This window comes from Hemicordylus capensis, chromosome 1 (assembly GCF_027244095.1).
Source record: "Hemicordylus capensis ecotype Gifberg chromosome 1, rHemCap1.1.pri, whole genome shotgun sequence".
Classification (NCBI taxonomy): Eukaryota; Metazoa; Chordata; class Lepidosauria; order Squamata; family Cordylidae; genus Hemicordylus; species Hemicordylus capensis.
In genome coordinates this window covers 341,064,162-341,352,519 of record NC_069657.1, presented here as the reverse complement: position 1 = coordinate 341,352,519, position 288,358 = coordinate 341,064,162, and the positions used below count along the sequence as shown (strand labels likewise).

At 43.2% G+C, this 288,358-nt stretch overlaps 2 protein-coding genes and 1 long non-coding RNA gene across 10 annotated transcripts; 2 read left to right on the top strand and 1 right to left on the bottom strand.

The window, feature by feature from the left end:
* The first annotated feature begins 5,877 nt into the window (after positions 1-5,877).
* On the top strand, positions 5,878-25,261 carry SERINC1 (serine incorporator 1). Its single transcript, XM_053283904.1, has 10 exons — positions 5,878-6,082; positions 9,548-9,709; positions 10,222-10,382; positions 13,387-13,466; positions 16,224-16,361; positions 17,704-17,873; positions 17,974-18,064; positions 21,399-21,540; positions 21,671-21,901; positions 22,256-25,261. Exons 1-10 carry the CDS (start codon positions 6,044-6,046, stop codon positions 22,392-22,394), a joined length of 1,353 nt encoding a protein of 450 aa, XP_053139879.1. The 5' UTR covers positions 5,878-6,043; the 3' UTR covers positions 22,395-25,261.
* A 3,157-nt stretch (positions 25,262-28,418) lies between these two features.
* On the bottom strand, positions 28,419-54,311 carry HSF2 (heat shock transcription factor 2). 7 transcript variants are annotated; one of them, XM_053283878.1, is made up of 13 exons: positions 54,140-54,311; positions 38,337-38,445; positions 37,141-37,268; positions 36,096-36,220; positions 35,765-35,840; positions 35,386-35,447; positions 35,187-35,271; positions 34,427-34,572; positions 32,059-32,328; positions 31,269-31,374; positions 30,939-30,992; positions 29,654-29,738; positions 28,419-29,129 (listed from the first exon to the last, which is right to left on the bottom strand). In XM_053283878.1, the coding sequence occupies exons 2-13, from the start codon at positions 38,365-38,367 to the stop codon at positions 28,840-28,842; spliced, it is 1,458 nt and encodes a 485-aa protein (XP_053139853.1). In that variant the 5' UTR covers positions 38,368-38,445; positions 54,140-54,311; the 3' UTR covers positions 28,419-28,839. The 7 variants fall into 7 exon arrangements, with proteins under 7 accessions (XP_053139853.1, XP_053139846.1, XP_053139822.1 ...); XM_053283871.1 differs by lacking the exon at positions 54,140-54,311 and adding an exon at positions 51,398-51,465; XM_053283847.1 differs by lacking the exon at positions 54,140-54,311 and adding an exon at positions 45,590-45,851.
* A 39,656-nt stretch (positions 54,312-93,967) lies between these two features.
* On the top strand, positions 93,968-255,644 carry LOC128348740 (uncharacterized). Of its 2 annotated transcripts, none has more exons than XR_008318289.1 (4): positions 93,968-94,041; positions 94,362-94,480; positions 110,031-110,177; positions 255,598-255,644. It is a non-coding gene; the product is annotated as an uncharacterized LOC128348740 (long non-coding RNA). The 2 variants fall into 2 exon arrangements; XR_008318287.1 differs by lacking the exon at positions 255,598-255,644 and adding an exon at positions 155,234-155,973.
* The last annotated feature ends 32,714 nt before the right edge of the window (positions 255,645-288,358 follow it).

Here is a 288,358-nt window from a genome sequence, read left to right as displayed (position 1 = left end):
CCTCAGAAAGACACACTCAATATAAGTTGCACAGAGGCCCTGGTAAGGGAAATGGTATTCTTATGGACCACAGCCAATCCACCCCCACCCGCCACTTCCCCTAGCCTGCTCCACAACAGAATAGCCTGGTAGAAGAAGCTGTTAGCCTACCCCATCCAGGTCTGTTATACAAGCCAGGTCAGCTCTCTTACCCACAATCAAAACATGGATGATTTCCATATCATGGATTATTTCATATGACCTCAGCACATCACATAACCTCTTTATGCAATCTGCTTTTCAATAAAATATCAGCCTTGCATCATCAATTTTTTTTAAATTATTGTTTACAGAAGGGAAACGTTGTGCAAGAAGGAAAGGTATGGATGGGGCATAGTGCAACCCATGTGTGTGTGATTATCTGCATAGGTGATGACATATGGAAAGGTTGGCTTCCAAGTTTATGCACCCACATGCCCCTCACTTCTGCACATGAGCTCACTTTTCTTCCAGTTCTCGCCTTGTGTGTTATGTTATGGGATCCAGAAATTGGAATTTATGTACACCCCCTGATGCCCCTGCAGAGGCGACCTGGCTTGCCTGTGCATGAGAGGGTCCAGGAATGAGACAGTGCTTACCACTTCAGGCAGAGGCCTTCAGGGAGACCAGCTAAGGAAGGAGCCTAACAACCACTCTTCTTCTTAGGGCAGCCTGGTCTGGGCACCCCAGTACTTCAAACTAGCTTCCCCTCTGGAAACTTTGGCTATACTGAAAACCTAAGGGCAAGGCAGTCAGGGCTCATTTTGTTTTCAATTGAACTCCTGGCCTGGATAAATTCCTATGACCAATAAGTCAATATCTCCAAAGTGGGAAATTCAGCCTCTGTTGTCGGGAAATCCCGTCATTTAACAATAGTTAACCTCAAAACCCATTGCTTTCAGCTAGAAGCTTCCACAGTTGGACTAGGGCCGAGGAGAACCGAGTTCAAATCAAATCCCTTTCCAGCCATGAAAATCACTGGGTGACTCTGGGACAGTCATGTATCTCTCAGCCTAACCTACCTTGCAGGGTTGTTGTGAGGGTAACTATCACCATGTATGCCATAGATAGATACTGAACATATTTTGCCCTATAAAACAGCTAGTCAAAAGCCCCAAGGTGCACAGCCTCTGGGATTCTTCCCAGAGTTGTTAACCCTCAGCTTCCTCATTGAAAACTTGGCTTTCTCCTCCACCACATTGGACAATGTGGACATACAGGGAGTGTTTCCCTCCTCCCTCTGTTCCCAAGAATCTCCCCAATTCCCCCTTCCCTATGGATATGTATGTGTGCATGTGCTTGTGACCTGTCAAGCTAGACTAGAAGGTTTTATTAGATCTAAAAGGCTCTCCCATGGAGAGTCAGAGCCCAGGACAAAGCCCAAGGAAAACAGCCTCTAGCTGTAGCCACCAGCCAGGGACCTCCATTGGGTGTCCCCACTAAATGTGCCCACACAGGTCCTTTTGTTCCTTCTCTTCTCTGCCACCAATTTCTAGCAACTTTGAACCCCAATCACTCCTCATCCTTGGTAGCAACCGTGCAGGGAGCCACTTCCTACTCCACTCACACTTTCTGGGTACCAGCAGCCTCCCAACATTTGCATAAGTTCAGCCCCTGCATTTCCCTTTCACTGGAGGGCTGGCAGCCACTCTCTTCCATGGTTAGGAAAGCCATTTCTCTTTTCTTTCTCTCCTGCTTACCATCAGCTTTCTTGATCTCCATTCCTTCCTTTCCACTTCTGGGCCTTTTTGATCGGTTTCTCTCTCAGAAGAAGCTCTCCCAGGGTTCCCTCTTGCAGGCTCCTGGCCTTGCTGTCAGGAGTTCTTTCTATTGGTCTCTCTCTCTCCCTTTCCCCCCAGTTGCCTTGGGGTGCCCTCCTCCCTACCTTCAGATTCATCTGTGGGTTCTTTGCTTGGCTTCCCTCTCCTTTCTTCCCCAGTCTTTCTTGGGGTCATCTTTCATCTCTGCCCTTGACTCTTCCATTGGAGTGTTTGCCTGCTCCTCTCTCTCTTCGCCCAACCGATTTTATCCGCTAAACAGACACACACACCCCACTTCTCTCCTCTGTCCCTGTCTATCATAGCATGACTATATTTTCATAGTCAAAGCAGAGGTAAATTATTGAGCCTGGACACATGACCACCCAAGTGTCCAAGTCATGTGGGAAGCTCCTTGTTAGAATTTTAGTCAAGCCGCTTCATTGTATTCAATAATTTTTTTAAAAAAATATGGATATATTTGTGCTGTGGTTGTATCCCTGCAAATGACTGAATCATTATGTTGCAAAGACCATGAATTCGCTTCAAAGCAGGCCTTAGCAATTTGGTCTTGGTAACAATATGTCAAGATTAGGCATGTCATAGGAACTCACCAGTCTTGGCATCTTCCTGTCCTACGTGTGGCACAGAACCTGACATCTGTAACTCAGATTTGAAGTGAGGGACAGGTGTCTGGTTCTGTACCACAAGTAGAGTAAGATATGCTACAACTGCTGGGTTTGTATGACATGCCCTATTGTGGCATATCATTACTGAAACTAGAAATGGGGTTCATGCATGTTCTCACAGTCAGACAGAGTGAGTAAATGGGCATGTCATGGACATCCTGGGAGTTCAGAGCCTAATTTTCACTGTTTTGTCCCAAGCAGGGCCCTGTTACTTAAACAAAAACTGCTACCATCCCCTTGTAGAGGAAATTATGCCCCTTCAGGCAGAAGGTTTGGGGTTTCCTAGCGCCCTCCCCCACAATCCTTTCAGTCCCTGCTGAAAAGGATCTGGGCTAGACTCAACCCTAGAAAAGATTTATTCACTAGAAAGTAGCCTGACTGGCAGACAGACACACAAAAGAACAGACATTCCCAGAACACCCCAAGAAGCCCACAATCAGGTTGGGAGAGGAAAGGGAATGGGTATCCAAAAGTTTAGCTATCTCCTAGCAGTTCCTGAGAGTCTAACAAATGTCTTGTCTGCCCCCTCCCCCCATTGTCTGGAGCAGTAGCGGAGTGAGGACACCAGCAATCCGTGTTCAGCCTGCCACCAGAACCCACCCAGCCACACCCCCTGCATCTGATGTCACATGCAGGGGGCGTGGCCACATTAGCAAATGGGCCGGCATGCCCCATTTGCAAGTAAACTTTGGCCGACGCCACGTTTGCAGCACAGCAAAAGCAGAGAGATGTGTTCGCGGCCAGGGTTGAAGCTTTTAAAAAATGAATCCTCCTCTGCTGCTGAGCTGTAATGCTCCCCACTCTGTGTGGGAGTGATGGAGCTGAGCACCTTCTCAATACCTCTACTACTCTGTGCCTTCCATTCCCATTTGTGTTCAAATGCGAGAGGTGGTTGCACTTGGGGCTGGCTCTGCACAGCAAAAGTACCTACTAGCTCCAAATGGCCTAGTTTTCCGGGCAGCACAGTTCTAAGTCGAGCAATGATCAGCTCCCCAGCCAATGGGAACACTCAGGGGGCTTCAGGAGGCAGTGGGAGGGGAAGCCGTTTTGCTTTCTGAAGCACCTTGGAAGGCCGCAGGCCAGCTTGGCTTCTCCTCCTGTACTGAGATTTCTAGCATATCTGGTCCTCACAGTAGTAGCTTTGATTTGGAGTGCCTTCAGGGAAAGCTTGGGAGTAAACAATAAAGGCATCTGAAGTGCCCGGTGAAAAACGACTGAGGCAGGAGAGGGTCTCTGTGTTGGGACTTGCAATGTTTTCCCAAGCCAGCTAAAGACTACTTCTGCCCAAAGGTAGACAATATGATAAATGGAAGTAACATGACAAAAGAGGGCACCTGTGAAGTGTCTTGTTGGTTATTGATCTACAACATGCTATATATGGTCTTTAGGAAAAACAGGGAAATAGATCAAATCTGGAAGAAATTCATGGCCTTAGGCTAGGAAGTGATCTACTGGATGCACTGAACCCAATCCACTGAACCAAATGAACCTGTAACATGCTCCATTCCCTCCTTCATTGCTAACTTAAAGACCAAAGACATGTGGAGAACGTGGCATCCATTGGCAAGAAAACTTTGAGACGACATCAGCTGCTTTTTGTCAGATTTCCTTAGATCCAATTTCAATTTCCACATCTCATGTGACATGATACAGTGTTGGATGGGGAGCAGAACGCCACCTGCTCATTGGATTGGCTTCTTCTGGCAAAACAGACCCGTTGTGATAAACTGCATGCAGACTCCATCGCAACTAAACCCTGAAAAGTAACTACTGCACAGTCTTCTTGACCACCCATAAAAAAAAAAAGGCACCCAGTTAGCCCAGTCAACCCATCAAAAAAAGGGACTGTATGGGCCAGCATTGTCTACAATGCTGGGAACTGAGGGCGCAACCCACCTGCCCTTAACCCCCCCGCAACAAAAACAAACCCCAAGACCAGTGGATTGTGAGGGCCAGCCACTGGCAGTTCCCCCCTCAAGCTTGGAACAGATCCCCCCCACACACACAAAAATAAACATGGGATAGAGACAGGGACAGCTCCAAAAAGCAATTCTGCCAAGCAGCAGAGACCCACAGATCCCTGTCATCCCACCCCCAAAAATTCGCACAATGAAACTCCAAAAAGGAAGTGAACTACCACACAGATGCTCTGTGCGGGTTCAGCTAGTAGATTAAATTGTCCATGTTCCACAAATATTGGCTTGGCTTACTAAGCAGCTTCTATTTGTGACCACACTGACCACCTGCCATTTCCCCAAGTCTTGTGACATGCATGAGGAGAAGCAGGGATTTCCCTTATTTGTTATAGTGGGAGTAAACATCATAGTGAAAGTAACAAATATGAGGAAAGAGAACTACATAAAAACAGTGGAGCAATGGTTGTGCTATTTGCCACTCACAGCGACATACACTCAAATGGTCTCTGATGTTCTTCTACATGTCCACAGTAAATCCCTGCACACCATAATTTAAACCCCTTTAAAATCTGACTCTCCAGCTATAATACTGAGCTTTTCACTGGCAGGACTGAAGCCAAGGGCAACACTCCAGAATAACTAACACTGTAAGAATTAGAGTCCTTGAGCCTGAAAAACTTGTTAGAAAACTGGATGTAAAAATGAAAACATAAGAATAGTTATATAACATTTTTCTCAAACTCACAAGTCTACTGAGCCGTTTTGCTTTGCTGTTAAGATTCTATTAAGGGTGGAAAAAATATCATTCCCAAATATTAAAAAGTTCTTAAGACAATTAAGTAAAACAACCCGACCCTGCACAGAGCATCTGTGTGCTCTTTGGGGCCGCCTATCTCCACCCACCCTCCCCCGTCTCCGGCGGGGCCGAGTGCGGCCACCGCCTCCAGCGGGCCCAGTCGCCCCGCCGCGGCCGCCGCCAGCGGGCCCAGAGCCGCTGCCGCCAGCGGGCCCACTCCCCCCCGCCGTGGCCGCCGCCATCGGGCCCAGGGCTGCCAGCGGGCCGAGTGCCGCCTTAACATTCGCAGCTGGGCCAGGCGTTAATTCTCCTGGATGCGCCAGCCAATCAGGCGCCCCCGCAGCCCAGCCAATCAGCTGGGCTGCCGAGAGGCATTTTTGCCTGGCACACCCAGGAGAATTAAATATATAGATGGTCAACTGATCATCAATTCGGGAGCAAAATTGGCCAAGGGCACCACAACCTCATCAGCCGGCACTGATTTTTTTACTTTATAATGTACGCCTATTTGATTTTGACTTGCTAAGGGGAATAATTGCTTAACCTTGCAGTTTGCACCCCCAGACAGGCACGCAGAGAAGCGCCCGCCCGGGGAAAGCATTTATCACTTGAAGTCACACCCATCTCTTTCAGCCTTTCCGTGGAAGCCCCGCCCCTTGCCTCACGCTGCCGAGCCACTCCGATTGTCAACGAACGGGAAGGCGAGAGCGGGGCTCGTTTCTCCGTGGATACGGAAGTGACGTGCAGTCGCAGTCCACTCCACGGGTAGAACGGGTCGGAGGAGCGTAAACAGGGTTTTGCTATTCTCTGTCGCCGTCTCCATCTTTAAAAGTCTGCCGCGCAGCACACCGTCCTGTGGGGAGCAAGATGGGGGCAGTCCTCGGTCTCTGCTCCATGGCGAGCTGGGTAATGTGCCAGATTCGCGGGGTCCGCTGTTTTACCTTGATCGCGATGGGGGGGGAGGAGGAGGTGGGGGCGGTGGGTGGCGGTCGCCAGAGGCAGGACGCAGGCGCACCAAAAGCTCCCTGTCTGTGCCCCTCCATATGTCATCGCTGCCTTCTCCTTTTGTTTATAACAAAACAAAACAAGTAATTCTTCCCACGCCCGCTCTGACTTCAGAGTTCTTTCTTATAATGTCAAAACTGAAGAGGCTGTTGCAGAAGGAGAGTATTTTGCAGCGCAGACTGCAGTACACACTAGAACAATATGCTTTAATGCATGCAGGTGGATGTGTCACGCTCTTGAGCATCTGCAAGAGTGTATGCTTGTTAATTAGGAACAAAGTCATTGCTGCTTCGAGCCCCACATTTAAAGTAACATTCAGATTTGTTTGAAGAGAGCCAAATGGATTTGGAGGTGAGGAATTTCCCATTTTGAGAGGAAAAAAGTAAAGTCCCATCATGAATAACGGGAAAATTTGGCTGGTTTTGCTCATGTTTGCTTAGACAATTTTTTTTTAAAAAATAAGGTTTATTATTACTCTCAGGGGCAAGTTCCTGCTATAGGATAGTAAACTGGAGTAATAAGATAAAACAGTCTAACTGAGAAACATTGTTTAAGATGACAGACTGCTGAAGCTGGGATTAAGCTTGTCTTTGGTCTGAGAAATCCCACAAATATTTCTGCTAAAGTGTATATATTATGCTGTGTCATGGTCTCAATTTTACATCTGTAAAATGGAAACAGTAGTGACAGAATTGTTGAATGTTAATCATTGTAAAGATGAGAAAGCACTTTACAGATTAAAAATGCTATAGGCATGGACAGTGACCCTTTTGGATTCCAGAACTGTACCATTTGTGGGATACAAAATTATAAGGAATATTGTTTGCAAATAAGGAAGTATCTTGAAATTACCCATCTTTGTATTTGCACCATCTTTTGGGTGCTCCCCCCCAATCCGCTTCAATTTTTCCTAAATACAATAGTAATGGATCAGGATTAATACTAATAAGATCAGGATTAATTAATATTTCCATTTAAACTGATGAAATTATCTCACAATATAGGCAACATTCTTTTGTCAACAGAATTATGTCTGCTGTAGACTTGCAGCAGTATAAAGTCAATCCCGTGATGGTAGTGTGGAATGTACCACTTCAGAGTGGTACAATGCCATTTGGAATGATCCCCCACTTTAATAAGAAAAGAAACAACAACAAACTTCTCCAAAAATAGTATATTGGAAGATAGGTTCTGTGTCCTTTCACTGTTGTGCTGGTTTTATACTTGAAAAGTCTTTTTTTACAGGAGGGAGCATGATCTGAAATGGTACAGTCTGTTCTACCCCTTCAATCTGCTGTGTGCATAGGCCATACCTTCAATATTATTTGATCAGATAGCTCCTGTTTCAGATACACTGAACACTGAAAGAGCACCAACATTTTTAATGTTATATTTGAAGTATTGTAGAATGTTAAACTGCTGTTCGGTTCAGTGAGGCAGCATAGCCTCTGATTTTTGCAGGATAATTTCTTATTCCAAGACATTTGGGGAAAGTTAGTAGACTTCTGGAAAAAGTTAGTAGTTGTAAACCTCCTTGAGCCATTTTGGAGGTGCGGTATATAAATCAAATACATAAATTAAATAGAAGTTAATCAATTAATTAAAATTAATTTGATTTTTCTTTTAAATTACAAGATTTAATTAATCTTTAGTTAAAGATGGTGGTGTTATTTGTTGTGTGTCTTGTCTGCTCTTGGATGCTCAAGATCCCTGTGTGGCCCTTTGGGTACAGTTTAAGGTGCTTTGATTCAAAAAGCTCTGAGTGGTTTAGGCCTTACACAAAGTAGACCCTCTAACAGGGATTCCCAGATGTTGTTGACTACAACTCCCAGCATCTCCAGCTTCAGTAGCCTTTGACTGGGGATTGTGGGAGTTGTAGTCCATGACATCTGGGAATCCTGTTAGAGGGTAGGGATGTGCATGAACCTGTTTTGAGGCCCTTTTACAGGCCTCCAAACAGTTTCAAACGACTGGTGGTTCGGCCAGTTCAAAGGCAGTGGGGGAATGCGCTTACCCCTCCCACTGCATTTCCCCCTCGGCACTGCACTTTCAAAGGTTCCAGTGGGGCGGCAGCATACCTCTCTGCCGCCCCGTTGCCTTGTCGGACTGGATGTGCCCGGAAGTACACTGCTTGCATGCACGTGTTGGGCATGCACATGTACAGTGTGCTCACTCGCTCACATGCATGTTGGGGGCGCATGTTGGGTACCTCCGGTCCGCCGAGGCAATGGGGCGGTAGGGAGATATGCTGCCACCCCGCCACAACCTTTTAAAGTGCAGTGCCGGTGGGGGAAAACGGCGGGAGGGGTAAAGATAGGATGGGGTAAGGGGGAGGGATTCCTCCCCCGCCCTTAAAGGTATCCCCCACACACACACCTTTGAGCCTCACCCCACCAGTTCCGTGCAAATTCCTATTAGAGAGAACACTAGCAACTTAGCTCTTAGTTTGGCCAGGGTATAAAGGCAATCCTCTTGGTTTTCCTATAGCTGTGAAGGTTCTTTCTGATGAGGGATGGGAAATCTCTGTGGTTCGAGGTTTATTTCCCAGAAATGGCTTTAGTTGTTTCAGTCAGGAGTGGAGAGAGTTTAAACTGATTAGGAGTTCTTTGAATTGTCTATATTTTATCTAATAAATTTTGCTCTTTGATTTGAAATATCTGCCTTTAATATTTGATATAGGATGGCTACCAGTAAAACCGGGGGGGTGTTGTGATAGTAAAAAGAATGTGTGGTTGTATACCCTTTGGTTGCAACTGGGTTTACTTAGATTAAAGTTTATTTTACAGCAAAGTAACCATATAGAGGATTTAGCTGCAAGTTTTCTTTCCCCCCCTCACCAAGGTATATTCTAACTCCAAGAGACTAAAGTTTTTTGAAGGGTGGGGAGAGTGATTCAGAAACTTTGAAAACAGATGTAAAACAATATCTGCATGGAATGTGAAGTGTCACAGTGCTAGTGCTTTAGCTTGTTGTTAGCTATGGTGTTGTATGTCAACTTGAGTGTGACTTGTCGTGGTAAAAAGACAAATAACGTTTTATAAATAGTCTCTTGGCTGTCTTCACTGTAAATGAGAAGGAACAGTCAGAGAGCCATCCAAAGAGCAGTGTTGCAACATCATGTTTGCTATTTCAGATTACTTCTTAAATGCTTCTGGTTTAGTGCTAGAGTGCTGAATCAGTAAGCTCCCTAGTCTCTATAAACATGCGTACGTTTCAGTGCAGAAATCCTGTTCCTTGAAATATTGGCCGGACAGATCAAATGAGCATAGTGTAAATACTGAGACATCAGAGTCTGTAGTTAAGCAAACATCATGGATTACTGCATTGATCTTGTTCTCAAACACGTTTCTTCTTTCTTTTCACCAGCTACCATGTTTATGTGGTAGTGCCCCATGCCTACTGTGCCGATGCTGCCCCAGTGGAAACAACTCCACCATCACAAGGGTGGTATATGCACTCTTCTTGCTTCTTGGAGTGGGTGTAGCTTGTGTGATGCTAATACCAGGAATGGAAGAACAGCTGAAGAAGGTCAGTTTACTCTTCTGAAAACTATGGTAGAATTGATGTCATCACTTGCTTGTTCATGAGCTCTTGCTTTCTGTGTAGAACATTATTTTGTATATATAGGTAGAGGCCTAACGGTGAACCAAATTTCTCACTATGACTGCCTGCCATTGTAGTCTTTTTATAATTAGTGAAAGTGACAAAGTGGGGATGGGAAAATAATGAACAAAATGTGGTAGAATAACAAGGTGGTGTCCTATTTATGCCACCCTGAGTTCCTTATTAGAAGGTTGGGCTATACTGACTGATGATAAAAGTTGCCAATACTACTGCTACTACTATGAACATTTATACCACTTTTCAACTGAAGTTCTCAAGTGTTTACACAGAAAAAGCAATAAGATGTTTTCCTGTTCCAAAAGAGGGATGTGTGGCTTTCCAAAATGGCGAGAGGCCATATTTTATGTGCTCAATATTTAAAATGTACAGGACTTACTCATGGCCAAATCTGTACTATTTATATTTTGTGCTTACAGATTCCTGGGTTTTGTGATGGCCATGTAAATTGTGACGTTCTAGTAGGGTACAAAGCAGTGTACAGGGTGTGCTTTGGCATGGCCATGTTCTTTCTCCTGTTCTCCTTATTGATGATCAAAGTGAAGAGCAGTAGTGATCCCAGGGCAACAGTGCACAATGGGTAAGAAGAACATACTTTACTGTGTAATATATTGCTATGAAGGCCTCTCCCACGGTTGCCCCCCTGCAACTGGCATTCAGAGGCATTTTGCTTGTGAATCTGGAGCTATGATGATGTAGCCATTGACAGACTTGTCCTCCATGAATTTGTCTAATCTCCTAAAGGGATTAAATCTAAACTTGTGACTTTCACATTTTGTGTTGACAAATTCCATAGATTATGCGTGGTGTGAAGAAATACTTCCTTTTTTCGGAATCTCCTGCAAATTGTTTGGATGACCCCTGATTCTAGTGTTGTGAGAGAGGAACAAAAACTTCTTTGTCCACTTCCTCCACAAGATACATATTTTTCTAAGCCTCAGTAATATCCCCCCTCCCCCATTACCTTCTTTTCAACTAAAAAGCGACAAACAGTGTATACTTTCCTTGTGAGGGTTGCCCGCTTCTGCCCCCTTTCAAGTTCTACAAATATCCTCTTTGAGATGTGGGAGCCAGAACCACATACAGTATTTCAAGTGTGATTGCATAGATTTGTTTAAAATCATTATAATATTAGCAAATTTATAGCTAATACTTCTCCTAATGACCTTTAGCTTGGAGAATTACAAGCATATAAACCATCTTTCAGAAAATCTCAACAAGATTGAAAGTCTTAACTTATATGGTCATTTTTTGGTTGTGTGGAAGCTAGGTAAGAGGAAAACCTGGGCAGAGGTGATTCTGTGGAAGCAGGGTAGGAGGAAAAGCTACCCAGGTTTTCCTTCTACCTTGCATCCACACAACCAAAAACTAGGAGCATGCACACAGCTCCCAAACCCGGGTAGAACACAGTTTTTGATTGTGTGAATAACCTCACAGTGTGATCACTACAAGCTAAGTCAAGTAAAACATTTTGAAAACTCAGATTCTTGGATCCTAGTCACCATTAGCTCCTAGCAAGGTCAGAGCTGTTAGATGCAATCAGGGTGGATAAAAATCAATGGTTAAAAAAAAAAAATTAAAAATCAGATTTTTAAAATTTAAATAGGATTTTTAAAAATAAAATGCTTTTTGAGGAAAATATCTAAAGATAGTTTTCTGTTTAAGATATGTTATAGTCCAAAGGTTATTCATCATGAAATAAGGATTAGTTTTTAATTATGTAGCATGAGGCTATATATATGCAATGTTTAAAATTTTTGGTAAATGAATTCCATTAATCCATTCACAATGAAATGCTCTTCCAGAGGTTTCTGTAAAATTATTTTGGCAATTTTTCTAGAAGAGGACCAAAAATGAAACCTTCATCTGGTTGTAAATATTAAGATTACACCAGCAAGAATGAGTCTATGTTTAAAAAAAACCATGATTTAAATCTAGTCTTCCTGACTAGTGATTTAAATCATATCCACCCTGGATGCAATAGATGGCCAAAGGACATCAGCTTTGAACCATCAACTCTGTTGCTTTTTCAGTTTTCAAGAGACCATTGTTGAAGATAGAATAAGGTGAAGCAAGTGATGCATTCCTGCCTATGGCATCTAATTGGCGAGTTTTGGAAACATAGTGTTGGGCTAGTTGAACAGTCTGAACCAGTATGACAATTAATATATATATAATTCTCGTAGACGTGCCTCTGTGGGGATGCGTCCTGGCAACCCAGCGGATTGGCTGGGCGGTGGAGACGCTGGATTGGCTGGCCGCTTCGGAAGATGCTCGCTAGAGGGAGGGCCATGCAGGAAGGAGGCGGTTGAATGCTGAACGCTTGGCAGCCCGAGTCCGACACTGGGGACTGGAGGAAGGAGGAGGCAGCAACCGCCAACGGGGAAAACACAAGCAGGCTAAAAAGCATGGGGGGGGGGAACACGAATGAGAGAGAGAGAAAGAAAGAGGGGGAAACGGAGGAGGGAGCAAGCTGGGGCAGAAGGCTTGTGGGGAGGGGACTGGGGTAGAAGGCTTGGGGGGAGGAGAGTAGGGCAGAAGGTGGCGGGAGTATACAGAACGAGCGAGAGAGGCGCTGGGGGGGGCAGACAGAGCGAGCGAGAGAGGCGCTGGGGGGGACAGACAGAGCGAGCGAGAGAGGCGCTGTGCGGGGGGACGGTGCGAGCGAGAGAGTCGCGTGGGGGAGAGGCAGAGCGGGCGAGAGAGTCGCTTGGGGGGGAGGCAGAGCGGGCGAGAGAGTTGCGTGGGGGAGAGGCAGAGTGGGCGAGAGAGGCGCGCGGGGGGAGAGGCAGAGTGGGCGAGAGAGGCGCGCGGGGGGAGAGGCAGAGCGGGCGAGAGAGGCGCGCGGGGGGAGAGGCAGAGCGGGCGAGAGAGGCGCGCGGGGGGAGAGGCAGAGCGGGCGAGAGAGCTGGTGTGTGTGGGGGGGGGGACAGAGCGAGTGAGAGAGCTGTGGGAGGACCAGCCAAACGAATTCTCCCAACTAAACCCCAAAAGGAAGTGAACTACCACACAGATGCTCTGTGCGGGTTCAGCTAGTTAATATATATTTCCTCAGTATAGGAAGCTTGTCCTCTAAACACTGGGTTACCAGCCACCGCATGCTCCTAGACAGGGTCAATTAAAATTGAGCAGGCTAGTTCCCGTAGTTAGCTGCCAGACAAGCCCCAGGAGGAATGCCAGCTGAGAGTGATGTCCAGAGCTGACTGTCCTTTGAATCCATGGATGAACTTAGGATACTTGAGATCAAAATCTCAAGCCCTTTCAGTATGGTCCTACACTAGAATCCAGAGGTACTAGTAGGAATACAATGTAAAAATGAAATGAATGTAAATAAAAAATGAAAAGAATGTAAAAGGCAGGCATTTGTAGATATACTGGTATCTGTTGATTGTACATGTTGCTGTCAGAGTTATGTATTTTCTGTAAAAGCTCTATAAATAGTTATAGCTTAAATACTTTTCCTTCAGGTAATTCAAATAGCAGCATAAAATATTCTCCTAAATATTTGCAAAGTGGTAGGCCTAAGTGCATATTACAATGAAGTCATTTCTCTGACTTTAATAATTCTGTGTTGATTTTTTCAGATTCTGGTTTTTTAAGTTTGCCACATTAGTTGCAATTACGGTCGGAGCATTTTTCATTCCAGAGGGACCCTTTACGACAGGTAGGATTACCTCTAAAATTGATGCATTGGAGGAAATGAATAGGCTTTGATTTAGCCCCTTAATAGTCATTCCTGTTGCCACTGATGCTGTCCTTACATCCCTCCCTCGGGGTGGTGGCAGGGTTGTTGATTGTGACTGTTGTCTCTTTCACTGCATCATAATTGCCTGTTCCCACCCTGTTGCTCTCCTCCCCCGCCCCCCGCCCTCATGCTGCTGCTGCCACCTTTCCTCTTCCTCTTGTTCTCTTTGTTCCTATGGGTTTTTCGGGACACCTTGTATACGTATGTCTGAGCAGAGCACATAAATTACACTCAATTGACTGTCTACATTGATAAGACCTGTGGCCATGCTTGCCACATCTGGAACACAGAGTGCCACCACAGTTGCATTGAATATGTCCATAGCTGCCACATAGGTAGCATGTGGGCAGTTGCCCTTTGTAGTGAGTGTTAGCCCTCTCATGTCCTAAAAAGAAATACTTAGGAAGTTGGTACAATGTTCCGGTGTCTCCCCGGAAGAATGGTATGATTTGGAAGTCCCAGGATGGTGCAGTGGGGAGAAGTTGAGTGCATCATGTAACCAGTGTTCAATCAAAAGGTCACTTAGGTATAGACCTTCCGCCTGCCCTGCGTACTTGAATCTGACTACATAGCACCTCTCTGAGACTTCTTCTCTCACCACCACCTCCTCCCCATCTCTGTCTCCCTCCTGCCTCTGCTCCTCTTCGTCAGGTAGGCCCTTGATCTGTTGCATCCACAGTGCTTCGTCCATGAGATGTTCAAATTCGTCATTTGTCACCAATGTGCCTCTCCCTTGATAGACACAGGGTTCATCTAGTCCTGCTTGCCCCACCTGCCACTCTCTTACTCCCACTGCCAGAGCTGCCACCACTGGAGACCATGCGCTGGTGGTAGTGGTGTTGGTGGCTACTCCTTGCTCTCTTCCCCTGCCTCCCATATGTTCATGTGTTCTTATAGTTGTGGTGGTTGCTGTCAAGATTGTCATGGTGGTTGCCGTTGCCTCTGTAATCTATGTTGCTTCTGCCCTCACACCTGCCGCTGCCGCCACCTTTCAGTCCCTGACCCACCAATTGATCGTGTCCCAGTATTTCTGGAGTGGCGGGGCTTGTCCCTCTTGACTTGCACGTACACTTGCTTTGCACTCGCTCTGGTCCAGTCGTGGGTGAACTGCAACAAAGTTCATGACTCAGGCACGTGCCACTTGAGGGGACACACCCTCGCCTCCCTTTGGAGCTGTTGGCGTAGCTTGTCAAGTGCTGTGATGTTCTTCTTTTTGACTGCTCTCACCTTGCTTCCTGGTGTTGCTGCTACTGTGCTCATTGTCTTCAGGGTAGAGGAGTTGTTATCCCAATCTGTGGCTGTGTAGATGATGGGGGAGCGTTGGGATGTCCCTTTGCCTGGTGACTCGGGTTGTCATATTGTCACGTTTGATTGCTGCTGCTGACTCTGTTGATTGTGCTCAGCACCTCTGGGTGTGCTCGGTTGGCCTGAGGGAGGTTATGTCTCTTCCTCTCCCATCGGCCTCTGTTCCTCTTCTTGTATCCTGGGAGTTGATACTTTTGGGGGGCTGGGAATGTTGAGGATGGGCTACAAGAGTGAGTCTTTCCTAGGCCTTTTGACCTTTTTCTTTTGGTGGCGGCTGCTGCTGCTTTCTGAAGCACTGTGTGCTTACTGCATTCAAGTTTTGTGTAAGTACATTTTCTGACGTTTAGCCCTTCTGTGCTTATAACAGATGAAAATATAAAGCTGTATATCACTTCTCAGCCTTTTGGCTGAGATCAAGTGTGTGTATAAAGCGGCTTTCTACTGAATCATGCAAAAATATGCTCTAGCCCTAAGCTAAGGCTCTTCCCTTCCCTCTGTTTTTCAGATTGTCTCTCTTTAGGTTGTAAGCACTTTATTTACCATATTTATATACTGCCTGATATATGCATCTGTAGGGGGTGTACATAGTCCAAAATACACTATAAAAATAATTGAAACACTTTCACAGAATAAAAACAATTGCAATAATTTCACAGAATAAAACAATTAAACAGTTTAAAATTAGTTTTAATTAAAAGCCTGAGAAAACAGGTGTACCTTGAAGGTCTTTTGAAAAGCAATCAGAGATGGAGAAGCTCTTATTTTGACATGGAGTGCATTCCAAAGCCCTGGGGCAGCCACAAAGAAGGCCCAGTCCCGATGAGCCAGTGGCAACCATAAGCAGACCTCCCCAGATGACCTTAATAGGCAGCAGGGTTAATGACAAAGAAGGAGATATCTTAAGTACCCTGGACCTAAGCCAGCCAGAGCTTTATAGGTAATAACCAACACTTGTATTCACTTGGAAACATATTGGCAGCCAGAGCAGTTCTTTTAAAATTGGTGTTCTATGATCCCTTCAGGTTGTTCCAGAGACCAGTCTGGCTGCTCCATTCTGTTCAAGTTGTAGTTTCCAGACTACATACAAAGGCAGACCCATATAGAGTGCATTACAGTAGTCAAGCCTGGAGGTTACCAGCATATGTACCACTGTTTTAAGGTCGCTTTCCTCCAGAAATGGGCATACTGACATATCAGCCAAAGCTGTTAGAAAGCACTCCTGGCTACTGCCCTTTTTTGTGGCTGTTTTAAACTGTTTAGGTTGACAAGTACATTGATGGCACTGAAACAATTAGTAATAAAACAACTGACTGGAGAGACCATTTCTTGTTATAGCAGAATTAATATATTGTCTCTTATTTTGTTTCTTAGTATGGTTTTATGTAGGCATGGCTGGTGCATTCTGCTTCATTCTTATCCAGTTGGTTTTACTGATTGATTTTGCCCACTCCTGGAATGAATCCTGGGTTGAAAAAATGGAGGAAGGGAACTCAAGATGCTGGTATGCAGGTATGTGATGGCTTGCTGTTTAGCATGGCAGTGTTCATTTGTTAATTTAACTAAGATGTTTGATGATCATACAAATGTAGATTGTATGAGACTGGAGAAGACCTGAATTTACCTCCCTCTGTCCAAACACAGACACATGCTCTTTCTCTGCCTAGCATGGACCTTCTTGGAGGCATCATTGGGGAATAGGCAAGGTAGAAGTATGTGTGCAGTCTTATATGCAGTTCTCCCGCTATTTGATTAATATTGTGAGAGTATGAGCTTCAGAGCTTGTAGTGCCACTTTGATGATGATGTGGATGCATTCTGCTCTGATCAGCTGTGCAGAAGCACTGTTCTCACATACCAGCTGCTTCCCACCCCATGGATCCAGCTTCTGTAAATGGAATTTACCTTCTGTTACTAGATGGAGCAGGGGTCCACAAATACTGTTTTGACTTATTAGCCAAGCCCATATTTGTTCTCGCTACTACTTCTGCCTCTCCCTGGATCTTAAACTTCTGAGGACTTTGGAGAGAGCCAATGTTTTCTATCACTTGTGCTGCAGGAGACACTCATCTCCAAATGTTTGTGCAAGTGAGAGGAAAATCTGTCTCCCTCCTAAGCCCTTTGATGCTTGCAGAGGACTTGGAAGAGAAGCAGAAGCCCTAATTAGACATTTATGTTGTACAGGGTATACAGCTGTTTGTACACTCATACATGGTTTTTTGTGTGAATGACTGTACCTGTGTTCATTTTAAAAGTGAACCTGAGTGCAGGTCCCTCAAATGCACAATATAGTTAGGAAGTGTTCTGCTGTATTTGTGTTTGACATAGTGTGTACAGATCTGTACACAAATAGGAGTGCTGAACATAACGTATGTATAGGACTAGAGTCTTATCTCAAACTGGGTGAAAAACACCAACATCTCCCCTGCTGTTTCTTCCCTTATTCAAACCTCATTGCAAGTGAGAGAAGAATCTGCTTTTCTTTCAAGCCTCTCTATGCTTGCTGGTAAGGAGGGAAGCAAAGTCTTCTGTTATATAGCAGTTTGAAGAAGAAAAGAAACAGCAAGACCCAGCTACAGTCTGCTGGAGGCAGTGTGGATGCTTGGGATTGAGGTTGTAGTTTATGATTGTATTGCTGTGGTTAGGTAATGTGGAGAATTAATGCTTCCTCTTGAGAACTGGTCATTTTTCTAGATCTTCTAAAACTGGTAGTAGTAGGTTAGTTATTCTGATGGAGTTTGTGGGCTGGCCAATTTATGATGTATCCTAGGATCTTATTTTAAGTAGCATACTTGTAAATCTCATTTTAAATGTGCTAATAAAATCTGAATACAGTTTTGTTTGCTTCTCTACAGCTTTACTTTCTGCAACAGCACTAAATTATCTTCTATCTCTGGTGGCCATTGTCCTATTTTATGTTTATTACACTCACCCAGAAGGTTGTTCTGAAAATAAGGCATTTATCAGTGTCAATATGCTGCTTTGTATCGGCGCATCTGTCATGTCAATTTTGCCTAAAATTCAGGTATGAGTGTTTCATTTAGTTTCTAGTTGAGAATCGGGTTAATTCGTAGTCAGTTTTGTCACATACCTACTGTACTATTTGGTCTTCTGTTGGGATATAGGAATCGCAACCAAGATCCGGGTTGTTGCAGTCATCTGTGATAACAGTTTATACCATGTATCTAACATGGGCAGCAATGACCAATGAGCCAGGTAAGAAGATTTGAACTTCTGAAGATGTCATATATGTGTCTGTATGCATATGTATGTAGGATACAGAGAGAGAACCCTTGTACCTATTGGACTTAAGTACACACTCTGGGCTGAAGTTGGTTTTCATGCTCATGAATAAGATTAGCCCCACAAGTTTCTACTCTTGACTGAAGTTTATTATTTATTTATTTTTGTTTATTTAAAGTATTTATACCCCACCCCTCCTGCTGCTTGGGGTGGCTCACAATATTTATAAAATAGTTACAATGTAAAACCAGACTAATAAAATTAACCAAATTAAGCTAAACAAGTTAAAAATCCAAGCTAAAGCTATAAACTGAATTGCAGATTTTAAAATTTCAAATTAAAAGTTATTTTAAAAACTAATAATTGTAAAAACTAAAGTACAAACCAGATATAAGCAACAGGTGAAACAATAAAAAGCATCTTTTTAAAAATGTGTGTTTTTTTTAAAAAACATGGAGGGAAGGAGGGAGAATATAAGAACATAAGAACAGCCCTGCTGGATCAGGCCCAAGGCCCATCTAGTCCAGCATCCTGTTTCACACAGTGGCCCACCAGATGCTGCCAGAAGCTACAGGCAGGAGTTGAGGGCATGCCCTCTCTCCTGATGTTACTCCCCTGCAACTGGTACTTAGAGGCATCCTGCCTTTGAGGCTGGAGATGGCCCACAGCCCTCCGACTAGTAGCCGTTGATAGACCTCTCCTCCATGAAGTTAGCCAAACCCATGGAGCATGGTGAAGCTCTTCAGGGAGGGCATTCCAGAGCTGAGGGGCCACAACCGAAAAGGCCCTGTCTCTAGTCTCCACCAACTGGATCTCTGTCAGTGGTGGGGCCATGAGTGGGGCCTGAGATGATGAGTGGAGGACCCTGGCAGGTTCATATGGGTGTATGCGGTCCAACAAATACCCCAGCCCCAAGCCATTTAGAGCTTTAAAGATCAAGACCAGCACCTTGAACCTAGCCCAGAAGTGGACTGGTGACCAGTGAAGCTGCTGCAGGATGGCTGTGATACTTGTGAAATGACTTGAACCCATGAGCATCCTTGCGGCAGCATTCTGCACCAGCTGAAGCTTCCAAACAGTCTTCAAGAGCAGCCCCACATAGAGCATATTGCAGTAGTCCATTCTGGATGTTAACAAAGCATGAGTGACTGAGGTCAGGTCTGACTTCTCCAAGTAGCGTCATAGCTGGCTTACCAGCCGTAGTTGGTAAAAGGCACTGCTGCACACTGCTGCCACCTGAGCCACCAAGGACAGCGTTGGGTTCAGAAACACCTCCAAGCCGCAGACTTTACCTTTCAGAGGGATGGGGTCACACTCCAAGACCAGATTTATCTCACTACTCAGATAATCAGTTTTACCAACCCAGAGCACTTCTGTATTATCTGGGTTAAGTTTCAGCTTGTTTGCCCCCATCCAGTCCAGAACAGCCACTAAGCCGCGGTTCAGAGCCTCCGCTGCTTCCTTGGTGTATGCTGATTTAAAAGATAGGTAGAGCTGGGTGTCATCAGCATATTAATGGGACCGCAGTGCACACCCATGGATGGCCTCTCAGTCTCCGAGAGGTTTCATGTAGATGTAAAACAGCATAGGGGATAGATCCCTGTGGCACCACATAGACCAAAGTTGGCCAGCATAGAGCTATGCACCATCACTCCTGTCACTTAGAGGTGGCTTTTGGGTTCACTCTTTATTCTTCTCTGCATCGTTTGCCAACTGCAGAAATGTACACTGCATAAATAACGAATTAATCAATTAACTTACCTCATACTTTCCATTAACATTTAACTCAGCATTCTAGTTATCTTTTCAGGACTGGCTAGTACTGCTAGTTGATATGGCAGAACCTTTTGATCCTGTGCAAGTGTTTGTCAAGATGGTGACAAAATTAATGTTAAACACCAGAAACTTGTGAATGCTGACATTCATTAACAGTAGATGTTAAACATTTATCTCTGGTGCCCAATTTTAGGGCACCAGAGAGAAATGCCAGCAAATTTGAACATGTATTGTTACAATACTTGGATAGCCTTGTATTTCATCATTACAAAATAGGGTTTCACAAGCCGACCCCGCACAGAGCATCTGTGCGCTCTTTGGGGCCGGCTACCTCTCTCTCCTCCCGCCTCAGTCTCCGGCCAGGCCGAGTGCAGCCGCCATCACAGCCAGGTCCGCCGCTACCTTGCATCCGGGCCTGCCGCCGCCTCCGCGGCCACGCCGGACCCACCGCCACGCCGGACCTGCCGCCTCATCTCGCCTCCGTGGCTGCCCGACCATAGCCCACTACTGCTGCCGTGGCTGCCCGGCAAGCCAATTCTCCCGCCGCTGTGGCCTGGCCCGCCACCACCGCACCAGGCCCGCTGCCTTGCCTTCGCAGCCGCCCAGCCTCCAATTCTCCTGGGTGCGCCAGGACCAATCAGGCGCCCCCGCAGCCCAGCCAATCAGCTGGGCTGCCGGGACGCACATTCGAAAGGCACACCCAGGAGAATTATATATATAGATTTTTCTTCCATTGGGCAGCAATAACTTTATTTTATTTATTTAACATATTTATATACCACCCCAAACCTGCGTCTCAGCTGTTTTATGTGGCTGAGATTTAAGGAAAATAGGAGCATGTCATTGCTCTTTTGTAGACAGTGTTGCTGTGAGTTCATGCCTGCTGGTAAGTCTGAATCCATATCCTAGCCATATATGCCTCTGAAGCCGGGCTTATGGTGTGTTAGTAGATCTGATCATCCATCCTAGCACTCCTTTAGCTGCTGTGGTGGAACCTGATAGGGCCTTCTTCATAGTGAAGTTCCTATTCTGTGTACCCAAGCCTCTTTTCTTTTTTTTTAATGTCCTGCAATTACAAATTTCAATTTCCTGGTTTCTCTTGCTATCTCTCTAATACTAAAGTGAAACCCTGCCTCCCGCCACTGCCCCCCACAGTTGTAAGCCTAATTCCGTCCCCATCTACTATATAAGAATGTTGTTTAATTATATGGTTTAATATGAGTACAATGCTTGGCTAGTCCTATGACAAATGACCTTCTTAAGGAAAAGTTCTAGATATGTCTGATTGCAGTGAAACAGTTCCAAAATAAGTAGCTCAAGAACGACAACTTTAGACTAGCTTAAATGGTTAGCACCTAGTAAGGCTGTTTCAAGGTATGTGCAGATTAGACTATTTGTTTCTGTTCTATAACATTTTGACCATTAGACTATTGTTTCTGTTCTACAGAACCTTGTTTACAAGTACAGAGTCATATTCACTAAAAATATTTGACTATATATTTTTTAATTTCTTGTGTCTTTACTCATCTAGACAGGCAATGCAATCCAAGCTTGCTGAGCATAATTGGCTATAATTCCACAAGTCCTCCAAGCCAGGGTCAATTTGTCCATTGGTGGGATGCCCAAGGAATTGTAGGGCTCATCCTGTTCTTACTGTGTGTTCTCTACTCAAGGTAAGTAGATGTTCTGTGAGCAGACTGTATGGTAACCCTCTTATACATATTCAGTTGTTTGAAGATACCCAGCATGTCCATCTAATGACTGCTCTCCCTTCCCCCCCGCCCCGGCACCCCCTAACTGCAGTATCCGGACATCCAATAACAGCCAGGTCAATAAACTGACACTAACTAGTGATGAATCAACACTGATAGAAGATGGGCTTCCTAGAAGTGATGGCTCCCTCGATGAAGGAGATGATTTCCACCGTGCTGTTGATAACGAGAAAGATGGAGTTACTTACAGTTATTCATTCTTTCACTTCATGCTTTTCCTTGCTTCACTTTACATCATGATGACTCTAACCAATTGGTACAGGTATGTTGATTTTATAGGAAGTTATAGAAGGCTGCTCCCCCCCCCCCCCGCCGGGATATTGACAGAGGGTTGTGGGACCTTCAGGGGTATCACCTGAGCACAGTGAGCTCAGAGGGAAGAGGAGACAGGCAAAAAAACCCACCTCTCCTTCACTGCACATGCCAAACCTTTTTTGTCATATGCAACATTAGCTTTGATGTTAGCCACTCATAATTAGAATTTTATTCTTACACTTGCTTTTAAAACAAAACAAAACAAAAAAACCCACGATTTTATCAGAAAGGATTTGCCTTGTTTCACAAGTTTTCAGTAAGCTCTTTTTTCTTCTCCCCTCCCATCCCTTGTTTTTCTCAGTCCCGATCCTGCCTCTGCCTCAATGACCAGTAAGTGGCCATCTGTGTGGGTAAAGATATCTTCCAGCTGGATTGGTATAGTCCTCTACGTGTGGACTCTGGTGGCTCCACTTGTCCTAACAAACCGCGACTTTGACTGAGCCAAGCATCTCGTCTGAAAGTTGTATTTTGTTGCTTACTTGAAGCTAACAGTATTCCATACTAAGATGTATTTGTAAATATGTGTGTGCGTGAATGTACTCTCTGTGTAGTTTAACTTGTTCTGCATGGTTACTTTTAGATCATGTTTTTCCATTTCAGTGACTGTTTTCTAGCTGAGCTTAGTGATGATTGCTGCTAGATGGGATAATAATTCTGTGTGTGTTTACACAGTCACTTCTGCAGTCTCCTTTTAAAAGCAAAAAGTGTGTGTGCAGGTTTGGAGTGCAAAACCATCTCCTGCTTACAGGTTGTTTCCCTTCAGGTCCCCTCTGGACACTTTTCCTGCAGCTGGGGTTCTAATACAAGAAGGAGCATGCTGAGAGAAAAGTATATCTGAAGAGATACAGGAAGGTGAAAGTGCAGTTCCCCTCATCTGAGTGCCCTTGATAGTGTTGAAATTGGATTTCCCACCCCTTCTTTCTATGTGATTGGGGCAGTTCTGTGTGGAAACGGTTGCTGCCATCACATCTACTTGGGCCTTTGCTACTACATTACTAGTGCAGAGCCCTCTTTGTTGGAATAGCTTGCTCCCTTAAAAAAGAAAAAAGAAAAATCACAATCTTGGTGATCTTTGGGGCAGGGCAGTTGAATGTATGGTGAGCATGTTTGCCTCCTTTAAAGTGGCAAAGGTAACTGGCACTTTAAAGAAGGTCATTTGCCTTGCTGTAAGTTTGTGCAGCATGATCTTCCCTGTCTCTTAGCAAGGGATCAGGTTCATGTATCACTGCAAATCCTGCCTTTAAAATGACAACGCTAAGCACGATCCCTCCCTCTCTTTTTGGAAGTGCTTTAGCAACAGAGGGGGAGAGATCCCAGGCCCATAGTGAAAGGCAGCTATTTTTCCTAGGAGAATACTGTTCTTTGTGAGACAACTTTATCCTCCATGAAATGTCACCTTTCACGGCAAAAAATGAACTCAAAACATTCAGTTGAGCCCTGCTACTGTACTCCTAGATCTTGTTCTGATTGAATGGTGTATTCTTTTTTTAAATGGAAGTATTTTAAATGCATGTAAATAGGCTAAGGTTGAAAGCCAAATAGTTGCAGCTATAATTAGATGGGTAACCACAAGGAATGTTAGAAGAGGCTGTTGGGAATGAGCTAGGATTGTCTTTGACAGTTTTCTGGGCCTTGATTGCAGGACTGCGTTCAAATAAGCAATACAGTGTTGTTTGCTTCTTGCTACTTTTAGGTGCAATTTTAGTTGTGTACAGCAAGGAATGGAAAAAGTGTTTTCCTATCTCACTCAGCTGTGATGTCTGCACTGCAAAGGTGAGGGAATTAAAGCAATGGAAGAGAGAGTGTGAGTGTGTTGATGGTGGCTAGTCTTTGGGGTTGCTGTATTACCCCAGCCAAAGTTCTTATGGGTGGCTGGGTTAGGAGAGTCTGCTGTTAAATCTGATTCTGATTAAGATTAAGAATCAGATACCAGAAGCATAGAAGCCTCTGTGTAGCTTGGGGGCTTCAGTTTGCTAAAGGAACAGAGCATCAACTGGTGGGGGGCCAAGGAATGTCCAGTCCGCTAATGGGCCTTCGCTGATGAAAAAGCAGAGCAAGGAGTAGGCTGTTTGATCTGGTAGGGAGGGAAAGAATGCATCTGTGACTTAGCAGTCCCTTTCATAAAATCTTGATTTATTTATTTTTTAAACTGGCAAATTGATATTTCTGTTGAGAACTGTCACCAGGGCTAGGGTAAGCATGCAAGGCCTAGCATTATTTTTTTTTAATATGGGGCTGGTTGCTGTGCTTGTAGATTCGATGAAGTAGAAGGGTGGCATTAAAGGAACTGGAGTAAATATTTTCAAGGTTGCACTAGGAATGATTAGAAACTTGCATGAGATTTCTGGACATGAAAAAAAGCTGCCAGTTTGCTCAGGTTTGCTGTTTTTCAAGTGGAGTGCTTTGGAATATTAGTCACACTAATAATGCATGTTATAGGTGTCATTCATTTTTGTATCCGTTTGATACTAAGGGTTTGTTTTTTTAATGTAACCGCACTTACGTTGTTCTAACGTAACCGCTAGTGCTAATTGCAGGAATTGTAGTTAGTGTCCATCAGTGCTGGAAACTGTAGTGTATCCCATTGCTGACAACTGGACACACCAAGAACGTAGACTACAGATGCCTGACTCTTACAGGATGTTTCTTTATTATTTTTCTTTTCTTTCTTTCACTTGATGCTTTATACGCCAATCTGGCATATCAGTATGTTCTTGGGAGGTATTATCTAGCTTAGTTAGCAAGTTGAGAATCAAGTTAATCCTCTCCAGCAATATTTGCTGGATACATGAACACTTATTGATATTAATTTGCAGTTAAGAACACCTGTATTCTATAGCTGGTCTCTACAAGGAAGTTGTTCTGTTCAAGATATTGGGAAACCTGAACTATTTTAATCTTTCAACAAAATCTGGAACTGCATCCTGTGTGTGTCCATTGCTGGCAATGGTTTGACACTTGGAAAACCCAGGAACAATTAGGTCTTTTTTTGTATAGTGTGCTTTGAATATGTTCAAATGCTGTGCTGATTTAACTGGAAGTACAATTATTGTTTGCTCTGAGGTCAAACTGGGAGAGAATTGTATTTCAGCTTCATCAGTGTTCTTATATTGCTGTGCACTCGCTGCTTATTACTAACTCATGTTGATACTTCTAAAAAAAAATCAAAATTACATTGTAATATATTGAAAGACTGATTGTAAATTCAACATGAAGAATGCAATATGGAGGTAGATTTTAGTATTTAATGTTTAGTCACTTTGAGTATATTTGCTGTAACTATCAATAAACACTCAGATAAAATGGCTGCATAATCTTGATGTCTTCTATGTTGTGTAACGTGTAAAGCGTGCCATCCAGTCGGTTTTGACTCCTGGCGACTGCAGAGCCCTGTGGTTGTCTTTGGTAGAATACAGCAGGGGTTTATCATTGCCGCCTCCTGCGCAGTATGAGATGATGCCTTTCAGCATTTTCCTATATCGCTGCTGCCCGATATAGGTTTCCCACAGTCTGAGAAACAAACCAGCGGGGATTCAAACTGGCAACCTCTGGCTTGATAATCAGATCATTTCCCCGCTGTGCCATTAGGTGGCTCCTTCTGTGTTGTACCAAACTTACATTATAGCAACATGTTCAGAGATAGGTGAGCTACATAGTTGTCTAGGAATTTGAACCTGGGTCACCCCGGACCAAGTTGCTTACCTAATACACTGCACTACAGTGGCAATATAAACTATTATTTTAGAAAGTTGGAAGCCATGTTGTAGATCTGTATTGCCCTGGTACACTTTAGTTTGTCATGATCTCTGTTTCAAAACTACCTGCAGTTCCTGTGTGAAAAGCTTCAATTGTATCCCAGTACTGATGCCACTTCTAGTGAGAGAGCAGTTTCTATAGCACCGTTTAAAGAGTAGTACCCATGATAAGAAATAGTGCTGTTCCCCCTGCTTATATTATTGATATTCAGTTTAAGATGAGAGTTAAAGTGCTTTATATTTTCACTTCTGCTCTAAAAAGCATGGACATTGCAAATTAAGATGCCCACCTTAACTTCCACACCATATACTGTACACTGTAAAGTCTTTGAACTGTTTTGTATTTTCTGCTGGCTTTAGAAACGAGATTCCATGCACCCACATTTTGCCTTGGTTTTTCAGCTCAAGATTGGTCTGGCATAGGGGTGTGCACAGACGATTTTCTGCGATCCAGTCCTAATTGGGACTAAACTGCAGATCACGAACTGTTTCGGTTGAACTGGCCAGCTGGGCCCAAGCATACCGACCCAGCCTACTCCATCCATTAGATCTGAGCTAAATGAGAAGGTGCTTACCGGTGGTACTGCCGCACCTGGAAGCAAGCGTGGAAGCCAGGAGAGTGCCAGAGCCACGTCACCGCTGCAGGGGGAGTGCTTCCAGGTGGAAAGCTGGACATCTGGCTGGACATTTACTTGTATAGGTGACATTTTGGGGAAGCACTAATCTTGCAGAAAGTCATCAGAAGCAGTTCTAGAAAATGATCCAAAGCTTCAGCTCCCCCAAGCTACACCTGTTGAACTGCAGCCAGATGCATCCCTTCCCAGTCCATTGTCAAGCTGAAAGATCAAGAGAAAATGTGGGTGCATGGAGTCTAATTTCCAAAGCCAGAATAATATGAGACTGTATGGCTCTAAGCCATAATATGCTTCGGGAATTAAAGTGTGCACCTTTTTAAAAAGCATGGAAATTGCACGTTAAGAATATGAATGAAAATGTGAAGCACCTGAACTCAAACCAAAGGTGTTTGGATTACTGTAGTCTAAGTGTTTCAAAAAGTAAAATAGGGTTGGGTACTGAGAAAGAGAAATGTATAGTGACTCTTTTCCATGCTTGAGTCTCCATATTCTTTGGCAGTATACTTCTGGTGTAGAACATTCATGTTCAAAGATAGAATTCTAGCTGCTTATAAAGGGCAGTAGAACTTAGTAGTCTGATTTAAAAGTAAAGTGTGCCGTTGAGTCAGTGTCGACTCCTGGCTCCCACAGAGCCCTGTGGTTGTCTTTGGTAGAATACAGGAGAGGCTTACCATTGCTGCCTCCCAGACAGTATGAGATGATACCTTTCAGATCTTCCTATATTTTTGCTGCCCGATATAGGTGTTTCCCATAGCCTGGGAACCTCCCTATTCAGAAACAGTCCATTAACTCCCCCTGGATACCACCACAAGGCTGCCTGTTGCCTTGCATCCTCACCACATTTGCCAGCTCACCCGGATTCATGTTCCCTCACAAGAGCTCTAGGAGCCTACACCTTTGCAATGCCCCCTGGCATCTTGCTGTTCCTCACATGCCATCCTGCTGATGCCTCAGTGCCCTCACCAGGCCCCCTTCACCCTATGTGGCCTTGCAAGTCTGTTTGCTGCTGTATCACTTGCCCTCATCCCTTGTCAGCTTGCTGCCACCTCATGTGACCCTGCAGGGCCATTTGCCACTCTGATGATGTCTCACATGCCTTCATAGGTTTATTTGCCACCTTTGCATGCCCTCACATGGCCCACTATCATCTTGCCACTGCCTCAATGGTGAGAGAAAACAAAAGGAAAAGGAGGGAAGCTATACACATTCTGGAATGCTTTCCAGCAGCAGCTAAGTTCATAGGAAGCTGCCATATACCGAGTCAGACCATAGGTCCATCTAGCTCAGTATTGTCTACACATACTGGAAGCAGCTTCTCCAAGGTTGCAGGCAGGAATCTCTCTCAGCCTTATCTTGGAGATGCCAAGGAAGGAACTGAGGGCTATATGCTCACATTTGCATGATGTATGCACAGCCAAGGTGTATAATGCATGAGAGCTGGTCTTGTGGTAACAAGCATGATGTGTCCCATTAGCTAAGCAGGGCCCACCCTGGTTGCATATGGAAGGGAGACTCAAAGTGTGAGCACTGCAAGCTCCATCCCAAGTTCTGTTTCCTGAGCACAGTTCAGAGGGAAGCCTTCAGCAGAGGCTTCTTCTGGGAACATAAGGAACCTCACCACCCTCCATGAGTGCAACTATCCTTCCGTTCACTGAAACACCTTCTGCAGTCAGAGGATCACTCACCTAGAGGCTTGAATGCTACCTTAGTTTGATTATTCCTTTCTAGTCAGTGGGGTGGGTGTTCAACTATACAGGGTTCTGAAACCTTCCTCACCATATGACATCCTTCCATACCTCAACTTGAGTTTTAGAATACCACCCCTGTCATTATTACAAAGGAAACTGGCTTGGGAACCAGTTTCCCTTGACATACAATAATTCTTGTCTTGAGTTTGTTGGGCCAAAAAAAGGGTATTCATGTATAAGTTTTAGACCCACAAAAAATAAACTAGAGGAAGCAGCTACCAAATGTGCCTGTGTTAAAATGTAGAAAGATGCAACTATTACATAGTATCACATGATTACAAAAACATGAAGGCAGATATTCTTGCCAGTTCAAAGCACCACATTAATTTCTGGTCCCCTAACACAGTTTTATTTAAACAAAGTTGTAAAAATAGAAAACAAGGTACAGAAGATAAAACTTGGGAGTGCTACGATCTCCAGCCAGGACACTTATGAATTACATGAGTCAGTCTTACATTAGGACCAAAAGTGAACAAGAAAAACCATAAGAGGTTAATATAGAGTGTTTGATTACCTGGTATACTCTGAATACATACAATTCCAAATATGACAGCACTAGAAGTATAATGAACTAATGTGAACTGTTGATGGTTTGTATAAATGCTTAAACTGCTCTTTGACTGAATCTGTGGAAGAGTATAGAACTAGCTGTTTCATGTTTCACATTAACCGCTCTCACAAAATGCAATTTACAAAAGATAGATCCCAAACAATAGGCTAAATAAATAGTTTGTTTTAATTTTCTGGTTAGTTGTTCAACAGTGGCATATCAGTGTCCATTGGCACAGGAGCAAGTTCACACAAATAAAACAGGGTAGCTTCACTCGCTTCTGCTTCCGTCAAGGGTTCCAGACGAACAAGTTTGCTTTGCGTTGGTTGAGGGTCCAGACTGCTTTCTAGGAGTTCGTCCACTTCTAATGGTTTATCTACAGAGGATGCAGATTCAGATGTGGAATTTGTGCTTTCCACTGCTGAGCCTGGATTTCCATCAAGGAATGCAAGAAGGGGGAAGGCAGTATACTGAATGAGCTGTTTATCTATTAAGGAAGAAAAACAAACCAAAATAATAGTCCAATTCAATTGTCATTTGCCTGCTCCCATATAGAAGGCTGAAATAAAAACAAGTAAAATTTGTACAGTCAGCACTAGTTGAATTCACTGTCCAGACATCTGAAGTGCAAGAATAGCTTTATTAATCATGTTATTACTACAACTACTATTACTAGAAATATTTATATACCACTTTTCAACTAAAATTCTTAAAGTGGTTTATATAGAAAAAATAAAGCTGATTCAGTGTTCCAAAAGAGCTCACAATTAAAAAAAACCAAGTAGATACCAACAACCACTACTCGAAGGATGCTGTGCTGGGAATCCACTGCCAGTCTGTGTAGACAATACTGAGCTAAATGGACCAACAGTCTCACTCGGTATAAGGCAGCATCCTATGTTTCTAGTGTGTTCATGTCTAAGTAAAAAATAAATTGATGGGATTTTTATGAAAGCTGACTGAGTTATACACAACCGAACTTCCTTACACTACCAGAATTGATATACCAACCTGATTTGGGGTTAGAATTAGGCACATCTTGTGTAGCTGGCTGAGCACCACAAGTCTTTGTAGTTTCAATTCCCTTTGTCTCCATCTATAGAAAGATCACATGATCATACAAATCAGACTTTAATAAACTTTTAGAAACAGTCAAAGCTTGACTAAAGTATTTTGCAAAGGCTTTTAAGTGTTGTAATTAATATACAAAATGAACTCTAGAAGAATGAACACATACAGGCAAGTCGTAAGCCAGAAGTAGGTTGCACTCAACAAGCTGTTCTTGGGTGAACTGCAGTACTGCTTTACACCAATATGTTAAGAAGATTAGCCTTGCCAGTCTCTGGGCCCTACTGCCCAAAATGGCACCAACCCTTCCTTTTCGCTGCACTGCTTTGCTCCACCTCCTCCCTGCTCTTTCAATTTGCTTAGAAGGAGTGGTAAAGGGATGGAGACCAGACACCCAGGGCACAGCAAAGGAATGGATGCATGGACTTTTAGAAGTGGATCCTCAGTTGCAGGCTGGGGTTCCAAGTGAGGGTCCCAGCTCTTGACAAGTTGAAGACCACTGTCTGTATTAATGTATCCAATCAGAAACTGCAAGCAGCACACTTTGAGGAACAGCATTTAGCAGTTCAGACACAGGACCATAAGAAATCTAACTAAAGTTATCTTGTTTTCGTACTCCAATTAAATATTTATTTTTGTTAAACTTCAGAGGCATATGCTTCCATTCAAGCACAGAGACATTTTAAAGTGACAGAAACTTCTCAATTTCAAACCAGACATCAGCTTATGTAGTTCCCCCACAGAGGTCAATGGAACACACACTTACAGAACAGAAACACACTGTATTTTTGTATTTCTTAGGCAACGATTAGACATACAGCTGTGACTTTGTTCTCTTTTCCATGCTTTCCAGTACTGACATTTTGTGAAGATGTTCTAGGCAAAGCATAAATGTGTACTGCACTTTTAGCAAAAATGACTAACAAAATTCTAATACCAAAAAGTCTGGAAAAGGGAATCAAGTCAAACAGCTGCATTTGTAAGTAATATCATAATCTTGAAATACAAGAATATAGTTATATCCTAACTTTTGGCAGAGCACTGCTAGATGTTGGAAGCTACTTCTACTTGCAAAAGATGACTTGTGCTTACACAGGGGGTCCTTCTGTAAATAGAAAGGTTCCTTATTGCAACTCTCCTCTGTAACTGCACAAACTAGACAACTGGCTGTTGATAAATAGTACAATACTTCTAATTGCTATGTTCATTAAAAACAAAAACCCCTTACTTTTGTACTACTGATAGGACCTGTAGGATTCATCTGCACCGAACTTGAAAAAAGCTGAAGACAAAACATACATAAAAATTTAAGCTTCTACACTCTAAATATCAATTTCATGATTTTAAGCTGTACACATTTCTATAGTAAAGATGCTCTGGCAGAAACGTTGAGTCAAGTATGATCCACTACTTGGTTAGAATTCTTTGAAACCTTAAGGTTTGCACTATTATAATATCAACTCCATTAAACATGTTTGAAAAGTAAACAAAAGGTGTTTTCTCTTCCACAAAGGTCTTGCTAAGTAGAAAATAATCCAGAAGAAAATACTATATTTACATCAACCAGAAGATCTGGGTCTATGCTGAACTGCCGTCCTGAGAGCATGGCCTGGAAATCCTCTAAACTGCAATCAATGCTCTCAAGGTAATCCAGGAGCTCAACCCTGCAAAAGCAAGAAAACTCCATGAAATTCTAGCTTTTCTAAGCATTACAAATGAATCAAATAAGATGCAGAAGTCTGCACACTGTCTCAGTATTCTAAAGTATTACAATCAAATCAAGAAACATTCTGATTAACATTTTCTCCCATTTGATGCTAGCACCAAGAAATCTGAAAAACGTTTCTGCCCCATGACCGGTTAGTAAATAAAATTCCATGCTTAGCACTTATTTTTTTCCCTTCAAAGGTACTAAAATTGGGTGTAGGACAGTGTTGAAGCTCAGAAATTAACGACTGAAGACTATTTGAAATACAAGAGGAATAACAAAATTATTGGCATCTGTAAATGATGCAATGTTGTTCAGGAATGGGTCACAGACACACCACACCAATTCTACAGACTTCTTACAGTCTTTCAGGGTACTATTCTAAGAGTTCTGTTAAGCCTTAATAAAAGCAGTATGTCTACTCTGAGACCACCTGTACAATTACTATTAGAATTCTGAACAGAATGGGGTATCAAGTACAGAAGAACCCATCCTCTCAATCCCATCCCAACAATTATTCCCTTCTCAAAAGGAGCAAGTTAACACAAAATAGAAATATTCTGCAGGTCAGGTAAATCTTCAAGTCCTTAAAGAATACAAGAAGAAAGCATTAATTTCAAAAATGAAGGTAATTACTCACTTTCCAAGAAGGTTGATATTTTGTGAAATTACTCCGTTCTCACTGAGTATAGAATCCATCATTGAGACGGGGTCTTCTGCAGTTAATGCCGACTGACTGTTTAACTGAACAGCACTGGACATTAGTGGGCTTCTACTATCAGTGGAAGGACTGACGGAATCACTGGGTGGAACAGCAACTGGTTCAGCACTTATATTTTCCTGAATTATGGGAGTATAGTCATCTTCGTTGTCATCTTCAACTATTACAATGTCAGGATAATGGCTACAGCTGTAATAATAAAATATTAAGGTTAAAGTAAAGAAGCAATTACTATCTTTCCTTGCAGGTTACTTGGATGTAGAGAGTAATTTAGTTGATAAAATGGGAAATCACATATACAGTGCTAACTACTACCCTGCACTTCCCCTTCTGTGTGATCAAAAGTGCAAAGTATCCTATTATGCAAAGTTCCTTTATTTTGGAAAAAATATTTACCTTGAGCAGGTATTCTTGCAGAAGCTATACTACAACTATTATCAGTCTTGTCCTCAGAATAAATTAATCCTAACCAAGATTTTAAAAAGTACAATTTTACTTCATGCTTGACCAAGAAAAACTAATTTTTAGCCCTCTTATTTCTGCAAGTATGTGTTACTCAAAATATATTTTATTGTGAAAGTGAAGTCAAACTGACCATGAATGTAGCCCTCAGGTTCACCATTAACTACTTAGCCATATAAAAAAACCTAAAGGGGAATCTGTCTTTTTTTTAAAAACTGGAATTTCAATACTGAGACTTCTAGGGAAATATCTCTTTCCACCAACCTCTCTCCTCTGGCTTTTTTCGAGTAGCATAAACATGGCACTGTCTTCCCTTGATCCATCCTGCCTCTCTAAAACCATCTGGTCTTCCTTCTACCTTTAGCTTCCAAACTCATGGAAGGTATTGCTTACACCTGCTGCTTGGACTTTCTTCTTTCCAACTTTGTTCTTGACCCCTTCAAACCTGGCTTCTATACCTCACACTTCATGGAAATTGCTATCACAAGAATAAGCAATTGTTTCCTCATGGCCAAATCAAAAGGTGTCTATTCTGTCATCATTCTGGAGCTCTCTTTCAAAAGAACTGATCACATTATACTCTTGTCTAACTCCCTCCATGCTTTAGGTCTCTGTGACACTGTCCTCAAAGGGTTCTTTTCTGAACTGTAATAATGCAAATTTTTTACAGGGCGACATTCTTCCTCCCTCTTTCCCCTGATCTGTTTTTTGCCCCTTGCTATTCTCTTTGCACACTGTCCCTGCGTATCTCATCAAATTTCATGGCTTTCAGTACTATCTATACATTGATGATACCCAGCTCTACTCCAGGATTTTCTCTTTCTGTCCAATCTTATTTCAACTGACAGTCATATCAACTTGGATGCTTTGTCATCTTAAGCTCAGTATGTCCAACTCAAAAGTCCTCATATTTCTTCCCAAGCCCTTTTCTCATATTCTCTGTCTACTGACAAATATTGTAAGCCACCCAGACACAGAGGTTTAGGGCAATATACAAATATAATAAAATATATCATCCCCTTTGTTGAACAGGCCGGAACTTTGGGCTTTATCTCTGACTCCTATCTTTTATTCCCCACATTCAGTCTCTCCAAATAGAATGCTTTTCCTTTTACAATATCATAAAAATATGTGCTTTCCTTTCTGACCCTAGCAAAAGCTCTAGTTTACACCCTGACTCCTGCAACCTCCTCCTTCCTGGTCTTCTTCTGGCCTATTTCAGCTTCCTCCTCTTCAGTCAGTAAATAAATCATTTATTTACCTCTTTTGCTGCTCCAACTAAGCCCCCTCCTCCAATCCATTCACTGGCTTCCTTTGGGCTACTTAATCCAGAATAGGTTCTTAATCCCTCCACTAACCTGTCCCTTCCTACCTTTCAGATGTTACACTTCTGCCTGTGACCTTCACTTCGCTAGCTTTACCACCCTCAGCTGCCTTAAGGCTTCCTGCTCCCTAAATAAAGGGGAAACAAGAATACTATCTGTGCTATATAAAAACTGGAGAAATTAAGGACTGCTGGAAGATTAGGAACAGATTAGGAACAGAATTTTCTGTAAGGTACAGTTGGATGACATCCTGTCTAAACAACTACATGCGTAAGGAGGAACTGTGGTGATCCTCAATGTGTTTCCTCTCATCCAGCGCACTGGGAGAATGGGGACATTTTGCTTGCTTCCATGACAGAACATGGGATGGGGGGGGGGGGAATTGTGCGCAGGTCCCATCATGTACCCACAGTCTTTAGAAGTGTGCTTCATTAGCTAGGATGTCTGCCTATGTGTCCAGGCATAAATTCGGTAGTTATGCACTTAAAGGAGTTTCTTACGTTGAATCTGAAGCAGCATCCTCACTGTTTTCTGGAGTAACTGGAGGTTTTTCTTCATCAGCAATATCATCAGTGATGTCATAAATAATAATATCATCTGACAGCTGTTCTCTCTGCTTTAAGCTATCAGTCATGTTGAGTGGTACCTGCCCAATTATAAGTGTAAGAACAAAGTTTCATGACAAAAAACCCCCCAAAAACTGTGATTAGAAGGTACTAAATGTTTGCTGAGCTTATAAAGCTGAAACTGATTTAAACATGGTTTACTAAGCTATGGTTGATGTCTGAATTGATAAGACACAGTTACAACTGTAATTATATCACCATGCACTATAGAAACGGGAGCAGAGAAAAAACAAAAGCAGACAAGCAGCAGTAAATTATGGTTTGCCTAGATCTTTAAACCAGCTTGTTTTATGTTTTAAGCTATGACTAGTGCAATAATACAAAGCCTAAAACTATAGGTTTCAATAAAGGGAGCTTACCTAACGTGCTGTGTCAGCAAATAATGGGGGCGGGGAGCATCACATGGAACAATCTCATGTTTTATCAAAAACCTAACTGGACATGGGATGTAAAATTTTTCTTCCCCCCACCATTCCAAAACTGAATATGTGGCTAGTATCCCAATATTCGTATTTTAAACTGCTCTATGCTTGTGTCACAACACCTCACTGAAGCGATTTTATTGTCTACTCAACTGATTGACTTCTGTCTTCCTTTTAGTAATCTGGATAAATATACTTTAAAATTAACTCACGTTATGCTTATTCTCTGTTGGCTCTTTGATTATCTGCTGGAACAGGTTGGACTTTGGAGCTCCATTTGTATTCAGAAGCAATGGACTAGATCAGAAAAGAAGCCAGTTTAAAAAGAAAGCTAAGATTTGAATTAAATGTCTAAACTGACATTTCCAGAAAGTGATTTTCAAATTCAAAAATCATCAATGCTCTAATTACCGTTTACGTTTCAGACTCACAAGTTGGTTATTTTGAACAAGAGTGACAATGAACTGTACAATCTGCAAAGAAAAAACAGCATGTTGTCCAAACGTAGAAGTGAGAGCACAAAAAGGGAAATTAAGCACAGCACATTTTCAGACTACTCTTCAAGTAAACTCAGTGAATGAGTTGAGATGTAATGAGACTGGGAATGATGCTGAACCTATTTTTGCATATTTCTGTTGTGAACAACAGTCTATGGCTCAATATAAAATAGGTTTTTATTCTGCTTTTCTACAAGACTATATTCAAAACTGGCAAAATTATACAATTCAGTACAACATCATCCTAGTGAACAGCTAATATAGATGGAGAATGTCGTTAAAGATGTAGGTACCTTTCGAATAACTTGCTGCTGTTGCAGATGCTTTGCTCTTAGTTCTGCTACTTCTCGCCAAAGAGACTCATTCTCCCTGTTTAAACATTTTTACAGCAAATGTAAGGATTAAGAATTGTAAATGTTTGATATATATAGTTTCCAGTAAATATACAGGAAATACAGTTTCCTGGAAAGTGACATTAACCAATAACGACACAGTAACAGAACTGGACTAGAAGCCTTTTGTATCTAAACAGCACACAGCACTGGATACTAAAACACTAGCCTTCCCCATTTAGATACTCCCCTTCTGAAAAATCGAGCTGTGCTCCCAATAAATAACTTTTACCTCTTCAGAGCAGAGAGCCTGGATTCAATAGTCTCTTGTTTAACTTGAACCTTCTGAGCACTACTTATGATTTTAGACAGGTCTTCTTGACGAATTTTATTTTCTTCAGGTCTCGAAGAAGAAACCTGTAAAGATTAACACCAAAATGTAGTTTAAAATAAGATTATTATTTTAATTCCTGAATTACAGTGGCTGACAGATAGGCATTACTCTAAATAACTACTTAATTTCAACAGGACTACTCAGAAGTAATTTAGTTTAGATACCATCCAGTATCTATTTGGCTGTCTTAAAAATTAGCACATAATAGATTATTAGACTTAAGAGCTCTGTGGGCAGACAAATCTAGTTTTTCTTTTGAAAATGAGAACCAAAATGTTATCTTCCTATGAGAAGTGTAGCATACCTGAACTTTTTCAGCAATTTGTATACAGAAGTTGCTAGCAGTGTTCCCTTTAAGGTAGTGATCCTCAATGTTGGGCCCCCAGATGTTATTGGACTTCAACTCCCATAATCCCCAACCAAAGGCCACTGGGGCTTGGGATTATGGGAGTTGAAGTCCACTAACATCTGGGGGCCCAACGTTGAGGATCCCTGCTTTAAGGTGTGCACATGCTCACAATTTTATGTCTGCTCAGTTAATTTTAGATCCTGCTCAGGTTGAATCAGGAAGGCCCCTCTCTGAATGTACATGCACACACACCGCCTTGATACTGGCAATTTTTAAAAAACACCTGAAAACCCATCTTTTCACCCAAGCTTTCCCAGCTTTTAAAAATTGTCTGTTTTTAATTTTATAGCTGTTTTTAAATTGTTGCATTGTTTTAGCTTTTATATGTGTTTTAATTGTTTAATTTAATTTAATTGTTTAATTTAATTTTAATTTATGTTAAACGCCCAGAGACGAACGTTTGGGCAGTATAGAAATTTAATAAATAAATAATTAAATAAAATACTGCTGCCCAGAACAAAACTCATTCCACACAGAGATGAAAAAAATTGGAGAGAACACTGGTTGCTAGCATCTTTAGAACTATTCACTAACCTTTCTTTTAATGTGCTCCAATAAATCTTCACGTCCTTGCTTGAAATACGGATGCTGGAATTCAACAGGGCCATCCCTTTCCAATTTAACAATGCCAGAGTCAACATGAACTACTTTACGGAAACCATCTGAAAAAACAAACCAAACTATGCAAAAGCTTACTGAAATATTCAAGGCAACAATCCTTGTCAGCAGAGTTAAAAATTCTACAGCAAGTTAACAAAAACCTTGCCATTTTGTGGCAAACAGTTTCACCCACCTTGCTCTACCTTTTCCTTCCACTGGAGCCCATGTGATTAAAAACTACCCTTGATTTGTAGACCACTCTGCTGAACTATCCAAGGGTTATGGCTCAACTCAGCAGCAGTGGAATTAAACTCCATGCATAGCCCCTGTATTGGTGCCATGATTTTGTTTCCCGTCTAGTCTTACGAGACATTGGATCTTTCTTTTGTACTGAAGTCATACATGCTGCTTTTACAATGGTGCTGTTTCACATGAAGGATGGGAAAGCCATGCACAGCTTCCACATATTTAACAGGGAAGCAATATGAAGGCTACACTTGGGAGCTCCTTGTCTTCCTTTTGGCTTTAAAGAAGCAGTAGCTCTTTAGAGAAAAAGGGGAAAAAACTACACATGCAGTCATCACAACATAAACCTATGCAAATAAAAGGCAGCACTATGGCAGCTGTGGACTGTTCTGCAGCAATGGAAAAATAGTGTGCTTTGCTTCCAAGACTTTACAACTAAGTGTACATGTTGGGTGTTTTTCCTAAACAGAAAAAGAACTTGCAGTGTTATAACAGATCAAAGGTTATATTTTATAGGCGATGCTTTCAGGATTGTTTTCTTTTTTAAAAGTCTGTGCCTTGCTCATTCCCCTAATTTTACAGAAAAAAATTATTTTCAGTTGTCAGACATGACTGTAGCTCACAAAGAAACAGATCTCCGTGCTGGGCTGCAGCTAGGACAATTGCTCCCTGATTTGAATCAATTCTTCCACAATATCAATTGTCTATTCTCCTGCTTTTTGCTTGGGGAGATTGCACAGGGCTTGTTCAATATGCAGTAGGTGCACTGCTTCCATCCTTATGACATCTCAATCAAAGACTCCAGCACAGCACTATTTGCCTTTTGGGTCACAGGGGTGATTAAATTGGAAGTGATAAATAGAAGCTGTTGCTAGAAAACTTACACATATTGAGCTGTCTCACAAAGCTTGCCATATTGTTGTGCTTGAAGTACTTTGGAAGAATCTCTTTGGAAAACCTTTGTTCATCCAACACAAGGAAACTCTGTCCATTCTGAAATTAAGATAACACATAATACTCAGGGCCTGAATAATCTGGTTCAGCAATGACAAGCAGATTAATTTTAGCCAACCATTTCACAAACTTCAGTTAATTAGACTACAAAGATAATCTTTCAATACAAACAGAATTTCAGAAGGTATGTCACCAAACTGTTCTACAGCACAAGGTTAAGACATTTGCAAATCTTTCTCATACTATTAGTTTAAGAGGTTAACATAACTGAGTAGTATCAAACTGATATAAAGGCATACTATTAATCTGAAAAATCTAGTAGCATTTATTCAGTTCAAAAACACGTTAAAGTCATCTGAGGAGGTCCGTCTCCAGTTGCCACCAGTTCGTCTGGTGGCGACGCAGAGGCGGGCCTTCTCTGTAGCTGCTCCTGGGCTATGGAATTCACTCCCAGCAGAAATTCGTAATCTGAGATCACTGCTGTCCTTCAAGGGAGCCCTTAAAACGTACTTATTTGGCCTGGCCTTCCAGAGTTCTAAATGATTAATTGTTTTAAACTGTTTTAAATTGTTGCCCTGATTTTCAGAGCTTTTAGCTGTTTTATTGGTTTTATTGTGTTTTAATAGTTTGACTTTAATTGTTAATTGGTTTTTAATTGTTTTTATCATGTTGTGAACCGCCCTGAGCCATATCGGAAGGGCAGTACATAAATCTAAGAAATAAATAAATAAATAATAAAAACAGTCAATACATTGTGTACGAATGCTAATACAAGAAAGATAATACTGAACAATTCAACAAAGCAGCCATATTCAGGTAAAAAAAATGCTTCCAGAGAAATTTGGGATAATGCGCAAGATGGGAGTGAATCCGGCCTTTAACCATTTTTCTTTTTATCTCAGAGCCAGGCCAAAAGTTAAAGTCAAACTCATTTTTCAGTGGACCTCAAACAGCAATCAGTCAATGTTCAAGGCACTGGGAAAGATCAAGTGTGGGGTAGTTTGTGGGGGAAGAGAGCTGAAAAAACTGTAATGAGTATAATTCTGTGGGAAATGTTGGCAGAATCCAGCTCTAGACAAATGGTATGTTTTTCTAAAAATAAAGCATTCAGTAGCACTGTGACCTTGCAAAGCACATAGGAAAGGGTTTTTCAAGTAACCCCCCAGAACCTTTTAAAACCAGATAGAAATGTCACTTCTAAATAAATGAAATGTATTACGGAAAATAAATGGAGTGATAAATAGAAATGATAGTAGAAATTGGATCGATGCAAGTAAAGAAATACACACAGGAATTACAAACAACAACAACAGTATTTTTATTTATTTATACTTACACTATTTATATTTATTTAATAAATTTGTATACTGCCCACTACCGGTCTTTAGACGGTTTTCAGCATAAAACAAACCACGAATAAAACAAACCAAGAATTTAACAGTTAAAACATAAAACTAGATTAATATAGCAATAAATATAGCAACTAAAGAAAAAGCTTGACTGAAGAGATGTGTCTTCAGCTGTATTCTAAAAGTCAACAAGGATGGGGCAGCTCTAACATGGGGTGGGGATGGGGCAGCTCTAATTTTAACTTAATTCAACAAGTGGGGCCCTGGCTGAGAGCAAATTAATCTCTGCAGCTTCTCCTTTTGGACACCAGTTAGTAGATGGAAAGTGGTGATTAAGGTCCCTAGCTAAAAGAGCGCTAAACTCTACAGTCTTTCTGGGCACTGGCTGGAAAGTGGTGACATGCAGACAAAATGGCTAGGCTCCTGGCCTCAGTATAATAAGTAAAGAGGCTTCCCCACTCCTGCAAGGATAGACAGCTCTCAGATCCAATGAAAAGAGCTGGTTTATCTCTGATGTAAGGCCGCTTTCAGGACAATCTGGTGTCAGGATTGGTTTTCCCTCCAAAGCGGAGGTTCCTCCTCCTAAATCAGTCTTAACCTACATGACTAAAGATGGGTCCAGTTGGTAACAACTTCCTATTGTGAAAAAGGGATTAGTCATACTTTGATGGCTGAGTGCTACCTATAACAAGCAGCAAAGATTATCTCCATTTAGTAAAAATGGTGAGGAATGTCCCTCATTCAGAGCCCTCCTTGAGCTCTGTGTAGAAAAGGCTGGGTATGACATAGTAGATAAACGCCCACAATCAGGCTTTTAAGGAGTGATAGCATACAGATCGCCATCTTAGCTCAAGAGTATGATGCTTCCACTCCATCCTGAATGCTCTGAGCGATTCCCAGGAGGTCTTCCTTTCCAGTCAACAGCTATATTCTAACTTGATTCAGAAAGGTTGTTGTATCACTATTCTGTGTTTTCAAAAGATGCTCTGGCTATTATACCACTGTGGTTTGATAATCCTATACCTCAAAGGCAGTGCAACTTTTGCAGAAGAAAACAAGGTTTAGTAAAATATTGATTTCTGTATTGCTCAACAAGTCTCAATATGCATTCACAGGTTCACACATTCTTTTCCATCCCTTCTCAGTGAGGTGCTACAGGGTCTCATTTTGACTATCTATTCAAATGCATGAAACCACCATGTTTGGGAAACTGCTTGCTGCAGCTCCAAATATATGACATAGTATATTAAGAAAACCATATAAATATAAGTATTTTTATTTTTAAGTGCATGACCATACTAACCAATGAAACAGCACCTGTATCTCCTTTTATGTATTGGCCCTATGCCAATCTCTGTCTGTGTGCACCACAGATATACACAGTGTAGCTCAGAACAATCAAGGATAATGCGAAACAAACAAATCACAATGACTTGGTTCAGATATAATACATGGGCCCAGAACTGAACAATGCACAATGTTCCTTAGCTTCAAAACTCCATGCTCCCCCCCCCCACCTTTCACATAAAGAATTCTAGTTCCTGGCTCCTGGTATATACAAACCAGGTGATCCTGGCTCATTCTAACAAGAATTTCAAAATTATCCATAGTTTGAAGTTCAGATATGGAAGGTTCTTCCTTCTATTAGGGCTAACTGCAGACTGTTTAACTTCTAGAACAGTGATTTCCAACAGCGGGTATTCCTTCTGCCTCTCCACACTGCAGCTATGCTAATTGTTCCCCATCTGAGAACTGCCAGCATGAAGCCTACTCACTCTCAGCAATGTGTTCACCGTAATAGAAGAGGAGGGTGAAGACCTGTTTCTCCGATCCTAATTGGCTAGCTATATGCTGAAGCTCAGCATACCCCTCCCCTCAGTCTAACACGCTTCAGAAAATGTGCACCCAGTACTACCATTGAAATTAATACTAATACAACAAGTAAATGTATCCCATTAATTTCAATAAGACAGCTTATGAGCAATTTAGTGAGGATGTAAGCCGGTATAGCCTAACACATACTTTTGTGTGTGTGTGTGTAGATAGTATGCACGCATGCACACATGTACACACTCACTCTTATGAGACAGGCTACTCCAGTCACTAGTTTACAACCAGATTAACTTATTCATAAGCAGTCTTACTGAAACTAATCTAAACGGAAGTACTTACTGTACTCCCACTGACATTTTCACACTCTCTAAACATTTCTATGGGGTACCAGAGCTGAAGGTTTGTGACAGAAGGAGTACATATGCAAAAAAAAAAAAAAAAAAAAAGCTGGGAACCCCTGCTCTACAACAGAACACAAACTGCTCAGCCTATTGGTACAGCTGTATGACTTGCATCTCCATCTACCTATCTCACCCCAAGTTTTGTTTCTTTGTCATACTGATGTACAGCCCTCCACAAATCTATGTGCCATCCATAGAGGACTAGGGCGGTATCTGGGTTCTCCCTCTGTTTCCGAGACCCTTTCTTATGCTCGTGGACTTTAGCTGTAGACAGTACTTCCTTGTTAATTCTGAAGTTAATTCTCCTCTCAACTCCCATTAGAGGAGCAACAGTGACAACTGTTCATAAGAGAAAACAGAGAAATCCAGGACTTTACTGTAACTGATTTGTGGCATGCTGACTGTCATGCAGAAAGATTTGTCATGCTGATTGCATACAGAAAGATGTGAGCCCTTTGGGGACAGGGATCCATCTTATCTATTTGTTATTTCTCTGTGTAAACTGCCCTGAATCATTTTTGGAAGGGCAGTATATAAATTGAATTAATAATAATAATAATAATAATAATAATACCCAGGTGTTGTTGACTACAGCTCCCAGAATCCCCAGCCAAAGGTCACTGCAGCTAGGGATGCTGCGACTTGTAGTGAATAACATCTGGGAATCCCTGTTAGAGGGAACACTGTTGTCCATAGTCAGGATAGCAAATGCCTGTAGCCAGAAGTCAGGAGAGGGGCAACTGTATAGAATATTATGCTCTTTAAAAAGGTATGCTATACTTTTAATACCACTGACCTGGCACAGGGAGCAGTAGCAATGCCTCAGCACACACAGGATTTGGACTAATATCCAATTAACCCAGATCACATCTCAAATTCCACCCAGTTTTTCTCCTTATGTCAGGAGAAACAAAAGTCTACCTTGTGTGCTGGACACTAGGTAGTCTACCAAGAACACAAATATGACAAAAAACCAATGGAGATTTGTTACACTGGTGAATCTTTTGTTCCACCAACATAAGGTGATTTAAAAGTGATCCTCTCTTTACCTACTGGCTAGGGCAGGATTGTCCTGTAAATCTATTTTCCTATAGCTTAAGATTATTTAACAATCTATTTTTACCTACAATAGCCTCTTAAGCTCAGAATCAAACACTAGAAACAAGAGAAGAAAAATATGTACCAAGTGCATCATGTGCTAAAAATAAAGTGCCACTGTTAGCAGGCTAGGCTATGTGAAACAAAGACAATGCAAAAAATTATACCACTCCCTAGGATGCAAATGTTATTTGCTTAAGTCATGCAAAGACTATATGTGAAAATTGAACATCCTCGTTTTTCCGCCCCACTATTTTAATTTGTACAAGCTCCAGAATAACCACATTAAAACAAGAGGACTTCAACATTTTAAAAATGAAGGCAACAAGAAAATGCGACAGTTTGATTACCTTAATAAGGCATACTATTACCATGGGAACACAGCCACATTCCTGTGACAAAAAGATCACTACTGAAATGAGCGAGTACACGCACATCTGAGTACACACCTCCACATTATACTTTGTTTCTAGATTGCAAAATATATCTGTTAGACTCATGAACAGATGCAGGTGTAAACCCTTCCAACTTTTTTTCTGGTCATGGAAAATTTGACTGGCAAGTGTATTCCTATGAGCAAAAATAGCAATCCAGCTGTGCAATATGAATAACCTTCTTCAGGTCAGATATGACTAGGTCTATTAGGCAATCAACCCTTTCAAAATATACACCATCTAAATCTGCACTATTCCCAAATGAAGAAGATGAAGATGGACACAGCCTTCTTTCATTGTCTTTATTAAATTCAGACCTAAAAGAAGAACATAAAGTGTTCAGTAAATTAAAAGTTTCTTAGGTTGAGGCAGTGGTACCCCTGGTGTTCAGGTGGTGGCCAGAGGTGCTTTCTATCAGCTTCAGCTGATATGCCAGCTGTGTCTGCCTCAGAACACTGGCACATATTTTATTATTTATTTAAATTATATACCACTGACTCCAAAGGTTCAGGCAGTTCACAAAAACACAACAAAAACAAAAGAAAACAAGCTGTTAAAATAATTTAAAACATTCAAAGATTACAAAAAGCCTGGCTAGAAAAATGTGTCTTAATGTGTCTTGGTATAGGGTGCTTTTAAAGGTGGGTAAAGATGTTAAACTACAAATGTCTATAAGGAGCACATTCCACAGCCCAGGAGCAACTACAGAGAAAGCATGATCCTGTCACCGCCAGACAAGCTGGAGGCCTACGGAAATGGACCTCTCTCGATGATCTTAATGTGCTGGTAACCTTCAGACTGGACCACAGCGATGCACTCTATGAGTGGGTGACTTTGTACGTAGTCTGGAAACTGCAGTTGGTACAGTGTGCAGCAGCCAGGTTGGTCTCGGAGTCATCTCAGAGAGACCATATTACTCCTCTGTTGAAAGAGCTACACTGGCCGAGTATAAGTTTCCAAGCTAAATACAAGGTGCTGGTTATCACCTAGTAAGCCCTAAACAACTTAGGTCCTGGGCATTTAAGAGAAAGTTGTCTTCTTTGCTATGAGCCACATTGCCCATTGAGATAATCTGGAGAGATTTGTCTATGACAGCTCGTCACTGGCTCATCTGGTGGCTACTCGGGGTCAGGCCTTCTCTGGTGCCACCCCCGGGCTTTGGAATATGCTCCTTGTTGAAATAAGAGCCTCCCCATCTCTGGTAACTTTTAAAAATTATTTTAATGTTTTAATCATTTTTAATTTTAATTAATTTTTTTTTGTTGGAGAGATTTTGGGTGGTATATAAATATGTTCAATAAAAAAGTATGTGTGTGTTCAGAATACTTCATGTTCATGATCTCACTGAGATACCTTTAGTTCAACATCAGATGAGACCTGTCCTAGGCCACGAAAGACTATGCTTTCATTAGCCTTTAAGGTACCACACACTTGTTTTGTTTCTGCTGTAACAGACTGATGCACCCTGGAGATTTACAACAATCCTGTAAGATACGGCTTTAAATGAGTTCCCACGCACATGAAAACCATTATCGAAACCTTTGCCACACGAGGTGTTTTATTTGGGCATCATCTGCGTCTAAAACACCTGGTATTAAACGCTTGATTTGCCCTATATCCCGTCGCACTCCATGCATACTCACGGCGGTCACGTCGGAAAAGGCACGTCACATCCACGTTTTTGTTTCTCAAACTTGTACTCAGGGTTGGCCACGACAAGCCACACCCGTGTCCGTGCGACTGCTGGGAGCCCTCCTGCCCGCAGGTGCGAGAGGCTAGGTAGGCCGCCATGTCCTCTCTGCATCCCGGCGGAGGCCCTACGAGGCGCTTCTCCCCCATCGCCGGCGCCAGAAAATAGAAGCCTAACCACGCCTCCTCCCCCTCCCCGCCCACAGGGGCTCTTTCTCTTTCTACCCTTCAGGCCTTTTGTCTGACGAGGAAAAGAAAACTTAGCAAGGCCCAGAGAATGAGGGAGGGGAGGGCCCTCTCTTCTTCTGCCGCGCACACACACACACACACCCCTCCTGTGGGGAGAGGGCAAGTCTCGCTTTCTCTCAGCAGCGCTTACCTGGCTCCACGTGATCAACTGGTTACTCGGTGCGTCGCCCACCAACGCCCAAAGTTTGCTGAGGAAAGCCGGGACTGCAGCGCTGGTTCCCGTCGTAGCCGCCGGTTGCTGCTTCATTGTCGCTCTAGGAGGGGAGGAAGGGAGGACTCGGCCGCCGTCGCCGCCGCCTCCACGAGCACCCACCCCTTTCGACTGCAACCAACGCATGCGCACCTTCCGGCACGCGCAAGGCCGCGAGCGTTTCGCCCCGCCCTTTACATAACGGGTCCACGTGCACGGCCCTCACGTGCCACAACAGCGCGAGTTGTTCGCTCTCATTGGAGGAGGCGCTAATGGATCTGCAGGATTCCTATTGGCTGAGAGCAAGGCAGGCGGAAATTTCCAACCGACGTAGAATGCAAAATAGCTAACCTGGCTGGCCAATCGGGGAAAGAATATCCTAATAAGACTGGATGGAGAGGCAAGCCAGAGCCGTGTATGCGCGTGCGCGCCATTAAAGCACAAGACGTCACCAGGATAGAGTGGACGGGAGAATGGGGCGGCGTGTGTTTGCGTAAGCGCAAGTCAAGAACGCGTGGGACCCATAAGAAAGTAGATGTTCAGACTTTTCGGATTTCTCCTTATATTCATTGTGTTTTATTGTCCTGTATTCTTTTATCATGGATTATGTGTTTTTATGCTTTTGTTATTGTAAGCCACCCTGAGCAGCACCTTCCAATACATGAGCAAGTACTGTTTACACCTTTACAAGCAGAACTTTCATCTAATAGGTATGCCTAGGTAAATATAACTTACTAGTATCTTTCAGCCCGTTGAAATAACAGGCGCTAGTTGCCTTCTCCGCCCTCCCCTGCCGCCTCCTCCCAGCTGGACTTTCCGCCTCCCGCAGTGGTTTTTTTTGGGGGGGGGCCTCCGCAGTGGTGCCGCCCGCCGATGCCGCCTTTGGCCTTCTGGGCGGGCGGTGAGTTCCACCGCCAAGAGTGCCGCCTACCGACCCCCCGCCGCCGCTGCTGTCCTTTTCGGCGGGCGGGCCGGACCCGCCGCCGCCTCTCCTCTCCCCACGGCTGGGCTGGACCCGCTGCCTCTGCCCTCCCCGTGGCCGCCTCCGGCCTCCCCTCGGCCAGGCCGGCCAACATGGCTGCCTGGTGCCTGCGGTCGTGTCTCCCTCGGCTGTTCTCGGCATGCGCACCGCGCATGTCCAGAACGGCCGAGGGAGACACGGGCGCAGACACCGGAGGACACGGGCGCACACCCAGGCACTTTATTATAGAGGATACAGTGTTAAAACCATCCCATCTCTTGGAAAGCCACCACAGCTTACTTCCCTCTATTGGGAAGACTGTCCTTTCTCCAAATGTACTGAGAAGCCTTTAGAAAAGAACTGCCAATATCTTCAGAAATCGAAGTCTAAATATACTAAACCTTCAGTTAAACTTCCCAATGTACATTTTTTCATTACTTGGGGAACAGTGGGTTTATTTTTCTAGATGGTTACTACAAATTTGTATGAGCAAGTCATACAAACAGCCTATAGTGGCGGGCATACTTGGGAGATAGATATATTCCTGTGTAGACCTGAGTTTGGAATAGTTCTAGAAATATGGCAGGCAAAAGAAGAATCAGTCAAGGCTTTAACCAAACTAGACTAGCAAATTTAGAGAACAACACAGTGGCCAACAGATTCGAAGAGGTCATTATACCAAAGAAAGGAGAATTAACAGACTGTGCAAACAATCACGCAATATCCTTAATTTCACATGCTAAGAAAATAATGTTCAGGATAATCCAACACAGATTAGAGCTTTATGTGGAAAGGGAAATGCCGGATGTTCGGTTTCAGAAAGAGCAGCGGAAGAACATTGTTGATGCATGTTGGATAATTAAGAAAGCCAAAAAATACCAAAATGAAGTCAATATGTGCTTTATTGACTACAGAAAAGCCTTCGATTGCATCATCCATGTCAAGCTGTGGAATATCCTTAGGAAAATGGGTGTCGCAGAACATCTGATTGTTCTCATGAGAAACCTATACACAGGACAGGAAGCCACTGGCTCCAGATTGGCAAAGGAGTAAGACAAGGCTGTATACTTTCTCCTTCTCTATTCAGTTTATATGCTGAACATATACTGAGAGAAGCTGGATTGGAAGAAGATGAACATGGTTTTAAAGTTGGAGGATGAAACAATAACCTGAGCTATGCTGATAACACCACTCTGATTACTGAGAATGCGGATGATCTGCAAGCTCTAGTAATGAAAGTCAAGGAGAAGAGTGAAAAAATGGGACTACGACTAAATGCAAAGAAGACTAAACTAATGACAACGGGTACATCAACCAGCCTCAGAATTGCCAATGAAGACATTGAAGTGGTGGATAGTTTCTGCCTTTGAGGATCGACCAACAACAGTAAAGTATCCAGCAGTCAAGAAATACACCACACACTAGGACTTGGTAGGGTTGCAATGAAGGCCTTGGAAAGGATATTTAGATGTCATGACGTGTCTATACCCACAAAGATTAGAATCGTTTGAACAATGGGTTTTCCCATGACACTCTATGGGTGTGAATGCTGGACTTTGAAGAAGCAGGACAGAAAAAGTATTGATGCTTTTGAACTTTGGTGCTGGAGAAGACTTATGAGGATACCGTGGACAGCCAGGAAAACAAGCAAATGGATCATGGAACAAATCAATTCAGAATTTTCATTCAAAGCACAAATGACCAGGCTCAAACTATCATACTTCGGATACATTATGCAAAGATCCAGCTCCCTTGAGAAGTCCATAATGCTGGGAAAAGTTGAAGGAAAGAAAAGACGAGGACGACCAGCTGCAAGGTAGATGGACTCGGTTACGACAGCAATGAATGCACCACTGAGAGACCTAAAAGGCCAAGTTGAAGACAGATCATCCTGGAGAGAATTTATCTATGTGGTCACTAAGAGTCAACACTGACTTGATAGCACTTAATCAGTCAGGCTTGAGTTCTGTGCATACAACAGTAACTGGTAGATGCAGAGAACATTGAACTTGGGCCAGGGTCTGAAGACTTTATCTTGACTTCCTGTGGATCAAATTCCTGTCTTAAGTTCAATTGCAATAGAGAACTTAGAATTTTTAGAATAAACTAGCTGAACCCGCGGGGAGCATCTGTGTGCTAGGACTTTGTTGTTGTTCTGCCCCCCCCCCCCCCAAATCCCCTGCTTTATTGCTCAGTGACAGCCACCCACTCTCAGCTGCCCCCTTCCCGCCACTCTCTCACTCATGCCCCCCTCCCCGCCACTCGCTCACCCCCTCTTCTCTTCCCTATCTGCATATGGAACCCCCACTGCCTGATCACCACAGTGCTTCTGCTCTGTTACCTGCAATTAGTAAAGCACTTTATGGTGGGGCTTGCCATGTATGTTCTTAGTGTATTTCATAGATAGATAGATGAGGGAGTAAAAGGTTTTCTAGAAAGAGTAACAAAGGAAGTAGTTGTTGTATGTATAGTACTACTTGCAACAGAAAGCATATGTTGAATACAAACATCACAATGTTCAGTTAGGATGTCCAGGACAATTGCTACTACCTTCCTTTTGCACTTACTGGTGCCTTTTAATTAAAAAAAAAAAAAGCTACCTTGAAGAGCATAACTTAAGCTATGGGGCAGGACATGTGGATTTTGTTAAGGGTATCTCTCTCCTAACTCAAGTAGTAGAAGCGGAAACCAGACCAGGGTAAGGTGTTTGAAGTCACCTCGCAGTGGGACGCCACCAACCATTTCACGCCCCGCGGTGACTTCACGCGCTTTGCAGACTGGCGTTTTGTTCATCACGCCCGCCTCAACGTGGTCCCCCTGAACGGAGCAGTCAAGACAAGAGACACAAGAGACAAGCGCTGCCACCGCTGCAGCCACCCCAATGACTCTACCCCATGTGCTGTGCTGCTGCCCACCCCACTCGGCTGCTTGGCAGCACCGGCCCAACGCAGTGCTGTACCGCCTGGCCAAGGCCATCCCCACCTCCAAAGGCACATTTGCTGTCAACCGAGCCGTGCCCGGGACAGGCAGCCAGCTGTGGCCTGACATTGTGGTCCGCAATGAGGAGAAGAAAATAATCATGGTTGATGTCACCATCCCCTTTGAAAACCGGAAAGCGGCCATGACGGAGGCCAGAGAGAAGAAGCACCAGAAGTATGCCCCATTCACACAGGCACACAGGGAGCGAGGCTATGAGGTCTCTGTCCACGCCCTGCTGGTCGGGGCCCTGGGGGGCTGGGACTCTGCCAACGAGCCAGTTCTGAGAGCCTGCGGTGTGGGCAAGTGCTACGCCAAGCTCATGCACAAACTGATGGTGTCTGACGCCATCCGGTGGTCCCAAGACATCAACATAGAACACATCTCGGGACACCGCCAGTACCAGGAGCCAGCTCACCCCCCTAACGTCCCAGGGGGGGAGCCGGACCAGCCCGCTCCCCTAACCCAAGAGGGGAGGGGCCACTGAGCACTCAAAGGAATGGCTTGCCCTCCTAAAACCCAGAGGAGGGGAGTCACCCACACAGCTTGCCCCGCTACGCCCACAGGGGGCAAGCCAAGCCACCGCACCCCATGGGGGAACGGCTCGTCCTCCTAAAACCCAGAGGAGGGGAGCCACCCACACGGCTTGCCCCGCTACACCCACAGGGGGCAAGCCAAGCCACCACACCCCACGGGGGAACGGCTCGCCCTCCTAAAACCCAGAGGAGGGGAGCCACCCACACGGCTTGCCCCGCTACGCCCACAGGGGACAAGCCAAGCCACCGCATCCCACAGGGAAACAGCTCGCCCTCCTAAAAACCCAGAGGAGGGGAGCCACCTACAGTTTGCCCTGCTACGCCCATGGGGGGCAAGCCACCACACACTCCACCCTACCCTGGTAGAGAGGAGTTCCACCAGAGCTGCGGACAAGCCCAGTGAGGTTTCTTTTTTCCCCTGCAGAAGGATACCAGACCACCTGGAAACCCCCAGAGGACACCCCGGACAATGTGCCACCTCCCACCCACAAGTTGAGACCGGGTTCCCCCGTTCTCCTGGCTTGGACTCTATCCTGGACTCTGTCCAGATTCACATACGCGTGGAACCGAAGGAGGACTTGCATACATTGGCAATGCCTTGCAGCTCGCGACTAACTCAGATGGACACTTATTTTCTTATGGCTGTCTTGAGCTGCATGTATGTATGTACGTATGTATGTAACCTCCCGCCTCGGGAATGTGATCTATAACATATCTGCATGCTAAACAAACCATGCCAGCACAGTGGCTGACCACGCCAGGAACTCCTGCTGACAACACCCCTGGAGGACCCCCTGGACCTGAAGAAGACCCTCCACCGTCAAGGACCCACGCCCAGAGGCTGTAATTGGCAGAAGAAGACTGGCACGGCCCTGCCGGCCACACGCAAGGTGAGGCTGGGATCTGTCCCTCCCTTGGACCTTTTGGACATTGCTCTCACTGAACTATATCCAAACCCATAGGAACTTGTGTACAGTGCTATATTCTCTCTACCATTACAACTACACATTCGTTAGTACACAGCCATGTTTTATCAGGAAATTCTATTCACTGTTGCTTTTGTAAACCATATGTTAAGCATTCTCTAATAAAAGTCAATCTGTACTTGCTTGTAAATAGCACATTGAAACAAATACTTTACTCAAACCTGTAAGCAAATAATAAATTAGATCCTGTCAGGATTTCATCCTTGAGACATAGTTGCTTACTTAGTCAAATGGCAGTGTGCCGAGAGAAGTAGGGGGCTCCAGACACCAGGATAACCCCAGTAATTACCTTTCAGGAGTCAGTAAGGGATCAGAGAGGCATGCAACAGCTGCTGGGGGATGGAGAGAACAGCCAAGGAGGCAGCTGAATGGTGGAGAGGAAATAATGATGATATCAGCTCCACAGTTTTGTCATTCTTATAACCCTTGCTAACTGGGCAAAGAGGCACCTTTTAAAGTGATAACTCCCTTATATTATATGGGGAAGAGCAACTGTTCCTATCTCAACACAGTATTCCTCTAGTGCATGCCTGCTGTTGGTCTACAACTCCCACAATCTCTGGCAATTGGCCACTGTGGCTGGGGATTAAGAACATAAGAACAGCCCTGCTGGATCAGGCCCAAGGCCCATCTAGTCCAGCATCCTGTTTCACACAGTGGCCCACCAGATGCCGCTGGAAGCCACAGGCAGGAGTTGAGGGCATGCCCTCTCTCCTGTTGTACTCCCCTGCAATTGGTACTCAGAGGCATCCTGCCTGATTATGGGACGTGCAGTTAAAAAACAGCTAGGGGGGCCTAAATTGAGCAGGTCTGCTTTAGTGCCTGTTGCTGGTATTTATCTTGTGTTTAAGAACCTAAGACCAGCCCTGCTGGATTAGGCCCAAGGCCCATAAAGTCCAGCATCCTATTTCATGCAGGGGCCCACCAGAAGCCTCTGGGAATCCAATGAACTAGGGGTCATCCCACGAAACTGATTGCCAAGTAACTAAGGACTGACAAAATGAAGTATTTTTTTCATGCAACACACAATCATCCTTGGAATTCCCTGCCACAAGATGTGGTGATAGCTAACAGCCTGGATGGCTTTAAGAAGGGTTTAGATAAATTCATGGAGGACAGGGCTATCAATGGCTACTAGTCTGAGGGTTATAGGAAACCTCCAGCCTGAGAGGCAAGATGCCTCTAAATACCAGTTGCAGGCATGCCCTCAGCTCTTGCCTGTGGGCTTCCCATAAGAACATCCCTGGATGGCCCAGGACCCATGCAGTCCAGCATCCTGTTTCACACAGTGGTCCACCAGATGCCACTGGAAGCCTTCAGGCAGGAGTTGAGGGCATACTCTCCCTCCTGCTGTTACTCCCCTGCAACTGGTTCTCAGAGGCATCCTGTCTTTGTGGCTGGAGGCGGCCTATAGCGCTCCGACTAGTTGCCGATGATAGACCTCTCTTCCATGAAGGTATCCAAACCCCACTTAAAGCCATCCAGGTTGTTGGCTGTCACCATATCTTGTGGCAGAGAATTCCACAGGTTGATTATGCATTGTGTGAAAAAGTACCTCCGTTTTTTGGTCCTGGATTTCCTGGAAATCAATTTCATGGAACAACCCCTGGTTCTACTGTTATGTGAGAGGAAGAAGAATTTCTCTCTATCCACTTTCTCCACACCATGCATGATTTTATAGATCTCTATCATGTCTCCCTGCAATCACCTTTTTTCTAAACTAAAAAGCCCCAGGTGTTGTAGCCTTGCCTCATAAGAAAGGTGCTCTAGGCTCCTGATCATCTTGGTTGCCCTCTTCTGCACCTTTTCCAGTTCTACAATGTCCTTTTTTAGATATGGTGACCAGAATTGTACATAGTACTTCAGGTGTGGTCGCACCATATTTTGTATTATAATATTAGCAGTTTTATGATAGGCATTATAATATTAGCAGTTTTATTTTCAATCCCCTTCCTAATGATCCCTAGCATAGAATTGGCTTTTTTCATCATTTACTGTGTAAATGGCTTTGAGAGCTTTTTCATTGTAAAACAGTACATACATATTTTTAATATCTCTGTGTACCATAATAATAAATAATATTCTCTGACATTTCTACAAAGGGCTCAGAAATACCCCCTGACCTGTCTGAAACCGTAGAGCAGGGGTTCCCAGCATGAGTTCCTTCAGATGTTGCTGAACTACAATTCCCACCATCCCCAGCCACAATTTATTGTAGCTGGGGCTGCTGGGAGTTGTAGTTCAGCAACGTCTGGAGGAACTCAGGTTGGGAACCAGTGCCCTAGAGAGCTGCTGCCGGTTAGTGTTGCACAAAACTAAGCTAGATGTACCAAATGGTCTGACTCAGTATAAGGCAGTTTCCCATAGCAATTTATGGGCACTATGTGTGAAATAATATCACACCACAAACTGTTATCATCGAACTTCGAAGGTTAAGGGACCTGCTATAAAATAACTTGTGGGTTGCCATTTTAGATGTTAGTTTCCATGGAAACATACATGAATGATATTATTGTATGAAAGCTTTAAATGAGCCTAGCAGATTAGTACCATTTCAGAATTTTGTATAATCTTAGTCAAGAGTTGCAAAGCATACATTGTAGAGTTAATCTGGAGTAATAACCTATTTATTTGTTTTACCTTGTGAAGCTGACTTGCTTTTAAATGCAGAAGCCTTGGGTTTAGAATTGAGCTTTATGGAAAAGTCATGCACATATGATTCATAAGACATTAAGGTAGTCTGGTTCCATCTGGATTAGAACACCTATGAATTTAAGGTAGAAAATCTCTCTCATAACACTAGAACCCAGGGTAATCTTATGAAATGGATTTTCAGGCGCTTCAGGACAGACAAAAGAATAAAAGCTATTCACACAGTTAATTAACATGACTTTAAAATGTGTTGAAATAGATATATGGAGGACAAATGTATCAATGACCACTAGTCATGATGGCCGTATGATTTAGAAGCAGTATGCCTCTGGATACTAGTTGCTGGGAAGCAAAAACAAGTGATGGGTGTTGCCTTCACCTTCTGTTTGTGAGTTTCCCAGAGGCAGCTGAGTGGCCACTTTGTGAAAGATGTTGAAGCTATCCATTTGAGCAGGAAACAGCGTGTCCTCCTGAATGCAGCTGGAACCCTATTTCAAACCTCATAGCAAACACTGAGCACATGGTGAAGCCTCGGCAGGGAGCGTGAGAGACTGACGATCAACATTACAGGGTTTTCCCTCAAGGGGTCCTCCAGCCTCCTCCCTTCCAGCAGCAGCCCCCTGAGTGGCCAGGGGTGATCCCGTGACCCAAGAAGACCACTCAGAGGGCCCCAAGCTGCAGTCCTGCTTTGCAGCTCCCTGATTGGTAGCCTCAGTTAACTCTTTCTTGGTAAAGGCACTGAACTTTGTCCCGATGCCCAAAAACTCCTGCTCACAAGGCAGGGATAGAAGGAGACAAGAGAGCAGCTGCAGCTGCCAGCCAGCCCCAAAGGAAGAGCCAACATGAACACACACACACACACACACACACACACACACACACACCCAAACTCACAAGCCCAGGACCAAGAGGGACACAGCAGATGCCCCCTGGTTCCCAATCACACTCCTACATCCAGAGGTGCTCTTACCCCTGGACTTCAGGGCCGAAGTCCAAGGTCACCACAGCCCCTGGGGGCCTCCCAATCCTCTTTAGTCTGTCTTGGGTGGTGTGGTCACCCAGCGGAGCATGATTATGCTTAATTTTCAGGGGAAGGGGGCCTCCAAAGGCTTTTAGGTCCAGGCTCCAAAATTACCTTGGTGCACCTGTTGTGAGCCAAGCCTGATTTGTACACTAGATATGCTCTGGAGCTAGCCTATTAAATTAGGCTTGTTTCCTTAGTGTCACAAAGTGACCATTTCTTTATACAGTGACCATGTACAGTCTGGGCATGAAGACAGAAAGAAGACCAAAACACTCAAATAATTCAGTGGGCTTTATTGAGTATAAAAGAGCAACAGCATCAACCTAACTGAGCAGAAAACAGAACCATCAATCAGAATTACTAATAATATTTCAATTATAGCTAGTAATAGCATCAACCCAGTGCTCTTAACTATCACATGTGCATTTCAGGTCAGTATTAAATCTTCTTAAAACCTAACACAATTCAGATACAGATGGAAAGAGGGAGGGGGGACGTAAGGAAGGCACAGGAATTGGATGGCTGGGAATCAGGAGTTAGTAGAGGGAGGAGGAAGGGGGAAGGGAAGTGGAAACCAAGGCTGTAGAAGCAGCATATTTACCAGGGTCCGATGTGGGGCAGCAAGTGTACACAGCTTGGATATGAGGCGTGGGAACGATGAGGCTTCAGACAGAAAAAGCTGGTGCTGGATTTCACAGACAGAGTTAGCCCTTGATTCTTTGCCCCGCAGCAAGAATCACTGAGCAGTCTCTTGTCTGCAGGTTTCAGGCCTCAGTTAGCTCTGCAGCTAGACAGCAGGCACTTAGGATGCACACATGAGCAAAGATTTGCTGGTTAGGCAAAGCTTCCTGGCTCTCTGTCCGGTGAGCTCCCTTCTTAATAGTTGTTCCATCATTTATATCATCAATATCATCATCCTTCCTGGATCACAAAATGTGTCAACTGCTGTTACCCTCTAGATCCTGTCTTCTAATTATTGATATTAGGTCAGTCCAGGGTAAACAGGATCTGGGTCCCATCTCCTATTAACTGTTATTGGGAAGAATATTGTTCTATTGACATTCCCAAAGCAAATCTGTATCTCTGAGCTTGCAAATGGGCATCTTTTCTTGTCCCCAGACTTTCTGGTGCCTTGTCTTCAAGAATGTGAAATGTCAAAGGTGTTAGGAAAGAAGAATCAAGGCTTTATGTGTGAGACAGCAATTAAATCATTTTCTTTTGTGTGCATCTATCTAGGCTGTAATTCTAAAGACAGCAAGAGGATATAAACAATGCTTCTAATTCTACATTGCAAATATCAACTCAGAGAAAAGACAGGATTATCCCGTCTTTTCAAGGCAATTCACTGGATAGCCAAGCAATAGCAAATGACTATTGTAAACTTTCTGTAAGAGGAAATGCGAGCTCAACGCCTAGCTTTCCCCAGAGACATTACCTGAGAACAAGTTCCAGACAATTTTAGGAGTTTAATCATTTTACTCCATTGAACTCCTGTTGCAAAGAGTTCAGTAGTGCTGACAAAGATACAGATCAGCCCTATGAGTTCTGCTCCAACATGAATGAGCTGGACGACAACATATCCAAATTGCTAGTGTGGGTAAATCTTCCTAACATGCATCTGTAAAGGCAATCCACAGTGATAGCATTTGAATGTGTGTGAGACAGGAAAACAAGCCTGGCCATTGTGTCCCTTGATTACACATTTCACAAACATTGAGAAACAATGCTGGATTGCCCCTACCTTCACAGAGTAATTACCATCTGTCCCAAAGGCAAGTCATGAGACCGGGGTGTCATGCATTGGTCAGTTTATCTGAGTTCAGGCCTCAATTGATTTCTTAATAAAGTGGAATCAGACCCAGGCCTGGATTTTACATAATTTTGGACTGGTAACTCTGGGTCTAATGAGGTAGTCAGGGTGGCCACAACACACATCTGCTGCCTGTGGAAGCAGAGTCAATGGCAGGTGAAGGCAATTGCTGGATACCCCCACAAGTAGCCCAGGCACAAGGCACACTCCCCTCATCTCCCCGCCTGCTCACTCAATAGGCATGCAAGGCTGGGCCACCCAGTAACGCTGGGCAAATGGCCACCCAGGGCACTAAGCTGGTGGCAAGCATGATGACATGTGTCCCCTACCACTCCTGTCCGGTTGCCCTCCTGGCCACAGTGGACTGGAGGGCAAGCAGACACCTGCCCTTCTTGCCACTGCTGTCACCACCCCCTTCTCTTGCTGCAGCAGGCTTGCGTAGGAGCTGGTTCAGCTTGAAGGCTCATGCTTGAAACCCCAATTCATGAGCTGGCTTTTTTGAAACCCCAGTTCACGAGCTGGGGATTAAGGGGGCATACCTGTGAAGGGTATGCCTGGCAAGGAGTGCCTGTACAAGTAAAAGGCTTCTCCATAGTAAGCAGTGGGGGGGGGCAGGGGAAAGGTACCCCTTACTCTTACAAACAAGCTACCAGCGGTGGCTGCAGGGAGGCTGGGGGGTGAGGGGAAAGGTCCCCCTTTTACCTTCTCAAACCATGCTGCTGTGTAGTGGGACAGGGGGCTGGAAGGAGATCACTCCTGCCGTGGCCACCCCAATCACCCCATCCCACTATACAGCAGCATGGTTTGGGAAGGCAGAAGAGGAACCTTCCCCTCACCCTCTCCAGAGATGTGGCCTCTGTGGCAGCACCCCTCCCATCCCACTGCACAGTGTGTGCAGGAGGCAAAAGGAGGCACTCCACCCTTGCCCCCCCCCCCACTGCTGCCTTAGCTAAGCGGTGACTCTGCCTCCCCATTAATCCACCACTGTCACCCCCTCCCAAATAACAGGCCAGTCAATCTGCAACCCATTTTGCAACCATGGCCATAATGGTGCGAACCCCCCCACCCCGCCGCCCTGCAGCTGCTGGGATAGCTGCACAGAGGAAAAATGGCATGTGTGTGCATGCACGCACACATACTCTCACACTGCTCAGCTCATTCTGCATCCTCTGTGCAACACAGTCCCACAGGTGGGGCAGGGCATGCATGCTAGTGAGCCCACCAGCACCCTCAATGCAGCCCCAGCTGCTCCCCAAGGAATTCACATGATGGTTGCCTGGGAACTGCCTTTATTATGCATAATGACTATACAGTGAGGAAAGGTATGCCACATGCACACCATGGCTGCACAGTGCACACCCTCAGGTGTCACCAGGAGCATGCGTTTCTATACATACTGACAGTATGCCCCCCCTCTCACAGCCCTAGCACAGGCAGAGTTGGCAGCCACTTGTGGAGGCAGATGGAAGTGTGGCAAGTTCTCACACACCCTTCCAGGGCCATCCCTCTTGGAGTGCAGGACCCAAGTCGCACCAGAGCAGATAGACACACTCGCTAGACACATGCATGCACACACATACATACGGTTGCCAACATTTCATTGCCAGAATGGGGGACACATGTTTGGGGCTGGGAGGTGGGCCTGGGGGGGGAGGAGGGGCTGGGAGGGGGCAAGCGAGTGAGCAGGTGGGTGGGGAGGGGGTGAGCAAGTAGGCGAGTGGTGGGGAGGGGGTGAGCGAGCGGGCAAGTGGCAGGGAGGGGGCAAGCGAGTGGACATGCAAGTGAGCTAGCAGTTCCTCCACACTCCCCGCCAATAGAAGCCATTCTCCCCATAGCAGCTGCTCTCTCCCTTGAGCTGCTGCCCTGCTGCAGGCTTCTTCTTACCATATAGTGGACAAGCATGCACTCCCTCCTCTCCGGCACCCCGCTGATTCCAGGAAGGAGAGAGCAGCAGCCTCATCATCTGTGCAGTTTCCACCTGGAAAGGGCAAGGGGGCTGTTGCCCTTGCCTTGGGGGGTAGGAAGGCATCACCTCTGAGGCAGCAGTGGGAAGAAGGACCCGGCAGGTAGCTGCAAGCAACGAGAGGGACACTGCTGCTCTTGCTCTTGTCCAGTGACAGGAAGGAATGTGGGAGAGTAGGGATCTGTTTCCCCACTCACCCTAGGCACAGGATAGCTAGGCACAGGCACAGGACAGCCCCCCTCCCTGTGCCATCCTTATGGCTGTCTCTGCAAGGGGGTGCATGCCCACTGGATGAGTGTTCCTGCATCTATTACCTGCAACTGTTTCTGAAGTGTGCACTGCCCAGGGGCTTGTGTATGGGGCAGTATAAAACTGTGTTCAATGAACTAAGGACTACATGCGGGTATAAATGAATAAACAGATGAATAAATAGGTTGTTGTGACCCACCCAGAGATATGTGCTTCTGACAGTTGGGAAAATGTGCAGGTCAGATTGGCGGCAGCAGCTGCTTCTGCAACTGCTGGGTTGGCCAAGCAATTGGATGGGGCTTGGGCCCCCTGCTTTTTAGGGGGCCAGTGGTCCCTAATCCATGGAGGAGAGGTGGACTTATGTTGGCAAGCATGGATTGTCCCCTTTGCAAAGCAGAGGCCATACTGGTTTGCATTTGGTGACTACATATGCATTTGGTGGGACTTGCATTTGGTAACTGCTCTAGGAAGGGCACCTGCATGCTTGCATGCAGAAGAGTCTAAGCTCCCCACCTGGCATCTCCAGGTTGGGCTGAGTGGGAATCCTGCCTGCAAGCCTCGGGAAGCCACTGTCAGTCTGTGTAGACAGTATTGAGCTGGATGGACCAGTGGTCTGACTCAGTGGAAGGCAGCTTCCTATGTTCCTATTTTCTCTTGAGCTCATTTGCAAGTAGCATTGCCAACAGTCCCACATTATGCAGGGTGTTCCGCATTCCAGGGGAAAGTGCCTGTTCCGTTTGAGACGCACGTTGTCCCACTTTTTAACCACTTCTTTAAAAATAATGCTGAGCGGCAGTGGCATTAGATGGTGGCAGTTCCAGCCATGCTGTCAATGCAGTGCGGGCCGATCTTTTTCCTATTTGGGGCCATGCGGCCCCGTTTGGGAGGGAGATTGATCGTCCCTGCTGCAGTGGCAACTGGACCAGGAGCGGCTCTCCCTGACTTTATCATACTGGCTGCCCGATAGGATGTTTTTCACGGTGGCTGCCCAATAGGATGGGACAATTTCAGCTCCAAACAGCATGGCCCCGTTTGGGGCTGAAATAACGCCCCCGCGTCTGACGACAGACACAGGGGGCATGTCTGGGGCCGCACTCGCAGCCCCTGATTGGGCATGGCCCGGGTTCTTTGAACCCATTCACCCAATGGTGGCTCCACCACTCCCCCAGGATTATTATTTTTGCTTCAGGCTGTGGCTCCTATGAGGCTTATATGCAACTAATGATTAGTTGCATAATCCCACAATTAAGCCTGCAATCTGGGAAAGGCCATGGGCCATGTCCCCAGACCTTTCTTCAGAGAGTGTGAAGAGGAGAGCAAAGAGCAAGCTGTCAACCAGTTGGCAAGTCCTCCTTCTCTCAGGCCTGAAGATTTGTCCATCTCATTCAACTGGAGCTAAGCCCCTAGTATAGGCTAACGTATCATACCGCCATGTCAGTCACAGCAGTATGAAGGGGCAATTATATAAATTCCTGAAGAAGAGTTGACACTATATCCTGTGAAACTATTTTACCGTTAAAAAAAACACCTCTTAAAACTTTTAACTTAAAGAATGTAAGGAATAAATAACTTAAGCCTCTAGGTGGTGCAAGTGTCATTCTAATGTATCACTAATGAACGAAACATTTCATGGGAAAAGAACTCTTTGTAGAAAGTTTATTCAGTTGGCCTAATGTTTATGGTTAGTGTATAGAAAGATCTCACATATATAACTTCCATTGAGTGACGTACTTCCAAATATGTTCAGGGAAATACTGAGAAAGTAAATCAAAACATTCATGTTGGAGTATTGTCCATCTGCAACACAAGATACTGTAGTGATGCAAAGGCTGGCAAGCCCTATCCTGTGCATATACTTGCAGATCCATTACAGTTTACTAACTCTGTTACTCTGTTAAGTATTAGTATTGTTTTATATGCCGCTTTTCAAGAAAACAGTTTCTGAAGTGGTTTACATAGAAAAAGAATAATACGAATAAGATGGTCCCTGTCCCTAAAAGGTGGAAAGTCTTCCCCTTCCTTTCAAGGAATTAATGCACCAGCACAGGGTCTCAGTGCTGTCCATGTTAGAAACCAGAACACAGTTCTGCAACCTGGTTCAGTCGAATTGACCAGGTTACATATTAGATATTCACACATCTCCCAATGGCTAGATGTGTGTAAAGGTGTAAAAAGCTGTTACGCTGGTTCGGTGAAAGTGTATGGTTTGTTTGTTTTTTAAAGGAACCCAACTCCAAAACAGTCAGATCAAAAAGGCCAACACAGTTTGGGGCACACAGATAACCCTCCAGCAAGGCATTCTGTAACAGTAATATGTTAAATCAGTGTATCATAAATGGCAAAATAGCTCATGGTTTGTTGCAATTATAATAAGTGTATTTTTCTTGCTTATCAACAACAACAATGATTTTAAAAATGAATTTTAAATTATCTTAAGCTTAAAAACAAGAAATATTAGACATACTGGTCTTGTTTAAATATAACAAACCATGAAGAGTAGACTATTGTTACACAGTTGAGCGGGGATGTGCTTGCATGATTTCTCTGTTCACACAGGGAGGAGATTTCTGCTTCTAATTTATAGCTAGGTGAGGCCCATTGGCCATTGACTGGGCAAAGTCATTTTGCAGACTTTACATTTCTAGGCAAGTTAAATAAATTAAATATATGTAATATAATTTTTTAATAATGTGCTTGAAAAAGGAAAGTAAAAGAAGAGTTTGAAATGTTTAGGATTTTAACTTCAAACATATTCATTTTATTGTATAACTAGTCAATTTAGGCCCGTTAAATAATGGGCACTAGTGGGTGCTCCGGGCCCCCCAGCCGCCATTCCCCCTCCCACTGCCGCCAGCCTCACATTCCCGGCCGGTCTCCCCGGCCGGGCAAGGGACCTAATGTCTCCCAGCCGCCCGGCTTCGGAGCTGGCGCCAGGCCTCGGCGGCGGCTCTGCCGCCACCTCGGCCAGCTTCCCCCAGCCCCTCCTCCCCCCGCCCAGCTTCAGCGGCGCGGCCAGGCCTCGGCCATGGATCCGCCGCCGCCTCAGCCGCACCTCGTCCTCTGGCCGAGCTGGCGGCTTCGCCGCTGCCTCGGCCAGTGTCCCCCACCGCCACTTACCCGGCTTATTCGGGGCGGCTGCTTCTGGCCGCCCAAGATGGCCGCCGGGTGCTGGCGGCCGTGTCTCCCTTGCTCTGTTCTGGGCATGTGCTCCGTGCATGCCCAGAACAGGCCAGGGAGGCACGGACACACGTTTGGTGTCCGTCCACGGACGGACACCAAGCGTTTTATTAGAGAGGATGACCATATATGGTAAATTTGAATCATAGTAAATTTGAATCTGAGAAAGATTTTCTGCTTTTCTTGGGCATAATGTTGTTTTGAAATTATTTATTTGATTGAGTTAAAAATTGAGTGCCTGTTTTCAAACAGTTTCACTGGCTGCCAATATGTTTCTGGGCCAAGTACAAAGGGCTGCTTATTACCTTTAAAGCCCTGAATGGCTGAGGTCCGGGTTACCTGAAGGAATGCCTTACTCTACAAGATCCCCACCATTCATTGATATCATCAGGAGGGATCCATCTTGTGGCAACCTGGGATAGGGCCTTCTCTGTTGTTGCCCCTAGGTTGTGGAATGCGCTCCCCATGGATATAAGAGGATTGTCTTCATTGGAGTTCTTCAGGAGAGCTGTACAGACCCATCTTTTTAGCCTGGTTTTTAATATTTAGATTTAATGTTATCTAGTTCTACTTGCAATTTTAATCTGCTTTTAATTGGGTTTTTTTTTTTCAATTTTAATGGGTTTTTAAATTATTATTTTAATGTAAACTGCCCTGAGCCACTTTGTGAAGGGCGGTATATAAATCAAATAATAAATAAACAGACAAACAAACAAATGAATAAATAAATATCTGTCAACAACAATATCAGCTAAAATATGATTTTTAATTCAGAACTTCTATTTGAAATACAAATAAATTTTAAACATGCACATTCCAGTGTAAAAGTATAGGTGGACCTCACTGCATGTGGTACTGCTATTCGCACTTCCACATATCCATGGTCCAAAAATAAGCACCCAAGCTCAGCATACACTGAACACAAAGGGTCAAGTTCTGCATTTCCACGGTGTCAAGGTGGCCAGAAATGACCTCCAAGGCAATTTCTGGCCACTATTTTTTGACTTGGAGGTGGTGGTGGTGGTGGGGGCTTTCTGGAAGACCTGAGACATTCCTGGAAGGCTGGATCATGGTAGGGCACTTTCATGACCCCCTGGGTTTTGCCCATTTTCTTCAACCTCCAGGAACCTCCACCCCCATTCCCATTGACACAATGCCCTGCTACCTGGTTCTGATATCTGCGGTTCCAGCAGAGAATGGAACCTGTGTGGATAACAGGGTTCACTTGTAGTGCATTCACCTAGTTTAAGTGGCAGGAGTGTTCATGCAAAATTTGGTATCTGTAAATAATTGAGAAGTGCAATATCAGAATTGCTTCAAAAACAAAACAAAAATTTAAACTTTGCTCGAGCATATTTAGGTGTAAAAAGTAGTGCATTGAGCTAATTTCAGTGAAAGGACTGTGTATGCAAAATTTGGTATTTGTAGGTCATTGGAAACTATGACTTTATTACACATAAACAAACAAATTCTTCAAAATATAGAATAGATTGCAGTCTGCCATTTTGTCACAACATGGCAAACTGCTGTTTGTGTAAACTGTGAGGTGATTCTCATGAGTGAGCAAAACTGGGCTAAGGGAGCCCAGCCTGATTTTCATCACCTTTGAGAACCACAAGGCTCATGGGCTTAGCCCAGTGGCTACACGGCAGCAAGCCCACCTAAATACCCTCCCCTTTAAATCCGTGAACTAGGAGTTCACTTTGTGAACTAGGGGTGTGCACGGAACCAACTGGTTTGGTTCAGTTCAAGTCCGAACCAGACCCGGACAGGGCTCGTTCAGTTCAACACCCCCTCAACCCGGCCCCAGTTCAGTCCAGTCCAGGGGGGTTAGCGTGTTTTTTTAAAATGAATTTTTTTAACTTACCCCCTCTGGGGGAGTTGCTCGAGGTGGCTGGGCAGGGGTCTGTGGAGGTTTCCCCTCCCCTGCCGGCCTCCCTTGCTGCCTAAATCAGCCTGTTCGGCTGACTCTTTGGCCCATTTGGGCCTTCCCTCTCTGGTGCAGTGGCCATTTTGGAGGCTGCTGCACCTGCGCAACAGGCCTCTGCATGGCCTGGGTCATTCCCAGGGAACCTCCGCAGACCGACCCCCCCTCCGCCAATGCCTCAAGCAGCTCCCCCAGAAGGGGTAAGTTTATATATATATATGTGTGTGTGTGTGTGTGTGTGTGTGTGTGTGTGTGTGTGTGTGTGTATATGTGTGTATATATATCACATACATCCCGAACGGCCGGGTGGGGTTCGGTCTGGGGTTGGACCAAACAGGGGGTGGTTGGGTTCCACCCTGAACAGTTTCAACGTCAAATATGTCTGATGTTGAACCTGTTTGCACATCTGTACTGTTAACCTCATTTCAGCAATTGTGTGTCAGCCATGGCTGCTCGCAGCTGTGGTGGGCACACTCAGACAGAGGGGAGGTGGGCCCCAGGAATGCACCGTGCACCTGCGCAGGGCATTACTGGGGCTCCAGGTGGGCAGGGCATCATACAGCTGCACTTCCCTTCGCCTGACCCCCAGACTTCCCTCTTTCGTCTATATTGAAAATCAGAGGAGATAGTGCCAGCTCGGTGGACTACATCCTGCTTACCACTGCCTTATCTAGAAATGTATTTATCTTCTAATATCCAAAATGATTGGACTGCAAATAAATTGCCACACAGTGGCAGTGTGTGATTATGTGAGCCAAATTTGCATTTCATTTAATGTGTGATTTAATCCTAAAAAGGATGAAGCTGGTGCATACAGATGATTGCCTATATGACCAAAGTAATTCTTTCTGACACTGATGAATAGCAATCTGTGTATTTTTAGCATTATGTTTTTAGCCAAAACAGACTATTGGTCTGAAATTAGCATCCTTATCAAAGTCCATGTTGCTTTGTTGAATCATCTCCATCCTATCTAGGAAATGTTTTTGGGTTTTCAGCACCACAGCAGTGAACATTGAATTCTTATGATGCTTGTTCTCATGTTTTTGCTTGAAACAAACACATTATGTTTATTTCATTGGAGGCTTTTTTCTTAGTGATGTGCCTGGACCGATCCGGAGGCCGCCTCCCCTCCTGATCCCACCGCCAAGGCATTTTGGCCGCCTCCCCTCCTGATCCCCTCCTGATCCTCCCCTCCTGATCCTTTTGGCCGCCTCCCCTCCTGATCCCACCGCCAAGGCATTGCGACCACTCCTTCTCCTCCTGCGTGCCTTCTCCAGACAGGAGATCTCTCGGCACTCACACGGAGTTCAGCAAGAGATCTCCTGTCAGGGGAAGGCACGCAGGAGGAGAAGGAGTGGTTGCAATGCCTTGGCGGCGGGATCGGGGGCTGGAGAAAGGGAGGCGGCCAAAGCACTTTGGAGAGCCGTTGCAAGGAGGAAGAAGCTCTCTCTGCGCGCCCACACACAAACCCACCCCACACACACACACCGTGTGCTGCTGCTTCTGCCTGCCCCACAAAAGCCTGCTCTGCGGCTCCTAGGTAGCTCTGCAAAAGTCTGCCCCCCCCGTCTTCCCTGCAGCCAAGCAGGGAAAGGGGCGGCAGGGAGGTATCCTGCTGCCCGATTTCTACAGTAAATATGGCACCGGAGTTGGGAAAGCACGGGAGGGGTAAGTAAACTCTCCCCCGCCCTTAATGGAACCCCCCACCCCAGTGCCGGACCGCAGCTCCGTGGTTCCATGCACACCCCTATTTTTTCTTAGGATTAGATTTCAAACCCCTATGATTCAGTGTGACTCAAACAAAATATACATGCATGAGACTGACTGGGTGTATACAGTTTTGTCTACAAAGTTTATGATGCAGTGCCACTGTGAGCAAAACTAAATGCACAAAGGCATCTCTCTGAAAAGCAGTGAAGAATGGAATTTTTCGAAAGTGGCCACATTTAGATTCAGGCAATGGATTTTCCAAAGGAATAGGTTGTCTGGGGTGGAAAACCGGAAACAGCAATGGAATTTCAATGGGTTTCATACATTCCTACTCCTGACTCATTTCCTTGTCCTTCTCAGATCACTTCTCATTCTACCAATCATTCTCATCCCACAAATATTGAGAATTGGCTCCATAAGGAAAGCACTTTAATTCAGCTTGTTCCTCTGGATTTTCTGAAGGCTAAAATATTACTTGCTGAGATTTTAGGTCTGGAAAATACAGGTTTTTTGCTGAGTGGACGTTTTTGTTAAATTACCAACCAAGAACATTGGTTCCAATCCAGTTACAGAACTTCAATTTTTTTTTAGTTAACCTTTAAACATAATGGCTCATCCAACATTTTCCAGTACATTTTGTAACATAACCTGTGTAGCAATTTTTTGAATGATGCCAACTTTGTACCACTCAGCAACTAAAATAATCAAGGTGGCTGCCCAATTAGTCTGATCACCAATATTTAAAAACTTGGACTTTTGTTCACCTGATATATTTGGATGTGTTTTGTGGCTAAGATGCAGATTAAGAATGCACTAGTGCAGTGACTGTGCAGCACAGTTTCAGAGAGAGGTGATTTTCGTTAAAATCCGCTTTCCTCCAGAGCCTATTGCGTCCCCCTGTAATGCATTCCTGAGGGTCACGCAGCATTCACAAATATGAATGATGCCACCTTATCATCACTGAGAAATTAAAAATAATATGTTTTGTTATGTGTTGCTGAATGAATGAAATGAGAGGGGGTGGAGTCAGCTAGGGCTGTGGGAGGCCCCACATTCCTTTGAAATTCCTTTCATCCACATCCTGTGTCCCAGTTGGAAGCCTACTCTGTACATAAGAGGTGAAGGCCTGAGAGCATAGCGAACAGGGATATCAAAAAGGACACTGGAGTTTTGCAGGAGTTTAGCGGGAAGTGTGCGGGGGAGTCTGGAACAAGCCCCTGTGATCACAAGGAGCCCGGTGGAGAAGAGAACATAAGTACAAATCCCTCCCTCATATTCTTGAGGAAGGCTGTTGGGACTGATAAATAGCTGACCATTACAGCAGAGACCTATCCTTATAATAAACTATCTCTAAATACTGTAAACAGCCAACAAAACCAGTATGAAGACAGAAAGTCAGCAGGGGAGGAGGCACTTCCCAGTGTATTGCACAGAGTGCCACATGTATGACTATTTGCCCCATGGGCAGAAGTCATGGGTGTGTGTTCGATGCAAGGAGCTCCTGGCTCTCAGGGAACAAATTTGTTCCCTTGAGACCAAGGTAGCGGATCTGGAGAAGCTCAGAGAGATAGAGAGGCATGCAGACGAGACCTTCAGGGACATGGTAGAGGCATCCCACTCCAGGGCTGATAGGTCCTCTGCTGTCAGGGAGAATGAAGGTCTCAGGCAAGGAGGGCAACACTCTGAGAGAGAGGGAAATGCTCCTTTAGAAGGGCCCCCTTCAGTGGAAGATGAGCCCATATCCTCTCACACAGGGGATACTCCTGGGGGGGGGGGCTCCTTGTAGTGGGTGATTTGATCATTAGCGGTATAGAGAGATGGGTTTGTGATCCGCGTTTTGACCGCATGGTGACTTGCCTGCCTGGTGCGAAGGTTGTGGACATCACGCAGCATCTAGATAGGCTCTTAGGCAGTGCAGGGGAGGAGACAGCTGTAGTGAGTGGCACCCAGGACCTGGTGCATGATGTCAGTGTCAGTGACCTTTTAGGGAACAGTGACCATAGTGCGATCAAATTCAGCATGCATGTGGGGAAAGAATCACCAAGGAAGTCTAACACAGATATTTTGAATTTCAGAAGATGAAACTTCTCCAAAATGAGGAGTATGGTGAAAATAAAGCTGAAAGGGAAAATCAGGAGAGTTGCTTTGCTCCAGAGTACATGGACTCTACTCAAAACCACAATACTAGAAGCCCAGTTAGATAGTATACACAAAAGGAGGAAAGGTACCACTAAGTCCTGGAGGACGCCAGCAAGCATGGATAACAGGTACCGTCAAGGAATCCATAAAAGGGAAGAAGACTTCCTTCTAAAATTGGAAGGCCTGTCCAAATGAAGAGAACAGAAAGGAACACAAACTCTGGCAAAATAAATGCAAGGTGACAATAAGGGAGGCAAAAAGAGAGTTTGAGGAACATTTAGCTAAAAGCGTCAAGGGGAATAACAAAAACATCTTTAAATACATCAGAAGCAGGAAACCTGCCAGGGAGGCAATTGGACGATTAGCCAATGAGAGCATGAAAGGGATTATTAAGGAGGATATGGAAGTTGCAGAGTAGGGGTGTGCACGGTCCGGAATTCCCCCAGTCCGGCACGGGGGGGACTGTTACTTTAAGCGGGGGTGGTGGTAGTACTTACCCCCCCGGCCGCTCTTCCCCCTCCGGTGCTGGTCCTGTTAAAAAATCTTCTTGGGGCAGCAGAGTTCCTCCCTCCCGCCCCTGCCGTTGTCCTGTACGCCTTGAACAGAGAAGAGCTAGCGGCGCGCATGCGCTTTTCACGGCGCACATGCTCGTTTTTGTCACTGGTGTGCACCACATACATCACACATGACGTATGCGGTGCACACGCGCCAGCGACATAGACAAGCAAGCGTGCCGTGAAGAGTGCATGCGCGCCGCTAGCTCTTCTCTGTTCAAGGCGTAAAGGACAACGACGGGGGCAGGGGCGGCAGGGAGGAACTCTGCTGCCCCAAAGAAGATTTTTTAACAGGACCAGCGCCGGAGGGGGAAGAGCGGTGGGGGGGGGGGGTAAGTACTACCACCCCCCTTAAAACTACATGTCCCCGCCCCGCCGGACTTCCGAACCGGTCTGGCGGTCTTTAATATACTGCCCGAACCAAACCATGCACACTCCTATTGCAGAGAAGCTAAATGAGTTCTTTGCGACCATCTTCACGGCAGAGGATATTGAGCATATACCTGTTCCTGAATCAGGCTTTTCGGGGATGGAGGCTAAAGAACTGAGTCATATAGAAGTGACAAGAGATGATGTTCTAAACTGTCTGGAAAAATGGAAAAAATAACAAATCGTCAGGACTGGATGGCATCCATCCAAGAGTCCTCGAAGAACTCAAATGTGAAATTGCCGACCTCCTCGCTAAAATATATAACTTATCCCTGCAATCGGGCTCTGTACCAGAGGACTGGAAAGAAGCAAATGTAACACCAATTTTCAAAAAGGGATCCAGAGGCGATCCGGGAAATTACAGGCTGGTTAGCTTAATATCCGTTCCAGGCAAATAGATGGAAAGCATCCTCAAGGATAAAATTGTAAAGCACATAGAAGAACAGGCCCTGCTGGGAGTGAACCAGCATGGCTTCTGCAAAGGTAAATCTTGCCTCACAAACCTTTTGGAGTTCTTTGAGTGTGTCAACAAGTGCATGGATCAAGGTGATCCAGTTGACATAATATACCTGGACTTCCAAAGAGCTTTTGACAAAGTTCCTCATCAAAGACTCCTGAGGAAACTTAGCAGTCATGGGATAAGGGGACAAGTACATGTGTGGATTGCTAACTGGTTGAAAGACAGGAAACAGAGGGTAGGTATAAATGGAGAGTTTTCACAATGGAGGGAAGCAAGAAGTGGGGTCCCCCAGGGGTCTGTAGTGTACTGGGACTGGTGCTTTTTAATTTATTCATAAATGATCTAGAAGCAGGGGTAAGCAGCGAGGTGGCCAAATTTGCAGATGATACCAAACTCTTTTGGGTAGTGAAATCCAAAATGGATTGTGAGCAGCTCCAAAAGGATCCCTCCAAACTGGGTGAGTGGGAGACAGTGGGAAATGCCCACAAGTTATTTTATAGCAGGTCCTTTAACCTTCGAAGTTCGATGATAACAGTTTGTGGTGTGATATTATTTTCACACATAGTGCCCATAAATTGCTATGGGAAACTGCCTTATACTGAGTCAGACCATTTGGTACATCTAGCTTAGTTTTGTGTAACACTAACCGGCAGCAGCTCTCTAGGGCACTGGTTCCCAACCCGAGTTCCTCCAGATGTTGCTGAACTACAACTCCCAGCAGCCCCAGCTATAATAAATTGTGGCTGGGGATGGTGGGAATTGTAGTTCAGCAACATCTGAAGGAACTCATGCTGGGAACCCCTGCTCTACGGTTTCAGACAGGTCAGGGGGTATTTCTGAGCCCTTTGTAGAAATGTCAGAGAATATTATTTATTATTACGGTACACAGAGATATTTAAAATATTTATGTACTGTTTTACAGTGAAAAAGCTCTCAAAGCCATTTACACAGTAAATGATGAAAAAAGCCAATTCTATGCTAGGGATCATTAGGATGGGGATTGAAAATAAAACTGCTAATATTATAAATGTCCTTAAACAAAACTATGGTGCGGCAACACCTGAAGTACTATGTCCAATTCTGGTCACCACATCTAAAAAAAGGACATTGTAGAACTGGAAAAGGTGCAGAAGAGGGCAACCGAGATGATCAGGAGCCTAGAACACCTTTCTTATGAGGCAGGGCTACAACACCTGGGGCTATTTAGTTTGAAAAAAGACAACTGCAGGGAGACATGATAGAGGTCTATAAAATCATGCATAGTGTGGAGGAAGTGGAGAGAGAAATTCTCCCTGTCACATAACAGTAGAACCAGGGTTCATACCATGAAATTGATTGCCAGGAAATCTAGGACCAACAAAAGGAAGTACTTTTTCACACAATGCATAATCAACTTGTGGAATTCTCTGCCACAAGATGTGGTGAAAGCCAACAACCTGGATGGTTTTAAAAGGAATTTGGATAACTTCATGGAAGAGAGGTCTATCACTGACTGCTAGTAGGAAGGCTAAAGGATCCTCCAGCCAAAAAGGCAGGATGCCTCTGAGTACCAGTTTCCGGGGAGTAACAGCAGGAGAGGGGGCTGTTCTTCACCACATACTGTAACTGTTAATTAAAACAAGAACCAGAAAGATTATTTCTGTTTCTTTAATGTAATCTTCACCTGAATGTGCAGTATGGAAATCTTCAAAAAGAAACCCCGTGAGTCCATACTTCTATTAGAAGGCATTTTTTCCAACATATTAAGAAAATACACAAAGTACAACAGTAATTAGTTACAGTGTCTTCAACTTTCAAAACTGTGTTTGGTTTAGAACTTGAACATTACATAATCATTGCCCCACCTATAACAACAGCCTCAACCATTTTGTGACAAAATATTATACTGAACATAAAGAACTATAGCTAATTTATTCTCAGTGGGAATCTATTATCATGTTTTAGTAAGAGCACTGGGCTATTGCTATTGTCTTATTTTCATAATGGGTTGTGGTCTTTTTTGGAGTAGATGCTTTTTCTGAACAGAAAGTTCATGATCCTAGAAGTGAATGAATATCCATTTGTCTCCAATTATGAATATATTCATAAAATGTGATAGAAATGAAATAGATTAAGAAAAAGCCTATATCACATCTTCCAATATGATATATGCTTTCACCTGCCAGCAATGTAGTTCTGCTATCTGCATAGACAAACAGATTAATCTATGCAAAAGAATTGTCACAAAACTGATATTAAAAATTTACAACATTCTGTGGGAGAATATTTCAGTGTTCCAGGTTGCTGTACAGTAGACTTGAAAGTCACAATCTCACAACAAAGGAACTTAAAAGAGAGACTCCAGCATGAATTGCTGAACTGGAATTTATCAGGAGGGTTGAGTCTGTTTTGGCTTGATGGAGAAGAACCCCTTCATCGGTTCCATGGGAAATAATTTGTTTGTATGTGCTGTTCTTAAAAGCATCCCTGCTTACTTGGCAAAGAGGTACCTTTTAACCTGGTAATTCTCTTTATTCAGCAGAGGGTGAGTAACTGACCTTATCCACCCCCAGCACAGTACCTGCAGTGACTGTTGCTGGTGTCTATCTGATGTTGCTTTTTAGATTGTGAGGCCTTTGGGGACAGGGATCCATCTTATTTATTTATTATTTCTCTGTGTAAATTGCCCTGAGCCATTTTTGGAGGGGCGGTATAGAAATTCAATAAATAAAAAATTTAGTAAGTTGTGTTAGCATTCATAATCCCGTTTTAGAGCTGAAGCTCAGAGAGATATAACCTGTCCAGGCATATAATTGAATATTAGATTGCATATGATCACACCCTCAGTCCTGCCACTTCATCAATTAAAGCAGAGTAATAACCTGATCTTATGGATCCAGTTATTCAAGTAACTGTGTACAACTGCAGCCTTAGAAGTTAAACAAAAGTACAACCACCACAGTTACTGTGAGGCTTACAAACCAGAACTGAATATTGCTTCCATTGCACACACCCCAATAATCTTATCTATCTGAAACTTAGTAGATTTTGGATATACAGTAATCCCTTACCAACTGCAAGAGTTATGTTCCGGCAAAACCCCACGGTTGGCAAATTCATGGTTCGTGAGACATTAAAACCAATGGGAAACCGGAACCATGAAAACACCTAAAAATCAAGGAGAAAAAATGCTCAAATGCCAATCACAAAAAATCCCTAAATATCACCAGAAGGCTTTACACACATGATCTTTACTCCAAATCTCCTCCAGAATAGAGTGGGCCAGTCCACATATTATCTGCATTTACCCCTAAGTCCCTGTGGGCTATCAGGGATGAGTACAGACATGACTCTGTTTCCCCCCGAATTGGGGCTGCACATTCTGGCTTAGCCTAAAGTATGTTTGGCTTTTAAACAATCCTGAATTTCCAGCAGCTTATGGGGGAAAACCCCCTACGTTTTTCTTTGATGTGTGGAGGGGCCATTGCTGGTAATTTGGCTTACTCTCACTTTTGTGTTTTTTAAAGAAAAATGTCTGCTGGTTGGACTTCCGTAACACCAAGTGCCAGCAAAGGAGAGTTTGACAGCTCAGTCTGGTGTGTTCTTTGAGTGATTTGCAATTGCAAGTACTGGGGGCGGATGGGAGGGGTCGTGGCAGATTCTGTGCCTCCAGTCCAGAAGGGGAGGGGGAGGGAGGGAGAAATTCCTGAGTTAAATGCAAGCAGAAACAAAATGTGTGTCTTCAAGTTTGGTCACCATAGGAACACAGCTTACATATGCAGATGTTTGGAAGCTTAACAATGGAGACTTCAGGTTGGGGTTTAGTGTTCTGTTGTTTTGACTTGTCACTTTTGTGGCAATCCGGCTGGCTGTCAAACTAAAAAAAAAAAGTAATACTGAAGGGAAGTGTCTCGCACCTCCTCCTGGGATGTGATCGGTTGGAAGAAAAAACTGGAACAAGCAGTAGGAATGCACATAGGAGAAAGATTGCAGAGAGTGCGGGGAGGAGCCAATGGCTATGTGAACTGTCCATCTAATCCCCCGAATTAAACTGCCTCGAATTTACTGCGCAGTAGATTCGCTCCTCGGATACCCTGCAGCATAAAGCCATGTGTGAATAACTCTCAGGAGTCACCAAGAATCAGCAAGAGTTACCAAGAGTCACCAAGAGGAATGAGTGAACTGAAATTTTTTTAAGCCCTCAGAATCACTCAAATGCAATTTAAATCACCATGAGTCAGCAAGAGTGAGCAAGAGTCACCAAGAGGAAGGAGCAGCAGTGAGAGCACAGCACCCATTTCAGCCCCCAGCACATGCAGGCTCCCCTCCGTGCAGGGGCGTAGCAAGGTTGGAGTGGGCCCAGAGACAAGATTTTAAAATGCCCCCCCCCCCAAGTCCAGGGCCTCCGCACACCCCAGGCCCCCAAGGATTTAAGTCTGATATTCCAAAATAAGTATGCTGCCTGCAAATACATTTCACTGAATACACACACACACGTCACAATATATAGTGATATACACTGAGTACTATACATTTGTATTACTTTTAATGCCTAGAACACACTAGAAAGATGAATTATTAAAATGGGCCCCTCGCTGCAGATTAGCAAAGGAGACTTTCAACCATGCAGGGTGAACCTATGTTTGTTTTCCCAGAATTCTGAACAAATTCAGTCAAGTTTGATTGCAGGAGGTTTTTCACAGGAGGCTTTTAAAGCCCTTTAAGACACATCTCCTCTGGAATGGAGGTGCTGCATTCACATGTTGGCCAGATTTACCCTGAAGTCCCTGCAAGTTATTGGGGAGCAGTTCACACACAAGAAAAATAAAATAAAAGCACCACACATGCTTCACAGTTCTCACTCAGACCTTCTGGGTTGCAAAACAACTTGAACATAAGTGCATTTATAAATGAATGAATGAATAAATAAAATTAATAAAATACTGTTCCAGAAGTTTTTGCAATTTTCTGCCATGAAACAAGCCACTTATAGGACTTTTTAGATAGTTTTTTTTAAGTCAGCAAATTTTCCAAGCTGTTTCAAAATAAATATTCAGAGACTTCTCGGTCCCTCCTTCCCCCCCCATATCCAAGCCCTATGGCAAGCAGATCCCTATATATGGGGGGGGGGGCGGGAAAGGTAACCACAAAAAGGAGTTCACACTCTACCTGGCAAATGCTGGTCTGGGTTAAGCAGGGCAGCAAGGAGTCTTCTGCTGCAGAAAACACTCTGGCTGCCTCCTCCTTCCTGGCTGGCTTGGGCCCTACTCGAGTTCAGGCTTCACTGCGGCCTACACGGAGGCCTCCGTGGAAGCCCCGCCCACCCACCGATCAGCTGAGAGGCGGGAGAAAAAGAGCTCTTTGCAGCTTGCCTGCTGCTCGATTGCCAGCCAGGAGAACAAGCTGGAGAGAGGGTGAACAGGGCAAGTGGCTGAGGGGTCCTGGGGCTGGGCAGGGGGCAATGGGGAGTCACGTGAGGTGCCTCTGGGGGGCCCCTCCAGGCAGTGGGGCCCCCAGACAACTGTCTCCCCTTGCCCTTTCATTGTTACGCACCTGCCTCCGTGGCACACAGTGGAAGCACTGCACTGAAAGCACCCATTACAGCCCCCAACACACAGTGGTGTCTTCTAATTCTTTTTTAGATTGTGAGCCCTTTGGGGACAGGGAGCCGTTTTATTTATTAATTTTTATATCTATGTAAACCGCTTTGGAAACTCATATTCATATCTCCCAAGTTCCCCCCAACCACTGTTCCCTCTAAGGCGTGCACATGTGCATGTGGTCACAAGTTTTTGGATGTCCACTCAGTTCACTGTTTACCCTATTCAGGTTGAATCAGGAAGGTCCCATTCTGAATGCAGATGCTCACACACTGCCTTGATACTTCTGCCCAGAACAAAACTCATTCCGCACGGAGATGAAAAAAATTAGAGGTTCCACTGCCCCCAACACATTATGCACTGTGCAGAACACATTTCTCTCTCACTACTGCCTCTCTCTATCTCTCCTTCCTCTGTTCTTCTGCCTCCATTTCTCTCCTCCACGTGTCTCTCTCTTTTCTACACTTTTCTCCAACATCTCTCTCACTCACAAAAATTGCGCCTTTCGCAAATGAAATATACCCAGAGAATCGTGCATACTCAAACCATGGTTGACAAGGCTGGTAGCAATTTCCCAGTTATGGATACTCAAAACTGTGGTTGGTGAGGGATAACTGCATTGCATTAACAAGAGTTCTGACACAATAATTGCAAACCTTCTTTCTCTCTGTCTTGGCCATCAATAAAGGTTTGTCAGACTGGTCAATTTAAGGAAAAAAGAAAAGAAAAAAGTGGCTGAAAAGGTGGGAGATGGTGTAAGCAATGGCTTAAGAACCTCAAGGAGAGCCCACACGGGACAGGGAGGATAAGAAGTAATCTAATTCTTCTTAGATTACTAAGAGAAGTAGATCTAATATAGGAAATGCAGGCAGATAAGTGAGAAGGAAGCTGATCATCTGAAGCAGTGTGTCTCTTGTTGGGAAATAGCCACCTGTTTCCACCACCATGCTTAAGATGAAGGAGCTACGGGGCACCTTTCCCTAATTGTATGCAGGAGGTTCACCCAAACTTCCCCTCTACATGTACTGCAAAGATTAGTTTAAACTAGTACTTCTCACACATGTGCTATGGTGATTTGTCTGAACCACCTCTTGTGATTAGGAAAATTGATAAAAATAACTATTGAAATCTATACTTTAATTTGGACTTACTTTTGCTGGGCTATATTTTTAGCCTTATCTTTTTAACTGTAACAGCTAGAATTTTACAAAAAATAAAATAAAATTGGAATCTGATATATTTTTTAAAAAGAATATGCATCAAAACAGTACAGGACTTTACTTATCACTGAAAACATACATGAGAATGAGGCATTTTGTGCAGTAGTTCAAAGGATCAAGCGAGGGGTGAACTCAGAGAGTTGTAATAATAGATAAACTAACCAAATGAAATCATTTCAAATCTTAAGTGTGATGAGATGGTGGATGGATAGAAGAAGGTTGACTGAGGAGATGAAGGCAAGCGATGTTAAATAGCAATATTTGGGTTTAAGTAAATCTTTAAGTACAAGATATTTGTGTGAGAGTTTCCCCATCAGTCTAATACTCCATTTTTTGTGTGTGTTTTTTTTTTTTTGTTTTTTGAGAACATATTGAGAACATGAAGGGTGATTTCCAGTGCAGGTCAATTTCTAGTCTTGCTGCCATAGTTGACTAGACTAGATCCTTATGTAGCATGTCTAAAGGGTGATTTTAGTTTTGCATTAAACATCACATTAGCATGAGTTCTTTTAAAATATCAACAGGTCAAGCTTTGAACCTTCAGCTTGGAGCTGCTTGTGGAGCAATTTTATCTATATAGACTTTCTAAAGGTAATTCAATTGAGGTTTCTTTTCTAAAATGAGATCTTGGTGGATGGATGGTGGTCTCCAGTGTGGTTTTGAATACTTTCTAGACACATTCAGTTGGTCGTGAGTTTGCCCAGGAGTTTTGTCTGGGCCCAAATACTTTGTCTGCAACTGTGTTACTTTGTCTTGTCAGTTATTGTCTTCCTCCATGCCAGTAAGGCAGCAATTCAATGGCTAAGTGATTCCTGTTTGGCAAGTGCTCTGGGACCATTCACCCCTGAAGACACCTTATAAATCTGAAGTGCTGTTACAAAGGCAGGCTGTAATGAGGCGCTAAACAAAACCATTTCTGTATAAAATGTTCTAAGTCACATATTTCCTCCATCAACATTTTTGGTAAGATTTTATGAGGACAAAGCTAATTTTTGTGGTTAGCTGTATACTTTTATTCTAAGTCTAACTGGCTTCAGAGTTATGAAATGGAACTACTGCTGCTTAATGCTTCCCAGACGTTGGCAATGGCAAGTTTATTGTTCACAATTTTTAATGGGGCAAAAAAGTTAATGAAACAAAAACAAATGTTGTACCTGCCTAGTTAAGATGCTATAAAGACATTATTATTTTTTATTAAAAATGCTTTCCTGGATACTTACGTCAAGAATTTGTGCCCAACTAATTTTCCTTTGTTATTTTGCTTCCTATCCCCAATGCACTAGTACAGCATCACTAGTTTTTATAATGTCCTGAAAAGGAACAGTGAATCAGACTCTTTGTGCTTTTCTAATGTGGAGCTCCTGCTTCTAGAGCAGGGCTGCTCAACTGGGATTGAATCAACTGGGTTCAAATCCCCATTCAGCCATGAAACTAGCTGGGTGACTCTGGGCCAGTCACTTCTCTCTCAGCCTAATCTACTTCACAGGGTTGTTGTGAAAGAGAAACTGAAGTATGTAGTACACCGCTCTAGGCTCCTTGGAGGAAGAGCGGGATATAAATGTAATAATAATAATAATAATAATAATAATAATAACTTCGACCTTCCTGCAGATGTTTTGGCTTACAACTCCCATAATCCCTGGCTATTGGTCATTGTGGCTGGGGATTATGGGAGCTCTAGTCCAAAAACAGCTGGGGGGCCTGAGCAGGCCTGTTCATACACACTTCTAGGTATGGAAGTGTATGACTGGCATCTTGAATGGAAAAACAATGGCTGTAATCTGGAACCTAGAGCAGATGAACATTCATTGCTATAGAAAGACAAACCTCTCTGCATCCTATGTGACCATGAATCTTTGCCTGTCCTTAGCTGACCCTGGAGGCCATTTGCTTGCTATTTTCTGGATTTCAGCCATTTCATAGTTTTACATCCCCTTGATATCTGTGGGACTCACTTCCAAGTAACATGTTCAGCATCTAGGTGTGAAATTTTCTTAGTTCGCATACCTTGAGCTTGGGCTTTCCAGGAACACAGTTTGGAGACTCAGTTGACTTGGAATTGTGCATAGTCTAGAAGTTATATTAGGCCTGTCTGATTTTTCAAAGAGCAATTAAAATATAAAGTGGGCTGATTGTTGACAAGGATATTTCTTCTTAGGTGGAGTGAGCAGTAATGTAACAACTGCTAAAATACAAAATCACCACAAACATTCCCGATGAGATGACCCTATTAAAATGTTGGAGGAGACTAGCCATGTCAACCTGTAGAAGCAAAAGGTGGAGAAAGTGATATAGCATCTCAGTAGTAAATTGAGCTACTGTAGCATGTGTTTGGTATGTGAGAATAGCATGTGAGAATACTAGTCTTCTAATAATTCAACTGTCAATTGCTTTCAGTTGTAAAACCTGGAGCAGATAATATTAAATTGTATTTGCTGTTTCAGCAGTCTATCTAAGGACTGTCGATAGTTATGGAGGCTCTGCACATGAGCAGTGTGGAGAGCCAGTGTGGTGGGCCTGCTCTCTGTGCACACGAGCAGGGAGGTGTCCCTGAGCGGCTGGATTGGCTGCTCACACAATTACTGGCTCCATCACGGAGCCGGTAGGGGCGGTGGGGATCGGGGGCTGCCTGGCTCCTGGAAGTCCCAGGATGCCCCACACAAGTGCGCTGGGCATCCTGGGGAAACCCCCAAGGCTGGGAGGCTTGTCGGAGCCTCCCGGTCAGGAGTCTCCTCATGAGTCATCACCATTGCGCAGAGCTGCAGCATCTCATGATCAGAGGGACAGGGTTAGCAGAGCACTCGCTCCGCTAACCTCGTTTAAGGGGAGGGGTATTTTTGAAGGTTTGCTGTTGGGAGTCGTGTGGCTCCTGTTGCAGCACACAACCATGCAAAACCAGGCTGGGCTCTCTTAGCCCGGGTCCGCACGCTTGTGAGAATAGCCTCACTGTCTATCTGGACCCAGGACTGCTCTTAAACAGGCTCAACCACTCAGCTTACTTCTGTTGCAGAACTGAAACCATTTCATCCAGTTCCTCTCATAGTCTTTCTCACCCTGTGGCCTTCTGGGCTTGGCTCTTAAAGAAACAGTACATCAGTATGAACTTATGTAGGCAAGATCCATCTTTGCCAACTTCATGATTTCATCAGATGAAGCAGGCCCTTCCTATGAAACCACATCATTATTAGTTAGTCAGTTGCTGAGATGCCATAGTATCTTATCATTTTTTGTGGTCTGTATGCATGGGATCTAGATCTGCACAAAGTCTTGTTTAGTGCATGGGATCAGCACCTGCTCAATGTCTTGTTTAGAACCTTCTAGAGCTTAACCCCAAACATTTTACAGTGAGCCACACTCCAATGGTGTGATAGCGTGGTCTAAGTAGGTGCGGCCTATGCCTCCTCCCTTAGCTCCCTTTGACTGCTGCAGTAGTCATGTCAAGAAAAACCTTATGTTGGTCAGAAAAATGCTTGCTATTGAGTTTGGCTCAAACATTCATTTATAGACTTGTGCTCTGAGGCAGGCTGATGCATTACGTCCAGAACAGAGAAACATAGCAACATAGGAAGCTGTCATATACTGAGTCAGACCATAGGTCCATCTAGCTCAGTATTGTCTACAAAGACTGGCAGTGGCTTCTCCAAGGTTGCAGGCAGGAAAGTCTCTCAGCTCTATCTTGGGAGGGAACGTGAAACCTTCTCCTCTTCCCAGAGCGGCTCCATCCCCTATGGGAATATCTTACAGTACTCACACTTCTAGTCTCCCATTCATATGCAGCCAGGGTGGACCCTGCTTAGCTAAGGGGACAAGTCATGCTTGCTGCCACAAGACCAGCTTTCCTCTCCCTTCTAAGAGGGGGGAAACCAAGAGAGGGCTGATTTACCTGCCGATCCCAATCGGTAGACCAGCTCTCCCTGGAAAAAAAGTACCATTTGGAGGCCTATTTTTCCAGCCAAATGAGTCTCAAAATGGCATTCAAACTGCCTGAATCGATTCAGATGATTCAGGGCTGATTAATCAAGGCAGCCGGTCAAGCCAGCTGCTTTCACCGAATCAGTTGGGGGGGGGGTGTCTGCAATTAAATTCAACCTCAAGTCAAATTGCAGACCCCTATTTTCATTCCACCTACACCTCTTTTTCTAGAAAGTAGTTATCCTTCCCCAAGCTAAGACCATCTTTTCCAGGTCCAAACTGTGACTCCATGTTGCCCCTCCTTTGGACTGCCTGGCCAACATGCTGGTCAGCTGGGAAGAAGAATCCCTGCTGTGGGTAGATCATGAATCTGGATGTGCTCAGGCTGTAAATGCAGTGATCTTCACTATATTAATTTGTGTGGATGTGGAGAGACCAATTGTAATAGCCGCTTGAGCATCACACTTGATCTATTTGGTAGTGCAGGATTCTTTGTAATATTAAAAATACAGGGACAACTATATTTTGTGATTATGAGCTTTTCTTTTGTACGTTTGAACTAAAATCTGCATTTTTAATAAAGTACATGATCCATAAAACAAAATTTAATCATTTTATGTCATCCATTTGTTTGAGGAACTTGTCTGATTATGCACATCACAACAAGAATTGTATGGAAAATCTATTTCATACTTGGACAATGATTCAAGTTCAATTTAACAGGGTTTCCTGAAGAATGTGAAAGTGGGAAGCTAAAGTTGGCCAAATGTATGAAGTATTGGACAACTGCTCTCTGACAAGGCCATTTGTCACTCGTGTATAATTCATCATATACCCCACACTGCCTTGACTGGCTGTAAATACAAATCAGGCAATCATTCATTCACTCATTCATTCATTCAATTTCTATACCACCCTTCCAAAAATGGCTCTGGGCGGTTTACACAGAGAAATAATAAATAAATAAGGATGGATCCCTGTCCCCAAAGGGCTCACAATCTAAAAAGCAACATCAGATAGACACCAGCAGCAGCCACTGGAGGGGTACTGTGCTGGGGGCAGATAGGGCCAGTTATTCTCTCCCTGCTCAATAAAGAGAATCACCATGTTAAAAGGTGCCTCTTTGCCAAGTTGGCAGGGGTCAGTAGAAACAGGAGTGTTCATATATTTTACTTACTCTTAAAAGGGCATTAGTAAGTCCAATTTTTCAAAACAGATAAGGCCTGTATTACGTGTTTGTACCAGATCCAGAGAAATGATGATTAGATGATAATTAGGTACTGAATCTGAATGGTGGAGAAATGACAAGGAGGCATGATCTGCAAGAAAAATGCCTGTACTCCTTGCCCTAATTACTTATATACATATACTGTATGTCCATGCATGCACACACCTCTATCATATATGCACAGTGGAAATATCCAGGGAGAGGTTTGCCTTGAACATGACAGCTGATTTTTGTACTGTTCAGGCTAATCAGGGACATCTGGCAATTCTAACATGAATTTAGGATTAGATCTTCCATATTTCAGTTAATATAGAGCTACCCTTTAGCTCAAACATTGCTATTATTTAAGTCCCTTGAAAGCAATGAACTTTGATAAGCGTTAGCCAGCATCTGAATTAAATTTAAAGAAAAAGCTTTGGCTTTATTTCACTAATATCCCAACTACTGCTGTTATTAGTGTTGCTAATGCAGGCATGGATTTAGAGTCTGGTAATGCTTCTGTGACAGGTTCTAATAAAGAAGGAACTTCCATGTGTTTCTGGTTAGTTCTTGCATGCATTTGTCTAATGGGCTCTTTCGAGGTCAAAAAACCACGTTGGCTACAGGCTGCACTGTAGAAATACTTGGATCTACATAGGCTGCCTGCAAATCCTGTCTCGAGGGTTCTCTCTGGTTAGATTATATCAATCTCTTTTGGCTCTTGATACTATTGTGTGATATGATACTGCTTGCTTGCATATTGGATAAAAGTTATACAGTACAGTACCTTCAGGTTATAAAAGTTCATGCTGCATAATTGATATTTAGAGATCCATCTGGTGCATGAAATAAATCCAGCATTTTGGGAGGGGTAGTCAGAGCCTTGCAAATGCACTGTGACAGTTTTATGCCAACATTTGTCCTAGCATTTTCAATTTGTTCATAAATATAGAAAATATTCATGAGTCATGCCAAATCATTTTATAGCATATGAGTCATCCTGGACACATGGAACAGGTATGCTAGTTGCCAGGTCGGGGAGGAAACCTCAGGTTTCTTATGCAGCCTCCATGTGGCAAAGCTATATTGCTTCCATTTTGTAGGTTGAAAAGATGGAATTGGAAAGAGCTTAAGTGATTTGCCCAAGGCCAAGCAAGAAATGCATACTAGAGATCTGCTGGTTGTCATGTATATGGACGATACCTATAGCCAGAGCAAGAAAGTCACATGTACTTCAGTAGTTTAGAGCTCAAACATCCATCAAGCTATGGGCTTGATATTTTCCTGAATGTTTTTTAAGCTGTTGCTAGTTCTAGATCTTTTGCATTCCAGCTGGCATCCTGGAGAAGAGAAGTCAAGCTTAGTTCATGGAATTGTATACAAGAGAGCCAGACACCACGGAGTTTGCTCCACCTCAGAAACACAGCTATACTGGAAGGTGACTGTTTCTGTTTGGATGTTCTAGACCAGGGATTCTCAACGTTGGGTCCCCAGGTATTATTGGACTTCAGCTCCCATAATCCCCAACCAAAGGCCACTGGGGCTGGGGATTATGGGAGTTGAAGTCCACTAACATCTGGGGACCCAACGTTGAGAATCCCTGCTCTAGACCAGGCCTGTTCAACTTCAGCCCTCCTGCAGATGTTGGCCTACAACTCCCACAATCCCTGGCTATTGGCCACTGTGGCTGGGGATTATGGGAGCTGTAGTCCAAAACCAGGTGGTGGGCTAAAGTTGAGCAGGCCTGCTCTAGACAAAATATTGATGTTTCCTCATCACACTGGATCTTGTTGCTTCTGGTTTTCATATCTCCTCTCTATCAGTCCCCCCTGAGCACCAGCAAAGCCTCACTCATTCACATACCTTCTATTTCTCCACACACCTGCAACTGCATCTGGGACCTCAACTTTCCTCTTATTACTTTGTGCAATTGCACCTCCTTGAGCAATTGCTGCAGCTCTGTAAGACTCTGTTTTGGACTCTGGAACCACTAGATTTCATGTTTATCTTTGCTGTTTCACTGGCTCCTTAATGGCCCCAATTAACTTTTATCCCTGCTGTTCTTTAGCATCAGAAGTATGTACTAAAGGAATGGATTGTAGCTCAGAGATAGAGCACTTGCTTAGTATGCAGAAGGTCTCAGGTTAAATATCTGCTATCTCCAGCAGGTAGGGATAGGAAGTGCCACACATGAAACCCTAGACAGCTGCTGGCAGTCCATACAGACATTACTGAGCTATAGAAATGTACGAACAGGTTTGATGTCAAATGTTTTATTTTTTAAAAATAGAATAAAAATTTATTACACTTACCCACTCTGGGGGAGTTGTTCAAGGCGGAAGGGGGAGGGTCTGTGGTGGTTCCCCCTCTTCCCGCCGACCTCCCTTATGCCATAATTCGGCTGTTTGGCCACTCTTCGGCCTCACATCGGCCTTTCCCCCTCAGCACGATAGCCATTTTGGAAGCTGCCACACCTGCACAATGGGCCTTTGCATGGCCTGGGATGATCCAGATAAACTAAGCCTTTAATTAAACTTTAATTAAACCATGAATATTTTTCCATTACTTAGGGAACAATGGGGTTTATTTTTCTAGATGGTTACTACAAATCTGTATGAGCAAGTCATACAAACAGCCTATAGTGGTACGCATACTTGGGAGATATATATATTCCTGTGTAGGCTTGAGTTCAGAATAGCTATAGAAATATGGCAGGCAACAGAAGAAGAATCAGTCAAGGCTTTAATCAAACTATGCTAGCAAATTTGGGGACTGACACAGTGGCCAACAGATTGGAAGAGGTCAGTCTACATACCCATACCAAAGAAAGGAGACTTAACAGATTGTGCAAACCATCACACAATATCCTTAATTTCACATGCTAGTAAAATAATGCTCAGGATCATCCAACACAGATTAAAGCCCTATGTGGAAAGGGAAAAGCCAGATGTTCAAGCTGGTTTCAGAAAAGGCCAAGGAACAAGAGACATCATTGTTGATGCACTTTGGATAACTGAGAAAGCAAAAGAATACCAAAAATAAGTCAATATGTGCTTTATTGACTACATAAAAGCCTTTGATTGCGTCAACCATGTCAAGTTGCAGAATATCCTTAGGAAAATGGGTGTCCCAGAACATCTCATTGTTCTCATGAGAAACCTATATACAGGACAGGAAGCCACAGTCCAGACGGAACATGGTGAAACAGACTGGTTCCAGATTGGCAAAGGAGTAAGGCAAGGCTGTATATTTTATCCTTCTGTATTCAATTTATATACTGAACATATACTGAGAGAAGCTGAATTGGAAGAAGATGAGCATTGTTTTAAAATTGGAGGAAGAAACATCAATAACCTGTGCAATGATGATGATGCCACTCTGATAGTTGAGAATGTGGATGATCTGCAAGCTCTAGTAACGGAAGTCAAGGAGCACAGTGAAAAAAAAGGGACTATGATTAAATGTAAAGAAGACTAAATGAATGGCAATGGGTACAGCAACCAGCCTCAGAATTGACAATGAAGACACTGAAGTGGTGGATAGCTTCTGCCTTTTAGGATCGACCACTAACAATACAGGATCCAGCAGTCAAGAAATATGCCACAGGCTAGCACTTGGTAGGGTTGCAATGGTATTCCTACACAGGTTAGAATAGTTCAGACAGTGTTTCCCCCCATGACACTTTATGGGTGTGAAAGCTGGACTTTGAAGAAACAAGACAGAAAAAGTATTGACACTTCTGAACTTTGGTGCTGGAGATGACTTTTGAGGATACCATGGACAGCCAAGAAAACAAACAAATGGATCATTGAACAAATCAATCTAGAATTCCATAATGCTGAGAAAATTTGAAGGAAAGATAAGAAGAGGACGACCAGTAGCAAGGTGGATGGACTCAGTTATGACAGCAATGAATGCACCAATGAGAGACCTTAAAGGCCAAGTTGAAGACAGATAATCCTGGAGAGAATCTATCTATGTGGCTGCTAGGAGTTACACTGGCTTGATGGCACTTCATCAGTCAATCATGTCTCCCCATAGTTACCTCTTTTTCAAACTAAAACGCCCCAGATGCTATCGCCTTGTCTCATAACAAAGGTGTTCCAGGCCCCTGATCATCTTGATTACCCTCTTCTGCATATTTTCTTGTTCTACAATATCCTTCTTAAGGTGACCAGAACTGTACACAGTACTCCATATGTGGCCACGTCATAGATTTGTATAATGGCATTTAAAATATTAGCATATTTATTTTTAAACCCCTTCCTAATGATCCCTAGCATGGAATTTGCCTTCTTCACAGCTGCCGCACACTGATTCGACACTTTCCATGAGCGGTCCACCATGACCCCAAGATCTCTCTCCTGGTCAGTCACCGACAGCTCAGACCCCATCAGTATATATGTAAAGTTGGGGTTTTTGCCCCAATATGCATCACTTAACACTTTTTTACATTGAGCCACATTTGCCATTTTGTTGCCCACTTCCCCAGTTTGGAGAGATCCTTTTAGAGCTCCTCACAATCTGTTTTGGATTTCACTACCCCAATAGCTTAGTGTCATCTGCAAATTTGGCCTTTTAAAGGATAACATAAGAACAACCCTGCTTCATCAGGCCCAAGGCCTATCTAGTCCAGCATTCTGTTTCACACAGTGGCCCACCAGATTACTCTGGGAAGCCCACAGGTAAAAGACAAGGTATGCCTTCTCTCCTGCTGTTGCTCCCCTGCAACAGATATTTAGAGGCATCCTGTCTCTTAGGTTGGAGATGCCCTATATTCCTCAGACTAGTAGCCATTGATAGACCTGTCCTCCATGAATTTATCTAAGTCTTTCTTAAAGACATCCAGACTGGTGGCTGTCACCAGATCTTGTGGCAGAGAATTCAATAGGTCAGCTAACAAAGTTTGTGTACAGCAATGTAGAAACCCTCAGAGACAAAGAGTAAACTCAAGATCTGTGCTCTGCTGCCCTTGTGGTGAGCCACTCACAACTGCAGATCACAAGTTTCTCAATGTGATGACTTTTAGTGTTAGTGCAAAGTGGTCAAGGCTATTTAAGAGGTCCAGGCTATTTATTAGGTCCAGGCTATTTAAGAGAGCACCTCTTTTGTTATAAACCCTGCCACCTGTTACTATCTTCTGGAGAGGTCTGGTTACGGATTCCACTGGCTCGTTTGGTGGTGACCCATGACAGGGCTTTCTTTGTGACTGCCCCAGGGCTTTGGAATATGCTCTCTACTGAAGTAAGAGCATCTCCTTCTCTGTTTGTTTTCAGGCAGGACCTCAAGACTCTCCTGTTTTTGCAGGCTTTTAATTAGAATTAATTTTAATAATTTTAAAACCTTGTTTTAGTATCTTTTTATTCTATTGTTTTTATTGTCATGCATTTTAATTTGTAACTTTTAAATATTTTAAATTTTGTACAACACCTAGAGATGTACATATCAAGCGGTAAATGAATGAATGAATGGAATGGATAAAGTGTTCCTAACTAGTCACTGCTGCAGCCTGTTATTCTCATCAGCAACAGTACCAAGAGTGCACTACAATTGCTTGTCAAAGGACTGGGTCAAAAGCCTCCAGTCATATGTGGCAGGTCATGGTTCTTCAGTCCTCTAGAAAGCCCTTCTCCCTGCTGTGCTCCCCACTAGGAGAGGAGAGCTGGTCTTGTGGTAGCAAGCACGATTTGGTCCCTTAGCTAAGCAGGGTCTGCCCTGGTTGCATATGAATGGGAGACTAGAAGTGTGAGCACTGTAAGATATTTCCCTCAGGGGATGGAGCCACGCTGGGAAGAGCAGAAGGTTCCAAGTTCCCTCCCTGGCTTCTCCAAGACAGGGTTGAGAGAGACTCCTGCCTACAACCTTGGAGAAGCTGCTGCCAGTCTGTGAAGACAATACTGAGCTAGAAAGACCAATGGTCTGACTCAGTATATGGCAGCTTCCTATGTTCCTATGTACCAGTTTGCTCAGCAAGAAGAATTCCCGGACTGCATAGGGATGGTGAATGAACAAATAGATAAGGACGGAAACAATGAGAGAGGGCTTAATGACAATGAGAGAGGGCTGGATGAAGCTCTCCAGCTGACTGTAGCGGCGGTGGGAACCAATACAACTAGACACAGGGCTCTGCATTACCCCTACAGAAACAAGAAAAATTCAATTTAGAAATACCTTTCTTGCAATGGTGGACCCAAAATCCTAAACATTGTTTCATCAGAACCATAAGACTTGGGGCAGTGCCCAAAGATCCAGTATTAAGGGACTTTAAGCTGTGCTGCTGGTTGATACACCAGTGCAAATATGTAGGGCAGGGATACAAGTCTATTTCATTTATTTGTAAAGTGAACTGAAATTGACCTTCTTTGTCTGCTTAGCTGAACCACTTCAAAATCAAAGAGCAAGGTAATTATTGCCATTTAAACTTCATTTTTGAAGTCTTTTGATGTAATAACCCATTCATTTTTAATTAACTGAATACGTCTTGCCGCATTATAAAATTGCTCTTGATAATGTCAGCCTAAAAGGGTGGACATTGGAATTACGATTAAATGGCTATTATTATATATATATTAAAAAAGAACCAGAAGAGACCTTATGGAACAAGATTATGAGTGGAGAAAATCCCCCCTCCCGTTTCAGAAAGGTCCATTACTAAATGTGAAAGGTCCATTATTAAACAGTGGCCCAAACCTTATGAGTTCGGAACAGGGATTTTTACTCTGAGTGGAAGAGATTTTGTGTTTTTAGAAGTAGTTTTGGTGAGAAGCATTACTATCAGAAAACGATAGTCAGCTGCTTGGACCAGCAGTTTTTAGGGGCAGTCCAATCAGAGGGCCATTTCCTTTAGTCCATTACAGCCTTGTAATGACTTGGGGACACCATGGGGAAACACATTATCAGAAAGACCTGTCATTTCTGGCATGCAGCCAGCTACATCTTATTTTCCAACCAGGCTAGGAAAATGGCTCAGTTTATCTTGTTTGTGCATTGTCTTGTGCATTGAAGCACACAAAATGGCATCGCAAGTGAGTCTAGTAACAGAATGATTTGATCTGAAAGGTGATCAAGGATGCAGACTCCTTAGGTAAAATCCTTTCAACAAGACTTTACATGACAGTGACAAGAGGTTATGGTATGGGAAAAATATTGCAGCAGCCAGAAACCTTATGCATGTAAAGTATGTTCAGCACCACTGACCAAAATGAATCTTTTCCACCCTGTACATTCTAAAACTATGAAAAGCTGCTTAGAAGTATTAACAAATAAATGTAACACTTTTTACTCTTTTGGAAGGAAAAGATTTCCAAGGTCATGGTATAGGTGCTTTTGTTTTCTTTTACTTGTGGATAAATCTGGCTTCTGCTCTCACAAGCAGCAGATGTGATTGATTCTAAATCTGACACTGATTTAGTCTTCAATTTAGCTCCTCTGCCATGCTTCAAGCAGGGCTGTCTGCCTTCTTGTGGTTTGTTTGTCTTTCTTCTTGTGGCAGAACTCTGCTTAATATTTATTAAGTTCACTTGTAAAAGTTCATTTGGTGCCTTATTTTTAAGGGGATTTTGTGTTATTTTAAAGTTGAGAAACTACTCATGGGAGAGGGGAATGTTTCTTGTTGACAACACAGACACTAGCCAGTATTTAGCTGTGTTGTGCATAGCTAGCTTCTGTGGCAAATTGACACTTGATCCTGTAGATAAATTTGTATACTTCCATTTCTCTTCACTTGACCTTGTAGATCAAGTAGAACCGAAATGGGAGTACACTTCCACAGTGTCCTCAATCCTGTTAGGTACATCTAGCAATTCTATATTTTCTTTAAAAAGGGGGGGGGGGTAGTCTGACCAAAAACCTCATACAAAGTTTGGAGTAAACAGGGGTGGGGAAAGCTAGTTGCAGATAAATTGAATTCCAGCACTGTATGCTGTTCACAGTGTTGGAATGGTTATATGTTTAGGTTTATAGATAGAATGGTCCCCATGGTGTCCACATTGTGCTCCTGCCCCACACGTGGAGACCTCCCTCTTTCATTTGGGATACAGAACACTCCATCTGTGTGCTATTGGTGTGAAGGAGAGTTGACAATGCTGGCGATGTTCAGGGACAGAGCAACAATGAAGTCATCTTCTGGTAAGCCAAACAGCTGTAGCTAAAGTGTTATGATTTACAGACCAATGATGAATTTGTGATCAAGGAAAAAGTCTGAACCTTGTGTGGCAATCGCATGCAATTATTCTCCAGTGGTCCTTCAATGTGCTTGACTGGATAAGGCCTTTTCTGAATTCATTCAAGCCCTTTTGGCAGCCAGAACAACAAAGAGCAATTATTGTTAATTGGGATTGCATATAGATGAAGAAATTCTTGATTTGACTCCAGGGTTTCACTCCCAAATTAATATCTTTGACACAGCTGTCTCTCCAGAGTTTAGGACTCTTGGTTTGATTTCCAGAATGCTCTGGTAACTATAATGGCATTGGAGGCGGAGGAATCTTTGGTTTGCACTCAGGATTCTATTACCCTACCATTGCTAGAATGTTCTTTATTGAAAAAAGTTTTGCTTTGCAGAGTTACTCAAATAGTAAACAAGCTGAAGAACATCTAGGGCCTGTTCGGATTATATGGTCGAGCTGGCCTGTCAGTGCCTACCATGTGATTAGAATGTGCACAAGCACGTCCTGCCCATTCTCAGCATGCATTCTCCTAACCACGTGTGGGGGCACACACAAACTAAGCAACATATAGTTGTAGTACTTATATCATTTGGGAGGGGGCAGTTCAAATGAACCCCGCTTCCTATGATTAGAAGATCTGGAATCTACACCAAGAGGGAGAGTAAGACATGTTTGTGCTTGTGTCGCATATAGGCCTTTAGAGGATGCATTATGGAGGAAAGTAGGGGACAGTTAAGATGTATGGAGAACAGATTGCAATTCATCAAATAGGTAGGCGGGGGTGGGGGGAGAGTGAGTAGATGACTTGCATCTAGGTCCAATACAGTTCTAAGACTTTTTTGTTTTGTTTTTCATTGCCTCTCTCTTGATTTTGTTTTTTTTTTAATTTTGCAGGAAGATATCTTTCAAGGTGACACAATTGGTTGACCTGCATACCCCTGACTCCAACAAAAGCTACCATGATCCAACAGACCCTGAGAAGTCAGAGCTTGTTATCCATCCTGCAGCCATGCTCTCAGAGGAGCTCTGGGAACCCCATGTCTGAAACCCCTTCCATTGATTCCAGGAGCAGAGGAGCTGCTGTGTTGGGGTCACACTCCAGCTCTAGTGTTGACCTAGCGGCTTGGAGCCTCCTTCTCAATGGACATAATTCAGGAGGAGGCAGAGGCCAGCTCAGGTATAAGAGCCAGCCTGAGCGCCAAGAAGGGGCTTTTGACCCCAGCTGCTGCCTTGCCTCACTGGAGCTGTGCATGGACAGTGGGCTTCCTTTGAGAGATACAGACCTTCATTGTTGATATGGACACCTCTGTGTCCATTTATTTTTCCTGCAGTAGAAAATACACTGCGTAATCAATTGTACAATCTTGTCTTCAGGCCATTGCTCAGCTTTTGTTGTTTACTCCACTCATAATGATGCTGTTGCTGTCTGCTTATCATAGTCTTCCCAGATGATACAGAATCTGAGCCAAATTGGATTCCCATTGCTGCTAATCAGAATAGGCAAACTTGTTGCACAAGTAAAGGAAGGAAAGTGTTCTCTTGTTACAACTAGTTTTGGAGGGCAATTGCTCTGTGTTATGAAGGCCTGAGACATTATGGATTCCACAGGTATGATCACTGGTATAATCATTTTGTACTATTAATGGCAACATTTCCCATTTTGCATAGATTCTAGTTCAGCTTTCAAAAATAATACTAGTTCTTTTCTTTCTTTCATATCTGGGATAAAGCTGATGTGCAAACAAATGTAAGCATGTCATGTTTTATTTCAGCATCTTTTTTTTTTAAAGATGACAACTCTCAAGCAAACCCTTTCAACCCCCAACTGTTAGGCTGAATAATTCAAAACATCTATAATAAAGAAAATCACAAATTTTGCTTTATTATAGGAGGAGAAATGCAGCTGTGCAAATGACTGTAATATTTTAAATCCACTCTTTTTCAAAGTAAATGAATGCAGGTAAGTGGGGAAGTCATGTGGGAAGTCACACAGTCTTTGATGTGTGTGTGTGTGTGTGTGTGTGTGTTTTTATGGGAGGGAGGGCAAAATATAGGTATATACAAAAGCTCTCCTACATATTTCACATTGAATAGTTATATACAAAAGCAGTCTTGCATATCGTACATTGAACCACTTTTGCCATAAGCAGCGGCAGACAAAACAAAATGTGGACTGAATTATCTTAATCAGATGAATAGATAAATGTTGCCTTTGTAACTTCTCTCCCAACAAATCTCTGTGTGGGTTCTATTCTGCCCTTTTGTCTTCTTCCGAACGGACGGTCGGACACCATGATATTATATCTGTAATTCTGCATTTAGCTATTTCTTAAAATATACAACAAAAGATCTTCCACAAGCAATAAATAAGGTGTGGAATTTCAGCATTCCAATGAAATCATGTTATAATCGTTAACTTATTAGGATTTGCCTTATATTTATAAGGGGTGTTGTGTGAAAGGATTTGGATGTGGGCTTTAGTCCAGAGCTCTTTGTGTGCTGCTCTCAGTTGATGTAATCCAAGATGCCAAACAGATGGCTCACGGAGTCAACTTTGAGCCTTTGACAGCATTGATTGTTCGTGTTGTGTGTGAGCTTGTTGGGAGAAATAGTGGGGAAAGGGAACATGCATTCCAGACAAGTGTTGTGAGACCACAAGCCAGCTTGCAGTTGTGTAGCAATTGTGCAACTGTGGCACAGCCCATTTCTTTTAATAGGAACTTTTGTGTTACAGCACAATCTGCAAATCTCATTTTCTTACTAAAACTGAGCCATCCTCTTGCATTCTCACAACTTTGCTCATTCCATATGTGGTTTGTTGCTCTGGATCTTGGTCAGTGTGGTTATTTGGAACCCTGTCAAAGAGCTAATACAGGCATGCTCTGGGGATTTACAACTTACCAAATATAATTGTAAACAAGCTATTTTTTTTTTTTGCTTGAATTGGTTTGTTTATAGAGTGGGTAGTAATTGTTTTAAAATGTATTTCAGTATCAAGAAGTTGTGTTGCTTTTAAAAAAACTTTCCTTAAGGAAAGTAAGTTTATGAGATCACCCAGCTTTCTGTGTGTGCCCATGTGTCTGTCTGTCTGTGTGTGTGTGTCCCTCTATCAACTTAATACCTGGACCAATTTGAACCAGATTTGGTAATGTTGTAGGAACAAGCCGACCCCGCACAGATGATCTGTGCGCTATTTGCCCCCCCCCCCCCCCATTTCTGGCTCAGATGCATTTCTGGCCGGCCAGGGGGCCAGTTTGCCCCCCCTACTTCCGGTGTCCTCCTCTGCTTCGCCTCCCCACACTCTTCAGGAGCCCGCCGCCTTGCCACCGTGGCCGGGCCCGAAACCATTGCCACCTCACCACCGGAGCCAAGCACACCACCTCCATGTCACCGCCTCCCTGCCCATTCCCTCCTGCTGCCGCCGCCCCCTGACTCCTTGGAGTGACCAGGCCCGCCGCAGCCTCCTCCTCGCCACTGCCATTTCCTCCAGCAGCAGCAAACGGCCTCCTGTGAGCCTCTGCCACCCAGCCAATCTGGAGAGCCTCCGCCGCTCAGCCAATCTGCTGGGTTGCCCGGAGACATCCCCATGGGCACGTCTATGAGGATTAATAAAATAGAGACCTCAATGGCATATTTGGTAATGATGTAATCCACCTCAACATTTGAGGTGCATGTGAAACCTATTTGGACTCTATTTGGTACAGTTGTAGGGACACATAGGGACACATTAATGGAATAGTTTGTGGTGATGTAATTAACCCCATTTCAAGATGGCAGATGTGTGAATGTTGGAAGCGCAAGTGGGAAATGATTTGGACCAAATTTAGTATAGTTGTATGGACAACTCAGCAGCATAGTTTGTGATGATATCATAGTTTGTGATGATGTCATCAATTCAAGATGGTGGATGCATGAATGTTTGAGATGGAAGTTGATAATTAGCAATTAAGATCATAGTGAAAGAAAAGTAGGCAGATTAGTTCTTAGCAGAACACCTTGTTACTAAATATACAAGGTCAGTTTAGCCGTTAACTTTTAAAGTTAAAAAGGCAATTTATTCTTAAATGCACAACAATCACCCTAGTGGAGACAATAGGGTGATTCTCACGATTGCCAAGAGCAGGTGGGTGACCAGAGGGGGTGGGGAAGTCTCCAAAAAAGCGTACCTTCCCCACAGATGACCGAGGGATTGGTGTTGGGAGTGCAATCCATGCTCCCACATGAGCAGCTCTGCTCCGTGAAGCACAGAGCAGAGTGAAGGGATCCAGGGCCGGAATGTTGTTCTGGCCTCCATGAATCCCACAAGGCAGCACACGAAATATGCATTGCATTGGGGGATTCCCCCAAGAGATGGGCATGCTAGGCATCCATCTCTGGGTCCGCTGGGGCTAAACATAGCCCCAGTGAACACACGAGCAGTTAGCCTGGGGTAAGGGGGCACTTGCTCCCTTAACCTCAGCTAAGCCAGGGTAAACAGTGGGGCTAGGCAGCACTGCCTCATTGAAACTGGGCATGATCCAAGTGGTTCTCACGTGCAGCCTCATTATCTACTTTTTAAAAAATGAATTGTTTTGTGCCTCATTTTAGCTTAACCATTTCCTTTACAGATGTTTGAATAGTAATGCAATTATTTATTTTGGTCTGTAGGTGGCAGTAATCTTCTGTAGGGGAGACTTCCAGATCTCTCTGTGTTTTATTTTGAATACCTTAGTCTAGGCTGCCCGGCTACATGGACCAGAAGCAAAGCAAGGTACGTACTTGTTTTTCCATACTGACCTTTTAGTATGAATTCTTCTTTCAATACATATCCATGGTTGATGCTACTAACTGTTGTTAACTAATGTAAGCAATGTAATCCCTGCTCCAGCATTTGATTAGGTGATCCCAGGAGCATGTTGTTTCACTGTACTTATTTTGTGATACCTGTACCGGCCCCTGGCAAGCTGTAATCTCTATTCTATCCCCATTTTACTTTTGTGGGCAGATTTTGGGATTGCATCTTTAAAATTGTGTTTCTCTGTGTACATGTCCACTAGAGTTACCATTCCTGAAGTTTCACTTTCTTTCCAGGATCTTGAGAAGTGAAACCTCTGAATGTGGGAGGAAGGCCCAGACATTGTGACTCTAGTGCACATCTGTCGATGCACAAATATGAACACTAACACGATCTAGATCACAGTCTGCAACTGGTGAGGTTTGCCTTGACTTATGAAGTATAAGAACATATTATAGGACAGTTATGCTTCCTTGTATATCTTTAACTAAAACAACAGACATTCTCTTTGCTTTTAAATCATGTGACCAGCCCTTGCTGTGGCTAAGTCCATCTTGATTATCCAAACATGCCTGTGCACTGCTTCTGTTCCATCCCTTCCCCTGTAACTACTTATGCAGATAGTTTTTGGTTGTATCTCTTTTCTAATAAGTAATAAGCCAGATCCACTGTGAGGTCAAACATTCTGCTAAGCATTCTTCGTCCCCCTCTTCTAAAAAGAAAATTTCTATGGTGGGTTTACTTCACAACAACTTTAGATGCCAGTGCAGGACAGGCTCTTGCAGGCTAGATTTTTTAAAAATATGTATAACCAAAATCCTTCAGCAATGTGTAATACTGGGTGATAGTGTGCTCAGATGGTTATCCTTTTTATGGCTGTAGTGGTGTTACAAGTGCACAGGTATGCCTGTCTTTCCATCTGTGGAATGTGGATAGCAGTTATCACTATCTCATGCATTGTTTGGTTGGAAGTCACACTGACTTTGAAGTCATATAAAGGAAAGGAAAGGTTGTGCTGTCGAGTTGGTGTCGACTCCTGGTGACCACAGAGCCATGTGGTTTTCTTGGCAGAATACAGGAGTGGTTTACCATTGCCATCTCCCATGCAGAACGAGATGATGCCTTTCAGCACCTTCCTATATCGCTACTGCCTGATATAGGAGTTTCCCATATTCTGGGAAACACACTAGCAGGGATTCAAACCAACAGCCTCCTGATCTCTAGGCAAGTTTCTTCCCCACTGCACCATTAAGTGGCTTTGAAGGCATTTAGTATGATGCAAATGTGTTTGAGGAAATTGTTAAGTCACTGCAAGGAATTGAGCAGAACCCAGCACATCCCTAAATTGCAATGAGTGACAATTTCACTAATGGTTTTCTCCTTTCTTTAGTCATGATTTTGATTCCCTTGGGATAGATATAGTACAAGAATAATAAAAGAAAGCTATTCCTGCATAAATCTGCAATAATCCTAATGAAGGTCAGGCTTTAGCATGTAAAAACTGTTTGGACAATGCAATGCAGTTTTATTCACTATTCAGAGATTTTTATAGCTGTTCAACAGCATTTATTAACTTCCCACTTTTCCTAAACTATATAGAAAGGAAGTTCCTCCACAGGGTTTTGTAAATGGCATCACAAACTGTTGTGTTATCCCTAGTAAAGCTATTGTAATTATAGTCCCAAAGGGATTGTCACCTTACATGTGACCCAGTGTTAAATAAATTTATTGCCAGTCTTTTCCTATTGTATTTCAATGGAAATGACAACGGAGTCTATGCAACCATTGCTGTGCGAGTTCATTGAAGTCATATGCTCCAAAGAAGGAAATGACAAAGGATGAATATACTGTAACCTGTATATGCAGAGAGCAGGATGGATAATGGCTCCTATAGAGTTCCAGTGTAGTTCTCCCATGCCAAGCTGTTTGAATTCTGCTGCTATGCTGGGAACTCACCCCTATGCAGCCAAGCAATGCAAGTCAAGTGGAGACTTTTTTGCACCTCACCTAGGAGCATCTACCAGCACCTTCTTGTTCTGTGTCCGGCTCTATTCCAGTGTTTGAGAGTGATCTACATGTCAGGAGCCTGAGGAAGAACAAGCTGGTGGATCCTCCTAAGTGAGCCACAGGAGGGCTTTTGCAGGGCACGCATTGTCTGGCCCAGTAATGGTACCCTCCTCCTGTTATCAGTGGTGAGAGGTAAACTGGGACTCTATGTAATGGAATCACTCAGCACCATGCTCTCCCCATACATAAGGTGCAGGATTGCAGCTAATGTATGCTAGCCTGGACCATGACTTCCCAGACTGTGCAATACAGGCTGATCTCCTGTATGACAGCATCCTATTTAAAGGACACCATAAGTTTAAAATGCTTCCACTGTACATTGCTATATCACGAAACAAACAAAACAAAACAAAAAACAAACCCCAACAACAACTCCATGCTTCTTTACAACCTTCAGAAGAGTTAGATCTCAGTACTCATTTGCTATTATTAGTGTTGGAGCTAATAATACTAGTAGAATCAGCTCTTAGTGGCAATATCTCCTAATGACTAGGGGCTTTAGGAGCATAGATAGAGAGTGCAGGACTCCTCTCCTCTTTGTTCTCCCAGAGTTAGTCTCTCAGTAGCCTCTCCCACAGATAGTTGTTGGTTAGTCTTTCTCTGCCTTCAACCATAAGTTCAGCTAGAATAGGCTGCAGGCTTTCCTATTTTGTTTGTTACTTCTAAAGAAATCCTTGTTTCTTCAAACAACTGTCTCCAGACCGCCTGCTTGGCTGGGTTCTCACTATACTGGTTTTGCTCTGCTAATAGGGGTTGAACTTCCATCCTCTCCTAAAATTAGGAGTATGTTTAGAATTTTGGACCATTGCTCAACTTTATTTTTATAAATGTAAGGATTTCAATATGATATGGGAAAAATATGACATTAATATAAATTAATGAGTAAAGAAGTAAATTAATGGCACATTCTTTACCGTTAATTAGAAAAGATGCTTGGCTTCTAAAACATTAAAGTGTGCTCGTCTGGTTTTGAGGAATGGAAGACAGCCTTTTGAAGGTACAGGGTGACCATGCTTGATAAGGTTCAGATTCCTGAGTGTGTTCTTCTGGAAGATGTTTTGACTACAGAGATGCCGAACACTACAGCTGGAATCCAGAGAGTCTGCGACCACCATTGTGCTCATTGTTAGGGGTGTAAAGATAAGCTCTTCTGGCATTTCCTTTTCTATCTGCTGCCAAGTTGAATTGGAAATGTACCTCCTGCATTGACAAGGAATATCTTTGCCAAAGGATGAAAAATTATTCCCACATTTGGATGCACTCCTTTCAACTAAGGCTGGATACAATTTTATAGCTGAAAGTCTGCTAACATGTCAATGCTTGCAGGCAAGGCCTCTTCCATCCGATCAGAGAAAGTGGTAGAGAATAAGCTTGTGCCACAATAAAGCGGTTAGTCTTTAAAGGTATACAGGACATCATTTTCACTATCACAGACTAAGGGTCAAATCATACATAGAGGTCTTTCACATGACCTCGCTGGGGAGGGAGGGAGGGCTGCAGGGAGGGCAGGAGCTCACCTGCCATCCCCAGCAGATGAGCAGCCACCATCCTCCCCTCCACTGTACCACACAAGCGGTGGTGCTGCGGAGGAAGATGCTGAGAGCGGGAGGACTCCCCCCACCCCCAGTCCAGGGTACCCCGGGATATGGGTGCTCCCACTGCTCTTGTTAGAACAGCCACCATGCTTGGCATGGCCACTCCTTCACCCCAGCTTACTACCAGAAATGGTGATGGGCTGGGGGAAGCTGTTTAACCTGGCCGTAATTGCCTAGACGATCGCCGGCTGAGGTTAAGTGAACCACAGGTTTGCTTAACTTTGGCTAAAAGCTGGGTTTAAAAATGGGGCTTGGGGCGGGGGCAGCTCCCGGAGCGACCTCACTCCTGGAGCTTCACATGTGCAGCCGAACCCAGACTGCGCTGCTCTAGCCTAGGTTAAGCTGCATGTGTGACTACCCTTATAACTTGTCTCATAACCCTTCTAGCTGTTATTGGCACTCTTTGGTGCCAGTCTGTTGGGATCACAGTCTGCTGGGATCAGACTGATTGGGATCACAGTTGGTGAGCAGGGGGCAAAGCCACTTTTCCAACCACCATAGTCTTGATCAAGACCACCTCTCCATATGTATAATTTAACAAAGGAAAAAACCCAAGCATATAGCTGCACAGCACTTGTTCAATGTAATGCCTTCTTTGACATTACAAATTACAATTCTTCCAGAATTATGTGTAGAGGCTTATATGTAGAACTTGTGCAGTTTCATTAAACGGCACTTTTCAGCGGAAAACCATTACAATTTTGCCATTGACTTATATTGTTATGTGAATTGTAAGCCAACTTCCCAATCCAGAGAGAGAAATTGAAGCACAGAAAGAAGCCTTTTTGTTTTCTGAACAAGTTGTTTCTAAAACAACTTTTCATTGTTGTTTTAATCTGGGGTGGGGATATATTTGCTACCCTCCTTTATTGTAATATCTGAAATGTCCCTTTCCAGCAGATCCGGAGTAGGTCCAAGGCACTCTTGGCAGCTGCCAAGGGCTCAGTGCCCCAAGAGCCCATTTAGGTGGGCCTTTTGGGTGGGCCTTTGTCACTTTACTGTGGAACTGGTTCTGGGTATTATAATTCTCATTTGGCCAGTAGTAACAGCATTCTAGCCATGGCTGCTAGAAACCATCTATGGTATCCCCCATCATGCCCCATATAGCATTGCAATGCTATGTTGGGCATTGTGTGGGGAAAACATGACTGCCAGCTAGAACTCTGTTGCTTCTGCCAGCCAATGAGAATGGAAGAAAGCTGTGTTGATGCCTTCCTGTCACATCCCTTTATTGTGGGATCTACACATGCTTGAAATACTAGTTTGAACTTCTGCAGAAATCTTATGAGTAGGCATGGGGGGAACGGAAGCAAAAATGCCTCACATATTATGGGATGCTGCTTTGGCGGACACTCCAATCTTGGGAGGGGGCATGGGGGGGGTTGCCAATCTCAGGGGCAAGTTTAGCATGTCCCACGCAGAAGCAAAATAGACATTTGTGTCACTCTGGATCCTAACCAAAAAGTTTACAGTCTTACAATAATTCCACCCCCCCCCCCGTTTTCTTGGTTATTTTATTTTCCCTTTTTGCAACATAATACCCCAAGTTCTGCCTTTGTATATGTGAGATTCACATATATGGAAGTTGTGGATTTTACAAAAAAATTTGGTCACTCTGTTCTGAAGCTGGATTTCTGATCAAAATGAAATTTAGGTGTTACCTAAACTTTAATTGACCGGAATAAGCTTTTATGAGAATATTTTTTTAAAAAAAAAGATGAGTGTGGCCTCCTTGCCCCCATCAGCCTGCCAAGCCACTTCCTTTGCTACTTCTTGGTGGACTAGGCAGAGGGAAGGGAAGAGATTTTAAAAAGCACCTAAATCCTGCTCTTTCCTCCTAAGGGCAATCTCACGTGACCTCTTTCCCTGTGGTAGGATCACAGCCAGGGGTGCAGCCACCATTGACAGAACAGGTCCAAAGAACCTGGGCCACCACGCCCCTGGGGCTGCTCCTGGTGCCCCAGCCATGCCCCTGCGTCTGATGTCACACGTCCTGTGCCTGATGTCAGACACAGGGGCATGGCAAAACGTGGAAACGGAGCCCTGCAGCCCTGTTCTCAAACAGCTTCAGAGGCCAGTGCTGAGTTTCCAGTATGGCCAAGGGGGCCTTTCCCTGCTTGGAAAGGCAGAGAGACACGTTCCTGGCCAGGCTGGGAACCCAGGCTGAAGCTTCTCGTGAATGGAGCCATGGAATCTGGAGTGGTTCCTACTCTTCCCTAATAAAGCAGTTTATTTATTATATGCATAAAACAAAAACAAAAAATCATGACTTTTTCATTAGCCCACTCAGTCTGGCAACTGAGGTCTGCAATAATTTGCAGCCCTATTGCATAGCAGTTGCTTGAAACCAGACACTACATGCAAGAACCATCAGGGATCGGGTTCTGGGTCAGTTATGATTCCATGCCAAAGTTCACCCATCAGGTTTCATATGTCCATGTGTCTATATAGCCATAGATCATGAGACTAAACACGGCAAAATGTGACTAAAAGCCATGGCTGCCATAGACTGAGAAGGTTGTGAGAACAGGCCCATTTTTCATCAGTAACAGCAGCAATTCTTCCATTCTTCTACACCAGCTTTTAAATGCTTAATATAGAATTGGTTCATTCACCAACACCCCCCGCCTTGCCCAATATTTATTTTGTAAAAAAATAATTAAGGGTCAATTTATTCATCTTTTCTCCTCTACAACATTTTAAAAGGATGGGGGGGGGCATGCTTTACACATCATGCTATACATGTGGTCAGCCATATTTGTTTAAATAGGACCATGCTTGTTCCACAACTGAGCTTAATTGGAATAGGACACCTCCTGTGAACAAAGAAGTTCTGCTGTTCTGCCCTTCAAGAAATGTTGTGAGACTTGGCAAGTCCCCTGATCCACTGAGGAGAAATGCTCACAATTTCTCAGAAAAATAATATGAATCCCACAGTAAAGTGTAGAACCTGCCAAACCAACAAGCACTACTAACAACTCATCAAAAGCATTCAGAAACCATCTTGTTCATTTGTGGTTTTTAATATTCTTGGTGAGGTTCAAGCTTTTCTTTACTAGGTCCTTTATTATAAGAAATTAGTGCTGTGAGAACACAAGGTCTTTGGCCTTCAGAATTCCTGTTTCCCCACCTGCAGGCTTAATCCTTTTGAGCATAATGCAGTTGTTGCCATGGAAGAAAAATTATGGTTTTAACATCCTAATCTGACATGGCTCCATAGGCAAGTCTCTTAATAACATTTTGGTTCAACTTGAAATGACATGAACGTTTCCAGACAAAGGGCATCTAAAACTTGTGGCTCCATTTAGAAACCTTGAACTTCCTAAATGGAGTCAGTGGAATTCTTCAGTGTGTGTAAGGGATGCAATAAGGTTGGAGGAAACCATTATTATCTGGGGGAAATCCTGTTACCAAGAGAGCCTTGGGGGGGCTCCCGGAGCACCCCTATACCTAGTCTGGGGCTAGTATGGTAGATGGTAGCTGGGGCTACTGGTAGTTCCCATATTTTGCTGCTCAGATTCCATGGGACCATGAGATCTCCATTAGGTTCACATGAGCGAACTCATAGGGCATGTCACCTAGCATGTCGCCTGGGAAAAGGTAGCTCTCAGGTCAAGATTAATTTTGGGACTGCAGAAGGACCCCGCAATATCACGTCATCTCCTCTGTTAATGAGCATGGCACTGAACATCTCCTCTGTTAATGAACCGTTGGCTCATTTCAAACATGTTGCCATTATCTTTAAAGCCTTCTAGCTTTTATCAGGCTGATTTCCTCATATGCTGAATTAAATACTGAGATCTCACTTCTGCACAGCCTTCTGTTGATTGGTATATACAGATGTTATTATTAATATTAATTTTTTTGTTATAGGTATTCACAGGCCTCTTTCTTCCAGTTCATGCTGCAATTGCTGGGAATACATCACACACAGAGACACAGAAACACACAGCAATTTAAGATTTCTGGTTAAAGCTCTGCCTCCCCTCCACACTCTTTCACTAGTGTTTCACTGCCACTTACTTGCTGTGTACACTGTACAGTGTCATTATATGATTGTCACATTCACTTGACTGAACAACTGCTTGATCTTTACTTTGCTTATTTTTCAACCTTTTAATCCTGCCTTTTTGTGAAACACTCAAAGTGCATTCTTATGATGATACATACTTCCCCTGACAATGGGTTTTAAACTGGGATCATGCTGACAGGGGTATTTTCCCCATCTGCCATCTTGAAACATCTTGTTTCAAGATGGCAGCTACTCATGTTACAAGCAACATCCCTTTAGAATGTAATTGTTGACAGTGCAATACAAATTACAGCAAATATGAATTCGACAGATATTTACATGCCACTTTTCAACAAAAGGTTCCCAAAGCAGTTTACATAGCTATAAACAAGCAAGCAAGCAAACAAACAAAATGGCTCCCTGTCCCCAAAGGGCTCACAATCTAAAAAAAGAAACATATGATAGACACCAGCAACTGCCACTAGAGGAATGCTGTGCTGCGGATGGATAGAGCCAGTTGCTTTTCCCCTGCTAAATAAAGGGAATCACCACTTCAACAAAGATGCCTCTTTGTTCAGTTAGCAGGGGCCCCAAATTCACTGTGAAACAAAATTCACAGCACATAGGAGTGTTTACCCCATCACCTGGAGTGTTCCTAGGGTGTTCACCCCATCATCTATGGTAGGGTTGCAATTTAGTTTCCCACCTGTTTTTTTTTTTACTACAGCTCCCATCAACCCAGCCACAGTGGCCAGTTGTCAGGATAATGGGAATTGTAGTCCAACATCTGCAAGAGGGCCAAAGTTGTGCAGTCCTGATCTATAGCTATATATCTTCTATATTATCTCTTATCCATCCTTCCCTATTCCCCCCAATTTAGCACGGAAACATGTCTGAGAAACGTCTGGAAATACATTCCTGCTATATTCTGAGATTGGTGCATAGATCTAACATGGCAGCCAACTACAGTGGGAGTGTATATGAATACAGTTATTCTTCACTGGTCTCCTCCAGCCACATGAGTGAGCTCCGGAGACTTGAAACAACCCAGGTTAATTGGGAACATTACATTAATATAGAACTATTCACCCCAGCAGTGTGAGTCTGTGTATTGTTGTGACTAGGTCAGCTGCACCAAGATTGCACAAGGTGTATTTGTAAGCAACCAAACCCCGGTTCAAAATGACAAGATGGAACAAACAAGACACAAAGCACAAAAAGTCCAGCTCCAACAGGCAGTAGGCACAGTTGATAATAAGCTTATGGGGCCTTTCGGAAATTATGACAACTCCATCTGGTTTGTAAATTCTGGCAAGAGACACTTTTTATATATTCATGGATTTATGCATGCATGTATATATTTATTACACTTCTATGCACTTTAAACACGTCTCATGGCGGTTTACAAAACCAAAACAATAAAAACACAGTTTAAAAAGTTAAAAAATTAAAAACATCAAAACAACAATAAAACCAATTTACAACTGGTCAAAGGCTTGATTGAATAGTCTTGAGAGCTCTTTTCAAGGCTTTTATCACCTGAACCTTTAAAAGTAACAGGGGCTGGTTCTGACTCCCCAGTTTAGAATGCACTGGTTCGGCACACATGATTCGGAAAGGGACATGCTGAAAGTGTGCCCTTTGGGGTGTCCTCTGTGGATGTCTTAAAGAGTGTATCTTGCAGTGTATCTCTTTATCAGGGGGGAGGCTGTTCAGCTGAATGGCCCCTATGCACGCACTCCAAGTACCTGTTTAAACAGGTACTTCATGCATTTATAGGGGCTATTCAGATGAATTCCACCAACCCCCCCCCCCCATGATAAAGAGATGTGCCAGAAGGGCATCAGGACATTTGCAGAGGGCTACGGTAACATGAAGCAATAGCGTTTATTGGGAAAACACAAAGGAGGGACCCCCAAATTGTACAGTCTCAAATGGAAATGCTCATTTATTGAGATACTGAATATGTTTTGGAAGGTTTAGTTGGGAAGGCTGCAAAGAAAAGTCTTTAAAAAAACATAGTTCACAAATTAGTGGAAAGAACTACAGACAAATAACAAAGACCAAAACTAAATTGTAATAATAGGACCTCAGTGAAACCAAAATTTCATAAACTGAAGACGTTCAAGTGGAAAAAATTCACCCTTCCTTTGGAATCTACCAGGCCACACATTGACAGGAGTGTCAGCCATTAATTCCATTGCTGATGGTGTGTCCTTTGACTTCATCATTCACCGCAGCACAACCACAAGGTATGCTTTTAAAATAATAATAAAGATTTCAGCAATTCAGCTTGCTTCATATTGCAGATGGAAAAAGTACAAAGTATTTGGCATGGTTAACCAAATTGCTTCATGAGTGACTCATTCAACATCCAACAGAGAAAATACATTGTACTCTACCTATACCAAATGTACTTAGGGTCATTTTGACACTGGGAGCTGACTTTTGTGAAATTGCTATGTAGCAGATGTTCATTTGGAAACACATGCACAGAGAGGTGCACCTAGGTAATTTTGGAGCCTGGACCTAAAGGCCTTTGGTGGCCCCCCACCTCACCCCATCATTCCCTTACACACACACACACACACACACACACACACACACACACACACACACACACTTTTAACATGTGGGTTCCTGAGGACACAAACAGCAACTGAACTCACAAGAATGTAAGAATATAAAATGGGTATATTTATGCAAATGTGTGTTAGCAACTTTACATAGTCCATTCCACATATTTCTTTCTCCACTTCTCCCTCTGTCTCTAAAGCAGAGATCACGCTCTGTGCCAGGCGCAGGTCACAGTCATGCTCAGCTGCCTGGCACAGTGCAGGCCAGCAGCGGGGTAACCACACCACTAGGGACTTGGGTGGCCCCAGGGTGTGTGAAAACCCTGGACCTCAGCCAGGAAGTGCAGGGGTAAGAGTGCCTCTGCGTGCACAGCATTTGAGGTCTGGCATAATCTTAACTGGAAGCCTTTCCCCAGAAAAGTCCTCCTTTCTGCAATATGTAAATGAATAATTTTTACAAGGTAATGCCCTATGTGTGTGCAGAAATAATTTCTATCAAGCTTCCGTACTTCTCAGCTTACAGGCCAGAGATTTCAACTGACTGGCAGTATTTTCCAGAAAGGAAATCCTGAGGATTATGCAGGGACATATTTTTTACAGTCACAGTGGGCTCCAGAGAAAAAGGGAGATTAACAGTGCTTGTCCCTCCCCTCAGAGGTGCTCTTATCATTGGACATTGGGGCCAAAGTCCAGGGCCTCCACAGCCACCCCCCCCCAATCCTCTATAGTCTGTCCTGGGAGGTGTGTGGTCACCCGGTGGAGCATGATGATGCTTAATTTGCAGGGGAGGGTGGCCTCCCAAGGCCTTTAGGTCCAAGCGCCAAAATTACCTAGGGGCACCTCTGCCTCCCCTGCAATGCACCCACAATGTTAGCTGCACATGTGCTTTGTTATTTACTAATCTTTTTTTAAAAAAATGTATCCAATACATGTTTATATATGGATGTCTGGATGTCAGTCATTTAGGCTATTCTCAGGACTGGGTGGGGGGGGGGGGAGCAGGATGGAACCTATCTTCCTCCCAGACAATCTCTGGCATCCTCTTTGGCACCCCAGTGCAGGCCCACGCATGCAGCGCAGATCTCTGGAGGCCAAGACTAATTGTCCTGGCCTCCAGGAATCCCACAATGCAGCATGCAACAAGAGCAGTGTGTTGGGGGAAGGGTGCTCTAGGAGCCCGAGAATGTGTATACTTGGACTGCTGGCAGCCTGAGCATACAGCCAACCCCATGCCTGGGTTAAAGAGTGCGCCCACACCCTTTAACTCAGGTAAAAGCCCGGCTACAAAATCTGGGCTTGCAGGGGTGGCAGTGCTGGGATCAGGCTAGATCCCAATGCTGCACATGAGCTGCCCTACCCAGTAGGGCTTCCCTAACCTGGGTAGTGCTGCTCATGTGCATAGCCTTAATGACTAATACATGTACTCTCAGTATTTGTCTCTCGGATTTTCCGTACATTTAAATTATTGATAAAAAGCCATGCAATGCCACTTCTGAGAAAGATGTAGGGGTCTGAACATGTCAGCAATAGGATGCTTGGCTCAGAAGACTTGTACCATGTACCAATTTTGGAGCATAATTCATCTTGAAGACTTGGGAAGTAGAATTCTATTCTATTTAGCACAAGTGAGAGTTTGAAGGGGAAACTGTGTTCCGTTGTGAGCAGTTCAAGATGGATGTTGACAGTAGCAAATATTTCAACAGGAAGCTGCAGAGATGATGAAAGGCCATGAAGGCAAATTCTGTGAATAAAGGCTTAGGAAATGGACATGCTTAGCCTAGATTCAAGATTAAGGAAGTTTACTGCGATACTTTCAAATATTTTTAAAGATACCAAAATAAGTGTCTACTATGCCAGCATTAAGTTCTTCTTGATTAGTTCCATAATCTGCGTGCTTCAAACATTCTAAGTGCAAACCAATCATTTCACATCTTGAATAAGAAAACCCAGAGTGGTTTCTTTATTGAACAGCCTGCAGGCTAAGATACTTACAGGAGTTGGGGAATCTGGCAAAGGCATTTTAAAATGTTAAAAAAAAATTCAGTCAGCAAAAGTTTAATGGCCCCTTTGTCAAATATAATAAAGAGCGTTCTGTGTTTGGCTCAATAACATATCTTCAGGGCATAACATTTATTGATAGGCATTACAAATGAACAGCTACTACCTCAGAAAAAGCTGTTGGACTAGCAAGAACAGCATGCCTGTCCAAACCTAATGGAGGCAGCCATTTTCAGCTCATTTTCATAAGTGGTGAACTGCTCTGGCTAGATTTTGCTGTATTACTAATTCTAATCACCATACAATTGAGTCCATTGTTTCATTATTACTCACACTTCATTGCTGAGGGCTATTGTGGTGGCATGATAAAAATTACAGTTTTGATTCCATTGTTCATTGAGTATTATCAATAGCCACATTTATCATGCAATTGCTAAAGTGGAAGTTTTCTGAGGTACTTTTACAATGAAGTTGGTAGGTGTTACATATTTGCCATTGCTAGTAGCACCTTTTAGAATTCACTAGAAATATAATTAGTGTATGGAGCAATAAAGAAGTGTGTGATACGTCTACAGGCAACATGCATGCAGAAATATTTATTTAAATAAATAAGCTTTTGCAAAGGTTTTGTAGTTTTGTTTTTAAAACCCTAGTAGCAATTATTTGCTTCTAAGGTTTACTAAAGGGGATTCCTTAAAAGATCTTCTGTAAGTGCTTATTTTGTATCAAAACATAACAAATACATGATACAATACAACCTTGTTAAGCAATTTGAACTAAATGGGACTTGCTTAGGATTGGGCAGTAAGTTAGTAACCAATGTGTTCACTCTAGGCCATCTGGGTTGCTTGGTATGTTCCATTGTTCCTACATAGATGAAAATCTGTTGTGTACTCACAATAAAATAAACCTTATATTGAATATCACAGGTAAAAATAAGGCAGTTAGAGCAGGTTTGATGGGAATGAAATATGCTTGAATATGTTTAAGTGGATTTGCAAATTGCTTATGGTTTTAGTTAGGGATTTATTTATTTAATTAATAATCTATAGACCATCCCATCCAAAGGCTCTGGGTGGTGCACAACAAATTTAAAAAGACACAAAAACAAACACCATTTGAAACACACTGCTTAAATTTAATATAAAAACAATTTTAATACAATTCAAAACCATTTAAAATCAATTAAAATACTTTGAAACAATTTTAAAACCTTGGAAGGCTTGACCAAACAAGTAAGTTTTTAGGGCTCTCTTAAAGGCCAACAGTGAACCTAAACTGCAGATATCTGCTGGAAATGCATTCCATAGGCCAAGAGCAGCTACAGAGAAAGCCCAGTTCCCGGTCGCCATCAGATGTTCCGGCGGTAACTGGAGACAGACCTCTCTATATGACCTCAACATATGATGAGGATCATACTTAAGAAAGCACTCTTTAAGGTAGCCTGGACCCAAGCCATTCAGGGCTTTAAAGGTAATAACCTGCACTGTGTATTTTGCCTGGAAACATATCGGCAGCCAGTGCAACTGTTTTAAAAAAGGTATAATATGGTCTCTCTGGGTTACCCTAGTCTGGCTGCTGCATTTTGAACTAACTGGAGTTTACGAACTACGTACAAAGGCAGTCCAACATAGAGCACATTGCAATATTCAAGCCTGGAGGTTACCAGTGGAGTCACCACTGATTTGAGATTGTTCTTTTCAAGGAATGGAAGCAGCTATTGAATCAGCCAAAGTTGACAGAAAGCGCTCCTTGCCGGAGCCTTCACCTGAGATACCAGGGTGAGGCCTGGATCCAAGAGCACTCCCAAGCTGTGTACCTGTTCCTTCTGGGGGAGTGTAACCCCATCCTGCACAGGAAGATCTAACTCATCCCTCAAATGCCGATCCCCTACAATGAGCACCCCTGTCTTGCTTGGGTTCAGCTTCAATTTGTTTTCCCTCATCCAGCCCATTACTGCCCATAGGCAGGCATTTAGGCAGTGAATGACATTTCCTGATGATGATGATGATGATGATGATGATGATGATGATGATGATAAGGATAAATATATTTGGATGTCATCAGCATACTGATAACACCCTGCACCAAACCATGTGCATGAAATTTTGCGTTCTGTTTCAAGCTCAAAACGTGGGTGGCTGAAACATTTCTTCAAAACAGCAGCCAACCCTGGCTGTTTCTATGGAGCAAACTTGAAATGTTTTGAGTGTTTCAGCCATAGGGAACAATGGGGAAAACTTAAACATGCGTCATTCCCCATAGATAGGGGATCCAAAGTGGGTTGGGTGGTAGAGCATGATGGGTGCTACCTACTACCCAACCCACAAAAGAAATGGGCAAGCAGATGATTTTAAACAGATTTTTAACCTTTCCCCCAAACCCGCATAGGATCCTATGCAGTAACATCATTGGCACAAGGTGCATTCTCACACACAATTATGACTCCTTATGTTACTTCCTAGCATTGCAACAGCTGCCACAGCAGCACCCTTAATAGCAAGCATAGCCATAAGCTCAACTACAGCAACTTCAGCCACATTTTGACTGAGTGCACCTTGCAATGCAGATTGCAGAGCAGATCACAGCAATGAGTGAAGCACAAGTTAGTCTCAAGGACCAAACCACAACTCAAGGCAGGCAGGCCCACAAGTTCTGCCTTTGTCAATATCAGACCCAACAAAACCAGATCGTTATAGCAGCAATAGCACATCAGATTATACTCAGTGCTGAGAAAAGAAAACAACAACAACAAAATCAAACCTATCTTTCTCCTCTCCTAATATATCCTCTTCAATAGAGGCATTAAGGACCCTTTCTGCCTCCCAGATTCTTTGAATACATTTTGAAATTCCCTCCAAAAGTGTTTTCTCCTCCCACTCCCTAGCCAATAGGGGCACAGTTGCCCATGACAACACTTGATTTATACGATAACAAACCAACCAAGAAACAAGGAGATTGCATGCCTGTCGGAAGCCAGTGCCAGAAAACCAATCAGCAAGGGAAAAACAGGCCTCCAAAATGGCATTTGAGACATTGAAATTGGGTTGTTTTGTTCCATGCTCAAAACAGGCCCATCCTTTTAACAATTAAAAAAAAAAATTGAGTTTATCAAAACAATTGAACTTATCAAAACAATTGAGCTTGAAACACTCAAAACAGATTTTTAATTTGAGTTGAAACGTTTTGACATTGAAATGTTTTGCACATCCCTGTTTAAAACACAGTTGCTGCCCAAATCTCTCCAATGTGCCATGGAGGTTTTTCAGTACCTTTTAATTAAAACTCTTTCTGTTTGCAAGTTCAGTCAATGTATTTCTTCCTGTTGAGCATGCCAGCAAGATTCCTGCTAAACAGCCTCTGTTAATTAAAGAGAACTTTGTTGAACAAAATTTACTTCTGAGTGAACATTATAGACGTTATAGAAGGATCTTATATCCTTTTATACACAAGGGCACATGTATGTGCATGCACACATACATATATACATATACAGTATATTTATGTCAGTATTCATAGCATTAATAGAATCTTGGCCATGGATAAGGGCATTGTTGGATAATATAGTGCTATATTAAATGTTGTGTGGATCTTGTGTTTTTAATTCATCTTCTAGCTGATTAGGAAAAAAGGAATGCCTCAGCAGCATTAAAAGGGTATAATGTGGAAACAACCAACCACTATGCTTTTTCTTTTTCTTTTTTCTTTTTTTTGCAGGGAAACGATATGATGTGTGAAGCAGCCATTACCAGCATAAAATGAGTCAATTAAAGGAAACTTTGTGCAAACAAAAGAAATCCAGACTGTCCATGTGTTCTTATGTAACAGTTACTAATCGAGTGTTTCTTAAACAGTTACTTAAAGGTACAGTGCCTTTGTTTTTATGATTCTTGTTGCTACTTGCTAGAGTTGATTTTTCAAGTAGTTTGCTGCAGCCTGCAGATGTTAAAGCCACCACTATGAACATATAGCAGGGGACTTTACAATTTTTCTAGAATGCAATAGTTCCTGAAGTGAGGAAATAATTCCTTCTCTGGATTCAGTGTTCTACGGTCTTTTGTGAGTAAAAAATTCACCCTGGATTCCCAGTTTTGTGTTTATGATTTGTTTACAGCCTTATCAATATTTAGCAAGATTCCCTTACTTCCTAACTTAGTTGAACCATTAGTATTTACTGCATTTAATTTGCAGTTAAGACAAGACTATCAGATTTGTACCAAAAACATTTATTTAACTATAAATGGGCAAATTTTGATTTGAAGAGCTAGTTCTCCTTTCCCCCAAGAAATCTAACTCTCTACAGAGAGGCTCCATTTTCATGGATACTGGTGTTGAAGGGGCCTCAGGTTGAAACCTTTGTACGTCCAAATGCATGCAGTCGCAGTTTGGACCCCAAAGTGACCTGAGGTTTCCCTGAGACTCCTGTTTTAACCTCCAGTTTGTAGTGGGTTTCGCCATCCTTACCTGCAGTTTGATGGTGCCAGGGTTATGTGTGAACATTGAATGCAGTCCCACTCTGCTGCAATGGGAGTTGAGGAAGGAAGCTCTTCACTCACTCTGGCTGTGATTGGCTGCTGTGGCTGTCAAGAAGGAAGACCAGACAGCCAGTTCCCGCTCCTGTCTGCAGTCTCCTTGACTGCAGAGAGCCTCCTGTCCATTACGTGCAATTGCGGACAGGAGAGCAGGTGTGGGGAAGCAGAACCACGGGTCCATTGGTCCTTTGGTTTTGTGTTTCGTGCGAGTGTGGCCAAAGATGAAAGTCTAAGTGTGGGAATCTTTAGGGAACATTGAACAGCCAAGGGTATAAATACAGTTGTGCATTAAAATTAAATAGATATTGCACTGCTGAATAGACAAAAAGGCTTGAGGACATATTAATCACTATCTCAAAAGAAAACAGCATTGCTTACCTCAGAATGAATATGGGCCAGAGAAGAAACCCAATGAGGGTTTAACTGTTTCCATCCTTAATTAAATCTGCATCATTGCTTCATGATAGCACATTTACATGCCTTTAAATATTTTTTACAACTACCTATCAAAGCTCATGCTTCAGACAAATTACAAACACCCAGGTGTATGAGAATATGAAATGTCTGCAGTTCCTGTCTTTCTGTTTCCCTGCCAAGCAGTTGTAGTAGCAAACAAGATATTCACATTCGAGGTTTTGTTTGTTGCTACACATTATCTATTCTTCACACTTTAAAATTCTGCACAATTTTTTTTGACATTGCTACGCCTAGGGCTGTGCAAAGAGCTGTGCAAGGCACTGCAAGGCCTCATGCCCAACCAGTGAAAATCTTATTCAGCTACTTCTCTGGCTGCTCATATTTCACCAGGTATTGCCAACCCATTTTCAAGCCTATTTTCACACCATAAGAGCTAGAAACTTGCTCTTTTAAAAATGAAAAGGGTAGCACACCTGCCTTTCAAGCAGCAGGTTCTAAGTTCAATCATGGACATCTCCAGGTAGGCTAAGATATACCTCAGTCTCAAATCTTGGAATGCCACTGCCAGTCATCACAGACAGTACTCAGCTAGATGGACTAATGGTCGAGGCATTGGAGAAGTTGGTTTCATATGTTCAGATTCCCAAGAAGCTGAATGCTCCATCCAGCACTGCATTCTGCACTTGGTCTGTTCTCCCACCAAAAAAATGGCAGATACTGCTCGTCATTTAACAGTGGATAATATGTTCACCTACTTAAGCATTTTCTTGGGGTACTTCCTCTTTTTGTGAGGTTAATCTAGGACAGGAAATCTAGGACTAACAAACGGAAGTACTTTTTCACACAACACATAATTAACTTCTGGAATTCTCTGCCACGAGATGTGGTGACAGCCAACAACCTGGATGGCTTTAAGAGGGGTTTGGATAACTTCATGGAGGAGATGATAATTATCATTGGCTACTAGTAGGAGGGCTAAAGGCTGCCTCCAGCCTCAAAGGCAGGATGGCTCTGAGTACCAGTTGCAGGGGAATAATGGCAGGTGAGAGGGCACACCATCAACTCCTGCCTGTGGCTTCCAGCGGCATCTGGTGGGCCACTGTGTGAAACAGAATGCTGGACTGAACTCCAGTCCTGCTGCCTTGTTGCTTGCTTGCTCCCCGGTGAGGCTCAGGCGGTCTCCTCTGGTGGCTGCGGAGTTCCACGTGCGTGTCCTGGAACTATGTTGGCAATGTGTTCTCAGCCATCTCTTCTTTCTGGTGGAGTGGAAGAAACTTAAGTACAACTGGATCAGGGTCTGGTGCCCTTTGAAGAGGTGGCTGTGCATTTCAGTGAGGAGGAGTGGGCTTTGCTGGATCTGGACCAAAGAGTCCTGCATAGGGAAGTCATGGAGGAGAATTTTTGGAATGTTGCCTCTCTGGGTGACAGGTGGAAGAGGGAGAAGGACAAAAAAAGCCCACAGAGAATTGTTCGAAGGTGCCAGATATAAAAACAGAGAACAAAAAAGAATGAAAACTGAAGGAAAACTGAAGAAGAGAAATGGACCTTCTGCTTCTCAGAATAGTGACCTCCGTAAAATCACAATCAAGAGAAAAAAGGAGGAAATAACAGAGAGAAGTCTCTGCCCTGTGTATAAGGAAAACTTCAGTTGTGAACCAAGCCTTCAAACTAGGTGGAAAATGCACATAGAGGAAAAAAACATATAAATGGTTGGATTGTGTGAACAGCTTCAATGACAGTGGAACTCAAACTATAAATCAAATAATCCACACTGGGGAGAAACCATTAAAATGCTTGGAGTGTGGAAAAAGCTTCAGTGTGAATTCAAACCTCATTATACATCATAGAACCCACAGTGGGGAGAAGCCGTATAAATGCTTGGAGTGTTGAAAGAGCTTCAGTCAGCGTGGAACACTTACTGTACATCAAAGAACCCACACTGGGGAGAAACCATATAAATGCATGGAGTGTGACAAGAGCTTCAGTGTGAGTTCACAACTCATTATACATCAAAGAACCCACACTGGAGAGAAGCCCTATAAATGCTTGGCGTGTGGAAAGAGCTTCAGCAAGCATGGAACACTTACTGTACATCAAAGAACCCACATTGGGGAGAAACCATATAAATGCAAGGAATGTGGGAAATGCTTCAGCCAAAAAGCAATCCTTACTGTACACCAAAGAGCTTATGCTGCTGAGAATCCATATACATGCTTGGAGTGTAGAAAGAGGAAAGGAGAGCTGGTCTTGTGGTAGCAAGCATGACTTGTCCCCATAGCTAAGCAGGGTCTGCCCTGGTTGCATCTGAATGGGAGACTTGATGTGTGAGCACTGCAAGATATTCCCCTCAGGGGATGAAGCCGCTCTGGGAAGAGCAGAAGGTTTCAAGTTCCCTCCCTGGCTTCTCCAAGGTAGGGCTGAGAGAGATTCCTGCCTGCAACCTTGGAGCAGCCACTGTCAGTCTGTGAAGACAATACTGAACTAGATAGACCAATGGTCTGACTCAGTAAATGGCAGTTTCCTATGTTTCCTGACTAGATGGGCCTTGGGCCTGATCCAGCAGGGCTGTTCTTATGTTCTTAATAACACTAGTGTTACAACATGAAAGACAAAGAGCGGGCTGGATTGCATAATAGGGCTATGCAATGATTAACAGTCTGATAGGAATACTGAACCAATATGATCACTATCGGAGATTCTTGGAAGGATTTCCAATAAGACAACAGGAAGCTCCAGTTGTCAGAATTCTGACTCAAATCCCTGCTGTCCTATCAGAAATCCTTCCACTTCCAATAGTAATACCAGAAGATAAACCAGCCTTGCTGCTTAAAAAGACTTTCTCTCCAAGCCATCTCTGGCCTGGTATTTAAGAATGGCACCTCTGGTGGGTGCTTCTTGGGCAGTTACTGCTGCCTCCCACCCCGAATTTGGGGGTGCAGTCCTTAAAAATCCAAGTTGGGAGCCAGCTTGGAGGCAAACTCTGTACAAGCTGGCTTCAGATCTGGATTTTAAGCACTGCATCCATGAAATTGTGGGGTGGAGGTGTCCAAGGTTACCCCCAAGAGATACCCACTGGCTCACAAAGTTCTCCAAGCCAGCTCCAACCTGAAATTTAAATACTGCACCCCTGAAATTGGGGTGTGTGGGGGCTAAGGAAATCTCCAGCAAGAACCCTGGGTGGTGCTTCCTGGGTGGTTACCTTGGTACCCCAACTCATGATATTGGGGGTGCAGTCCATTAAATCCAAATCTGGAACCCACTTGAAGAGACTTTCTCTCCAAGCCAGCTTCCGAAAAGGATTCTCGGGTCAACGCCGACCTGATATTGATGGTGTCGAGGAGGCTTTATCGGCCTTCCTGATATTTTTCTTCCATATTGTTATTGGATTGGCATTGACCTGATAATCCTGATCAGAATTTGCGTTGGAGAGAAAGTCTCTCCAAGCTAGCTCCAGATTTGGATTTATTTGTTTATTGATTTGATTTGATTTGATTTGATTTATATACCGCCCCTTCAAAAATGGCTCAGGGCGGTTTACATCAAAATAAAAACAACTAACATCAATTAAGAATTAAAATCAAAACTAAATCAATTTAAAAAATTAAAATCATTTAAACATTAATATCATTAACATTAAAATCATTTAAAACCAACATTAAACTTTAAAACCATAAATCTAATTAAAAGCCTGGGTGAATAAATGAGTTTTCAGTGCCTTTTAAAAAGTTGCCAGAGATGGGAGCACTCTTATTTTAACAGGGAGCCTGTTCCCGAATAGCCTTCAAACAAGTTGGTGGCAACCACAGACAAACCTCTCCAGATGATCTCAGCAGGCGGTGAGGCTCATAGTGAAGAAGCCATTCTCTTAAATACCCAGGACCTAAAAACCAGCACCTTGTATTTTGCCCAGAAATGTCTTTAAAGGACTACAACCCCCAAATTGGGGTTTCCCATCAATGATCCCTTTTGTGACTTTGTGATTCTCCTCCTGCAGAAGACAGGACAGAATATTTGTAGCAGGGAAGAGGTTTTTGGATAACGCAGCTAGGAATTGGCTAACATGGCCAGTGAGGGAACCTTAGAGAAGGAAGCACATCTATAGCCAGCTTCTACGCATGTCTACTCACAAATACCTTTTTCTAAGTTCAGTGAGGCTTATCCTCTTTAATAAAACGCTTGGTGTCTGTCCGTGGACGGACACCAAGCGTGTGTCCGTGCCTCCCTGGGCCGTTCTGGGCATGCGCGGAGCGCATGCGCAGGATGGCCAAGGCAGAACGGAGACAGACAAAAGGCGGCCATGTTTTTGAGACTGTCCGGCCGCGGGGAGGGCAGATGCGGCTTCGGCAGCTGCTTGGAGACAGAGGCGGCGGCGCAGGCAGCGAGGACAGCTGCGGCTTCGGCAGCCGCTTGAAGACAGAGGCAGCGGCAGAACCCAAACACCCGTGGGCGGCATTTCCAACACGAGCAGCGGAGCAGCCAAGCGGCCGCCACGAAGCCGGAGACGAGACGGTGGGGGGAAATGGCCGAGGCGGCGGCAAAGCCGCCGCCTCGGCAAGAGCAGATGGAGACTGGGCCGGGGAGACGGAGGCCGGGACCAGGGGCCGAGCGGAGACCACCAAAAGCAATTTTAAAAAAACAAAACCCGCCGCCGTTGCCGCCAAACTCCCACCCTCCCTCCCAACTTCCGAAACCACCTTACCCCGGCCCGTGTCAGTTGGCCGAAAACAGTCCATAATTGAAGAGGGAGAGAGGAGCTCGCAAACAGAGCTCCTCTCTGAACAAAGGCTCTGCCCGAACTGACAGTATGGATGCGAAGGACCCAATAGGCGTCCTTCACGCCCAAAGCGTCAGTTCAGGAAGTGGCTTTGGGAGGGAGGGTGGGAGTTCGGCAGCAACGGTGGCGGAAGCTTTTTCTTTTAAAAATTTCAACAGCCTCCGCTCGGCCCCCGGTCCCGGTCCCGGCCTCACACAAACACACACACACAAAACATAAGGGGGGGGGAAGGCTAGCGCCCGTTATTATAACGGGCTAAAAAATACTAGTTGCCAAATAAGTGTGCATTGAAATACAGCCTGAGTAACTTAAACATTAACCTGCAAGATGTTTTGAAATTAGACAAATCTGAAAAATGGACCAATGCAGTATCAGAAACTGAAAACAGACTATTTGGGCAGTGACCATAGTCTGACACTGCTGGCTGATATGTGACCTGGTACAAATGTTACAACTAGGCTATTATTTTCCATGTAAACAAAATTTGTAAAATGTCATGGTCTTGTTTACAGTAAAAACTCCTTACTTTAGACAGGTCACAGACTTAATTCATAGGTCACAGACTGAATTTAGATATTTTCTTTGCTATAAAATAATGTTTTGTCATGAAAATGGCTAGGATTCTGTAGTGCTCATGTGTCAAGAGGCCATCAGATCTTTTTCTGATAGGACATCTTTCTCCAGTAAACACTAGGGATGTGCACGGAACCAGGTGGGGGTGGCTCGATGGTGGTGAGGGGGTTTCACTTTAAGGGTGGGGGAGAGTGCACTTACCCCCCTCCACCACCACCACCCCCGGCGCCTAGTATTTGCAATGTCCTACGGGGCAGCCGCGTACTTTCCTGCCACTCTGTCCACTCACTGGCCGGAAGTAACTGGCGCACATGCGTGCACATGTCGCTCTCATGCTTACGCATGCTCTCATGCTCTCATGTCGCTCTCATGCTTGCGCATGCTGGTTGGGCTCTCTTGCGCGATCCAGTTACTTCTGGCCACTTCCAGCCAAGGAGTGGATGGGGCAGCAGGGAAGTATGCTGCTGCCCCATAGGATGCTAGAAATACCAGGCACCGGCGGGGGGAAAGCAGAAGGAAGGGTAAGTGCGCCCTCCTCCACCCTTAAATGAGACCCCCCCCACCTTTGAACACCTCCCCCCGCAACATGTTTGAACCTGTTTGGAGGCCTGTAAAAGGGCCTCCAAACAGGTTCGAGCACATCCCTAGCAAACACTCAGGCTGCTTTTGATACTCTTCAGATTTCAAAGAGCAGGTTGTGGTTGTGGCCAGTCATTAGCCAAAGGGAAACACCTCACTGGTGTCCAGTTGTTGTGTCTCATCACTGCATTATTTGTAAGGATGTATGACAGAATTGATTGGTCACTTCTGTTATGTGACTGCTGTTGGTTTTTGTGGGACCTATAAGGGACACCATCAATAAGAATGAAAGTTGCACAGTGACATAATTCGGTGGATCACATCCCCACCAAGTGGGGAAAGATGCTGCTTCAGATGATTCCCACTGTTTGCATTCTCTTTACCAATTACCATCTTAGGCATGCGTGAATTGATACACTTAGGAATGAGTGAATGATGTTTCTGCCTAAACATGGGAGGAGAGATGGTCTTGTGGTGGCAATCATGAATTGACCCCTTTGCTAAGCAGGGTCCACCCTGGTTTGCATTATAATGGGAGACTACATGTGAGCACAGTAAGTTATTCCCCTTAGGGGATGGGGATATTCTGGGAAGGGCATCTGTATGCTTGCATGAAGAAGGCTCCAAGTCCCTCCTTGGCACCTCCAAGATAGGGCTGAGAGAGACTCTTGCCTGCAACCTTGAAGAAGCTGCTGCCAGTCTTTGTCGACAGTACTGAGCTAGATGGATCAATGGTCTGACTCAGCAGCTTCCTATGTTCCTAAATGCATGCAATAGCAGTTCCCTAGTTTCTAAGGAACTACCTTTAGTGTAGTTCATAAAATGGCATTTGGTGGCTTATATATTGTTAAATGAGGGCAAAAGGCATTCATTCCAAACCATTAACGTGAAGTGTCCCTTAAATGAATGGATCTATAATCAGAACAGCTGATGTATTTTGCCAGATTGTGACTAAGTATCAGCATATCTCGTTTAGGAGTGTCCAAAACAAGGCAGCAGGCTTCCATGTCCATTATGAATTTGGCAGGGAGATGAAGCAGTGGGAGATAACAGTGGAACAATAGTTAGCTGTAAGACAAACAAATTAAAAATACACACTAGAGAAAGTAAAAGTATAAAAATGCATTACAAATGTTCAGGACATTCAAAAATTGAAGCTATGAAAGCACGATTTGTCTTGCTTTGATATTTAGAATATATGCAACTGAATTCTATGGTTTGAATTAGAATTTTCTAAAACATACAATTCAGTACTGCATGCTTAATACACTGGAGGCCTCAAAAATAGAGTTGCACATGGGTTTCCAATATTATGTATGTGTATATGAAATGAGCAATCGGTTGGCTTGAAAACTGGTGAGCAGAGTTCAATAAAAGATCAGCATAGCAATTGAAGCTGTTATGACTACCAAGAAAGCAATAGTAAATTATTGGGCATCTGAGTTCGGCTGCAAACATTCAGACTAAATTACTTCTGAGTAGTCCTATTGAAATCAAGTCACTCTTCAGAATAAGTCCTGAGCAGTACTACTGAGTAACTTAGTCTGGATGTCAGCCAGTGTCTTTCTTCAGCTAAGCAGCTTTGCAAAAACTAAAAAACTCCTTAGCACTGTTACGATTTTCCTTAGCCTCCTTGCAAAGCAATTTTGGCCTGTCGTTCTCCCTCAGGCAGATTGGGCAAGGAAGCTAACAATCATCTTGGGGGACAATGAGCCGTAAGGGTGTATCAAGCTGCCTCACAATTCTAAGGTGTATGTTTCCAATTATTGTGGGCTCCAAGAAGAGCAAAGTGGGTTATACAGACACCACACAGGGGTTGCCAAGGTGGTGGAAACAATGAAAACAGTATCAGTTTCCTACCAGATATTCTGAGACTGGTAGTTCCAATACACTCTGCTGGAGCCCTGATACACTCACCTGCCACCACTGCCTTCCTCTTTACCAGGCCCAAAGGTAATAATTACTGGGCTTTTGAGGATGGGGGAGGCAGTAGCCCCCTGCAGGATTAAGGCAAACACTAGCTTGCTCCCTTGAGCAAATCTGCATTCCTCTCAATCCTACAGACAAATCAAAGGGGCATGTGCTTTTTTGAGGGCCCCTTATTAAATACATCTGTCACCCCTATTCATTAGCAGTTTTAAAGGGCAAGTTTGGTGCTCGGGGCGAAAGGTAGCAACCATGGTAGGAACTGGCCCGCCACTTCCAGCCATGATAATGAACTTTATCAGGGACAGATTATTTTTTTGCCAGGTGTCGACATTGGGTGCCTTTGCCCCCAAATTCCCACAGTGCATTTAAGCTGCAGGGAGATAATATGGTACCATTTTAAAATTTCGCATCACATTAAATATGGCATATAGAAGAGTGAACATGGAGTTGAATCAATGTAGAGGAAACTGATATTATCATGAACCAACATATCTACTCTAAAACCAACACAAGTGTGTTTTTAGAGTAGATATGGGGTTTTACAGTGTATTTCTGTGTTTCATATATGATTATACAATGAAGATCCAGATGCATTCCTAAACTTCAGTGTTGTCCTAAGCATTTACATTTGCTGGAATCAGTTATGTAGAATCAAAAGGTTTTGACTTAAGAAAAGGTACTTAAAGTCACTCTTATACCAAAAAGCATGGAAATAGTAAGTTAAGACACCTGCATCAACATACATGGCACATAATCAGTAAAGGTATTCATCAGATTTCCATATTACGTTCACTTGTAACTTCGCCTCCATGCTCCAGCATTTCCTCTTTAACTTTCAACTCCAGTCTTCTCCTTCTACAGGTATCCATCTCTCTCTCTCTCTCTCTCTCTCATATACCCACACCCACACCCCAACAACAACAACATGCACAGGAGCATGCTATGTTTGTTGCTGCATGTGGTGTGCTCCTGCACATGTTGTTGTGTATCTTTGCCTGTAGTGTGGTTTTGAGTGATTTGTTCCTGTGCATGTTGCTGGCATGTGGTGCACTCCTGTGTGTTCCTGTGTGGCAGGTTACTGCACTCATATGTGCGGCTGTGCATGGTGTCCTCCTCCATGTGGTCTGCAAGTGTTTGTGTATGGCATGTTGCTACATGTATTGCTGCATGTTGCTCTGCATGGTATGTGGTATACTCCTATGAATGTGCTCATGTGTGGTGTGTTGCAAATCCTCTTCTGTGTATTGCAGACTGTGATGTGCACTTTCACATTTTGCTGCATGTAATCTGCTCCTGTGCATGCTTCAGTGCATGTTTACCTGGGTGTGTTTAAAGAGGGTGCCAAGATTTAACTTGATTGGTAATCTCTGACTTGGCTCATTTGGTTCCCCCAGGTTGTGGAAAAAGGAGACAATTGAGCTTGGAAGACCAAGGGAAAGTGTGGGTACATAGAGACTAAGATGTAAGACAGCAAAATACATGAATTTTAGAACTGTAAGCAAGCAAAATAGTGATACTGAGGACAGGTTAACACTTTTCAGTGCATGGGTAATGCATCAAATCCTTAGATTGTGAGCCCTTTGGGTACAGGGAGCTTTTCTTTCTTTCTTTCTTTCTTTCTTTCTTGAACTTTTGTTGAAAAGTGCTATATAATATTCATCATGTTTGTATTCAGTGCTTCAACTCTTTTCTTAAACCAAACGTATTTTTTAAAAAAATTATAGAATAACTGGTTCCTAATATGAGTATAAATGTTTATTAAATCAATATCTTTTTAATATATCTGAACCCACACTTTGTGGTCACATTTGCAGGGACTGTTAACTATCAGGAATGGGAATCAGGGATGTAGTTCAGTCAGTGAGCTGTGTACTTACATAGCTTTGAAGATGTGTATGTGAGTGAGAAAGTATGTAGTGCAAGGAAGTGCAAGGAAGTATGCAGGATAAGAGAAATGTGTAATATGTATGTGTTCATGTTTGTGTTTTCACACAAGCATATACACCTATGGATATCTGAAAGGCCTGAATGTTTTGGCTGGAAGGGGTGAAGTGCCATAACATGAGGATGTGTGTAGAAGTGGAAGAGGAACAAGTGATCTAGGAGCCAGCTAGGGAGGTTTCAAGGTTGAGGCAGCAGGGGAGATCTAACATGGTCGGAAATGTTTTGTCAAGTTTGAGGCATGCTGCCTTCAACAAAAGTGTGTTTTATTGCTATGCTCTAGAGGAACACAAAAGCAGAACAGACAGTCTCAATTAATGTGAAAAGGGCACCACAATGGGCTGGCCTTTAGTCATCAAAGTGGCCTCAACTGAACAGTGCTAATAAATAGCCATCTGGTTGCATTTACTACTTTGGACCAGGCTTGCTCCTTTATTGTGGGTAGGAAAATAAAAGCAGAATATGTGTGCTACCAGTCTGAAGTATTAGAAAACCTTCATAGAAAATTCATAAAAATAAAAGGTAGATCTATAACGTAAAGGGAAATAAAGGTGTACAGTATTTTCTTTAAAAAGAAGGCATAAACATCTTAGCGGGGAAAACATGCAACTAAGATTTTATATGCCATTGTTTAGAAAGTAATATAAATGAATACATGTCCTGCAGTTCCCTCAAGATAATTGAAGATGATTTTATTGTCTTAGAGTTATCCAAAAACCTGCTCAACTTTTCAAGACATTTTATGCACATGTTTCACATATTGTATTGGCTTATGTTTTAGATCTCCTTGACAAACAGCTTTGTAGCATGCCCAATATCTTCATTGCTTTCAATCACATTACTAATTGGAAAAAGCAAATTCTTGGTATTCAGCATGACTATGCTTTTTGAATTTTGTTTATATTTAGATTTGTACAGGGGTTGGTTCTATATTGCATTTATTATTTATTCATTGTTCTGGTTAAGCCTTATTATGAAAGCTGAAGTAAGAGAATGAACAGGAGTGCAGCTAGGAATTTCGGACCCTGGACCTGGTGAGCTTACAGTGTCCCCCCACTCCATGGCAGTAATGTGCATGATTTCAAATTACGTTTTGCTAGTGCTCATCAATAAAAGTTCTCAAAGTAGTTTACAGAGAAAAATAATAGCTAATTAAAACAAATTAATATGGAGTTTCCAACAGGGGCTACTAGTACAATTTGTGTTTTTATGTATATTTTTGGCGCGCGCGCGCACACACACACACACACACACACACACTCAGTACAATGTTATGGTTATGAGACAGGCTACTCCAGTCATTGGCTTACATCCAGACTAAGTTACTCATAAGCAGTCTTATTGAAATTAATGGGACAAGATTACTTGTCCTATTAACTTCAGTGGGAGTACTCATGCATAACTTAGGCTGGATGTCAACCAGAGACTAGAGTAACCTGTCTCATAACCATAACATTGCACTGTGTGTGTGAACAAGTTCATACATACTCGGAAACTGGAGGTCCCTTCACCTCTGGTTTCCAAAGCTGCATGTCCAAACTCGGCAAAATCGAGTTAAGGGCAAAAAGGGACCTATTGTTTCCCTCGCCAAACTCCGTACCTTAGGTCAGAGTGGAGTTTCGCTGTCCTTAACTCTGGTTTATCGGTGCCAGCACTATGTTTGAATGCTGGTACTGCAGTTTGAGCCCAACTGGACAGGAGTTGAGGGAAGAAGCTGCTCCCTCATTCCGGCCCAATTGGCTATGTGGACTGTCTTTCTGTCAAGAAGGAAGCCTGCACAGCCAGTCCCCCTGCCTTTCTGCAGTCTCGCTGACTGCAGAGAGGTCCCTCTCCCCAGTGTCCAAACACAGATGGGAGAGTGGGGTGAAGGGGACACAGAATTGCAGGTCCATTGGACCCGCAGTTCCATGCTATGTCTGAACCTGGCCTGTCTGTGTTATGCGTGCATGTGTGTAGAGAAAATCTCTATGGAGTACCTGAGCTGAAGGTTTCTGAGAGAAGGGGTAAACTTGTTTGAAAAAAGGTTGGGAATCTCTGAATTAATAAATGATAAGTAAGAAGGGGGGAGTTGACTAGTATTGGAAAAATGAGTTCAAATTTTTCACCACTCAGCTGTGAAGCTCCCAGGAAGACCTTTCACCAGTCACTTTTTCTCATCCTAACCTACCTCACCGGATTGTTGAAAAGAAACTACCAAGAAAATCTACTCATGAGGCTATTCTCACAACTTCCTAAAAGCGGGCTAAGGGAGCCCAGCCCGCTTTTGGGAGGTCGTGTGCTGCAACGGGAGCCACGTGGCTCCTGGCAGCAAACCTCCAAAAGTACCCCTCCCCTTAAACAAGGTTAGCGGAGCGAGGGCTCCACTAACCCCATTCTCCTGATTGTGAGTCACCATGGCACAGCTCCATGCTGCAGCAACTCATGAGGAGACCCCTGACTGGGAGGCAGCAGCACACCTGCTAGCCTTGGGGGTCTCCCCAGAATGCCCCACACACTTGCGAGGGGCATCCTGGGACTTCTGGGGGCCAAGAGGCCCCCGGTCCCCAGTGCCTCTATCGTTTCCGGCTCTGGTAATTGTGTGGGTGGCCGATCCAGCCACCCAGGGACAGCTTCCTCCTTGTGTGTGGAGAGAGTGGGCTAAGCCCACTCTCCCCGCAAACCACCTTGAGGCATTTCATTTTGATCATGTGAAGTGCCTCCATGTATGCCACCTGTGCTCAGTGGCAGCAGCTGCATTGGGGTGGGTTAAATGAGAAGAATATCGGGAGCGATATAAGAAATGCACAGAATCCATAATAGAAATCCATGTTTGAGCTGAAGAAGTGAGAAGGAGATATTGAAGGACAGCCCCCTGTTAACAACAGAGCAGCAATTCATTAAAGCACAGAGAATAAAACAGTAATGCAAATGGGAACAAGAACAGATAAGCAGCAGGAGAGAAACATCCTAACAAATAGATCAAATCAAAGTAGTGAAAACAGATACTCAAAAAGTGAACACACAAGAAACATACAGCAAAATGAAAGAAATTTTCATTTTCTGTAAGAAAAGGATTCTTTCCTTCACCATTCCCCAGCTCTTTTTATTTGCTGCCAGAAGAAAACATCTGAGCTTGTACTCATAAAATTCAACTTGAGTTTAAAGAACATTGACTCATCTTTTCTTTTCGTCACCCCAGAAGAGTTAATATCATTCCCCCTCTAAACAAGGGTTTGAAAAAGTGTGTTTAAAACAAAAGGAAGGAGTTTAAAGCAAAGGATCTATGACTGCAATTCTGTCATACAAGGAAGACTCTGCAAACAGTCACTGAAAAGGATGTTTTTGATGTGATGAATAGAGACAGTTACCACTTCAAAAGGTACCCCTCTGCCCCAGGGATTATTTCCCCCAAGGTTTCTGAAACATGCCCTTTCTGCCTCATACAAATCTTGTGCTTCCCTAATAGCCTTATATTGAGCAAGATATGGGAGGATCAGGACAGACTGAGCTTTACGTTTGTAAAGGTATAGTGTGCCGTCACATTGATTTTGACTCCTGGCGCCCACAGAGCCCTGTGGTTGTCTTTCGTAGAGTACAGGAGGGGTTTACCATTGCCTTCTCTCACGCAGTATGAGATGATGCCTTTCAGCATCTTCCTATATCGCTGCTGCCTGATATAGTACCAGCAGGGATTTGAACCAGCAACTTTTTGCTTGCTAGTCATGCATTTCCCCACTGTGCAACTTAAGGCGCTATAGAGGTACTAGCATCTAAACAGCTGACTGACTCTATTGCAAAGCACCTCCATGCTAGGGGCTGCAGAGAAGTCTCCACCTTCTTCATCTCTCCCCTCCTCATCCAAACAGTGTGGGAAAGGGTATAGAGAGCTGAAATGTTTAGAAATCCAGTTAATGTTTTTGTTGCAGTTGTAACTAGGTTAATGATGACACCCAAATCCATTTCTCCATGTCAACATAATCAGGAGAAGGCATAAGATCTCTAAATGCTAAATGAGCAAAGAGATACCATTTAAAGTGATGATTTTGCAGCAGCTCCAGAGAGAAAAACAAGCCTTTGTAGTCTGGCTTGGTGTGAATCTGAATAAAGGTATTCAGAAGTGGATTATCTCTGCCTAGGTGTTGGAGATCCAGCTCCAGATTGCATCAAACTTTTGCACCAATAACTCTAATGACCACTAGGGGCATTGAGAGTAGAGATACTCAGTTAGGGTCTCCTTCTCTTTCCTGTTTACCTCTGCCTCTATGACCCCTCAATTGATAGAGTGTACTCAGGAACTTCCTGGGAGTGACTTCATTCTTCTTCTTTCCAGAATGCTTCTATAGCTTTCTCTCTCTGACCATCATTAGCCAGCAGCTAGGGCAGGGATTCTCAAAAGGCCTCAGTGGCCTTTGCTTGAGGATTATGGGAGTTGAAGTCCAATAACACCTGAGGACCCAAGTTTGAGAATCACTGAGCTAGGGTATAGGTCTTTCCTATTATCATGTACTTCTAAATAAATTAACCTTAAATGAATCTCCATGCTTATCATTGTCGTGATCATCCAATCCTCCCCTAAAGGGTAAACCGGAAGTGAACCCTGCCCTGACTGACAGGCCGGTGAACTCCAGGGATCAGTCAATCAGCCAACCTGGTGGGTGGGACCTAGAGAGCCATTGGGAGGAAAGGAGAGGCTCTTTGTTAGAAGAAACTGGGCTGGAGGTGCAGAGGGATGCAGGTGGCCATGAGTACTGGCTGCAGGATAATGTCTTGGCAGCTCCTTGAAAGACAGGAGGGCAGGAAACTTGAATTCTCACCCAGGATTTGGTGAGTTCAAGACAAAGGAAACCAGGACATTAGCTTCAGCGAGTTTAGTCTAGGGAAAGTTTGTTTAGTCAGATTTCATGTTAGACATTCTGTTTTCTTTTGTGAGTGCTTTGTAGATCCCTGAAACTGTTGTAGGATTGTTTACCTGTAATGCAACTAAACTAAGAAACACTAGCCTTCGCCCAGCCAGCCAGGGAATTGTAAAAGACTGTAAGCATTTTAAAGGTGTTTTTGTATCTTCCTGCATCCCTGTTCCTTGCAACTGGGGTGCTTTTTGAAGTATTATTGTAACCATTGGGTATTTTTACCTGTAAATTTTATCTATCTATTTATTTATTTATTTATTCAATTTCTATACCGCCCTTCCAAAAATGGCTCAGGGCAGTTGAGAGAGAGCTGAGAGAGCCTCAGACGGCAGTGGTCTGCCTTTGAATAAAACTCCACACACACCCTTTCTGTTCTTTGCGTTTTACAAGCCTCTCTGGGTGGATTTTTGGCTCAGGAGAAAGGGTGTTGTTGTTTTTTAAACTCTGGTGCAAACATGCCTCAGTCTCAGTCCACTTGGATTGGTTTTCTCACCACCTGCAGGCTTGCACGTGGAAGATTTTTGCATTTAGTTTAAAGCAACAGAAAGGGAGTTGCCCCCTGGGATTTCCACCCGAAGCCCATGGGATAAAGAGGAGGTGGTGGCAGCAGCCAATTTTGAATACAGGAAAGTAAGGAAAAGCCTTGCTTGGAAAGCATAGAGGGGATGAGACAGCATTTTTCTTCCCCTCACGTGGGCTTGCTCTGAGACAAAGGCTTTAATCTGCTACAATCATTTACAAGCTTTTGCCCCTGAGACCCTGTTAACTTCCACTGTAATGGGAGTGAGTTAGCTCCTGAAATAATCATTCATATATATATATATATATATATATAGAGAGAGAGAGAGAGAGAGAGAGAGAGAGAGAGAAGTAGCCTGCCCATAAACCCTTACAGGTTTGGGTGACCTAGGCTCAAACTTAAAATATTACTTACTACTTATTTCTAACACTAGGGACACAACTGAATGCTAAACAGAGTAGAACTTTTTCCTTCAGCCCAGCGTATCTATCCACTTGCTCTTCTAGCAGCCCTACATTCAAAAGAGAGTAGGAGGCAGATGAGGCCAGTCAGTGAAGGCAGGCAGGCAGGAAACCCCTCTCCCCACCAAGAAAAAGAAAAGAAAGTTCTGGCTAAGGTAAAACTTAGTGCTGCCTTCAGAGCCAGCACAGAAATGAGAGAACTCCAAGAGCAAGCCAACAGCTCCCTGAAGTTTCCTCCACCTGCCTCCTCAGAGCATCCTCTAGCCCTGCCCACTCCTTGCTGCTGCTTTGCTGCCTTTGCATGCAATTTCTGTTCTGATTCTTTCCACCATTGCAAGGAACTACATGGCAAGCAAGTAGCATCAGCTGCTGCATCAGTTGGGGAGGGGATCAGAAATTGATGGACTTCAGACTGAAAGTCCGGGCTTGTCAGCACCACTGAGTTTGAATGAGGCTATGATCAGGAATATCCTAATTCACATCTTAGCCTTACCATAAATTTATTGGGGGGCCTTAAGCTAAGCTACGCTGCAGACTAGCACTTGGTCGGGTTGCAATGGAGGCCTTGGAAAGCATATTTAGATGCCATGACATGTCTATACCTCCAAAGATTAGAATTGTTCCGACGGTAGTTTTTCCCATGACACTCTATGGATGTGAAATCTGGACTTTGAAGAATCAGGACAGAAAAAGTATTGACGTTTTGGTGCTGGAGAAGGGCAAACCATCACTAAAACAGCACTCAGATACCTTGTTTCAAAAAGGCCTAGGATGATAGAAAGGTCTTCACCCTCAACAGTGTAAATGGCAGGCAAGCTTTCTGGGGGAAAGGAATTTCCCAAGTGGGGCACTAGAACAGAGAAGGCCTTCTCACCAGTGATTGGGGGGTGGGGTGGGGGAGAAGCAGAACATTCTGCACCAAGAAGATGCAGAAAGATATGTGGTGTTTATTGGGAAATTTTATTGTTAATATACCCGACACATAGCAATGGGTATATCTTCTTCAGGGGGCACAAAACCAAATTATCCTGCTGACAAAAGTGGCACAGAATGGAGTGATAGGTCTACCATTTCCATTTATATCCTCTGTCTAGTCACCACCTGCCTCACCTCTGAAAGTAGGGCCACCGGAAAGAGGCCACAAAGAAGCTTCAGAGCACAGGAAGGAGCATGGGAAGGTGTTCCTTCAGCAACCCTGGCCCCATGTCATGTAGGGTTTTCAATGTAAGCATTAGGACTGTGAATTGTGCTTGGAAAATGGTAATCTGCGCAGCACTTTAAGTATCAGCAGAATGTGTTCCTTGGGACTGGTCCCAATTAGCAGCCAACAGCTGTATTCTAGTCTAACTGTGGTTTCTAAATAATCCTCAAAGGCAGCCTCATATGCATTCTATTAGAGTAGTCGATCATAGAGGTTTCCAGAGCATGGATAACTGTGGCTAAGCTATTCCTGTCCAGGAGTGAGCACAACCAACTGAGGTGGTGAAAGGCACTCTGCCATCAGCGCCATCCTTTGGGGAGAGTGAATCAAGGCCATTGCCCCAAGCCCTGTTCCATTTCTGGGCCCATGCCAGCATTGGTGTGGGTATTCCAGCCTGGCATCTCTCTGTCCCCACTACTGACAGCCCCGGAACATGGCTTCCGCAGCAGCAGCTGCTCTCCCGACTATGACTGCACACAGTGCAGCTCTGGCTGGGCTGCTCTCATCTTTCACTTGCCCAGAGAGAAATTCAGCCTCGCCAGAGTTGCTACTGTGCATAGCCAAACAGAGAGCACTGCTGTGAGGTCTGGCTTGGTTAAAGTGCAGCTGCTGTGGTGGGATCCATGCTCAGGGAGTCAGCAGTTGTGGGTAGGGGTGTGCACAGATGCAGTTTCTGAGGTTCAGTTCAAATTTGAACAGAATTTGAACTGGACTGCCTATTTGTGAAGTGGTTTGATAGAACTGCCTGGCTGGTCTGGTTTGTTGGACCAAACAACAAACTGGTTCACCCATAGGGAATAATGGGGAATTGAACAACACCCTTATTCCTCATGGGTAGGACCTAGGGACACCAAAGTGGGTTGGGTAGTAGGGCATGATGGGTGCTACCTACCTCCCAACCTGCAAAACAATCAGGCAATCAGATGATGTTTAAGGAGTTTTTGAACTTTTTCTAGGTCAGCAGGTCAACCCTAACTTAAGGTTAACCTACTGACTCAGAAAAAGTTCAAAAATTCCTTATAAATCACCTCACTGTCTGATTGTTTTGTGGGTTGGGTGGTAGGTGGCACCCATCATGCTCAACCCACTTTGGTGTTGCTCGGTACTACCCATGGTGAATAAATGGGACGGTTCGAGTCTTCATTATTCCCTATGGGCAAAACAGTGTGCAATACCACACAAGTGAAACACACACACACCACAGTACAAAAAAGGGGGATCTTACTCCTAACACACCATGGCACAAAACACAGTCCAAAAAAGAATCACTGACCCAGAATCTGCCAGCCTCAGTGCCCGGTGCCCATGCTGCATCATTGGCACAAGTTGCTCTCCCACACACTGACACACTCCATTGCAGCAGCAGCAGCAGCAGCAGCAGCAGCAGCATCAGCATCTCCCTTTGCAAGCATAGCCATAAGCCAAGCTCAACTAGAAGAGCAACCTCTTCAGCCACATTTTGACTGAGTGAGTGAGTACACCTTGCAGTGCAGAATGCAGATTGCAGACAGAACAGACCACCCTAACAGTAAGTGGTGCACCAGTTAGTGAGTCTCAAGGACAGACATGGAGCTCATTTCACAGCAATCACCAGGGAAATATTAGAGACAGCTGAGCTCTACTGTCCATTTCTCACCACAACACCATCTCACAGACCACACCTCAACAAATCTCAGGGAAGGCAGGCAACCCAGTTCTGCCTGTGTCCAGCTGAGATCCAGCAAAACCAGATAGTCAGTCATCAGTCATAGCAGCAGCAATAGCAATAGCACAGCAAACGTATCAAAAACAGTGATGAGAAAAAGAAAAGCACATAGTTACTTGCTTAGAAGTCTTCTTTCTTCTTTTCATGTCTGGGAGGGATGATATGTTGACCTCAGAATTGGCTGAGCCCTGGCTGTGCTGACAGCCTGCCTGGCTGACACATGTCAGGGCACCAATCCACACTCATCATGGGCCACATGCATGTGTGTCTGCTTGGAAAAAAGGTTAACACTAAAACACAAAAAATCAAACCTCCTGCTTGATCCACCACAGCCTCTGGTTGGTGCTGGGCCTCAGGGCACCAGTTCATCACCATCACAGGCCTGGTGATGTGCATGTATCAGCAGACTGGGTGATGTGCATGTATGGGCAGACTGTAACACATCTGGTTTGAGGGCTGGCCAGGGAGGGGCAGGCTGACAGTGGTTTTGCAGCAGGTGTGAGTGACCATGAGTCACTCACCCTCCATGTCCAACTCAGGATACCCCAGTGGGGGAGGGGGAGGCTGACCTTTAGGCACACCAGCTGCTCCACCAAGCCAGCATCCAAGCACAAACAATGGGGTGTCACCACATCCCCGGCCATGGAGAATACCCTCTTGCTCTGGATGCTGGTTGGCGGGCAGGAGAGGAACTGTCCAGCAACCGCCACCAAGTCTAGCTAGACTTGGTGACACGTTGCCCAAAACTGGACCAGCTCCATCTCCAGGTCTGCCACTGGCTCCTGTAGGTACTGCAAAAGAGACTGCTCACACTGCCACATGGCAAGTGTGGCAGCATCAGCATCAGTTCCTCCTATATCACTGGCAAGGTGCCAAGACACCCCCATGTGAACCACTGGGTGAACACCTGCTGGCTCGGGAAGCGGTGGTGATGCTCAACCCTCAACTGCTGGAGGGAGGGCAGATGGGGACCAGCAGGTGGGCCACCCACCCACCCAAACAAAGAACCTATATAAAAACAGCAACCAGTAAAGTCAGTGGAGTGCTGTAACTGAAGGAAACAAAATGCAGTTGGCACTGCAAAAGAAATAAAAAACTGAGACAGAGATAAGCTTCTGTCTAAGGCCCAGCAAGAAGGCCCAGCTGGGAAGCAGTCCAGCAGCAGAGCAAGGCAAGGAAGACAGCAGTGCAGGGCAAGGCAGCCAGCTCTTTCTCCAGAGCCAACCAGAGCAATGGAGATCACAAGCCAATTGGAAGGAAGGCAGAAAACAAATTAGTAAGGGAGAAAACAAGTAAAGGCATCAGACAAAATGGCAGCCACCATAAATGTTCAAACCATCGAACCTATTTGAACCAGTTCAAATCAAACCATGTCCAATTCAGTTTGTCTGAAGACCAGCCATATTTTTATTTTTTTGAGGCTGGTCCAGTTCACGATTGGACCAGCTGAACTGATTTGGCACACTCCTAGTGGTGGGGACAGTCAGGGATATTCCTGTTGGAGCTAGGACCCTGGCAGCATCAGCTCTCAGCTGCAATGTCTCATAGTGACCACGGGGGGTGGGGGTGTAGGGTCATGGATAAAATTGTTGGGCTCCTCCCCTCTTTGTTCTTCCAGTGTTCTTCCAGTCTCCTTATTGTCTTTCCAAAGATGGCTGTTTGTTTTGGTCTCTCTCTTCAGCCATGAGCTACAGCTGAAATAAGCTGCAGGCTTTTTCACATTTGTTTGTAAACTTTTATTTAAACAAATCCTTGTAGTTCTTTAATACTAAAGAACTGTCTCGAGACCGCTTGCTTTGCTGCTTTCTCACCAAACTGGTTTTGCTTTGCTATTTGGGGACTGAACTGCCATTCTTCCCCTACAATTCCAGGCATGAATCTCCATGCTGCTGGTTCACCTTGCTGAAGCCTTGTATCTCTTCTGTGTTGCCACTGCTTTGCTTTGCACGATGCTCTCATTTGTTCTAGACTGCCTCACCCTGGAACAGCCCTCTGCCATACAGGGCAGTTAGGCTTCTGGCGATAGTGCTGGGTCTAGTAGTACACCCAGACTGAAGACCTGATCCTTCAGGAGAAGTACAAATGCAACCCCATTCAGAATAGGCTGAATACTGACTCCTTAAACAGAAAACCACTAACTTCCAGTGCTTTTATCACATCACTGATCTTTAAGTAATTGGCCCACTTCCATTGTCATACCTGTCTCTGATGTATGTTGACATTGTATACCAGTGATAGCTAACCCCAGATCCCTAGATGACTCTTGCAGCTGTTTCATGTTGGTGCTGGAAAGCAGAGCAGAGAAGAGGAAGCCCTGTAGTACCTCATAGCATAAGACATTTATAATTTTATGTTTGTGACTGAACTGCCTTAATCAAAGTTCTGAGAACATGAAGTACCCAAGTCTGATGCAATAATGAATTAGACATTTTTGAAGTTTTAAGAATGGGCTACTCTTCATGCAGAAAACAGTAGCATCAAAGTTGCAGTGACCTATTAAGGAAAAGAAGAAAGGTCTTATTAAATCTAATTATGAAACTGTAAATTGAATAATCTGGTTGACAAATTTACAAAGTTAAATATTTCCTTTGGATGTGGTTTCATTAACTGTAAAATCATTTTGTGACTTCCCTTGTGCATTGTTGCATTCAGTGAGCTTTGATTTCTGATCCTGAATGTCTAACATTTTACTGAAAATTTGTATTTATAATTCACTTTGTCATGTACCAGCAAGGAATTTCTTTTGTGGTCAGATACAACAACAAGAAAAAAGTATAAACAACATATTCCAAGAGTGCATGTGGAAATGTAAGGACTTATTTTCTCTTTTTTATAAAAATTGGGAACCATCTGAGAGTCATTCAATTAAAGAGACCACCCAACATGATGGGAATGAAGCTTCTAGAAAGTTGAAATACAGAGTTCTGGAGATTAAAATTCATAAATCTGGTAAAAAGAATTCTGAGAAGTCAGACTAAATTGTTAACTTTTCTTTATAGAAGTTGCCAGAGTTTTCAGACTTGTCAATAAAACAAATAAAACTTTAATCAAATCAGAAATCACTTGGATGTTGTAACCCTCATAAAAGTCTTTCCTGATCAGTGTAAATTTAGAAAGTATCATCGTTTATTCCTACATGCAGCTAGGCACATTTTGTACAGTATTTGTGCAAAAAAATATGAGATAAGTTTTTATGCAGTTGAGCATAATGGGCTTAATAACAACTAGGTTGTTTCTTTAAAAGAAATAGATGGGAAAAGGGGAAAAGAAGAAATGGAATAATTTGCCATATTCAGCAATATGGAAAAAATAATAACACAGTGAGGCCATAGGGACTGCAGCTACTCTGTTCATTGATCTGGTGTACAGAGGCTGGGTAAGTCTGGTTGGGTGTTCAGACATGTGTACACTACATACATGTGCATTTATCCTTTTGCGTCAACTTGGGGGAATTTTGCTGTAAACTGAATTTGCAAGCATGAACGAGCTATCTATACTGAGCTGCAGTATAGATAGGGGCAATGCCAATGTTCTGGAGATCCAGAAGAGCAACAGACTTTTGAAAAGAGGCAAGGCTTTTGAAAACAAGAGATCAAGTTTATTTGTGAATCGCAGAGGAACAATGTAAAATGTAGTCATTGCTGCAGTTGGTGCAGTTGTGGTTGGACAGGAAGTGAAGGCTGCTCCTGAGACTATATGAGGAAGTGAAGGCATTAGTAGCATTGTGGTTGGTGGGTGCTGGAATGCAGGTGGAAAGAGGAGGGGAGAGATGAAGGCAGAAGATAGATAGATAGATAGATAGAGAGAGAGAGAGAGAGAGAGAGAGAATCAAGGCTGAAGGCTTTGATACCTGTTCTTAATCTGCTGATTTGTATGCAATGCCAGAGGGGTAATTTCCACTGGGAAAAATTTTCAATAATTCCAGCCGCAGAGTTTTCCCCCAAATGGCAAGCTAGGTGAGGCAGCAGGGTGCTGGCATGGAACCAAATTCCAAGGTGTGTGGTGCTCTGTGGCCCACAGCTAGCTCCCAGTCTTGGGAAGGTAACTGGGTACAACTTGAAAACTGCAGACATCTCCTCCCAATAATTATGCTTCTGAAGAGGCAAATGAACCCCCCTCCACACACACACACCCCAATTCACTGAATGTCCTTAGGCTACTGCCAGCTATTCCTAATAGGTAAGGTTAGATTTGTCTGAAGGCCAGACTATTACTACTCCTACTCATTTACTACTTTTCAACAGACATTCTCAAAGAAATTTACATAGAAAAATTAAGTAAATAAATAATTTGGCTTTCCTGTCCCCAAAGAGCTCACAGTGCACAACCCAAAAAGAAACATACGGTAGACACCAGAAACAGTCACTGAAGGGATGCTGTGCTGTGGTTAGATAGGGCCAGTTGCTCTCACCCTACTAAACTATACAAACTATATATTACAATAATTACAGTATTAGAAGGGATGCTTAAGAATTGATTTAAAACAACAGCAACAACTATTAAGGGCCTGACCCAGATTGGGACTGCAGTATATGAAGAGTGGCAAATAGCTGCTCCAAGGACAAACAGAAGCTCCAGAGAGTGAAAATGGCACAGGGGGAAAGGGTTAATCCCCATGCACTGTGGTCAGCCATCTGAATTTTTGGGGTTTCTCATGGCTCCTTTTTTTTAAAAAAAGGATATATTTCTAGTGGTAAATAAATGTATTTCTAATTGCATGTTTCTTAATAATGCAATTATCTTAATGTATAAGCTTGGTCCAGAGAGAACTCACAGCCAGTATTCAATACTTCCAGCTTTAACCTAATTTTATACAACTTTATTTAGCCATCTTGCAGCCTTCTATCATTTCACCACTGGTGTCCAGTTTTGTTCTTCAGCCTTCAGCAACTGCACCCAGATAGGTGTTAGCTGGCATGCTATTTTATGCTCTTTTGTTTTCCCAGAATACACCCGTTCTTTGCTTAAAGCTCTTTATTAATTTTAACATGTGATTCAAATGCTATGTCCTATACTCCCATAAGTCTCCACTCATTTGGCTCTAAACTTGAAGATGACTTTTAGGATGGTGAAGAGTGAAGCTGGAAAGTCCATGTATTCAATACAAATGGGCATTTAGACAATATGCCTATTTCAGATACATCTGTGTTTGACTTGACCAGATATTCTTGCCTACATGGGACTAAACAGGAGAGAGTGGTGATGAATGTGTGAAATGGTAATGTGTGAAATGGTTGGCCTGCACCTATACCTGTGAGTTAAAGCTTATCCCAGGACTGGGTTTCTGTATGATAAATGTGCTGATTTAACCAGTTCAGTACCTCGTCCCATGACAATTACATAAGAATCTGTATCTCGACAACATGACTTTTCCTAATATAATTTCAGTTAGAGCTGTACCAAGTATTTTCAGATATAAACTAGAAACATTGCCCTCAAAATACTTAGATTCTGTTAATATTCACTTTTAAAATCTCCTTTGGCATCACTTTTCCCCTGTTGGTGGCTGCTTTGCCACCATCTGCTTCCCTGCCTGCTGCTGCTTTCTTTTTCCTGGATGATGCCCACCCAATCAGAGATCACATCCCACCCAATCAGAGATTACACAGCAATTGAGATGATGTCACACTACTACTTAGCAGCAGATTGAGCTATGTGTGTGATGATATCCCTGAGAGCAAGTGAAGGCCATGTAAATGGATAAGCAAACATTTATGCAAGGATGCTGAGCAAATGCAGAAATGGGAAAGCACCTTTGAACTGTGGGAAATGTACACAAAAACATGTATCTTCAGCTCAGCTTTAGTTCCACCTTCATCCTCCACTTACAAGGAATATTTTGTATTGATATTTTACACAAAAGAGAAATTCTCTTTGAAATTTTAGAAATACAGTTTGTGTAAGCTGCACTCAAAATTCTTTGCAAGGCTAAAAGGATGTTTGAGTTAGGCTTTAAAAACAGTGGGATTTAGTGTAACAGCTTTGGCAGCTGAATTGGTGCAGTTCATTCAGCTGATGAATTGATACAGACCCAACTGCCTAACATGTACCATGTGTTTGCTTTGGCAGCAGAAGTGGAAAAATCATTTGGAGAAAAATTATATTATTCAACAGATTTTTGTTTTGTTTGCATTTGTGGGTTTTTAAAAAGTCTTCCTTTTATCAAAATCACAAAGGTAGTGTTCAGAGAGACCTTCCGTCTGATTAGAAACATATTGACGCTGTTGAGAGAAATGAAGGGTGCCAGTAAATGAATTTGCACACTGAAGCCAGTCTGATAATGGTTTGTCTCCCTTTTAGCTGCTAAAAATCAAAATTAGACATACACCACCGACTCAGGAAGCTTTAGAGCATATTTCCCAGCAGGTTTTAGCTCTGAAGGCTCACACCTCCAATGTTTTACGAATGCTGTGCTGAACTCTTGAACAATGACCAGAATCCCAATGGTAATTAAATGCATTTGTTTTGAATCTCTTTGAATAGAGAATGAGAGATTCTGAACTCTTTTAAAAACAGCACTGTAATAAGCTTCATAAGCAAATACTAATATCTCCCCCCCAGTGGCGTATCTAGGGTGGGGCAGGCAGGGCATGTGCCCCGGGCACCACTTGAAGGGTGCGCCATTTCTTAAAATTATTTTTTTTTAAAAAATGGCCGTCAAAAACAAAATGGCCACTGTGCATGCTCAAATGGCCTCTGTGAGGCCCTAGGCCATGCCAGGCCTTGCAGATGCCATTTGAGCATGCACAGTGGCCATTTTGTTTTCAGCAGCCATTGTTTTTTAAAAAAAATTTTAATGGCCACCGCACATGCTCAAATGGTCCCTGCGAGGCCCTAGAGGCCAGCAGGGGGAGGGGGGACCTTTACATACCCCTCACAACCTTTAGGAAGCCCCCTAAGGGGCTACAGGTTAAAAAAATTAATATTTAATATAATATGTCACTGCACAGATATTCAGATTGGCACTATGTACAGAGAATTAGGGCTTGTGAACAATGAGCAGAAGCTTATGAGCTAGGATTGTATTCATTTGCTCTTACTTTGCTTCTTGTGATAAGTGAGTTAAATGTGGTCTTGCTAATATGGCTATTAATGGTGAATTTGTCTTTGAATCAGTGTGAAATCTTTAGTATTAATGCTCACTGGAAGTTTCTTGCTCTCTTTCTCTCATTTTAACTGTCTTTCTGAAAGACTAGAATATATTCCAAGCAGTGACACAGTTTACTCTATATATCCTTTAATTATTTTCAGAGTATCTGGGAATAGTCAAATTCTCCATTTATTTTTAAAACTTATGTAATAGTGATGCTACAATGCATAGTAGAGACAAGCACTTCTGTTTAGTTTTCCAAGTACAGCTCCACATAGTATTTGGGTATTTCATGAGCCCTAGCACACTGAAATTTGTAGTTTTCCAGCATTTTTTGGTCTGGCTACGTCCACTGCTAAATAGTTTTTGAAATATTAAAATACTAACGAGCTTGACTTGTGTTTTTCAGCTGATATTATGGTAAAGTTATCTGAAAGATGGGTGTCAGATGTTTGGACAGAGGGCACAGTTTCAGTGCTTGCCCTAGGTGCTATTTTCCTTAGATACGCCTCTGCCCCCACCCCATTCCTTGCAGTGGTAACCCATTAATGGCTGACAGCTGTATTGCCCTGGCATCATGAAACAAGAAGTGATGCTACTGTGCCTTAAGATTGTGCTGCTGTGCTAAAACAAGCTGCATGGGAAGACTAGGCAGAGAGACGACTATGGGAAGACTACCCCTATAATGGCAGAGAACTGAGAGATGGCTTAGCTGATAGTGGTGTTTTTAGTTAATCCATTCATAGATCCAGACCAGCTTCTGAATGATGCTGTAGTTACTTTTACTGCAGTCCTGGAGTAGAGGTGGGGCTAACATACAGCCAGCAGCAAGAGCACTGAAGGCGGACTGTGTTGGAGATCCAGCTCCAGATGGCACTGACCTTTTGCATGAGTAATCCTATTGACTACTAGGGGCATTGGGAGTAAAGATAGTCAGTTAGGGTCTCCTTCTCTTTTCTGTTTAGCTGTGCCTCTATGACATTTTAATTGATAGCGTGTACTCAGGAACTTCCTGGGAATGACTTCCTCCTCCTTCTTCCCAGAGCTTCTTGCTCTGTGACCACCATGTAGCCAGCAGTTAGAGAGAGGTCTTTTCTGTCATTCAAGTGAAAGGTAAAGTGTGTCGTCGAGTCAGTGTCGACTCCTGGTGACCAGGGATGTGCACAGAACCACGGAGGTGTGGTCCGGCACTGGGGGAAGTGTGTCTTTAAGGGCGGGGGGGGTAGTACTACCCCCCGCTGCTCTTCCCCCACCCCTGGACTTTTATAAAGCGTTCTTGGGGTGGCAGAGTTCCTCCTTGCCGCCCCTGTCCCTGTCATTGTCTTCCTTCCAACAAGCCGAAAAAGCTGGTGCCACGCATGCACCCATCGTGGCGCATGTGCCTGTTGCCTCTGGCGTGCGCGCGCCACCACAGGCACATGCGTGGCACCAGCTTTTTCGGCTTGTTGGAAGGAAGACAATGACGGGGGCAGGGGCGGCAAGGAGGAACTCTGCTGCCCCAAGAATGCTTTAGAAAAGTCCAGTGGTGGGGGGCAGGAGAAGAGCGGCGGGGGGGAAGTACTACCCCCACTAAAATACACATTCCCCCCCCCACCGAACCGCCAGACCGGCCGAATTCCGGACTGGTCCGGAGGCCTTTTGCATGGCCCCAGACCGGTCCGTGCACACCCCTACTGGTGACCACAGAGCCCTGTGGTTGTCTTTGGTAGAATACAAGAGGGGTTTACCATTGCCTCCTCCCGTGCAGGACCTTTCAGCATCTTCCTATATCGCTGCTGCCTGATATAGGTGTTTCGCATAGTCTGGGAAACATAACAGTGAGGATTCGAACTGGCAACCTCTGGCTTGATAATCCAGTCATTACTTCTAAATAAACTAGATTAGTTTAAGTCAATCTCCATGTTCACCATTTACAAGCTGTTGCCCCTGAGACCCTGTTAACCTCTGCTGTAATGGGAGTGAGTTAGCTCTTGAAATTCTCTGCTATATAAGTAATTATTATCCCCAACAGACTGCACTTGCCTCTCTGTAAATAATATTCATTTCATTAAACTGCTAATATTCTGAATTCAACTCTGCTGTCTTGTCCTTGCATACCACAACCCTTTCCTCTGGATTCGACATGCCCCACCAAAAAAAGAACAAATATTCACAGACCTTTGGATGCAAATACCCATCAGGAACCACATTTCTGCTGTGCATTAGTGCTGCAATTGTGCAAAGAGAGAGCCCACCTTGCAGTAGTGAGTATGAATTGTCCCCTTTGCTAAGCAGGGTTCACCTTGGTTTGCATGTGGATGGGTGATTACATGGCCCCAAATATTCCCCATAGCTCCGTGGTGGAGCATCTGCTTGCATGCAGAAGGTTCTAGGCTCAATCTCTGGCATCTCCAGGTAGGGCTGGGAAAGACTCCTTGCCTGAATCCTCGGAGAGCCACTGCCAGTCAGTGTAGACAATACTGAGCTAGGTAGACCAATGGCCTGACTTCGGAGAAGGCAGTTTCCTATGTTTGTAAGTATGCAAAGATATAGCACACCACACAAGTAAGCAAAGGAGGGGCCCTATTGCAAAATAGCCCACAAACAATAAGCAAATGTGCCTTTCAGGCCCACTGATGAAAATTACTGAGTCAAATTGTCCACAGCAATTAATCAAGTAAAAGTTAATCTACTAATCAAAAGCTTGTAGCTTTGTGTAGAATATACATTACTGTATTCTAATACACTTTGGTGCTATACAGTATACTGATTGCTAGGACATTAAATGAGAATGTGAAGTCAGCTTTCTTAAAATACTATAACCAGATTAAGAATGCACAGTCCTCTTGTTGTCTCATACTTAGATCCTAAATTGCAGTCATCCTTGCAAGCACTCAAAAATGTTCTCAAAAAGTACCTCTGCTTTCTTTGATATTATTTTGCACTTGCACATTTTTGCACTGCTGCTTGAGTGTTGAAGTGCAGGGGCAAGGAAAAGGCAGCACATTGCTTAGGCAACCACAGAAAGCCCATCATTTTGCTACCATTCATGAGTTATGGCTTCTCCATAGCTTTATTCACCAAACCAGCCAGAGAGTTTGGCTTGTCCAGAAGAATTGGATCAGTGAGAATAATCTTCTATCCTACTCAGGGCAAGAGAATCCACTCACCAAATAAATACCTATATGACACAAGTATGAGTGAAATCACACTAGATCAAAGTACTAAGGAAAACATTATTTAAAATACAAGATTCATAAAATATTGTTCAGGAGTTAATGTTTTGGTTTCCAAATGGTATGGGACTAGTACCCAACCCTCCTCATGAATTTCCAAATGGTCTGCATTTGTTTTTATAAAGGTCACTCTGTTTATATGATGCAAATACATGCCCAGCCTTGGAGCATATGTGAATTTCTGAGGTTTTTGTGTGGAGGCAAAGAGCAGTCAGATAGGCATCATCTCATATTGTGCAGGAGATGGCAATGGTAAACCCCTCCTATATTCCACCAAAAGACAGCCAGGGCTCAGTGGTCAATACCGACTTGACAGCACACTTTATCTTTTAAACTTCCCATTCTGAGGCTGTTATTTGTGACCCTCATCAAAATAATAAGGGTCACAAATAAATAAAAGATGTTTGTGTATTAGTCTGAATTGCTTTGGAAAAGCAAAAGTAAAAGCATAAGTGGCTTGGATTGGGATTCAAAGGCAGAGCAGGCTATTGTGTCTGTCCTGTAGCAGGGAAATGTCCTGCTTAGGGAAATGCTTCGCACATTATCTGGAAGAGCCAAAAGAGACTTTGTTGTTGCTTTTCTGAATGTGAGAAGCCACCCTTTCTGTCACGTTGAGCCTGGCTTGTATGTGAAGCAAGGAACAAAAAGCAACCAGGCAGATGTTTACTACAAATGCCATTGTGGTGGGTCCTTTATACCCCGGCTATGTTGTGTGTGTGTGTGGGGGGGGGGGTGCCTGAGACATATTGAATCATAAACCTGGTTTAAGTCAAGCACTTAACATTATTGTAAGCAGGTTTGTTTAATTTGATTTCCTTTTGCTTAATTTAATTTCCTCTAATTTAATGTAATTTCCTATGTTATTTTTAATAGCATGCAACACGTATAAATGGAAACAAAATAGCATGAAACTGGGATTAAAAAGGAGCAAAACCCATCTTCCATCTGCATCCTTTTTGATTAAATGAGTTGTGAATGACATCATCACCTTTAAGATGATGTCTTAAAGACTGATGTCTTAAGACTGAATAAGCAAACATCTAATTCCTGAAAGTTTGCGTCAGAGGCCTGGTCCATGCACAGGCTTCGTACTGGGAGGCTGTGTCCGGAAACTCTTCTCCCATCCCACCCCTTTTTCACTGCGATGACTACAAGATCATGTGGAGCTCATTATCAGGATATATACCTCTTTCTCTAGTTAAATTATACTGAAAACTATGTTGCACTGGGGAAAAAAATGTGTGTGATAACTTTAAGGGAATCGGTTATATACCCAATATTTAATTTCTAAAATGAGAGGAGTCTGGTCTGGGCCCACAAAGGGATGCGCGTCCCTTTGATTTTGAACATCTCCTCCATCATCTCAGATATTATCAAAATATTGAATATTGTGTGTGGGCTGGCTATGGCTAGTCAACCACAGAGGTGAAAGAGCTCTTCATGCAGTCCAAGGGCTTTTCAGATATAGATAGATAGATAGATAGATAGATAGATAGATAGATAGATAGATTTATGTTGGTCATTGACTAGCATTTGTAGATACAAAACAATAACAACAGCCAATAATAATCAAGTAGTAAGTTCTTTACAGGTTTTGCAAGCTACGTAGGAGAACTTGGCCACATTCCCAGACACAGTGTCTTTAAAATTTGACAGCAGGTAATCTAAATAAAAGTCCTCGGTGTGGCCAGGAAACTCCACTAAAAGCGAAGAGATAAAATTGATTCGAATATCCTTGTAAAATGTGCAGCAGTTTTTTCTATTTCTCCCATGCCACAAGGGCAAAGGCGGACTGAGTATGGTAGTTTCTTAAACTTCCCCTCTAGGGCTTTTCAGTGTTCTCATTATTTGACATGGGCCAGAGATTTGTCCTGGCTCAAATTAAATAACTCAAGTTATTTGTGTTAGTTGTATGCTGCTTTTTAATGTGTGTTCATAGAATCCAGCTGCCCTGCTTTTGCTGAGATAAACAACTTTTCTCTTATAGGTTTAATTCTTCATTCGTATTATTCTATGGAATTTGCTATGGATGTGCAGCTCTCAGGGACATATTTCTGGGTGGCACAGAGGACTTCCTGGGGAAGGGAAAGTCATCAAAAATGCCCCCACAGGTGTACTGGTGCTGTTAGTGCTGGTGTCTTCTGCCGGGGCATGCTGGAAGCGCTGCTATTCTGATCCTCTTGTTCAGGCATCCCCAAACTGCGGCCCTCCAGATGTTGCTGAACTACAACTCCCAGCATCCGCAGCCACAAAAAATTGTGTCTAGGGATGCTGGGAGTTGTAGTTCAGCAACATCTGGAGGGCTGCAGTTTGGGGATGCCTGCTCTTGTTGAACTGACACTTTCTTACTCAGTGGGTAAAATCATGACTATGAAAATAATTCCAAGTGATATGAGATCAAATCTAGAAAGACTTGCATGCATCCCTAGTTTGCTTCTTGTCTTCCCTTATCAAGACACTTAAAACGAAGGATGGAATCTTAATCCATTCCACCGCATGTTGGATCACAGCCCTCTTTTGGTAATCATGCCTTACTGCACGTAGTTATTATAATAGTATAATAGTATAATAGAGCAGCTACAGATGAGCATTTCTGCATATTGATTTATTTATTTTAAAGTCTAGCCCTTCTCATTCAGAGAGTCTGGAGCAGGTTGCAGTTTAAAACTAACACATATGCAGATAAAATCAGAGTAAAATTAGATATGCTAAGATCACACGCTCTGGATTTAATCCATCTGTTAGTGTGGTTTTGCAGTTTGGGAATGAAGAATTTTAAGGTAAACACTACCAGATTTAGATGCTGTTGTTGAAAACAGTTATAGAAAAAAATTTGTTGGGTTGAATAGTCTGAGGCTATGCAGATTAAGTTGGAAGTAAGTCTCAGGTCAATTAGTCTTAAATGCCCAAGCAAGTCTGCACAGAATTGCAGCCCTAGTTTGGTTCCTTCCTTGCTAATTTCTGAAACTATATTAATGGAATTCATGAAGGCAAAGAAAAGAACAGTTTGGGGTCCATTTGAAGTTAACTGCCAAACTAGGATTTCAATAAAGACTCAGTGGGCACTTCCCTGACCAATTGAAGTGAACTTAGATTTGACCTCAGTGCCCACTGAGTCCCAGTTTGGCAACTGAAATCAATAGGACTTAATGTCTTCAATCCCATTGATTTGAACAACATTTAAGAGAGTGTAACTTTCTCTGGATTGCAGCCACATTAATTTGGAAATTGCAATCACTAAGGGATTATTTCTGTTTTTCAAGAGAAGAGTGTTTATTCTAGTATTTAGAAATGTTTCTCTCATGAAGCAGTCATAATCCAGATCCTGTACAATCTAAAACACTTCCCCTCCATCTGACTCCAGTATGATATTCCAGTCAAGGACAAAAATGCTGGAAAAAATGTGAGAAGGAATGGAGTAATCAAGAGTTCAAATTCCTCCACAGGCCAAAAAAGGCCAAAAAGAGTCCTACTTTGCACAAAACATTCTGGAAAAAATGAACTTCAAAATCAAAAGAGTTTTCATCTGGGAGGAGAGAATGTAATGACCTTTGTGACAAGCAAATTATCCTATTTGTGACAAGCAAGCTACCCTATTCCTGAGTTATACCTGCTGGTTGGGAAAAGATTGTACCATGTGTTGGCAGAGCACAATGCTACACTGTAACACCCGTGGAAAAAATCACGTTGGACTCCCCTGTATTGGTGAAACTTGCAAAACAATCCTGATACAGGTGGGACTTCACCATTTCCTAGGGGCAATACAGGTGGCATTAGAAGGATGGCAGAAGAGGAGTGTGCCTTTGTTTGAACCCTGTGCTCACTCACTATGGTGATGCAACATTTTGTCTGCAAACAAGATGGCATAAGTGAAAACAACCCCACTGGAGTTGACAGAGAGCCCCAGATGGTCTTAAAAAAAACTTTTATAAGTTTATTGAATATTAGAAATATATATTAATGTTACAACAGGATGGTACAACAGGATAAAGAAACATTTGCAATATGTACAGTTGGTACAGATTTTGTTAAACTGGTATATCGATCATACTTATGTATTCAGTCCATCATCTTCTTAACCATTTCGACCAAGATCTTACTCGGATTATAATAAACCCTATTTGTCTCCACTGTATCTATAACTGGTTTCCATACTTGCTTAAAATCATATCTATTTAGCTTTTGTCGCATATTATTACATCAAAATAAAATGAGTTCTTCAAGCATATATTCCCATATTATTTTATACCAGTTACTGATGTTAAGATTTTCAGCAGTTTTCCAATTACAAGCAATTAATGCTTGAGCTGCTAGTATAAGAAACCTTAGCAGAACATTGTTATCCATTTTTATATTATTTCCAGTGAACAAAAGCAGTAATCCCAATTCTATATTAAACGTTATCAAATCTCTAAATTTAGTTACTAGTTTATTTTCCACTGAAAATCTTTTAACTGACACAAAATCTTTTAACTCTGACACAATCCCACCACATATGTTTATAAGATTCTATACACCCTCTCCAACGGTTAGCATTACAGATTTTTTTTTAATCTTCGCCAACTTCCTTGGTGTTATATGCCATTTAGTTAATATTTTAATCTGTTGCTCCCATATTCTAACATTACTTGTCCATTTTAAAGGTTTAGTTAACTTAACCCAATTTACTGAGTCTGTACAATTTCCTATATCCTGCTTTCAGGAAATTTTTGTTCCTAAAAACGAAAAAGCATCAAAATACAACAAAATATTATATAATTTTGAAGTAGCTCTACAAGGGTTAATTAATAAGTCTCCATACATATGTTCAAATTTAACAGAGATCCCCAGATGGTCTTGTGATAGCAAGCATGACTTGTACCCTTTGCTAAGCAAGGCCTGCTCTGGTTGCATATGAATAGGAGACTTATGTATGAGCTCTGTAAGATATTCCCCTTAGGCGATGGAGCCACTCTGGGAAGAACAGCTGCATGCTTGCATACAAAAGGTCCCAAGTTCCCTCCCTAGCATCTCCAAGATAGGGCTGAGGGATATTCCTGCCTGTAACCTTGAAGAAACCGCTGCCAATTGTTCAGACAAAATTGTAGACAATTGTGAGCTAGATGGACCAATGGATTGACTCAATATAAGGCAGCTTCCTATGTTCCTATGATTGACCCCCACAACACCCAACAACCAGGGAGAGCAAAAGGAAAGGCAGAACAGTTGGATAGCTCTTGTATTCTCAGATAAGTGTTCATCTTAAAAGTACAGATAAACACGAAAACTCCAATTTCACCATAGAAACTGGGCATTATGGGCAGAGCATCCCACATAGGCAAGTAATGGAGAGTCACCAAGGAGAGAAAGGCCATGACTCAGTCAGAGTATGACACCTTCATTTCTTTTTGCACTTCTTTCATCCCCGCTGAGACTTGGGTGTGCAGAGCATCCAAACATCCATGGCCGCAGAGTGTGTACCGCCACTTGCTATTAAAAGGAAAAACTGGGTACTGGCTTAACCACCCTTCATTCCTCAGAAAATAGTAGCAATATCTCAGCATAGGAGACACAGTACAGCAGTGTGCAGAAATGCATGCCATCAGTGAAGGCCATCAGTCATATAGCCACCTAGACTGGTGCAGATAAGGCACTCTGCTTCACTGAATCAGGGCACATCGAGCAGAAACAAGTGACAACTACAGACAGATTTTCCTAGAGTGGATGGGTGAATATTGCTACAGTGGCTACATTGTTTTCATTATCAGATGAAGTTCAGGGAGGGGGAAATGCCATGGGCTTGGTTCCTGGGCAACTGATGAGAAGGCTTATTCTGAGATGAGCCTGTGGCTGTATAGATAGAATTTTGCTCTGTGAAGTAGAATGTAGTGATCCGACAGACCCTCCCTTATCATCTAAGATAATTGTTGCTCACCTTGTAGGACTCTCAGAAGGGTTTGGATGTTTATTCAGAATAGACAACTCTTGAACCTAATTCAGCAGCTAGTGAAATCTAGGATCACTTTGGCTCCTGGGGGAATTAATAATAGGAATTGCATCATATGGATTTCAAAAAATGCATTTGAAGGATTCTCATCTTACTCAACACACTTGTACGAAACTGTCAGTAAATGGGTCACGTAAGAATTAGATAATTAATCAACAATTCCTGAAGTGAAATCTATTATTTGATTATTTATTTATTGTTCAGTTTTTATACCGCCTTTCATTAAAAAAATCCCAAGGCAGTTTAAACATTTAAAACAATATAAACATTTAAAACAATACAAACCTATAGCAAATTATACAATAAAATATTAAATTTGAATATAAAAATGCAAACTGAATTAAAAGTTTAGAAAACAGACACAAGGAGACCATAAAATACAGAGCAGCAGCAACAAAAACAACACTAATATAAAAGCCTGAGTAAAAAGAAGAAAGAACTGGCAGATGAGATGGGGAGGTGTTGTAAGACAGCGCGGGGAAATGGAAGCTGCTGGTAGGCAGGAACCCATTGCTTGAAACAGAGGTGTATCTAGGGAAAATAGCGCCTAGGGCAAACACTGAAATTGCGCCCCCTGTCCAAGCATCTGACACCCATCTTTGAGATAACTTTACCATAATATCAGCTGAAAAATACAAGTTAGGCTCGTTAATCTTTTAATATTTCAAAAACTATTTTAGCAGTGGACTTAGCCAGACCAAAAAATGCTGGAAAACTACAAATTTCAGTATGCTGGGGCTCATGAAATACCCAAATACTATGTGGAGGTGTACTTGGAAAACTAAACAGAAGTGCCTGTATAATTCTCTACTATGTATTGTAGCATCACCATTACATAAGTTTAAAAAAATAAATGGAGAATTTGACTTTTCCCAGATACTCTGTAAATAATTAAAGGATATGCGGAGTAAACTGTGTCACTGCTTGGAATATATTCTAGTCTTTCAGAAAGACAGTTAAAATGAGAGAAAGAGAGCAAGAAACTCCCACTGGGCCTTAATATTAAGGATTTCACACTGATTCAAAGACAAATTCACCATTAATAGCCATATTAGCAAGACATCACATTTAACTCACTTATCACAAGAAGCAAAGTAAGAGCAAATGAATACAATCCTAGCTCATAAGCATCAGCTCAGTATTCACAAGCCCTGATTCTCTGTACATAGTGCCAATCTGAATATGTGTACAGTGACTTATATTATATATTATTATTTTTTTACCTGTAGCCCCTTCGGGGGGCTTCCTAAAGGCTGGGGGGTTTGCAAAGGTTCCTCCTCCCCCCACGGGCCTCTAGGGCCTCGCAGGGACCATTTGAGCATGTGCAGTGGCCATTTTTAAAAATCTTTTTTTAAAAAATGGCCACTGAAAACAAAATGGCCATTATTTTAGCATGCTCAAATGGCATGCTTAATTAAATGGCATGTTCAAATGGCTTCTGCAAGGCCTGGCATGACCTAGGGCCTCACAGAGGCCATTTGAGCATGCACGGTGGCCATTTTGTTTTTGGTGGCCATTTTTTTTTAATTAATTTTACAAAATGGCGCCCCCTTCAAGTGGCACCCAAGGCATGTGCCCTGCCTGCCCTACCTCTAGATACGCCCCTGGCTTGAAAGAACTTTATTTTATTGAATGAAATAACCAAAATTTCACTTGCTTTCTAAAAACGGTGAGGGAGACTGAGGAGTCGATGCCCACCAGGAGAGCATCCCAAAGTCTGGGGGCAATAACTGAGAAGGCCCTGTCTTGGATGACATAATATTTCTAGTCTAATCACTAATCACTGCCTTGCTTTTGGTGATTTCAGATGTCAATACGACCTCATAACTTGCAGAGCATGAACCTTTTGCTCCATAACTGTAGAGCAGGACCCAGAAATATAGGATTTCTTATGTAAAAGGAAATCATATGCTGAAATTCTTTACATACATACTAGGGAGTAAGTAATGCTGAAATTAGTGGAAGTTCCTTCTTAGAAAACATTTATCATGCATGTAAGCTATTTCTATATAGTCCAACACAGAGAGGCTGCTAAGTGGGCTTGACAACAGTTTTTGTTGGCAACATCTTCAGACAGTATGGAGAGCTAGCAGAGACCTCCTCTAAAAACAAAGTTAGTATTTTTTTCAATTGAATTGTTTGTGCTCTCATCTCTATATTTTCTAAACTATTAAAAACAGTCTGCTTTAGTCCCTTGTGAGTTTGTTTCCTTTCTCCCTATTTCATGTCATTCTTTGATCATTTGCAATGAAACCCACATGGGTGGAAAATTCTCCTACTACACTTTGGACTATTCTTTATTCACCAAAGTCCGTCTCATTTGGCTGCTCTGTTCTGGCTTTCTTCTGCATTGGATTGTTTGTTTATATAAAGTGCACTCTTGTCCTTCAGAACTACAGAGGTTTATTCTGCACTATCAAAAGAGGATTTTAAAAGTAGCTGGTTTCAAAGGTTCCTTTTGGTTCTATGAGCAAATATTTTATTTTGTCACAAGGTCCTGTTAGCTACAGAGCTAGCACTGTAATGACACCTATTGGCAGTTTACAAACACTGCAGGCATAAAACTCTCAAATTTAACTCAAAAATAGTCTCGATAAAAATACCTTTTAATTTACCTTTTAATTGAAATGGGACTACTCTAAGTACTCATCATGCCAGCCATTATTATTATTTTACACAAACATTATTTACACAAACAATTTCAGCCTTATCGCATATTCCACCATAACACACACACACTTTTAGAAAGTGAACCTTCCAATTCTTCCGATTAATTGTACAAAACTTTTTTATTAACTCTTCCTGTTAACTCTTATGTGATCTATTAAGCACATGGGGCAGTGGAGAGAGCAGACAAGACAGACCCAAATCAAAATAAATGGAAAGAAGGGGAAGGGAGTGGATTTAGAAGTGCAGTGGTGTGCCACCTAATGGCACAGTGGGGAAATAACTTGACAAACAAGCCAGAGGTTGCCGTTTCGAATCCCTCCTGGTGTGTTTCCCAGAATACAGGAAACACCTATATCAGGCAGCAGCAATATAGGAAGATACTGAAAGGCATCATCTCCTACTGTGTGGGAGATGGAGGTGGTAAACCCCTCCTGTATTCTACCAAAGACAACCACAGGACTCTGTGGTTGCCAGGTGTTGACACCGACTCGATGGTACACTTTACCTTTAAAGTGCTGTGAGCTTATAACACTTCTGTTTTAGAATGTTAAAAAAACCCATGATTTTCATTTCCAAACATAAAGACCAAATATTTAAATATTTTTCACTTTTCCTGTGCCTGTTGTAAACATTTTTTCCTTAATAGAAAGATTTAACGTGTTTTCTCTACACTTCTCTATGTGTGGTGTGATATTATTTTAGCAAGGATAGCAAACCATATGATCCAAATTTGATGATATAATTAATGTTCTATTCCATTGGCAAATGCCCTAAAAGTAAGTGTAAGTAACTGCACTCTGTAAGTGTTATTACAGAGAACAATTTGTTATGGGCAGCTAACAAAATTTATTACTGTTGTTATTTTTGTTATTGTTATGGGAAATTTGAATATTAAGTCTAGCATATTATGCCAGAATGTGAAAAGTGAACCATAAGTGGGCATGTCCATGCGTTAAAGTTCCACCATCTGCTGCATATCTCCAATATCACTATGGCTTATAATCCCCATTTGAAATAAATTGGGGTTCAGTGTACTTTCAAAATTAGTTTTGCTAAATAAGTTGCAGTCTGAGATCTAAAGAATGTTTAACTTCTTTAAGAATGCCATCCGATAATCACTTGTGTATGTCAAAGTTTAGTTCATTTGACCATTTGTTTCACGACCATTTGTTGCATTGATACAGAATCAACTTGAAAAAATTAGTGTAGAAGAATCTGTGGGATCTCAATATGGTATCTGTTAGGGTACTTCAGATGCTGCTAAAGCATGTGGGACAGATTTGGATTTCAGATAGTGATACAGTCACAGTTACTGCCAGGAACTAGAAATAGGCAAATGGAATTCTAAGTGGAGTCCTTCAAAGGAAGCAATTTTATTTTTTGCAATTATATGTGAAAGTCACAGAATTCCTGAGTCAATCCATGCATGCCAGAGAATAGATTTATGACCTGTACAAATATTAGGCCTTTTCTGCAATGAGAGGTCCCTGTGAGTATATGGGTCAGATCTTATCAATGAATCAAGGCCCTTCCATGCCACTCTCTTTCTTTGACAGTAGAGAAATATATTGTAAAGATGTTTGCTGCTGTATGTTTCTCAGCACTGGGTGCTATTTGCTGCTATTCCAGTGCAGCCCATTCTGGGCATTCTACGTTTCCTAAATCAGGTTTAGACAAAGGCGTATCTAGGGAAAATAGTGCCTAGGGCAAGCACTGAAATTGTGCCCCCTGTCCAAACATCTGACACCCATCTGATTCTCTGTACATAGTGCCAAACTGAATATATGTACAGTGACTTATATTATATTAATTTTTTTTAATTTTTTTTAAAAAAGTAATTAAAAAAATTACCTGTAGCCCCTTCGGGGGGCTTCCTAAAGGCTGTGGGGGGGGGTCTGCAAAGGTTTTTCCTCCCCTCTCTGGCCTCTAGGGCCTCGCAGGGACCATTTCAGCATGTGCGGTGGCCATTTTTTTTTAAAAAAATATTTTTTAAATGGCCACTGAAAACAAAATGGCGACTGCGCATGCTCAAATGGCCTCTGCAAGGCCTGGCATGGCCTAGGGCCTCACAGAGGCCATTTGAGCATGCTCGGTGGCCATTTTGTTTTCAGCAGCCATTTTAATTTTAATTTTATTTTAGAAAAATGGTGCGCCCCCCTTCAAGTGGCGCCCGGGGCATGTGCCCTGCCTGCACTACCCCTAGATACGCCCCTGGGTTTAGAAAATCTTGTAGTGAGGAATCCACTATGGTAGATCCTCAAGTTTTGTAAACCAAAACCACCTTTATTAATAGGATGTTCTAGCTTATTAAGTAAGATACGAGGTCTTTCCCCAGGCTTTCATATGAATGATTGAAACCTAATATCTGTTTGATGGAAGAATCCAGGGTTTCTTAACCTTGGGTCCCCAGATGTTGATGGACTACAGCTCCCATCATCCCCAGCCACAATGGATATGGCTGGGGATGATTGAAGTTGTAGTCCATCAATATCTGGGGGCCCAAGGTTAAGAAACCCTGGCAGAATCTATATGACATGCCTAGTGGCAGTCCACAAATCACATATACAAGTCTCGATTATTTATTAATTTTGAGAATGTTTATTTCCCCACAAAGTTGAAGCAGCTTTTATCTATCCAAATCTAATTCATGTAAATGTTTGTAAGATTTATTTTCACTATTTCCCCAACATTTGGGGGGATTAATATTCCCAAGTACATGAATTGATCAATTGTTACATGAAAAGGCCAATTCTCATTCTACTGGATGAATGAGAGCCTGGTTGATGGGCATGGCTATTTGTCCAAATTAATTGTATATCCTGCAATTATTCCAAGATAACTGATTTTGCATATTTAAAACATTGACTTGGAGAGGATCAGTAGTCAGTTTGTATTAGTTATTTACTTTAATGGCATAGGGAACATTCCAATTGGGTGGAGAGAGTTAAGAATACAACTTAACTGTATATTTTTGAATACTTTTGAGGAAATGATGATATCACCATCATCACCATCACCACCTGTGCTGATCCTTCTAGTCCACAATTTAGCAGAGATCCAAGCAGTCATTGCCCCCATTCAGCTTATTGGCTTGCAAGTGATTGGTGTGCAAAAGGCAAAATGACTTCATAGCCTGAATGTTGAGTTGGTTTTACAAATATAATGCAAACATTTTATTTTATCATCATTAATCTAGGAATGTATACGCATCCCACCATTCAACTTTAGAAGGCCCTTCAAGGTAGCTCATAGTCCATTAAAAACCACAAAATAAAACCAGAGGAACCTGCCTTATGTTGAATCAGACCATTGCTCTATCTTGGCCAGTGCTGGCTACATGACTGGCAGTGGCTTTCTAGAGTACCCCCTGACCCCACCAGCCCTACCTGGAGATGGTAGGTATTGAATCTGGGACTCTTGGCATGCAAAGCATGTGCTCTGCCACTCAGCTATTGCCCCTTCCCAATCATACAGTGAACCATATTAAAACACAGTATATTAAACCTCAGCAATATGTAACTGAGATAACAAAGAAACATAAATACAAGAACAGGAGGACACCAATCACACCACATTGAATGCCTGATGAAACAAAGAAAGTTTGCAGCATGAGTCAAAAGCTTTACAGTAAGGGGGCCAGGCAGGCCTCACACGAGTTCCATAACTTGGATGCCAAAATTGAAAAGGCCCTGTTACTCAGATGGACTATCTTCATTGTACTACAAAACATTCCAGGACAAATTAATTGGACCTTTAACAGAAGTAATGAATGCAATATTATCTCATTACACTTTCTTGGCAAGAAGCATTCATTTATTTAATTCATAAAGAAGGGAAAGACCCAACATGACCAGATCATAGAGACCTATTTCCCTTTTAAATGTGGATTACAAAATGTTTACTTCAATTTTGGTGACAAGATTAAGAAACTTTCTGTCTGAAATGGTCCATACTGACCAATCTGGTTTTATCCCAGAAAGACTGATGAAAGATAATATAAGATATGTATTGAATGCAATTGATAAAGTAACCATGACACGTACAAAAGCAGCTATGATTTTCCCAGATGCCGGAAAAGCCTTCGACAATTTGGAATGGCCCTTCCTGTTCTCAGTGTTGGAAAAAATGAACTGTGGCCCTCATTTTTTATCCTGGATTCATAGTATATATCAACAGCAATCAGCAAAAATTATTGTCAATGGATCCTTGTCTTCAAAATGTACCATCAATAAAGGTACTAGACAAGAATGCCCGCTCTCTCCGTTGCTGTTTATACTTGTTCTTGAAGCTTTGGCAGTTAAAATTAGACAAGAGCAGCGGATTCGAGGTATCAAAATAGATGATTGTGGACATAAAATAAAACTATATGCTGATGATGTATTGCTTACTGTCACACAAGTCAAAGACTCCCTGGATACATTAATGACAAAGATACATAGCATGGTTCAGTTTCTGGCTATAAGATTAACAGAGATAGAACTCAGATTATGACATGGAATCTTTCAGAAGAAGAAATAGAATACTTCTCTAAAGTTTTAAGATTACAAGTAACGAAGAAACCAATAAAATATGTGGGGATTAATCTTATGAGGAGCAATAAAGATTTCTTTAAGAACAATTATATTCCAATTTGGAAATCAATTATGGCTGATCTGGATAGATGGAAGAGGTTGACTCTATCTTGGGTTGGAAGAATCTCTGCGGTAAAAATGAATGTGTTACCTAAGATGAACTTTCTTTTTCAAATGATCCCTATAAAGATAGATGACAGGATACTGAATAAATGGCAGAGTCAGCTCAATTCTTTCATCTGGAATTATAAAAAACCTAGGATTCGATTTAAGGTGATGCAAGATTCCAAAGAAAGAGGTGGTCTTGGAGTTCCTAATTTGAGGCTTTATTATCATGCCAGTAGCTTGACTTGGATCTCAAAGTGGATTCTAACCCCTTACGATAGTTTTACTCGAATGGAAGAATTTGTCTTACTATAGGATACTACATAATTTACCTGTGGATTTCTGGTTTGAGGAAAGATTTGGAGATACAACAACATACTACCTGGCATAATCTTTTTCATGTTTGGGATAAATATCAGAAAAGAATAAGCCCTAGATTATCACCCTTGGCCTCAATACTGAATGTTTATTTTCATGAAGAAGAATTTTCTCCTAAGTATAATTTCTGGAGAGGCAGTCTATAGTCTTTACAAAGTGTGGCCCAATATTTCGTTTCGGACAAATCAATTTCTTTTGGATAATCAACTCAACAACCATCCTAGTTCCAACAAGCTTGGATCAGCTCAATAGTTCAGAAAGAGTTACAGTTACAGGGTGGGAAACTTAGAGCTTGGGCTGACTTTTATTAATCACCCGAAATTAATCACCTGAAATTAATCACCCGAAATACTGATCATTTGTTAGGCAGAATCTATAAGCTATTACTGAAGTATGAGATGGTGACCGAGCAGATCAAAGTATGTATGATAAAAGGAATGCAGAACTTTAACAGATCGATTGATATCTCTGATTGGGAATACCAATGGAAAAAGAATGTGAAATTTACTTTGTGTACCAATCTAAGGGGAAACTGGTATAAGATGTTTCTTAGATGGTATATAACCCCTTTGACTATCAACAAAATAGATGATTCCTTTTCTAAGAAAGGTTGGAAATGTAATTCACATTTAGGCTCATTTTACCATATGTGGTGGAGTTATGGTAAAGGCAGGATTCCATCTACCTTCCCCCCAGATATACTGGCAAATCTTCAGCATGCTGCCATGATCTGTACTATTCCGTGCAACGTGGATTGCTGGAGGCTTTCCTGGCCTCCAGGTATCCCTCAATTGGGGGATTCCTACAGGAGACGGGTGCTCAAGGCGCCTGACTCTGTATGCTTGGGCTGCATACATATGACCCCGGTGCTGGGGTTATGGGTGTGCTTGTACCCTTAATGCTGGCTAAAGGCTGGGTTAAAAGTAAGGTTATGCCTAGCCTTGGTTAGCCTACTCATGAGAATACCCTTAATATATTGCAAAGTATATATTTAAATATGTGTTTTACTTCAAGATATAGAATGCATAGGAGCCATAGATATCTCTATATTTGCTGGAGAGCGGGAGGGATCCACAGCCATGTGTTCCATCACAACCTTTGGTATGAGAGAAGTTTGAAAGCTAGGAGGAGTTTGAGAGGAGTTTGAAAGCTAGGAGGGCAACCTGAACCCAAACCATTTAAGACACCATCAGCACCTTGAACTGTGCCAAAAAAACTGGTGTATAGGCACTGGGGGCCAGCTGGTGTCCAACAGGTTCTAAGATTCGAGAACAATAAGCTCACTCTACGGTAGATGCCCAACAGGTTTTATTAGATAAAGCTGGAAAACATCTAGAGAGGGTTACTGAAAAAAGCTGTACCATGCGTCCCTTCTGTTCATCAGGAACTCCAGAATGATGGCGGATGGACCCCCTGAAGCCGGCTGCTGCATAGCACCTTCCTGGGATTCCAGGTCTACACTCAGGTTCCAAGACTGGGGTGTCCTGCTATGCTATTATACTTTCCCCAAGCTGGAGATTGTCTAGTGGGTACATCTTATCAGTTGTGATGGATAAGACAGAGACACTTGGACAACTGCCAATGGCATTCCAGTCAAGAGATCATCCTTGGTAAACACCTAGCTCTCCTCCCTTCTACAGGTGGTCAGCTCGGGAGCATGTCTGAAGTCAACAAGTGTCTCTGCCTGGCTACAGCAAGTGGTACCAAGATATGGTGTTCAAAACATGCATACAGAAATGAAGATGATTGCATGGTTTTGAGTGAGAAACAAGATTACAAAGCCTACAATTAGCCCCTTTATGTGTAGAAATATAGGAAATCTACAAAATCCTATGTGCATAAAGGGACAAAGGGGACCACACCACTAAACCTCCTCGCCATATCTTCAGCGGTGGCACTACAACTGGTTGCCAAGGTAGATGGAACAAAATGGGAGTTATAGTTTCCCACACCTGTCCTGAATCCTCTTAAGGCCCTAGCTGCCATGTTCTGCACAAGCTGATGTTTCCGCACACAACTCATGGGCAACCCCACATAGAGTCAACATCGGCTTTTAACTGATAAAGATAAGGGAAAGCTTTTGTTTTATTAAAAATAACATGAGGCATTGGGATGGTTTTTATCTAGGTGGCCCAATGAATAGCTTGAATAACTGTGACTAAAGTTGCATCCTATGACTACATCTCAGTGAGGCTGTTCACACAAGCAGCCCTATCCAGGCTTGTGCAGCCCTATCTGGGTGTGAGCATGCCCTTTTACCCAGGTATGGGGTCGTGTGAATGCTCAGGCTGCACGCAACCCAAGCTGACACAGAGTTGGTTGTCTAGAGTGCCCAACTCATGGGGAATTCCTCAATGCACCGCATCCATTGTGCTGTGCATTGTGGGATACCTAGAGACAGGGACACATTTTCCTGGCCTCCAGAATGCTGCACGGCTTGCAGCAGGGCTGCTCACGTGGGTTTACTTGCATGCTAGAAGTGTGGCTGGATCATCTGGGAGGAAGGTAGGTGCTCTCCTGGCTTCACCCCACCTGCCCTCCCTGCTCCAGTAAAGGTCATTTGAATGACCTTAGTATCTGATTACTAAGCTAAAATGGACTCTGGGTGAGAAAAATCAGAGGAATATCCACTCTTATTGCTTTCTTTTTTAAAACACCAGTGATATATACCATGCTTCAGTGACCTACAATAAGGTTATTATTTTTGATACTATCATTTCAAGGTTGGTTTTGAAGCAAGTTGAGGGTCCATTGGGACTAAAGGTGAGATACAAAATTTAAAAAATTACATCTGAATGGATGTGATCACCTCCCTCCTCCATAGAAGCTATGAGAACTTATCTTAAAATACAGTAGAACATGTACTTGGGTTCGTCCGTTCAAATGCCAGAAGCAAACTCATAGAGTACAAATAACAAAAATAAATCCCAGTTTTCAGTGCTGAAGATTAGTCTGTCTACTTTGCACAACATTTACTGACTCATCTCACCTCTTTCGTCTTTTAAAACAAAACAATTCTTCTGCTTTCCTGTGCATGACAAGAAATGTCTGTTCTATCCCTTTCTGCCATTATTCTTCTGCATGAACATCTGTGATGAAGAGAGAGAGGGAGGAAAAGCTCTGTCAGAATAAGTCATGAATCATGTGTTTGTCATCACTAACCAGTGATTGCACTTTGGATCATGATTTCAGATCTGAAAGCACACTTTTGGAAACACCACGAGGGGATAATGCAACCACTCAGTCAGTGATCGGAACAAAGAACATTGAGACATACATCCCTGTGGAAAGTGATGATGTACATTCAGCTACCAATCCTCATTGGGATAAAGTCACAAGGGGATGCTATAATGGTTTTCAAAACATGTTGTCTGTTATTTAAGTACAGAAAAAACATGATACCTGGCTTCATCACATAAATGCGCCTTAGGAAAGGATTGTTGGGTGGTTTTTTGGTGGTTTGGTTCAACAGAACAATTGCCTTTTCTTTCATATCTCTGAGGAAAAACGAAAGCTTCCGCAAAACCAAGAGTTGGGAAACTATTCAATAGGTCAATTTTAATTCATATCATTATTTTTTGTCCTCAGCATAGCTTAGTTATTGGCTCCTCGCCTCTGCTCCATCACAGTTTCTTAGCTTACTGGACTTCAACAGTTGTGTTCTATCTTAGGATATCAAGCACATGCTGAGGTCATTCACATGACCTTTGAGAGCACTGGGGAGGGCGAGAGCGGAGGAAGGCAAGATAGCACCTACCTCCCCCCCCCGATGATCTGGTGTGGTTCCAGGGCTGTGCAGCTCAAGCACCCACATAAGCAGCACATTTGTGAGCCGCACAGCATTCTGGAGGCCGGTAAAACACTGCCTGGCCTCCAGACATCCTACAATTCACTCGGTGATGTACATTGTGCATTGAGGGGGCGCTCTGGGTACCCAGCTCTGTGTCTGCTTGGGTTACTTGCAGTGGGTTACTTGCAGTGGTACAGTTGCACAGTACCTGGGATATCTGGCAAGGCACCACTGGGATTGGCCTCTATCCCAGTACTTCACACATGAAAAGCCCTACCCAGGTACTGTGCAAGCCTGGGTAGGGCTGGTCGTGTGAATAGCCTTATAGAGTGTCATTTTTCATTCCTTGCTCTACAGTTATGGAACTCCCTTCTACTAAAAATCTGCCAGAGATCTAAGTGAAGTTTTTGGAAGCATGATAAGAAGTACACAGAAGCTGTGTACTCAATGGATCATAACTTGTTGTTCTGTGAATGGAGATCCTGAAAGGAGAGTTGTGTTCACAGAAGGATCATAACTTGTTGTTCTGTGAATGGAGATCCTGAAAGGAGAGTTGTGCTCACAGAAGAGGTCTGTGAATGTGCCTTGCATGGATGCAACTCTCCTTCTGGGGACATTCATTATAAGCTAGGATCCAACTCAAGGTAAGACTGGGAATTCTTTGTAACTGCTTTTGGTGGCCAGAATTGATTTGAGAAGTGAGTATTAATGTTTGATTTTTTAAAAAATTAATTTTTAAAAGTAGATGTTCTTATCCATTTAGAACATTCAGAAATATGTCAGTTAATAAGGGTTTCAATCCAAATAGTTTCTTCCTCTGGAGGAAGTAAAGCTTTGGATCCTACCCATTAAAATATGTAGAAAATTGGACATTAAATACAGTAGTGAGATACATTAATGCTAAAATACAATTCAGCAGCTCTTTACATGTACAAGATGAGACGCAATGATAGTTGTTATGTAAGTGCTTTTCCTAATTGCTCAAAGCATTTCATGTTATCTCAATAATCCTTAACATGTTCCTGAGAGATAGGCAATTTTATGATGTTACAGATCTAGGGGTGTATGTGTGTCTGTGAGAGAGAGAGAGGGAGGGAGGGAGGGAGAGACTCTTCTACTGAGAGTGCTGCTTAGTTCACATTTCAACTGGAGGCTACTCAGCTTAAGCTCTTAGTGACTATACCACATTCAATTTCAAGATGTCATTTGGTCCTTCATAAATTTTGTGGAAGTAGCAAATGGAGGCTGCTGTTTATGGTATGTCATCAAGTTCTATCACTTCTTTGCCCCCGCCCCCACACACACATTGATGCAAAGTATTCAGGACTAAAGGCTGGAGTCTATTAGTTTAAAAAGTACTGGAAGTGTCATTGCAACAGAAAGCTGAACAGCTGTACTCAAAAGCAGACTTGTCACCACAGGACTTTTCAGACATCAGTCTATTCCTCTTTATTAGACATTGTCTGTCCGAGTGAATTACAATATCTGGCTTTCATAGTCTTGGAAATCAGATTCATTCACAGATACCATGCCAAAACCAGAAATTAAGTTATAAATAATGATAAGTCCTCCAAAAACCACAGAAGTCAAAAATAGGCTATGCCATTGTTTATCCCAAAAGAAGGAAATGGAAGCCTTGGGCTGAGGCATAGAGGCTCTGTTCTTGAAAGTTTTAGAAGGGATTGGATACAATTTGTGATGACTCCCTTCCTGGCTGAAAGTGACAGTCAAACTGGGGAAAAATGGTATGGAAGGAGAAAGGCACACTTCCCATTGTGAAAAGCTTGCACATGAACACTGAGAATGCATGATCATTTTACAATGTGTGTGTGTGTGTGTGTGTATGTCAGAAATAAAATGAAAAACACATTCTGGCTAATTTAAATTAAATCAAAAAGAATCTTGTTGGTTTTTCTGGCTAAAATATATTGTTCAAACTTCTCTTATTTCTTGTAGAAGGGTGACCAGATGTGTGCTATGTGTCCAGCTGTGTTTATTTTTCCTTTGTGTGTGTGTGTGTGTGTGTGTGTGAGTGGCTTCTCTCCTTATCACTTCACACATGGTAATACAGGTCTGATTGCCCACATCCCTACAACACCAATGATTGCAATCAAACCACTGTGGACAGAGATAATGAGCCAGTTTGGATGGTACATTCAAGCCAGCCTCACCCATTATAATTAGTTTACAGCCCCCGCCCCCACAACACACCATTTCCCTTCTCATACCCATTCAATGAGGCAGTTCATTTGAACCACTTCCTGACACATGATTTACAGACAAAACATAAGTAGCATGTGATAACACTACCTTTAAGTGATTGCATATAAATTGTGTGTGAGGGGGCAGTTCAGGTGAACTGTTCCTCATGTGATTACAAGAAGGGGAATGGCAAGCTGGAAAGGGAAGGGAGACATGAGTGTATGCATCATTTGTGGACAGGGTGGTTTGAACATAAGGTCTGAACTGGCCCGTTGTATAAAACCACACCAGAAATATTGTAAATGCACATTTGAAGCAATCCCATTCACTACAGAGGCAAAATTGAGTGTGGATATTTTAGGAATCTGTGCTGCCTAATTGCTGAACTACACAGTATGTAAAATGTGTATTTTAGCCCTGGTGTGCTTATTTGTCTAATAGAAATAGCTGCCACAGAAAGCTCTGATGTAGATTGGGACCTTGGTGGAGAGGTGTTTTTTTAAATCCTTTCTCTCTACTTTGGTCCTTAACCAGTTTGGTCTTCCACAGCTGCTATTCCTAGGGAGGACAGCTCCTTTGGGGGGGGGGGGCTTGATCTCAATTGAAACTATAGCACAGGGAAAGGGTTAACCTCCTTCTCCCCTGCCATGGCTCCTGTTGATGTCTCCTTTGTGTTTCTTTTTAGGTGAGCCCTTTTGGGACATCTCTTTGCTCTGTAAACTGTATTGAGACTTCATTTTTGTTGTTGAAAAGTGGTAAAGAAATATTCTAAATAAACAGCAGCTGACATACCACACAAGGGTACATCAGCTCAAGAACACTTCATGCACACTAGGGATGTGCACAAATCAGTTTTTGTGACGAGATTCGAGACTAAATCAAATTAGCCTGATTTGATTCAAGCTCAAATCGGCTGCCCTCGAATCTGGCTCGATTTGATTTGAATTTGATCAAATTCAAATTTAAATTGATTTGGCCTATTCTTAAGGGCTAGGGGGCACCAAAGTGGGTTGGTGGCAGGGCCCCATGGATGCCAGCTTGCCACCCAACCCCCAAAGGACTTGGGCAAAGGGGTGAATTTTAAGAAATGTTTATGTGTTATTGATCCACACACAGTGAAATGACTTCTTCCTCGGGATTCCCTGTGAAGAAGTCTTTTCACAACTGAGAATCCACACATAAAAATTCCTAAAATTTCACCCCTGGCTGTGATAGCAGAAGCTCAGAGGGGGACAAAATGGAGATCACTGGGGACAGAAATGGAGGCTTGAATCACCAAATCAATTTGAGCTCTAAACGAGGGTGATTTGATTTGACCTCGAATCTGGTAAGTATCCAGGGTGATTTGATTAGAGGTTGAATCACTTGCATTGCCCAGATTTGGGTCAAATCAATTTGGCCATGAATCGATTTGCACATCCTTAGTGCACACAAGTTTCACAAATGCAAAAACTGCACAAATGACTACACAAGCCTAGGCCCATTATTTCATAAGAACATAAGAACAGCCCTGCTGGATCAGGCACAGGGCCCATCTAGTCCAGCATCCTGTTTCACACAGTGGCCCACCAGATTTCTAATGTGTAATATCTTGTGTAATATCACTTGTCCCTCTTGTGTAATATCACTTGTGCAACTTGGATAACTTGCACAACTTGCAATGTTAATGTGCTGATACCCTTGCACGGTATGTCAGTCATTGCCTACACTGACTGCAGCAGCTCTCCAGGGTTTCAGGCTCTGGCAGGGTTTTCCGCAGACCTACCTAGAGATGCTAAAAATGGAACCTGGGATCTTGTTCATGCAAAGCATGTACTCTACCATGGGATACTCTTCCCCCAATGCTGTACTGCTGTGATGCCCTGTGTAGTTCTGTTGCTGATACAAGTACCACTACTACAACTGCCGCCATACTCTTAAGTAATGCCAACAGAGTGTTAAAGTAGTCCTCAAAACTGCAGTCTTCTTGGCTCAAGCTACTAGGGGCTTGTTTCTGCAGGCTGCCATGTGTATTCAAACTTTCACATGAACTGAATAAGAGTGTACAGTAAAGTATTGAAGAAAATGCCCTTTTTAAAAAAAGGACCAAAGACACAAGGCACTCTTCCATAAGGGGTCACTGTCGCACAACAGCTGGCAAATCCAGCCTCATAAAAAGCAGAGAGCATTATGGAAGCAGTGTCCGTGTGTTCCCTGTGGATGGGATGTTGCTGTACTGACCTTGTATAACTTGCCACAGAGTTCCAAGCTAGTCCAGTCAAAAGAGAAGGCTGATTTCTCTTTTGCATGAGAAGGCTGATTTATTTTTACAGGCCCAATGAAACTTTCTTTACTGCAGGGAGGAAGAGGGAAGCTTTCTAGAGTGCTTACTGAAAAGAATAGCTGTTTACAGCAATAAGGATTGTGCTTTTTGTCTTACATAACTTAGCATCTATAACTGGCAAGAACCACAGTTCTGGTACTCCAAGTCCCTCCTGAATAATTCATCAGGAGAGCGAGGGCTGAATAACTTTCTCTGTGACAAAGCAGTTGCTAAGCTTAAAGTTGGGGAGATCAAATCATGCAAGGTTACTTATCTTCCTCTCCAAGGAGCAACGCCACTCACATTGCTCCCTGGAGCAATTGCTCTCTAGTGGGGTACTGCATCTAGCAAGCTCCAGGCTTTGTGTCTCTTTCTGAATATCGAGCAATTAAGTCAATATATGGGGAAAGATGAAAAAGATTAACTTCTGCATTTGAGACATGTATCAAACTGAAAGTAACCAAACAAGGTACAGTGGCCTTAAAGGCATTCTCAACATCAGGTGATTTTTCCTCAGCGACAGTGTTCAGAATTCTGGAGACTTGAACAAATACATATTTGTGTTCTAAGTACCAGGTTTTATCATAGATCCATAGTCACTTACGTCTCTGGGTGGTTCACAACAAGCAACAAGGTTTCTGGCTTTATTTTTATGGAAACTGAAATACTGTGTTTGGACTGTTGATTACAGCAAATGGGTCTCTTATTATGGTATTTCCCCTCACCCTAAAAAGATGAATATAATAGATTTGACATAAGAACCTTAATGTTCACTAGTTGCTGTAGCCTCTGGAATGTGGCACCTATTCAATTATTTTTTTGCGGGAGAGGGGGGCTTTGTTTCTCTTTTTCCAAAAGAAACTATACCCAATCTAAGACTCATGAGTAAAGGCACCAGAAAGACTCCATCTACAGTAAGTGATCTATGGTCTACTGGTTTTGTTTATTGTTGTACTACAGATGGTTTGCAGGATGAAGTAGCAAAAACAGAAACAATGTGGTACGGAGCTCATTCCGCCAGTTATTAACTATCCCACCCAAGCTTGTCCTGCAATCACACTAGTTCATAGTGCAGATGGAGGGAAGACTCCGACAATTCTAAACACTAAAATAGTGTGGACAGGAAGATTCGGATGTGCATCAAGTTAATCTCCTACATAGGAAAATGGGTCATGCAAAGGAAAGGCAGGAAGGAAAGAACCCTGGAGAGCAGTGATCTTCACTAGATTTTAAGTGAGGTCCACTTTGGCAAAAACACTTTTTTTGTGAGAGCCATTTCCTATTGTGCTAACCTCTGTGAATGCTGCATTTCCCCCAGTGTGGAGCGGTGTGTATGTGGTGGGGGGGAGTGGCTTTAAGAGAAACCAAATCCTATCAAGCCCCAGTTCCATCTTAGAAGGTGCACACAGACTGGTGGGAAGTGTAGTCCTTCCCACATTTCCCCCATAGAGCTCTATGGTAAAAGCTCTGGGAAAGACTACACTTTGCCGTGCTCCATGCACACCTTCCAAGATGGCACTGGGGATCAAAAGGGTTCCATTTCCCTTAAAGGAGCCCCACCAGTGCTGGGGAAAGTGCAGCACTGCACAGTGGGTACAGTTGCCTCTGCATGGTGCTAGGTGAGCTGTGTGGAATATTTGTTTTGGCTGAAGCATTCCTCAGGCCAAATAAATGATTGGTCAGGGAGCTGCTCTTAGGGCTGATGAGAGCTGCCATTGGCTCCTGGACCTTGCAATGAAGAATACTGCCATAGAGTGTTTTCACAAAAGCCCTCACATTTGAGCCCCTCTCTTCCTTTGTGTGTTGTATGCTGTTAATACAGGAGAGAAAGAATTCAGAAGCAAAACTGATTCCACATTGCAGGCAATGTAGCTTTAACATTCATGTTAAAAGCTGATTGAAAACAAAGCTGCTTTCAGAGCTGCTTCGCATATTGTGTGCCAAATGTGTTTATCACAGCTACACCACAGTTACACCAGCATTTTCTGTAGTAGAACTAAAGCATGAAGGACAGACACACATCTTTTAAGCAAGAAGTGCACTCACAATGGGGAGGCATGGCCAATCAGGGCTCTGCAACTATATATTCCTAAACATGTCAACATTTCTCTGTTTCTTTTGTGTTGCAAGGTTTACTGCAGGAAACACTGCTGTAACTCTGGTGTAGCTGCAGAAACTATGATCGTCATGTAATGTGTGACATGTCTCTGCGGGTCAAGCTACACATTACATGGGAATTCTGTGATGGATCTCCTAACCTTTCTGCTGTGATACAACCTGGGAGGGTGCTGTGAATTTAATCACAGCTGCACTGGAGGAAGTGGTGCTGAACCTCCCTTCCCTTTGACCATTTTCATGTTTAAAATAATCCCCAAGTCAGCTTCAAGAGGGGAAAAAACACAGAGTCCTATATTTCCCCCCATTGATAGGAAGGCAACTGGGTGGTGGTGTGTATTTTGATTCTGAAGGCTGTATTTCAGTTAAAATCCAACCAGTCAACCAAACTTTGGAATCCAATCACAACTCAGCCTCAATAGAAAAATTCAGTGCTAATCTCCAAAGTCACTATGGGGTGCAGAATCATTTCTTTTTTGCCATGAAATCACCTACATTGGCCACATTTGGACGTAACATGAAAATGGAGTTGAACACGGCAATTATGTCCAAATGCGTGCAACCACGGCTTTGAGCCAAAAGCAACCTGCGGTTTGCCTCACCAAACTCCTATTAGAATCTTCAGTTTGCAAAAAGGTTTGCTGCCAAGACTAGAGGTCTGGCCACTAAAGTGTTAGGCACCATAACTGGGGCACTGTGCACTTTTAGAACCGCAATAATAGAGACGTGGTGCAGACCTGCCCAGCATTGTGCCCTCTCCATGTCTGTGGCACTTCTTGATGGCTGCCTCTCCGAGCATTCACCCTGCCCCTCCTATCTCTGATTCAACAAAAGAGTTTCCCGGCAACAGGGATGTGGCCACATCCCATCCCAAGCTTGTCAGCCTGTCAAACAGCAAAGTCACACAGGGGCATTCAGCCTCCCCACTCTGTCCCTTGCTTTCCCCTCCTAGCAAGTAGTGGATCACTCACTCATGAGAGTGTAAGGCCAAGAGGACATTAACTCACAACTCATGAGAAGAACAGTCTGTGGAGACAGGGGTGTCGGGCAGAATCACGAATATTGTGCTATGATAAACCAACCCATTCTCCCACCTGACTGCTCTCTCATGAGACTGTCAGGCCGTGGGGTCGGGTACCCTGCCAACAGCTAGGGAAGTGAACAAAATCAAAAATCCCGGTTCAGTTCATATTCAAACTTAATTCAAACAGAACTAGAAGGCTCAGACTTGGTATTGATTGAGCGACACACACACACACACACACACACACACACACACACACACACACCCCGCTGGTCCAGTCCGACCATTGAGCCTGCTCATGAATTGGCCCGAGGTGCATATTTGCAGGGAGTATGGGATTTGGCAACAGTAATTCTGTGGGGTGAGTGGGGTGGGGAATAAAAAATTCTTTATTTTCCACAAAGGGACTTTAAGTCAATGGCGGTGGTGGGTGGGGGGCAGAGAATGTAAAAAAATATTATCTCTTTTACTTGCAGAAAAAGCAAGAATGCAAGCCTATAGTGGCAGCAGTGGGAATAGTGAGGATGGCGCCTGATCTGCCACCAATTGCGCTGCCATTGGGGCTATTGGGACCCCTGGGCAGGCCCAGACCTCGCTGGCCACCATGCCTGTGCAGATGCCTGAAGCTGTCCGCAGGCATGACTGGACCTGCATTTGAGAGCCCGCGGTGGGGCTGGAGGAGCCCCCCATTGCCATGCCCGCCATCCCTACCATTGCCGCCATCGCCCTGTAGCAATGGGCAGCACGATTGTAGCAATGATCAACGGCGGATCATTGCCCTGTAGCAATAATAAGCAACACATCAGGCACCATCCTCACCACTGCCGCAGCTTGGTCAGTGGCAGATCAGGCGCCATCCCCGCCACAGCTGCCATAGGTTTGCGTTCTTGCTTTTTCTGCAGGTAAGAATTTTTACATTCTTCCCCCCACCCCGCTGCTGCTACCATGGGCTTACAGTCCCTTTGCGGAAAATAAAAGCATTTTATTATTTAAATTTCTATACCACCCAAAACTTACGTCTCTGGGTGGTTCACAACAAGCAAACAAACAAAACGTTAAAACATTTTACGTTTTAACATTTTATGTTTATCCCTCTCCCCCAGAATTACTGTTGCCAAATCCCTACTTGTAAAGGGGAATCCTTGCCAGATTCCCCTTTACAAGTATGCCCTTTGAGCCAGCTTGTGACTCAGGGCTGCGAACTGGGGGTAGCTCAGTTCTAAGTCAAACTGGCCCCATTTTTCAGGGGGCTGGTTTGGCTCGAGGGTGAACCTTTGAATTTACTCAGTTCAACCTTGAGCCCTCTTGACTACTAACAGCATTCCCTGTCAAAAAAACTGTCAAAGCATGCCCTCCGCCAGCCCACTTGGATGTGCCCCCAAACGGTGAGCCTGCTCTCCTGTAGTCACTGGAAATTGGGACTACCCTCTTCTGCAATTCCCTGTGGCAACAGATCTGCATACGGCGCAAGACCTGTCCAAACCCAGGAATTTTGAATGAGAGTGAAGATATGGCCCTGCACCCAGTGTTCCCCCTCTTTGCACACACAACTAGGCTTTGACACATGAAGCATCACAATCTCCTTTGGGTCCGTGAGAGGCTTCCTACAGGAGGAGGGTTTTGCATTGAAAGCATTCTATCATTAACCAGAGAAAGTAGTGGCCCCATGTAAATGGGGCCTCTTGCAACTCATGTGCGTGCAGTCTGGTGGAAGACTGAGGGCGTTCCATCTTATGGTCCTCTCTAGTAGACTGGCCCTCTCACGAGAGCACTAATCCACCAGCAGCAAGCAGGGGAGCAGGAGTGTGGTTTGGTCTGCATGGATTGCTTTCTGGGGGGTGAGCCGTCGCAAAAGCATTCTAGGTCATGGTGAGACAGACCCCACTGGATTCTTTGCCCTCCTCATATACATATCCCCTCCTAGGAAGTCATCATGTCCCCTCCCCTTTCCTGGATAACAGGGAAATAGTGATCCCACAAGACCCCACAAGATCCCCCATAACAAAACTGTTAAGTGAGGTCAGAAACTTGTGCGGGACAGTTTTGTTGTGTGGCTCTTAGGAGGCTCTTAGGAGGGTGGTGATGCTATCACTGTCAGAAGGAACACTGGCATGGCATGGCATTTAAAGGGATTTAAATGCCCTTTCCATGCCGAGGGCAGGTGGACAGTTCTGAAAAGGCATGATCGTCCTTGGCACATCCCCTTCAGGATCATGGCCAATGGTAGCCTCTCTGGTGATGTGCGGATGTCTTGTCCACAGTCTGGCAATGTGAGCTCTACAGAGCTTGCTAGGATTGGTCTTGGTGGACCAGAAAGAGGGAGGGGCTCCCTGCTATGGAAAGTGGAGGTTGTTGAATGAATGTCTATGATGCAATTTACAGTTTGAAATGGATACTGTGGGTTCATCAACCTCTGGTTTCAGGTTATGTGCGAATGCAACCATTGTGTCTGCCAAATAAATTGGTTATCCCCCATCATTGCCTAATACCATCCCTTATGTCACAATACTCTGCAATAGGAAAATGCAAATTTTGGAACTAACACGAAACACATTTATATAAATTTCTTAATAAATTATATTGTGGCTTCAGTAGTTGAGCGCCCCACCACTGTTCCCCAAAGTTGCCTCCACAAACTTTTGGAGGTTTTGTGTTTAAGTGAAGAATTCCCTAGACCTTTTCTTTAGCTTGTTTCCAAAGCTGAAGTGTCCTTTTTAATGCTTCCTTAAATTAAATTAATGGAAGTAGGCGTGACTGAGTATGATTATTGTTATGAGAAGTGAACTCAGAGGTATTATTGAGTCCCTACTGTGCTTCTTGGAATGGCATGTATTTTCATAGTTCTTCCTAGCCAGTGAAGTTTCTGACCTCCCTAAAATCAGGAAAAATGCCTTCCTTGAGTAGAATTTCATTGTACAAACATGTGAAGAAGCTTTTAGAATGTGGAGTCCAAGAATACTGAGGACAATTGTGAGTGAACCTTTGGATCACCATAGACAAATATTTTTTTAAAAAATATTTGAATATTTTAGATATTTGATGGTTGCCAGTACTAATAGCTCTTGACTTTAATGAGCACCACACTCCTACAGAAATATTACACATGGTATGTAATATGGAAAAACAACATTCTTCATGCCATACTATGTTGCTGTGTTGGGGTTAGGGTAGAGAAATATTGGTTTTAAAAATACAAATCTATTTTTTTAAATTTAAATTAAATTAAAAATTAAATAGATTTATTTTTTAAAAAAAGCTACATTAAGACCAATCCAGAATTTTCACTCAAGGCACAAATGACCTGGCTCAAACTATCATACTCTGGACACATTATGCGAAGACCCAGCTCCCTTGAGAAGTCCATAATGCTGGAAAACGTTGAAGAAAAGAGGAGAAGAAGATGATCAGCAGCAAGGTGGATGGACTCAATTACGACAGCAATGAATGCACCACTGAGAGACATAAAGGCCAAGCTGAAGACAAATCATCCTGGAGAGAATCTTTTTATGTGGTCACTAACAGTCAACTTCTACTTGACGGCACTTAATCAATCAATCAATCAATCAATCAATCAATCCCATAATCCTATGCACACTTTCCTGGAAGTAAGTCAATGAACCCAGTGGGAACGATTGCTCCTCATGAAAACTCATGGGAAGCTCTCTAACTAAGCCCACTCAAAAGTGGGTAGCTTGACTTTTTAACTTATATTTTAACCAAGGTAGTATGAAATAGCAGTCGCTCTATCTCAGAGTTTGATCATCCGTTGGATTTGCTGGTTAAATCTGTATTTCACAACCGGTGGCCATGTTCACCATAGATTTCTGTGGCTAGATGAGCCGAGCAGAGGAAAGTGGCAGCTATACTCAGATCTGCCTCTCTACTTTGAGTGCAATGCTTTATGGAATACTTCCCTCGATTCTTTCAGGACCCAGCTCTGTTTTTCAAGGATGAAGCCTTTCACTGCCTATATTCTGTCTGGGGTGAGTTAGCAGAGCCAAACAGAGGCTCTGCTCGTCTGAGGGGATCATGGTAGGAGTTCTTCCCTCCCCCAAACCACCCCCAGATGATAATGAGTAAGACCTTTATGTATTGTATTTATGATTATGACAAATTATAGACATTTAATCTAGTCAAACAGTGGACATTTACATTTAATCTTGTGGAAAAACACTACTTTAACAAGTAATTGTCATCCTTGTTTCTGGAAAGTTCTGGACACTTGGCTCATAAACCAGCATACTGAATCCAGGCACTTGTCTTCAGATCACATACCTGCCAACATGTCCCTATTTTCGCATTCTGGAAAAAAGGGACATGTTGGCAGGTATGAATCATGCTTTATGTCTTTTTATGTGGATTTCATTAATTATGTGTATTTCATTAATTATGTGGATTTCATTAATTATAGGATTTCATTAATGTCATAGTTGCACTGGATGCCTTGTGTAGTGCAAAAGGTATGTGTGGGCTGTATGACCAGAAATTTCGGACTATGATGCTAGTAGCATTCCTAGCATTTAACCACAAACCAATATGTTTAAATTGCTATAGCAACAAATTTGTATGCACTTTTGCTAAGGAAATGCATGAGTTATAAAATCGGGAACTTGATTTCAATCAATGATTTAACATTTTCATTTTTCTTGTTCCTTTAATTTGCTGATTTAAATTGCCTTATTGTAAAGCAGCCTACTCTGCTTGGAAAAGGCTGATACTAGAAAACAGAAGAAAACCACTGAAAATAGAGGGAAACAACTGGAAATCACAGTGATGCAATCACTTATATAAGCCTTTTATAACTGAAGAACATAAGAACAGCCCTACTGGATCAGGCCCAAGGCCCATCTAGTCCAGCATCCTGTTTCACACAGTGGCCCACCAGATGCTGCTGGAAGCCTACAGGCAGGGGTTGAGGGCGTGCCCTCTCTCCTGCTGTTACTCACCTGCAACTGGTACTCAGAGGCATCCTGCCTCTGAGGCTGGAGGTGGCCTATAGCCCTCCAACTAATAGCCATTGATAGATCATAACTCCATGAAGTTATCCAAACTCCTCTTAAAGCCATCCAGGTTGTTGGCTCTCACCACATCTTGTGGCAGAGAATTCCACAAGTTGATTATATGTTGTGTGAAAAAGTACAGGAAAGAATTATTTATTTATTTATTTATTTAAAAAGGATGGTTACCCTTGTACAATTCATAACTTTACAAACCTCCCCTGACCTGCTATTAATACTTTTAAAGCCTATTCCTGTTCTTCAGCGCATATTTGTGTTGCTATTGTACTAAGCTAACTATGGTCAGAAGCTTGAAATTATCCCATTTGCTTTATATTGGGCTTCAATTGTATTGTATATTATAAGGATTTTAATATATTTGTATTATATGTATTATATAAGGTCTTTAAATTATATTAAAATTATATTCCAACAACAAAACTAAGAGAATGTTCCTGAAATATTTAACATTGTATCAAGGATGTTTCCAGATGTGATTATGCACAAAAGAGTCAGTATATATACAATTCTGTATCCCTTTGTCAAGTGTTATTTGGAGTCATCCAGTTAATAGTATGGCAAAGGGAGCTTCTAACACAGACATTCCACGAGGTTTCAAATTACTTAGAAATAGCAGGATGTTAACACTGCCGTGCCTTGCCAGTTCCTTTACAACAGCCTTCATGGGGTCCACTGGATTTCTAACCACTTTCCTAAGATTTAACTCTTGCTAGTCATAATTCCTAGAAAATTGTTGGGGCATATAACACATTAATTTATGCTGGTTGTCCTTCTTGGTCTGCCTCCCCATTATGAAACAGTTCAAACACATTTCTTACATCTTTCACCTTTCATCCTATTGTTTTTTGCCTTTGCTGTATCATAGAATCATCAATCCATCACCACCACCACCATATTATAAACAATGTGAGTGTAGGACTGCACATTTCTAGAATGTGCACAGCAACTATAAGTCCTACTCTACATTCATCTAAGAATTAATGTAACAAGTGCTAGATAGTATTTCTGGTTGGCAATTAAATGAACAGAATAGTAAAAAGCCATTTTTATGAACAAAAATCTTCTGGACTTATTTAAGAAGATGATATCGTGCATTACTGTGGCAACCCACCAGTAGCATAAAACTGGCTTCCTTTACTCAGTGCGTTTTTCTTTTACTGCTCTACTAAACCATTCCCGTCTGTTATGTACCTTATCTTCTCTGACCCGTTTACTTCTGTAAACTCTGTAGCATATTTGTGCGGTTAAATGCTGATGGTATCAACTACACTAAAATCTGTAGCTGCCAGCTCTACTGTATAAGCAGAGCTTTACATATCAGCAATGCTGCTTACTATTTCAGTCCTGGAGCTGTAGAAATCCTTTATTTAGCTGTTTTATGTATTATTATTATTTAAAAGTATGTATATAACATTTTTCAACATGAGCTTCATTTGGTCAATATTGGGGAAAAGAATTAAGCAAAATATGTTGCATTTACATCACATATTTTAAGTGTTTGAAGCAAAGCACATGCATTGGATTGGATCCTAATCTTTGGCAGATCTCTGGCCCTTCTCCAGTGAACGGAAGGAGATTCTAACAATGGAGCACCAGTCCACCAAAGATATCTCTGTACTTCTTATAGCAACCCTTTAATACAAGCGGAATTATTAATTCCATTTTGCAGATGGAGGGACTGCTGAGAGAAGAGTGGTTTGTAGGGATGTGCACAGAACTGTTTGATGCTCCATTCTAGGAGCGCCAAACCAGTTCCATCAACCAGTATTCGAGCCTGTTCGGAGGGCATGGGGTTTCTTTAAGGGGTATGGGAGGAGCTGCCTACCTGTAAGCCCCCGCCTCACCGCCCCCCCACCAGTGCTCTCACAAAAAGTGGGCGTATGGTGCTGCAGCATGCCTTCCTGCAGCCCCAGTCAGTGTTGGAATGGAAATGGCTGACGCATGTGTGCATGGCATCTCCAGTGGTTCTAGTGTTGTGAGAGATGGAGAAAAATCTCTCTGTATCCACTCTCTCCATACCATGCATAACTTTGTAAACCTCTATCATGTCTCCCCTTAACAACAGCCACAAATATTGTAACCTTATCTCATAAGGAAGGTGCTCTAGGCACCTGATCATTTTGGTTGCCCTCTTCTGCACTGTTTCCAATATTATACATTCTTTTTGAGAGTACTCCAGATGTGGCCACACTACAGATTCGTATAAGAACATTATAATATTAGCAGTTTTATTTTCAGCTCCCTTCCTAAGGAGTCCTAGGATGGAACTGGCCTTTTTCACAGCTGCTACACAACATTTCCAATGAGCTATCACGATTCCAAGATCCCTCTCCTAGTCAGTCAGCATCAGCTCAGACCTCATCAGTGTATATATGAAGTTTGTTTTTGTTTTTGGTTTTTTGCCCCAGTGTGCATCACTTAAAACTTACGTTGAACTGTATTTGCCATTTTGCTGTCGGCTCACCCAGTTTGGAGAAATTATTTAGAAGCTCTTCACAATGTTTTGGATTTCACTACAGTGAATAGTTTAATGAGGCGAGTCTCACAATCAGTGAGACTTGCCAGATGAGGTTAGGCGGAAAGAGTGCGCTTAGCCCACTCTCTCTACAGATGAGCAAGTCTGCAGCCCTGGCTGGCCAGATCGGCTGCGCACATGACTGCCGGCTCTGTCGGGCTGCTGACTGCCGGGCTGCAGGGATTGGGGGCCACACAGCCCCTGGAAGTTTCAGGATGCCCCGTGTGAGCATGCGGGAGTCTACTCATGTGTCGACGCACTCTGCGGCGACACATGAGCAGAAAGCCAAGGTTAATGGAGCACTCTCTCTGTTAACCTCAGCTAACGGGAGGGGTAGTTTTTCCGGTTTGCTGTCAGGAGCCGCAGGGCTCCCACGGCCACACACGATCTCCAAAAAGCAGGCTAGGCTCCCTTAGCTTGCTTTTTGGTGATCATGAGAATCGCCTCAGTGTCTTCTGTAAATTTGGCCACCTCACTACTTCAGTTTCTAGATCATTTATGTATAGATTCAAATCATTAGTTTCAATACAGATCCCTGAGCGTCTCTACTTCTTTTTTCTCTCAGTTGTAAAAATTGTCAATTTATTCCTTACCCTCTGTTTCTGGTGTTACATTCACTACTTTCCAGTGCTCTGGCACCGAGCTTGATTTTAAGGATAAGTGACATATTTTTGCTAGATCAACAATTTTAAATTTGAGTTCTTTAAGAACTTTTGGGTGGGTGCCAAAAAGCCCTGGTTACTTGTTAATTATTAATTTTTCAAGATAGCTTAGAACATCATCTCTTGTTACCTCTGTTTGACTCAGTTCTTCAGTCTCTGTCCCTGAAAAGCACAGTTCAGGCACAGGTATCTGTCCTATATCCTCTGCAGTGAAGACAGATGCGCATAATTCATTCAGCTTCTCTGCGGTCTCCATATCTCCTTAAGCATTCTTTTCACTCTTTTGTCATCTAATGGTTCAATGGCTTCCTGTACAGGTTACTACTTCTGATGTATTTAAAGATGTTTTTATTGGCTGATATAATGTGCAGTGTTCTGTAACTGTAATGCTCTAACCCACAGCTGCAGCAGAATCATAAATAGCCCTGATGCTGTTCAGAACCAGTGGTTGTGCAAGCAGTGTTACCACAGCTTTCCCACCAGCAACCCTGGGGCACAGCATTATGGCAATATAATGCTGTGCATCTTGTTGGCCATTATTTTCCTTGATGCTTTTAGCCATACGCTCCTTAAACTTTTTTTTTTTTTTTGCATTCCACTACTACAAATATTTGTATACTGCTTTTCAACAAAAGCTCTCAAAGTGGTTTACATATAAATAAATAACTCAAATAATAAATCGCTCCCTGTCGCCAAAGGGCTCACAATCTAACAAAGAAACATAAGATAGACACCAGCAACAGCCACTGGAGAGACGCTGTGCTGGGGATAGATAGGGCCAGTTTCTCTCCCTGTTAAATGAAGGGAATCACCACTTTAAAAAGGTGCTTCTTTGCTCAGTTAGCAGGGGATGCTCTTATTCTTTATAGTTTCCTTTCATTTAGAATTGACTTGAAGTGAAGAAATGTAAACATATGCTTAAAATACAGGCCCATTACATTTGCCACATGGAAAAAGCTCCCAGTTTGTTGCTGCTTAAGTGGAACCTTAAGCATTACTTAATCTGCTTGTTTGTTTATCACATTTGCTTGTTTGTTTATCACATTAGTAGACATTATCACATTAGTAGACCACCTAACAAGTACATCTCTAAGTAGTGTACACAGTTAAAAATGCAGTAAAAATGAAAACATGAAAAAATAAAACAAAAAATAAAACAAGTTTAACAGGATGAAAACAAAATTAACAGTTTAAAACATTTTTTTTTCTTTAACCACTAGTCCTCTTAGGTAAATACAAACATGGAACTTGAACTGGAAGGACTTAAATGTCCATCCTTGTTCACACCATCCTTGTTCACACCATAGCCCATTTAATGGATGAAGGAATTTGTTACTTTCAGAAGTATGGATTATGTGTGTGTGTATTACATACTAGATATATTTCTTATATTTTTAATAACTGTAATCTTATTTCCTTTCCCCAGATTTTTGTATTGAAAGTGCTGAATGAAACTGTGGAATAACTCAATGAAAAATGCACCCTTCCCTTAAGACTTACATTTAAAGCTTTGTGAACACTGTGTTTTGGGATCCTTGCATTTCTTTAATAATTTGGAAGACTGAATGATGGTGTGTTTATGATTTTTTCTGGTCAATAATAGCAGTATTGGGTCATGTCCAAACTTGTCTATCTCCTTTTCCCCTTGTTGCGTTGCTCAACATTCAGCCTGAAGAAGATTTCTGAACAACACAAAAGGTTGCTCAATATCTTATGACATTTTAGTTGATCCTACCTAATAATTTTGGATTATACATTAAGTGCATGCTACATTGCGGAATATCATAAATAGCATGGAAAAAATAAACAAAAATGTCACTGTTTCTTCATTAAGGTTAGACAGCTTGGAAATACCATTTTTATACATTCCTATTCCACTACATGATAGCGAGCAGTCACTTGGTTGTTTTAGTGGCTGGTAAATTTATAAATGAAAGAATAAGCTGTTTGTTTCCATGACATTTTTGTGGAATGCACATTTTTGTGAAGGTCTTCCAGTCAAGTTTTGTAGCTATATTTTTTAAAGGGCTAAATAACATTCCTCCCTACTAATATCATCTCCAGTGATGATAAAATAAGAATAATGGTTTATTAGACTTCAGGATATGAATGGAAGATGAGGGAAATGGCAAACAATATTGCATAATGTCTTCAGTATATTATGGTTTTCTTCACTTTGTTTGAAAAGGTTGGGGTACTAACCAGACTCAGGAATGAGCACATCAGACCAAATGTCAAAGGGAGAGATTCCATGAACATAAAAGCATAATTCTGTAATGTACATTAAATTTATCTCAGCTCCACAAAACAGTGGATACAAAAGGTCTTAAAAGTATTAATTCCATATACTGAAATTAATAAGAGTTTCTGTCTGGGTATGTATCAATGCCTTTGCCCATGTAACATGAGTTGTTCTTCTGAGAGCACTCTAAAGCATTTCTGAAGTGGATTTTCCTAGCCATTGCCACATGCTGTACATTCAGGCAAGGAAAACTCTTCTGTGAGAGTTAGGAACTGCCTTTTCTCAATAAAAGCTCTCAAAAATGGGGGGGGGGACCTCTATGCTCATGTACAGCATCCAGGAGTATGCCTGGAAGGCACTTAAAATGCCTCTCACATACCCCCGCACTGTACACATTTACAGTGTTTGTCTGAAGAGGCAATCAGCATAAATGTGATGGAGATTGTTTCTGTGATTGGAAGGCTGGGGTATCCCAATCATGGAAGCAATCTGCATAACACTTACAGCATTTGCCTCTTCACTTAACCATCGTAAGCATGGACAACATGAGGGTTTGAGGCTTTCTGAGCATGTTAGCACCAGGGCATGGCTTCCAGGTGTGCTTTCAGGACACTGTATGAAAGCACAGTGTCCCTTTATTTGGATGTCTAAAGAGGGCTAGAGATTCACAGAAATAATTTTTTTTAACTAGCCATTTATTAAACAAATATTTCCATATAGACTCCGTATAGAAGGGGCAGTAAATCTAGAGTTCTACTTGAACTGAGAAGATAAACCAAGCCTCTTCCCACAAACCCAGAAATCAGTATATTAAGTTAAATCTAGAGATACTCTCCTCTTTAACACAAAACAAAACAAACAAACAAACAAACAAACAAAAACAGGAAAAGGAAGATCTCATGATAGTGTAGAGAAACCTGAAAATCCTTGTCATCAATATTAGGATGTCATCAGTATTTAGCCCCTTAAATGCCTGCCTAAAAGCAGTAATGGGCTGGATGAGGGATAATAAACTGAAGCCGAATCCAAACTAGACGGAGGTGCTCCTTTTGTGGGTTTTGTAATCTGCAGTATGGCATAGAAATTCCTGTTCTGGATGAGATTATACTCCCCAGGAAATAACTGGTTCATAGCTTGGGAGTGCTCTTGGATCCAGGTCTCACCCTTGTGTCATAGGTTGAGGCTGCAGCAAGGAGTGTGTTTACCAGCTATGATTGATTCAGAAACTCTGCCCTTTCCTTGAGAAGAATGACCTAAAAAACAGTGGTAGACCAGCTGGTAACCTCCAGGTTGGACTACTGTCTAATGACAGTACTCTATGTAGATGTGCTCTATGTAGGGTTGACTTTGTATATAGTTCAGAAACTTCTGTTATTCCAAAATGCAGGAGCCAGATTTGTCTCTGAGTTATTCCAGAGAGACCACATTATGCCTGTTCTTAAACAGTTGCAGTGGCTGCCAATATGTTTCTGGGCAAAGTACAAAGTGCTAGTTATTCCCGTTAAAGCCCTGAATGGCTTAGGTCCAGGTTACTTGAGAGAGCACCTTTATCTACAAGATTCCCACTGCTCATAAAATGATCACTGCTCTGTGATCATCAGGAGGGGTCCATCTTCGGGTGCCATCAGTTCATCTGTTGATGGCCTTCCTAGGTTGTGGAACACATTCCCCATGGATATAAGAGGATTATCTTCCTTGGAGGCCTTCAGGATTGCCTTAAAGACCTATCTTTTTAGCCTAGCTTCCAATGATATCTAGTTTGAATTTTAATTTTAACGAGGTTTAATCTGGTGTAAATATTTTCTTATTTTAATTGTTTTATTATGTGTTTTTGATTTTAATGTAAACTGCTCTGTGCCACTTTTGGAAGGATGGTATATAAATCAAACACACACGCACACGCAAACACTTACATACATACATACAATGAATTCCAATTTCTGATCAGTATTTAGAAAGCAAAGGAGGACTTCCAGCAGTCATCAGATCAGATTTCTTAATCACCAGCCCTACAGGGGTAGAATAGGGCTACCCCAGGTAGGGCTGGGTATGTACAGCACTGGGATCATTCCCAATCCCAGTGCTCCATCCCCAAGTAGCCCTGCTTCTATATTTGGGCTAAAGGTGAGGTAGAAGGACATGCCCACACCTCCTACCTCATGCTTGGGTCATGTGGGTGCTCCAGCTGCCAGTAGCCATCTGGACCATAGAGCCAGGGGGAAGGACCAGACCTCTCCAGCCCCAATGGTTGTGTGAACGACCTCCCCAGCTCATGTGAACAACCTTACTTGGTTTTTACAGAAGTCAAAGGCTTCCTCCAAATGATCTACATGGAGGGGAATACCAGCACAGGCTTAATACTTGCAAGTGAAATTCATTCACTTGAACAGGGATTAAATAATACCAGGAGTGAGTGACTCAGCAGTTCCTGGGGTTACTTGCCCAGTTCTGGGCCTTTATAGGAACACTGCCTGTCCCTGCTAGAAGCTGATCAGGGGAGAGGAAGAGTCCATCTGCTTCCCATCCCCTGCTGCCAGTGTGAGAGACCCGGGTGCTGTTGCTGCTACTTGCCTGCTCCCCCTGTTGGACTGAGGCCCGCTGTCTCTGTGAATATCTATGGGGAGTGTATGAAGGACTTGGGACAGGGGTGAGTGACTCAGCAGTTACTGGGGTCACCTGCCCAGTTTGGGGCATTTATAGGAATGGGGCCTGACTCTCGGCCTGCTAGAAGCCCAACAGAGGATAGAAAGATTCCATCTGCTTCCAATCCAGTGCTGCCTGGTGTGAGAGACCGAGTGGGTGCTGTTGGCTCCTTCTGCTGCTACCTGCCTGCTCTTGCTTCCCATGTGAGACTGCTGCCTGCTGCCTCTGTGAACATCTGTGAGGAATGTGTGCAGGACTGGAGCCAGGGGTGAGTGACTCAGCAGTTCCTGGGGTCACCTGCCCAGTTCTGGGCCTTTATAGGAACACTGCCTGTGGCGGTGGGCATGCCAGCAAAGGGGGTCACCACCAAAGGGTGTTGCCCCTTTGGGGGATAATGAGGGTGAGGGTCAGACTGTTTGGCTCAGGATCCCTCATGGTGTGCAAAGGTGGGTGGGTATTTTAAATCCACTTCTGTTTGAAATCCTGTGTGAGCTGAGTTTGTATGTGTTTGGGTCTGTCTGGAGATGGGGAGACAGAGGGTGAATCCATTGATTATGGGGCAGCTATTCCAGTGGTGATGGCGAATAGGAGAAGTAACGTTGACAGGTCAGCAGGCCATTGCAGGGGGAGGGAAATCAGAAACTTAATTGCTGTTTCCCCTTCTGGCTGTCCTGCCAGCTCTTTGACCTTAGAAAACAATGCTAACCAACTACAGAGCCTTGTCTTGCTCCTTTGTAATGCCTGGTCAGTCCAGAATAAACCTGAAATCATCCATTATCTGATTCTGGATGAAGAGGCTGATCTGGTATGTATTACAGAGACTTGGTTGGGGGAGGCTGGTGACCCAGTCTAGTCCTGGCTTCTCCCTCCAGGGTACTCTGTTGAGGACCAAGGGAGGGAAAGTGGGTGGGGAGGTGGAGTCTATATGAACAATATCTCCCTTGCCAGGATCCCTATTGAAGTGTTTGACCAGATTGAATGTGTTTACCTAAGTTTGGGGACCAGGGATAGACTGGGACTTCTGTTGGTGTACCGATTGCCCCGCTGCCCAATGGAGTCCCTAACTGAGCTGATGGACTTGGACTTGGGTTTGGCATTGGAGTCTCCCGGGCTTGTGGTTCTGGGAGTCTTCAATGTTTACTTTGGGACCAATCTGTCTGGGGTGGCTCAGGAGTTCACAGCGGCCATGACAACTATGGGCCTATCCCAAGTAGTCTCGGGACTGATGCATATTGTGGTCACACACTTGATCTGGTCTTTCACTCTGAACAGGGTGGTGCTCTGTGGGTGGGAACTCCTGTGATTTCCCCATTGTCATGGACAGACCACCATCTGGTTATGGTTTGACTCACGACCACATCCCACATCCGCAGAGGTGGGGGGCCCATTAGGATGGTCCACCCAAGAAGGTTATTGGATCCAATAGAATTCCAAGAAGCCTTGGAGGGATTTAGTGTTGGTTCTGCTGGTGAGCCTGTGGAGTCACTGTGACTTCTGTGGAGAACTGGAACAATCAACTCACCAGGATAGTGGACACGGTTGCTCCCAAGTGTCCTATCCAACCCACTTCGAAACTGGCCCCTTGGTATATGGAGGAACTATGGGGCATGAAGTGGTGAGGTAGATGACTAGAGTGCAAGTGGAGAAAGACTCAACTTGAATCTGACAGATTATTACATGGAGCGCATTTGAAGATCTATGCTCGGGCAATAAGTGCAGCAAGGCAATTCTTTTCCTCTCGTATCGTGTCCGAAAGTTCACGTCCAGTGGAGTTGTTCAGGGTTGTGAAGGGGCTAATGTGTGCCCCTTCCCCCTTGAATCAGTACTTGGAATCAACAGTTACTGTGACATTTTAAGTGAGTTTTTTGTGGACAAAATCTCTCGTATTCGGGCCAACTTAGATTCAAATTCCACAATTTTTACAGAGTCTGATGCTGAGGTGTCCAGCAGCTCCTCTTATGTGATGACCTTGAATCAATTTTGGTTTGTGACTCCTGAGGATGTGGACAATCTGCTTGGAATGGTGTGGCCTACCATCTGCCCTCTTGATCTTTGCATGACATGGCTTATACTATCTGCCAGGGAGGCTGTTATAGAGGGCCTGGTAGATATTATAAATGTTTCTCTGAGGGAGGGCAGAATGCCTCTTTGTCTGAAGGAGGCAATCATTAGACCGCTTCTGAAGAAGCCTGTCTTGTATCCCTCAGAGTTAAGCAACTACAGGCCTGTCTTCAATCTTCCATGGCTGGGCAAGGTGATTGAGAAGGTGGTGGCCTCCCAGCTCCAGACAGTCTTGGAGGAAACTGATTAACTAGAACCATTTCAAACTGGCTTTCAGGCAGGCTATGGGGCGGAGACTGCCTTGTTAGTCCTGATGGATGATCTCCAATTGGGAATTGACAGAGGGAATGTGACTCTGTTAGTCCATCTGGATCTCTCGCGGCTTTCAATACTATTGACCATAGTATCCTCCTGGAGCGTCTGAGGGGAGAGGGGGTAGGAGGCACTGCTTTTCAGTGTTTCCGCTCCTACCACCTGGGCAGATTCCAGATGGTGTCTCTTGGAGATGGTTGTTTCTTCAAAATCTGAACTTTCATATGGTGTCCCTCGGGGCTGCATATCGTCTCCAATGTTGCTTAACACCTACATGAAACTGCTAGGAGAAATCATCAGGAGATTTGGTCCAGGGTGTTATCAATATCCTGATGACACCCAAATCTATTTCTCCATGTCAACATCATCAGGAGAAGGCATAACCTCCCTAAACGCCTGCCTGGAGGAAATAATGGGCTGGATGAGTGATAGCAAACTGAGGCTGAATCAAGATAAGGCAGAGGTACTTATTGTGCGGGGTCGGGACTCAGGAGACAATTTTGATTTGCCAGTTCTGGATAGGGTTACACTCTCCCAGAAGGAGCAGGTACACAGTCTGGGAGTGCTTCTGGATAACCTCCCTGGTGTTCCAGGTTGAGGCGGTAGCCAGAGGTGCTTTTTATCAGCAATGGCTGATACGCCAGGTGTGTCTGTTTCTTGAGATAAACGACCTCAAAACAGTGATACATATGCTGGTTACCACTAGGCTGGATTACTTCAATGTGTTCTATGTGGGGCTGCCTTTGTATGTAGTCTAGACACTGCAGTTGGTGCAGAATGTGGCAGCCAGGTTCTTCTCTGGGTCATCTAGGCGAGAACATATTACTCCTGTGTTGAAAGAACTACACTGGCTGTTGATACAATTCCGGACAAAATACAAGGTGCTGGTCATTCGGTGACCTTCTTCGGGACCTTGATGAGGGTAGTGTCACTCTCTTGGTCCTTTTAGATCTCTCAGCGCCTTTGACACTATCAATCATGCTATCCTCCTTGACCGCCTGCGTGGGTTGGGTATCGGGGGCACTGTCTTACAGTGGTTCCGTTCTTACCTTAGCGGGCGTGTCCAGTCAGTATGCATTGAGGACAGATGCTCTGAGCCATGGCCACTCCTTTATGGAGTTCCCCAGGGTTCAGTTCTTGCTCCTGCCCTCTTTAACATCTATATGGAGCCGCTGGGTTAGGTCATTTCCCAGTTTGGGGTGAGATTTATATACTCAGCTGTATATTGCCATCCCAGACCATTCTGGAGATGCTGTTTCTGTGCTTACTCGAAGCCTGGAAGCTGTTAAGGTCTGGATGAATCAAAATAAGCTCAGTCTGAATCCCACTAAGACTGAACTACTCTTACTCAGCCCTCATACCGGGCAACAGCTGGATGTGAACCTTGCTTTAGATGGGGTGGCGCTGCCCCTGAAGGAGCTTGTATGTGATTTGGGGGTCCTTTTGGACTAACACCTCCTGCTTGAACAGCAGGTGGAGGCTGCAGCCAGAAGTGCCTTTGCCCAACTCCATCTGATTCATCAATTACGCCCTTACCTTCATCGGCAAGCATTAATGACAGTGACCCATGCCCTTGTTATCTCCTGCCTAGATTATTGTAATGCCCTCTATCTAGGGTTACCTTTGAGGATGATCGGAAAGCTACAACGGGTCCAGAATGCAGTGGCTTGTTTACTTATGGGTGCCAGAAAATATAACAGGGCAACACCTCTCCTGGAGTCATTGCACTGGTTGCCTACTCGCTACCAAGTTCAATTTAAGGTCCTGGTTTTGACCTTCAAAGCCTTGTGAGATTTTGCACCTGTCTACCTACAGACCCACCTCTCCCACCCAGTTACATCCTGTCCGGTCAGATCTGCTCAGATGGCCCTTTTGTTGGTCCCCAATTTCCTAGAGGTTCGGGGTGCTAGTACCTGTGAAAGGGCCTTCTCAGTTGCTGCCCCACTTCTCTGGAATTCCCTTCCCCTGCAGATTTGTTTAGCTCCTTCCTTGTTGATTTTTAAATCTCTATTGAAGACTTTTCTTTTTCGCCAGGCTTTTACTCTGTAGTTTACCTATTTGCTTCCCCCCCTTCTCTTTTTTTCTTTTTTGTTAGTTACTTTAGTTTTATTTAGAATGTAATTTTAATGCAGTCTTGTTTTGCATGTTTTTGTACACTGCCCAGAGTCTTTGGAGTGGGTGGTATATCAAATGTTCCAAATAAATAAATAAATAAATAAATAAATAAATAAATAAATAAATAAATAAATTTACCTATAAAACCCTAAACCCTGAGTATTTAAGAGGGGGGCAGGGCAGGGCAGCACTGGGATCAGCCCTGATCCCAGCACTTCACACAAGTAGTCCTACCCCATTAGGGCTGCACAAGCCTTGTCTTGTTCCGGGTGGTGAGGGAACAACTTCATCCGTGGCTGCATTCTTAAATAGGACTTGGGCAGGAGCCCCTGAAAAGACAGTGGCTTACATAATGCTTCACTCTTCCACGTGCCTGTTTGGTTCACCTGGTTTCCCCTGAAACCAGAAATACAAAGGGATGCCTTCCTGTTTTTGTAGATGGGAAGGTTGGAGGCCACCAATTCCTAATGAGTTGAGAGACCTAGGTGCTCCTTACTCAGAGTCTTTAGGGTAGACACTATTAAGGAGGTGGTGGTAGCAGCAAGACCCAAATAAAAGAGGAATCTGGAGAAGCAGGGTGTGGATAAAGCCCAATTGGCCTTCTCTTGAACAAGAACCTTATCACGCCATCTATCAGCCCTTTGATGTTTGTAGCATTTTGCTGTTATGCTAGAAAACAATTTAAAACAGAAGTGCAGAAGTTGGTCTTTAAACCTGATATGGAATCTTGTAGATCACTTTTTTTGAAAACTGGTCTCAAACACTGTAGCACAGTATTGGGAGTATTTTCATTTGGGGCCTACATAGGTAAGGAACAGAGACAGGGAAAGGCAGCAAAGAAATGGCTTCCACCTAGCAGCATTTGTATATATATTTCAGTAGCAAGAGAAGGAAAATAAGTTCTATAGTGAGAATGATGCATCATCAGACCATCAGTGTTCTCAGTTTGACGAACAAGAATTGCATGTAGCAATTATCTAAAAAATATTGTTTTTGAGTCATATGGCAGAGAATTTTCTGGTGCACCATCAACTTAAGCTGTCACCCTGGCAGAGGATTACATTACCATTAGTTACGATCCTACTTCCTTAGCCATAGGATGACTCAGCAGCCTCCTGCCAGTCCTGGAATTCTCTGACCTGTCTAGCACTTATTCAGAATCTTCCCTTGGGAATAATACCAGAGTGGAAACATGGCTGTAATACGTCGGTTTGCATTTTCCAAAACAGTGAGAGAAAGCAGTGCTGAGGCTGCTCTTGGAAAACTACAGAAGCATTATATCATGTTTGACAAGCGGGGAACCTTTGAGTGCACTTATTTCTTTCTGTTGTAAAGATTCCTATTGAATTGGTTCACAAATACTGTAACCTTTGATACAAACATGTTACCACAGTCCTCCAAGTAGGAAGGCAGCTGCCATGAAGTAAAGTGGTATGCATTTGTTGACAAGTGATCATGAGCACATTACTGGATTGTTTTTTTTTCTGTTTTGTTTTGCATTGTGTTTATGCACCACAAGTTCTGATGTTATTCTTCTTCATGTTGATAAGCTGGTTGGGCTAAAGATCTGGAGGGCTAAAGAGAGGGAAAATGTTAAGCTCTGATGTCTTCTTAACTTCAGGTGGTCATTGGAACTTTCAGACTTCTTTAAAATTCCAGAGGCCTACCATTCCTTCTAGGGCTTTGAAGGAATATGGAAGGGAGGCTCTTCTGGGAACTTGCCTGGCTTTGTCACCACAAGCTACCAGACAAGGAACTTTAACTAGACTTTAATGAGGACAGTAGAACTGGCAGTGCCCCTTATTCTCCATTATCTTATCTTATCTTATCTTATCTTACTTATATTAAAGGAATATCAATTCCTGTCAGCATTCCTGGGGCTGTTTAGTTTAGAAAAAAGATGACTGCGGGGAGACATGATAGAGGTCTATAAAATCATGCATGGTGTGGAGAAATTAGAGACAGAGAAATTCTTCTCCCTCTCACATAACACTAGAACCAGGGGTCATCCCATGAAATTGATTTCCAGGAAATCTAGGACCAACAAACGGAAGTACTTTTTCACGCAATGCATAATCAGCTTGTGGAATTCTCCACCACAAGATGTGGTGAGAGCCAACAACCTGGATGGCTTTAAGAGGAGTTTGGATAACTTCATGGAGTTATGATCTATCAATGGCTATTAGTTGGAGGGCTATAGGCTACCTCCAGCCTCAAAGGCAGGATGCCTCTGAGTACCAGTTGCAGGGAGTAACAGCAGGAGAGAGGGCATGCCCTCCTGCCTGTGGCTTCCAGCGGCATCTGATAGCCCACTGTGCAAAACAGGATGCTGGGCTAGATGGGCCTTGGGCCTGATCCAGCAGGGCTGTTCTTACGTTTTATAACTGATAGGTAGTTACTGTAGTAACAATTTCATTATTTCATGTGTACATTCCTCCTATGCATTTGCTTAGCTGAGGTTTTTGACTTGATTAATCAATTTATGTTGCAGCCTGTAGAATCCAAGGGAAAGAGCTGTGGTACGCAAGGACAAGGCGGTGAAATGGAATCAAGAATATTAATAGTTTAATTAAATAGATATTATGTACAGAGTGGCAAGTACAGTCTGCTTTTCAGTGCTCTGGCTGTTTGTTAGACCCGCTTCTACTCCAGGACTCGAATACAAGTAACTAAAGCCCCATGCAAAAGCTGGCCTGGAGTAAGGAATGGATTAACCAAGAACACCACACAGCCCTAAAAACAACAGAGGTTGTTGTTTTAGTGATTGTTGAAAGGATTGTGTGAATCAACTTCCCCCAACATGATGTTTCAAATTAATGTACAGGAGCAAGAGAAGTCTTTTAGGACATTTTCCCCCTCCAATTTCTCTCTCTCCAAAATATCCCATAAAAGTAAGACACCTTTACAGCTCATGTCAGCAGAAAGGTTTTAAGTTGTGTGTTGGGGACCTGTGGAAGACTGCCACAGAACGACCACCTCTGTGGCCCCTGCGGTTTCACCCCTTTGTTTGTGGGCACCCCCACCTCCTTTTTCGGCCTACTGCACTGCTGGTATGGCCAAACACATGGAATTTGTCTGCCCCCTTTGGCCAGATGGCCTTTTGCCATCTAAAGATGAAAATGACAAAGTCTTGCAAGATGAGACTTCTGCCTTGCGAGATCCCATCAGGAAATCTCTCAAAGAGTTTGGCAAGACTTGGAACTCTCACAAAAACACACACGAGACTTCCCTACTATATAAAGGCTGGCTGGCTGGCCCATGAGGAGGGCCAGATGGGTGAGGGCCACCTTTGAATAGGGAGCCCAGGGAGCCCGGCCAAGGGCTAGATAAAGGCCTCTGACCATGCTGTGAGGTAACAGATGGCAGGAGCAGCCAATACCCTAGACTGAAACTCTGAGGCTAGACCTGACCTAATAGGCCCTAGCAGTAGGACCCTTTTGGCCTCGTCCCCAAGCCTCACTTTGTGTTTAACTTTTCTATTGAAATGAATGGGCTGGATGGAGCTCTAACATGACATATTAGATCCTGTGTTTCTGTTTATCCATGGGTACAGGAGTTCCCTTCAGATTTGTAGATATGCTCTTTGATAAAGAAAGGGTGATAGGCTAATAAATGAGATCAAAAGTCATTGACTGATATCCAGACTGTTACTCATGGGCAGGTCCAATGAAATGAATGAAACAAGTTAGTCATGACTAACTTGTTCCATTAATTTCAAGGGGACTACTCAGAATTCAGGCTGGATGTCAACCAGTGTCCTAAAAAGAGCATGGTTCTTTGATGGAGAAATTGTTTCACTAAGACACATGCTATCTATGCTGCTATTTAGTCAGTAATTTGATACTCATATTCAATCTTTCATACATATATCTACCACATAAACAATTGAAAGGACAGTGGACCTTTTTTTAACATAGTTAAATTTAAAAAAAATCTTCCCCAGCAAGAAGATGAAACAACATTTTCTTGCTCACGGTACAGGTCTAGAGAACTATATGTTAGCACTTTTTAATTTAAACAGGAAAGCTCTACATACTGTTGAAGGCAAGAATTTTTTTGCAGGTGGTTTCATTGTTGGATCAGAGTTGGCCATTTCCCCATTTTTGCAGTGTTGGTACAGTATGATGCTAAAATGCTTAGAAGAAACCATTATAATACAAATGTAAATTACACACATTGATACTGCCACTTCCTTGGCAGGTCCTTGGCAGGTGCATCCATGGTTATATAATAACTATTAAAGACTAGTAATATCAATTATGGTTTTTTGTTTGTTTTAAATATTTTCCATCTTTTCCTTTGGATTTGAAGCACATCCCTGTTGGGAGCAGTAGGCCTTCTTTGTCTGCCAGTTCAAATTTCAGGATGACACAGAAGAATTAATGCCTAGGGGAAATTAACCTATTGAATAATTACCATGTATTTTAGTATCAGATGCATATAGAGTACACTGGAAATGGCTGCATATGATCTTAGATGTTGCTGTTCTTTTTGGTTCTTTAAAAAATGTTAGTGATCTCCACTAAAAGCAGATAAAAGAGAGGTATAAAACTTATTTGGAACTGCTCCTGTTCCACAGTGAGAAAGCTCTGTCTCTACCTATAGGCAGAGAAGCCTTCTTTGGAAAGAAGAACAAAACACAAATTTTCCTAAATGCCCATGGGATCTCTCCAGTCCTAAAAGACTACATACCAGATAAGGACTGCTAACTTCACCTTATGATGTTGTCCCCTCCAAGAATTATTATTACATTTATATCTCGCTCTTCCTCCAAGGAGCCCAGAGCATACTTAAGTTTCTCCTCACAACAACCCTGATTCAGCAAGGAGATCCATTGGCTAATAGGAGCTTCCCTCCTAGGGGAAGTAGCAGCTGTGGTGAAGGTGTATCTGGAGTGATGCCATGATGGCAGTGGGGGGGAGTCAGGGGGGAGGTTAAAGTCCCCTACGACTATGACTGTGACTACTACTCTGATGATTACTACTACTACTACTACTACTACTAGCTCCACCCTTCCCTCACGCCATGGCTGCGATTCTGATCAGATCAGTCCATGCCTGCTATTTAAGGTAGAAAAAACAAGCAAATAACAAACAATAATAAATAAGATGGTTTCCTGTCCCAAAAGTCTCTGCATGATCATGAATTCTGCATTTTGCAGGGTACTCCATTACACATACTAAACCTGCGTGCATGTAGTTGGTATGCAGGTCACCTCTGTACCATTTCTGAACTAATTAGAGGTTTACATGTCTGAATTCTCACCAATATTAAACAAAAACACACACCACTCCCTGGATGGAGAAAACATGCACTGTGGGGAGAGGGCTATGCTACAACTCACATACTACTTTTTTAAGTCCAGAGAGGTTTATACAATAGAACTGTACCATATTATTGGTCCCAAGCACCATCTGAAGGTGCTTGATGCCACAGTCTTGACGAATGTGCAGTAAGGAGGTCTGGGTCTGGTCAGTGGGAGACTGGGAATCTCATGTATGCCACCTTGAGTTCCATTTCATCAAAGAAATGTGGAATACAAGTGCAATAAAATGGTTTTGCAGAAAGTGCGGTTGAATGTCTTAGTTTTCTGAGAGCTGATCAGATGCCTCAATCAGATTACATCTCATCGAATTACAGAAATATACACCCTGATTGTTGTGGCCCAGGTCACATATTGGACCAGAACTCATAGCCCAGCGGGCTAGGCTGTTGCAAGGAATCACTGAACTCTGAGACAGCTTAAGAAATGCAGATCTTTTGAGAACAGAGGAAAAAATTGCTTCCTGACAACCAAAAGACAGTATGCAGAGAATGTCGCTCTGAACTGAAGTCTAACAACAACAACAACAACAACAACACAGTTTTGTCACGAGAAGGAAGTTTTGTCATGAGAAGGAAGAGCAATGGACACTTTTGAGATTGATGATGGATATTGCTATCTTGAAAGAACTCCTAGAACAGATCTATAGGATCCAGCTGCTATAAAAGGGGGCTCTCAGAGATGGCAAAAGAGCAATCTTTTTGCCTAACAAGGAACACTTGCTCATGTGCATATCCCAAATACCTGCTGTCTAGCTGAGGAGTTAGCAGAGGCCTGGGGCCTGCAGATAAGAGACTGCTCTGTGATTCTTACCACAGGGTGAAGAATCAAGAGCTAACTCTGTGTATTCCAGCACCAGCCTTTTCATCTGAAGCCTTGTCTGCAACGCTCTCCAGCATTGTTCCCAAGCTGTGCACACTGCTGCTCCACAACAAGATCTGGTAAAATGCTTCTTTCAAGAACCAGCCTTTGTCCCCAATTTCCATCCCCCTTTACTAACCCTGGCACCCTGCCACTTCCGCCACTTCCAAGCAACTCCCTCCCCCTTCTTCTTTCCAATTTCTCTATCTCTTGCTAGTTAGAAGTAATTACTGAGATGACAGGCATCTCCACACATAGGATAGTTAGGAACACTGTTTCGTTACTAGTAGCTATAATTGATTGTTTTGTCGTCTGCTCAGTTAGATTGATGCTGTTGCTCTGACAATCTTTTATACTCAGTAAAGTCCAATGAATTATTTGAGAGTGTTTTAGTCTTCTTTCTACCTTCGTACCCAGATCATATATGGTCACTGTATAAAGCAGGGTTTCTTAACCTTGGGCCCCCAGATGTTGCTGGACTACAACTCCCAAAATCCCATGTCTGGGGATTCTGGGAGTTGTAGTCTAAGGTTAAGAAACCCTGCTATAAAGAACTGGTCACTTTGTGACACTGGTGAAACAAGCCTAATTTCATATGCTAGCTCCGGAGCATATCTAGTATACAAATCAGGTTTGGTTCACAACATAATCTAGATTATTCTTACAGGAACATGGAGTTAGTTCCTTTGTACACATGTATGTTTACATTGAAATCAACATCAGGGCAGTCAATGAATGCACCCTTATTATCATATTGGATCTGGCCTTTGCATTGAAATCACTGGTGAGGCCTGTGAGCTGACACAGAAAAGAATGAAATTTTCACACAGCTAGCAGAGCATTTTGAAAGAATGCATTAGTATTAGTTTTCCTTTGTCGACAGACTTAAACATAAGCAAGGACCCCTTGGAACCACAGCTCAAAATTAGTAGTTTTGTTGTGAAATATAAATGAACCTTGAAAGGAACTGGAAGTTTAATCAATCTTTTCAAACTTTTTGAACAATTTATCCAAAGGTAATTTACATTTATCCAAGATCATTTTTTTTAAAAAAATGTTACTAGGCAAAGTATGAGATGAAAGGGCTCCAGTAGACGTGCACAATAAACATTTCTTATTTCCTTGCCTGAGCTAAAATAAACCCACTGCAACACAAAGTTTATTTTTCTTCATTTAGCGTTCTTAGTGTAACACTCCTGTCATACTAACGATTATGAAAACTCAGTGGATATGCCTCCCTATAGCGAAACATAAGGCATTTATTACAAATGAATTCCAGATAATTATTGCAGGAGATCATGAAATGTTCATAGGAAAAAAAGATTGCTCGAGATGTACTGCAAACAGGAGGGGGTCCAAGACATTAATGGCCAGCCTGTACTACTGCTAATCCCTTCGGGCTTCTGCTACAGGTGGTTTATATTTCTGAAATACTGAAATGTGCTTCATGCAATGGAAACTTGCTCTTAAAATTTTCCACTACACATTTTCTCTTTCTTCTGTTGTTCTTGAGAGAGCAGACCAGTTAGTTTGCTTTATAATTACCTCCTCATTTTAAGGAAATGGTTGTCTTTTATAGACCACCTCCCCCTCTCCCGCCGTCCCATTCCTTTGAAGAACCATTTCCCCTTACTAGACTTAAATGAAGCAATTGCTGCCATAAAGGAGGGGTTTCTCTGAGCACAAGTTGTATTTTACCTCTGATAAACTTTGGATTTCTGTTAGACCCTTTTGAGATCTTCTACTTCATTTCTCTCTCTCTTTTTTTGGTTCTCATATTCAGCTGCATTCAGTTGCTTTCAAATTTGTGAGACAATTTGATGTGGCAGATAACATGAATAGATGGCCATCCCTTTCTCCCTAAGCCTTAACAGCAATCACAACTATAATAATCTATTGATTGATGTCATTAGATCAATCTATTGATTGATGCCATTAGATTAAGGAACGACAGCTTTAGCCGATGATTCATTGAAGGCAATTTTTAATTGGTAGTGCTGAAAAAATTAACAACCGAGTTCAAATCCCCATTCAGCCATGATACTTGCTGGGTGACTCTGGGCCAGTCACTTCTCTCTCAGCCTAACCTACTTTACAGGGTTGTTGTGAGGATAAATCTAAGTATGTAGTACACCGCTCTGGGCTCCTTGGAGAAAGGGCGGGATATAAAATGTTTTAAAAAAAAGAATAGGTATCTCACAGACTTCCTTCAATATCTCCAAAATCTACCAACATGCTGCTATATGTGCATAGAGAGCAAACTGTGGAGTAGCTTATCATGAAAGTCAAACAGCAAATGCCTTTCCCCTTCTCCAGTGGCTGCTGAGGGGGTGGGGTGGCGTGTTGCCATACTGAGTATGATCCAGTGGCCAGGTGATTTATGCCCAGTCCTGCACTTTCGGCAGGATGATGCAGCAGATGATGCACTCTCCTGAGCATCCTCATGTACAGGCCACTTCCCATAGGAGCCATGTAGTATGCATAGGAAGCGCTGGACTGCCAGAAAGTCCTGTGGTGCTATCTATCTATCTATCTATCTATCTATCTATCTATCTATCTATCTATCTTTCTATCTATCACATTTCTATACCACCCAAAACTCACATCTCTGGGTGGTCTACAATAAAAAACAATTAAAACAATTTAAAATTTAAGACCTGTTAACTGTATATCTAATTAAAAGCCTGGGTGAACAGATGTGTCTTGATTGATCTTTTAAAGGTTTTCAGAGATGGGGAGGACCTTTTTCAACAGGGAGCACATTCCAAAGCCTCAGGGCAGCAACGGAGAAGGCCTGTCCCTAAGTAGCCACTAGACGGGCTGGTGGCAACTGTAGATGAACCCCTCTGGATGAGCTTAATGAGTGGCAGGGATCATTGCAAAGAAGACCCTCTTACTGTGAATACCCTCAGCCTAAGCCATTTCATTTAGGGCTTTATAGGTTATAACCAGCACCTTGTATTTTGCCCAGAAACTTATCAGCAGCCAATGTAGATCTTTCAATACAGGAGTAATGTGGTCTCTCCGAGATGACCCAGTGACCAACCTGGTTGCTGCATTCTGTACCAACTGCCATTTCTGGACTATGTACAAAGGCAGCCCCACATAAAGTGCACTGCAGTAGTCAAGTCTGGAGCTTACCAGCAGATGTACCATTGTTCTGTGGTCTGGTCTCAAGAAATGGATGCAGCTGGCATATCAGCCAAAGCTATTAGTATCTATCTTATCTTAGAGTGAAATTTCTGGCCATCTTCGAGTGGCTTTAGTATAGCAGTGGCTTGCCTGGAGTGAAAATTGGAGGGGTGCAGATAGGGAAAGCTTGAGGAACAATGCCTCACTTCAATTGGTGGAGGTGGGGGAGAGGTAGGACACTTTTTTGGTGGGAGAAGAATTGAAGATATGGTTTACTAGGTATGGCAGAAGGGAGTTCAGTAAAATGAGGGTGGGAACTCCTCAAATACTTAGAGTGGGCATCTCTGGAAAACAGCATGGAGGACTGGCAACTCTGACTGAAGCTATTCCTGAAGGATTCCCCCCCCCCCCAATATTTTTCTTCAACAGCAAGCTAGTAAAATCTCCAGGATCACTTTCAGTAGTCATCTGGAGTTTGATGTCAGTTCTTGGAGATTCCAGGCCAGTCCTGGAAGGCTGGCAATCCATGAAGAGGAAAGAGACAGGTCTGCCGGAGTCCTGTGTGAGATGGTTCACAACCGCTTCTGTGTACATGACACATGGGGAACCAGAGTGCAGCCTCTATGTTGTTCACAGGGGCGGATTAAGCTTTTGCCTCCCATAGGCAAAAAGGCTTTTGCCACCCGTTTTCCTTAAACAAAAAAGTCCTGTCCCTTTTTTTTAAGGTAAAAGGGGGGACTTTCTCCTCACCCACTGCACCCTTGCTGCAGCAGCCACTGCCCACAGAGAGGGGTGACAAAATTTGAGGAGGGGCAAAATTTGCTGCTCCTCAAATTTTTCTGCCGTAGGCAAATGCCTACTCTGCCTCTCCATTAATCCACCACTGGTTGTTCAGCTATAAGACCACTGGAAAATCTCATAATAAAAGAATGCTTTGCAAAAGCCCCTGTGTAAGTAAGTAATAAGTTTATTGTTGTGACCACAGGTCTTAACATAACATAACATAAAAGAAGAAATGCAACATACTGTAGCAAGAGGTCACATCAGTTAAGTTGATCTAAAACCAATGCTACATTTTAGAACATACAAATTTCTTTCTGAGTTCAAAGGAAAGTATAGTAAAAGTAGCAACGACAAAAGCCCCTGTGAATCAGCTCAATTCTTGACTGCTATATTGAGACATAAAACCAGGGAAGCTAGGGAACCAAGGGATCATTTCAGCAATCAATGGAACATTGAAGTGAACAGCTGGGAAGAAAACATCAGCCCCTGATCTCCAAAATGTGGAGATGCCATCAGTCAACAGGGGATGTTGACAGTCCCACATGCACATGGTGAATGCCCAAAGATACAGAAGTAAATCAATCAATCAATGAGGATAGTCATTTTCAGTGTTCACTATCCATTCACTGGATGTATATGAGATTGGGACCATTTTCTTTGACAGTCAATCTTAGATCTAAGGAAAAAGTGGCATGTCATCCTCACTTCTCATTTTCAAATTTCCATTTGGTTGTCAGGACCATGACACAAATAGCGGGTGACATTCTATCCATGCATATCTATGGGACAAGCCATATTTTCCAGGCATTAGTCCCTACCCAAGTGCCAATCAAATTGCCCAGAGATTAGAACTTCATGCTGCCAATAGTCTGTGCATTTTACCAGTTAACAAGATGAGACCTACAGAGAACAGAAATGCAAAACAAACAGCACATACCATAATATATCAATGAGACTATGAAATGTCACATCATTTAAAATTGTTTTGGTTCTATGTATTCTGGAATGGATCCTGCCAGTTATTATTATGAGCAATATTCACATGAATGAAAATACTGAGTAGGACAACTCTAAAGAAATCAGCCTCACTGTTACAGCTTTTATTGTAAAGGGCATTTCCTCAGCATGTTGGGCATTGAGAAGAAATATACAACATTTTCTTTTAGAATACTTGGCAGATGCATTTTTGTTAAGGTCTGATCACCATATTTGGGACTGAGTGGGGATGTTCTCCAGGCCAATTTGGCTAGAGACTCTGGAGGGTTATGTTGTGTGTGTGCATGTGTGTATATGTATATGTACATACACCAGCATGGTGTAGTGGTTAGAGTGCTGGACTAGGACCGGGGAGACTGGAGTTCAAATCCCCATTCAGCCATGATACTTGCTGGGTGACTCTGGGTCAGTCACTTCTCTCTCGGCCTAACCTACTTCACAGGGTTGTTGTGAGGAGAAACTCAAGTATGTAGTACACCGCTCTGGGCTCCTTGGAGGAAGAGCGGAATATAAATGTAAATAAATAAATAAAATATAACATATACATATTTGCCTTCTCTTATAAGCTGTGGATTGTCTCACTGGCGGGAGCCCTCTGATGCCATTGATCTTTTTGGTCGTTTATCAGTGCACTGGATTTGATCAGTTGAGCTGTTGGGTTGTTATTCCATGTATATTGTAGTGGTTCAAATGCAGCTGGGGAGATCTGAGTTCAATCCTGCCTAGCTATAAAGCTCACTAAGTCAAGTGGCCTTGGACTGGATCTTCCTTTCCATTTAATGGCCTCACAGGGCTGTTTTGAGAATAAAATGGAATAAACCAAAATACACTGCTCAGAGTTCCTTGCCTTGGAGGAAGGGTAGGTAGAATCTAAGTGTAATAGATAATTCATTAGCTCAACCCTATATTGCCTTGTAGGGTTGGACTAGATGGCCTTCTAGATGGTCTGTTCTATTATTCTTATTTGTGTGTATGTGTGTTTACAATTTCTGCTTTTTGAACGTCTTCATCTGGGGGGAAAATAGGGAAAATGTTCAGCTAAATCAGGTCCAAAGGAGAAAGCGGCACCTTTTGATGAGGAAACCTACTCAAAGTAGTCCCATTGAAATTAGGCACTGCATAATTTGTCCCTTTAATTTAAATGGGACTACATCGAGTAACTTTCCTCATAGCAGCCACTGTGCTTGGGAGAAAAACACACTTAATATAAGTGGAGGAATGGGCATTCTATTGAGCTGAGGGAGGTTATGAAAAACATGGCTTAACTGCAAGCATTTTAAAAACCTGGTAAACCTATATGTTTTTGATTACCAGAGGTGGTATAGTTGAAAGCACAATTTTCCTCTTAAGGACACACTCTTTTAAGACAGGCAGCCCCTACTTAGCTTTGTCTCCCTTTAGTCAGCCTCAGACATGTTCATGCCATTCATTATCCATCCCATGTGGTCCAGATATAAATTTGTAAAAAAATGCTTACTACTGTGAGTTTTCTAAACTGGATAGTAAATGAAGTTAATGCAAAAAAGTTGATAAAATATTTACTAGGCCACAGTTTTAAAAAGCCAAATAAAGCTATGAAGAATTAATAGACCATCTTTAAAACTTTCCGGTGCCTTTAAAAGCCCAAACAGAACAACCATCATTAAATGACCATTGAAATATGAGCATTAGGACAGGATCGTTAAAGCAACCTTTAAACTGTGCCTGCTTTTAATATGCTGAGAAAAATACTTCATAGAAAATGCTTTTTGGAAACCTGGATTTTATTGGGTAAGGGTGGTTGAACGACAATTAAAATGCTTGCTAAAATGCAGATGTATTTCTCTCAGTTTAATGGACATTTTGCAATCTCCTGCAGGAATACCACATTGAATCTGTGAACTAGAAGTTTTACACCTCTATCCATAGTCACCTGGGCAACATTTCAGACAGTTTATTGCCCACAGAATTCTACTGTAATCTTGAGAACCTTGATTTTATGTAATTATGGAGGTACACCTTCAGGGTTTTTCTCTCTCCTCTAGACTGCACATATTGCCAAACCAGAGTTGAATGGGGCCGAGGCTGGAATTCATGTATGTCCAAATGTGTGAAACCACAGTTTTGTGGCAAAAGTGACCTGCAGTCTCACTCACCAAACTTCAATTTGAACCTTAGGTTTGTAGTAAGTTTTGCTGCTCCAATCTGAGGTTTATAGGTAGCAGCATTACATCTGAGCGCTGATGCCACCCTAACCAGAGTTCTGTGCTGTTTCTGGAACCAAAATCATAGAGAGGATAGCCCAGACCCACCCAGGAACACACCCGATCCATGCCTCCGTGCTTCTTGGTGGCCACCTCTCTGAGCACATGCCCTGTTCCTCTGTCTCTGTGCTCCTAAATCCATTGCCCAGCAACAGGGATGCCACCTTGTCCCCTCCCAAGCTTCTAAGCCTGTCAAAGCGAAAAGTCACATTGGGGGCTGCTTGCTTTCCACCGTATCTCTTCTTCCCCTGGGAAACAGAAGGGGATGGGTCGGCAAGATGGGCACTATGTGCTTTGTTCACCAAAAATCAATCAATCAAGAAGTATGTACACAAGCACATGCATTCATGATGGCATCATAAACCAGGCAACCTGATTAGAATGCTGCAAAGATAACATATGAAGGGCAGCGATACCTGGGGTTGGATTTAGAAGGCAACCCCACCCAGGAATTCTTGAATGGCTCTGCTCTATTTTTTGCACAATAAAGTTGGGGAAGGGGGGGGCAGCCCCTTCCCCTAGTGTAAAACCTTGCAGTCTTTGATGTTACACATGAGAAGAACTATCCAGCAAGAGCAGTATTGCCTCCAGTCACAGGAGAGATTCCTCTTGTGTGATGATGACGGAAGCTGCTTTGGAGCAGATCACTCTCTCATGAGAGTGAAAGGTCATGGCAAGGCCCATGCAGAACTGTCCTGGGGTACACAGGATGAGGCTGAATAGTTAATAATGTGCTATGATAGCCCTTCTCCCAATGATCACTCTCTCATGAGAGTGAAAGGCCATGGAGACACGCATGTGGACTGGATGGCAGATGCTGCCCAGCCTGGTTGCTCAACACAAGCAAGCCGCGGGGATGGGTACCCCATCAACACCTTTCCTTGCCTTGGTGACAGCTGCCAAAACAAAAAAAGCAGTCCAAGCAGTCCCTCTGCCAGTCTGATCATCCATTGACTGCTTTGCCAGGGTCCGCCATCACAAGAGCATCCTTGGTCACAGTTGACCAGACTCCAGGATCCTTGCATCATACACATATTCCCTCCTAGGAAGTAATCATGATCCCTCCCAGAGTAACAGAAAAATAATGCCCCACTGCATCCCACTATTGCCAGCAATTGTGCTTGTGCAAAACTGTTTTGGTGCAGGGCTCTTACGAGGGTGGTGGTGCAACTGCTGTCAGGAGAAGGGCTTAAATGCCATTTAAATGGATTTAAATGCCCTTTCTCTGCTGGGGATGGACAGTCCATTCTGAAAAGGCACAACTGCGCTTGACACCCTCAACCTGCCTTGAAGATCATGGCCAATGGCTGCTGCCCTGTAGATGTTCTAATTCTTTGCCCACAGTCTGGCATTGCGAGTACTACGGAGCTTGCTGGGGTGCAGCCTCAGCAGGTCAGGAAGAGGGAGTGGCTCCCCTACCCTGAAACTGGAGGTTGCCAGGCTATGGTTGGATGAACATCTGCGAGGAGATTCACAGTTACAACATGAACCTAAGATCCATCCTCCGATGGTTTGCCATTACATGTGAATGCAGCCAACGTACCAAAAGCACAAAATCCCAAATGAAACCAACTCAAATAACCAAGAAATGAATGCTATGCATGTACCAAGGTTCCAGATGCAACAGTTCGGGAAGTGTATAGAATACATATACATCAGCATCATAGACTCACCAACCAAAGTTTATTTAAGTATCGGTCCACCAGTTACTACAGAGGGAGGCCAAGAAATGGACACTCTTTAGTCCTTTGTGCAGAGCTATTAGCCACCCCCAGACATTGGTAGCTGGTACTATCACAATACTTCCAGTGGATCCCAATGCAGCATATAAAACCACTTTGCCAGTAAAGGGCATTCCACAGTGACATCACTTCACTTCTTCAGTGCTATGTTTTTGAGCAAATATATGGTGCCCAGAGTTAAGTATGTGTTGGGGAAATACTATTTATATTGATGGGGTAGCATCCAGACTAAGCTATGAATAACAAATGAAACAAATTAGTAATGACTAACATAAGCCTACTTAATTTAATGGTGGTTGTGCAGTGGATGTGGAAACAGCATTTCCACAGACTTCCACATTTCCACAGGTAGGTCTGGGCCACCCTTTCTATGATTACAGTTCCAGAAACTGCATGAAACCATGTTTATGGTGGCATCCACATTCGGACATAATGCTGCTGCCACAAAACCTCAGGTTGGGGCCGTGAAACTCATTACAAACCAAAGGTTCAAATTGGAGTTTGGTGAGGGAAATTGCAGGTCGCTTTTGCTGTGAAACTGCAGTTGCATGCATTAGGACGTACACTAATTCAAACCTCTGTCCCACTTAACTGTGGTTTCATGTTACGTGCAAATGTGGCCAGTGCCTCCTACCCCTGCCCTGGCCCAGATAGCCGTACCAGAAAGTTATCATGGCTGATGGCACTGAAAGTTGTTGAAAGATCTAGGAGAAACAACAGGATCACATATCACCTTTCTCTCTTCTGACAAAGGTCCTCTACCAGGGTGACCCAGGCACTTTCTGTGCCAAAACAAGGCCTGAAACCTGAATGGAATGGATTCAAATAAGCAGTCTCATCCAAAACTGGCTGGTGTTGAAGAACTATTGCCTACTGAAGCGGACAGGTCTGATGCTGGAAATGAGCCTGACTGTGCAAAAGGTAGCTGGGATATGGCTGCCAGGGGAAATTTCAGTTGTGCAAGGATTAAGCAGCACCCACACATCCTTTGCACTGTAAATCATAAGCTCATCCCAAATTTACACATGATTCAGGCAGACCCATGTTCAAAGACATGGATTTGCTGTCAACATGTGTCATCTGGCCCTAAACCTCTAAATTTATGTCAGGAGGAAGAGGATCTACATGAAAGCACTGAGCTGAAACAGATCATCTTTAGATTGTCCTAACATAAGGTTTCCCCCCCCCGCACCACCACATTTTCCTTCACTTTTATGCTGCAGTCGTTAAAGCTCTTACTCCGGAGCAGTTGTGTGGATTTCAGTGGAGACTACACTGTATTAAGCAGGTTAAGGGTTACAGCTTTAGATTTCTTTTGGGAGTGAAAACAAAACAGCAGTAAAATTCTAGCCAGGAAGTCTGCTTTCATGAGGCTTCCAGGCTAAGAGATGAGCTCCAAGAACTATGCATTAGCTTCCAAGCCTCTGAGTGCTTATCTGAACCAAACTGTAAGAGGCTCGCCCATTACTTTCAAAACATTAGGTTTCTCTGTTCCCGTTATATGTGTTTTATGAAGTGCTGAAATTTTATTTCAAATCAGCAGTTTACTCTGCAGTTCCCAGCCACATCCTTGGGCACTAATAAATGAGAAATTGTAAGAACCACTGGTTCTGGTGACAATCTTGGCCCATTTCCCCCCCATGTTCAGCATAATTGTATAGGAGGCATAAATACCTCCTGTAAAATTATGCTGAACATTGGCAGGATTGGAATGGGCCAAGATTGTCACCAGAACCAGTGGTTCATACACACAACCACAATAATGAAAATGATCCTTGTATGTTTCCAGTGATACTACCTTAAGCAAGCATGATAGCCAAGCTATCAAGCCTGTAAGCTCTGGAGACACTGCTGCAGCCATGAGCCAATGGTTATTCTGGAGCTGCAAAGTGTTTCGTGACAACAGATAATTTCAAGCTTGCACTTAAGGCAGTTCAAAGTCACCACATGAAACCCCTGTTCTTTCAACAAGCGATATTCACCTCTTCTTTCCTAAAGGATCTTTCCAATGTAACTTCAGGAGCATGAAAGCTTTGTCGTGGACTCCTTCTAGGAGATCTGGGTCCTCCAAAACAGCAAGGGAAGGACACACACTGCAGTGTCTCCTACACACCATTCTAAGGTGACTGAAGCAGCCTTCTGAGCCACTGCTTTAAGCAGCAGATTGGGGACATCAGTCTTCTGCTGGCACTTGCTATGGTAATCAGTGGCACTTGCTGCATGAACAGTGTTGAGGACAGATATACCCATCTCTGAAATGTGGGGAGCTAGTCAGAACACTGGCATATCTCACTCAGAATTTTCTACACTGGCTAGCACTAGCTCTCCAGGATTTCAGATGCTGGAGTTTAAACCAGGGTGTGCCAAAACTGAACATACCTGGTCCAGTTTGAATCCAGTCCAGACTCGAACCGAACCGGGCAACCCGATTTTGTGCACACCCCTACCTGCAGCATGCAAGAAGGTGCTTACCACTGCACTATTCCCCGCATCCCCAGACAAATCTTTGAATGATCCTTTGAACCAGGTTATAAACCTTCTCTTGCATGACTAAATGAAATCCTGACTCTCCCTGCTAAAATCTAAAATGGCTCTTTTGAATGGCTTGCATTCACTGTTAAAACACAGTGCATTCCTTAGCCAACAATGGGACAGAGCTGTGGTCATAGTTCTCTGGATTATAGCCAAAAGTATCTTCTCCCTATTTTTCCAACAAAGTCACATTATAAGCACATTGTCATATGTGCAGTGGTAAGCATCTTCTTTTTATGCTGAACAGAGGGGTGTGCACAAAACCGGGTTGCCCAGTTCGGTTCAAGTCTGGACTGGATTTGAACTGGACCAGTTATGTTCAGTTTTGGAAAACCCTAACAGCCGCCCCCCGCCCCCAGTTTGTTCTGAGAGATGTTCAATTTTTTTATTTTTAAAAAAGTAATTTAAATGTACTTACCCCCTCCAGAGGGTGCTGCTGTGGCGGGTGTATGTGTGTGTGTCTGGAGGTTCCTCTTCCCCCCACCAGCCTCTGTATATGTCCCAATCACCTGGTTCGGGTGGTCTTTGGCTCATTCTGGGCCTGCCCTCCATGGCAGCAGCCATTTTGGAGGCTGTCATGCATGTGCGCTGCACATACGTTTAAAGAAAATCTGCTGAAGTTTACGCTTTACAGCTCAAAATATTGCAGCAATAATATCAGCAAAAGTCAAACAGCCACCTCTTTTTAGAAGCAAAAGGTTTATGCCTTTAGTAAGCATCACTGTTTAATTGTTTAGAATACTTAGGGCCCAACTAGCCTTGTGCATCATTTTACACATGTCATTTGGCACTGTGTGTGGCGGGTTTTATATATAACTGTGAGGGACCCTGATCTGGACAGGGGCCATTGTGTGGCTTGTGTCTGTGTGTGGCGGGCGGCGGGGGGTATGGATTTGGATTAAGGTCCTCTGTGGCTGCTGTTTACAAAGAGAGAGAAATGCTGGCCAAATAATGTGTTTAAGTTCATGAGGCTGTTCTCATGAGTAGCCGAGCCCAGGCTGCTCGTGTGGAGCGCCAGGATCTGCCTAACCTAGTTCCTCAGCCTGGCTCTTAGCCGAGGTTAAGGAAGCAAGCACTCCCTTAACCCAGCTTCCAGGATTGCATGTTTCCTCAGGCTGTGTGACACAGAGATGGGCTGATAGGTGATCCTGTTAATGCACTGAGCTCATGGCATGGTGCATTGTGGGATATCTGGAGGTCGGGATGTGTTTTCTCAGTTTCCGGTGCAGCGCGGATTGTCTGGGAGTGTGGTCCGTGGTTCCAGCAGCTTTTCTGTGATTGTCGGGGGCGGGGGGGGGGAGTTAAGTTGCAGCAGCCTTCCCCCCACCCCCATGCTCCCCTACCCAGTCGTGTGAATGGTCCCCAAGTCTGGTTTGACCCTCCATAAGAATGCAAAATCAATGACAGATGGGTTTTGGAGGGAAAATCACATGTGAACAAAAATCAGGTGATTTCCCTGCTACTCTCCCTAAATGACACCCCTGATGCTATATTGTAGCAAAAAATTCTCAAGATAGTTTTTTGCTGGGTAATGGCTTTTATATCTAGTATCAAATACAATCCATATCATGATGATATTTGATTATTGTATCTTAAAGTAGAGAATTATCTGGATTCACTTTGTCAATATGCTGCATGTAGCAGGAGGGCACAAAAAAAGTAGGGGGACAGCTTATCTGGCCTCCATCAGTCCTACGTACAAGCAAAATATAGTTATTTAAGAATTCTTTGTTAGCAAAAAAAATTGTGTGTGGGGGGGGAAGAGAATTTTTTTTGGGGGGGCTGCCCTAGCCCCCCACAACTACAGATCTGAATGCTGATCCTGTTGTTCACCCGTCTGCTTGAAACTGAAACATCCTATGGGTCAAGACAGATGAGGGCACATTGAGGGTGGGGACATGGCAAGAAAGCACTCACTCTGATATCTCTAAACGATGTCCTGACTCCTGATGTGCTGTTGCGATGTCCTTTAATTGTGTGATGTGAGAAGGGTGTTCATCTGAATTTCCACACCATGTGTGTGCTAAACCCTGTTTAAACAGTTTTGGAGCTCATGTAAAGGGGTGATCCAGATGAGCCCCATTTATACAATTAAAGGATGTCCTGACAGTGCATTGGATGTCCATCAGTGATGTCAGGGTGTTCACATTTCACCATGTCTCCACCTTCAACATGTAAGTTGGCAGACCCTCATCCAAACTGTATTTTTAAAAGTCATTGTTTCCACTTTTGACTGCAGGCTTGCATCTGGGAGCTTAGGGCTCATTTATTGGTAATGCAGCTGGTGGCAAACCACTTCCTGCGATTGCACTTTGTGAGGCTCACAAAATGTTTTAAATCCTCCAATCCTATCAGTTGGCCCAAACACATGCAACATCTCCACTCTACAAGCACACATTCCTAATTATCTCTGGCACTCGTGAAGAGATGCTGTGTATGCATTTTGGCTGATGCACAGATGAAATGGTTTTTAATGATAATAATAACAAAACAACAACTTTATTTTTTAGTTGCCCTGTAACAAATTGTTCTCTGGGCAGCTCACAATCAATAGAGGGACCAATGCTCACAACACAGCATTAAAACATCAAATAAAAACACATAACACATTAAATCACAAAAGAAAAGAAAAAGAAAACCAAAAGAAAAGGGAAAGACCAGAAAGACCAAAAGTGTGGGGGTGGGGGTGGGGGGAATCTATCAATCAGTACAAACTTTTTTTATTTTAAAAAAATCAGTTTTAAAAATCAAATTTAAAAACCAAAATTTAAAAAGCCTGAGTGAACAGAAATGTTTTTACCTGGCATCAATAAAAATAAGAGTTGAAATAAGAGCCTCCCCATCTCTGGCAACTTTTAAAAAGGCACTGAAGACACATTTATTCACCCAGGCTTTTAGTTAGATTTATAGTTTTAATATTTTTAATATTGGGTTTTAAATGTTTTCAGTGCTTTGAATGATTTTAATTGTTAATTGATTTGATGTTTTAAATGATTTTAATTGTAAACTGCCCAGAGAAGCAAGGTTTGGGCGATATAGAAATAGTTTACATAAATAAATAAATAAATAAATAAATAAATAAATACATACAGATGAAGCTAGGTGAACCTCACTGGGAAGGGTATTCCATATATGGGGTGCAACCACCGAAAGGCCTTCTCCCTAGTAGCCACCTGCCTCACCTCTTTTGGCAGGCATTATATTTTAAATATAATACCTGCAATGTGGAACACCATGTAGGGCGTTAATGTTGAAATTGGCCCTTTGAATGCACGATTACAATCTAATTGGGTTTAAATTCAAACAGAGTAGGTACACCCTCTTTATTTCTGCTATATTTTGTAGACCAGCTATAGTGCAAAAAAAGGATATTCTTTGCTTTCCTCCAAGAACTCAAGTGGATTATGCTTTTACAGCTCAGTGATAAATGTTTATGTTAGTCTAATTGCCTTTTGTGAAAAAAAATACTGTATGGGTGTCAATGTTTATTTTCTGCTAATGATTCTATAAAATCTCCTCACCTTACAAAGAAAATATATTTTCTAGCTTCACTCTCTGCCTGGAATCTGAATCTTACTTTGTTCATTCTGGCACCATTACCATAAGAATTGATTTGTAGGCAGTTCATAAAGGAGAGCATCTAATTTTTATAAGAGGACACTTAAGTCAGTGACTACAGCAAAAGGACAGAGGGTGCACCTAGGTAATTTTGGAGCCTGGATCTAAAGGCCTTAGAAGGCCTCCCCCCCGCACCCGCTGCAAATGTAGGTTCTTGAGGGAACAAACCACACCACCCAGGACAGACTAAAGATTATTCAAGAGCCCCCCAGGGGTGTGTGGAGGTCCTGGACTTCAGCCCCAAAGTCCAGGGGTAGGAGCGCCTCTACAAAAGGACCATCACATAGTAAACTCTTCAGAGCTCCCAGAAACATGAAAGAGAGGAAATGTACAAATGGATTCTGTTTTGAGTTTCATTTTCCAGATCAAGCAGTGAAACTCCTTAGAATGCCTATTTGAATTTTGACCAGTTCTGACATTCCTTCAGTGTTAACAATTGGTTATATCCATGAAAAGCCCTGAATATTTTTGCATGTGCATGTTTTACTCACAGTTCCACATCATTATAAATTGATATTAAAGTTTAAATGAAAACTCCTATGGCTGACTTCTTGTAAAAGTCATTTGGTATGCAAGGGTTGTACTGACAGTACAAATGGGTAAAATATGAGAATGCAGATGGTACAAAACTGAAAGGTTAAAAGACTGTGCAGGTGAAGCTAAAATGAAAATCTATAAGCATAGCTTATGTCTAAATTTGTCAAAATCGTGACAGATAGCAAAATTGCCATCAGAATTTTTAGATTGAAATTTAGAAGGAACAGAATTGCAATATTCAACCGAATTATTTTTAAAGACATAACCTTTAAAAAGAGGAGGGAGAAGAAAAGCAATGCTCATGAATGTGGATGGTAAGGGAGCACATTCTTCTAAGTATACAAACTTCCACAGCATTTTGGGTAGAAGATGAAAAATAATGAATTATATTATATTATATTATTATTTCTTGTTTCCACAGTCAGACATTACACAGGTGTTATTGACTGGTTTGTTTTATCCAGACATCGAGTCCTTCCCAAGGACCTGGGATGGCTGAATTTTATTATCAATGTTGATGCTGTTATTATTATAGATATCGTCACAGAATATAGGCTGTTCCCAGTAAAGTTGCTTTTTGTAATTGGCTGATGGTTATTTCTGTGGCCCCTATGGTGTTGAGGTACTCTTCAAGGTGTTTTGGAATTGTTGGAACTGGAATTGTTCTTTCTTGTAGGCCTGCTTTGTTTCATTGGTGTTGAATAGTTTCTCGTTATTGACCATTTTAAGTGCATCTTCTTCTCTGTCCTTGATACATTCTTCAAGGCCTCTTTTCTCATCCTCTACTGTTTGATGGACTTGCAGCATTCCTCTTCTACCTGAGCTGCGAGGGAGGTATAGCCTATCTATATCACTGCAGGGGTGCAGAGCATGATTGATGGTCATTATTTTCCTGGTCTTACGATCTAGCATCTCTAGCTCTGCCTGAGTCCAGTCTATTATTCCTGCAGTGTATCTGATAACAGGTATAAGAAAATAAGAACATAAGAACAGCCCTGCTGGATCAGGCCCAAGGCCCATCTTGTCCAGCATCCTGTTTTTCACAGTGGCCCACCAGATGCTGCTGGAAGCCACAGCCAGGAGTTGAGGGCATGCCCTCTCTCCTGCCATTACTCCCCTGCAACTGGTTCTCAGAGCCATCCTGCCTTTTGAGACTGGAGGTGGCCCACAGTCCTCTGACTAGTAGCCATTGATGGTCCTCTCCTCCATGAAGTTATCCAGACCCCTCTTAAAGCCATCCAGGTTGTTGGCTGTCACCACATCCTGTGGCAGAGAGTTCCACAAGTGGATCACGCCTCTTAGAGGGGTATAGCCCAGGTGTTTATGGCTTGTATGGTGTTCCCGCCATTGAGTTTGGACTTGAGGATTTTTCTAAATCTCCTCATGTATTTACTTCCAATTTTTCTTTTAACTTCAGTGTGTGCAATGTTATCAGCCTGGAGAATGCCCAAGTATTTGTAATGTTCTTTCTCTTCCAGGTTTTTGATGTTGCTTCCATTGGGCAGTTCTATTCCTTCTGTTTTTGTTATTTTTCCTCTGTTCATTATTTATGCAGCACACTTATCTAGTCCAAACTCCATTGCTATATCGCTACTGAATATATGGACAGTGTTTAGCAATGATTCAATTTCTGACTGGGACTTTCCATACAACTTCAGATCGTCCATGTACAGCAGATGGTTGAATTTATTTGATGTTTTAGATGTTTGGTATCCGAGGCCTGTTTAGTTTAGTATTTGTGAAAGTGGAGTCATAGTGATTACAAACAACAGAGGGGATAGTGAGTCCCCTTGGAAAATACCTCTTCTAATGCTAACCTGTTCAAGTGTCTCACCATTGATTGTTAACTGTGTACTCCACATGCTCATTGCTTTTTAAATAAATATCTGAATGTTTTTGCTGACACCAGTAGTTTCTAAACATTTTAGTATCCATGTGTGAGGCAATGAGTCGAAGGCTTTCTTGTAGTCAATCCATGCAACTCTTAGATTTGTTTTTATTCTCTTGCAATTTTCTAAAATCATTTTGTCAATCAGCAGCTGTTCTTTTGTGTCTCTGGTGTTTGGGCAATTTCCTTTCTGTTCAACTGGAAGCTGCTTATTAGTTAATAAGTGTTGCTTCACTTCATCTGCTATTATCAGGGGCGTATCTAGGGTAGGGCAGGCAGGGCACATGCCCTGGGTGCCACTTGAAGGGGGGTGCCATTTTTTAAAATTAAAAAAAAATTAAAAAATGGCCACCAAAAACAAAATGGCCACCGTGCATGCTCAAATGGCCTCTGTGAGTCCCTAGGCCATGCCAGGCCTCGCAGAGGCCATTTGAGCATGCGTGGAGGCCATTTTGTTTTCAGCCTTTTTTTTAAAAAAAATATTAAAAATGGCCACCGCACATGATCAAATGGTCCCTGCGAGGCCCTAGAGGCCGGAGCGGGGAGGGGAACCTTTGCAGACCCCCACTCCATGGCCTTTAGGAAGCCCCTCGAAGGGGCTACAGGTGAATTGTTTTTTTTAAAAATTAATATAATATAAGTCACTGTACACATATTTAGATTGGCACTATGTACAGAGAACCAGGGCTTGTGAATACTGAGCTGAAGCTTATGAGCTAGGATTGTATTCATTTGCTCTTACTTTGCTTCTTGTGATAAGTGAGTTAAATGTGATGTCTTAATCATTAATATGCTAAAATCATTGTAAACCGCGTAGAGAGCTCCAGCTATAGAGCGGTATATAAATGTAAGTGCTATTGCTATTGCTATTAATAATATGGCTATTAATGGTGATTTTGTCTTTGAATCAGTGTGAAATCCTTAGTTTTAAGGACCACTGGGAGTTTCTTGCTCTCTTTCTCTCATTTTAACTGTCTTTCTGAAAGACTAGAATATATTCCAAGCTGTGACGCAGTTTACTCTGCATATCCTTTAATTATTTTCAGAGTATCTGGGAAAAGTCAAATTCTTCATTTATTTTTAAAATGTATGTAATAGTGATGCTACAATGCATAGTAGAGAATTAGATAGGCACTTCTGTTTAGTTTTCCAAGTACACCTCCACATAGTATTTTGGTATTTCATGAGCCCCAGCATACTGAAATTTGTAGTTTTCCAGCATTTTTTGGTCTGGCTATGTCCACTGCCATATAGTTTTTGAAATATTAAAAGATTAACAAGCTTGACTTGTATTTTTCAGCTGATATTATGGTAAAGTTATCTGAAAGATGGGTGTCAGATGTTTGGACAGGGGGCGCAATTTCAGTGCTTACCCTAGGTGCTATTGTCCCTAGATATGCCTCTGGCTATTATTCCAGTTAATAATTTGAACATGTTTGGCAGGCAGGTTATCGGTCTATAATTACTTGGAACTGCACCTTTTGCTGGGTCTTTCATGATGAGATGAGTTTTCCCAGTTGTTAGCCATTGTTCAATATCACCTCCTTGCAAAATGTGATTGAACTTTTTTGATAGTTGTTTATGAAGGCTTGTTAGGTGATTAAGCCAAAAGCCATGCAGTTCATCGTCGCCTGGAGCAGTCCAATTTTTAATTTTCTTTGCTCTTTCACTTATTATTCTGGTGTTATTATTAATTAGATCTTGCATTTTTTGGTTACATTTTCGACCTCTTCCACCCAGCCTGCTTTTTTATTATAATCTATTGGATTGTCCCATAATTTTCCCTAGAATTGCACTGTTTCTTCTTTATTTGGTGTTTCTAGGTTTCTTGCAGTTTCTCCTTCTATGCTTTGGTAGAAATGTCTCTGATTCGACTGGAATTGGAGATTCTGTCTGTGTTGTGTAATTCTGGCTTCGTATCTGCTAATCCTCTTTGACACTGCTGTTATTTGCTGCTTTATTATTTCCAGGACTTCTCTAATTTTCCTTGAATCTAGATGGTATTTTTGGATTAGATACTTTTTTGGTGTTTTCATTCGTCAGCTTCTTGTCTTTCATATCTTTCAGTTGACAGGTCCACTGATCTTATATCCGAGCTCTTGTGTTGTTATTGTTGCTGCACTGTACATTAGTTGGTTTGTTTCTTGCAAATTATTGGTTGTTATTTCTGCAAGTGCAGCATTGACATCTTTTAATGCCTGAGCAAGTTGTTTTTTGGCAACTGTTTTTAGAGCTGGAAGTCGAACCCTGGTGGTTGTTTGGTTCATGTGCTCAGTTATTTTTTGCTTTTGTTCTTGTTGCTTTTCTGTTTAATGGCATTTGGGTTTTTGAGGTGAAGGCAAAGTGAAGGTTGGCTGGTTTTGATTTTGAAACAGTTCAGCAACAGTGGCATCCTCGATTTCCAACACCTCCTCCATCTGCGCTTGAACAACTTCTTCAGTTGGTGGTAATTCTTCTTCCATATCTTGAGCCTGTGTTGCTCTTTGCACTTCTTCCAGCTCAACTTCTGTGAATACTTTATTTCTTATTATGAATCTTCTCTGGTCTGCTAGCCTTTGTTCTGTTATTTCTGTATCTGGATGCTTCTCTTTCCAAATTTGGTACATTCTTTTTAAATAACCTCTTCTAGTTGGACTAGACTTGTAATAGCAGATCATTATTTCCTTGGCATTTTTTGTATATTTTTTCCGGTTAAGTGATGTTTCTTCCAGTAACCCTGCAGTCTCCAGCCCTGTTTGCTCAACTGAAAATCCTGAGTCCTGTAGCCCACTTGCCACCAGATGTCCAGGGACTCTAGCACCTGGCGCAGTCCTTGTTGACCCAGGCGACGACCGATCCGGTATAGATTTATTAAAGTTATGTCTCACCATATTGTTGATGGGAGAGGCACTCTTTGTCTGGCTCCTCTGGTGAGACCTGTCCAGTATGGTTGGACCTCTGGCATAGCTCTCACCTTCCTCAGAGCTCACAAGCTCCATAACCATGCCAAGGTAGTGCCTAATAATAATAATAATAATATTAATTATATTCTGCCCCTCCAGTACAGTATTGCTCAGGGTGGCTCATAACAGCATAATAATAAAAGTAATATAAAATGTAACACAATAAAACAAAATCACAATGCAGAATAAAAACTATTAAAATAAACCCAATTTTTTTTGGTTTTAAAAAAATAAATTTTAAAAAACCTCTGCAGGCACAGGCTGTAGTACAATACATTAAAAATCCTCTCAAAACAAGTAAATTTTAAGATATTTTAAAAAAAATGTTTAAGAAGTGCAAATTGTCTCAGGAATCCATAAAGTACAGTCTTCTAAATACCGGAGTTTGCATCACTGTATGATTTTGCCCATATACATGGTAAATAAGAAGGTAGATAGGCTAAAATCCACACAAAGGTTCTAGAGGGATTACATGCAGTCTCCCAACAGCACCTATTGAATGAACAATATGTGGTCTTAACAACCACATCAATTTCAGAGGATGAATACAACTGAAGGAAGCCCGGGCAGGTGTGCAGTTGGGGGAGTCAGTCATGTGACTTGCCTCTGGGGGCCCCCCAAGGCAGTGGGCCCCCAGACAACTGTCTCCCTTTGCCCTATTATAGTTACGCCCCTGGGGGTGTTAATTGTAGGGGTGTGCATGAATCGGTTTTTTTGTTTTGATTTGTACCCGAATCTAAACACCCCTGATTTGTTTGGGTCTGAATCTTATCCCCCCCCCAAAAAAATCACCCCAGATTCTATTTGTACCTGAATTTTCTGAATCCGAATCCAAATAGATTCAGATTAAAAAACAAGGGTCTCAGGGCCAAAAGAGTGGGGTGGGTTGAAGGAGCCCCTGGTGGCGCAGTGGTAAAACTGCCACCCTGTAACCAGAAGGTTGCAAGTTCAATCCTGACCAAGTGGCTCAAGGTTGACTCAGCCTTCCATCATTCCAAGGTCGGTAAAATGAGTACCCAGAATGTTGGGGGGCAATATGCTAAATCATTGTAAACCGCTTAGAGAGCTTCCAGCTATAGAGCGGTATATAAATGTAAGTGCTATTGCTAAGTGCCTAATAGGTGGAGGCTACCACCCAAATTTCAAAGAAATTGGGCAAAGGGGTGATTTAAAGAATTTCTGAAGTTGGTGCATCTTTAAGCTTTTTCCCATAGGGAATAATGAGGATTTCAGCAACCTTATAGCTCCATGTGGGGGGCACCAGGATGACCCAGAGTGGGTTGTGGTGGGTAGTAGTGCCCAATGTGTGCAAGGAAGCTACTACCCAGATTTCAAAAGAATCGGGAAAAGGGGTGATTTTTTTTGAAGATAGCATGTCTTTGGGGCAGATTCGGGGGGTTTGGAGGCAGAAGAGTGGGACAAGTGGTAGTGCCCCAATGGGTGCCTGCTACCATCTAGATGTCAAATAATGCTTATGGCATTCCAGCAATGATTGTCTGTTTGGGTAGGCTTCACACAAATGCACTTATCCTGTGGAGCTATGACAGCTACCACCGTACGTCCTTAGCTAACCTTATCTTGCTGCGCACAGCAGTAGTTTTCAAGGAGAAAGGGGTGGCTTTCCCCTCGCCCCAACAGAGGGGCGGCAAAATTTGAGGGGCAGAAAAATTTGCCACCCCTCAAATTTGGCACCATAGGCAAGTACCTAATCTGACTCTGCTTAAATCCACAACTGAGGCCTGTCATGATGAACATGAGATGACTTTGTTACTTAAGCATGCATTACTATGCTGGATTGCAGCCTTAAAATAATGCAGAATTGACTTACAAATTATGTAAATGCTGGCTCAGTTTTCAGTTCTAATAGAGCGTATCATTAAACCACAATACAACAAGAATCAGTTGTATGGATAAAATGAACATTACTGTATTAAAACATTAGCGTATTAAAAAAGAAAGAAATGTATGAAGGTAATTTAAAATTGTAAGGCTGTGTTTGCAATAAACTACATATCTCTTATACCTGATATATTGATGAAAACTCATGTTGTCTAATAGAGCCTGTGTTCATATGTTGTATGCACAGATGAATCCTTTGGAATAAAAGGCATACAAGTGCTCAGAAAAAGCACAGTACAATTTGAGCACAAAAATGTGCTTTTTAAGAGTCCAGAGAGAGGATTCCGAGGGCTTGTAAGAATAAAAATATTGGGACTTGCCTCGTGGGACTTGCCCCATGTACGTATTTAAAGGATGCAACTTTATTTTCCTCCTGTGTGGTTCTTCTTGCATGAGGAAAATGGCTGCTCTGGGGTTACAAAATAAGCCTCCAGATTTAGAAGAAGATATGCACCCAACCCTATTATATCTGCTCATACATTCTGTGTGCATTTCTGCGTAGAATGGACATCTTTATGTAAGCTGGCAAAAATTTAAAAAGCAGTTTTGATTTACTCTGACTTGAGCACATGGTTTCACTTCATTAAAAAAAACCTCTCAAATCTATCTCTTGTGCAATCAGTGCACAGAAATTGCCTCCACAAGTCATCCCCAAATCCTAAAGGCAAAGAATCTCCCTGTTTATAGTGTCCTTATTTGATCTTCAATCAAAACATTTGGTTGCTTCAGGAGTGCCCCCCGCCCCCCCCAAAAAGGAAGGAAGGAAGAGGAAGAACTTTTGGGAACAAGCCATTAGAACTTGGAGAAAGTGAGCCACCCAGCTAAGAGAAGAAGACAAGTGTTTGTGTGTATGTGTCTCTCTGTGTGCAAAAAGTTTTGCAGTTTGGAAGATGCAAAAGGAGTTGTGAGTTCTTGGAAAGTGGAAGGTATGCAGACCTCCTTCTGAGGGTCAAACATGAAATTGTACATCTGCTGCTTTGTAGGAGTCCTAGCTATTTGCCTCAATTTATGCTGTGCTCAATTATCCATTATATACTTTGAATATGTAATTGGTTGGTTTGTGCAAAATAGCGTTATACTTCCTGATGACCAACAGATGCCAATTTTTGTACTGTATACACAATTCTGTCACTGAAATTAGCTGAATGGCACTACTTTTTACATCAGAATATGGTTGGTGAATATATATACAATATAATATTGTAGAATTTTGAAGAAATTCTGGCTATCATACTTCCCAATTACCTTCATATACCACATTTTGTATGAAGATTCCTGCTACTTATATCAGCTGCTTTTTACATATGATGATGTGAATAAATTTTTGAATTTTGGGGGAATAAATTCTGAGTATAATCACCATATAGCATAAAATAAACATAACGTAAAATAACTTATTTTAACTGTTATTGTTCTCAGCAGACTTTTAATATTTAATAAGCAGGTCAATAATTCCAAAATGGCATCATGGCCAAGAACAGTCAAATTCAAATTTGCTATGATACATATTTATCATATGTGGTAATTATTCAATAAAATGAATAATGTTTGAACTTGAAATCCTGCAATTTCAAACTGCCCCTTTACTTCCCTTTTGCAAGCATATTAATGAAAAATTCTGTGTCATATACATGGCCTCCAATAGCGTGGAGGCCATTTGCTGGCCATGCATATGGCCTTCACCAGCTGAGTGGCAGAGCTGATGAAGTCGGTGCCAGGAGGTGTGCCACTGCTGGGGAGAGCTTTCAGGTGCTGCGGTTCAGGAAGTACGCACCTACTAAATTACACTTAAAGGTGCCTCCCAACCCTGGCGGCACCCACATTCATCTCCACTGTTTAAATAGCCACTCTTCCCCCTTTCTCAACTGGTTTGTGGAGAGATTTAAAGAAGCACCGTGAGAGGCTCAGGCTGCTCCATCCACTCTCGCCTCTTGTGCAGCTTCTTTAAACACCCCACACATTAGCTGAGAAGTGGGGAGAATGTCTATTTAAACTTCGCACCTCCCCACACTCTCAGCTGATGCACGGGTGTTTTATATATATATTTAAATAGACACTCTCTCTACGCAAGCTGGCTGCTCCATCCACTCTCGCCACAAGAGTAGTTTACTTAGCTAATAAGGAACCTGACCCCATTTGTGGGGTTAGGTCAAGCACTCTAATATCATGATTTCAGCTAATGTTACCCCTGTAATATTAGAGGGCCTTTTGTATTTCATTTCTTGAGCTTTCATAGCAGTGCAATCTACACAAAATGACTTTGCCCTGTCAACAATGTTTGATGTTTTAAATGTTTTTATTTGCAAACCACCCACAGACGCTTGTTTTGGGTGGTATAGAACTATTTTAAATAAATCAACAATGGGCATCATCTACTAGTTTGTAGATACAGGTTGAGAATCCTTTATCCAGACTCCCGAAAACCGGAAGCTCCAAAATCTGGACACCATGCTGAGAAAACAAACAAACCCCACTTGTATTTTCTGCTTGGATTCTTGACCTGTAGCTTCAACCACTCATAAAGCCCCCAGACCATTCCCTGCCCCACCTCAGCAGCTAACTGTGGCAAAGCAGCAAAAAGCCTCCAAACTCAGCAGCAACCGCAACTCACAGAGAGGCAAAGCGGTTGCCCGGTCCCTCCTCAGACTCAGCTCCTCTTCCCTTCCCACATGGATGGGCACTTTGCTGGCAGCATTTAAGGGCACTTGCAGGCAGGGCAGGGGCCAAGGAGGCAAAGCAGCACCCAGAGCTCCATCTGCAATGGGGGAAGAGCCCTCCTTCGGGGCGGAGCCAAGCCGGTTTTGTGAATGGGATTGCTCTGCCACTCACACGCTTCTCAAGCCGGTCTGTGAGAGGGGAAGGAGGGGAAGTGGGAAGGAGCTTGGCTGGAAGGTGGGAAGGAACTTTAGGGGTTGTTGAAGGGGGGAAAACAGTAACCTTTCATGCCCAAGATATCTCATTTATGAACATATTCTGAAATCCAGAAGAATCCGAAATGCGGAACACCTCTGGTCCCAAGCAGTCCGGATAAAAGATTCTCGATCTGTAAAGCAAAAACAGCCCCAGTCTCCACTGCATTCTCACCCAAAGGAAGTCAAAGTTGGACAGTACTAACGCAGGAACTTCTCTCTACTTGAAGGTATGGGGAATGCATAGCAATACATGTGAAAATGATGTGTCTAGTTTACAGCAGTTATGCACATCTAGAAGCTGCAGCATACAGCAGTTTTGCAACTCTTGTAGCTGAGCTGAACTGCAACAAAACAGGCACATTAGTATACACAAATAGTAGATGTTCTGATGAACCCTTCCTAGCTGCTGTTTTAACAAAGAGAGAAACAAAAGCACAACTGACATGTTTGCATCATGACTGGATTGACCCTTGGATTGGGCAAGAATTAACACCAACCCAAGTGAATGTGGAAGGAGGAAAATGAGAGAGAAAAAGTACTGAATCCGTGTTAGTGTTTGCTAAATCTCATATTCAAACTCTAACTCTTATCCTACAACATTTTATACTTACTCTCTTTCCTTCAGCAAACACGAACAGGGAATAATGGTAAGGAGCCCTATCCGTTGAATTCTCATTTCACCTCATTGTCTTTAGACTTTGATGTACCAGAGAGGCCAGAACATAGCAAATATATATATTGCAACACCTTGGGGTAATGGGAAAAGTTAATCCTAGGACTCAGATTTTCCTGGCTTTGTGCTTGTTATTGGCATTTGACACTCCAAATTTATTGGTTCCAAAGACTGAGTAAGCCATTTTTATGACATTTCTTATACTGTGCATTTCTGCATTCTAGTCAGCCAATAAATATTGGCATTATGTAAGGTGTTAGAGCTGGTGTTGTTCTTACTTATGATTATATTTCACAGGACACTAATCAGGCAGTCAGCTGGAATAGTCTCTCTTTCAAATGGATGCCTGTTTTACTTCTTCCATTGTATTCAGTCTCATCAGTAACTGCTTTGTTGCATTATCATTCCTATTTTATTCAGGCTTGGCTTCAACTTCTGCCCTTGGTATAGCAGTATTTTCAACATTCATAGATGTTTGATAGAATGTAAACATTTTGTTGCACAACAATCTGTCTTCACAGCACTTACTTGATTTTCTGATCATTCTGTTGCTGCATCAGTAGATGGCGGTATTTGTTTCACTATTAATAGAGTCGCTTGAGAATTTTAAAAAAATAAATGACCCAAGCTTGAGTTACATTGGCCTCTAACTACAGTGGTATGCCTTACTAACTGCAAGGACATTAAAAATAAAATCAGGCTTTCTCCTTTAATTGTTGGACTTTATTGTGTGGATCAGACCAACATCCAGAGCAGCACTTTCAGGTACAGATAGGGCCAGTTCAGATAATGCTTTTAAACGTGTGGATGGTATAACTGTGGTTCTTTTTGTACCCACTTGGAAAAGAAATTCAGACAAACAGACCAATGTGGGTAGAGTGAATGATCCTCTCCTGGGCTCTGTTGTTTTTTACAATTTGAACTCAGTGCTTAGGGGCAAAACCTCCCCACCACTTAGCATCTAAGCACATAATAGTGACTAACTCACATTTTAAATCCTACATGATAAGGCTATTCACACAACTACCAGCCAGGCAGGGAGGAAGGCTGTGCCAAGTTTACTTTCTCCCTAGATGATCCAGTCCTGTTGGACATACAGATAGCGACCCCACACAATCTGTGCTGCTCCAAGCAAATGCACAATGTACCACACAACAAGTGTAGTGTACTGGGGGAATCCCCCAGGAGTTGGGTGCTCTAGGCACCTGACTGTATGTGTTTGGGTTGTGTGCAGTCCGAGCATACACATGATCCTGTAACTGGGATAACGGGTGTGTTTACACCCTTTAACCCAGGTAAAAGCCTGGGTACAAAACCCAGGCTTGTGTGGAGGCAGCACTGGGACAGGTCTCGATTCCAGCACTGCACATGAGTAGCCCTACCCAAATAGGGATTCTCTAACCTCGGCAGGGCTGCTCATGTGCATAGCCTTTATATAAAGCATTTAAATCCTGGCTAGAGAATGCATGTTCCATTTGGAAAGCTATTTGCACATGTGCAGAGGAATCTAATCACATGTTGAAAGTGTAATCTGAACTGGTCCAGAGTTTCTTAAATGTCTGGTGAAGATTTGTGAAACTGAACATAACAGATCAGATGTAACCTTAACGTGGGACAATATGAGATTCTCATGAGTTACACCCTGAAGAAAAACACTGATGATTTTACTGTGTGGAGTTTGCTTCAAAAATATATGGGATGGGATGGTTCAGAATTATTATGAAATATATAGACCATTATATATGTTGTCATGGGTGGCTCTTACTCAAAATGATAACCATTTGCTGTTTTAAAAGGATATCCCTATGGAATAGTTTGTGATTATTATGGGCTAGGGAAGAACAGTGGGCAAAGAGCAAAAATCATAGAAAGTCAACTGGGATCATGATGAACATGGAATACTTCCTGGGGACATGGGAACAAACATTCAGGACGTCTCTTGGTGCTCCATTTCTTCTCTTGCTCATAAACAGAGGGAGTTGAGGCTTTCATTGTCATACTAAAATCAAGGTGAATAGTAAATAAAACAACAGTCAAGTATCGTTTCACAACCTTGCATGCATTTCTGGGACCAGCCAGATGAGACATGTGGATCTGAAGAAGAGGTGGTACAAATGATGCAAGGGAAATGAGCTTTAAGCAATAAGATGCAGAACAAAAACAGAAGGATATGAGAAGAACTATATAGTATAAAGAGGATAAAAGAGGAGTGTGTAACACTTTAAAAATGTTATAAATGAACATCACACTTAGTACAATTAATTGCCAAATTCCCAGTAGCCGAAATTCCACACAGCAAAATGCCAGCATTAGGGATCATGTCAGAAATCCATGATGGTGTTGCGCAACACAGCAAGCTGCACAATGACTTAAATCAGTGCCTCCATAGTTGCACAGCACTACTTCCATTGTCTCCAATGGAAATAGTGCTGTGCAAGAGCACACAGAGGCTGTTTTAAGTCATTGCACAATTGCACTGTTCTGCAGTACCATCAGGACTGCCTTATACTAGTTCAGTAGCCTCTGTAGGTCCCTAACACTGGTGCTCTACTGCATGGAATGTCAGCCAATATTTGACAAAGCTGATGCATCTAGCGGAATTACTAGCAAATTCTGAACATTAACTCAGTTGATTCTTCCCTGTGGCTCCATGCCACACCACTCCAGTACCGTTAACAATATAGGAACACAGGAAGCTGCCTTATACTGAGTCAGACCATTGGTCCATCTCGCTTGGAACAGTCTACACTGATTGGCAGTGGTTCTCCATTGGTAGCAGCCTTTCCTGCTCTACCTGGAAATGCCAGAGATTTAACCTGGACCTTCTGCATTCAAAGCAGATGCTCTGCCACCAAGCTACGTCTGGACAACTTCCAGGTGGATTGCAACTCTTTCTCTCTGACTTTTTAAACAGCTTATGTCTGTGGTTATTGCAATGTGCAACACAGCTATTATCAATTCAAATGCCAGAAATGTAGCTCTTTTCTTTTTAATGACCTACTTAATGTGCCTTTCATCATTCCTATTAACAGAGATGGTCTTAAAGATGTGCATTATCTGCCACATTGATTACCGGGTTTGTTTGGGTTTTTTTGTTCCCCTCCTGGGAGTTTGGTTTCTTTCCCAGAAGAATACAGTGGGTGTGGTGTTCAAAACATTAATATCTGAACATGCAGTATGAGGTTAGTGTGATGACATGCAGGCACAAAGAAGTAAAAGAACAAAAAACTAATTTAAGTCTGCAATCCTAAGCAGACTTTCTTGGAAGGAAGCCCTACTGAACTCAATGGATTTATTTCAAGTAAAAATGAACTGTGAAATTTCTAATTTGTTGGAAAAATTGGAATGGATTTTACATGTCTTGAAATATTTGTCAAGCGGCTCTTAAGAAATCTGGAATAAAAGATGTTCTGTACATCTGTTAATTGTTATCAAACCCATCTTTTTCAATTGCAAAGAGCATGTGTGTGTGTGTATGTATGCTTGCGCGTGCACATAGGCACACATATGTACATTTAGATAAGGAACATTTCATTTTGCTGTATGAATTTGAAGTTTGTCTGCAGGTCTATCAAGTAGTAATTATTAATTGTAACTTAGATCCAATGCAATGAAAGCAACAATGGAATTGCTTACTTTGAACCCTCACATGTGCTTTTCAAGAGGAGATCCTAATGTCAGCAGGAAATGAGATACTTAGGAATAAATCTTATCCAGATTCGTTTTAAGATAAATGCTCATGATCAAGGTGCTGTTGAAACACACCACATTTTCATTTGGTCAGCAGATGTGGATTGAGCAAATTTGGCTTTTGCTTAGGGACACCTAATGATAAATTAATCGCAACTCTCTGTGGTGCAAAAGCTGTAGGTTTAAATACTGACTTGTACTTTATTTGCAAACAGGAAAAACTCAGTGGAGATTAGGATTAGGAACACAAAAGTTCAACTTTATTCTGCTAGAACAATTTGAACTGGAATAATTTAATTCTTTAGCTCTCAGTTAAGCCTGCCTGCAACATCCACAACATGTTCATTAAGATGAAAATATAACAAAAGGTCTAGATCCCTTATATAATACCCAGGTGCTCACTTTATTGATGTGTTTCATGATTTTTTCTAAACTTTCCCCACGAACAAGAAGCCAATGCAGCTGCCCCTGACCCCAATCTGTGAGCACCTTGCAAATTTTTCTAGCTGAAAAAGAAAAACATAGCAGAGAAAAGGGAAAATGAGAATGAACAGAGAACTTAAGAGAAAGAGACAGAGAGGGAGGAGGGAAGGAAGGACAGGAAAATAAGAGAAGGAAAAAGAAGATGCCTTGCAAAGAATGGATGCAATTATCTTCCTTTCCAAACTATAGTTGAGAACTGAGACATTTTTTTCTCATCTGTTTCTACAACTTTGTTCCTTATTAACCCCCCATATTCCCAAATGCACAAATACCGAGTTCCCACTGCACAAAATGTTTTCCCATTGCACAAAATGTGTCCAGCTGTACGCTAGATTAATCCCTGATGTGTGTTTGCATAGGGCTTAATCCTATTGATTGGCTTAAATTGCAGTGTGCTAAATATTGATTTGTGCTGCTATAGTTTCATGTTTTTGTTGACTTGCCACTAGCTTAGATGCGGTTTTTTTAAAAAAAGGGATTAGACAAAGTCAAGCAGGACTGGTCTAGGAATGTCTCAGAGTCATGATAACCAAATGGAAACTTCCTGTACAGAGACACTATAACTTTGAGCAGGGATGTGCAAACCAGCTCTAGATCGAACTGGTTAGCCATCAAACCAGACCAAAGATCAACCTGGTTAGCCATTGAACCAGGGTGGCTCGAGGGCTCACCTTGACCAGGCTCACCTCAGAATGGGCCTGGTTCAGCTTGACCTTGAGCTGAACCCTCTGAGATTGCTCGGAGCCCATTCGGTGAGGTTCTAAGTTTTAAAAAAATTAAAACTTTTAACACTGTGGGGTCCAGGTTGGCAGTGGCGGCCGTGGGGAAGGGGTCTCTGCCATATCCCCTCTTCCCACCAGCCTTCTCCCATTCTAAAAAGGGATGGTTTGGTCTGTTTTCTGGCCGTTCCAGAACTTCATCTGTTTGTGGTGGCCATTTTGGAGGCCACTGCGCATGCCCAATGGGCCTTTGCATGACCTGGGTCATGTCCCCCCTGCCGCTGGTGACCCAGACCCAGCGGAGTGTGTTAAAAGTAATTTTTTTTAAAAAATCCTTAGTACCCCCGAACTGGCTCAAATTCAAGCCGGGCCAGGGGTATGTTCAGGGCAGGGGCATAGCTAGGGGAGAGGGGCCTGTGTTCTCCCCTCTCCCTGGTGGCCACTCAGAGTGAGGAAGATAATGAAGAAAATATGGAGGACTGGAGCTGGGGCTCCCTCAGGAGCTTGGGGACCTGGGTTCTTTGAACCCATCTGCTCAGTTATACCTATGCCCCTGGTTCAGGGGACACAAAACCGATTTGGGCAAACTGATTTTGTGCATACCCCTAATTTTGAATACCAGATACTGGGAGCAACCAAGAAGAGAAGGTCATCATCATCCTTTGCTTTTCAACTTCTATGGTCATCTGGCTGGTGCTGGGAATATAATATTTGGCTGCATAGACTTTGGTCTGATCAAGCAAGACAATTTTTATGTTTTATATTCTCCAGGTAATTCAAGAACCCTGTTGCCTAACATGCATCTCTCTGTTCTGAAAATGTTATCTCAGTGGTCTGGATTGGGGAGCAGTGTTCAGCCTTACTTACTTACCATTTATTCATAAGTAAGTTTCTGGGCTTTTTCATTTTGCCCCAGTGCAGTAGTATTGTAGAAAAGCAATAAACTATACTGGCTGCCTATATGTTTCTGGGCAAAATACAAAGTGCTGGTTATTACCTATAAAGCCATAAACAGCTTAGGCCCTGGGTATTTAAGAGAACGTCTTCACCATGAGTCCCATCACCTATTAAGATCATCTGGAGAGGTTCATCTCCAGTTGCCACCAACTTATTTGGAAGCTATCCAGGAGTGGGCCTTTGCCATTGTGGCCCCTGGACTTTGGAATGCGCTCCCTGTTGAAATAAGAGCCTGCCCATCTCTGGCAATTTTTAAAAAGGCACTGAAGACATATTGATTCACTCAGGTTTTTAATTAGATTTATAGTTTTAATATTTTAATGTTGGATTTTTAAATAATTTTAATTGTGCCAGAGTATATTTATTTACCATATTTATTTAGTGTGTATTTATTTAGCCCAGAGATTGTGCTAAATAAATAAATGCCCCTCCTTCCACCACTCAGAAACCCTGTAGTGTGAACCAGGTCCTGTGCATTAATGTACATCACCTGGCAGTCTGGTTCATGTGATTCCTCCCCCACTCCCCAAGAAAAAGAGAGCAGACATTCTGCTGCAGAAATACCACCCTCAACAGAAGTGGAGTTTTGTCATGCTCTAGGAATGAACACACCATGGGCCTGTTCAGAGGGATGGTCAGTTTTCAATGACTTCATTGAGCGATTTTCGGGATGGGAGGGGAAGAGTATAAGAGTTAATTATTTAGAGTCCTGATATGATGTCACCAATCAGACTTGACTATATGACAATGTCAATGGGGGCAAAGAAAGCAAATTAAGAGTCAGAGCAATGCTTCTCAATGCAATTTTCACTGAGAATTGACTGTGTGCACATGCCATAGTGTGTAAAGGTGTCTTGTTCCAGGGAACACTTGCATTCTAGGGTTGGACTCATAATGAGGTGGCCTGAGGCAGTTGCCTTGGACATGAAGTGAGGTGAAGTGTTCACCAAAACAAGAGGTGAGTGGAGAAGGAAGTAATGCAAGAGAACTTGCAGCACTGCTGCCTCCTTCCACCCTCCCCTCCACAAAGACACTCTCTCCCAGAGTTCCTTGTGTGGAAGTGACATTCACTCAGATGCTCATTGGTTACTTCTACGGCTCTCCATATCAATGAATGAGAGGGTGGACATGCAGTTCCTCCTCCTCCTCTTCCTGCCTTCTGAAGGTGAGGAATAGGAATGCTGCTGCAATCTATTGGGTATTAATTACTTCATGACATACTTAGATAGTTGACTCACTTGGAATCACAGAAATTAAAAATAGTAAGAGTATAAACTTGTTCCCCATTCACTGGAAGTGTCTTTAAAACTGATTTTTGTAGTTCATTTTTGGACATTTGACAACTTCCCATGATAATTAATCCATAATAAAAAAAACCACACAGTAACACAAAAACTGTAAGGTTTTACCCACAAAGGTGCAGACACAAAGCAATGAAGCCTATCCTTCCCCCATGTTTAGTTTAAGGCAAGAGGAACAAGTGCAGCTGGATCTTGTGTATCTTTATTTAAAAGTAAATTCCACTGAGTTGGATGGAATATACTCCCAAGTAAAGTGAGCATAGGATTTTAGCTTTAAGACACACTCTTAGAGGTAGAGTATCCCTATCTAAGACCCTGCTCCTTTCCACAAGTGATGTTACTTCTTAAGATGTTGTGTAGAACCCCAGTGTGTGTGTGTGTGTGTGTACATACATATATGAGAGAGAGAGAGAGTAATAGTGCTATTATTCAACTTTATTCCATTTGCGACTAATTGACAAAACTGAACCTTTTGGGTGCTTTTCCTGTTTCCATTTTCTTTCATCCCTTCCTTCCTGCAGATCTTTATTTCTTTGTGCAGTCTGGCTGTACAGGTCTTCTAATCCACACCTTTTCCTCATTAGGTTCTATTATCAGACCATTTGTCAAAGGAAAATATTTGGCTGAACAGAAATAATGTTGTAATAAGGGCGGAGTGCATTTCTTCCTTGAAAATTCCTTCCATGACTTTTCTTGTTCATATTTCACCCAAATGTCTAGCTGCAGAGAAAACAGAATCAGATCTTCCCAAGGAGCAATGCTAATGTAAAAACACCTGAATTATTGATTGTGACTTTTATTTAAAGAGAAAGGATTGTACATACTGGATGTGAAAGTCAGGCTAGGTAGGCCCTACCAACTAGGAATTTTCATGGCACAATTACACTAAGTGCTACAGAATCTCCTCAACAACTTGAAAATGGGCTGAAATCTCCACCTTAAAATCCCATCTCAAAACCCACCTAATGTGAAGCTCTTGCCTTAGTCCTCATCTTCTACTGAAACAAAGCCTATAGAAATACGCACTCACACACTGTATTGCATTTGTACATATTTATCCCATTACCCCTGCCACTTTTCCTTCCTTTGTCTCCTATCTCTACTGTTGACATGTACATAAGCAGCGTCTCAGGGGCAAGAACTTATGGGGCTTTACTCTGCAAAGCACCATGTAGATTGATGGCACTCAGACTAAGTTAGTTGTAATTATATCCAGTTGAAATTAACAGGACTAAAATTTAGTCATGACTAACTTAGTCTCATTGATTTCAGTGGTGCTTAGTCATGATTAACTTAGTCTGTATTATCACTGAGTAGAATACATGAAGAAAAGTGGGCATGCTGAGGCTGGCCATGTGGATGAAGATGCCATATGGTGTGCCCTATCCATATTTGTTTTCAGTGCACACTGACAACAGTTGTGCATTCATATTTCCAAAGGTTGCTTCCATAGGGCTCCCAAAATTGTTTGCTATATTAAAAAAAAACTTCAGAAGATTCCAGGCTTGGTTAACAATAACAGCTTAAAGTTTGACTAAAACATTTTCACAGTCACATGAAGCATACTGTTTCACATCGGGTGTGTGTATCAAGAGCAGGCACTTTAAGGGAGAAAGGCTCCTAGATCAAGAAGGTATCATCAGTCCAATGGACCCACAGTCCCACCATCTCAATTATTATTATTTTAATTTATTTTACATTTTATATCCCACTCTTCCTCCAAGAGCCCAGAGTGGGGTACCCCAAATGTAGTTGCTCACATGTTTTTTGGTGTCCATTCAGTTGATTTTAAATCCTGTTCAGGTTGAATCAGGAAGGCCCCACTCTGAATGCACATACACACGCAAACACTGCCTTGATACTGCCACCCCCCCACCCTCTGAAAAAGCCACATTCCACACACAGATTAAAAAAATTAGTGAGAACACTGGTCAGCAAGGCAAAGTCAAACAAGCAGGAGGTCAGGAGCCAGAAATCAGTTCATTTGGAGAAGGCGGGGTCAAAGTCCAATACCAAGAAAAGGGTCAGAAGCCAGAGGAACCAAGCTAACACACATTCACAATAAGATTGTTTCAGCAAATGGTGGAGGCAAACCGGCCTTAAACGCAGAGCCAGCACTGCAGCCTCACCTGTGCCTGGAATGACTTAAAGGGGCTTTGCCCTATTCCTTAAGCACTGGCCGTGACATAGCTTGGTGGCTGCTGGTGGGGATTTTGGTGTTTTGGGTTCATCCTCTGACTCAGAGAACTCAGGCAAGGGTATGTTGAGGGGGTCAGCAGTTGCTGGCATTTCCACGGGGGAGGGGAGGGGGCCCCTCGGAGCTTGCTTCATCCTGTGAGTCCTCTCGGACAGAGTCATGCTCAGGGGTCACAACCACTTCACTGAGAGAGCCCCTGGTGTCCAGATCAGGGGACATAGCCCCTTCATCCTGGGACTCCTCTGTGTCAGACTCGGGGGGCATGACACAAGGAAACTGCAGAGAGGAGGGGAAACTGGCTGCATGGGTGCGGGATCTGGCTGCATAGGCTTTCTTCCAGAATGAAGGACAGCGCCAGCAACCAATCACAGCCAGAGTGAGGGAGGAGTTTCCTCCCTCAACTCTGGTTACAGTTCGCTGCAGCATCCAGATGTAACAATGCCCAAAGGAAACATCAGGTAGGAGTGGCAAACGCACTACAAACCTATGGTTTAAATTGGAGTTTGGGGAGGGAAACCTCAGGTCACTTTTGTATCTGAACTGCAGTTGCATGCATTCGGATGTACAATAAATTCAACCTCAGCCCCCTTCAACTCTGGTTCCCATTACATGTGAATGGGGCCAGTGTGCAGTTTCTTTTGCATTATGTTTCAAACTGGTGACACAATTTCTACCAGCTTTGTGAGGAAATTTCGTATTAATTTTAAATATCAACAAACTTAAAAGTGTTCTTTTCCAACAAATATTAACACTGAGCCAGGGCTCTGTTAGCTTTCTAACATCTCAGATAACACCATGGCCTTTCATTTGGAGAGAATTATTGTTTTAGGCTTCTAGCTGTGTTTCTTCCTGCAGTAGGAATTGTCTTGGGACTACATTGCAGCTAGGAAGAAATGCTCTTGTTAGGCAGGTGGACCTTTCTTCAGATTCTTCTCCATTAGAAACAGATGTCCCCGAGGAACATGTGGAAGGTTCTGTAAAAGCAGAACAAATCTGAGATCAAGAGATGGATGAATGTATAGGCAAACGAAAGAGAACTAGATCAGGTTTGTATTTTGCATACTTCCATTATTATACTCTATTTTTTAACTACAAGAGCTGTCTAATAGTGGTACGGTCAGGGGCATGGGGACAGTAGAGCAAGGGAGGATGACTGTTTTTCAGCTACCAGAGTCGGGGGGGCATGTCATCCCCTTTGCCCTTAGCCAGGGCACCTCCTTGCTCCCTCTTGCACCCTGCCGGCAAAAAAAGCACTCACTGGCTGGGAGTGTGAGACACACTCCTTTCTTTCCAGCCAGCATTTCATTAAAACACTGGTTGGACTGAGGGGAGGTAGCCCAGTGAGCCAGCATTTCAATGAAATGGTGACTGGGGAGGATGGGACCCAAATGGACCCTCTCCCAGGCAGTCACCAGGCCCCCTAAATCTGACATCAGGAGGCATGGCCAGTACCGGGGATGGGGCCAATCAGTCCCTGCCGAGCTTCCTCTGTTAGTGGTTTGTGGAATTGCTGTCTGGGAGCTGCTTTTCCTGACACCTTGAGGAGGCAGAGAAAGGAGCTCCCAGTCAGTGAATCCATGAACCACTGACTGGGGAATATCTGCAGGGGCTGACAGGCCCTGTCCCCAGTATTGGCTATGCCCACTGCATCTGATGTCAGATGAAGGGGGCATGGCTTGGGATGTGTGTGCAGTCAAATACCAGAAGGGACAGGAAAGCCGCTGGCAGGACTTCATCCTTTGGCCACAAGCGAGCTCCCTATGCCCCTGGGCACTAAGGGTGAGCACAAAACCGGGTCGCCCAGTTTGGTCTGAGTCCGGACCAGACTTGAACTGGACCAGGCATGTTTGGTTTTGTGCACCTCAAACCCCACCGGTTCAGTTCAGGTTTGGGGGGTTTGCCACACAGAGGCCAATTGGGCATGCACAACGGCCACCAAAATGGCCACCGCCACGGGGGTGTGGCCCAGAACAGGCCAAAGACCACCCGAACTGGGCGATTTGGAACATAATGGAGGTTGGCGGGGGGAGGGGGAACTTCTGGAGATTCCCCCATGCAGCTTCAGAGAAGCTCCCAGAGCGGCGGTGGTGAATCCTATTGTTGTGTGTGTGTTTTAAATATAACTAGCAACCCACTCACCCCAAACAGTTGTGGGAGGGGTTGGCTCGATATCGAACCAAACCAGGTGGTGGTGGTATCTGTCGGTCCAATATCGGGTCATCAAACCAACCCGGTTCTATGTTGAACAGGTTCGTTTATGAACTTGGTTGCACATCCCGACTGGGCACAGTCTGTCTTATGTGGTGATGAGCTCTCCTTTACTGGAAGTTTTGAAACACAGACTGACAACCATCTGCTAGAGATGCTGTAGTAGTTTCCTTCACTGGAGGGGGATTGGACTAGAAGACCTTGAAGATCCCTTCCAACTCTCAATTCTATGATTCCATTATTCTATCCAAGCCTTCCAAAAGCCCCACCACCATGCTGGAGATTCTCCTCCCCTGGCCACTAACATTCCTGTAAAGGTAAAGTTGTGCCATCGAGTCGCTGTCGACTCCTGGCAACCACAGAGCCATGTGGTCATCTTTGGTCAAATTCAGGAGGGGCTTACCATTTCCATCTCCCACACAGTAAGAGATGATGCCTTTCAGCATCTTCCTATATCGCTGCTGCCCAATATAGGTGTTTCCCATAGTCTGGGAAACATACCAGCACAGATTTGAACCTGCAACCTCTTGCTCTCTAGGCTAGTTACTTCCCCCATTCAAAACGTACCTCGTGATGACAGCAGTGGGAAAGACCCTCTATGGAGTCTCCTTTAACCTTGGCACTGTGCCAGAGACCTGGTCACAAGGATTGAATTGTGCTCCTGTGTCTCCGGCGGACCCTACAAGTGACATGAAAACCAGATTTCCTATAATAATAATAATAATAATAATAATTATTATTATTATTATTATTATACTGCCCTTCCAAAAATGGCTCAGGGTGGTTTACACAGAGAAATAATATATAAAGAAGATGGATCCCTGTCCCCAAAGGGCTCACAATCTAAAAAGAAACATAAGATAGACCACCAGCAACAGTCACTGGAGGCACTGTGCTAGGGGTGGATAGGGCCAGTTACTCTCCCCCTGCTAAATAAAGAGAATCACCATATTAAAAGGTGCCTCTTTGCCAAGTTAGCAGGGGGATAGTTCCTGATGTTTAGAATTCAGTGCTGTGCACTGGGATGTTACAGCATCCCAGATATCATGCATTATGTGACATACAGTCCCTAGAGGAAACTATTTTCCAGTACATTTGATCCTATGCAAGAAGCCAAATGCCAGAATTTGCTCAGAGAAAGTTGTTGTTCAGTTTCCCACACTACAGTTCTCCTATCTATTGCAATCCTAATAATTTAAAATCTTCAGTCACAATTATCCCTCATGGCAAATCCATTCAAGTATGAGTTACAAAGCAAAATTGGTGGGTTTTGTCTGACATGTACAATTAGTTCCTTGAGAGTACCAATTATATTTAAACAGGAAAAGCCAAGTGCTTATTTGAGTCATTATCTTTAATTCTGCTGCAATTCACATTGTAATGCTCTAGGAACAGCTTGTTTAGCTCCACACTATTGGACCTCCCAGGTTTGTTTCTAAGCAAGTAAATATTATAATATGCATTTTAAAAGCTAATGTTTAAACATAAACAAGTATGTAATTTATAGGAACTAAACAACTGGCTTATGCGTGAACATAAAGTGCAGAGAAAAATCAACACCCTGGTACTCAATGGAATTTGCTGTTACTTATGGAAATGCGGACGACTTGTACAGGTTTCTGAGGATCACATTGATTGCCTATAGAGATCACTAATGGGCACCCCAAAGTATATGATTTCTGGACATGAAGAAAATTTAAACCAGATCCTTTATTTCCCTTGTGACCATCCATAGTGACCAGAGGCATCATGAGAGGGTGGCCTATGACGCATGGGCCCACAATGAATTGCTCAGAGCCCCGAATCTCATCAGACACCTTCCTCCTCCATTACCTCTTCCAAAAAGGAAGTGCAGTGGTGGAAGCACCTGCACAGAGAGAGAAAGTTCCTAGCCTCATCTAGTTCTTTGCTGCTTCCACCTGCATAGGTGCTGTACCACAATATTAGAGAATTTTATTATAATATTAGAGAACTGAATTAGAGAGATACATAATTATTCTTGGTGAGGGGTATGCTTGAATTTAATTATCATCTGGGGCCAGCACTATAGGCCCGGACACACATTATCATTCATCTGGGGCCCGGAACTGTGGGCCTGGGCACTGGATCTTTTAAGAACCTGGAAGTGTTGTCCCTGGCTGTGGCATGCATAAGAATCTCACTCCAATCAAGACTTGTTTGTCACTCAAAGGTTGAAACAGACTTCAACATTTGCATGTACATCAGTACCATGTACCCAAGAGTCACTGAAATGCAAAGTACATACTTTGCATTCAGAAGGTCCCAAGTTCAGTCCCTTGCATCTCCAGGTAGGGCTGGGAAAGACCCCTGTCTGAAATCCTAGAGATTCGTTGGCTTTGTGGGTAAGCTCAGCTGCTTTGTATCTGAAGGGCAGGGTAAACAACTACAACAATAGTGGCTGACATGCTTTGCAGTGTTGGGAGAGCAGAGCAATAGCTATCCCCTCGCAGAGAGGCTGCTGTGGTGCTCAGCCAAAGGCTTGTCCTGCAGACAAGCGTGCATGGGAGGGGATTTTTTGCTAGTCTCTCCTCCCTCCAAAAGTGCTTTTTGATTTCCAGAAATATGTCCCTGAGTGAGAATTGCTCTGTCCTCCCCCTCTATGCACTCTCGACAGCAGGACAAGCCTTTGGCTGAGCTCTGCCTTTCTGTGAGGGTGCAACTCTTGCTCATGGTTGGCCAGCCAACAACAACAACAATAGACAATACAGAGACAGCTTCACTTAGCTAAGATTTTCCATACCCTCATTACACTGTGACTGGATTACTGTACTGTACTGTTCATACATGGGCTAACCTTGAAAATCCTCCAGAAATTAAACCTAGAATGCAGCTACAATGATCTTGACAAACACAAGACCCTCAGACCGCATTTTAGCCATTCTGTTTCAGCTGCTCTGGTTACTGTTCTGCTTCTGTGCATGATTCAAAGTGCAGATGTTAACCTATACAGTTCTAAATGGTTTGAGGCCTAGGTACTTGCAGTAGCTCCTCTACACACAGGAATCTGATCATTCTGTGAGAACATCATGTGATGCCCTCTTGAGTGTACCTTCCCTTCAGAGGTACATTGTTTGGCCTCATAAGAGAGTATGTGCCCCTTTGTGAAGCTCCCTTCCTCAGGAGATCCAACAGGCTCTTTCTTTGAGAGACTCATCTTTTCTGACTGGCTTTTCTCCAATTTGTTTGGAGAATCCCTGGAATTGTGTTTTCTGGCCTATTTCTTATTAGTTTTTTTTAAAATGGTATTTTATTGTTTTTAAATTTTTTGCAAATTGCCTTGAATGTCTTTGAAAGAAAGGAGAGATACATTTTAAAACAAACAAAACACACAAATAGTTGGATCAATGGTTTGGTTAGTAATAACGCAACTTCATTTGTTCAGATTGGCACCTGCATCCCTATCTAAGGCTACCAGTTGTGCATGATTGGTTTTGAAAGATTGCAGCTGGCTCCAGACTAGATATCACCCAGTTGGTGTACTTAAACAATCTGTTATGGCTCATTCCTCAGCTCAAATGAAGGAGAGGTTGGTGTGAGGGGATCTGGGAAGTCACAGGAGATCTCTCATTTCTGCACTGCTCAGGTTTAAGGGATCCCAAAGACTATGAACAAGTGCTATATTGTTGCTAAGCCAATAATGTGGCTGCAGTCTTGAATCCTAAGAAGCATTTGCTGGTCTTTCTTCTAGCAGCCTGAGAAAAATTAGTACTTCTCTCTCTGTATCAACCAGTGTTGAAGCACTTTTACTCTTTAAATGAATCATTGTATGGGGGCATCTTAAGGGCAGGCTACCTGCATGCACAATATGTATATGATGAAGTCCTGATAGCTAGTTTCAGGCTACAAGGCAACTTTGGGAGGGAGGAAGCAGTATTGTGGAAGAAGGGATGCTTAATACATTCCCTACACATCATTCCCTATCAGAACCTTCCCCCAATGGAGTTTCAGTAATATTTTTTCAGTGGGGTGGTTATAGCAGAAAAATGTCAAGTAATGAAACAATTAAACATCCCTTTCCCTTCATTTCTCCATACAAATCACTTCCTCCTGAAGCTGCTTTGAAAATAAAAAACACAAAAACAAAAATAAAAACCTAAAGGCAGCTGGACTCATATCATGTGTTTGTGTGGTTTGACAACCAAACAATGCCATATGTCTGGGTTATTAACTGATCACAGTGCCAGAACTCCTTGTTCATTTGAGACCTTAGTTGCATTATTTCATTTATAGTTTGAGACCTAGAAATTTCCATCACTTTGTTTCTAGTTTTACAACACAACTGCAATAGTTAATAGCATAGTGACAGAATTAAAGCTTCTGGGTTTATAAAAGATATTCTAATGACTGTGCAAATCTTCAGCCCAGTGCCTGTCAGACGTTTGACTTCATTTTCATTTAAAAAAAAAATCCATACAGAACACATGCTTTTCTGGGAAATGTTTTTCTTATCTCATTTAACTTTTATTAAATTCCCATCCTAATGCCAAATTACGATAAGTTATCCAGAGCAAACCCTTCACCTCACTTACTCTGGGTGTACCTTTCTTTCATAATAATAAGTTATAAGAAGGATGCCAAATTTTGATTGGCAGGAACCATGTCCTCAGCCATGGCTGGTTACAGACCTCTTTGAGTTATGAGGCAACAAAGTTGTCTTGGTTTTTACATTTCTACCATGCCAGCTTTCTTTTTGGTACTCTGGTCCCAACTGGAGGTGCAATACTGAAAACTACAGAAGCATTCTCAGGTAGTATGCAGCCAGTTCCCTACTTTTGATCATTATCAGCATGAGTATGATCTTGAGATACCAAGCTAGTGTAGATAATGAAGCTAGAGGTGGCATGAAGTGCTGGGGGGTGGGGGGAGATAGAACAAATGAAGTAAAAACTATAATATGTGGCCTTTGTAGATGAAGGGGAGTATGAGTTGCTGCACTTTTGCATGCTTTCTCCTGCCTTTTTAACAACAAGATGAGAGAGCATCATTCATCACTGGTGAGCCCGTTGCCTCCATGGCAGCAAGCCCACCTAAATACCCTCCTCCTTAAATGAGGTTAACAGAGCGAGCGCTCCATTAACCTCATTTCTGCAATTGTGTGTCAGGCAGGCACATTCGGGGAGAGGGGAGGGGGAATCCCAGGAATGCACCATGCACTTGTACAGTGCATTACTGGGGCTCCAAGGGCAGGGCACTGTGTGGCGATGCTTCCCTTCGCCCAAGCCCCCTGTTGGGCAAGCCACAGCCAAATGCGGGAGTGCTGGAGCCAAGCCACCATTCGTCTGGATGCAGAAATGCCTGCTTGTAGAAGGGTGAGTGATTGTCTGTGGGGAGAGCAGGTCCCGTTCTTCCCGCTGAACCCCTTTTGGCTCTGCACACTGATTGTGTGTAGAGCCTTATAGAGTTAGCGATTTAGAGCCAGTGTAGCAAAGAGGCAAAGAGGCTGAGCTGTAAATCCTGACTTCTCTGGTTTGAATCTTACCTCTTCCATGAACTCACTAGATGGCCTTTGGCAAGCCAAACCTCACATCACCAGCTGTAATACAAGTATGATGTACCATATCCACGGTCAGGCCGTGTATATCCAGCTTCGTTATCCATGGATCTGAAAATAGTTCTAATTCACCTATCTATCGTTCCCTGGTGGCCAGAAATGACTTTTGAGGTCATTTCCGATGACAATTTTGCTGAACAAAGCCATTTCGTGGCTGCTTCTTTTTAAAAAAAAAAAAAAAATCCCACAATTTTTCATGGAAAATTGGCAGAATTGGAAGGTTTTTTGGTGGGATGCTAGACATCTGGAGACCATGGTATGTTACTTTATTGCTCTTATTGTTGCCTTTTAAAGCCTTTAAAAAAACCTTCCAGGAACCTAACCCCCAATTTCTATTATGAGGGCCACCTGTATTTACCGTTATTGTAAGGATTACAAGATTATTTATATCTATTTAGAATGTTTAATACATGTGATAGTTGGGGGGATATTGACTTAGGGGTGTTCATTCATAATCCCATAGACTACTGGGACCATAATTCACCCCGTTCGCTCCTGAGCCACCTCTCATGTGTCTTCAAAGTGTCAGACTAGAGTCAAGGAGATTGTTTCTCAACATGGGTCAGTTATATTCTGACATAGTGCTCCAAACTCTTAAGTGCTATACATATACTAAGGTTTTTTGTTTTAAAAATCTACAAACCTTTGGTTTAAGACAAGAGTTAAGATACTACAATTTTCACTTGTTCAAAAAAAATGCATGCAAATTTCAAGTCAAGGTAGTCTTCCAAACCATGTAAACAGCAGTTACTTCTGTACAGTCTCAAATATTGTGCAAGTTTCCCAAATAGGCTCCAGGCACCCATATTTTGTTTTGTCTTTCAGTTCAGCATGTGTTACAGACCAGGCCCGATTGGTATACCAAATATGCTCATTAGCTAGTATACAAAATTGGGTCTGGCTTCAAGTTCTTTTATATTGATGACCATGTTTGATCTGGATTGCAAAGAAGGAAGGAGGTTGAACCAGTCCTCAAAGAGGTTCAATGGGCTTTATTGAGTATAAAAACTAACAACATAATCTAGCAAAGCAGAAAGCAGAACACTCTATCAATATTGCTAACAGTATTTAAACAGAACATCCTAACCAGTACCAATATTCACCATGTGCCTAACTAAATTATGTGTGGGTAATTAAATCTTCCTAGATTCTAATACATTTCAGATACAGGCAGAAAAGAGGGGTAGGTGGGTTTGAGAGAGGCTGGCTGGCATGGTTTTGGGGTGATTAGTGGGGGGAAAGGGGGAGGAGAAGGGAGCAGGGAAAGAGGAAGGGATGAGGAGATTCCAAGCAGCATATTTACCCCGGATCCGAGGCTGGAGAGAGAAGAATCACTTCAGTGGAAGGAGTGAGGCGCTGGCGGAGACAGGAGTTGTGCAGTTGCTTCAGGTCATAGCTCAGAGCTCCATGCCTGGGGAGCCTGGACTTCTCACTGCACAGTGGAAGTCACAGCCTCTGAGCATGGGCAGAGTTCCTACTTAGCCCCGCGGCTGGGCAGCAAACTCTGGGAAGGCGTGTGAGCAGATCTTGTTGTAGGCACAAGAATGCTAACTCTCTGTCTCAAAAAGCCTCATTCTTATAGTGATTTTCTCTTTGATCCTTGAATAGAATCTATTCAAGATCTCCTCTTTTCCTGGATGTCCAAAAGGTGATAAGTCGCTGCTACCTTCTGAACAAAATCTTAATTATTCAGGATATCAGCTAGTCCAGTGATATCTCTGGATCTCATCATCTGTAAACTCTGTGCACTTCAGGAGGGGAGGGAGGGGGACATTGCCCACAGCAAATCTGCATCTAAGATGCTGCAAATTACATCTTGGCAGTCTGGCCCCCAGAAGGTGTTAAGAAGTCAAGAATTAGTAAGGGGATTCAGGATATTCTGTGTGAGACAGCAATTACATATGTACCTTTATCCAGTGTTTTTCTTGTAATTGAAAACAAGATAATATTTTAAAGTATACATGCATGTGCGAGACATTCAATACATTTCAGTGAGAGAATACTTAAAGCCTACAAGTATTTTCTCAGTATCCATTTGACTATTTCTATAGACAGCAATTGTGCTAATTGTTTGGCAAGGATTAGCAAGGATCTCTGCAGCAGGAAGAAGTTCATTCCCTGGCCTCTCTCACAGACACCTTGGTAGTCAGATGCAATTTTGCATATGGATTGTAGCATTCAGCATTCAGACCTGGCTTCATTGTGTTTCCTTGCATATCCATTAACAACACAATGCTGGATTCCCTCCTCCCTTCAGAGCAGGGAGAGCAGGCAGTTCACCAGAGGTTAGGTGTGATTTCATTTCTTGATATAAAACGAAATCAGACACAGGCCTGTATTCCGGGCCTATATTTCACATACTTCTGAGTTGATACCTCTGGTTCTGATAGGTGGACTGTTCATAACACATGGGCCACTGTAGGTTTTGCTTGCTCACCAGTATGGGTGGACAACTCACAATGGCACTGTGGAGTGGCAATAGCTGCTGCCCACTCCTTCTTCCTTTATGTTTTGGTGGGGGCATTGCTATCACATAGGCAATGGTAGAGGTAGGCAACAGTAGCTGCTGATGTTCCTTCTCAGGAGGAGCAGGTCAAGGTCAGTGATGGGTCCTCCTAGAGCACTGCAGCTTTGGCTGCTGTCCAAGAATGCTGAACCCCTGATGCTGGCCTTGACTACAAAAAAGGTACCATTTCTGCCCTCCATGTGTGGATCAACTTTCTGTCTGACCTGCTACCGGCTTCTCAGATTCCTGCCTATCTATTCTAGAACCTGACCATAACTCTGCTGCTTTCGAATGAATGAATGAATGAATGAATGAATGAATGCTTGACTCTGAACCAGACTGAGCCTGATACAACATGATGCAGCTGAGCCTGATACAACCAGACTGAGCCTGATATTACATGTGAGCCATTCCAGAAATGCCAGGTAACAATTAGAAGCTGTTCTCATGACCAGCATAACCCTGCATGGGCTGCCCTTGGCAGGATTAGGCTAGTTGTGGGAAGTGGCAGGATTCTTGTGAATCCCCCCACTCGCTGCTTCCCACCCACCTAACCCCCTTAATCAACCTGGCTGTTAGCTGAGGTTAAGGGAGTTCTTGCACCTTTAACCTAGCCAGGTTAATTGTGGGATTAACTGGGAATCGTGTGATTCCTCAGGCTGTGTGCAGCCTGAGGACTCACAGAGACTCCCGTCTGAGGGGGGAATCCCCAATGCAACGTGTGTGCTGCGCATTTAACTGAGGGATGCCTGGAGGCTGAAACAAGTTCCAGCCCTGATCCCTCCGGCCTGCTCCATGCTTCACGGAGCTGCACAGAACAGGGCCTGCCCCTGTGGGTGCACGGGCAGTGCGCCGAAGAAAACCTGCTTGGTCATCTGGGGAGAAGGTAAGGTGAAGGCAGCCTTCACCGTACACCCTCCCTGCCCACCCAGGGCAATCGTGTGAACAGCCTCAGCCTTTCCATTTTGTTCTGAGTTCAGACACAGGCTTCAGTCTGATATCCATCTATGGGTGGGGGGCAGACTCAAAATGGAACTTCAGGAGCATGTTCAGCCCTACGTTGCTAAACAAACTAATTGTCTTTTGGCCACTATGTTAGCAACAAACTTGTAACATTCAGAATATTACAACCCAGGGTGGAGCCACCATTGTGCAAATGGGTTCAAAGAACCCAGGCCACTAATGGAAAGGGCCGCCAAAGCCCACAGGGGTGTGTGGCTCGGGCTCCGGAAGAGTCCTGAGCGAACTCCCCCCCCACACACACACCTGGGCTCCAGTGAGCCCTGAGTGAGCTCTCCCCTGTCCTTTACAGGCAGTGTTTGCTGCCCATCCACCTTTTATTTCCCTCTCTCCCCCTCCAGAGAGAGAGAGAAAGGGAAACAGATGTTGTCAGGCAGCAAGAGCTTCCTAAAATGACAGGGAGAACTGACTCAGGAGCCTGGGTGTGGGTGTGGGGAGTTCTCTTTGGGCTCCTCCAGAGCCTGAGCCATGCCCTGTACGCATGACTTCACATGCACCTGCGTCACCAGAGGGGCTGCTGGGTGGGCCAGATCCAGGCCTCCATTCGACTGGCTCCACACCTGATTGCAACATATATTCTACCCCTCCAACCTACCCACCCTTTTACTGGCTATGTAGAGTACCCATGTTGTGGGGACCGAAGGTCAATGATGGTTCCACACACCATGTAGGCAAATATGGTTTTTGTAGGTTACGGGGAAGGTAACACTACTACTATGTGTAGAATACAGACATTGACCAGCTTCTCTTATGACTCATGAAGCAGGCTTTCGTCTTCTGGGGGATGAAATTGGACTCAAACACCCAAACATTCACATGCCCATACACAAAGTGAGAGAGGAACTTGGTTTTGGCTGTGGTGGAGACAGAATTCTGGGCAGGGTGATGCACTGCTGAGGTGGTATATAAGCTATTATAGAATTTGAAGACTGGAAGTAAGTTTAAACAGTCATTTAGTCCAAATTACTGTTATAGAGTAGGCTCAATTGTAGCTGAACAACCCCAACAAGATGCTTCTCTGTCTTTTTTTGTTAATGCCCAGTGATGAGATAATGATGGGGATTCTGCACTTGCCTTTGTTGGTTTATCCCATTGGCTGGCAACTCTCATGGTTCACGTCATGAGAAATTTGTGTTACATCGTACAAATCTTATAAGATGGGAGAGAAGGAGAATGAATTCTGGGGACTATAATTATTCCCTTGTCTACAATAAACATTGGTTTCTGTTGGTTTACATTTATTGTAAACTCCTCAAAGATTACAGGAGTGCGTTGGCAGGCTAAAATCCAAATAAATAAATATTTTCATGCCAGCACCAATTCCAGTAAGAGCAGCCTTAGATGTTACCTGAACGTCCCAAGAAGAGGGCTCCTGATTGGTGTGTATATCCACTCTCAATGCTTTTGAGTAACATCCAAAGCAATAACACTGTCTTCTCTAAGGGAAGATGTCTGAACTACTTTTGTACCAGCATAAGCAGCATTTTCAATTTCTCAAAATCCCCATAAATTGTTGGCAGGTTGGTTGAGGCCTTGTTTTCAAAAACAACGCTGTACCTCCATTGCATAATTCTACTATCCATTCTGTGGCTTTATGAATTGTAATGATAGCATGTCACCCATAGATTGTGGGCTAATTATGACTGCCCGATAAAGGGCATACGATGATTGGCGTGGAAGCCAGGGGGCCAGCAGCCTCTGCAAACTAGCTGTAGTGAGAGAAGCAACTATTGTTGTGGAAGACCCACTGGGTGAACACAATCTTGCATTACATTGCATAAGACAGGAAGAAAGTGGTGTGAGTTGACAGGAAAAGGAACTGGGGTGGTGGGAAGCATGTGAGAACTGCAGTTTGGGCAGCAATCACAGGAAATTAAGAAAATCATCGAAAATCACTTTTGATAGACTTTGCAGTTAGAGAAACTTGGAGAAAGATACTACTGAAATCTCTTTTTCTTTCACATTTTTGCCCAGAATACAAAGCCAGACACATTTTGACTCAGCTCTGCTTTAAAATCCAACAGAAACATATCACTTTACAGCTCTAAAGAAGAGCCAGTGTGCTATATTAATAGCGTGGGATTTGGATGGGGAAGATTTGGGTTCAAATCCTTAGCTAACTCTGTGATACTGGACTGGGTCACCAGTTCTCTGCCTAACCGACTAATCAGTTGTTGTGACGAAAAAATGGGATCCCTTTCACAGGGAATTGCGAGGCTGAGTGAGCCCTTGGGCAAAAAGTGAAGATGAGTCCGTGCTCCCCTGTGCCCCACCCTCCCCTTGTGTCTCTTCAAGGGGGAGAGCAAAGAGCAAATTGTCAACCTTTTCCCCGCTTCAGACATTTGTCCCACTTTGTTCAATTGTAGCGATGCCCCTGCCCCTTCATGTCTACTGCCCTGTGTTCTCGGCAGAAAATGTGGGATACAAATGGAATTAATAGGAACAATAAAAAGGTCATATTAACCTGCACATAAAAAATTATCAAAGGCTACTTGGACTTGGATTTTCAGGCTATATCACCTATTACAAGGTCACCAGGATGCTGACTGGGGGAGTGAGGGCTCTGTGTTAATACTTTTGTTTTATGTTCCTTAAAACATATGCCAATTGTCTTCTGAACTGTATGGAATGTAGGTCAAAATTTTCTTTTCACTATGTTAAATTTTCCTTAAATTCAATTTTATAAGGGTTGTAAATAGAAAATATACTGGCACTATTCAAATTTTTAAAAACGTAAGAGTTGCAAGTAGAAAATATAGTGGCATTATCAAACTCACAACAAATTGACTGAGAAAAGCAAATATATTGCCTTAATTATCACAGATTGGAGGCACAACATGAATATCCTTCTAAAGTGATTAGTGAACCAAGGATTCCATTGTTTGTGTGCTAAAATAATTGCCAGGATAAAACTTGTGTGCTGTCAGTAAAGTAATTTATTCAATCCCGGGCAGTCATTTCTATTCATACTATTTTCTGACCAATTAATTTTCTATTTAGTTTGCTTCATTATACAAGAGTTGTATTTGTCTAGGACAACAATTGCCAACTGGGCCCTGCAAGCAGCATTTGGCCTACAACATAATTTTAACCTATTTGACCCGACCTGCAGGGAGTTCACCCCCAAGGTTCAGATGACTGACCAGGCTCAGAGTAAGGAGCAATGAGGATAGAAGACAAAATGAGGCGGTTCCCACGATCAGTGGGAACTGCCAAAATGAGGTTAGTGGGGAGAGCCCCCAGACAACCCGTCAGTCAGCTGAGGGCAGCCAAACCGGCCACCCACACAACTGCCAGCTCTCCTACGGAGCCGACAGGGGCTGGGGAGTTCAGGGTTGTGCAGCCCCGTGAGTACACAGGGCATGCTGGAGAGACCCACGAGCCAGGAGGCTGCTTTTTAGCCTCCTGGTCAGGGGTCTACTCGTGAGTTGCCACGCCACCAAGCCACGCAGTGGCAACTCACGATCGGAAAGCCCAGGTCAGTGGAGTGCTCACTCCGCTAACCTGAGCTTAAGGCAGGGCCAATCAAGCGGGTTACCCACGTTGACTCAACCGGGCTCGGCTGCGAGCCCGGTGAGTCTCATGATCAGTGGGAAGTGGGCTAAGCACCCTTAGCTAACTTTCCACGGATTGTGAGAATAGCTTCAATGTCTTGCTGCTCCACAGATTCCCCACCCCCACCCCAAGAGTTGCATGAAGGGAAATGGCAGCCAATCAGCCCAAGAAGAATCACATGACCTGAGGAGTCAACAAGGTCCCTTTGGGCTCCATAGCCAGGGCTGACACTTGAGGTTTTAGCATTCTAGGCAACATTTGACTTTTGCACACACACATACCCAGCCAAGAAGTGCAGAGCCCCAGCTTTAACCTGAGCCACATAGGCTACTCATTTGCTGGGTTGAATGACTGTCATAGCCTGGGCTGCTTTGAGGATACAGTAGGAGAGAGTTCCCAGTCTATAATGGGGGTAGCACCTGTACCACTTAAGAATGGATGCCCCAAGTGACTGCTTAGGTCTGCCTAGTGGATGGGCTGTCCTTGCCTATCACAGAGCTCCTCTGGGTTTGTCTCCCCACTCAGGTCTCCTTGTCTCTAGAAAAGGGGGCAAACAAATTTGCCTCACATTACCTCAGGGGTGCACAACTCAAATGCCTCAGTGGGCTGAATCAACCATGACTTCTTGTGCAGGGGCCGAAGTCATTTTTCAGCACATTAATTATTAATTTAAAATAAATTAAATAAAAATATTAATGAATGTGAGGAGACAGAGGGTTGGAGTCAGGGGGAAAGGCAGGATGATGTCAGTGGGCTCTGGCCCAGGGTGGGGAAAGTCTACTGTTAAGAAGCCAACTTCATTCAGCTGCTGCTGCTGGTCAGCAGGACAGACCAAGAGCTCTTCATGGTTCCTGCTGTTGCAGCAGGATATTCCTATCTCTGGGTCAGCAAAAAAAGGCCTTGAGGGCCAGATTTGGCCCCCGGGCCATATGTTGTGCAGGTCTGCTTTACCCTCTTGTCTGCCTGCTCTGGAAAACAGAGGTGCACTTAGCCATGGACCTTGAGGATTTGGTCTGTGGCCTCCTGTCTCGGGGGGGGGGCTCCAAATGTTTTTTGGGGGGCCTCCCCAGAGCCCCACTGCTGCCCCTCACCTATCCCACTGTTGCCCCGTGCCCACCGCACTGCTGCCCTGCCATGCAAGTTAAGGCTCATTGACTGAGGCCACCTGCTGCTCAAATGAAAGGTCGACCCATTTGTGGCCATTTTGGGCTTCTGCGCATGCAAGCTCATGAGCAGATGTCCGAAATGGGCTGAAAATGGGCCAACCTGTCATTTGGGCAGTAGGCGGGCTCAGGGAATGAGCTTTTGCCACCGCCTCCACCTCCCTCACCTTGATCTCCCTTTGAGTGCCCTCACACCCAACCGGCCACCCTGTCACCGCTGCATCCATCCCTGCTGCACAGTGGCAGTTGAAAAAAAAGTTTTAAAAAGAGATTTAACTTGCCCCTGAATGCCCCCCCCCCCACTTTTGGCGATGGGAACAGAAGCCCTTCAGATCTGGTGCTCCAAAATTACCAAGGTGTGCCCTTGCCAGAAAAGGCCACCAGCCCATCCTCAACCACACCATATGCCTCTAACACTCAGAGCCCGGTTTGCCTGCTCCAGAACTTAACCATCAGCCCACTTTTGACCATACCCTCTGTCTCTGGCTCTTTGGATCCTCATCTGCCTACGCTGGAACCCAAATCTTGGTCTCTTCAACTGTGACTCAGATCTCACCCAGGCGTGAGACTTCCTATCATGGTTCTTTTCTCTGCTCAAAGCCTACTGCTTTTATAGACATGCACAGGGAATACTCTTCTCTATGCTGTATTCAATCCCATCAGTGATGTCATGGCCTGGGGATGATCCAGGCTCTGTGCTTAAAAAAATTGGCTTCTCCTGGTCTAGGCAGTACTTCAAGTCACAGCTCTCAGATCTGATTAACAAAATTTAATTTTTGCATCTTAAGAGTACAAAGCCAGCTTCAGAATCAATGTAAATATCTTTATTTACTCCCATTCCAGATAAAAAGAGCATGCAACCAGTGTATATCCAGCGGTTGAAATAATAGTTTAAACAGACCACTTAGTAGGTTAGTATCTATAAAACAACAGATGATTTAGTTGTAGTCTTACATTGCTGTAGACACTTTATATGTAAATACAAGAGCAATAGACCCTGACAGACACTGGGTGAGGTCAAGTGGTAGAAAGGAAATAGAAAGTATAATAAATACTCAGTTTACAAATGAATAGATTTAGACTTAAAGTGAAGTTACATACAGGATTGAAGATTATCAGCATATTCAAGCTGCTAAAAATAAAGTGTAAGGCTGTTTTTTTGTCAGGATGTTGTATCGGACTCCCAACACCCACCCATGACTAGAGTTCATGCACAATTTAAAAGGGGTACTTGAATGTGCCACCATCCTACCTTTTATCATTTCTGTCTGTCCTATCTATCCACTAAAATCAGCTCCCTTAGTTGGGTGTAAGGGCAGGCCTCTAATAATGCGTCTGCTCTGGTAGGCATTTGAAAAGCGTTAATGACATTTCACAGCTGGTGTACAAAAAGACTAATACTGCAGATGGGACTAGGTTGCTACTCCTATTGATGAGTGAATACAATTGTTGTGGATTTCCAGGGTGTTTTCTCTTAACTGCGCTGGCAGGAATGTTTAGTACAAGCTTTTCATTTCTTTTCCCTGTTTTCCCCCTATCTTGTTTTCCAGGAATTTGTTTCATCATCAGTCTCTTTCTTCGTGTTAATGTCTTCCGTCCCAGAGCTGCTGCATGTTGTGGAGAATGTTGCAAGCCACGGCCCTTCAAACACCAAAACATACAACCATGAACACATGGAGAAATGCTGGTCTTTGAATGGTTTGCAATTTAGAAAACATGCAACCATGAACACATGAGGAATGGAGGGTATTTGAAATATTCTCAGCTTGGAAACTTTGCTCTCTCCCATCAGCCCAGCTAACTACACCATAAGATGAGGATTGCTTATTCCTGTTCTTTGCTCATCAGAATGCTGTAAACTTGATAACACGGGTTAAGCTCATTCAGAACCATGTTTCACTTCTCTCCATTTAGTTTGGAGAGATGTCAACACAAAGGCATATGACATTAAGAATCTGTAGAATCAACATTTCATCACACACACACACACACCCCACCCCAAAGCAGGTTGACCTTTCCTGGTCATCTTAGTTTGTATTCAGGCAGGTCAAAAAGTCCTCACAGATTGAAAAATAAACCCAACTGTCAATCTGAATCACTCTCTGCCATCTTTTTATTCTCTTTTGCTGTATTATCTGGTCAAAGACTAGTCTAAAACAGCCAGAATACAATGCAGCCGTCAGTCATTATGGAGTGTTCTTTCCTTAATTGACTTTATGTTTTCAAGCCACCTTACCTGTTTCGCCCTCTCTTCAAACAAGATAACTTAAGTGGATTGTAGTCCATGAAGCATTATGACCAGCCCTCTGGACATGGGGATTATCATGCAAATTAAGTGTCTCTAGTTCAGTACTCTATCCCCAACGATGGCTTGCAAGTTGTCCCATTAAAACTCATTAGCAGGACAAGATAGTGGCAGCTGTCTCTGCTTCAAACTGCCTTCCTTTCTGCAGATCAAAGATTTTAACATTGTTTTAAATTAAAACCATTGGCTGACATACTGTGCAATGTTCCATGTGTCTTTTTAACAAAAACCTGTTGGTAATTATGCAAGAGTGCTCTTGTGCAAAACACAAGAATTGTGCAAACACTGTTGTGTGATGGATGGGCATTATTTCCAATAGCCGCCCATTGTGCAACTGCATTTGTACAATGCATGCATTTTGCACAAGAGGGCTCTTTCCCACCCATTTCATTTAACAGAACATGGAACATTGCACAGAACGTCAGCCAGCCACCAACAGTACATGACTCAATTTCCTTTAACCAACCTTCTTCTGTGGCTCCATGGAAGGTACTGAAAAATCTTGCTGTTTTAAATGTGTATTGATTCCTATTCAAATAGGAAAGTATATTGTAACACTAGGAGCAGCAAGGTGGGCAGGAGAAGGAGGAGTTGTCCTCAGAGAAGAAAAGGACCATTTTCCTATACAGACTATGACAGACAGGCCAGGGCTAGGCAGTTGTGTGTCTCCCACTTTTCTTGTATAAAGAAATTGACAATAGATGTTCTTTGGGTCTGGTTAGATAAGAATAATGCCAATAGATGATGCTCTATGTGCCTACATTTTGCAATAGAGTTAAAGCAGGCTTTTTGCCAAAATGTGCCCACTGGCGTTCAAAGAGAGGGAATGTGGGTAGCTTGAAAGCAGAATGTTTATGATGGATCAGAGACAAAAATGTCCAGGCTTGCTGCCATAGAGAGGAGAAGGGGAAAGCTTGCAAATCCTTTGCAGGGGGGGAGGGGGGGGAGGTGGAAAGCCCCAACGTGTTCATGGGTAGTGTTGTGGTGTGCAAGTTAGATAATGTAATGCTTTGGATTTGAAACTAGCCTGTGAGTTCCAAACAGGTTCTCCCTTCAGCTCATTAGCAGCAGGAATGCTGTAGTGAGTGGTTTTCCTGTTGCCAGCATGCCTGCTATAAAAGCTCAAAGTCCCCATAATGAAAGAAGATAAATCGAACATGCAGATTTCTGTCTCCCATTTTTCAAGGCAGACAGTAAGCCTATGGTATTTTCCACGGAAATACCAGGGGAAGAGTGCTTTCCGGAGGAATTTCCCTCCTAATTCCAAGGACAAGAGTAAGGCTTTGAATATTTAACATCATAGATGATAATATCCATGCCAGCTGGAGTGCTTGGCATGGGATTATGTTAATCTGGGAATTTACATTTTGAGAGGCTGGAGCTGACACAAAACAGATTTGTTCATTGTTATTAGCAGTTTGTTTGCCATTCTTGACAATATGAGGGGTCACAGATTAGGTGCATAAGAGCCAAGATGGTTGTACGCTCAGCTGAGTACCAGGATGCTGTTTTCCTCAAACAGTTCAGCACTACAATTATTTCAAATGTAAAGACTGACTTTGCACCACACCTTTCTCCTTGATACACATCAAGAACTTGAGAGCTTGTAAACCTTTTCACTGAAAAGGGAGCTGAAAAGACCCCCAGAGGTTGCCCACTTCATACAGCAGAGAAGGAATGATTTATGAAAACACTAGAATGAGCTATCAGGCGATATAAAGTTGTCAGTTAATAACGAAACACTTGACAGTTGGAAATTGTTCCCTCATGCTGAAGAAATTTGAAAACTGTACTTTGAGGTACATCCTTTCCCAACCCCCCTCAGTGTCTTGGAAACTCATGATACAAACACAAGCCTTCTCCTCTCCTACAAATATTGTCATTTTTCTCTACAGCTTAAGAGCTCAGGAAAGTATTTCAAGTTGGCATTCATGATTTCTAGCAGGTAGTTTTCAAATAAACTTTGCAGGCAACTCAGAGCAAATCTAAGAAAAAGCAGGTTCTTATGCTGTTATATACAATAATGGTTATACAATACTGAATGAAATTAAATTACATTAATGAATACATATAATGGAAGATGGTTTACAAACTTTCAAGTAGACTTCAAAGAGGAATGGAAGGAACATGACAGAGTGGTTTGTGTCATTGTGCTGTGCAAGGCATGTGTTATGACATTGGTTTAGTGGCCTTGGTGAGACTATGTTGTACACACAGCTGTTTGTTCATTATAACACCCCAATCACAACTTAATTTTTAAAATGTATTTTAAAAGCTTCTATTCTGCTTTTCTCCAAAAGGGCCCAAAGCAGTTCAGAACTAAACTCAGTAAAACAATCTTGGAACACATTGGCCAAAATCCAGACTAATGCTGTGTATTTGCAGCCAAAAAGAGCACACATGCAGAGGCTGCCTGCTCGCTTCCAAAGTGCAAGTGCTTGAGTGTGGGGTGGGCAATTTTCACCAATCTCCCCTTTCCCTGGGAGTGTTCTATACAATGCATAAGTATGTCCCCGAGGATCACACAACCCTCAGTGACATGTTTGCATGCTGCACAGAATGCATCCAGGGGAAGGGGAAATTGACAAAAAAACCCTCACACACCCATACTTTGAGCATCAGCACTTCAGCAGCACTTCATGCAGCCACAGCAAGTATATGTGTATGTGTGTTTGCTGCACATACACAATGATAGTCTTGATGTCAGCAATTATCAATGATAGCAGCGCTGCAATTATTTTAAAAAATAGCATCTTCACACTACATCAAAAGTTTTCCTAAAAAGTCATGGCTTCAACTGCTGCCTAGAAACACACAGTGGGAGGCATACTGTAGCTGACCTGCATGGGGAGGGCATTAGGGTCGGAGCTCGGGGCCGGTTCAGGATTCTAAATGTATAATAATAAAGAAATAATATGCTATTTACACACAGTCGACCAGATGTTATTGACACTGGATTTGGTACTTTAATTATCAGGCCCTTACCAAGGGTCTAGGATAACTAAAGAAAAATTAAAGATATAGTTGTAGTATTCATGCTGTCCCGAGTAGTGTGGTCTTCTGTGGTTGATGTGTTGTAATTTTATTGATGCCCAAGGTGTCGAGATGGTGTTCAAGTTCCTTTGGTACTGCACCAAGGGCACCAAGAACTATTGGTACCACTATTGTTTTCTTTTTCCAGAGCCACTCAGTTTCAGTCTGAAGGTCCTTGTATTTAGTTATTTTCTCCAATTGTTTTTCATCGACTCGTCTATCCCCTGAGATTGCAATATCAATATCTATATTATTGTTGTTGTTGTTGTTAGCTTACTGGCGGGCCTCGCAGCCTCAGGAGGATGCTGCCACAGCCGGGGGGTGGGGGTCCTCTGGAGGTTTCCTAACCCCTGCCCCCCAGTCTTCTATGGTTGTTTTCAGGCCGTTACAGCCCTCTCCATGGTTGCAACGGCCATTTTGGAGGCTGCCACACATGCGCTCTGGCCATTTGCAAGACGTGCACTGCAGAAAGCTTCCAGAGTACTGTATTTGCACAGCCATCAGGGACATACTTCTGGATGGTGCAGGGCATTCCCAAGTGGACAGGAATAGGATAAAATTGTCCCCTATTCTCAATGCTTCATGCTTTGCTACTCTGGAAGCTCTCTACAGTGAGGGTACATCTTCCTGGCCAAGGTCCACTTTATTAATTAATTAGGATATCAGCCATTGAATATCTCATCTGTAGGCATGAGAATTGCTGAAAAGCAAGTATTTTTCTTGTTAATGATTTTTATAACATTTATAATGTTCCTTATTGCCTGCTAAAGTCTGGTGGTATGAAAATAATCTGGAATTTATTTTCAACGAGAAAAGATAACATATCAAATGAAAGTAGCCATTATAGTCCTGATGGTTTCCTTTTTCAAAATGGCACATATTTATAGAAGCTTTTACATGCTCATGGTACCACATATAAAATCTTCTGAGTGCTCTTTATACCTGCTGATTTTATATGGGCATAAATAAATTTTGTATGAGAGCATATAAGCTAATGTTTAACTTGTAATTATAATTTTGATTTCTTGGTAGTTAACTGTGTTTTTATATGCTTTTTGTATGTTTATATAATAACATAAATATTTTATAGCACTTTATAGCATTTGTGAAGTTACAAAAGTGCTTTCCAATCCTTATCTCACAAATGATGATATTTGCCTTGGATTATACTTTTTGTACCATTATAAAAATTGCACTGAGATTTTATAAATCAATAAATTTTATAAATTATGACTTAGTCATAATTTCATCAGAAATGTGGTTTATTTGAAAGAAAAAACATGGGCTGACATACTGCACAACATTATGTGTGAGTTGTGATATAACATTACCGTAGTTGTGCAAAAGCACTGTTGTGATGAATACAAAAATTGCCAAATGCCACTGCACAATTGACAGCCATTATTTCCAGTGACCATCAATGACTGCATTTAGTGCAATAGCACTCTTTTGCAACTTAATGGATGTTACATTGCAACATGCACATAACTTTGTGCAGTATATATCAGCCACCGTTTGCTTTAGTTCCTTATCTGTTAAGGCTTTAAACCCTTTCATTTAGGGATGTTCACAAACTGGTTCGGCACTCATTTTGTGGAGCACCAAACTGGTTTGGAAGTCTGGTGTTCGAGCCAGTTCGGAGGTGGGTGGGGGCTTTAAGGGGCAGGGTGGGTGCCCTTACCTTCCCCTCTGCTGTCCCCCTGCAATCAGTCAATCAATCACTCATTGTCGTCATCATCTGACACACTTCAAGAAGTAAAATGGAGAAACGGAAGGTCTGAGCCCTTCTGTTTCCAATTAGCTGGCCAAGAGATGTCAAGTAGACAGCATTTTATTAGGAGTTGGTCATCAGTTGTGTGGGGCCGAGGAGGCAGCCTGCGGTCCACATATGTGCAGCTTCCGCTGATTTCCAACCCCCAGTGTTACTATAAGGGACTTGAGAAGTCAAGCTGCAGAAATGTGACACTTCATTTCCAAATCACAGTTTGTAATATATTATTCCCATGTTGGGCAGGGGTCTGGATTACAAGGAAATACTTTGTTTCAGTGGAATTTAATATTTTCCACATCTCATTCAAAAGGATCAGCACTTAATAAGAAAATGTAGGTGTGTTCTACGTCCTCCTCACATCAACTTTTTTTAGAAATGAAAGGAATGCAATTTTGTGGAAAGCAGCATGAACTAAAGTTTGATACAGCAATAACATTCACAGTAGATTTACTGTATTTGGTAAGAGAAAATAAGCAATGTTCTACAATATACTATTCATTTGAAAAAGCACTTTTTTCTGCATGAGGCTATCAAATGACAAACTTTTTCCAGCTTATAAGGAAATATGGCAGTAGGAAATGTGGCTAGAAAATAATTGGTATTTAAAAAGAAAGTGCTACTGTTTGCATTTGGATGTGTCTGGGATGGGCCTCCTCTAACAAATGCCACTGTTTCAGTTTCTAATGCATCCTTGGACATCCCTGAGAGGATATTTGTTTAGTGTAAAAAATTTACAAGTGAGGGCTGGGATTGAGGATGGGAGCTAGTGACTTGCTCAAGACCACTGAGAAGATCCGAGCTGTATTGCAAACCCAGATACAGATCTAACATGCTCTGATCTACTAGGCCACAGTGATTTTTATGGTGGAAAATGTACTTTCCTACTTTTTCTTGTCCAATACCTGAAAGAAGCAGAGAGTCATCCTTTATGAGAGTCAACAATGAACAATTGTTCTTTCATTGCCTTGAAACACAGAGGCATATATCTGCATAGGTTCCAAGAATATTTCAATAACATTTCATGGGGGCTATGCATTGCTTGATGCATTATAGGAAACCTAAGGCACTACCTTCATTTTCTAGTACCTTTAGTACTGGAGATATTCATTTTCTTGAATGGAGGAGGAAGAAAGGTTTGATTTCATGGTTTTCTTTTCTCAGCACTGAGTATAATATGCTATGCTATTGCTGCTATAACTATCTGGTTTTGCTGGATCTCAGACTGACAAAGGCAGAACTTGGGTTCCTTCCTTCCTTCCTTCCTTCCTTCCTTCCTTCCTTCCTTCCTTCCTTGAGTTGTGGTTTGGTCGGTTTTTGAGATAGTGTTGTGGTGAGAAATGGACAGTGGCTGCTGCTGCTGCTGCTGCGTGTGTGTGTGTGTGTGTGTGTGTGTGTAATATATTTTGGTGATAGCTGTGATAAGCTCCATGTCTGGCCTTTAGACTAACAGGTGCTTCATTCACTGCTCTGGTCTGCTCTGCAATCTGTATTGCAAGGTATACTCAGTCAAAAAATATGGCTGATGTTGCTCCAGTTGAGCTTATGGCTATGCCTGCTGTTAAATAAGGGTGCTGCTGTGGCAGCTGTTGCAATGTTTGGAAATATTAATGTAAGGAGTCATAACTGTGTGTAAGAGAGCAACTTGTGCCAATGATGTTACAGCAGCACAGGCACTATGACTGGCAGTGGATTCTGGGTCAGTGATTCTTTTTTTAGCCATTTTGGGACTTTGAAATGTGTGTTCTGTGTAGGGGTGTGCATGAACCATTTGCTGCTGAACCAGTTCATCTCAAACCAGGCCGGTTCAGCAGCTTGATCATGAACTGAACTGTGGGCATTTAAGTCTGTGATCAAACCGAACCACGCATGGTTCAGGCAAACCAGTATGGCAGCGTGAACGTGCAGCTGTTCAGGGATGGAGAGAAGTAGTAAAGGTCTTACCTAGCTGGCAGAGTGGCTGGTGCTGCTGCTCACTGCCACCCCGGCATGGCCCACATGATGTCATGTTAGGAAGCTGCCCATGTAGCAGCAGTGCAGTTCAAGAATGCAAATGGCATTCATGAATGCACAGATCCCACACAAATGGCCTCTGTGCCTCCGAGGAGGCCGGAACCATGCGGAATTTGCCTGGTGGGCCTCCTAACAATGTAGTGTGCACACTTGGGGCCATACCAGGGGGACAGCGGCAGCACCGGCAGCCATGTCAGCTGGGTTAGAGCTTTAGTACCTCTCTCACCACCACTGCCTGGCCTCCACTTAATTTGTATCCAGGACCATAAGAACATAAGACTATAAGAACAGCCCTGCTGGATCAGGCCCAAGGCCCATCTAGTCCAGCATCCCATTTTGCACAGTGGCCCACCAGATGCTGCTGGAAGCCACAGGCAGGAGTTGAGGGCATGCCCTTTCTCCTGCTGTTACTCCCTGCAACTGGTACCCAGAGGCACCCCACCCCCAAGGCTGGAGGTGGCCTACAGCCCTCTGACTAGTAGCCGTCAATAGACCTCTCCTCCATGAAGTTATCCAAACCCCTCTTGAAGCCATCCAGGTTGTTGGCTGTGACCACATCTCGTGGCAGATAATTCCACAAGTTGATTATGCGTTGTGTGAAAAAGTACTTCCGTTTGCTGGTCCTAGATTTCCTGGCAATCAATTTCATGGGATGACCCCTGGTTCTAGTGTTATGGGAGAGGGAGAAGAATTTCTCTCTATCCATTTTCTCCACACCATGTAAGATTTTATAGACCTCTCTCATGTCTCCCCGCAGTTGTCTTTTTTCTAAACTAAATCGCCCCAGGTGTTATAGCCTTGCCTCATAAGAAAGGTGATCTAGGCCCTTGATCATCTTGGTTGCCCTCTTCTGCTCCTTTTCCAGTTCTACAATGTCCTTTTTTAGATGTGGTGACCAGAATTGTACGCAGTACTTCAGGTGTGGCCGCACCATAGTTTTGTATAAGGGCATTATAATATTAGCAGTTTTATTTTCAGTCCCCTTCCTAATGATCCCTAGCATGGAATTGGCCTTTTTTACAGCTGCTGCACATTGAGTTGACACTTTCAACAAGCTGTCCACCATGACCCCAAGATCCCTCTCCTGGTCAGTCACCAACAGCTCAGTTCCCATCAGCATATACTTGAAGTTGGGGTTCTTTGTCCCAATGTGCATCACTTTACACTTGCCAACACTGAACCGCATTTGCCACTTTGTCGCCCATTCACCCAGTTTGGAGAGATTCTTTTGGAGCTTCTCACATTCTGTTTTGGATTTCACTACCCGAAAGAGTTTGGTATCATCTGCAAATTTGGCCACATCGCTGCTTACCCCTGCTTCTAGATCATTTATGAATAAATTAAAAAGCACTGGTCCCAGTACAGATCCCTGGGGGACCCCACTTCTTACTTCCCTCCATTGCGAAAACTCTCCATTTATCCCTACCCTCTGTTTCCTGTCTTTTAACCAGATAGCAATCCACACATGTACTTGTTCTCTTATCCCATGACCGCTAGGTTTCCTCAGGAATCGTTGATGAGGAACTTTGTCAAAAGCTTTTTGGAAGTCCACGTATACGATGTCAACTGGATCACCTTGATCCACACACTTGTTGACACTCTCAAAGAACTCTAAAACGTTGCTCAGGCAAGATTTACCTTTGCGGAACCCATGCTGGTTCACTCCCAGCATGGCCTTTTCTTCTATTTGCTTTACAACTTTATCCTTGATGATGCTTTCCATCAATTTGCCTGGAACGGATGTTAAGCTAACCAGCCTGTAATTTCCCGGATCACCCCATGATCCCTTCTTGAAAATCGATGTTACATTTGCTACTCTCCAGTCCTCTGGTATAGAACCTGATTGCAGGGATAAGTTATCTATTTTAGCAAGGTGGTCAACAATTTCACATTTGAGTTCTTTGAGGACTCTTGGATGGATGCCATCTGGCCCTGGTGATTTGTTAGTTTTCAGTTTTTCCAGACAGTTTAGAACATCATCTCTCATCACTTCTATCTGGCTCAGTTCTTTAGCCACCATCCCCAAAAAGCCTGGTTCAGGAACAGGTATATGCTCAGTATCCTCTGCCGTGAAGACGGACGCAAAGAACTCATTTAGCTTCTCTGAAACCTCCATATCCTCCTTAATAATCCCTTTCACTCCCTCATTGTCTAATGGTCCAACCGCCTCCCTGGCAGGTTTCCTGCTTCTGATGTATTTAAATAAATTTTTGTTGTTCCCCTTGATGCTTTTAGCTAAATGTTCCTCAAACTCTCTTTTCGCCTCGCTTATTGTTGTCTTGCATTTCTTTTGCCAGAATTTGTGTTCCTTTCTGTTCTCTTCATTTGGACAGGCCTTCCAATTTCAGAAGGAAGTCTTCTTCCCTTCTATGGCTTCCTTGACAGTACCCGTTAGCGATGCTGGCATCTTCCTGGACGTAGTGGTACCGTTCCTCTTTTGGGGTATACAATCTAACTAGGTTTCTAGTACTGTGGTTTTGAGTAAACTCCATGCACTCTGGAGCAAAGTGTCTCTCCTGATTTTCCCTTTCAGCTTCCTTTTCACCATACTCCTCATTTTAGGGAAGTTTCCTCTTCTGAAATTCAAAATGTCTGTGTTAGACTTCCTTGGTGATTCTCTCCCCACATATATGCTGAATTTGATGGCACTATGGTCACTGTTCCCTAAAGGGTCGATGACACTGACTTCCCGCACCAAATCCTGGGTTCCACTCAGAATTAAGTCCAAGGTTGCCTTCTCTCTGGTCGGTTCCAAGACCAGCTGTTCTAGGGCACAGTCATTTAGCGTATCTAGAAATTTGACCTCTAGCGTATCTAGAAATTTGATGTGTGGGTAATTAAAGTTACCCATGATTACAACCCTGCCTCTCTTTGACGCCTCCCTGATTTCCTGCTGCAACTCCCAGTCACTGTCAGCATTTTGATCAGGAGGGCGATAGCACGTCCCCAGTAGCACGTTCCCTTTCAGGCCTTGTATTGTCACACACAGGGTTTCTGTGGAGGTCTCCAGTCCACTCAGGTTTTCTAGCTTGTTAGATTCTATGCCTTCTTTAACATACAGTGCTACTCCACCTCCAAGGCACCCCTCCCTGTCCTTTCTATAGAGTTTATATCCTGGGAGAACAGTGTCCCACTGGTTCTCACTGTTCCACCAGGTTTCTGTTATGCCCACTATATCTATTTCTGCATTAGCCACCAAGCACTCCAGCTCACCTTTTTTGGCTCAGAGGCTTCTGACATTGGCATATAAGCACCTATACACCAAATCTCTCACCTGATGTACGCTATCTTTCTTTTGACTCTTTGACCAGCTGGCACAGTCTCCCGTCTGCTCTTTATGTGGTACTGCTCTGTCCCCTTCTGTTTTATCTGAATCCTTTGCACCCTCGCACTTTAAAGGATGGCTTTTGCCGAATGGGATACTGCCGAGCTCCCATCGGCTGTTCCCCAGGTGTCATTTTAAAAGCTGCTCTGCAACCTTTTTGATTTTAAGTGCCAGCAGTCTGGTTCCCTCTTGGTTCAAGTGCAGCCCATCCCTTTTGTACAGGCCTTGCTTGCCCCAAAATGTATCCAAGTGCCTAACCAATCTAAACCCCTCCTCCTGGCACCAACGTCTCATCCACACATGGAAACCCCTCAGCTCTGCCTGTCTTACTGTACCTGCGTGTGGAACAGGTAGCATTTCTGAGAATGCTACCTTGTGGGTCCTGGACTTCAATATGCTACCTATCAGCCTAAATTTGGCTTCCAGGACCTCCCGACTACATTTCCCCACATCGTTGGTGCCGACATGCACCACGACAGCTGTCTCCTCCCCAGCACTGCCTAAGAGCCTATCTAGACGCTGCGTGATGTCCGCAGCCTTCGCACCAGGCAGGCAAGTTACCATGTGGTCAACACGCGGGTCACAAACCCATCTCTCTATACCACTAATGATCAAATCACCCACTACAAGGAGGCCACCCCCCAGAGGAATATCTCCTGTGTGAGAGGATATGGGTTTATCATCCATGGAAGGGGTCCCTTCTAAAGGAGCATTTCCCTCTTCCTCAGACCGATGTCCTCCTTGCCCGAGACCCTCATTCTCCCTGACAGCAGAGGAGCTATCAGCCCTTGAGTGGGATGTCTCTATCACGTCCCTGAAGGTCCCGTCCACATTCCTCTCTGTCTCTCTGAGCTTCTCCAGATCTGCCAATTTGGTCTCAAGGGAACGAACTTGCTCCCTGAGAGCCAGGAGCTCCTTGCACCGAGCACACAACCATGACCTCTGCGCATGGAGCAAATAGTCATACATATGGCACTCTGTGCAATACACTGGGAAGTGCCCCCTCCCCTGCTGGCCTTCTATCTTCATACTGTTTTTGTTGGCTGTTTACAGTATTTAGAGATAGCTTATTAGAAGGATAGGTCTCAGCTGTAATGTTCAGGTATTTACTGTCCAACCAGCCTTTCCCAAGAATATGAGGAAGGGATTTGTACTTACGTTCTCTTCTCCACCAGTCTCCTTGTGATCACTGGGGTTAGTTCCAGGCTCCCCCGCACACTTCCCGCTAAACTCCTGCAAAACTCCTATGCTCTGTTTGCTATGCTCTGTTTGCTATGCTCTGTTCGCTATGCTCTCGGTTATGCTCTTGGCCCTACACCTCTTATGTAGAGAGTAGTTTTCCAACTGACACAGGATGTGAGTCAAAGGAATGTGGGGCCTCCCCCAGCCCTAGCTGACTCCACCCCCTTCTGGCAGGGACAATCAACAAACACTGGAGTTAGCTAACCCTTGCAATTTCTAACCCTTGCAGGGACAAACACCGGAGTTAGCTAACCCTTGCAAATTCGAACCCTTGCAGGGACAAACAACAAACACCAGAGTTAGCTAACCCTTGCAAATTCTAACCCTTGCAGGGACAAACAACAAACTCTGGTTATCTAACCCTTTCAAATTCTAACCCTTGCAATTACAAACCCACACACAGAGACTAGGACTCAAAACAAAGATTGTAGATTATCCTGACTGACGTAAAGAGCATCAATGCACTGATGCAGCAGGACAGCAGCCTAACAGAAATTCCCAACTAACTGCAGTGGTTCAGGGTGGAAGAAGCATTTTTTAATGCTCTCCCCTTCCCCAGGAAGCCCTTTGTGCCATCCAAAAATATGCCCCTGAGGGCTGCGCACCCCATGTGCCAACACACCCTAATCCACAAGACAGTAGGGTATTCAGTTCCCTTTTAAAGGAATTTTTGAATTGTTTAGACTCTTTGGTGTGTAATGAATCTTCATAGGGATGCATTATGATAAAAAGTAATAACTCACCAAGGTGTCTGAATAATTCAAAAATTTCTTTTAAAAAACCTGAGTACCCCACTGACTTGTGGGTTGGGAGGTGGTTGACTCCCGATGTGCCCTACCCCCCAACCCACTTTGGACCACCTTGGTGCTACTCACAGGGAGTAATTGGGCCACTTTGAATCCCTATTATTCTCTATGGCAGAAAAAAATTAAACTCACTCTTCAAACTCAAACACTTCAAACTAAAAAATTCCTTTAAAAAACCACCTCTTTGCCTGATTCCTTTGGGGTTTGGGTGGTAGTTGCCACCCATGGGACATGATGCAATGGCAATGACAAAGGAAAAATTGAATCTCGAATCGATTTGAATCAAATCTGGGGAGATTTTATTTGAGTTCTATTTTGGCCAGTGGGACAGGGGAGATTCATTTTGAACTCGAATCACTCGAATTGATGAGATTTGAGTTGAATAGCTTCAACTTCAAACTGATTTGCACATCCCTTGCAAAAGGCCCTCATGGGACTTAACTGTGCTTTGCTACTCTACAGCCAGACAGCTTCATCTCCAAAATATCACCCATGGTGGCTGACATACTGTGTAGAGTTACGCACATGGTGGAATGCAACATTTGTGCAGGTGCATAATACTTCTGTTGCTCAAGCACAAAATTTATATAGACTTGCACAGCAGTGAAGACATTACGTATTATGTCTTCACTATTGTGCAACTCCATTTGGACAATTTTTTGACTTGCACAACAGCACTCTTGCACAACTGCGCAAACATTATAGTGCACCATGTACATAACATTGTGCAGTATGTCAGCCACTAATGAGATGAGCTATACATTTAACACACCCATCAAAATGTTTCTGTGTTTTTCTTACAGAAGATGAACCCTCTGCCCTCTCTTCGACATCCAATATGCTGAATTAGGTTTGTATTTCTTCTTTGAAACTATTTATTGTAACCATAATACGTGTAACCATAATATCTGTATTTTTCCATGAATACATAGGAAATCATGAGCAGACTTTTATAGATTGAACAGAAGAATATGTCCAGATATTTCTTCCAACTAAAACGTTATCTCTTCCTTCAGCCCTGTTGGTTTCCAACAGTCTTTGGCAGTTTCTGGGTATCTGTTTCCTGAGTATGCAGCAGTGTTTGTATGAAGGTGGCAAGGTTTGGGAAATGAACTCAGGCCTCATAACTATCTATCTCCCATTGCAGTGGCAGCGCATGAAAATGACAAGGTGATTTCAGAGCTCTACAACAAAGTTATCCTCAGTTATTTTTCATGTGTTCCTTAAGAGTGGGAGAAGATAGTTTAAAAAGTTAGATGCAATGGCTGCAATTAGAAATCATTGGAAATTCTGGTCCACACCAATTAAATGACATTATTATATTATATTATATTATATTATATTATATTATATTATATTATATTATATTAATTTCATATATACTACATCATGTTGCTGAGGAAAGTGGGAGAGCAGTTTATATCATCACTAATCTTATGTATCTGGTGCAGTAAGGAAGTGATTATGTAGCTTCAAGCCATACATTGGAGAAATGAGAGGAGACAGAACAGCAGCTCAGCAAACACAATAAAATAATTGAAAAAATGAAATAACGATGAATAAGGCTTCTGTGTCTTTTTGAATCAGAGCACTATTGCAACACTAGAATTTATTACTAACATTATGAAGTGAGTTCATTATTAGAGCTTAACTCTAACATTATTAGAGCTATGTTTAGTAATGGGAAGGACAATGGGGCCATTCACACAACCAGGCAGGCAGGGTGGAAGGCTGGTCCAACACACCTTCCCCCCAGACGATCAGTGAAATGTTGGGAGCATGGATCGTGCTCCTAGATGATCCGCACTGTGTGGTGCAGTGCATAGCTCAGGATGCTGGGATGATGCATCCCGGCCTCTGGATATCCCACAATGCACTGCATGACATGCACAGTGCATTGGGGGATTCTCCCAGGAGATGGGCCCTCTAGGTGCCCTCTGTGTCCACTGGGGCTGAATGCAGCCACAGTGAACACACAATCCTGGAGACCAGATTAAGGGGCTCCCTTAAGCCCCTCATTCAAGCCTTTAACTCTGGTTTAAAGCCAGGTTAAAAAGCTGAGCTAGGTGGTGCTGCCCTGCCAGGATTGGGCCCAGCAGTTCTCACATGAAGCATAATCCAGGCTGGGGTAGGGTGCACATGAGAACAGCTGTACCATGTTGTTAGAAGAGCATGCTATCAGCTCTAATGGAAATGGTCTGCAGATTTGTTTCACACACTTCTTGTTTTTCTCTCTCCACTATCATCAGCACCCTCTGATGACGCAATGGACCTAGTAAGGATGCTGCCAATAGGGATGTGCCTGAATTGATTTTTTTAAATTCAATGTGTACCTGAACTGAATCACCTCCATTTTGTTTTGGATCTGAATCTGCCCCCACCCCCATCCCCTCCGACTCACGCCAAGCTTGATTTGTACCTGAATTTTCCAAATCTGAATCCGAATTGATTCGGGGCAACAACAACAAAAAAGGTTCTGGGGGCAAAAGGGTGAGATGGGTAGTAGCGCCCAATGGGTAGAAGCTGCCACCCAAATTTCAAAGAAATTGGGCAAAGGGGTGATTTTTAAAAGATTTTTGAAGTTCACGCGTCTTTAAGCTTTTCCCCATATGGAATAATGGGGATTTCAGCAAATGTATAACTCCATGGTGGGGGCACAAGCGTAACCCAGAGTGGGTTGCGGTTGGTGGTAGTGCCCAATGGGTGGAAGGAGTCTACCACCCAGATTTCAAAGGAATTGGGCAAAGGGGTGATATTTAACAATTTTTTGAAGCTGGCATGTCTTTGTGGCAGATTCAGGACAGAAAGGGGGTTTGGGGGGCAGAGGAGTGAGTCAGATGGTAGTGCCCCAATGGGTGCATGCTACCAACCAGATTTCAAATAAATTGGTGAAAGGAGAAACTTTTAAAATTTTGTTGAAGTTGGTGCATCTTTAAGCTTTTCCCCCCCATAGGGAATAATGGGGAATTCAGCAGCCCCATAAATGAGAGTGGATTATCTCATTTCATACCAGAGAATCTACTCTCAGAAGAACACCTCAGACATTGAAAACAACAAAACCCAGTGCCCCATGGGCTTGTGGTTTTGGGGGTGGTTGACACCCTATGTGCACTATACCACAACTTGCTCTGGGTCACACTGGTGTCCCCCAAGTGGAGTTATGGGGCTGCTGAAATCTCCATTATTCCCTATGGGGGGGGGGAAGCTTAAAGATGCACAAACGTCAACAAAATTTTAAAAATCACCTCTTCCACCAATTTATTTGAAATCTAGGAGGTAGCAGGCATCCATTGGGGCACTACCACCTGACCTACTCTTCTGCCCACAAAACCCCTTTTCTGTCCCTAATTTCTTACCAAGACATGCCAACTTAATTTAAAAACAACAACAACAAAACCCACCCCTTTGCCCAATTTCTTTGAAATCTGGGTGGTAGCTTCCTTGCACCCATTGTGCCCTACCACCCACCACAACCCTCTCTGAGCCACCCTGGTGCGCCCCCAGGGGTTATAACTAAGGCTGCTGAAATCCCCATTGTTCCCTATGAGAAAAAGCTTAAAGAAACACCAACTTCAAAAATCATTTAAAAATCACCCCTTTGCACAATTCCTTTCAAACTTGGATGGAAACTTCCTTTCACCCATTGGGCACTGCCACCCACCACAAACCACTCTGGGCCACCCTGGTGCGCCCCCAGGGGTTATAACTAAGGCTGATGAAATCCCCATTATTCCCTATGGGGAAAAGCTTAAAGATGCATGGACTTAATTTTTTTTAAAAAAAATCATCCCTTTGCCCAATTTCTTTGAAATTTGGGGTGGTAGTTTCAACTCATTGTGCCCTACCACCCAACCCACTTTGGCCACAAAATGGAGGTCTTAATCTCCAATTTTTTTCAGGTCTGAATCTGGAGTGATTTGTTTTGTACCCAAATTTGGGCAATTGAGCACAGGGGTGATTTGTTCTGTCTACAAATCACCCAAATCAGCTAGATTCAGGTCCAAATCATTTTGTACCCAAATCGATTTGCACATCCCTAGCTGCCAATGAATAGTTTTAAAGAACTGATTACAAGATTTCTACACTGTTCTTCCTTCAAGATGCTCAGAGTGGCTCCATTTTCTCTTCATAACCTGTGAGGTAGTTTAGGCTTAGCTGAGGCATAACTACAATTGAATCACGGGTGGCTGGGGATATGTCCCTGGGCCTCTGAGGAAGGGGGCCTTGCTGGCTGGGTGATAATCTGCTCTTTGCTCTCCCCATCACAGCTATCTGAAGAAGAAAATGGGGGCATGGTCACTTTTTATTCCAGGGCTCATTCCATCCTTTTTATGCTCCTGAAGCTTAGCTTTACTAAGTGGGGGTGTGGTCTCCTTCCTCAGAGACTACATCATGCTAACTACAAGTAAGTGAAAAACATTAGAATTCTTTCCTTTGCCTCAGTTCATGCTGCTCTTGACTTCTCTTGAGGAGACAGCAGCAACCACCCTGTGGTTCCACAGTCTGTGTGGTTCCACATTCTGTCACAGGAGGCCACTGCACTGGCCTGCATTAACAGGGTGACTTGTTCCAGGCTGCAGGAGTCTCACTCCACTTCCCTTCCCTTGATTATTTGCCCATGGCCATCTTTTTTTCATTTTGAGGCAAGCCCGTTCATCTAATTTCTGGATCATCCTATGGGTCATAGGCTCCCAAAGATGACATCATTTCCAGGTGCTACTGTCCACAGATGAATCAGATGGCAGAGACAACATGCTGTCATCTCCCGGCAATGCAACCACATGATGACCCTCTTGTTCATATGACGTAGCAAAAATGTATCTGTTTTCCAGTGTCAGACAATGGAGAGTATGCTCCAGAGAGTGCAGGCTCCTAAGCCAACGGTATCCCCCCCACACACACACTAAAATGTAGTGCCTATTTTGGGACTCCTGTGCAGCCAAGCAATTATTTTCTACCAACATATATTTGAGGCTCTGAAATGGCACGGATCGTTGTTAGAAGAGAAGATGCTCTGATATGGCAAGCAGTTATCCAAGGTCTTCCATTTGGATGGGGATTGCTTATCTTCCCTGACTATAAATCTTGCTTTTGTGAACATGACAGCAGAAAGAGACCTTCTCCCACACTTAGCAGCTGCACAAGACTAGGCGCTCTCTGATTGCTGTTATCTAAGACAGAATAACCTGAAACAAAGTAATGCTTCAGCTTATAAGGGAATTACTTTCTTAAAGACAAGGCAACACAGGGGATATTTGGCACAGTGGGATGAAGGCAGATGATGACATTTGTTGGCTCTCCCATTCCAGCAGGTCAAGGTCTCTAATTAAGCAGTTTCATCATGGGAGGTGGCTGCTTGCTTCTATCATAAAGTAATTAACTGCTCTGTCCACACCACACATCTCTTGTCTGAATAGAAAGATATAATGGGCTGTTTTAAAGAGCCCAATAACTGCTTTGGCACACATCCCTGCAAGCAGGCGCACGTGCACACACACACACACACACACACACACACACCTCTTCTGTTTCTTAGGAAATGAAAGACCCTTCAGGAGATGGACTGTATCCCATCCTGCTTGGAAGGGTCCCTGGCTGGCCCCAAGGAATAAATGTTTAGGGGTAAAGTTGCCAACCTTCCACAATTGGCCTGGGGGCCCCCCAGGAATCAGCATTACTCTCCAGGAGATGGTTGAAAGCAGCCCTGAAGCTTTTAATGGCTAGACACTGGAAGAACATTGGAATGAAATATTTGGGCTGGGGTGGCGGCAATCTCAGGAAGAGGTTTCTTCAGATTTAGCAACTCTTTGTGAAAAAGCTGCTGTGAGGAGGAGGAGGGGGCAAGATTAGGATACAACCCACTGAAATGTTGTGCGTCCAAGCAGCTTTTGCAATACTTGACTCCAGAATATCATTATTCTGCAGATCTGCCCCCTCTGCCCTTTTAAAACATTGTTTTATATTATCCATTATGTATATGTACTCTGTAACATTTTAATACTTCTTGCTATCATGTTAGAAGCCACTTTGGAAGTTTTAGATGGAAAGGTGAGATATGCATATCTTAATAAATAAATCTAACAAATAAAACAAAGGAAGCAATTTTAGAGTTTGAAACAGTGAGCATTTCAAAGACACCGTGGAGTTTTTTCAGTCACTTCTTTCCCGGCTTTCTTGTACTCCCTTTTGCTGCAGCTAATTAGGAATGGCTGTTCAATACAGAAATGCCAATAAAAATGGTCTGCAAGCGAAATTTAAGAGTGGCTCTAATTCTCCTAGGTATTTAGGCATCTTATTGTACCCCATTCACTATTTTGCTTTTTAAAGAGCTCTCAGCAGGGTATTAACAATGGGAAGATCTTCAAACTGGGACCATTCAAGCCTAAGAATTACATATCAAAGGCCAGAGAACAGATGCATTGTTAGGTTAGGAGTGGACACATTTTATTCCCCAGCCTGACTGAGGGAACAGAATAATACAGATTAAATGTAGATGGTGCGTCAATCCCACCGGAAACCAAAACCGCAGGATTGCAAAAATGAATGAATAACAAAGAAAAGCCTACCTGTTCTTTTTCTCTGTACTATAATTGCTGCACAATCTCCTTGCAAAGGAACTCATCAAATTCATGCTTTGATTCATATTCTAAAAATGTTTTCCTGGCTTCAGAACTAATGACTTCTTAGAAAAAGGCTAGGTAGCATTTTGCCTTTTTGGACTACTACACAACAGCTATTCTGGCCAAGCAGGGCCAGGGTTATCAAATTCCATGAGATTAGTGCAATGTGCTCTGCGTGGAGCAGCCCCTGAGGACTCTTTGAACACTTCAGCTGGTACCAAGTGCTGCTTCCTGACTACTGGTTAACTGAATTAAATTCAATTACTGATGGTCATTAGGCAGCAGCATCGTTCAGTGTGCCATGTTCAAGGACAGGCTGCACTTCCAGTCCACACATCTTCATCCAAAGGCTGCAGCAGAGCCCCCACACAGACGCCTGCACATGCTGAGAAATCCACCCATGCCGTCAGAACCCTTAACCCTTTGCAGAGCCATCCATTCCTATACAGCTATAGGCGTTTTCTTTGGGTGTTCTTGAGTGTTCTTTGGGTGCATGGGGGAAGAGTGGAGCTACTGCCCCTGCCCCCGCCGACCCATATCTGTCCCTTAAATGTGCATGTTGAATGCTTGAACAGGCCTCATCTGACACTAAGATTAAGACATCTATACTGATTATCAGTTTCTTAGCAGTTTGTCCCTGCTAAGTGAGCAACGAGGCAGCTTCCAAAGTGGTGATTCTCTTTCTATAAAGCTGGGGGGCCCATTACCCCTGGAATTTAGGGCATAAGTCCAGTTCTCCCAAGTGCCTGAAGACCCCCAAATCCCCTCTACTTCGTCCCGTCTGGCCTGCCCACTGGCATAGCACAGCTGTGCCACACCACCGCTGGCCTGCCAAGGCTGCCAAGTGCAACTGTGCTCAGGGGGCAACCGGCAGTGAGGACTGAGTGTGGCTAGCTCCCTGAAAACCACTGTCTGTGGCCCGTTGCCCGTTGCCTGCAAAACCGCTGCCCACCCCAACTCACAAGTGCCGTGGTAGCGATGACTCTGCTAAGAGAAGCGGATTCACACAGCCAGTGTTTGAAAAACACAGAGGAGGAGAAGGGCAAGCAATGGAGGGATCGGAAAATTTATAGGAGAGAGAGAGTGAGCCTCAACCAATCATTGCTTTGTTCTCCTGATGCCTAGCATTTGCTTCCCTCTGTGCTCCACCCCAACCTATTGGGGCCCTCAAGAACCAACATGTTCAACATACTGTGTGTGTCAGTGTGTGTCTATAGGGGGATGATGCTTATCTTATTGGTGGGGGGAGCCTTTAGGTCCAGGGTCCAAAACTACATAGCTGCACCACTGTATTAAGTGGGGGAGAGCAACTGCCCCTATTCCAACCCAGAGCTGCATGCCTCCAGTGGCTGTTGCTGGTATCTCTGCCTTGTGTTTCTTTGTAGACTATGATCCCATTCAGGATGGAAATTAATATTATTTTTTCTATGTGAACCACTTTTGAGAACCCTTTTTGTTGAAAAATGCTATATAAATAGATGTAGTAGTAGCAGCAGTGAGCCACCTAATGGTGCAGCGGGGAAATGACTTGACTAGCAAGCCAGAGGTTGCCAGTTTGAATCCCCGCTGGTATGTTTCCCAGACTATGGGAAACACCTATATCTGGCAGAAGTGATATAGGGAGATGCTGAAAGATTTCATAGGAACATAGGGACATACTGCATGGGAGATGGTAATGGTAAATTGCTCCTGTAGTCTACTAAAGACAACCATAGGGCTCTGTGGTCACTAGGAGTCGACACCGACTCGATGGCACACTTTACCTTTAGTATTAGTAGTAGCAGCAGCAGAACATGAGAAGTAGTAGTAGTAGTAGTAGTAGTTTGCAAGACCAATTCAAATAAAGCCAGCATGGTGTAGTGATTAGAGTGCTGGACTAGGACTGGGGAGACCTGAGTTCAAATCCCCATTCAGCCATATTTGCTGGGTGACTCTGGGCCAGTAACTTCTCTCTCAGCCTAACCTACTTCATAGGGTTGTTGTGAGGAGAAACCTAACTATGTATACCAGTCTGGGCTCCTTGGAGGAAGAACAGAATATATATATATATATATATAAAAATGATGCAGATAATCTTGATTACTGAAATGTTTAGATTGAGATCTGCAGAGCCCTGCTTCAGGTTCTTGTTTTAAGGAAAATAACCCATTCTTTTCATCATCACTTCAGAATATCCAGAAATCGCTAGCCCATACTCTCTGACAAGATCTGCAGCCCAGTCCTGTGGCTGTTTACTCATAAGTCCCACTGAGTTTAACAGGACTTGTATCCAGGCCTGTCTTTAACTTTTGTGGTGAAAAATAGTTTGTGCACTTCCATGATAAATCAATATTATTCCAGCCCTGCCAGAACTAGAACAGTCTCTGTTCTGTGCTACAGTGTGCCCCTCCCCCTGTAAGTGCAAGGCCCTGGGCCAATGCCCCCCAGCACCCGCCTTTAAGACAGTCCTGCTTACATCCATTATGTGTGCAGTCAATTGCACACATTGCAATCATGGTTCCACTAGCGACAGCCATACAGTGTCTTCAAAATAAATAAGGAAGCAAGTTCTGGTGAGTTTGATTGTGTGGATTGTGCTTGTTGGCAAGTGTAGAATCCAGAGGAAAGAGATGTGGCACACAAGGACCAGGCAGTGGAGTAGAATCAGGAACATTAATTGTTTAATGATACAGATATTAATTACAGAGAGGCAAGTGCAAACCAGTTTCTATGCTCTTGCTGCTTGTTGTTTGTTAGCCTCACATCTAGCCCAGGACTGGACTAAAAGTAACTAACACACCACTCAAGAGCTGGCCTGGATCAAGGACTGGATTAACCCAGAACTCCACATTGATCCTTTCCTCCCAAGTAAAAGATCGCTCCCATCAAAATACTAACAAATCTTGGAACACTAAACTATACACACAAAACAAGAACACAGATCAAAAGTTGGTCCACAGATTTATTAACAGCTACTGCTAAGAGCTTGGAGCTGAATGTTTTATCCTTTGTGGGGAAAGTGGATAGCACTGCCCAGGAGCACACAGGGCTGCAGACACTAATGGATCAGGAGAGATGGATTGGATGATATTGACATTAGGTATGGAGCCATCATCATCTGAGCTTGAAGCCTGATGTGTGCTCTGTGCTAGTTTGAAGTGAGATATATTTCTTATGACTTGATGCTTACCCCACTGAGATGTGATCATGGTACCTTTTATCTATGCTATCTGATATGGTGCAGGATTAACAGTTTGTTCAAAGGCTGAAGGTTTTTCACTAGAACCATGTCACCCACTTTCAATGGTCTTACAATGGCTTCCCTGCATTGATCAGTATACTGTTCCATCACACCCTTTGCATGTTCATCACATTTACATAAAACAGTGACCTGACATGGAGTGTCAAGTAGAGGCAGTTTTGCCTGAACTTGTCTGCCAAACATAAGTTGAGCTGGTGCCACATCAGTAGAGCAGTGGAGGAGTGGACCTGTATCTGCAGAGAAAATGAAATAATTCTTGTTTCATAATGGCACCCTCTGCTGTGGCAATCTGGAGAACTTTATTGAGTGTCCTGATGAACTTCCCCATTGGCCTGCGGCCAGTACAGCATGATCTTTCAATGTTTGGAGCCCAGATAGCTTGCAAATTGAGCAAAATGGGAGCTCTGAAATGATGGTCCATTGTCACTTTTGAGAACAGCTGGTATGCCATAGGAAGAGAAAATCTTATCCCTTTGGGGGATCACAGTATTAGCTGGAGTGCTGGTAAGCATTTTCACCTTTGGAAAATGGCTCTAATCATCAGTGACAACCAACAGATGCCTGCCATTGGGGAGATCACAAAAATCAAAACTGATCTCTGTTGGAGATCCAGCCCCAGATGGCATCAACCTTTTGTACCAGTAACCTTAATGACCACTAGGGGCAGTGGGTATAAAGATAGATAGGGTCTTCTCCTTCTCTATCCTGCTGATCTCTGCTTCCATGACCCCTCAATTGATACTCGGGAACTTCCTGGGAGTGACTTCCTTTTCCTTTTCCTTTTCCTTCCCAGAATGCTTCTAGCTCTCTCTCTAAGCACCATGCTTATATAGGTCTCTCTCTGACCAACATGTAGTGAGCAGTTAGGTACCGGTCTTTTGTATCATTATGTATTTCTAAATAAAGTAGATTAATTTAACCTTAAGTCAATCTCCTTGCTTATCATTTACAAGCTGTTGCCCCTGAGACCCTGTTAATGTCTGCTGTACTGGGAGTGAATTGGCTCCTTAAATACTCTGCTATATAAGTAATTGCCCCCAAACAACCTCCACCCATGGTGAAGAAGGAAGAGAAGAAACTTGAAGTGGAGCCGGGTGACTCCAAAGAATCATAGCCTGGCACAGAGAGCAAGATTGCACACATTCAGCAAGAGCATCAGTTCCAGCAAACCATACTTTCTCTCTTAACAAAGCTTTGCTTAAGTTTTCACCACATTTTGGTGACCTTCATGTGCCAAATGAATGGCATGGTTCCATAAAGCTTGTGGAATAACTAGTCGAGTGCCCCAAAGGAGGAGATCATTGTCGGTAACAGCAAGTTCATTGCACACATTGGCAAAGGATCAAATGGTGGCTTGTGCCTCTGAAGTCAAATGTGCTAAATCATTCAGAAGTGCTTCCCATTGACAACTGCGGAAGGTCTTAATGACAACCTGGAGACAAGAGTCATCATGCACAGCAGTCTCTGTTTCCTGCAAAGACAGAGTTTTGGGAATGGTGTGGGAGAGAAGAAAGTTGGCATCTGCCTCTACCAGGGTTGCAATGATAGGATCAGGGATGTGCGAAACGTTTCGGATACAAGACGTTTTGTAGCCAAAACAGCCTGTTTCGGGTGTTTTGTAGACAAAACAAAACACCCATTTTCCAGATCCAAAAGTTTTGTATACAAAACAAAACGTCCCTGTTTTGGCTACAAAACGTTTTGATGTTTCGGACCTCCATTTTGTGGTGATCCCTGAGTGAGTCTCCATTTTGTGTTTGACATCTCTTTGAATTTCCCACCCTTCCAGCCTTCTGATCAGTGACCTAAATCATGGGCTGACCTGCTGACAATTCCCTCCTTGTTCCCCATTGGCTCTTTTGCTTCTTCCCACTCATTACTGACCCCACATTGGCCAGGGGAAGGGTTGCTAACCTATGGGGTGCTGGGTTCTGTTGATTCTGTGGTGTTCCGAGTGTAGATTTTCTGGTAGCATATGAGAGTGGATTCTTGTTTTTCACTGAAAATCTCATATGCTACCAGAGAATCTACAATGAACACCTCAGAAACAACAAAACCCAGTACCCCACAGGCTTGTGGGTATGGGGGTGGTTGGCACCCTATGTGCACTACACAACCCCTCGCTCTGGGCAACCCCAGTGCCCCCCACGTGGAATTATGGGGCTGCTGAAACCTCCATTATTCCTCATGGGAGAAATCTTAGACAAGTAAACTTCAACAAATCACAAAAGATCAGCCCTTTGCCCAATTCCTTTGAAATAATTCTGGAAGTTTCCTTGCCCCCATTGGGCACTACCACCCACCACACTCTGCTCTGGGTCATCCCTTTCCCCTTGATTTGAAGTGATACATTTGCTGGAATCCCCATTATTCCCTATGGGAAAATTCTTAAAGATGTGTAAATTTAAAAAAAAATCACACGCACAAAAAAAATCAGCCTTTTGCCTAATTCCTTTGAAATTTGGGTGGTAGCTTCCACCCATTGGATACTACCACCACCACCCACTCTTTTTGCCCTGGGACCCTTTTTAAAAATCCAAATCGATTTGGATTCGGATTCAGAAAATTTGGCTACAAAACAAAACAGGGCTGATTTGGATTCAGAAAATTTGGGTACAAAACAAAATGGGGATGTTTCGATTCAGATACAAATCAAAACAAGAAAATTCCAAAATGCACACCCCTAATCAGAAGCTGTGCTGGAGATAGAATGTCTGGAAAAGTAATCAGTTGGATGACCTTTACCTGAGCAATAGATGACCCTGGTGTCATATGTCATGTCCCTGCAGTTTAAGCATCCAGCGTTCAGTTGAAATAAATGAAAGTTAAAAGAACAGATCGTTGAACATAGATTCTAGAGGCTTGTGATCAGTTATGACTGTGAAGGGACAGCCATAAATGTATAAGTGAAAATGAGAATATGTCCAGGCAATTGCAAGTGCCTCTCACTCTGAGAATACTGCCATTCTGTGGGTGAAAGAGCTTTGCTAGCATATACTATGGTAGAAATATGGCCATGCTGATCTACTTGTGTGAGGACAGCACCCAAGCCAACAGGACTAGCGTCCACCAAACGTTCAGTCTGTTTGTTGGGGTCAAAGTATGATATGACACCATAACTTGCAAGGGCATTCTTGAGCGCTGTGAAATCAGTTTGATGTTCAGCCAACCATTCCCATGGCTGATTTTTTAAGATCCCTGAGAGGCTGGGAAATCGTGGCAAGCCCTGGGATGAATCTGCCACAATAATGTGCAAGGCACAAAAGGCTACAAACCTCAGTGGAAGTGGTGGGTACAGCAGCATTGTGTATTGCCATCCTTTTGGGGGGTGGGGGTTTGTCAGCAGAGATACTGTCTTTAGAAAAGATATAGCCCCCAAACTCCAAGGTGGTTTTTTCAGATTCACATTTGCCTTAGTTAAGAGTCAGGTTCTCTTCCTGCAAACACCGTAAGACTCCAGTAAGATGAGAGTCATGCTTCTCTTCTGTGGTGCCAAATGCCAAAATATCCTCACTGACATTGAGCACACCGGGGAGTCCTGCTAGCACTTCACAAATTATATACTGAAATATTTCCAAAGAAGAAGAAATGCCAGAACTGAAGAATTTGTAGCGGCGAAGGCCCACATGAGTTGAAAATGCCATGCTATATCTGGAATCAGGGTGGAGTTCAAGTTACTGCCACCAGCAGTAAAATCAACTTGCAGAAAAACTTGGTTCCATTAAGATCAGCAAGGATGTCATTCACAGTGGGAGTAATGCATCTCTCCTGACTGTTGGCTCGATGGGGGAGGTGCTTGTCCACACATATCCCGACTTTGCCTGGCTGTTTAGATTTTTGGGCAACAACGAGGGGGGTTGCCAACTGTCCAGCACTGTGTGAGATGTCCCTATTTCCTGCGGGGCTAATGTTCCTCCCATTCAGGACTCCATTTCTCCCACTTTTTGACACTTAAGAAATTTTAAAAAACAAACAAACGCCTCTTAGAGCCAAGGCAGTGGAGTGGGACGGTGGCAAGAGTGAAAGCTCTCCCTCCCGCCTCCCAAACAATGTAAATGGCTGCTCTGGGGCAGGGCTTGCTGGGACGGGGCACCACGCACTGCAGCTTAACAACTTAAACTTTAAGCAGAAAGCACTCACCGGTGCAGTAATGTGCTTGTGCATGCCTGTTTGTCATGAGCAGATTCAGTGCACTGACAGAGAGAGGGAGGGACAGAGTCTGAGAGAAGGTGGTGAAAGACTGCCTTACTCGGACCCAGCTACCTCCCAAATGAGCCTGAAATGGCCCGTATGCCTCACTTGGGAGGTAGGTGGGGCCGAGTAAGACAGTCTTTCACCGCCTTCTCTCAGACTCTGTCCCTCCCTCTCTCCATCAGTACACTGAGTCTGCTCATGGCAAGCAGGCCAAGCACATTGCTGCACTGGTGAGAGCTTAAAGTTTAAGTTGATAAGCTGAGGCCCTGCCCCAGAGCAGTGGCAGCCATTTATATTGTTTGGGAGGCGGGAGGGAGCGCTCTCACTTTTGCCACCGTCCCGCTGTGCTGTTGCCGAAAAAGTAAAAGTTAAATAGCAACACCCAAACAGACAAGCCCTGCCCCTAGGTGGCCATGCCCCCAGCCCCCTTCATCTCAATTTCAGTCAACCCAATGTTGGCAACCTTATATGGCGGAGACCCATGGGGTAGGGCCAACCATGCCTCAGTGATGTCAAGATCCTTCCAGTGCCTCAGCTCTTCTTCAGTCAATTTCCTAATATGCTTCATTTGCTCAAACAGTGACCAATAATTGGGTGAGAGTCATCTGGGGTTCACGTAGAATTTGTCGCCGAAGCTTGGCTGAGGAACGTCCTTGTATTATCTGTGCCCTTATTTCATTGTCTGTGTTTGTGAATGCACAGGACTGTGCAAGGTGATGAAGATGGGTATGATATGCATCAGTATTTTTTCCTTCCTTTTGACGTACTTGCTGGAACATATACTGCTCAAAGTCTATGTTTTTGCAGGGCTTAAAATACTTGGTGAGTGCTTGCTTTGTCTTTTCATAATCCCCACCCATTCCAGTATCAGGTAATGTTTTGAATATCTGGTGAACTTCACTGCCTGCAAAATGTAACAGCATTGCCCACATGGGGGCAAATGGGGGTCATTTTTCTTCATCACAAGAAATAAATTTTCCAGTCTTTCAAGCCAGTGGTCCTATCTAGGTCCCAATGTAGAGTGGGAGTCATGAATAGCAAATTCAGGAAAAGCAGGAAGCATATTGATAACAACAAAGGGAGAAGTTCATTAAACTGGAAGAGGAACCAGTCACTGTGAGAAAAGTATGCTGTGCCACTGAATAAAAGAAGCACTCAAAATGGCTGCCACTCCACTGCTTCAGGCAGAGCTAAGAAACTATATAGTAGATAAGATGGCTGCTTCACTGAAAAGCAGGCTACTACAAAAGTCCTGTGTTACATAGTGAGACCCTTCTCATGATCCATGAGAAAGGGCTTGAAGGGGCAGGGGAGGAAGTCTCAAAATGTTTACCGCCCCTGCAGATGATCCCCATTGCTTTTGCTGGGTAGGCAGATTGCCCATCCAGATGACTGCTGGCTACTGCCAGCAGCAGGGAGGTTTGGGGGCCGGGAGGCCCTTAGAATTCCCAGAATTCCCAAAGTTTGCAGTGCATTATGGGGATAGCCCCAACGCTGGTCGGTAGCCCCGCAGTCTCCCAGCCCCGGCTGCAAGCAGATGGGACTGGCAGATGATCAAAAAATGGGGCTAAGGGAGCACTTGGTCCCCTAACCTTATGTTAAAGGTGGGCTCTGGAGGTGGCTCCCGTCGGTTATGACAATCAGCCGAGACTGGGCTTGGCTTTCTTGGCCTTTTCATCTCTCTTTTGCTTTCAGTTATTGTTATTGTTTTGTTGGTTGGTTGGTTTATGGAGGGGTTCTTAGCCACTTTCATCACCAGTGTAGAGTCCAGAGGAAAGAGTTGTGGCACACAAAGAACAGGCAGTGAGTAGGGGTGAGCAGAACTGGTTAGAATCAAACCCAGTTTGATTCAAACCGGTCCGGTTCAACTGGTTCAGGCTCAAACCTGACCAGCCCCCACTTCCAGGGGGCCGGTCCAAGTTTGAGCTGAACCAGACCTGGTTTGAATCGAGCCGGTTCGGCCCAGTTCAACTGGTTTAGCTATGCTTGCAAAGGAGAATCCAGTAAGGATTCCCCTTTACAATCAAAGGGGATACCAGAAGTAAAAAGGGGTTTGAGGGGTGGCGGGGGGGGCAGGCGAGAGGGCACCTTACCAGTGGCGGAGGTGCAATGGCTCCTCAGTAGAGGCGGCCCCTCTCAGCCCTGATGGCACTCCATCCCACACTGCAGGCCAGCGGGTGCCATTAAGACATAGATGGTCTTTGTGCATGCATGGAGGCCACACAAATGCATGCACAGAGGCTGGACTGGGCCACCTGCCAGCCTGTGGTGCAGGGGGGAGTGCCAGTGGGGCAAAGAGGGGCCACCGCCATGGTACCTGCTGCTGCCGCCGAGGAGCTGCCACCGCACCACCATCACCAGTAAGGTGCCCTCTCATCTGCCCCCTGCACAACCTTCAAACCCCTTTTTACTTAGGGAATCCCTTTTGCTTCTGAAGGGGAATCCTTATCGAATTCCCTTTTACTAGCAAGGCACTTGAACCGCGCCAAACCACCTCAACCCAGTTTGACAGCACGAACTAAACCGCCAGCCGGTTCTAATGCATTAGTTTGCGGACCAGCGGTTTGATTCAAATTTGGGTCAAATTTGAACTGAATCACTGTGGACAGTTCTGTGCACACCCGTAGAGTAGAATTAGGAACACTAATAGTTTAATGAAATATAGAGGCTATTCACACGATTGTAGAAAATCAGGCTAGCCTCTGCTAGCCCCATTTTCTACAACCATGTGAACCACCAGGTTCAGCTGCAAGCCCGGTGGTTCCTGAGTGGGTAACCCGCTCAAGTAACCCTCCCCTTGAACCCGTTTTTTTTGCTCATGAGTTGCTGCTGCACGGCTCCATGCGGCGGCTACTCACGAGTAGACCCCCAGCTGGGAGGCTTAAAAGCAGCCTCCCGACTCAGGGGTCTCTCCAGTATGCCCTGCGCGCTCGTACAGGGCATACTGGAGCTTCCAGTGGCCGCACGGCCCCTGAACTCCCCAGCCCCGCCCGGCTCTGTGACAGAGCCAACAGCTGTGTGGGTGGCCACTGCGGCCGCCCAGAGAAGACTGGGTGGTCATCTGTGGGGAGAGTGGGCTAAGCCTAACCCTGCTCACCCTCCCCAGGTGGGTCTCTTTGATCGTGAGACCCACCCCATATATTAATTACAGAAAGGCAATAGCAAATTGCTTTCTATGCTCTTGCTGCTTGTTGTTTGTTAGCCCTGCCTCTAGTCCATGACTAGACTAAAAGTAACTAAGGCACCACTTAAGAGCTGGCCTGGATCAAGAACAGGATTCAGAAGTGGAGCCAGCCGAATGGCAGCCTCACATGCACGGGGGAGTGGCTCAGGCTCCAGAGGAGCCCAGAGCGAACTCCCCACTCCTGCCCAGGCTACCAAGAGCCTGAGCAAACTCTGTCTGTTATTTCAAGCAGCACTGGCTGCCCGATAGAATGTTTTCACCTTTTTCTCCCCTGAGAGAGAGAATGGGGAAAAAATCCTATCGGACAGCCAGCGCTGCCTGAAATGATGAGCTGAGAGCCGGCTGCCTGAAAGGACGTTTCTGCCTATCTCTTCCTCCAGAGAGGGAGAGAAAGGGGAAAATGGCCTATTGGGCAGCGGGCGCTGCCTGAAATAACTGACGGGGAGTTCGCCCAGGCTTTTGGCAGCCTGGTCATGGGAGGGAGGTGTTCTCTCTGGGCTCCTCCGGAGTTGGAGCCACGGGGTTTCGGCGGCCCTTTTCATTGGAGGCCTGGGTTCTTTGAACCCGTTGGCACAATAGTGGCTACACCCCAACTGGATTAATCCAAAGCACCACCGCAATCAACTGGTTCTTTTTAGCATCGGTCCCTTAATACTGCTGCAATGTTAAATTATTTAGTTGTAGGTGATCAACCCACATTTATTGCCTTCAGCACCTAGATGATGAATGAAAGCTTTTGCTGCTGATGAAGAAAATAATATTTATTCTAAAGCTGCTTTGGAAAATATGCCCTTGAGAAGGTAACAAAGAGCTGAGAGTTAACAGAATGAATTTTAAACAGAGTAAGATCTTTTTAAAAAAACAAAAGAGAGAATGTTTCCTTTGAAAAGATCAGATTAGTAACCTTCACCAAGAGCCAGAACACTACAGATGCTTTTGTCGCTTCACTGGCTCCTTCTCTTTTTCTTAAGCGTTTTCCAAAAAAGAAAACAACATTTCAAGTGGAACATTTTCTCCCTGCATTGAAAGGTAAGGAGAGGGCTTTCGGGCAAAGGACTAAAGTGCTTATTGTGTTTAATCTGAAAATTTTTAAAAGGGTTAGGTGCCAGACTACACCTAGAATAAGTACCCAACATTCACAGATTCATCTTATAAATGTATTCAGCAAGGCAAGACTTGCTGCTTTCTCCACAAAGATGGAAATGTTAGCCCCAGCCACCAAAATTGCTGAACACTGTGATGGTAGTCACTTAATAAGGGCTGTAGCCATAGGGGGCTTGTGGTGAGCTAAACCCTCTCTGGGATTTTCCAGGCCCATTCCCTAAATTTTCAATTACCAATCAAAATCAAAGTTTCAAGCTTTTTAAGCTGTGGAGATGCAAGGCAAAAAACAAAACAAAACATGAAGGCAGTCTTCTACTCTATTGTAGTATAAAAATAAATCTCTACCTGCTTTTCAGAGGCCAATATCCAGACTAACACCATGCTGGTGCAACAGAATTTCCTGCCCTTCAAGGGGAGAGGCATATGCCTGCCAAAAACCTGTCTCTGAGGGATCCCCTAACTGAAGGCTTCAGAGGGAAGATGGGAAATACTATGGTGTCACTGTGGCATTAATCTGGATGCTGGTCAATGGGTGGAAAGGCACAAGGATAACTGAAAAATATTAGGCAATTATGTTTTATTTTAATGAAATGAAAATCTATTTTTAAAAAAAAATAAATATAATTGCAGCATAATCATAAACATGTTTACTCAGAATGTTCCCAATAGCATCACTGGGTCTAGATCTCTCATAAGTGTGTTTAGAATTGTAGCCCAAATAATTTAAGCTAGGCTGGCCTGAAATGACTTCCCCCTGTTTATAGCCCCATTTGCAGGGGATAGTCAACACTGGGGATAGTACTTCTCTCCATTTCCTCCCAGAATCCCCATAGAATGATGAAGACTTGTTGAGGAGGGGATTCGAAGTGCCTGGCATTCTATGAAGTTTCTGGAAATGATTAGGAGGAACAAAATAGCAAAATGGGTGGCAGCAAAAAAGAAAAGTTGAGGTGAGGATGTTGTGGCCCCTGTTTCACAACCTTTAGGCTGAGATTCGGCAAAACATTCTGAACTTGTGGCTCAGCCCTACTTTAAACGTTTGCTTTTTTAACATATACATGAAGCAGCTGAGTGAAGTCATCTGGGGATTCAGAGTAGGGAATTATTAATTTGCTTATGACAGCCACATATATTTCTACTTTACATCTGATTCAGGTGAATCAGTGATGGACTGGATGCAAAGCAATAAACTGAAATTGAAAATATGGAGGCACTGATTGTGAATGATTTATTTCCTTGGGAAGTGGAGTTCAACCTGTTCTGGAAAGAGCTGCTCTCTCATCCTGAAAGATCGGGTTCACAGTATGGGATTGCCTTTAGAATCAGCTAGAAAGAAAGAAAGAAAGAAAGAAAGAAAGAAAGAAAGAAAGAAAGAAAGAGGAATGAACGAACGAACTATTTACCCCCCTCAGGAACAAACAATTATTTCAGATATCTGTAAAATCTAGTAAGTTTAAATAAATCCTGTTCTAAGTCAGTTTTTAAAATTCTCTTTCCTAAATTCTGCTATTCCACTTTTATTTCCCAGACAGCCATTTATGGCAGCCATGAAGAGATCTGCTTCTCACTTGTAGATGAGAGTACAGCAGGGGTGTATCTAGGGTAGGGCAGGTAGGGCACATGCCCTGGGCGCCACTTGAAGGGGGCAGCATTTAATTTTTTTAAAAAAATGGCCACCAAAAACCAAATGGCCGCCACACATGCTCAAATGGCCTCTGTGAAGCCCTAGGCCATGCCAGGCCTTGCAGAGGCCATGCCAGGCCTTGCAGAGGCCATGCCAGGCCATGCCAGGCCAGAGGCCAGGCCAGGCCAGAGGCCATGCCAGAGGCCATGCCATGCCTAGGCCATGCCAGGCCTTTGCTTCTTGTGATAAGTGAGTTAAATGTAATGTCTTAATAATATGGCTATTAATGGTGAGTTTGTCTTTGAATCAGTGTGAAATCCTTAGTATTAAGGCCCACTGGGAGTTTCTCTCATTTTAACTGTCTTTCTGAAATACTAGAATATATTCCAAGCAATGACACAGTTTACTCTGCATATCCTTTAATTATTTTCAGAGTATCTGGGAAAAGTCAAATTCTCCATTTATTTTTAAAACTTATGTAACAGTGATGCTACAATGCATAATGAGAATTAGACAGGCACTTCTGTTTAGTTTTCCAAGTACACCTCCACATAGTATTTGGGTATTTCATGAGCCCCAGCATACTGAAATTTGTAGTTTTCCAGGATTTTTTGGTCTGGTTACGTCCACTGCTAAATAGTTTTTGAAATATTAAAAGATTAACGAAGTTGACTTGTATTTTTGAGCTGATATTATGGTAAAGTTATCTGAAAGATGGGTGTCAGATGTTAGGACAGGGGGCACAATTTCAGTGCTTGCCCTAGGCACTGTTTTCCCTAGATACGCCTACAGCAAGCTAACAGAAATAAGATGACGATGACAGAAAATGGATTCACCACACTTTGCGTGACAGAAAAAAACAGGTCCCGTCTTGAGTTCAGATCCTGGTTAGAATAACCCTGGATTGCACAGTTTGGGTCGAATGATCATGGCATGTCCTTAACCAGAAGTGGAAATTGAATTCTTCCAGCTCTTGTGTGCAAATGAAAATGAGGAACACACACTTCTACGACTCACAGAAAACACACAGAACTATGATCTAGCTCTGCTTTATGTCTGAATGGGCCCAATTGCCTTCAAATGATAGTTTCTTTGAGCTCAGCTCAGTCTGGTGGCCTACAGTAGTGCTGCCTTTCCCCATAGTATCTAACCCCATTTTAGTTTCAAACATACCTAACACTCCCAAAGAATGCTGAGATTATTAACACAAATAAAAAGCCAAAACCAAAAACATAATAAAGATGACAAAAGATGGTTGTCAATCTAGAAATCCGATTATCTGTGGATATCACGGGACTTTACAATCTTCTGACTTTGAAAGGACCATGAAATATGACTGGTCTTCGTAAGTGGGCTTGATGTGTCACTTGCTCTGCAGAGACTTGGGAAATGACCAGTGCGGTGTACTAAGGCTCAAGCTCAGATTCAAGAGCCATTGCTAAAATACAGTTATTTAACTTTACAGCTTTGCTTTGTGGAAGTGCTTGTCTTTTAAAACACGTTTTAGATAAGTGACCCCCTGTAATTTATCCTGTCTATACAACATCTGTTCACATAAGGCTCCTTTCCTGATATTCACACTGGTGGTCATGTTTGTAGCTGTGCACAAGGGGCTTTTGCTGTTATGTATGGAATGTCTTTTACCTCTCCTTACCACAACCTCTTGTGAAATCACAGAAAAATCCACTGCCTGGCATTTTCACTGGTGTTAAATTCCAGACACTGGTGTTGTATTCCCATAAATACCTTTACAGCTGGTTTAGAACTGACACTTACTGGCAGTTAATGTCAGACACAGTGCTATAAACAGAAAAAGCAAGGGAAAAAATCTATCTGAAAACAGAAGCATTAAGCCAGGGGCTACAAAGAAACTGAGGTTAATCCAGTCCCTCTGTAGAGTTTAGATCCTGCATGGCAAGGTTGCTTTGTGACTAGAGGAGCCACTGAATATCACCTTGAATAAAATTTGGAAGGGCCTCTCAGGTGGCTCATCTGTGACAATTTGGAGGGAAACTGAAAGAATGCTGATAAGATGACCATGATGATAAATACTTGTAGAATGCTTTTCACAAAGAACTTCTCAAAGCGGTTTGCATTGCAAAAGTATGAGGAAATGGTTCCCTGTCCCAAAGCGACTAGTGGTCTTTAAAACACATACACCACCACTAGAGAGATGCTGTGCTGGGTTGAATAGGGACAGTTAGAACATAGGAACATAGGAAGCTGCCATATACTGAGTCAGACCATTGGTCTATCAAGCTCAGTATTGTCTTCACAGACAAGGCAGCTGCTTCTCCAGTGTTGCAGGCAAGAATCTCTCTCAGCCCTATCTTGGAGAAGCCAGAGAGGGAACTTAAAACCTTCTGCTCTTCCCAGAGCGGCTCCATCCCCTAAAGGGAATATCTTACAGTGCTCACACATCAAGTCTCCCATTCAGATGCAACCAGGGCAGACCCTGCTTAGCTATGGGGACAAATCATGCTTGCTACCACAAGACCAGCTCTCCTCTCCCCTGCTAAATATAAGAGAGTCTCCTCTTCCCCTGCTAAATATAAGAGAGTCATCACCTTAAAAGGTGCTTCCCTTCCTAGTTAACAGGGGTCGAACATTAGCCAAAATTTCTCAAAGGGGTTGCGTATACCTCTGCACCTAGAGTTTGATCTCATTAAGACTTGCACTACAATGCACTGATGGGGTGTAATCATAGAGCGCAGTGTGTCCTGTTCCAAAATACAGCACTGACAGCACAGAGAGTCTTTGAGATTAGGCAGAAAACAGGAGGGATCCATGCTAGGATATAAAGTAAAGAACTATTTTCGTTTGATGTTTATAGGATTAACTTGCATGTTGCTTTGTAATAAGTCCCTATTACATTGCTTAGGGAAAAAGAAAACCCCAAGAGATACAGCACGGGGGGAGGGGGACCTTTTGATACTAAAGACTTAAAAAAGACGGGAGTAAGCCCCATTGAGTTCAATGGAACTTACTTCTGACCAAACATGTTTATGATTGCACTGTTAGTTGCAGTGCTGTGGTGGCTAAAGCTGAAGTAATAAATACCTCGCTAAGGAAGGTGAGGTCCCAGCAGCAATTAAGAGGTCATAGCAAAATATATATCTATATCTATATCTATATCTATATATATGTATATATCTATATATCTATATCTATATATGAAAAAATCTGGGGGGGGGGGATCATTGAATAAATTTTGATTTGAGCAACTGTTACCCTGTTTCAAATTAATCCTTTTGGGGCAAGGCAAATGTGGATTGTAGTGAAACAAATCCAGCTGTTCTTGGATGAAGTGAATTATTTGTTTGTTGAATTTCTATAGTGCCTAATATAGAAATCTCTAGGCGATGTACAGATTAGAACATAACGTAAAATATAAAACTTTTAAAATTCATTAAAACAGATAAAAATTACAATAGATAAAAAACACATTAAAATTTAAAATTCAGTTAAAAGCCTGGGAAAACAGGTATGTCTTCAGGGTCCTCCTAAAAGCAAACAGAGAAGGAGATGCTTGTTTTCAGCAGGGAGCATATTCCAAAGCCCTGGAGCAGGGGTGTAGCTATAATTGAGTGGATGGGTTCAAAGAACCCAGGCCCTGCAGCTCCTGAGGGCCCCCAAGCTCCACCCCTCCCTATGTTCTTCATTATATCCTTCATTCCGAAGGGCCACTAGGGAGAGGGGCGAACACAGTCCTCCTCTCCCCTAGCTATGCCCCTGCCCTGGAGGTTTGGCTCTGATTTATTTCCAGTTCAACCTCCAGTCCAGTTTGGGGACTGAAACTGCCTTTAACATTCTAGTAGCTGACTCTGGGGCCAGGAGGCACCATCAGAGTTGGGAGGTGAGTGCTCTACTCCATGGCCTTTGGCATACAGATGACAAGGTTTCATCTGGTCTAGGGATGTCATGAGCATTCAAGTGGAGGTGCTTGAAAAAGCAAACATCCCTCCTTGAATGCTCACAAGCATGGTTGGAGCAAACACAGTCCCGATTGCAGCCTGTTGTGAGCAGGGGAATCAGAGTTGTGCTTGCCCTGATCCTGTGAGCTGCCTTTTCTGCTCCCACCTTCCATTTTCCATGCTCCAAGGACTCCCAGATACTTACCCTGGAGCAGGAAAGAGGCAGAAACAGAGAAGATGGGTGCAGACATTCCAGACCCCAGTGGAGCATCTTCATCCATCAGGAACTTGCTGGAACTGCAAGTCCCAGAATCCCTAGTGGGAAAATGATTATCTGCTTGCTATATCCACTGAGCAGAAGACTCCTTAGCAAGAACAGAATATCCCAAGATGCTCTGCTAAGGCCTGAAGCATCTGCAGTCATTTCAGCTCCCTCTGCCTCTCACTACCAAGACAATCTTCTGTTTCAGGGCCTGGAGTGTCTGCAGCTGCCTCTACTACAACTCTGCCTTTCCCCTGCCCCAAGGTATGTTTCTCAGGTTGGGTGGGTGAGCTTCAGACAGGGGAACGAGGAGGAAATAATGGTAGAGGAGATTCTTTTTGAACATTTGCACCCCCTGCTTGCAAAGCCCTCGAGGATTTAAACGTACTCAACTGGAACTTGTGCAAATCCATTATCCTCAACCCCTCTGGGTAAAGGGTGTGATCTTGTCTTCCATGCTTTTTAGCAGTTAATTGAGGAAATATATTTTTAACATGTAGAAGACCTCTGGGGAGGTCATCTGGAGACTGATGCTTGGGTGTCAGCAGTAAACATATGACAACTTGCTCATGCTCTCTTATCTCTCTTCTCGTATCTGGTCCTAGATTATAGAAGAAATTACATGAAGCTGAACCTTGCATTTGAGACATGTTGCAGTTTCCTAGGGGAAGAAAAGGTGGCTGACATGCCGCACAACATTATGTGTGTGTCGCAATGTAATGTTTGCACAGAGGGTGAGCAAGTGCAAGAATTGCTTAAATGGAGTTGTGTGACTGCAGCCAATAATGCACACATAACATTGCACAGTATGTCAGGCAGCATTCTCAAAATTAAAAGCCAAGCTTAAAAAACAAAGCACCTTGGTTTCCTTTATTATCCTGACCGTCTCATTTAGAAAAGCCCTTCACCCCATATTCCATTCTGCACATACCCATGTCCCTATGTGCCCTTTCAAACTTTCTTTTGCATTAGGTCACAATGGCAAACTGAGTAAGGAAGTAATACATAAAACACAATCTCATTAATATCCATCTCACCCATACTTTTTTTAAAAAGCCTTTTTTGCGGGGGGGAAAGGATGAAATCATGAGGTGCATAATCACCATCCTTCAGCCTTAATTAACATCTTTGCTAGATATTTGATATTTCAGCTCCTAAAGACAGATTAAGGAAATTAATGTTCACCAGTAACTTTCTGGGAGCTTTACAAGAGCAATCAGTAGAGCATAGTAGATATTTTTCAAGTTCACTCTTAACTGCCCCCCACCCCCGCTTCAATCATCCAGTTTTTCTTTGTAAGTGCTAAAAGTGGCTGACATCAACGAGTAACTTTTAATTTCAATGGCACGTCCGATGACTAATTAGACAGCCAGTCTCTTTTTAGGATCACCCTTTTAGGAGTGTTTGTGAACATGAAAAATCTACCTGAGCCATTTTGTTTACTGACTGAACAAAGATGTGCAGGTCAAGGGAGTGGAATTTGGAGCACGATTTCGTTGGGGAGGAAAGCACCAGGTGCCACAATTTTTTTTTAATACTTGTAGTGTTCCTGTTCTTAAACAAAGAGCCTCCTCACACAAGCATTGAAACCTGGGTTATCTGCTTGCTTATTTATTTATTTATTTATTCCATTTCTATATTGCCTTTCCAAAAATGGCTCAGGGCAGTTTACACAGAGAAATAATAAATAAATAAGATGGATCCCTGTCCCCAAAGGGCTCATAATCTAAAAAAACAACAACAAAAACATAAGATAGACACCAGCAAGGAGGTACTGTGCTGGGGGTGGATAGGGCCAGTTACTCTCCCCCTGCTAAATAAAGAGAATCGACACGATAAAAGGTGCCTCTTTGCCAAGTTGTTAACTTGGGTGGACTGCCCTGATCAGAGCTCACCACTGCAGTGCTCTTCTGGGAGTGGGGGTTACAGAGCTCCACAGAAGCTCTGCTTGTCTCTCCTTCATGGGGTTAGGACTCTTCACAGCCCCCAAACACCCACTTCTGATCATGTGCAAGCACCCAAAAAGGATATTCACATGATCAGAGATTGGCTGGTTGGTGTGGTGGGAGGAAGGCAGCGGAAAACATACCTCCCTCCAGACGATCTCTATGCTCTCCTCTCTGCTGCCTGGCTATGCAGCTCAGCCGTGCATACGAGTGGCTGACCTGAGCTGCACGGCTTTCCAGAGGCTGGAACAATACATCTTGGCCTCCAGGAATACCACAATGCACTGTGTGACAAGCCCAGTGCATTGGGGGATTCCCCCATGAAAAGCAGCCCAAGCAGTCACTCATGCCTTTAACTCTGATGAACAGACGGGCAACAGAACCAGGTTTGGCAGCGTGGCAATGCCGGGATCCGTGAGGATACTGGTGGCTCTCATGGGCAGCCAAGCCTGGGCTTGGCTGCTTGTGAGAACAGTCTTAAAGTCTCATTCTTTTAACAGATGCTCTCATGTCACAAATTAAAAAGCTAATTTCCATCCCTAACCCAAATCCTAAGTAGGGCAAAACGGTGCTTTAGGTGCAGTATTGCATCCACTGGCCCCACCCTGGCTACAGCCCTGCTTTGTGTATCTGTGTTTAGGTGGAGAGAAAGAACCTATGGTCGCATTCACACATAACACAAAACTGGAGTTGTATGGGCCAGAGGTTGCCAAACCTGTCTGCCCAAATGCAGGACACCCCATCCAAACTCTGGTTCTGCATGGGGAGTGACCTGAGGTTTTGCTCTCCAAACTCCAATTTGTACCCTTGAGTTGTAATGAGTTTCTCCATCCCAACCTGAGGTTGAACTCAGCCTGTGTTACATGCAAATGCAGAACTGCAGGCTGTGTTCCCTGTAACTGGAGTTGAGGGAGGAATCTCTACCCTCTCTCAGGCTGTGATTGGCTGTGTGGGCTGTCCTTCATGCAAGAAGGAAGCCTGCACAGCCAGTTCCTTCTTGTCTCTGCAGTCTCCCTGGCAGCAGAGAGCCTGCTCTCCATTACATCTGAATTCGGACAGGAGAGTGGGGCAGCGGTGGGGGTGGGGTGGGGAGAGCGGTTCTGTGCTATGTGCAAATATGGCTATTATTTATGCAGTGCAGGATTATGCATGTGTTTGGAGCTGTCCTGTCATATGAGTGTTTTAATCCTATGCCATCCTTAAGTGACCTTGTGGGGGGTAGGTCTAGCTTCTAGCTAAGATTATTGTGAATTTAGCAGGGTGCAGGGGCATTGAGTGGCCTTGGGACAAAAAGTGAAGATGGACACCTGCCCCCATCCCCACCTTCTTCTTCAGAGAGGCCGGAATGAAGAGCCAAGTATGAGTTGTCACTCAGCTAGTGGGACCCCATCTCCCTCCAGGGCCCAGAAAAAATTATCCCCCTGACATTCCATTATAGCTACACCCCTGAGACGTAGTGGCAAATGTTCCTGTCCCTGTCCTTGGATTCTTTTTCCTCTTCTCTTCCCTTAATTAAGTTGGTGGAAAGGGATCATGGCAGTAAAATCAGCCTTTCAGGCTTGCTGCTGCTGCAAGTTGCCACTTCATTTATTTGAAGCCCCACCTACAGTATATATGTGGCTGCTCAGTGCCTGGCAAGGAAAGTCATCTATAGCCCAGTTGCTGCTCCTTCAAACAGTTAAAAGGGACTAAACCTCAGGGAGGGTAGCACCTGTGTTAGTGTTGCCCAATTGGGTGATGTTGGGCAAGAAGCTCTTTTCATCTCACTCACCAACAACATTTAAGAGATTGAAAACAGTCTTGCTTTGCAACATCAAAACTTTTAAAAATGGAGCTTGAAGAATCACCTGCAGAATTCTAAGCTTAAAATACATAACGGTTGTTCTCATGACCAGAGATTCCTGGGAAGGAGAGGGTTAAACCTTCTGCATTCCATCCAAAGATGATTACAAACTACAGACTGGAGCTTGCATCATGCCCAGCAACATCATTTTCTCCATCTACCCCTTTTTGGGGCACCAGTTGTTTGCTTATTTTTGTTTAATGTCCAACCTGAAGAAGAGTTCTGGTAAACTCTAACAATTGTGGCTTTGTTATTTTACATGGTTATAGAGTGCAAGGGCACCCGTTTGTTTTTCATCTCAAGGAGAGGGTACACGTGCCAAATACAGCTAGTTGAAGCACAGTTGGTAATATGGTCTCTGTAACATGTCATCATTAATACAGCCTTGCAGCTTGCTTAAAGGTGACCAAGATTGGGCATGAAATACTTATAGCTGAGACTCTATGAGGCAAAACAGACAATCAGGATTTCCTCCTGATCTATCTGTCATTAAACTTTACCACTTCAAAATTTCAGGTGGTAGGACTTCGGATTTTCTCTCCCAGTTCTATTTCCCAGCTCTTTTAAATGCGACAAAGCATTCTGACATTTATTTTGTGGTGCTATGCTATCAGCCCTCTCCGTGTGTGTGTGTGTGTGTGTGTGTGTGTGTGTGTGTATTCCCCTTGGAACTGAATGAGTCCAGTAATCATTCACTCTCATGCTTGCTTGAAATAGCAGTGATCAGTTTCATGTCAAACAAGGCAAGACATTGCTCATTGCTAATAGATTTACCTAATATGGTCCCCTTTATGAATGTCTGCTGCTGCACGTATATTGCTTCTGGACTCCATTGAACTGAAATAAAGTTTACAGAGAGATATTGTTTTGGTCTATCCTGTAGTGCTCTTCAAGTGTTTTCCCCCTTCATGGAACATGCCCACAGTAGGCAGAGAGGTTTACTCTTAATAGAAGTGTTGGGGTTCACTCAGCTGAAACAAGACGAAATGTTTTTTCACTCAGTAAAAACAAAGAATACCAAGGAGAATAAAATCACTAAGAACCACTTCTATTATTACTTGTTAGGAGGACATAGATTTAAAGACACCCTTGCTTAAGGTTCTTGGAAAAACATTTTATGGATGTCAGTTATTTCAGTTGACAGGTTTTTCCCCGTTAGCTTTGGGTGTGCATGTGAAATTGACATGAAACTGACATTATGAACTATTGTGCAGGTAACATTGACATGGTTCTTAAGGCATGGCTTGTAAGGCTCAAGTTAACTACCAAGCAAAGCCCTAGTTGTTCATGTAACATTGATGAACCAGAAATTTTAAGTAATGTTTTTAGATTATCTTCACTATAAATCCACAGTATCAAACTTTATTACCCTAAAACAGATCTTTTCACACAGTTATAGTGAGAGGAAATTAATATATTTACCAATGTATCTGATTTCCACCTCCAATAATGGGTGGGTTTCACACCATTTTATGGAAGCGGATGGCAGATAAGGTTACCAACAGACTGGGTGGCGGTGGGTGGGGGAGGAATCTGGCCTGCTATTTCAGCAACTTCATCTGTTGAAATCAGCAAATGAGACTTTTGATAGCATGGAGAGAAACATGCTTCCTAATGCCTGTGCAATAAACTGCCGCTAAAGGCACAGCTAAAGTGACCACTTGAAAAGTTAGCAATCCTAATGGCAGGTAGAAATCCAGCAGCCTCAGCTTTCCCTAGCAAGATGTCACCATGCTAGAAAAAGCTGCTCCTGTCAAATTTCTGCCTGTTCTGCAGCATTTAAGGACACTGGGGACCTGACGGGGGGGGGGAGGAGGCAGATAATTATTCACAGCTCATGGGTTGTTTTTTACACAAGCCATCTTCTGAGTGCTGTGTGTATTTTGTCAACTGGTCATAGGGCAGGCACAAATCCCACATTTAATTGAGGCCACTGATAAGGCAAGTATATTCTCTGAAAAGCAATTTCACAACAGCACTGCTTCCTTGGAATATACTGCTGAAACATGCTAATTGACCTTCTGTCGATATTGTTCACTCCATTGGGCATGATAAGAGCATCTGCAGCTGTAGAATAATCACATGTCCTCCCTCCGAGGACAACCACAGTATATGACATCACCAAGTACAATTTGTTCTGCTACCTCCCCATGCCTGGCCTGATTAATCAGCAGCCCAAGATTTGAGTGGAACAGATCTGAGAGGAGCCACTTCAGGTGTAGCGGCCTGAGCAATTTGGCAACGAGTTTGCCTCTAATTGAGATACTTTGCTGGTGGATTTGAAGTGACCTTTAGCCCAATCGTGACATGTCTCAGAGCAATAAGCAAAGTCATTAATTTGCGGGTTTAATGCCAGATGACCTTGTCCCCTCAACTTTCATTGAGACTCAAGCCGTCTCCTGGGTCTTGAAGCATGGGAAAATGACACTTTAATCTTTCTGCTTGCATTCCCATAGCTTTTATATGTCCTGTGCACTGGGCAAGTCTTATCCTCAAGAGATTGGGGATTAAATAATTTCTTTAACAATCATAACGGATGTCTGATTTGGGATTAGTCTGTGACATACTGAAAATACACGTGCTGTCAGTTTCAAAGTTACTGTGCTTGCTTTGTGTTTTGCTAGAAACAGAGAAAGAAAAGGGGGAAAGGAATGTATTTGTCTACCTTTATAACAGTCCCTGTGTTTGTCTGCATACGTGCCTGTGTGCCCACTCTGTCCGAACAACTTTGACGGCACAGATCCTATCAAAATAATGAGAAGGACAACCAAGTAATAGAGAGAAACATGCTCCCAACTCTTCTTTTGCTCAGAAACATCAGCTGGATGTAAAACCGCATGTCTGCATGCACACACATCTAGCAGAGTAACTAGACTTGAGTGCCTTTGTGACTTCACAGCTGATAAATCAATCACCTCCCTACAACAATACAAACTGACAGCCCAAAATGATTACATAGCAATAAAGGGAAGCTGGCAAGGAGGCAGGGACAAGATGAGTGGGGTGGGGGTAGAGCTAAATAGGGAATGGAAGGATGGAGAAAGTGTTAAAAGTGAAAATTCTAAAGCATTGCTCTTACCACTGCACTAACCTCTTCTGGCCACTACAGGCATGAGGAGTTGTATTAATAGGTCTGTCTTGGTCAGTGTTAGAACATTTCAGTTGTTGCTGAAGGCTAGTGGTTGTTTGTGTGTATTGTTCTATGTCTCTCTCATATGTGTTGTTTTAGTTTCTTAATACATCTTTATTTGTTTTTTGAACTCAGCCTAATGTCTCCAGATAATCTCTTGGGCTGAACTTCTTTACCACCAGAGCATACTGTGCTGTGTGAGCACTTTAATGTTTCTCCTCAACAGAAAGTAGTAGCTAAAAGAAAGTAATGTGGGACATGAACAACTGGAGACCCTAGTAAAAGGGTTAAGTGATTTTATGGATGTCTCCCTTGTCTTAGTATATTATATTATATTATATTATATTATATTATATTATATTATATTATAAAGATTTTATATACCGCCCACTCCGAAGACTCTGGGCAGTGTACAAAAACATGCAAAGCAAGACAACATTAAAATTATATGCTAAATTAAAAACTAAAGTAACTAACAAAAAAGAAAAAACCAGATAGGTAAACTACAGGACAAAAGCCTGGCAAAAAAGAAAAGTATTCAATAGAGATTTAAAAATCGGTAAGGAAGGGGCTAAACAAATCTGAAGGGGAAAAGAGTTCCAGAGAAGTGGGGCAGCAACCGAAAAGGCCCTTTCATGGGTCCTAGTGCCCCAAACCTCTCAGAAATCAGGGACCAACAAGAGGGCCATCTGAGATGATCTGACTAGACGGGATGTAACTGGATAGGAGAGGCAGGTCTGTAGGTAAACAGGTACAAAACCCTGCAAGGCTTTGAAGGTCAAAACCAGGACTTTAAATTGAACTCGGAAGCGAATAGGCAACCAGTGCAATGAGTGCAGGAGAGGTGTTACCCTGCCATATTTTCTGGCACCCATGAGTAGGTGAGCCACTGCTTTCTGGACCCATTGTAGCTTCCTGATCATCCTCAAAGGTAACCCTAGATAGAGAGCATTACAATAACCTAAGCGGGAGATAACAAGGGCATGGGTCACTGTCATTAATGCCTGCCGATCAAGGTAAGGGCATAATAGGTGAATCAGATGAAGCTGGGCAAAAGCACTTCTGGCCACAGCCTCCACCTGCTGTTCAAGCAGGAGGCGCGAGTCCAATAGGACCCCCAAATCATGAATAAGCTCCTTTGAGGGCAGCGCCACCCCATCTAGAACAAGGTTCACATCCAGCTGTTGGCCAGTACCAGGGCTGAGTAACATAGGAACATAGGAAACATAGGAAACATGGGAAACTGCCATATACTGAGTCAGACCATTGGTCTATCTAGCTCAGTATTGTCTTCACGAACTGGCTGCGGCTTCTCCAAGGTTGCAGGCAGGAATCTCTCTCAGCCCTATCTTGGAGAAGCCAGGGAGGGAACTTGAAACCTTCTGCTCTTCCCAGAGTGGCTTCATCCCCTGAGGGGAATATCTTGTAGTGCTCACACATCAAGTCTCCCATTCATATGCAACCAGGGCAGACCCTGCTTAGCTATGGGGACAAGTCATGCTTGCTACCACAAGACCAGCTCTCCTCTAAAATAGGTAAAAGTAGTTCAGTCTTAGTGAGATTCAGTCTGAGCTTATTTTGATTCATCCAGACCTTAACAGCTTCCAGGCATCGAGTAAGCACAGAAACAGCATCCCCAGAGTCGTCTGGGATGGCAATATAAAGCTGAGTATCATCAGCGTATTGATGAAATCTCACCCCAAACTGGTAAATGACCTGACCCAGCAGCTTCATATAGATGTTAGAGGACAGGGGCAAGAACCTAACCCTGGGGAACTCCATAAAGGAGTGGCCATGGGCCATTTATTATAATAACTGCCTGACCTTTCATCCTTGAATGTCTTTGTCAGTCCAAGCAGGTGTTCAATGGCTTTCCTGCTTTTGTGCCCTTGCCCTCCTGGCAGGGGCGTAACTACCGTTAGGCAAGGGGATGCAGTCATCTTGGGGCCCCACTGCCTCAAGGGACCCCCCCCCCCAAGGCACATCACATGACTCCCCACCCGCCCATGTTGCAACCCCTATGAATTATGTTGAGTCTCTTGGAGATTGGCAGGAGCAGAGAGTAAAAAAAATGTGAACTAGATATTCACCATATTCATAATGGGGATGTGAGTGTGAGTGCATGATATACTGTGAAGTGTGTTTGTGTGTGTATCAGCGAGGGGCCCATTTTAAAATCTTTTCTCTGGGCCCCCTCCAACCTTGCTGTGCCCCTGCCTCCTGGATTCAACCTTTTCTCAGACCCAGTTCTTTCCTTGATCAAGTCTCCTGCTGCATCCAACCTCAGGCCCATAAATCCAACTTTTTGCTTTCTACAATGGTCGAATGCAAGCTGAGTCCTCTCCTGCTCTTCTTTCCCACCCAAGAACTAGTAGCAAGCTGCCTCGGGATTTAGAGGTTCAATATTGCCAACATAGTTAATAGTTGGCTCTATTTTTTTAAGAATCTATCTATTTCCCTTCTCAAGCCATTTCAGATAGTGGGTATCACCACAACATATCA

What these genes read in the sequence shown, in the direction of transcription:
- SERINC1 (XM_053283904.1), top strand. Translation starts at nt 6,044, where the DNA reads ATGGGGGCAGTCCTCGGTCTCTGCTCCATGGCGAGCTGG. An exon ending in AGGGCAACAGTGCACAATGG is followed by an intron (nt 10,383 to 13,386) that starts GTAAGAAGAACA and finishes TGATTTTTTCAG; the next exon opens with ATTCTGGTTTTTTAAGTTTG. An exon ending in AGCAATGACCAATGAGCCAG is followed by an intron (nt 18,065 to 21,398) that starts GTAAGAAGATTT and finishes TTACTCATCTAG; the next exon opens with ACAGGCAATGCAATCCAAGC.
- HSF2 (XM_053283847.1), bottom strand. Translation starts at nt 45,796, where the DNA reads ATGCGTTGGTTGCAGTCGAAAGGGGTGGGTGCTCGTGGAGGCGGCGGC. An exon ending in ACCCAGATCTTCTGGTTGAT is followed by an intron (nt 30,993 to 31,268) that starts GTAAATATAGTA and finishes TTTTGTCTTCAG; the next exon opens with CTTTTTTCAAGTTCGGTGCA. An exon ending in TAATTCTAACCCCAAATCAG is followed by an intron (nt 29,130 to 29,653) that starts GTTGGTATATCA and finishes CTTCCTTAATAG; the next exon opens with ATAAACAGCTCATTCAGTAT.